General features: G+C 37.2%; 1 protein-coding gene across 1 annotated transcript; it reads right to left on the bottom strand.

The window, feature by feature from the left end:
- Positions 1-29879: 29879 nt before the first annotated feature.
- LOC150078994 (importin-13-like) lies at positions 29880-220114 on the bottom strand. Its single transcript, XM_090382916.1, has 12 exons — positions 220030-220114; positions 206281-206462; positions 195660-195821; positions 181188-181436; positions 175208-175345; positions 168953-169049; positions 144483-144535; positions 126567-126633; positions 95255-95313; positions 76713-76802; positions 45804-45985; positions 29880-30193 (listed from the first exon to the last, which is right to left on the bottom strand). Exons 1-12 carry the CDS (start codon positions 220112-220114, stop codon positions 30088-30090), a joined length of 1470 nt encoding a protein of 489 aa, XP_090239042.1. The 3' UTR covers positions 29880-30087.
- Between the last annotated feature and the right edge of the window lie 26537 nt (positions 220115-246651).

The following is a 246651-nucleotide window of genomic DNA, read 5'->3' as shown; positions in this document are numbered from 1 at the left end:
TTATTCAAAGATGTGACAGATAAAACCCCACTGTTACTAAAGAAGACGGTCGCATTTGAAATCTACGGTTAACCTGTTTTTCTCATCATAGCCATAAGCTAGCATAGATGCGGAGACTGAAGTTTTCAATGCTCTAGGGGTTGGGATCCATTGATTCAGTTTTCCTCACCTTTAACCAAATCCGTGTCTATGAGTTGAAAAAGCCTCAGCTAATCCCTTCTCTTTAGTCTGTGCAGTAGCACAGTGTATCGTCACAGTCTTTGCCACACCGGGTGCAAAAGGTCGGTTCGAATACCGTTAACGGCGTGAGGAACTTCTCTTCCTCCACATCGAGCTGCAGCTCCTGTGCTAACTGTAAACACATGTGAGTTGCCTTTTCTGCATCAGTTTGACATCACTCTGACCTAGTTTGACATCCCAGCTGGGGTTGGCAATCAGCATCTGTTGTAAACATCATGAAATAATGAGCTGGATATCACCATTCTTCTTTTTCTTGGTGATTCCTTTCTACCTCTCTCTCTCTCTCTCTCTCTCTCTCTCTCTCTCTCTCTCTCTCTCAGAGTAACTCTGGATTTTTTTTTTTTTTTTGGCTGGTGCAGCATAAGCCTCCAGCTTCCTTGCACCATAGGGTTAATAATAATAATCCCTTGGAGTCAAACTAGTTCAGAGCAATTTGTCCGAAACGCAGTTCATCATTGTCAACCTTACCACAGCCCACTTTTTTTGTTTACCATATAACGTCCAAAATTCATGAAGGGTAATTCCAGTATCACCATCACGAGCCTTAATTGTTGGTGAAAAGGTAATACAGGGGCACTAAACTTTCAATGTTGTAATGATGCCTTCATAAAGGCATTATTACAACAGGGCAGATAAACATTTATATCGAGAAGGTGCAATTCTGGGTTTCCAGGGGCACTGTCAACGGTCAGAAAGAATTTAAAGGGAATCGCTATTTCAAACAACATTCTTTCACCTGAGGGATGACATGATTAAACTAGTGCTCAAATATAAAAATAATCCAGACCTTTGAGGTTGACTTGAAAGTCACAGTAAGCATGCCTATTTTCTTGAAAGTACTTGGTTTTTCATCATGGTCGAAGAACTTAAGATTGAAATCACCTTAGGCATTTCCTCCAATCAATAATGTGATGTGATCTTTGGCTACCTTAAAACCGGGCATTCACTTTTCTTCCTTTGAAACATAGGTCCGACTTGGCATTCTTTTCCAAAATAATCCTGCCTCATATACATTAAATATTTGTTCGGACGAACATTGCTCCTCGATTATTTCAGCAAAGAGTTCAGGAAATTGTTTCGCTATTTCTGTTGGTACTTCCTGCCTCCCAATTAATCTTAATTTTATGCAGATTTGCACACTTATTGTATTGCTAAAACATCCAGCTCCAGACTGAAAATGCTTCCGCTGTAATGTCCACTTCTCCTTTAAATCATTGTACAATGACTTTGCCTTTTCTTGGAACAAGTTAGGCTTAATTGTGTCATTTTCGGAGTCGAATCATCAATAAAATGGGTCAATAATTTTTCCAATCTAAAATTGGACTCCACCTCTTTTTTTAAAAACAATTTTTCGTTCAGTGTTACTGAGCCTTTAGTGCTTTCATTGATGCGAGCTTTGTCTTTACAATCGTATTTAAAATCGATACAGGATGCTCTATTTCAAGTGCAATGTCTGACAACGTTTTTGCACCTTCATGTTTTTCAATAAGTTTAAACTTTTTTAAAGCGTAAGCTAAGTTTTTATTATTATTAGCCATATAGTGCAAGTAAGCCTGAGGCTTATGGTGCACTAGCCAAAAAAAAAAAAAAAAAAAAAAAATCTGAATTACCCCGAGAGAAATAGAAAGTAATCACCAAGGAAGAGAAGAAATATGATACGTAGCTCACAACCCTGGGTGTGCCAAGTCCATACTCACCAGATGTGAGCCTTCCTCCTAACTTCACTAAAAGAAAATTTTAACAAAATACAAAAAAAAAAAATCGATATGAAAGGTGAAGCAGAACTACGAAAATTCGCGAATATACTTCCTAAGTACCAAAGAGAAAGCATGTACTCTTCTGCCAAGACAAGGAAGCCTAGATCAATGATTTATTTACGTATATGTATGAGGTATCTCGAGGATTGTGTAATTTATTTGTATTTTAGCAAGGCATTTGACTAATTGCTAAAATCGTGAGAAGTTACTGTATAAGATTTTAAGATGGATTGAAGGGCAGAGGGTTATGTTAGGAGTATCAGCACCTAAGGCCATATTTCTCCATCTGTACTCTTTTTTTTTTTGCGTGTCGCTTTGGTCGATTTTCTGTTTGTTGGACGAAAAACCGTGCTACCACGCCTGAGACCGACTAACTCAACCACAGTGTGAAAAAGGCCACAAAAAATCCTTCCGTCATAGATGGGACTTGAACTCGGGTCTTTTCCATACTCTGTGGGGAGGACGGCGATTCTTCCAAATGTGTTACCCATGCGAGCCAAATGGTTGTGATTATTGGATATCCTTCAGATTGGTGTGACATCAAAAATGGAGCTCCCCAGGATTTGCTCTTGGACCACTTTTCATTTGCATAAGTGACATTGACGAAGGGATAAAGGGTATATGTCAAAATTTGCAGAAGACCAAGATGGAGAGCTGTTTAATGTAGAAAACGCAAGGTCTTATAAGGAAACAGTAACTTCAAAATAGAATACAGTGCTATGGTGGAATTAAAAACAGTAGAGATTGATTATTGGGAGTTTAATGGCGCATCAGCATCTAAGGCTATTTTGCGCCAAAACAGTAGAGAAAGAAATGGATCTAGGAATTAAGATACAGCAGACATGAAGTTTTCTGAGCAGTCAATGGTGTCGTATGATATATCGAACAATTGCCTGTAGGAATCGTGTTCTTATTGTATAAGGCAATTGTAAAACTGCATTGGGAATGCAGTTTTACAATTGCCAAACATGGAGACCTCACAAGAAAAAAGACACTTATAATGGAAATCAGAGGCAAGCAATTTGCATGATGAAATTGACGACCATACGAGAAAAGCCTACTCTCATCTGAGTGGGAGGCTTGGCAATCAGGCAACTTGAAGGGAACCTGATTGAAATTTATAAGGCAATGAGATGGGTTAATAAAATAAACAAGGGAGTGTTTTCAGTTATAAAGATTTCAGCATAACAGAGAACACAACCCCCCCCCCCCATTCAAGAAACTTTACTAACGGGGACGGGTAGTCACGCACGCACCCAATTTCCGAGTGGCAACTTTCATATTTTTTTTCTCTAAATGACCATTAAGATGTTCTATATCTTTAGATTACAAATACCCAAACTATTGTTGACGAAAATTTCATCAAGTTTCGGGTAATCTTCTCCCATTATACTTTCAATTATTCGCCATCCATGGATTATTTAGAGTAAAAGCTTGTTTTTATTCATTTGTCTTGTTGCAAGGTTCTTCCCTTGCAACATGACAAAGGAATTTCCATCTATTCTTTAGAGGCCGCCGAAGTCAGGAATTTGATAATTCATTTTTAATGTAACTAACCACTGATTTAAAACTGCATATATTTTATACTGCATATGTTTTATTCACAATAAAACAAAACCGAAATAAAGTAAAAATAAATAAAATTGTATAGTATGATAATACAAATCACTGATTAAAATTTTGAAATTCAAAGATTGAAATCAGTTAAAACCACTATACAATAGCATTCGTCAGCAACAGCTGAGATGGTTACGGGTTATCCACAAAAAAAAAAAAAAATATATATATATATATGTTTTTAGGTAGATATATATACCTACCTAATTTTTTAGGGATGGACGAGCGATTTAGAATGATGCGTACCCGAGCCGTTTCCGGTTCCAATGTACGGGAATTTAGCAGTACTTGTGTCGTAGAGGACCTGCTGGGATATATATATTGGGGATAACTCATAACCATCTCAGCTGATGAAGGCAACTGTTGCTACCAAAAGGTATTGTATAGTGGTTTTATATTTTCGTAATATACACTTTTATTTTATAGTATGTTTTATTGTAAATAAAGTTATATATTATTATTATTATTATTATTAGCTATATGGTGCAAGGAAGCCTGAGGCTTATGCTGCACCGGGCAAGAAAAAAAAAAAAAAAAAAAAATTCTCGAGTTACCCAGAGAGAGAGAGAGAGAGAGAGAGAGAGAGAGAAGTAGTAGTAGTCAAAAGTAGAAGGGAATCATCAAGAAAGAAAAGAATGATGATATCCAGCTCAGGCCCCTAAGTGTGCCAAGCCCATACTCACCAGATGTGACCCCCTGGGGTCGAATATATGCAGTTTTGAATCAGTGGTTAGTGACATTAAAATGAATTTCCATCTATTCTGATTACGTCTTATGGGGATGCAGTTATTCTTGGAAAATAGCTCAGGTAAGAGATTTACCGACTTAAATTATAATATTAAAGTCCCGTTTTTATATTTAGTATTCTATTTTTAATTTTGATTTAAATTCAAATGAGGACTCAGATTTGGAGAGAACAGGATTCCCATAATGTTTTTATACAAATTATAAAGATTTCCTGAATTAATGGGAATAAATTCAAATTTCCAGGAAAGAGGTTTAGACCACATTGTAGGGAGTTTTCTTTCAGTCAGCAAGTTATTAATTTCTGAAACAAGTTGAGTCCGACAATATAATCAACTGGATAGTTACCTGTGAGGAGGAAAGCAAACAATTTGTATTTTCCTGTCTACCTTACAAGAGGTAGTTTGTTTCTAGGTCCTGCCTAGGATGGTTCCAGGTCAGCAGGCTTCCCAATGCATAATGCCTGCTGTCAGTAGAATTATCGAGGGGAAAGATATTTCGTGATGGAAAGAATTCCAATCAGATGATTTTGTTCGTGCTGCTCCGAATCCAGGGGCTCACACCTTGTGAGTATGTGCTTGGCACACCCAGGGTCCCGAGATGGATATCATCATTCTTCTCTTTCTTGGTGTTTCCGTTCCATTTCTCTCAGGGTAACTCAGAAATTTTTTTTTTTTTTTTTTTGTCTGGTGCAGCATAAGCCTCAGTCTTCCTTGCACCATATAGCTAATAATAATCTCCCTTCTCCCGCGAGTGATGTGGTGCGAGCAACACCCATCGCTCATTGAATGAAGAAGTTTAGGAGAGTTCTAAAATAATGTTAAACGGACTCAATATGATAAGGTATTGTAAGCGTTAGCCAAAATTCCAGATGCTACATATAATAAATGGATTCTTAAGAGCTTCTTGGCTAAAGCCATGAATAATGCTAGGCTTGATATTGACAAATTTCAGACATGTAAGAGCAGTTCTCTTTAGGGTTTGAACTTATTCTCAAGCGGCGCTGAGATAAAAGATGGCCCTCCTTGTGAGGAAGACATGTTACACAGTGAGAGGAGTATGCACTAGAGGAAAAAGGATTATACTAGAATCCAGTCCCTTTAATTTTAGAATCGGAAAGGATATGCTCATGTTATTTTAGATCAGGAAGGCGTACAGCTTCCTCTGATTAATTATGAAGAGTTTGTGTAGTACTGGACTTTGTGAAGTACTTAGATTCCTAAGGACTGTTCTTGATCTCAATCCTCCACTATCTTATGTTGAGAATCAATATCTCTGGATTATATTACCACCTATAACTCCAGAAGATTATATTCACATTATTGCTTATTTTGGGATATGTGACTGTATCGAAATCCAGCTCATTATAACTCAAAATAGCTTACGAGGTTAATCAAACATGACCTTAAATTAAACCTTATCTAAATATATCTGGAATACATTCTTGATCATTGCTCTTAATATTTTCCCTACCACTAAAGTGAGACTAACTGGTCTGTAATTACTGACTTCACACTTAGAACCAACTTTATATGTTGGCTTCTTCAATACAGAGGAACCTCTCCCGAATCCAATGGTGTAATCATATAAAGGGTCTTTCGTCAGTAAAGGTCAATGTGAGGTTCCTATTTAATCGATTGGCAACATCAGCTCATATATCTAAAGCTTTCCCACTCTCGGTATACAAGGGCAGGATGATTTGTTCAGATACATGAAAAGGTCATTCCTAGACTTTTCTCTCTTAGCCAGTGCTTTCTTATACTCAGCTATTAACTCCCTAACCTTATCTGTGGTACCATTACAGACTATAAATGTTGTAAGTTTTGTTCTTTCCATCGCTCTGCAAATTTCCCCCTTTTTTTTTTTCTCTATTAGATAGGCCAGCTCAGTATTCATTCGTCTTGGCACCCTCATTGCCCTTTATTTCGTTAATGGTATTTATGCATTCATGGCTTCTGCAAATATTGCCTCCTGAATGATGATGACTTCTCTTTCTACCATCTCGAATAGCACTGGATCAGTGGGATACCTTTGGCCAACTACACAATATCAGTCATCAAATCATACATTGTAGGGTTTTTAGACACGTACACCGATGAGCCAAAACATTATGACCAGCAAGTAGTTATTCAAATCGAAGCAACTCGCGCGTGCGAGGGTCGGGACAGGGTAAAATAAAAAAAAAAAAATCTGTTACTGAGCTCTATTAACCAGTGTTACTCTTGTTCTTCAGGTGGGAAAGGCAGCGGACTTAAGCGAGTTTGACAAAGGCCAAATTGTAATGGTCAGACAACTGAGTCAGAGCATATCCGAAATGGCAGTAGTGGGATGCTCACAGTCTGCCATGATTAGTACCTACCGAAAGTAGTCCGAGGGGAGCAAACCCAAAATAGCTGAAACAAACTTTCAGCGAGGTGTTGGATGACCACGGCTCATCGATGCTTGAGGTGAGCGAAGGCTCTCCCGGAGGGTACGTGGCAACAGAAGGGCGACTATGGTGCAACTCTCCAGTAATTGGAATGCTGGTGACGGTAGTAATGTCTCACACACAGTACAGTACAGTACGTCGAACCCTGCTAAAAATGGGGCTGCATAGCTCCATGCAGCTCTTAGTGCCTATGCTAACCATGGTTCACCAGTGACAGCGCCTACCTGGGGCAGTGATGGCACCTGGATGCACCATAGGATGAATGCAAGCCGGTGTCATATTTTGGCCTGCTGCTAAGTTGAAGAGATGTGAGAATATTGCACAGCTAGAATATCGCACTACCATGAACGAAAACAGCACAGCTGGTCATCACAATGGGAAACGACCCTGGGGAAGTGTTTAATTGTGTAACCACGAAGAAACTCCCAAGAGGTGAAGCCATCCCTGCAACTAAAATAAACTGCAAGGAGATTACACAAAAACATGGCAAGAATCCACAAATATCTTGGATGTCATCTCCCCAGGACACCTAGAACCAACCACTCCAGAACAACAGTTGCTGTGCCACCAATTGTATCTACACAACAACGCATAAAGTGGAATCGTTTACAAGGAACAAACTGGATAACGCGGCTGCAAGACACCAACAAAAAATCCCCAGGCGCAGACCACCTAGACCCTGAAACCATTAAAAACACAGTTAAATTCCAGACCAATTGCTGACCTTATACAATAAATGCCTAAAAGGATACTTTCTCCCCTTGCTTGGAAGGTGGTAGAGTTCCGACTTGTCTTAAAAAAAATCCAAATAAACCACAGGACCTCCTGACTCATAGCACTCTTAACAGTGCTAAACAAACTCCAAGAACACCTACTGCAAAGCAGAATCTAGCAACACTATATAAACTCATGTATACAATCTTCAAACCAGTTCGGCCTCTGAATGGGATGCTCAGTTGTAGATGCCCTATGGAACATTACCAGAGCAGCCACAACAAATAGAAAGTATTTCCTTGTCATTGCAGTCGACTTTGCCAGGTTGTTTGACACTCTCTGGTGGCCAAGCATCCGTGGCAGACTTAGAGAGGCTAACCTGCAACCAACCTTTACAAGTGCATCAGTAACTATCTCACAAACAGATCCGTCACAGCCACATACTGCTCCATAATCAGACCTGTATACAGAGGATCAGGGCTCCATCCTAGGTCCACTTCTATGGAATGTGGTCCTGGACGGCTTCCTGAACCTAAATCTTGGAAATGCCAAGTCCCAAGCATATGCAGATGACCTGATTCAGATACTAGCTGAAGACACCAGAGCCCAACTGGAAACCAGGAGCTAGCCACCCTGCAAGAATGAGCAGACCAAAATAACTTATCAATATCATCAACAAAGACATGCTCAATATTACTTTGATCCTAGACCTCCCCAAATCAAAGTGCAGGGGAACACAATCAAACTAACAACTGAGATGAAACACCTTGGCATCATCTTGGACAGGCACCTATCCTCCACTCCTCATATCAGCTACCTACGCAACAAAATCCTCCCTTGTTGCCAGAATTACTTGCAAAGTCTGGGGCCTAAGAAAGAAAACCCTTACCCTCTACCACAAAGCTGTCTTCCTGCCAATCATCCTGTATGCAGCTGGAGTATGGTACCACAAAGCAACAAACAGAGGAAAGCTTCACAACACAGCACATTCTGGTCACCATCTTCAGAGCATGCAACAGTCAACACCCATGCACTCCAACTCCACCACCTTTCCAAGGGCCAAACTGTCACCTGCCAAGATTTTACAACAGATCCAAGAAATGACATCAAAACAGAGAACAGGCTTACCGTACACCTACAGCAAACCTGGCGAATATGCTGGGAAAAATCAAGACTGCAGCAATAATTCAGACACAGCATGGGTTTGTTAAGGGAAAGTCTTGTCTGACAAATTTGATAGGATATTATGATGTGGTTACAAAGGAACTGGATGCATAAAATAATTTTGATATCATATATTTGGATTTCAGGAAAGCTTTTGACACTGTTGCCCAGGAAGACTATTGTACAAATTGGAGCAGAATGGTATTAAGGATAAGTTGCTACAATGGATAAAAGGATGGTTAAGTGCGAGAAGACAGAGGGTGGTAATCAATGGGTGCTGCTCTTCTTGGACTAACGTTATTAGTGGAGTCCCACAGGGTTCGGTGTTGGGTCCACTGTTGTTTTGTATATTTATCAATGATACTGATGAAGGTATATCAGGCTTAGTGTCGAAGTTTGCGGATGATACAAAGGTTGGCAGGGTTGTTAATGACAGTAATGGCAGTGTGCTACTGCAACAGGATCTAGATAATTTGGGCAGATGGGCTAAGAAGTGGCAACTGAAGTTTAACCTTGACAAATGCAAAGTACTGCATATGGGTAGAAGTAACCCCAGAGAAACGTACCAACTGTGTGGTACTACACTTAAGGTGGTAGAAAATGAAAAAGACCTGGGAGTAATTGTGCAGTCAGATATGAAGTTTTCTGAGCAATGCAGACAGGCTGCCAGGGCAGGTCATGGGGTTTTGTCAGTGATATATAGGAATTTTGCTAGCAGGGAAAAGGTGATTGTCCCTCTGTAGAAGGCAATGGTCAAGCCACGCCTTGAGTACTGCGTACAGGTCTGGAGGCCTCATTTTAGGAAGGATGTAGATTTACTTGAGCGTGTACAGAGAAGGGCAACAAGATTGGCGAGGGGAATGAAGGGATCCTCTTATCCAGAGAGGCTTAAGTTCTGCAAATTGCAGTGGCTGGAGACTAGACACCTGCGCGGTGATCTGATTGAGGTGTATAAGGCCTTGAATGGGTTCAGCACGCTGAATTCTGATGGGAAACTTCCACTTGTTCAGATTACGAACCTAAGGGAGCATAAATTCAAATTAAGAAAGGACAGATGTAGAATAGATGTGTGGAAATTTGCCTTTAGCCAGCGGGTGGTTAATTGCTGGAACAAACTTCCATCTGTCGTTGTGGAAGTTGATAGGTTGAATAAATTTAAGGAGGAAATGGACAGGCATTTGGAGGGAATGGTGTGATTTTTTTTTTGGCTGATGCTGCATAAGCTCATACATTTCCTTTCTTGCATCCCATGCCACTACTACTACTAATAATAATTCAGAAATTCATACCCCAGTACTCACTGTCTATCCCCAGGATTACTAAGCACTGCTCGACAGCCATGGTGCCATCCGAAAAAAAAGTAGTCTTTGGAAATTCAAGTAGTACTGTCAACCTGACTGCCATTATTTGGACGGGATCTGTCCCATGAATGACTTAACATTGTTTTGGACCTTCCTGATTTAGACTCTTCACTAACTCTTGATATTATGAAGCTCTACTGACCCAGTGACTAAATGGACAGGAGCCCTGAAACCACTCCCAAGTCAGACTGAAGTAAACGTACATCTCTAATTTTGACTTACCAAACGGGAAAAATCCCAGGAGATACCCCCCTACTAGTGACAAAGTCCAGTGAACCACACATCTAACAACCAGACCTGAAAGCTCCAGACTCGCATGGATCAGTATACATCGGATGGGATACATGATCTACAGTCCCAAGCGTGACTACAAGAACTGACATATCAGACTCGCCAGATTGAAAAAGACAGGATGGGACCTTTGTCCCAGGTATGACAACCCTCCACCAGTACAGCTCAGCTGCTGCCATTAAACTTTCCTCACCACACTCCCTTGCGTGGTTTTTTGCCCCCATCCTCCCAGGTGGGGGAGGTTACCCCTCCTCCTTTCCCTCTGGGGGCATGGGCCTGCCCCATTTTGGGGGTCATCTTCTTTATGGACCCCTTGTCTTTTACCCCCAGCCTTTAGTCTCCCCCCTTCTCTAACTTACAACTAGCATCCGAATCATCTCTAAATTGCCCAAGCTGTACAAGGTATAAGGTATGTTCGTGTCAGACAGCACCTGGGATTTCTCCCATCTCCGCGTGTGTTTCGCTGTATCGAGGACAGTACACTGTCAAGCCAGAGACTTGAAAGTGTGTGGGTCGTGTTTGTGCAGTGTGATGTTGTGCCCATTGTTTATCCGGCTTATTGGCCGCCAGGCCCCTAGTGGGGCCCGACATTGCCCATACCCTGCCACGTGGAGGCTAGCCGGGTGTATCCAGTATCACAACAATTTGCTCTGGCAGGTCCTGCCACGTAGTTTCCTGGGATTTCAGTGGCTAGGGCCTATTTAAAAAAAAAAAAAAAATAAAATAAATAAAATAAAATAAAAGTTTATGCATTTGACATTAATGCTTAATGGGATTGCTGTTAGGAAATCGCTGGTTATAGTTGAACACTAAAGAGATGTGTTAAAGGCCAAATAGGTCGGACAAAATTTTGATGTTATTAAATTTAGACATGTAATGCTAGATAAAAGCTGATAGTGTTAGATATCTTAGAGATTTGCACAAAACCGGTAGAATTTAGACGTTGGTTATAATTTGGCGGCATTGTTAAGGGGTGTACTCGGTCGATTTAGTGAGAGGGGGGAGATTGAAGACTGGGGAGGAAACAGATAGAAGAACAGGGACGGATAGAGTAGGCATCCCCAAAGAGGTCAGTGGAGACGAGCCCCACCAGGCGAAATATGGGGGGTTGGCAGGGAGGAGAGGAGACAGAGATCCGTCTCCTCCATTCCCTGCCTGGGGATGGGGTTTTAAAGGGAACCAGGTTAGAGTACCCAGTTCGGATCACCAATGGCGTGTTGGCAGCAAAGCCGCATGTCTTCGTCTGTGTCTTGTCCAAGGAGTGTCGAATCCGGTATGAAGGTCCAGCTGCCCGTCCCGCTCTGGGGGTGGGATATGTTAGCTGGCAGTGGGGAACCTACCAAGTGAAGGGGGGGGGGGAGATGCACACATTTACTTCATTCATAATGTGCATTCTTTATTTATTTTTTTATTTATTTATTATTATTATTTTTTATTTTTATTTTATTATTTTTTTTATACTTTTTTCTTATTTTATAATTTTTTTTATTTATTTATTATTTTTTTTTCTTATTTTATAATTTTTATTTTTTATACTTTTTTCTTATTTTATAATTTTTTTTTTTTTTTTTTATTTCACTCAACTCATTCATCTTTTTCTCACACACCAGGAGGGGATGCAATGATGGGTAGCATAAATTTAAATACTAATTAAAACCAGGGTTAGTGTGTACTTAACTTAGCATTTGTGGTTTGTGTTCTTTTTTCTCACGCTTGCACTTTTATTCATTCTTCTAGCTCTCATCTCATTTATTCGACTCTTTCTGCACTGCACTCTCTGGGCACCGCAACTTACTGTTATTCTTCAGTTGTGGTGCAGGCCTAGCTGCAAGGTTTTTTTTTTTTTTTTTTTTGCAGGCCCGGGGAGAATGCAGTGATAGTGTTTATGTGGTTTGTAAATGTTTGTTGGTACAGTATATATAAAGTAATGTAAGTTATTTTTAACTTTGTATTCTTTCGGCCAATTACATTTGCTCTTCTGCTCACTCCCATTCACTTTCTCTGCATGCATTCCCATCCCCCTCCCCCTACATTGGTTTGGGGCCCCAGGTTCCTACACATGGCATGGTAGTCATGGGGAGTTTTGTTATGTCAGGGTGCAGAATACTGCTATCCTAATAGTTTTTAAGTCATCATCTGGGCGTGGTGGGAAACTTGGGCAATTTTACTATTGATTATTGTTTAATTGCTGGGGGGCTGAAATTGCTCTGCGCATTTCGAAAACTTTCTGTGTGAAAGATGTAAAAGCTTTATATTTTTGCTCTTCTATGATGAAGAGATGTTCTTCTCCCCTGGGAAGGGGACCAATCTGTGCTATTAACTCTGTTCTGGGGATGTCATATATTATACATTCATAGAGAATGTGTGCCCAGTTTTCACTTTCGCCACAGGTGCAGTTTGGGTCATCGGTCAGGCCTAAGGAGGTTAGTTTCGCCTTTAGGGAGCCGTGCCCTGTCAATATAAATGTTGTAAAAAGTCCAGGGCATACCACTTAGGTGGCTTTGGGCTAACCATTGACACCAGTGGCAGAAACAGTTTGGTGACCAGACCTCTGGTTTCCTTTGGTGTACAGCCCAAGCTGTACACCAAAAACTTAACATCAAATCGCATAACTAGTACTCCTTTTGGCTGACCCCTATCTATAGCCATTTCTTTTCTTTTTAGGTACTAGCCACTGAAATCTAAGGAAATTAGGTAGCAGGACCTGCCAGAGTAAATATCTATAAAGCTGGTGTACCTGGTCTGCCTCCACGAGGCAGAGTGTGGGCAACATTGGGACCCAGCGGCTAAATGACCAGAGGAACAATGGGTACACGACACTACACATATACAAAATCCATATACCTTTAAACTCTGGCACTGATAGTGTTCTGTTTCACACCCACAATGTATATTATGCAGAGATAGGGGAACTCTGGGTGCCGTTTGACACTAAACACACTACCTCTTTGCCACTGAGGACAGACAGAAACACAATACGTATTACAAAACCAGGACCGTCATGTACTAGAGGAGTATAGCTACAAGAGACTGACTAAATATGCATAGGACCTCTTCGACCGAAGAACCTTCCCCGAGCGACAACCATAAGCAGTGAAATCCCCTTGACTCACCAGCCCAAACTTTCTTGCCTACAAACTTTCAGACTGAAAAAACACAACTACCTGAAAGAAACCCCACCTCATTACTCAAACTCAGAGGGAGAAGCCTCTCACCTAGACTAGACAAATCCATCAAGTGCAACACACAGAGACTCTAGATATGGACCTGGAAGTGACAACCACCCAAGACGATGCTGTTAAGTAGAAATCACAGACAGGCAGAAACCGTGTGTGACAGCTCACCTACCAGAACAAAGAGTGCAAACTATATGCTGCTGGCAACGCAGTCGAGCAAGTCACTATCGAGAGACATCATCCCGCAAATGGCATATGCACTGAGAAAACAACTTCAGTGGCAGAACCTGCGATGACAGCAACACCAATGACAAGACAAACAACAGATAAACTGCTGTGGAGCCTTACTGGCGATCTGAGCCGGCTCTCTTGTTGAGCTCACTATTCTCCTCTACCGTGCAGGCGATGGACTTCCTGTCTCCCCCTATTTTCCTTCTGGTGGGGCATGGGCATGCCCTACTGACATTTGCCTGGGTCGTCTTCTCTATTGACTCAGTTCTTCCTACTCACCTCCCTTCAGTCTTACCCCTCTCTATCTGCAGACCAGTGCATGACGTACACCAAAATTTTAACTTCTCGAAACTATTTTCGCCAATTCCTCGGCCACTAAATCTCCAATGCACCCCATCTAACCATGAAAATGCAATATGTATATGGTGAACATGCCAACAGGTGTGATATATACTTTTTTTTTTTATAGGTCCTCACCACTGAAATCTCTGTAAATTAGGTGGTAGGATGTGCCAGAGTAAATACAGACTGGTCTGCCTCCATGGGGCAAAAGTGGGATGTTGGGCCTCAGCAGGGTCTGCCGGCTAAACGGCCAGAAGAATGACACCACACACCTCAAGATTCATAAATCACTGTAATACAATTCACTATAAATGCTGGCCTTTACAGTGAATTGTATCTCCACACAATGTAAAGTATGTGGAGATGGAGGAAACCCCTGGTGCCGTCTGACCCTAAATACACTTTACACTTACATAAACAACATTGCTGACCAGGTACATCCTTTCATGGCAACGGTCTTCCCCTCTGGCAATGCTGTCTTTCAGGAGGATAATGTGCCATGCCACACCGCCCGGATTGTTTGAGACTGGTTCGCAGAAGATGAGAAAGACTTCCAGCTATTGCCCTGGTCTCCAAATTCCCCAGACATCAATCCCATTGAGCATTTGTAGTTTGTGATGGAACAGCAATTCCAATCTGCAGTGGTGTGGATTGGAGCAGTATGGCATTAAGGGCAAGTTACAATGGATGGTTGAGTGGGAGACAGCAGAGAGTGGTAATAAATGGACACTGCTCTACGTGGACTAATGTTAGTAGCGGAATCCCCCAGGCCTGTTTTGTGTATTCATCAATGATATTGATGAAGGTATATTAGGCTTAATGTCCAAGTTTGCAGATGATACAAAGGTTGGGAGGTGATCTGATCGAGGTGTATACAGCCTTAAATAGTTTGAGCAGGCTCAATGCTGATGGGATACTTCCGCTTGCTCAGATTAAGAATCTGAGGGGGCATAGATTCAAATTGATGACATCAATCACATCGAGCATTTGTAGTTTGTGATGGAACAGCAACTCCAATCTGCAGTGGTGTGGATTGGAGTGGTATGGCATTAAGGGCAAGTTACAATGGATGGTTGAGTGGGAGACAGCAGAGAGTGGTAATAAACGGACACTGCTCTACGTGGACTAATGTTATTAGCAGAATCCCCTGGCCTGTTTTGTATATTCATCAATGATATTGATGAAGGTATATCAGGCTTAATGTCCAAGTTTGCAGATGATACAAAGGTTGGGAGGTGATCTGATTGAGGTGTATACAGCCTTAAATAGTTTGAGCAGGCTCAATGCTGATAGGATACTTCCGCTTGCTCAGATTAAGAATCTGAGGGGGCATAGATTCAAATTGAGGAAAGACAGTTGTAGAATATATGTGCGGAAGTTTGCCTTTAGTCAGTGGGTGGTTGATTGCTGGAGCAGACTTCCATGTGTTGTTGTGGAAGTTGATAGCTGAACTAGACAAACATTTGGAGTGATCGGATGGGTGAAATGGGAAGGGTTTTTTTTTTTCTTGCATCATATGCCTCAACTAATGCTAATGAAGATTTATATATTGCTAGTATAGATATTAAAGACATAAACATGTCTTAATATATCTATACTAAAATAAAAATTTCTATTACAGATCTAAAGTTATGAATAATCAAAATGATGTCTGTTTCCATCAATAGTCAGAAGAAAACTCAGCACTCCAGATTCATGAAAAATTGAGAAACTATCCCAATGTCAACACACACATAATACAAGCAATATTTGTTGGAGGCTTGCACATTTTAATGGAGTCCATTTTTCAGCAGCCAACAGTATGGATTCAAACTGATTTAAAATGATATAAAACAGGATAATAACCATATATGTAATGACAAGCATTATGGTGTTCAGTGAGAATGTATTAACCGTTTTGGACACATTAGATTGTAGGAAAATATGCCACAAATGGGTACTGAAGCTGTTAATACAAGAGATTAGTTCTCCAGGCAGGAGTGTAATAATTTTCTTTTTTTAATGGCTTGATGACGAGTGAAGAGACTGTATCTTCTATTATGACCCTTATTCTAAATGCCAGTCTGTGGAATTAGGCACATATTTCATCTCCAGTGGAGGAAAAAAAAACCTCAAATTGCCAGATCATCACAAAAAATTATGGCCACAGGTGTTTAGGGCAGAAAAGGCCTAATTTTGGTTGATTTTTTAGAGAAATATCAGACTATAAATAATGAAAGATAGAGTGATCAGTAACACCATCAATAGAATGGCCCCTGATTAGTTGATCAAAGGAGATAGCAGTGGTAAATACTGTATTTTCCAATTTGCTTTTGAGTTTCCAATTTATTCAACTGTTTGTTTGTTTGCTTGAAATTCATAAGTAATCAAGTAAACTGCCCAATGAACAATGGGAAACAGTACTGGGGAAGACACTGAAAGGTCTGTAGCACGGATGTTCATGTAGGAATGTGGATATATTTGTTATTGCCTGTTTTTAATAATGTGAGATTATATTTGTCAAGGATGACCGCAATTAGTTTTCCTAGTCTATCAATTTGGTGAGATCCCACAACAAATGGTACCATTGAAATCCCCAACAAGCTGATGAAAGGTGGCAGAAGCTGCTTTTCTGCCTGCTGAGATTTTGATGTGTCTTTTGAAGTACATTTCTTGTTTGGGATATGAAGACTACAGTTAGCATAAAAATAATGTCTAGTGTTTGAAACCTTGTTTTAGGAAGGAAATAGGTGAGTTGGAAAGATTGCAGAGACAAGCAACAAGATTAGTTGGAGGCACAAAGGGATATTCTTGCCAAGAAAGACTTCATTCTGCAAGTTGCAGTGTCTGGAAACTACGCATCCATAAGTAAACTTGACTGGAGTGTTTTAGGCATTAAATTGACGAAGTTAAATGATGGCATCCTTACTCCTTCTCAGATAAAACGGAAAACATACACAAGGGGATATAAATTGGAAGGCAGGTGCAGATACATTTGCAGTTCTCATTCAGCCAAAGAGTAATCAAATTGGAATAAACTTCCATCTAGTGTTGTGGAGGCAGGTAGTGTGAACAAATTTAAGAAAGTTTGGACAAATCATTGGAGGAAATGGAGAAAATTTTTTTTTTTTTTTTTGCTGGCTGTGTATAAGCTTTGCTCCCTTGTATCATGTTGCTAATGTTGACATAAAAAAAATTCTCCATAAAAGAGGAATATAAATAAGGCAGTTCATCTTATTTTATCTTCTTGTAACACTAAACAACACAAAGGCTGAGAATGATCACATTAGGGAAGCTGCATTAGAGAACTGATTATTTTCACGTTGTGATCATGACCACTAATGTTAACTGTGTACTTTGAAATGTTGTTGCTGAGGAAAAGATCAAGAGTGTGGTGAACCAGTAGAACAATGTTTAAACAATGGTCAGTCATTAATAACAGCAAAGGCCTCAGAATTTTTAACAACCAGCCTGTCAGAAGTTTTAACAACCTGGTGCAACTACATTCAAGACAGCTGCAGTCATGAAAAATAAAATAACTAAGAAAAAGTACCTCTCTTAGGAAAGTTTTACCAGAGAAGATAGGGTTTTAAAGAAAGTCAAGAAGTTATGAATGATTTACAGATTGGTCAGGTTCTTATTCATCCTGTTGCTTCTATTATTTTCTCCATTTTCTCCTTTTCCTCACCTTCTATTTTAGGATGAATTTAACAGAATGGAATAAAAAGATTTTAAGACAGCAGTTAAAAGAGAAGATTCCATATTAGGAAGTCTAACAAGGAATATCAGAGGGAAGATATGCTAAAGTGCAATTGACAGTTCTGTCAGAAAAAATAAATTGGGAGGTTCACATCTTTTTACAGATAAGTTTATCCCATAAGCTATTCATGATGCATTGATGTAAATGAGGGCAAACATGAATTGATGGAATTTTTGGATATGACAAAATAAAAAAAAAATATACTCACATTCATGATATAATGTGGTCTCAGCAGTGCTTTCCACACACACACACACACACACACACACACACACACACACACACACACACACACACACACACACACACACACACAAGCTATTACGACTTTCTTTTATCACAGATGGCAGAGTAGAGGCAGTGAGATCAAACAATACCTGATCTAGATTCCTCCTAGTGTTTTACTAATAGGTTCAGTCCAGTGGACTATCCAGCAGCCAGCCTGCAAAAACTGTTTTAAGTTGTTAACTTGGATGGATCCAAGTATTCCTTACCTGAAATGTAAGGAATACTGGATGCAACCAAGACCTGTCAACTTCAAAAGATGACTCCTACTGCACGATAGACATGGAGAAAGGTTGTAGCTTTGGTGTGGAGACCAACCATTGTTTATACCTTTGCTTATTGGTTCCACTCCAATACATAAAGTGGTTGTATTGCATTTGATGAGAATTATGTGGTATAGATTAGTGACACAAGAGGATCAGCCATTTCTTTGTAGGGTTTGAATACCACATCTCAACTTCTGATTATGCTGGATCAGGTTGGTAGTCACTTGAGTACACTAGGAGCAGCAGTGCTTTTAAATCTTGGTGGTAATGTTATTAAATCTATATTATTAATAGCACCAATGAATTGGTCCAAATTTGATTAAAGCATGAAACAATATGAAGTTCCAGCTGTGAATTACAAGCTCCAAAAAAAAAAGCCATAAATGTTCTGTCATTTTATTTACTTAATTGTTATATTATACTGTACTTTATAATTACTGTTGATGATCCTGCTCAGCTACCTGAGCAGGATCATCAACAGATCATCAACAGTTTAACCATCAATATCAAGTAGACCAATCTGATTCATCCCTTTCCTTCTAGAGTTTACATAAGTAAAGAACTCTTTGCTGTTTTTCTTTGCATCCCTTGCCAAAGATTTCTCGTAATCTGCCTTCGCCTGCCTAACCTCCTTTGTAACTTCGTTACAGATCAACATATCTATCATAGGCTTCTGTGTCACGTGTTAATTTATATGTATCCCATGCATTTTTCTTCTCCGCCATGTCTCATTAGTTCATCTGACATCCATTTAGGACTAAACCTTGAACAATATTTCTTAGTTGGTATGTAAACCCTAGTAGCTTCCAAGATAAGTTCTTTGAATGCTTCCCATTTTGAATCTGCTGTTGGTAACATCATCAGTTGGTCCCACTGTATAAAATTTAAATACCGTCTCAGACCATTGTAGTCGCCTTTACGAAAGCAATAACCCTTCCCTTTACCCCTGATGGTAGTTACCCGTGAGTAAATCCCACTTCAGCACACTGTGATCACTGCCACCTAGTGGTTCCTCTATCTGCAGATTCTTAATGCATGAAGAATCACTACTGATAATCAAATCGAGAGTATTACCCCCTCTAGTTGCCTCCCGAACATGCTGATGTAGAAAACAATCATCCAATAAATCCAAAAAAGCCTTGCTAGTGTGAGTGACCAACCCACAAATTCCAGTCAATATCTGGGAAATTAAAATCCCCCATTATAAGACTCTCTGATTTACTGGCCCACTCTATTTCCCTGTACAGTTTCTTATTATAATCTTCAGAGTCATTAGGCCTATAGCACACTCCTACCCTCAATTTCGATCTCCCAATGCTTATGTCACACCAAACTGACTAGACACTGCACTGTCCAGCGATGTTGACTGGCTTCACTTCCTTGGATTTTGTGTTTCTTAACTAATAGCATAACCCCTCCTCCCCTCCTATCCTTTCTGTAGACGTTGTACTCCCCAAATTCCAGTTCTGCATTCCTTATATCCAGCGGTGGGATTCAAATAATTTAACAACCGGTTCGCTGCCCTAATGACTGTTCTAAGTATAAAAAAACTATATACCGAAAAGTAGTTTATTATTTCATACAGTTAATACTTAAATAAGAACAATAAAAGAGGTCCACAATACTAGATTATGTTATAAGAAAGAGTTTTAAAATATTAATGAAAATATATTAAATAATACGTGACAAAAAACAATAAAACTGTTATTTAAGATATTTTCATATTGCTTCTTGATTGGCGTCCTCACTTGCAATTTTCTTCACTTTTATCCTAGCATCATTGGCTGAGTGATTTATCCTTAACCATCTTTTCATTGTAGGAATAGGATCCCATTCCTTTAGAGGTAGGCCGATTAGACTAATAGTCATTGTGTTTGATATATTAGAAACAGTTAGGCGACTTCTCTTCTCTTTGAAAAACCCCATTTCGCTTCTGCTGAACTTACAGCAATTGTTCTGACAATATTTTTAGCTCTTTTAACACTTCCAGGAATTGCATAATTCTGGGAATTTTTTAAAATGTTTTCCATGAAATCTCGATAATCATTAATATCAATTTGGTAATTAAAAATGTCATTAAATACGAGCAATTGTTCTTCAGCTGCTTTCCATGGAAGTAGTACTTCTTCAATATTCTAGTAATCTGGCTCCAAAAAATTGAGAAATTGTAATTTATTCCTGTCTTGAAATTGGCTACAACTTGCTTTAAATGTTCACAATCCATTTAATATTTTTTTCAAATTCGTTACAATGTTTTCTAAAAGTCTTTCCCGAGGAAGCCTGACAAATCGATGATTTTCTACAAATTTTATATTTTTGAAGGTTTCTGAAGTAATTAATTCATCAACTTTTTTTTCATACGGACCCTTTTCCAAGCATTTAAAATGCTTTAATAGATCTTATCACAAGTTTTTCAGCCTTTATTATGTCTATATTTTTTGCTTGCAGTGCATTTGAAAGAAGAGAAATTTCGTTTAAAATATCAATCATCAATGCCAATCAGTTATAAAATATATATTTTCAAGACGGGCAGCCATACCTAAGTACTTTTTATTTGAATAAAAATAGTGATGTAGCGCTGGATAAGCGTGCCACACAGCTAGGGTTGACCTTAAACTACAGGCAGCCCATCTTGGTCCCAAAACTATACCAAACTTTATAATTTCAATTCCAAGTTGTTCGGATATTTTGGAAAGTTCAATTTGGTTCTTACTGGATTGATGAAAAATAGTATATATCTTATCAATAAATATTTTAAAATGATTTACTTGCTTTATTTCCTTTAACGAATCATCTAAAACAAGATGGAGGCTATGATTTAAACAGTGCTATATTATTATGTTTGGAAACTCTTTTGCAATCCTAGTGCTCACTCCAGATTTTCTCCCAAGCATAACGCTGGAACCATCGGAGCAAAATCCTATTAAATTTTTTTCTAAGTAGTTCTTAGTAAGCCCAACATTATTTAAACTTTCCATAACTGAAGAACATATTCTCTCTGCATTCTTGTTTTTCCAATTCAACTAGTTCAACAAAAATTGTTGATGTAACTGAATCCTCAACTTTTAAGAAAAGTATAATTGGTTTGCAGGATATCGTTGAAGCTTCGTAAATAATCAAACATATTTTCATATTATTTTCAATAATTTTATTAAATATTTCTTTTTTAATTTCCTTTGCAACGAAATCAACTGCTTTCACAGCAGTTTTACGAGAATGTAATCCTATTCCCATATCTAATCCATTTTTAATTTTCACCTCTATCTCATATTCTGTCTGAAAACAGTTTACATCTTTTTGCCAGGCTGTAAACTGTATTAAATACTCTACAAGTATCACTTAAATATTTTTCATTCATCGTATTTATTACTTTTGTTATTGAATCCTGCTCACATTATTTTAAGTTCTCTTTACAAATGTTATGAGCTTTTGATGAAAAATGTTCATTCATTTTTTTTCCTTTGAGAAGCTTGTTGTACCTATTTATTTTTCCCTGATGCCTCAATCTGAAAACATTTCCATTCTTTTGACACATGAACACTTATCTCTTTTATAAAGGCATATTTTGCACAATACTCACAACCTAACTTTTTGTTAAAAATTACCAGTCCATATTTTTCTTTAAAATTGTTATACTGTTGCATTGTCCAGCATTCAGGAAGATTATTTTCAATTTTGGAGTTGTTATCGTTTTTTATTTAAATAATTGACGTGCTGCTTTATTCAAGTTGGAGTGGTTGTGCTTGTGACTGTTTTGTACCATCCAAGACCAAATCTTTCTTATTGAAAAAATCTGTCAAACTCTGTTGCCTTTTCATCCTTTTAAGGGCTACTGCAAAAAATTTTAAAAATGTTTTATTTTAATATATTATAGAGTGGATATGTGCCTATATATTTGAATATTTTTACTGGTTCTGTCCATGTGTGGTCATATCATAAACTTTTATAAACAAAGCACTGTGCTTTAATAAACATCAGTCAGAACATACATTTTCTTCATTTTATCGATACTAAACGAAAATTTCTTGCTGAATTAATAAATTGCACAGGCTATGCAGATTAAATACGATAGAATAATGTGTACGACAAAGCTGTTTGTCACAGAAAAGTCATGATAAAAGTCTTAATTACCACGTGCACACTGGCATAAGGATTCCAACTGGAAGAACATTCTTCCACGGCTTCCGAAATGGGCGATACGATAACCCTTGAAATCTATATTTCTATTGGTTCGTTGCGTCCTAGTTTCCTATTGTTTTTATTGATCGGTGAACACCAACGCCCTCATAATATCTCGTGTGAATTTACAAAGCTGAAACAAATGACAGTGTGCCACCCTCTGGTTGTTTGGCACCTTTTCTCTTTACGTTATATGTTTGTTTACTTAAGTAACAAATGCGAGGGAATAAAAATGTAGTATTTCATCAAAGGTATAATGAGTGTTATGAAATGAATAAATAAATATTACAAGCATAGTTCCATCTAATTTTTTTCACCTATTGATGGAATGAACATTACTACGGGCACTTGGAATACGCCGTTGCATAGATGAACGTTAAAAAGAGTAAGGAAAGTAAATTTGTGATTTCCACATTGGGTGGCTGCCCAGGCACCCACCTTAGAGAGAACCCTGTTCACAAGTGCCACTTTAACAACCGGTTCGCCGAACTCAACAAAAAATTAGGTATCGGTTCTGCCGAACCGGCTGAATCCCACCACTGCTTATATCTGTGTGACACCACGTCTCTGATATCCCAACAATATCCACCTTTGATGCTTTGAGCAATACCTCAAATTCGTCAAATTTATTTACCAAACTCCTAGCATTGATGTACATGCAAGTTCATGCACCTGTTCTTTTTCTTAGCTACCCTAACACAACCCATGTGTTTACTTGTACCGCAATGACTCCCAGCAGTCTCTGAAATATCCTGCACCTTGTTTTCCAGGCTTCTGCTCATTCCAATAGAAGCAGTGCAAGAATCACCTTCACCTCTGCCAGTGGCTACTGTTAATCTATTAGTCCTTGTATCCCCCCAAGCTAACAGTTTTCTGACCCACCTAACACTGCCTCGATAGCATCAGCAAATATTCTTGCACCCTTTCCATTTAAGTGTATCCCATCTCTGTAGAAGCAGTCCCTTCTGTTAACAAATACAGACCAGGCTGAAAAAAATTCTACCCCTTGAGCCTTGCACAATCTTTCCAGGGCCGAATTGATCAACAAGGCTCTCTTCATATACTCCCTCCTATCGTGTCTGGGCGGAATTGCAGACACTTTCAAATTCAACCCTAATTCACGGCTTTTTTTTCAACAGTGACATGTACTTGTTAAGTAATTCTGCCGGTCTCTTACTCTTAATATCATTAGTGCCAACGTGTACAACTATATCACCTTTAGTGCCCTTAAAAGATGATATCCACTCTACAACGTCATCAACCTTTGCCCCTGGCAGACATACCCTGGTCCTGTTCCACCTATCCTTTTTACAAAGCATGTTTCCCATTTCCCTGATAATAGAGTCACCAACAACTACTAGTTCCTGTAGGACCAGCAATTCTGCCTTGGGGGTTGCCGCTGTGTTGCGTGATGACCAAGTGCAAGCTCTGGCGTTGATGTGGACAGGTGAGAGCTTGATCGGGAGTACAGAAGTGCTAGTCAAGGCATCAAAGGCACATATTGTTCGGATATCAGAGACGTGGTAGCACACAGATATAAGCAGTGCAAAATTGGAATTTGGGGAATACAATGTGTACAGAAAGGATAGACAGGACAGGAAGGGAGGAGGGGTTATGTTGTTAGTTAAGAAACACATAAAATCTAAGGAAGTGCATCCAATTGATGTTGGTGGACAATACAGTGTTGAGTCTGTTTGGTGTGACATAAGCACTAGAAAAGCAAAAATGAGAGTAGGAGTGTGTTATAGGCCTAATGACTCTGATGAGTACAACAAACAACACTACAGAGAAATAGAGTGGGCCAGTAATTCGGGGTTGGTCACTCACACACCAGCAAGACTTTTGTTGATTTGCTGGATGATTGTTTTATACAGCAACACATTAGAGAGGCAACCAGAGAGAGGGTAATACTCTTGATCTGGTTATAAGCAGTGATTCTTCATGCATTAAGAATTTGCAGATAAAGGAATCACTAGGTGGTAGTGATCACAGTGTATTGATGTGGGATTTACTTAAAAATGTAACTACCATCAGTGGTAAAGGGAAGGGTTTTTGCTTTCGTGGAGGTGACTACAGTGGTCTCGGACAGTTTTTAAATTCTGTATCATCATCAAGTGGATGATGCTACCGACAGCAAATTCTAAAGGGGAAGCATTCAAGGAAGTAATCATGGAAGCTACTAGACTTTTCATACTGATTAAGAAATACTGTTCAGGGTTTAGGTCTAAATGGATGTCAGATAAACTAACGAGACTCGTGGCAGAGAAGAAAAATGCATGGGATGCATACAAATTATCAGGAGACACAGAAGCCTATGGTAGATATAAGCTGGTCTGTAATCAAGTCACACAGGAGGTTAGGAAAGTGAAGGCAGATTATGAGAAATCTTTGGCAAAGGATGCTAAGAAATTTTTTAGTTATATAAACTCTAGAAGGAAGGGGATGAATCAGATTGGTCCAATTGATATCGATGGTTCGAGTGTTGATGATTCTGCTTAGATAGCTGACAATCTTAATGATTATTTTGCATCTATCAGCCATGAAGAGTTATCAAGGGAGGAGAATGCCAGAAGTTTATCAAAGTGTAACAGGGTGCTTAATGATTTTCTAATAACTCAGAGCAAATTGGAGGAGAAATTGTTGAAGTTAAACATAAGAAAGGCACCTGGGGTGGATGGGCTCAATCCAGTTATATTAAAGGGGGTGGCAAAGGAAGTAAGCAAATCCTTAGCCATAATTATGAGAGCATCCTGGGACTCAGGGAAGCATGGACTGGAGATGAGCAAAAGTATCCTCCAATTCACAAAGGTGGAGGGGGGGGAATCTAAGGGTGACAAGTAATTACAGATCAGTTAGTTTAATTTCTGTTCCAGTGAAAATAATGGAGTCACTGGTTAAAGATGCATTGTAGGATCATCTAGGCAAAACTGCAGTAATAATTCAGACAGCATGCATTTGTTAAGGGAAAGTTTTGTCTGACAAATTTGACTGGATACTATGATGTGGTTACAAAGGAACTGAATGCAAAAAATAATTCTGATATCACATACTTGGATTTCAGGAAAGCTTTTGATTAGTATTTTGATTCTTTATATTAGTTAAATCTTTATTATTTATAAAGGGATGAAAATTACCATAACTTTACTGCTTCAATTGTCCTGGAAATAAAAACATCCATAGATCAAAATTTGTATGATGGGTCACAGCAAGCTTTTCTGAGGTATTTCTTGTGCCATTTTTTTTTTTTTTTTTTTTTTAATGAAAACCCCAAACAATATTAGAACCTATAGTACTCAGTACTATTCATAGGTTGGAGGTTGAGAAGATGAAAGAAGACATTTGTTAACATTAGTCTTGACCTTCTGTAGATTGTAATTATCAGGAAATAAGTATGAGGGAAGGTTGTTCCAGAAAACTGAAGTTGAATGTATAAATGAGGAAGAAGAAAAGTTGGTTCTGTGAATTTTAAGTTGGACAGTAAAAGGATGTTGAGTGGAAATGGGATGTGTTTTGACCACTTTGAAGAGAGAGCAGGAATTATAGAAGCCTATTCAGAAGAACAGTGCCCATGGAAGTATCTATTGAAAAGGCATGTAGTAGAAATAGAACGTGTATGAGATAGGGGCTTAGAGGGGAACAGGTATCCTGTGTGTTATCAGACACTCAGCCTAAAACACTGATGGATCCAATATCTCTCTATTACAGAAGATTTAGGAGAAGTCCGGTTGGCCTGCCTCCCTAAAATCCACTCATGCACACCTTCTCGATGGTAAGCCCTGTTACGTCAAAACTAAAGAACTAAAATGGTCTTGGGCAGGACACGTAGCTCGAAGACATGATGACAGATGGACTAAGAAAATAACAGAATGGTATCCAAGAGGAGCTAGAAGAAAACCTGGAAGACAAAGGCAGAGATGGATAGATGAAATTCATTAGTTTGTGGGTAGTAAATGGATGGCCAGTGCTCAAAACAGAAGGAACTGGAAAGTTGCTGGAGAGGCCTTCATCCTGCAGTGGATTGAAAATGGCTGATGATGATGAGATAGGGGGGAGAGACTCTGTTAGAGATGAGTAATTAATTAACCTACGTGCACTCTTCTGAATGGAATCTAGAAGCCTGAGAGAGGTTTTCCGTGCACCACTGCAGATGAGAGAACAATATTCCATGGTAGGACAGATTTGCGATTTTTACAGAGTGAACACCTGCCTGGAAGAAAAGTAACGCCGAAAGCGAAAGAGAAAACCTAGTTTTTTAGATGCAAAGGAAGCAGTATTTGTAATGTGCTTATGCCAGGAGAGATTAGAAGTCATGGTAATTCCTGACAACTAAGTTATCTTTGCCCCACTGGAGAATTACTTGGAGATCAGCATTTAAGGAATTAGTAGTGGATATTCAAAAAGTTGAAGCTGTTTGAGCAGGGCAAGATTGCTCAACCTGGAAAGCGGAATGTAATGTGCTATCATCGGCAAAACTATGGATAGGATTTCCGGTCAATGGAAGGTCATTAATGTACAAAAGGAAACGAGTAGGAGAAAAAACAGAACCTTGGGGGAAGACCAGCATTAGTGGAGAAGTTAGAAGACAGAGAGCCATCTAGCAACACCCGCAGTGAGCACTCAGAGAGAGAGAACTGGATAACCAATTATAAAAAACAGTTTGCAAACCATAAAATGGAAGCTTATTTAGAAGACCTTTATTTCCAGACACAATCTAAAGCCTTTGAGATGTCAAGAGCAACGGCTTGTGTTTCACCGAACTTTACCATTGAATTTGTCCACAGATAGATAAAATATGGCAGAATATCACCAGTGGGTCGACACTGACAGAATCTATGTTGGTGATTGTTGATCAGATAAAGTTTCTGGATAGTTTAAGAGTTGGCCGTTAATTGATTTCTCCATTGCTTTAGAAAGTTTAGAAATAATTGCAATGGGACAATAATTGAATGGAAGGGATTTGTCACCCTTTTAAGGAACTGGCTAGGCATGAGCAAATTTCGAAGCAGAAGGAAAAACACCTTTGGAATAAGAAAGTGGGGGGGAAAAAAAAAAGGCAGCAAAGAACAGGAGTAAGTTCAGGAGCACAGGTTTTGAGAACAAGTGGAGAAATATCATCAGGACCTGCAGCTTTCTTAACATCAAGATTGTTCAAAATCCTTCTGACATCCTTTTGCCAGAAGACCACAGGAAGCATTGAATGGAGTGTGTTGGGAACGGTGGGAAGTGCTTTACCAAGATCATTAATACAGGAGTTGGAAGAAAAATATTATGTTAGCAGCTTTATCCTTAGCTGAAGTGGCAATAGAACTATCTGGTTTTGACCGAGGTGAGAACAAAGGTGGCCAAAGTCGCAGCCAATAGCTGTGGAAAGAGACCAGAATGCTTGGCTACTATTTGGACAAGACAAGTTTTCTACTCTTAGCCTGTACGAAATTAGTTTGGACTGATTAATAACTGCTTTACAATTGTTGCGAGCTTTGGTGTAGGCAGGAAATGAAACTGAAGATTTGGAAACAAGCTAATTACGATATGCAACATTCTTCTCTTGAACAGCCTTAGCATATTTACTCATTACTTTAGCACATTACTGTTTTAAAACTTCTGATATCAACGTTTCCTCAGATCATGTCAATGAAATTATTCTTGTAGGGATGGAATCCTTTATTCCACATTCCACCCTAAAATCTCGTCCTTTATCTAATCCTTGGTTTTCCAATAAATCACATCTCTACCTCTGTTTATGTTGGTTTGCACCTGGGTGGTCACCCACAGTGTGGTAGGTTGCCATATTTCAGGACTTGCACATGGGGGTTATACCCAGGACTACTAACAGTCCCACCATCATGAAGGTGAAGATTTGGATGTCACAGACTGACCAGACTTCACCGAAATTAGGTCCACTTGACTCGAGTGTCACCTGAATACCAGTTCCATCAGTATTTTAGACTCCCAGGTAGCAAGCACAACTTGACATATCTGAGAGAATATTTGTGCCGCCCTCAATTTTTGCATTTAAAATTATGTGCTGTATAGCCATTTAACTTTTTAGTAAGTTCATATCCCTTTAATACAGTACATATGCGTGTACTGTATTAAAGGCATACAAACACTAGAAAATTTTTTTCCATTTTTTATTTGATGTTTTAAGTGTACTATCAGCTGACAATACAGTACAGTACAAGTATCATTCAGAATACAGAAAAATTATGAAAATTGGCTTGCCTCACATATTCTGAATAAAGCATATTAAAATGTTTCCTCCCTGAGGTGACTTTTTTTTCCCTTTCTTAATCTTGCATGGATTTCAAGTCAACCGAAGGCATTCTAATAGTTGTGAAAACCTTTCCTGCTGCCACCACAATACACGAAACCTTTGGTGTTAATCATATGGGGAAAGGGAGTCTAAAAGCCTTTACTTATGTTCCTAAAAAATCATCTGCTGAAAAATATTGTTTCTATTTATTTTTTGTCCTATTATTTTATTTATTATATTTTTATTATCAAAGTGACCATCTACACAACTGCTTTTGTAACTTTATGGTGGCAAATTTTTCATGCATCCAATTTCTAAGTTAACTACTTATAAAAATTATCAAAAAAGTAGCCAATTGTGCTGCTGATGTGTTCTCTTTAAGATTTCGTGTTTAGTTAGAGTTATCCAAAAACTGTAAATCTCGAGATTGCTGGATTTTGTGAATAGCTTCTGCATGCATGCATGAGCATAAAAATGAATGCAGCTAAGTTATGAACCTAAATATCAGAAAAATGAAACAAAGTAAGCCATTTTTAGCTATTTTTTCCTTAAATCATGGATTCATGATAATGATGATAATGTACAATCATTCACAACTAAATATCAAAAGAACACTAAAAAAGACCTTTCTTTTTTTAAACTTTAACCTCTTGAAGTGCTTGTTGTTGGGAAGCCATTTTATGTAAGTGGCAAATATCCAATGCAAAAATAATTGTTAACATTTTCTGTATTCTATAAATATCTTACAGGATAATTTATTGTACTTTAAAATCACTGAACATAATAATACAAGTAATCTTTTATATACTAAGGAACACTTTTCATTCTTAAATTAAATATTATTATTATATCCCAAAGTTTGCAATATACATATTACATATTTGCAATATATTATAATGCACTGCTGACAATGCCACTTATCTCTTTAATTGAATTTACAGTCAAATTTTAAATTCAAACATTATTAAAAAGGTGATAATTCCATGACATACCTCTGAAAAGCGCAAAACCCAAAAACGCAAATATATTATCACAAGGATGCATATTCTTTAATACATATCACAACAGAAAAGAAAAATAATATATGCTTCTGATAAAGTCTTGATCTAAAGTATGAAGATCTTGAATATATTTGTTTTATTTGATCCAGATTTCCCCCCCCTTCCCACTAATAAAATATGTCAAGATTTATGCAAAAAAAATGTTTAAATGGGACACTAGTCCTCCCTTCTCACACAAACAGAATTCACACTAATTAGTCAGATTAAGACTTGCTGTTTGATGTACTGTTTCAAATGTATCATAGACTTGTGGCTTGTGCTGCATATTCAGTCCCAATCAAACCTCGGCATATAAGACTGAATTCACTAACGGTTTCTTTCAATTTTCTTTTGTTACTTTTTTCCCTGTAATGAGAAAAAGCATTATATTTGTATATCATAATAACATTTAACTTTTTCAACTCTAAGGACAATATTGATCATGAGAAAGCAAAAAATAAAAAAAAAAAGAAAAGAAAAAAATCACTTCATTGCTTTTCATTACAGAGCAATGAAGATACACTGTTACAGACAATCTTCTATATAACAGAAGATTGTACCACTGAAATGATTAGGCTAGAAAAGGTTAACTATAAGAAATCAAAAGGACAGAGAAAGGGCAAGGAATTTTATATGAACTGAATTGGTAATTTGCATTGTTTTTAAAAATGAAAGTAACTCACGGAAAGGAGAAAGTATCGTTGTTGAAATTTAGTTTTAATGATGCAAGAGCTTTTTTGGCTATATTGTCCCTGTTCATATGTTACTTAAGAGAAAAAGATATAAGGATCAACTAAAAGTTATCACATATGTGAATTTGTTTCTAAATGATTCAGTCAAGTTGGAATTATTTCCTGTGATGTGGCATAGCATTAATGACTCAGATAAATTGACAAGGGTACAAAAGTTGCAGTGAATGCAGTGTGGAGGATTTCTCCCCCCATAAGAAGAAAGATGCATCGGATGACTATGGCCAATTAATGTTCTGGTAAGAATAACTTCTGTTCTTTTCCATAGTTGTGGCTCATGCATTTTAAGCTGGAATAGTTTATTGTTAGTCTGAGATTGCTATAGTTTCTTCCACCGACTGTGGCACGCCTGGACTTCCCCGGACAATTAAGCAGAGGTTGTCGTTCACGCCAATAGCATTTGCTGCACGTTACTGCCACATAACAAAAAAAAAAAAAAAAAAAAAAAACCCGACTGGATGTTTGGCATCCTTGATCTGCATTTTCTTTTCTGGGAATTCAACAGAACTTCATTGATTGGAAATTTACATCATGTTGAATTAACCAAGATCGCATGGGAAAGACTTGCACTGTTGGGTAGTTATTGCATTCAGGGAGTCTCTGTTGATTATGATCAAGGGCTAATTTAATTGCATACAATGCAGCAGTGATAAACTAAGAAAATAATTGTACTACGCATAAGACTATGATAGCAATTCACTATAGAACTGGCATTGATACTTCACAATATTTTGTTCATAGGGAACATCAATTTAATTGTATCTCATTGTGTCTACCTTCACAACAAGTTACCATGATATTGCACAATAAGTAAACATGCTTATTGCACTATAAGTAATGATGCCATCAACTATACTACTTTATAGTTCACTATGAACAAAGTTTTGTGAAGTATCACTGCCGGTTCTATAGAGAATTGCCAATTGCCTTGTGTGATTATTTTCTTAGTTTATCACACAACCAGGTATCTCTCATATTGTGGAGTTATACTTCATAACTGGGTTGGCATGATTGCAACACCAGGGTATACCTACCTGCCTACCAATGATAGGCCAATAAGCCTTGAAATGGTGCCCTCTGGGTGGTGGTATCTGCCAAGAATAAGTAACAATAGTCTTCTCTATTAGCGAAGACTTACTAATTCGAGGTAGTGCAATATCATGGTAATGAGTTGTGAAGGTAGTCACAAAATGAGATACAATTAAATTGATGCCATCCATTATACTATTTTGTAGTTCACTACGAATAAAATATTGTGAAGTGTCACTGCCAGTCCTATAGACAATGCAGCAGTGTACATGCTGTATTCAACTGAGAGTAATAAAGGTATGGCAACTGTAGGAGAGACTGTTGCTGCACCTATAGCACTGCCAATTTTACATTCATCAGTATATATCTGCATATAATGAAAATTTGCTAACAGTTATGTATCACATAGTTATTTGCTATTGAATGATTTATTCATTTAAGAGATGATATCACAAGATGATTATAGAACCCATGGAGGATCTGCTTTGGAAGTCTCTTGAAGTATGTTGTTTAGTATACATTCCAATGTTGTATTAGTTCTTGCAGCTCGTGGAGGTTTATTTATTTATTATTATTATTATTTTTTAGGTTTATTGTTATTGTTCACTATCTACTGTGAGTCAAAGAGATGTGACTATATGGGATGAATTGGTAGGCTTATATTTTGGCAGCATCATTAAGGAGCAGGAGTTTTCTCCTAGATAAAGTGGTAGTTCATTTCTTCCACATATAAAATTTAAACAGGAAATATCCAGAAGGCATCAAGGACTATCTCTAAGGCACAATGATGAATTTGTTGAGCCACTCAAGAGTACTTGTTCTACCAGAAATATATGGTATGCCACTGTCCACTTGAATTTGATGAGCACGTAGTTACAAGAGTAGTGTGTAACAGTCAGTATCTCTCATCACAATTGAGATTGCTCATGTGTACCCATATCTTTGTTGACAAATAGTTTGGATATTCATTATGTCTTTAAGTACTGTTTTATTGGACTAAATTCAAAAAATAGCAAGGGCTTAATTTTTCAGTACTCACCTTGATTGATCTGCAATTGTTATGGTTTGAATGGCAAGAGGTGACTAGCTTTAAGGTGATTGGTTCTTAAATTAAGGGGTGGGTAAATAGTAATTATCATGGAAACGGGATTAAAATATGTGCAAGGAAGTAGAAGTGCACTAACTCCGTCCTTGGTTGTCATTAAATTGGGAATCTCTAAATAGTGGATACGTCAAAAGTCGTAACGAAGGACTTTTGTTAAAAAACGTCTTCAGTTGGCAAGTTAAATGAAAAGGGAATGCGTATTGTATTTAAGAAGAATTTTGTAATCCCGTGATGCACTTTGTTATTTGCGGGAATCAGATTGGTGAGATTCCAAACTGGAGAAAGATTGAAGGGGAGTTTCGCATTTATAATATTTAGATCGGAGTGGTGACGAAACCATTCTATAATGAGGGCTTTGAATTGTAAAATTTTGTAACTGTTTTTTAATTTTAATATGGTAATAGCTAAGTCAACTAAGGGAGTATGGTTGTTGGAGTGGGCATGTAAAGTAAGTTCAGTGCTAGATTGTCCAGTTCTGAAGCTATTGTAGTGATAGTATGTTCTGGTATTGGATGACTGGGTTGAACCGAATTTGGTTGTGGTACTACCAATGTAACAGGCGTTAGAATTGTGTTGACATTTTATTAAATAAATAATATTATTCATTCATCATTCATCTATTATTCAAGAGAGAGAGAGATATATCAATGGCAGTAAACGTATGGGTAGGCATGTGGTAAAAGGTATTAGTGCCCACATTTAAAAGGGTGGGTCATTATTTGAGTTCCACAGTTACGCTCGATAATATGACCTCTCCCATTGCCATCTGCACTACTCTACAGCGTATAATGTCCATTAAGATACCTAAGTAGAAGGGTATCTTAATCAGATCATCAATCAGATCTCAAACAGATCAACTACTTAATCGGATCATCAAGGTCTGCCTGCTTGATTTCGTTTCCAAGTGGCAAATAGATAGAACAAATAGTTAACAGGAACCCTACTGTAACATGAATTGCTACCACCTCTAGGTTGAAGGTAAGTGACGTAACTTGAAAAGGGGATATGGTTATCCAAAAGTGTGGTAACTCTTCTAATGGGAAGGCAACTCTTCTGTCCTGGATAATTGAACAATTATGCAAGGAAGGGCAAAAGAAAGTCATGCTTCCGTAAGAATTGAAATGTGGCCTTATTCAGGTTTACTGGATGGCTGAGGGCTTTGTTTTCCCAGACTTTGGTTTATCCTCTTTTAGGAAAATATGGACGTTGTCCAGTATCTATTTCTTTATCAGCAAAAAATTAAAAGTTCCACAACTGAGTCTTCTGTCACTTTCTTCACCTCTCCATTTATTCTTGCAATTGAGATGGAGCAGTTTTGATTACTTTTCCTTGACACTCACTTTTGGTTGTGCTGGTGCAGCAGGAGGTGTATTGATATAAGTGTAGCAACTGATTGACTCTTTTGAGTTGATTTGAGTGAACTCAAAAAACAGCAGGCAAGAGGGATAAATGACTGATGGTGGTATGGTCATCTCAGTTTGTGTCCCATTGGTACACTTCTTGAAAACCTTCTGGACATAAAGGCTTGCCACTATTTATTGGTTGGATGCATTTTCTGGCCTCCTGATAGGAAATACTCAGTTCTGTTTTTCTTTTTTGAATTTCTTTCTCTTCCTTTCACCACTGGTGCTTGAGAGTATGCAGGGTGCTCTCCTTGGCAATTTGCAAATTGGCTTGGAAGCTGAATGTCACTTGCCCTTATGGTCTGTCAAAGTATGGTGAAGGTTTTGAGATTTTGAATATGGGGTCCACTATTGTATATAGTCTAGATGTCATTCAGCAGGAAATCCAAAAATATTTTCCTATAACTGTTGGGGAAACTGAACATAACTGATTTTTTTTTTTTTTTTTTTAAACAGGTCTTGACAATAAAATATAGAATTCATATTTTAATACCTCTCCACAACGCATCTCTTCAATTATGAAATCTTTATTTTTACGCTACAGCATAGGACTATCATCACTGATGTAGAAAGAATGTTCAGTGCTGCAGGAGCATTATTTAAAGACAGACTTATTGGTATTAGTAAGGCTAAATGATGAAAGGGAGCAGACTTTTCATGCATCACACACACACACACACACACACACACACACACACACACACACACACACACACACACACACACACACACACACACACACACACACACACACACACACAAAACTATTATGCCATTAAAATTATTTTGAGTAATATGTATTCAAATGTACCTATACCTTAACATACATCATCATATTGCCTTTTATATATATATATATATATATATATAGACAAATGTTTATTTTCAGTGTATTTAGTTGGGGTGCTGACCTGTCAATTGTAATAACCATGGAAAAAATTGAGAATGGCAGCAAAGTAAAAGCAGATAACTTGAAATTAAATTAGATTAACATAAAAATAATAATGTTAATAATGAAGATATCTAAAGTAGTGGGTACTAGGGCTTTAACTACTCCTTTATAGGGTCGGCAGTCAAAACCGTAGGAGCCACTGCAATAAGCAGGGTGTCTGTTCTGTTATGATGTATACGTGCGAATTGTACACATCATAGCCAACCTGATAGACCAAAAGGAAAAAAATTCAAATATATAAGTATAAAATAGAGTTAAAAAGCTAAAATAATGCCAATTAAATCTAGTTAAAGGAAAAACGAACGAAAGTTTAAATTCAAAAAGAAGGCAAAATACAGTATGAAATTTAAACATAGTAACTTTAGAAAATGGAATAAAGTCAGGTTAATGTCAACTTATTGTGTGCTTAGACCGGAATTGGTGAAGTTAGCTACATGTGGTGATTACAGAGCAACATTGGAGACCCAAAGATGAAAGCCGATAGTTCTCTGTTTATATTAGTTGAAGTAATGCCAAGTGAGGGAGGGGGAAAGAAGAAATCGTCTTCTTATGAAATCGTCAAAGTGAACCATAACCAAGTTTAATGATTTAATACTTTTTCTTGCATGATTAGTTGTTCAGTAATGTGATTAAATTCTATTATTTTTATTTATATATACAGAATTTAGCCAGATTCACTCATTCTACCATATTGGGAGGTAACATATTCTAGTGTTTGACAACTTGCTGCCCATAGGCAAATTTTATGAGATTATGTCTTCTGTGTTGTGATTTAATGTGACACGAACTTTATTAAATATTTTAGATAACTGAGACAATAGTTAACAAAACAAATGTAATAAACATTTTCCTTTTGCACGTTCCTCCAGCAGTTTTAGTATTCTTTATTTTAACAGTTAGAAGCTTTTTATAGTTGTCTTAAAGTACTGTCTATTTTCTCATAATTAATTTATAGTGAAAGCTTAATTCGTCCAGTACTCACCTCTTAATCTGTATTTATAACTTTTTTGAAGTCTATAAGAAGATAAAAGTAAAAGTTTTAAAAATTACATTAATAAGTTGTCATCCATTTATGGATGACAACTGGAGGAAAACAGGGGTGCACTTCGTCTTCCTCTGAGAGAGAGAGAGAGAGAGAGAGAGTGAGAGAGAGAGAGAGAGAAAACAAAAAGAAGATATTCAGAAGTAGAAGGGAATCACCAAGAAAGAAAGAAAGAAAGAAAAAAAAAAAAAATGATATCCAGCTCAGGACCCCGGGTGTACCAAGCACCCATGCTCACCAGATGTGAGCCCTTGGGGTGATCTTAATTATTATCTTATCTTTATTAATTATCTTAATTGTAATTTTTAAAACTTTCACTTTTATCTTCTTATGCACTTCAAAAAATTATAAATATGGATTAAGAGGCGAGTACTGGACAAATTAAGCTTTTGCTATAAATTAATTATCATGTATGATTAACATGTATGATTCAAATGAAGAGTCTGTTATACGTATCAATCTCCTGTTTGTGCTTCTAACCAATAGTATACAGTTTTAATACAGTGAAACTTCTCCTAACGTACATCTCTCTACAATGGACATTTTCAAATTCCCCAACTCTCTTCTATTGGTTTTATCGTGTTTTCAGCTTCTGTCTAGCGGACATTCTCTGTAATGGACGTGGACAGGCAATCTGCACTATTTCGCTTAGATTAGCACTTAATTTGATCTCCCAATAACGGACAGCGGGCGAGCTCACGGCCCTTTTTCTAGGAATGTTTCTTCCACGTACTGCCTCAATCGTGTGCAATAAAATGTTTATTTTCTATTTCCGATTCTCTGAATTTTATCAAGGTTTATGTCGCGGTTCTAAACCCTTTTTCAAGAATTTTAAGGCACGTGTAAAACTTCTGATGAATTCGGCGTGCGCGGGGGGGGGGGGGGGGAGGATTTGGTCGGCCTTTTGTCTTTTGAGTTTCAGTTTTCAGTGTCGTGTGAAGTGCATAATGTCTTCTCGTAAACATTTAACTTTAAAAGATAAAGTTGAACTCATTAATGCGTATGATCGGCAAAAAAATAGTGTTCGGAATCTCGCTGCAAAATTCAAAATCGGGAAGACGCAGGTAAGCGACATCCTAAAGAAAAAAAAAAAAATTAACTGCTCAAACAATTTTGGCAACACGGAAATGATCAGATTCAAAAATCATTCCCGAAAACTGTTGGGCTTCAAATTGACAATGTTACGTATGAGTGGTTTTGTCGCGCACGTGCTAAAAAAATTCCCATTAATTATTAGGGAATTATTATTAGGGAAAAGGCTTTGGAGGTTGCGAAATCTATAGGAGTAAATGAGTTCAAAGCTAGACAAGTTCAAAACTCGGCATAAAATTTCTTGGAAAATTGTAAGTGGTGAAGGTGGATCTGTTGATACTGGGGTTGTAACAGAGTGGACCGTCAAATTGGAAGATTTATGTTGTGATTTTGAAGCTAAGGATATTTACAACTGTGATGAAACAGGGTTGTTTTTTAAAGCTCTTCCTGAAAAAACAATGAGTCTAAAAAACGAAAAGTGCCAGGGCGGAAAAATTTCTAAGGAACGCTTGACTGTACTACTGTGTACAAATATGCTGGGAGACTTTGAACAACCTCTTGTTATAGGAAAACCACAAAATCCTCGTTGTTTCAAGGGCATAAAGTTGAATCTTTTGAATGTTGACTGGAAGTCTAATAAAAAAGCGTGGCTGACACGAGATATCACGAGCGAATGGATAAGTCACTTTAACCAAAACATGATTTGTCGAAACAGAAAAATTATTCTTTTCATGGATAATGCTGCATCTCACCCGCACATTGAATTGTCCAACATTCAAATCGTTTTTTCTGCCACCAAACACTTCTGCAGAGTGTGAGCCCTTGGATCAAGGGATAATAAAAAATTTTAAACTTCACTACAGAAAACATGTTTTAAGACATCTCATTGCAAACATGAACGATGTAACATGTGCGAGTGACCTTGCAAAGAAAATCAGCATCTTGGATGCGATTCAATGGATTTCCTCTTCAGTAAACGCAATTAGAAAACAAACTGTCGTGAACTGTTTTGTAAAGTCTGGCTTCTCAAACGCAAAAATTGAAGTTGTGAACAGCAATGTAGAGCACCAAGAAGAACAAGAACTTCGACATCTATTGATAATGTATGATACTTTAGCTATAAGTGACCCTGGCTACAAAGATATAGACTCGAACCTCACTACAGAAGATGGTGCTCTAGATATCAAAGACATTATCATTGATATTTTTCAAGAAGTTCCTCACGAGGATGAAGAAATGGAAGGAGGTCATTCTGTCGAAGAACATATTAACGACGAACCACCGATGAAAATAGAAGCGCTCATACAAATCAATCGTTTAAAAATGTTTTTCGCCACTGAAGAAGATACTGAAGGACTTTCGATGGTTTCTTCACTCCAAACAAATGTTGAAAACAAAATTATCAGCCGGAAAAAGGTGTAGAAGAAAATAAGCGATTACTGTATGTATTTTTCTTAATATAAAATCATAATATGCATAGCACAATTGTATGTATATTATTTACAAAAATATTGTGCAAAATCTGTATATAATTTAATTTTACATTAAACGATTTTTCTTTATCTCCTGTGTATGTAATTGTATATTATTTACAAAAATATTGTTCAGATAGTATGAATCATAGCTGTACTACTCAATATGTTCTACGTTGAAAATAATATTAGTAAAATAATAAGAGGAGTTTACCTCAATATAGTGCGTAGAACACTTCCGTATGATACCTCCAGAAATTAAAACGGAAAAATCGACAACTTACCGGTACATTAGAGTAAAATATAAATAATTAATAATCAATTTAACACAATTCAAATCAATTGAAAACAATTAAAAATCAAATTAATGCAATTAAAAGAATCTAACGAAAATATTCAAAACGATTTTCCTTCCTGAAGCTGACAACACTATTCGACCGTATGTCGTGATCACAGGAATGAAAATACCTGTGTGTATTTTCATTCCTGTGATCACGACATACGGTCGAATAGTGTTGTCAGCTTCAGGAAGGAAAATCGTTTTGAATATTTTCGTTAGATTCTTTTAATTGCATTAATTTGATTTTTAATTGTTTTCAATTGATTTGAATTGTGTTAAATTGATTATTAATTATTTATATTTTACTCTAATGTACCGGTAAGTTGTCGATTTTTTCGTTTTAATTTCTGGAGGGTATCATACGGAAGTGTTCTACGCACTATATTAAATACACATTCAGAAAATTCATGAAGGAAAAGATTAAAAACTTTTGTTACCCCACTGCATGGATTTTGATGTTTGTAAACCAATAGCTGTTTTTAATTCAGTTTTTTTGCACTGATTTCAGAAATGTTATTAATTTTGTTTCCATCACATACTGTTTTTTCACAAATCACTCAAGTTGTATTATTGAATGTATTAAGTTAGATTAAGATTAGGTTAAGTTAGGTTAAAGAATAGTGATCGTGTACTTATAAATAGCACAGAAGGCAAAATTCAAATAGCAGAAGACTACTACAAAGAATTATATAAGGAGCGAGAGAATGATGCCAGCAATGGGGAAGATGATCACAAATTAGCAACATAAACAACATACCCAACATCCTTCCTGATAAGATAGAACATGCACTGAAGAAAACGGAGAATCAGAAAGCCCTGGGTGAATATGAAGTTAATGTAGAGTTCTTAAAACTGGGAGGAAGAAACATGACACAGAAACTGGCAAGACTCTTCACAAAATACATTAGGAAAGGCACAAACGCCTAAGGAGTGGAATAATGGAATTACAGTAGACTCTCAATTTTCTGGGATAGATGGTAAAATAAAAATCCCGGATAATCGATTTCATGGTTAATTCAAAAATACAGTAAATCTCTAACATACGTTCCAGGAATTCTTACGTAAGTTGAGTTTTACGTAACTCAGGAATGACTAATAAAACATTGCTCCTATATCCATGATATGCCAAAATTACAAAAACCACAATATCCTCAGAAGAATGAAGAAAAATAGTTATATATTTTTAATTAGCTCAATTAAAAACTTTATCTGGGGACAGCGGCAAAGTTGCTGGAGTGGTACATGAGAAAAGAAAACATTAAAGGAAGAAACTGTACAGTAAAAACTGATATGCATTTCGTAGCCTTGGTTGCTTCACCACTTCTCATATTCTGTCTTTTTCCTTTATTATTGTGTTCACTGTTGATACTGACAAATTTAAATTCTGCACGATACTTGTTCATGTTTGACCATTTTTAAACATCCTTATTTTAATTTTCTGATCCGAATCGATGGCTTTCCTTTTTATTTTTTTTGATAGATTTACTAGTACTGCTGTCACTTATTCTCTTAGTTGGCACCATGATAACGGTCAAAATGAAATTTTCTGTAAAGAACTTCACGGGGTTAAGACAAAAACTCACTATTATCACTCCACGTGAGCTCACATTTTACTCAAGCACATTTCTGGATGTCACTGCCATAAAACAATTTACACTTTCCAGGTTATTGGGCTTTTCTGTTAGTGCATCTAATTATAAATGGGTAGTATTGCATTTGCGATAATACTGATAGCTGGAATTCTGTGGGATTTTATGTTATTATGGTGAAGTGTGTCCCCTTCACTGAAATCTTCATTCATATAACAAAAAAACCTTTAAGAATCTTCTCTTCATTCCTATTTTTAAGCTTGTTAATCCGTATCCTGCTTGTGGAATATGTAAGTGCCGTGATTGTCATTATTGATTGCTTATTATTATTATTCTGTTTTTACATTCCTAAAAAAGAAAAAAAAATTGAATGAAAAAAATTAATGTAAGTCGGGGACTTAGTATAGTATATCCAAAAATATTCAGCAACCTAAGTAAAAAATATGGTGATGGATAAAAAACTTACCATGCACTACTCGTGTGTCCAATAAGATGCTTCCCTTTATTTTTTTTTATGTCGATTTTAAATTGAATAGCTTCCCTTTATTTTTTACAATTTCGTGCATGGTTTGGTCACCAACATTATAATGGTTCATTAGAGATTTAATGGATCACCATTTTCAAACTTTTGAATAATTTCAAGTTTTTGTTTAATTAAAGCACAACTCGTTTGCGTTTACCCATCATTTTTGCGATTTCTAAACAAAAAAAAAATTTTTCCGTTAGCTCTGACATAAACAATGGAACAATATTTCTCTTTGCGGTGCAACAAAACACAACAATCAAAGCGATTCACTAAAACAAACTAAACGTTTGTTCTCTCTCTCTCTCTTTTAAGCATCGGGGGTGGGGTGTGAAGACAGTGGAGGTTACAAAATAATCTCCCAATGATTACTTTATAATGCCCTGCTTGTCGCTTATTTACGACTAGCAAAACATCTGTTTATACCTATCCTAGTTATTACTTGAATTTTATGATTTCTAGTTTTCTTTTTTGGAGTCTCGAAGTGTCTTGGTTAAACCGATTCCAGTAAATCGAGAGTCTGCTGTATAATTTTGCTGCATAAAAAAAAGGAGATAAATCAGAAATTATAGACCAATTAACTTGTTGTCCCACATCTACAGGTTGTTCTTAAGGGTAATTACTAACACATTAGAATCAACCAAAAGAGCAAGCTGACTTTAGGACAGGATTCACAACTAGGGATCACCTTCACATAATATCGCAGTTAATGGAGAAAACAAATGAATATAAAACAAATGCCAGACATAATATGAATATATTATGTCTGGCATTTGATTTATCTCCTTTTTTTATGCAGCAAAATTATACAGCAGACTCTCGACTTACTGGGATCGGTTTAACCGGGAAGCAGATTAACCGAGACACTTCGAGACTCCAAAAAAGAAAACTAGAAATCATAAATATAATCATAATATGAATATATTATGTCTGGCATTTGTGGACTATGAAAAGGCATTTGACTCCATATAGCATAAGGCAATGTTTCGGGCACTGGAAAGACAAGGCATAGATACCTCATACATTATGATTTTGAAGAAAATATATGAGAATGCTACCTCCTTTATTAGATTAGACAAAGAGTAGCAAATTTTGCAGATGCATTGTGATCATAAGCCATGATTCCAAAGAATTGGAGGAAACTCTTAATAAAGTTAGTAAGGATTTCAGAATAAAGATGAATATGGCTAAAACAAAAGTAATGATGAATAAGTATGCCACAGGAAGGGATATAATCATTGAAGGAGCAGTAATCGAAAAGGTGGATTCCTATACTTATCTGGGACAAGTCATTAGCTGTAATAATGATAAACGCTGGAAGTCAAGAGAAGGATAAATTTCGGATGGATAATATTCCAATTTGTCTGAAACGTAAAATAATGAACCAATGTATATTCCCCACAATGACATGATAGGAATCAGACTGTTAGATAAAAAGAGAAACATACGGATTAGGCAGCAAACTCAGGTAAAGGACATTCTTATCAAAACTAAAGAACTGAAATGGACTTGGGCAGGACATATAGCTCAAAGACAGATGACAGCTGGACTAAGAAAATAATAGACTGGTACCCAAGAGGAGCTAACAGAAAACCTGGAAGACAACAACGGAGTTGGACAGATGAAATTCACTAGTTCGTGGGTAGTAAATGGATGGACATTGCACAAAACAGAAGAAACTGGAAAGTTGCTGGACAGGTATTCCATCCTGCAGTGGATTGAAAATGGCTGATAATGATGAAGTTAGGTTATTAAGTTAGTAAATGGTGGGAAGTTGTAATAAATTCTCATGAGCTGGCAAGACTGCCTCCACTCATGTTTCTTAACCTTGAGAGTTTGTTTGTTTGGTTTTTAGGAGCATTAGGAACTAAGGCCATATTGCTCTGGGAATATGCGGTGGACATTCCTTGACCTTTCCACATCCTCCGGTGGTGACGGGCTCGAACCCCGGTCTAATGAAGAAGCGTGTGCTACGCACCACTGCTCCTTCCCACCTGGCTACGGAGGTGCCTTAACCTTGAGAGAGCTACGCAGCAGTGTTTATTAGTGTGAGCTCAGTTTATTTTTGAGGTTATTGTGTCAAACTTGTGCTGAAAAGTGAGTAAAATGTCTTCATACAAGTGTTTGAACAATTTAAACTTATTTGATTATATACATGGAAGTTATGTAGCCCTCAAGCAAAGACAAAATATTACAGAATTTGTAAAAATATATGTATTGTGCTTATTTTGGAGTGAAACTCTGTGACTAAACTGAATAGTGGGCTCCACAAAGTTTGCTAAATCTGTTTTTTTTTTTTTTTTTTAATGAAAACCCCAAACACGAAAGGTATCAAAACCTATAGTACTTAGTACGGTGCATGGGTTGAAGGAGAAGTATGAGGGGAGGGGGATGCCGGAAACTTTGCTCTAGAGACTAAACATGGGTTTCATCACTTCAGGCCTCCAATAAGCAAAGTGGTGGTATTTCACCGGTTGATGAAAGTCATCTACCACCTAAAGTGTGTTGAAGTGTTGAGATTGTGGAAAAACGGTAAAAAGAAGGCTATGCTATTTGCAATTCCCATGATTTGGTGGGAGCCTAGGATCACTGTGATGATTGTTACTTTTGCTTAGTTAATGTAAATTAACTAAGCAAAAGGATACTAGCTCTCAACTGTTTTTGCAGCATGAACTCAATAACATGGTAAGAGATTTAAACTTACCAAAGGAATCTGCAGAACTTCTTGGTTTTAGACTTGAATAAAAAAAAATCTAGCACATGGCACATTTTTTTTTATATACAGATATAGAGAATGAAAACTAGTCCCCTACTTTTCAGAGGACGATTCTATGGTTTTTTGTAGTAATATAAATTACTTAAATTAACTATTTAGGAATTAGTTCCAGTAGTACAGTGGAGACTTCTTACTGACTCATTAAAGAGGAATCTCAAATATGAGTCTTCTGCCTTCTTTCTCAACACTGTTGAGAAAGAAGGCAGAAGCCTTTGAAAGCTTCAGTTAGCATTTTAGCGCTTTTAACCTAGTATATTTTATTGTATTTTAAATTCGGTATCTGTATTATCACTTTGTATATTTACTGTATATCACAGTTGTCTTATTTTAAAATTGCTATCATCAGTAATATGGTATTTTGTTTTGTCTGTAAATAAATTTATTGTAAATATTAAAATTTTAAGAATTTGGTCTTTCGTTTTTTTTTACTTTAATGGTTGGTGAGAAACACTAAAAAATCATAGTATGAATATACCCAACCCCAGAGGCCTATTTGAAGAAAGGTCTTTGTTTTACTCACCTTTGTACTAAATTCCCATCGATCACCCAAGAGAAGCTAATACAGGGTATTTTTGTTGGACCTCAAATTCACAAACTGATAAGGGATCGAGATTTTGAGGGAATTATAAGTAAAGAAGAAAACCAGGCATGGATTAGGTTCAGGTCTGTTGCTGAGAACTTCTTATTGAACAACAAAGATCCAGACTACAAGAATATAGCTGAAAATATGTTGGCAACCTTCAAGAAGCTGGGCTGCCACATGAGTGTCAAGGTACATTTTTTACACTCCTGCATTGATTACTTTCCAGAAAATGTAGGAAGTGTTAGTGAAGAACCGAGAGAGAGAGAGAGAGAGAGAGAGAGAGAGAGAGAGAGAGAGAGAGAGAGAGAGAGAGAGAGAGAGAGAGAGAGAGAGATGAGAGTAGAGAGAGAGATGTTTCACCAGGACATTAAAGACATGAAGTACCAGAGGAGGTGAAATGTCAATGTGATGACTGGCTACAGCTGGATGCTGAAGCGGGACTGTAAAGCAGAAGAAACTGCAAGAAAATCAAAGAAAAGAAAATCTGACCATTGTATATCAGTTTTTAAAATGAGAGGTAAGTGTTTAGCGGACTTTTCCGCTAAACACTTACCTCTCAGTAAAGTAGTAAAGTAAAGTAGAGTTCAACTAACTTTACTTTATAGTACAAAGTTAAATATAAATGTCTGGTACAAGTAGCATTTTGTTATAATTTCAGTGCACAAATTCTGCCAAAATTAATAAAAATTTATGAAAAACCAAAATTTCATGATTTTTAAAGAACCCTGATGATGGACACAAACAGAAGTCATTTTTGAAACCAGCATTAGAAAATGATTCAGAAACACCCTTTGCTGAGAAAACAGTGAATTTTTTTCAAACTGCAGAGTAGTTATTAAAGTGGCATGAGATTAAAAAAAAAAAAAAAACAACCTTCAAAGTAACTTAGTGACTTTTCATGAAATAACTTAATGAGTTACTTTTTTTCTCACAGCAGCTTTTACCAAACTTAATTACTTTCATCAGCCAACTAACTTAACCTTGTTTAATTATGTTACGTTTTTCTTGGAAGACAAGAATGTTTATTAGTGCTCTCCACTTGAAAGTGGTTTTGGATGTCACAAAGAAATATAGCATCCCATGAAATCTGGAGGGGAGGCACTTGAATAAATTCATCTGTATGAAAACATTGTTTTTCGTAACTTTGTATTTGAGATAGTGAATACTGATGAAAATAAAACCAGCCTTATGACTTATGAAAGAAGATATCTACTAACTTCCCAGAGTGCAGCAGAGTCCAACAAGAATGCAGTGAAACTGCTTATTAGTGGTTGTTCAAATATCAAAATCGTACATATCTAATTTTGTTAGGGATTTGGGGAGGCAAATAAACATATATATTTCTTTGGAAATTAATCAATTCAAGTATGAGAATACTCACTTTAATACCAGTCTTGTAAAATGTTCCTTCTGCTCTCTGCTCACTCTAGGAGAAGGGAAGCCTTGCTGCTGTAAATATGTGAACATCCAGCGACATAAATTATCAAAGTACTTCTTATTTAAGGCCATTAGAATATCTGGCATGTGTTCCACAACAGATCTTGGAGCATCTCCCCCTATCACCTGTTAAAACATTTTGTCAATTTTTCATATACAAATTTATAATAAATTTTATAATCTCTTTCCCCCAAAATATTTATATCTTAAATATTTAAATATCCTTCTGCTCTCTGCTCACTCTAGGAGAAGGGAAGCCTTGCTGCTGTAAATATGTGAACATCCAGCGACATAAATTATCAAAGTACTTCTTATTTAAGGCCATTAGAATATCTGGCATGTGTTCCACAACAGATCTTGGAGCATCTCCCCCATCACCTGTTAAAACATTGTCAATTTTTCATATACAAATTTATAATAAATTTTATAATCTCTCCCCCAAAATATTTATATCTTAAATATTTAAATATCCAATAAGAGTCAATTAGACAATTATCAGTGGATTATGGAGCCTGCAAATAATGCTTTTTGTACTTATCATAATTCTGAATACATCAAATGATTATTCCAAGTCACTTTTGATTCTCAACTGTTATCCAACATATTATTTGAAATGGGTAACAGTGACTGGAAATACCTGACTGGCCACACTTTTTAATAAGACAAAAACATCTACAAATTAATCACTTACACCAGCGGTTCCCAACTGGTGGTTCGCAAAAGTGTTCCAGGGGGTTTGCACTAAAAATTCTGTAATGACGTCTGCTTAGATAGATTACACTAAACAACAAATTTTGGGTCATACCTTGCTACGGGCATGAAAGTAAGTTTACTTTATAGATTTTGGGCAGCTAAACACGGAAATAGCACTTAAAATGGCTAATTGGCCTTTGTTTTCGAAAAAAAAAAGTAGTATTTATACAAGGTATTTATGGAAGTAAAATATAGCTACGAACATATCTGTATCAAATACGGGACCTTTTCGAGTTTCACTTGTATTCAGCTTTGGGAGCATCCCTTTTCACCATCCAACAGTAATCGGCTAAAATGGCACCACTCCATTTGCTTTTGGATCTTTGTTTCAGCTGTGCAATGTCTTGATGGAAGCATTCAACCATGTTCATCGATGACGGCACCACAGTTTGGCAAGAAGAAATCCAGGTGTGGGTGCAAGAAATGCATCTTCAATGACATGTTGAACCTAAGGTTTTCATAAGAAGTAATGAGATCATCCACAAGCTGCCTGTAGTTGCTGGCTTTAACATTTCCTAGAAAACCAGTCGAAACATTTCGAAATGCTTTCCGCAATGATTTCTCGCTATCACTATGGGCACATTTGAACTGTTAGTCTTTGAAAAGTTGCCTTATTTGTGGACCAGTGAAAACACCTGCCTTAATCTTCTCTGTACTAAGTCTTGGGAATTTAGTCTTGCAAGTATGTGAATGCAGGACCGTTCACATCCAAAGCCTTCACAAAATTTTTCATGAGCCCCAGTTTGATGTAGAGTGGAGAAAGCAAAACTTTATTTGGATCTAACAGAGGTTCAAATGTTACGTTGTTCATTCCAAGTATCAATAATTTTCACCGAGGCCAACTCCTCTTCTCGTAGTACATATCCTTAGCAAAACTATCCCACTCGCAGAAAAAGCAACGGTACTTGTTCTGTACACGCTGATGAAGTTGTGTAAATTTCTTTTCTTTTTTTTTTTTTTTTTGGCTGATGCTACATAAGCTCATACTTTTGCTTTCTTGCATCACATGCCATGATTACTATTACTTAGTGTAACCCTTTTATAGTCCTAATAAAATGGCGATTACCTTTAAATCACCACATATCTGCCACTCATACAGTGTACATCTAAGAGGACATTCTCCATGTTTGCTATGTTTCTTTTTTGTGGGTGGCATATGCAAGAGGTATTTAGGGCAGCACATTTCCATTGGTTAATAACACAGCCATAAGGCTAACCTTAGAAGTGTTTTATAAACAGTTACCATTTTTCGGGAACGTACCTCATGTTCATTGCTGCCATTAGACCATACACAAACAATAAGTTCAATTTCGGTTTGACAGAATTTACTGTAGTCTTTATTTCGAGTACAAAATGTCACTTTCACAGAATGATCTGGAAGATTCCACTGTTGTAGAACTGAGGCCAAAAGCTCTGCCTTATACTTCAGAAGTTCGAGGTCCCTGATGAGGTCATTAAGCTCACTTTCTTGTGTGGTTCAAAAAGGTTTGGAAAAGACTGCTGTACTTCTTTGTGTATATCAACTTGATGTTCATCGGTGCCTTCATCTTCATCAAAGTGTACAGAAAAACCATTGAGTGGTTCAGGAATAGGTAGTACTTCACTGTGAGGCAAAGGATGAATTGCAGATGGTATATTTGGGTGCATCACTGTCCACTTTTTCTTCATTGTCATCGCTTTTCTAATAGGAGCAGTGTTGTATCCAAAGTGTTTGCTTTGCACTAGGGGGGGGGAGAATATAAACTTCGGGGGTACATGCACCAGGAGAGAATGTAAACTTTGGATGGTACGTGAAGTATATATGTATATTTTTTTATTATTATTTAATATTTACTTTGCTTATGTATCAATGTACATGTTACAAACAAATCTGTATATTTATGAATGTTATAATAAGAGAATATGAGAAATCAAAATAGAAACAAAAGGAAATATTATTTAGCATCTAAATACTAATAGTCAGTTCACAAAAACCACATTACTGACAATAATCAGTTTAATAAAATGAAAATCACCAATTAAAATTCACAAAAAAAAAAAACCATGCAAATTATAACCAAACAGTACCCATAACCAAATAATACTATTCTTCTTTGCTTATGTATCAATCACTTTGTTTATTAATTTTTCCGATAACTCATTTGGGCCTTCTGAGCTTAGCATTAGTAGAGGCATATGATGCATGAAAGCAAGCTTATGCAGCATCATCCAAAAAAAAAAAAAAAAAAAAAAAACCACTCCCATTTCACCCCACTGTTCGTTTGAAATACCTGTCCAGTTGAGCCTTAAATTTATTTAGGCTATCAACTTCCACAACAAGGGATGGAAGTCTGTTCCACCAACCAACTATCTGCTGGCTAAAGGCAAATTTCCGCACATCTATCCTACATCTGTCTTTCCTCAATTTGAATTTATGCCCTCTCAGGTGATTTTTCTGAGCTAGAGGAAGAATCCCATCAGCATTGAGCATGCTTAAACCATTCAAGGCTTTATACACCTCTATCAGATCACCTCGCTGGTGCCTAGTCTCCAGACACTGTAATTTGCAAAACTTAAGCCTTTCTTCGTAAGAGCACCCCTTTGTTCCATTCACTAATCTTGTTGCCCTTCTCTGTACTCGTTCCAGCAGCTCTACATCCTTCTTGAAATGAGGCCTCCAGACCTGTATACAGTACTCTAGGTGTGGCCTGACCATCGCCTTATACAATGGAATAATCACCTCCTTATCCCTGCTGGAAAAATTCCTGTATATCATTGACAATACTCCATGAGCTACTCTTGCAGCCCGTCTGCACTGCTCAGAGAACTTCATATCTGCCTGCACAACCACCCCGAAGTCCCTTTCATTCTCTACCACTGTCAGTGTTGTACCATAGAGTTGATACGTTGCTCTGGGGTTGCTGTTTCCCATGTGTAGTACTTTACATTTGTCAATGTTAAACTTCATTTGCCACCTCTCAGCCCATCTGCTCAACCTTTCCAGATCCTGTTGCAGAAGCATAGTGTCAGTAGTGTCCTTGACAACCCTGCCAACCTTTGTATCGTCTGCAAACTTGGACATTAATCCCGATATACCATCATCAATATCATTTATAAATACAGAAAACAATAATGAACCCAACACTGAGCCCTGAGGGACTCCACTAATAACATCAGTCCACGATGAGCAGTGTCCATTGATTACCACTCTCTGTCTTCTCCCCCTCAACCACCCCTTTATCCATAGCAGCAATTTGCCTCCAATGTCACACTGCTCCAATTTGTGTAGCAGTCTTCCATGTGCAACAGTATCAAAAGCCTTTCTAAGATCCAAGTATATAATATCAAAGTTATTCCCTGCATCCAGTTCTTTTGTGACTGCATCATAGTATCCAATCAAGTTGGTCAGGCAAGACTTCCCCTTAACAAAACCATGCTGTGTCTGAGCTATAACTGAAGTCTTGTCTAAATGATCCTGCAGTGCGTCTTTAACCAGTGCCTCCATTAATTTTCCTGGAACAGAAGTCAAGCTCACAGGTCTATAATTACTTGTGTCAGCCTTTGATCCTCCTTTGTGAATTGGGGTCACATTTGCACATTTCCAGTCTATGGGTACCTCCCCTGAGTCCAAGGAAGCTCTCATAATTATGGCTAAGGGTTTGCTTACTTCCTTTGCTGCCTCCTTTAATATAACTGGATAGATCCCATCCACCCCGGGTGCCTTTCTTGTGTTTATCTTCAACAGTTTCTCCTCCACTTTACTCCCAGTTATTTCAAGATTCTGTAACTTACTGCTAGAGTTGAATACACCTCTGGCATTCCCCTCGCTGAATAACTCCTCATGTGTGAATGTCGATGCAAAATATTCATTTAGTTTGTTAGCCACCTGAGCAGGATCATCAACACTTGACCCATCAATATCAAGTGGACCAATCTGAATCATCCCTTTCCTTCTAGAGTTTACATAAGTAAAGAACTCTTTGCTGTTTTTCTATGCATCCCTTGCCAAGGATTTCTCGTAATCTGCCTTCGCCTGCCTAACCTCCTTTGTAACTTGGTTGCATATCAACTTGTATCTATCATAGGCTTCTGTGTCATGTGTTAATTTGTAAGTATCCCATGCATTTTTCTTCTCTGCCATATGCCTCATTAGTTCATCTGACATCCATTTTGGCCTAAACCTTGAACAATATTTCTTAGTTGGTATGTAAAGCCTAGTAGCTTCCAAGATAAGTTCTTTGAATGCTTCCCATTTTGAATTTGCTGTTGGTAACATCATCAGTTGGTCCCACTGTATAGAATTTAAATACTGTCTCAGTCCATCGTAGTCGCCTTTACGGAAGCAATAACCCTTCCCTTTACCCCTAATGGTAGTTACCTCTTTGAGTAAATCCCACTTCAGCACACTGTGATCACTGCCACCTAGTGGTTCGTTTATCTGCAGATTCTTAATGCATGAAGAATCACTGCTGATAATCAAATCAAGAGTATTACTCCCTCTAGTTGCCTCCCGAACATGCTGATGTAGAAAACAATCATCCAATAAATCCACAAAAGCCCTGCTAGTGTGTGAGTATCCAGCCCCCAAATTCCAGTCAATATCTGGGAAATTAAAATCTCCCATTATAAGACACTCTGATTTACTGGCCCACTCTATTTCCCTGTACAGTTCCTTATTATACTCATCAGAGTCATTAGGCCTATAGCACATTCCTACTCTCAATTTTGATCTCCCAATGCTTATGTCACACCAAACTGACTCCACACTGCACTGTCCAGCGATGTCGACTGGCTTCACTTCCTTGGTTTTTATGTGTTTCTTAACTAATAGCATAACACCTCCCCGCTTCCTATCCTGTCTATCCTTTCTGTAGACGTTGTACTCCCCAAATTGCAGTTCCGCATCCCTTATATCTGTGTGACACCACGTCTCTGATATCCCAACAATATCTGCCTTCGATGTTTTGAGCAATACCTCAAATTCATCAAATTTATTTACTAAATTCCTAGCATTGGTGTACACGCAAGTATACCTGCACCTGTTTCTATTCTTAGCTACCCTAACACAACCCATGTGTTTACTTGTACCACAATGGCTCCCAGCAGTCTCTGAAATACCATGCATCTTGTTTTTCAGGCTTCTGCTCATTCTAATAGAAGCAGTGCAAGAATCTCTTTCACCTCTGCCAGTGGCTACTGTCAATCTATTGGTCTTTGTCTCCCCCCAAGCTAGCAGTTTTCCGACCCACCTAACACTGCCTCGATAGCATCAGCAAATATTCTTGCACCCTTTCTATTTAAGTGTATCCCATCCCTGTAGAAGCAATCTCTCCTGTTAACAAGTACAGTCCCATTCATTCAGAGCCGGACCGAGGAGGGTGTGAACGCACAAGGCCCTGACTGATTTCGCAAAATAAAAATGGTTTCATTTTCTTTGTTTTAATACTGTCACAAAAAAATCTAGCAACATCGCCATAAAATGGCGATATATTTTTAATATACATAAGAAATAAAATGTCAATAATCATGTTATTAACATTATCTGAAAGCCCGCCAAGAATTCTCAAAAGAACACGGAAAAATATATTTTCTTTCAAATATATTTAAAATATCTCTCCTTACAAATAAAAATAATAATTATATAATAATTTATTGGAGTTTCATTTGAAATTATTGAATAAATATTCCCTACAAATATGAATATATATATATACATACATACGAATGTCTATATATTATGACAGCTGATCGTACATCGTATGTTTTTATCACTATTCGCGAGGTGTGAAAATAAATAAAATATTCTTATCTATTTCACAACATGACTAGTAGAGACAGATGCAGGAAGAAAGTATACGTGTGGCTCTGATAAATTGAAGAAAAAAAAGAGAGAGAGAAGAAATTACGGAAAAACAAAGGAACTCCCTTGCAAAATTTTTAAAAACCGAAAATGTGCAACAAATTGAAGGAAATGCATAATTCACAGTTACTGGAAGAGCAAACTCGTGGAAATGAAATTACGCCGTGCGACATCCACAAAAACGATCCTGATCATCATAAAGCCAGCTCTCGTCCTAATGATAAGAATATTTTCTTATCATTATAATATAATAATAAGACGAGAATATTCTCGTCCAGTGATGATAAGAAAACTGTAGACCGGGAAGATAATCATGAAGCAGAGGGAAACACACAGACGGAGGATTTTTTGTCAGCGTCAAACAAGAACAAGGTGAATTATTCCGAGGACCGCAGTTTCAAGAGAATCGACAAAGCGATGAAGACGAAAATGTCGATATCAATGATCCTGGTACTTGGCCTGAAATTATAACTGATAAATTTAGAATGGCTATCATACAAAATTGCGTGACACAAGTAAAAAACTACGATTTTCCAAAAGATAAAAATAACAGAAGTTTTTCTGAAAATTATTATTTAAGAAAATTAACGAATGGGGAATGTCAAGAACGAAGGTGGTTACTCTACTCAAAGTACAAAAATGCCACATTGTGTTATGCGTGCAAGTTATTCTCTTCAAATACCACTTCTCTGTGTTTAACTGGACTTAACGATTGGGTACATTTAAGTTCGCGATTACAAAGTCACGAAAGATCAGAATATCATTTACAAGCTATGTACAAATTGTTACAACTTGAAAAGAATTTGAAACTTGGAAACACTATTGACAAAGAACAAAAAAATAATTAAAAACGATACACACCGTTTAAAATGTGTTTGTGAAATTCCAAAATTCAAATATAGATATCGGTACTGCAAATTCACATTTAAAAGGCCTTTTAAATTTTTTTGAACAGTATCGTGAATCAGGATTCAAATCTTCTTTAATAACTGCAAAGGAAATAGCTGAAGAATTACAAGTGACATCTGAATTTAAGAATCAAAGAATTGGACGAAAAACAAAGCAATTTTGTTATAAAGGAACCGATCAGCCTATTTCATCAGGCGAAGAATATTTCAGAATTCAATATTTTCTAGTCATAATCGACAGTGCGATTATTTCTTTTAAGAAAAGATTCAAAATTTATCATGAACATGAGATATCATATGGTTTTTTATATAATTCGGATAATATTCAAAAACTGACCGAAAACGATCTTCTTAAATGTTGCAAAGATTTAAATGCGACCTTGCAAGACGATATTGATTGTATTGATTTATTTAATGAAATCAAAATTTATTTCAATTGTATCCAAAATTTGTTACTGTTCTGAAAATTACATTAACCTTACCAATTACCATTGCATCTGCAGAAAGATCTTTCTCAAGATTGAAAATAATAACAAATTACTTGAGATCTAGCATTAGTCAAGAATGATTTACCTCCTTAGCCATTTTATCTACTGAACCCGAAATAGCCAAAAAACTAAATTATGATGATATTATCAACGAATTTGTTATAAAATATGTAAGAAAAAGAAACAAAAATCACATATTGTGACCTTATTCGATTGAGTAGCATACCAAATTGTATTTTATAAGTATATGAAGCAATTATTTTCTTATTTGATTTATTAAAGATTATTTTGTGAATGAAATGTTAATTTTATTAAAATTATTTAATTATTTATCATTTTCATGTAATCCTTAATAAACCAATTTGTGCAATGTAATAAATATCAAAATGCATTAAATTATTTTGTACGAAATTTGTACCAAGGCCCTGCAGGTCAACTTTGCACCGGGTCCCATTTTTGTTCAGGCCAGCCCTGCATTCACTAATCTTGTTGCCCTTCTCTGTACTCGTTCCAGCAGCTCAACATACTTCTTGAAATGAGGCCTCCAGACATGTATACAGTACTTAAGGTGTGGCCTGACCATTGCTTTACACAAGGGAATAATCACTTCATTATCTCTGCTAGAAAAATTCCTGTATATTGCTGACAAGACAACATGAGCCACTCTTGCAGCCCGTCTGCACTGCTCAGAAAACTTCATATCTGCCTGCACAATTACTTCCACATCCTTTTCATTCTCTACCACTGTCAGTGTAGTACCATAGAGTTGATACGTTGCTGTGGGGTTGCTGTTTCACATTTTTAGTACTTTACATTTGTCAATGTTAAACTTCATTTGCCACCCCTCAGCCCATCTGCTCAACCTTTCCAGATCCTGTTGCAGCAGCATACTGTCAGTAGTGTCCTTAACAACCCTGCCAACCTTTGTATCACCTGCAAACTTGGACATTAAGCTTGATATACCATCATCAATATCATTTATAAATATAGAAAAACAACAATGGACCCTACACTGAACCCTGAGAGACTCCACTAATAACAATAGCCCATGATGAGCAGTGTCCATTGATTACCACTCTGTCTTCTCCCCCTCAACCATCCCTTTATCCATAGCAGCAATTTGCCTCCAATGTACAACAGTATCCAAAGCCTTTCTAAGATCCAAATATATAATATCAAAGTTATTCTCTGAATCCAGTTCTTTTGTGACTGCATCATAGTATCCAATCAAGTTGGTCAGGCAAGACTTTCCCCTTAACAAAACCATGCTGTGTCTGGGCTATAACTGAAGTCGTGTCTAGATGATCCTGCAATGCTTCTTTAACCAGTGCCTCCATTAATTTTCCTGGAACAGAAGTTAAACTCACAGGTCTATAATTACCTGTGTCAGCATTTGATCCTCATTTGTGAATTGGGTTCAACTTTGCACATCTCCAGTCTATGGGTATGTGCCCCTGAGTCCAAAGAAGCTCTCATAATTAAGGCTAAGGGTTTGCTTACTTCCTTTGCTGCCTCCTTCAATATAACTGGATAAATCCCATACACCCCAGGTGCCTTTTTTATGTTTATCTTCAACAATTTCTCCTCCACTTTCCTCTCAGTTATTACAAAATCATCAAGCTCACTGCCAGAGTTGACTTCACCTCTGGCATTTCCCTTCCTGAATAACTCCTCATGTGTGAATGTAGATGCAAAATACTCGTTTAGTTTGTTAGCCACCTGAGCAGGATCATCAACGTTGAACCATCAATATCCAGTGGACCAATCTGATTCATCCCTTTCCTCCTAGAGTTTACATAGGTAAAGAACTCTTTTCTGTTTTTCTTTGCATCCTTTGCCAAGGATTTATCATAATCTGCCTTTGCCTGCCTAATCTCCTTTGTGACTTGGTTACAGACCAGCTTATATCTATCATACACTTCCATGTATATGTATATGCATCCCATGCATTTTTCTTCTCTGCCATATGTCTCATTAGTTCATCTGACATTCACTTAGGCCTTAACCTTCAACAATATTTTTTAGTTGGTATGTAAATTCTAGTAGCTTCCAAGATAAGTTCTTTGAATGCTTCCCATTTTGAATTTGCTGCTGGTAACATCATCAGTTGGTCCCACTGTATAGAATTTAAATACTGTCTCAGACATTGTAGTTGCCTTTACGAAAGCAAAAACCCTTCCCATTATCCCTGATGGTAGTTACCTCTGAGTAAATTCCACTTCAGTACACTGTGATCACTTCCACCTAGTGGTTCCTTTATCTGCAGTTCTTAATGCATGAAGAATCACTACTGATAATCAGATCAAGAGTATTACTCCCTCTAGTTGCCTCCCGAACATGCTGATGTAGAAAACAATCATCCAATAAATCCACAAAAGCCTTGCTAGTGTGTGAGTGACCAAACCACAAATTCCAGTCAATATCTGGGAAACTAAACCCCCCCCCCATTATAAGACTCTGTGATTTACTGGCCCACTCTATTTCCCTTTACAGTTTATTATTATACTCATCAGAGTCATTAGGCCTATAGCACACTCCTACTCTCAAATTTTGATCTCCCAATGCTTATGTCACACCAAACTGACTCGACACTGGACTGTCCAGTGATGTCGACTGGCTTCGCTTCCTTGGATTTTATGTTTCTTAACTAATAGCATAACCCTTCTCCCTTCCTATCCTTTCTGTACATTGTACTCCCCAAATTCCAGTTCTGAATTCCTTATATCTGTGTGACACCACGTCTCTGATATCCCAACAATATCTGTCTTTGATGTTTTGAGCAATACCTCAAATCCATCAAATATATTTACCAAACTCCTAGCATTGGTGTACATGCAAGTATATGCACTCCAGTTCTTAGCTACCCTAACACAACACATGTGTTTACTTGTATCACAATGACTCCCAGCAGTCTCTGAAATACCCTGCATCTTGTTTTCCAGGATGCTGCTCATTCCAATAGAAGCAGTGCAAGAGTCTCTTTCACCTCTGCCAGTGGCTACTGTTAATCTATTAGTCCCTGTATCCCCCCCCCAAGGGATACAAGGACTAATGACTTATCTTTTACATGACTAATGACTTATACAAGGACTTATCTTCTTGCAACATTACAGTACAGATACATAAATAATAAAAAGATTATAAAATGTATTGTTTATAGGCTGCGACCAAACCGTCTTGTTTGCAGTATACAAAGAAAGAATTAGCCACAAGTAGACTCTTGCTGTTAAAAAAATAAATAAAGGGAATGTGAAAAACAAAATAACACTGCTGATAATTGAAATAGTGGCTGCGGTAGCCTCTCTAATTGCAATATTCTGAGGAACCAATGAGGAATGCCACTGAGGAACCAATTCAGGTGAACCTATTCATGGCCTGCAATTCATCATTCTCATGTTTACAAAAAAGAATTAGTCACAAGTAGACCAATTGTGCGAAACACTATCAAGAGATCGTTTGTGTGAAAATAAAGGGAACGTGAAAATCATAAAACGAAAATGCCGACACTTGAAATAGTGGCTTTTAGTTACAATTTGTGCAGCTAGAAATATTACCCATTTAATTATTTTGAAAATTGTGTCTTTTGAATTTTAGTGGTTTATTTTTGCCATGTACCACTTAATGAGTACCACACTTAGTTGATGTGAATTTTTGTGTTGTGTTTATTTGACATAAATTTATTGAATTTGTGTTTTATAATTACAACATTGCATAAACTGATAATATGGCCCCCTTAAGAGTGGAGTAAGAAGAAAATTTCAATGTCCGAGGTCTTTGAACAAATATTAAAATAAAAATTACTATTTTTTGTGGAGGGGAAATTTTATTCCACCTGGGGTGAAACTTACCTATGGTCACCACACCGGATTCAAAAGTGAATAGGAGGCACCATACAAAAGTAACAGTCTGTGACGTGATTTGTTGGCTTCCTCCACATCATGGGCACTGTGAAAGGCATAAAATGTCCCTTTTGCTTCACCCACACATCGAGTTATGACGAACAGGTAGTGCAGCATATGTGTGGAGCCCGGTTATTGTCGTGGTTATCTATTTTAATAGATAACTACGACAAAATAGAAGAAGTAGGTTTTTTTCTGGCTCGAATTAAGGGCCACTTTCTTGAAGTTAATGTGAAAGAAGTCATCCGGACTATTCACACAATTACGGGGCACATTAACCTTACCCGACACAAATACTGCACAAAACATAGGAATCACAGTAAAAAAAACCCTGCATTTTGCCGAGAGCCGTAGTAGATAATGTAGAGTAATTCGCTAATATGAGACACTCACTGTAATTCAAAAACAAGAACCAATCAACAAATTTTAATGTGATTTTCATGTTGACCTGTGTTATTTACATAGGTGTATTTTTATGAACTACAAAATAGTTTAATATTAATTTATGTAATTGGTTTCAAAATTTATATTTGGTTGTGGTTTGGGTAATGCACTCTATATAGTGAGAGCATCCTTGGACTCAGGGGAGGTCCCCACGGATTGGAGATGTGCAAATGTATCCCCAGTTCACAAAGGGGTGACACTAGTAATTACAGACGAGTAAGTTTAACCTGTTCCGGGTAAAATAATGGAGTCACTGGTTAAAGATGCATTGCAGGATCATCTAGACAAGACTGCAGCAATAATTCCCACAGCATGGGTTTATTAAGGGAAAGTCTTGTCTGACAAATCTGATAGGATATTATGATGTGGTTACAAAGGAACTGGATGCAAAAAATAATTTTGATATCATATACTTGGATTTCAGGAAAGCTTTTGACACTGTTGCACATGGAAGACTACTGTACAAATTGGAGCAGAATGGTATTAAAGGTAAGTTGCTACAATGGATAAAAAGATGGTTGAGTGGGAGAAGACAGAGGGCAGTAATCAATGGGTGCTGCTCTTAGTGGACTATTGTTATTAGTGGAGTCCACAGGGTTCGGTGTTGGATCCACTGTTGTTTTGTATATTTATCAATGATATTGATGAAGGTATATAAAGGCTAAGTGTCAAAGTTTGCAGATGATACAAAGGTTGGTAGGGTTGTTAATGACAGTAATGGCAGTGTGCTACTGCAACAGGAGCTAGAAAATTTGGGCAGATGGGCTGAGAAGTGGCAACTGAAGTTTAACCTTGACAAATGCAAAGTACTGTATATGGGTAGAAGTAACCCGAGAGAAACATACCAACTGTGTGGTACTACACTTAGGGTGGTAGAAAATGAAAAAGACCTGGTAATTGTGCAGTCAGATATGAAGTTTTTTGAGCAATGCAGACAGGCTGCCAGGGCAGATCATGGGGTTTTGTCAATGATATATACGAATTTTGCTAGCAGGGAAAATGAGGTGATTGTCCTTTTTGTGTAAGGCAATGGTCAGGACACGCCTTGAGTACTGCGTACAGGTCTGGAGGCCTCATTTTAGGAAGGATGTAGATTTGCTTGAGCGTGTACAGAGAAGGGCAACAAGATTGGTGAGGGGAATGAAGGGGTGCACTTACCAAGAAAGGCTTAAGTTCTGGAGAGTAGGCACCTGCCAGGTGATCTGATTGAGGTGTATAAGGCCTTGAATGGGTTGAGCAAGCAGAATGCTGATGGCATTCTTCCTCTTGCTCAGACTAAGAACCTAAGGGGGCATAAATTCAAATTAAGGAAAGACAGATATAGAATAGATGTGCGGAAATTTGCCTTTAGCTAGCGGGTGGTTATTTGCTGGAACAAACTTCCATCTACCGTGGAAGTTGATAGGTTAAATAAATTTAAGAAAGAACTGGACAAACATTTAGAGGGAATGGTTGTGTGAATTTTCTTTTCTTTTTTTTTTTGCCTGATGCTGCATAAGCTCATACACTTGTTTTCTTGCATCACATGCCACTACTACTATTACTACTAATAAACAAAGGTAGAATAAAGTAAAATAAAATTAAATATAAAATAAAGAAATTCCAACAAAAGAGACTGCATCTCCCACAATTCCTTATAATTAGTTTAATATCTTAGCATTAGTACAGGCATGTAATGCAGGATTTGGCTGATGCTTATATAGCATCAGCCAAAAAAAAAAAAAAACCTTCACATTTCACCTATCTATTCACTCGAAATGCTTGTCTAGTTCTAACTTGAATTTATTTAAGTTTTTGACCTCCACTAAAACAGATGGAAGTTTGTTCCAACTATCAACCATCTGATGGCTAAAGGCAAATTTTCACACATTTTCTAGAAATGTCTTTCCTCAATTTGAATTTATGTCCCCTTAGAGTAATCTGAGCAAGGGTAAGGATCCCATCAGCATTGAGCTTTCTCAAACCATTCAAGGCCTTATACACCTCAATCAGATCACTTTGCAGGTGCCTAGTCTTTATATGTTCCAACTTGCAGAACTTAAGCCTTTCTTGGTAACAGCAACCCTTTGTTCCACTCACAAATCACAATGCACTTCTCTGTACTTGTTCCAACAAGCTCTACATCCTTCCTAAAATGAGGCCACCACACCTGTATGCAGTACTCAAGGTGTGTCCTAACCATTGCCTTATACAAGGGAACAATGACCCTTATCCCTGCTAGCAAAATTCCTGCATACCACTGACAAGACACCATGAGCTACTCTTGCAGCCCGTCTACACTGCTCAGAAAACTTCATATCTGACTGCACAATTATCCCCAGGTCCTTTTCATTATCTACTACCCTGTTGGTATGTTACTCTGGGGGTTACTGCTGACCCATATGCAGTACTTTACATTTGTTAATTTTAAACATCAGTTTCCACCTCTCGGCCAATCTGCTAAAGTTTTCTAGATCCTGTTGTAGTAGTGTACTATCATTACTGTGATTAAGAACTCTGCCAACCTTCGTATCATCTGCAAACCTAGACATTAACCCTGATATACCCTCATCAATATATTGATAAATACAGAAAACAATAATGAGCACAAACCTTGGAGGACACCACTAAACATTAGTCCACGAGCAGCAGTGTCCACTGATAACCACTCTCTGTTTTCTCCCACTCAACCATCCTTTTATCCATTGTAGCAACTTTCCCTTAATGCCATACTGCTCCAATTTGTACAGTATCAAAAGCTTTCCTAAAATCCAAGTATATGATATTAAAATTATTTCTTGCATCCAGTTCCTTTGTGACCACATCATAGTATGCAATCAAATTTGTCAGACAAGACTTTCCGTTAACAAACCTATGGTGTGTCTGAACTACTGACCCCGGAGGCTCACATATGGCGAGTTTGGGCTTGGCACACACAGGGTCCTGAGCTGGATATTATCATTCTTCTCTTTCTTGGTGATTCCCTTCTACTTCTCTCTCTCTGAGTAACTAGGGATTTTTTTTTTTTTTTTTTTTTTGGCTGTTGCAGCATAAGCCTCAGACTTCCTTGCATCAAAAAACTAATAATAATTACTGCAGTCTTGTCTAGATGATCCTGCATTGCTTCTCTAACCAGTGACTCCATTATTTTTCCTGGAACTTAATTAGCTATTAAACTAATAGGTAATTACTCTTGTCACCCTTTGTCTATATCTTACAGTAAAAAAAAAAGTAAAAAGTAGCTATTATCAACCCTCTGCAGGATGGAAGCCTCCTCAGCAATTCATGTTGAGGGAAATGGACCATAATGTGCCACACTGGTCCAGTGCAGGTTGGCATATCAACCAAATTTAGCAGTCAGGGGCTTGAACTCTGGTCTACTCAAGGAGCGGGTGCTAGTGCACTCCCGCTCCTGACCACTCTGCTACGGAGGCCTTATCTTACAGTATATCATGTTAAATAAATATGTTTTCCATACTAAGTTATTTTTCATTCTGAAAGACCATTGTTATGCATAGGTACTTAATAATAATTTTATATTGTAATGTGATATCGCTGATAAAAACACAGCACTGGAAATATTTTACCATAATAATTCAGAACTATTATATGATTTCAGAGAATATAGGCTTGGTGGTTCATGAGCCAAAAAAGGTAGAGAACTGCCTACTTACACTGATCACCAAGGAACAGTCAACACCATGCAAAGATTCTTTATCAGTACCTTATCACTTTAATTTCTGCTACATTTATATGAAATGTACAGAAAAGAATAAAATAAAGAAATTATAAAAACAGGACATAACCCAAGAAAAGTGGACCCATTGCAAGGATTATTAACTAAAAACACCAAGCAGCAGGAAATGACTTAGGAAAAGGGTGGCCATATTTTGAAAATTGGTAAGCAGGACAACTTGAAACGAAATGTGTAGCATAGCATTTTTTTTTATCAATCAATCAATCATTCATTGTATTTATTTGTTATATGATTAATATGTATTTGTCCTATATAGCGAAGGTGGAGTTGGGTTTCTGGTCCATAAAGATATAAAAAACAACATTTTGGAATTCAAAAGTACATCACCAAGGGTGTCAAGACTAATACCCAAGATTTCTAAGAGGTACAAGCTAAAGGTTATAATGATTTATGCGCCAACATCGAGCCATGATGATAAAGAGGTTGAAGAAATGTACACCGAAATTGAGTCTTCTAGATGAGCAGAAAACCCACTATACTATTATTATGGGGGACTTCAATGCTAAGGTTGGAAAAAGACAAAACAGCGCAAAAAAGGGGAACTATAGGAAATTTTGGAATTGGTGAAAGAAATGAAAGAGATGAAAGACTTGTGGAATTTGCAGAATCTCAAGGATTGTCAGTAATGAACACTTTTTTCAAGAAAAGAGTGAACAGAAAGTGGACATGGAAGAGTCCAAATGGGATAACAACTAATGAAATCGACTTCATCCTCACTAACAGAAGATATATCGTGAATGATGTTACTGTCCTGAATAATGTAAATGTTGGAAGTGATCACAGAATGGTAAGATGTACATTTGATATAGATGTAGGAACGGAAAGGAAAAAAATTGACTCCAGTAAATAATACAAAGGTCTTTGAGATAACAGAAGAGGAGAAAAAACAGTATGTACTGGAACTTAAGAACAAGTTTGAGCTTCTGCAGACTGCTCAGTACCAAGATATTGATGAGGAATATTACAACTTTCTGAAAGCCATAAAGCCCAAGAAACCTATAGGGAAAAAGAAATCCAAAGAAGAAAAAATTAGTCAAGAAACACTTGTTATGATGAACCGAAGGTGACAAATGAAGAGCAAGATAAACACTGACAAGGAGAAAATTGAGTATACTGAGTTATGCAAAGCCATTAGAAAGAGACTCAGAGAGGACATAAGAAGATTTAACACAAGAAAAGTAGAACAAGCATTAAGGGAAAACAAAAGACTTAAATCAACAGCCATGAGCAGTAATACAGAAAGACAAATGATACTGAAACTGAAGAATAGCGATGGTGTACTTATAAATAGCAGAGAAGTCATAATTCAAATAGCAGAAGACTACTATAGAGAATTATACGAGAAGCGAGGGAATAATGCCAGTAGTGGGGAAGATGGATCGCAAATTAGCAACACCTACAACATACCCGTTATTCTTCCTGATGAGGTTGAACATGCGTTGAAGAAAATGAAGAATCAGAAAGCCCTGGGGGGAAAATGAAGTTACTGTAGACTTGTTAAAATTGGGAGAGACATAACACAAAAACTGGCAAGGCTCTTCACAAAATGCATTAGAAAAGGTGTGACGCCTAAGCAGTGGAATAATGTAATCATAGTTTTGCTGCATAAGAAAGGAGATAAATCAGAAATTGGAAATTATTGACCAATTAGCTTGTTATCCCATACCTACAGTGGCTTTCTTCTTCCCCACTGCTGGCATCCTTGTATAATTCTCTATAGTAGTCTTCTGTTGTTCACAAGGGTCATTACTAACCGATTAGAAAGAATACAAGAATACTTGATGAGAATCAACCGAAAGAGCAAGCTGGCTTTAGGACAGGATTCTCAACTATGGATCACCTTCACGTAATATCACAGCTAATGGAGAAAGCAAATGAATATAAAACACCATTATGCCTGGCATTTGTGGATTATGAAAAGGCATTTGACTCCATACAGCAATGTTTCGGGCACTGGAAAGACAAGGCATAGATACCCCATATATTATGATTTTGAAGAAAATATATGAGAACGCTACCTCTTTTATTAGACTAGACAGTAGGAAATTTAAAATCGAGAAAGGAGTTCAACAAGGAGACACTATCTCCAAAGTTATTTACTGCTGCCCTTGAGGAAGCTTTCAGAAGATTAGACTGGTCGCAGAAAGGAGTCAATGTGAATGGAGAGTACCTAAACCATTTACGATTTGCAGATGACATTGTGGTCATAAGCCACAATCCCAAAGAATTATACGAAAATCTTAATCAGTTATGCACAGTTAGTAAGGATTTTGGACTAAAGATGAATATGGCCAAAACAAAAGTAATGATGAACAAGTTTGCCACAAAAAGGGACATAATGATTGAAGGAGCAGTAATTGAAAAGGTGGAGTCATATACTTATCTGGGATAAGTTATTAGCTGTAATAATGATAAATGGCTGGAAGTCAAGAGAAGAATAAATTTTGGATGGATAGCATTCAGGAAATAATGAACCAATGTATACTCCCCACCATGCCTTATGGAAGTGAAACTTGGGCACTCACCAAAAGAATGGAAAGAAGCTGAGAACTACACAGCGAAGAATGGAACGAATTATATTGGGAATCAGACTGTTAGATAAGAAGAGAAACACATGGATTAGGCAGCAAACTCAAGTAAAGGACATTCTTATCAAAACTAAAATGGTCTTGGGCAGGACCCATAGCTCGAAGACATGATGACAGATGGACTAAGAAAATAACAGAATGGTACCCAAGAGGAGCTAGAAGAAAATCTAGAAGACAACGTCAGAGATGGATAGATTAAATTCATGAGTTTGTGAGTAGTAAATGGATGGCCATTGCACAAAACAGAAGGAACTGAAAAGTTGCTGGAGAGGCCTTCATCCTGCAGTGGATTGAAAATGGCTGATGATGTCCTATATAAACTATAATATTATTTACAACAGTTATTTTGAAAATAGTGAGGAAGACTACTTTTACTTTATATATTTTTCTTTAGATTTCAGTAGTTTAAAAATTTCTTCTCCTTCTGAAGATTTTAAAGTTTTTAAATTCTGAACAGGACATGTTATAGTGTTTTCTCACCATAAGTTCGGCTAATAAATTTTATAATAAAATATGGTTTCACTCTTTCCCCCCTAAGCAGTTTTCATAAAGCTGAAAACTTTTTCTGATGAAGTATTTGAATGCAGAATGCTTAATATGGAGCGGACAATTTGAGAAAAATTATTTGCCTCTGGAAATTGAGAAAAACTGCACCCATTTTTTTTTTTTTTTTTATCAACATGCATTTTCTTTTTCTTATTACTCAGTGATGAACAAAATGCAGTTACACTTCCTTATTTTTTTCTTGTTATTAGAATTAATTTTTAACACATCGGTTAGATTTCAATAAGAATTAATAAAAAATACATAAAAACAATAAATTAACAGTTTTTTTCTGTCTTATCGGGATCAAATTACGGTATTATCGGGAAGTGGGACTTGAAGTTCTAAATTGGGACAATCCCGGCCACATCAGGAAGGTTGGCCACCCTATTTAGGAACGACATGAAAATTAAAAAGGAAGAAGAAAGATTTGTAGTGAATTAGCACTATTAAACTTGCTAAGCTTTTTGACAGAAAAATTTTCAAACACTATAAGTACGTGCATAAAGAACAGACTGTGATTAATATCGGAATTGAGAGGGTGCTGACTTTCTTTACAAGTGTCAGTGTGAATTACAAGCTCCAAAAAAGATCAGTGTTTTGCTATTTTATTTACTTAATTGTATTATTTATTATATTTTACTTTATAAGAAGCTTTATAGTTCTAGTTATGCTCGTTATTTTTATTTTGTTTTTTTAGGTTACCCGCAGCACAGTAGCAAGACTTTTATGGATTTATTAGATGATTCCTTTTTGCTGTAGCATGTTCAAGAGGCAATGAGAGATTTGGTTATCAGCAGTGGTTATTTGTATATAAAAAAAAAAAAAAAATTGCAGATAAAGGAACAACTAGGTGGCAGTGATCACAGTGTACTGATGTGGGATTTACTTAAAGGGAAGGGTTTTTGCTTCCTTAAAGGTGACTACAGTGGTCTCAACTGATGATGTTACCAACAGCAAATATTAAGTGGGAAGCATTCAAGGAACTAATCATGGAAGTTACTAGGCTTTTCAAACCGATTAAGAAATATTGCTCCAAGTTTAGGCCTAAATGGATGTCAAATGAACCAATGAGACTTGTGGTAGAGAAGAAAAATGCATGGGATGCATATAAATTATCAGGTGACACAGAGGCTTAGGGCAGATATAAGCTAGACTGTATCAAGTTACAAAAGAGGTTAAGCAAGCAAAGGATGCTAATAAAAACAGCAAAGACTTCTTTACTTACATAAAGTCTAGAAGAAAGGGGTTGAATCAGATTGGTCCACTTGATATCGATGGTTCGACTGTTGATGATTCTGCTCAGATAGCTGATAATCTGAATGAGTATTTTGCATCTACATTCACAGGAGTTATTAAGGGAGGAAAATTCCAGAAATTTATAAAACTATAACAGGGTGCTTAATGATTTTGTAATAACTGAAAGCAAAGTGGAACAGAAATTGTTGAAATTGAACATAAGAAATGCACCTGGGGCAGATGGGATCTCTCTCTCTCCAGTTATATTAAAGGAGGCGGCAAAGGAAGTAAGCAAACTCTTAGCCAAATTTATGAGAGCATTGTTGGACTTGTGAAAGTCGACATGGACTGGATATATGGAAATGCATCCTAAATTCACAGAGGGATCTAAGGGTGACACAAGTAATTACAGACAAGTCAGTTTAACTTCTGTTCCAGAGAAAATAATGGAGTCACTGGTTAAAGATGCATTGCAGGATCATCTAGACAAGACTGCAGTAATAATTCAGGCACAGCATGGGTTTGATAAGAGAAAGTCTTGACTGACAAATTTGATTGGATACTATAATGTGGTTACAAAGGAACCAGATGCAAAAAAATAATTTTGATATCATATACTTGGATTTCAGGAAAGCTTTTGACACAGTTGCACTGGAAGACTACTGTACAAGTTGGAGCAGTATGGTAATAAGGGTAAGATGGTACAATGGATAAAAGGGTGTTTGAGTGGGAGAAGACAGAGAGTGGCAATCAATTGACGCTGCTCTTCGTGAACTAATGTTATTAGTGGAGTCCCCCAGGGTTCGGCATTGGGCCCTCAGTTGTTTTGTATATTTATTAACGATATTAATGAAGGTATATCAGGCTTAATGTCGAATTTTGAAGATAAGAAACTTGGCAGGGTTGTTAGTGACAGTAATGGCAGTGTGCTATTACTGCTGCAAATGGATCTAGAAAATGTGGGCATATGCGCTGAGAAGTGACAACTGAAGTATTGGGTCCTTTTACATGGAACATGGTGCTGCAACAGTGGCTTTCCCGATCTTTCGATAACGTCAAAATAATAGCGTATGCAGACGATCTCACCATCTTGGTAAATGGTAACTCTAGGGCCGATCTTGAAACTACCGCAAATTTTGTTCTCCGGGATCTCTATGATTGGACTGTGGCCAATAAGCTTAAAATCAGCTTGTCAAAAACAAAGATGATGATTCTTGGATCAAAGTTGGATATCTCTCGCCCTCCGTTGGTCAAGATCAACAACATTCGTCTCCCTTCTGGGTAGCCAAGCGGCTAGTTAAAGAGTACAAGGTTCTAGGAGTGGTAATTGATTCCAGTCTCAATTTTATTCCTCACTTGACAAACTTAACATCTAAAATACGTAGATTTACTGGTGCAATTGTTAGGGTGTCCCGTGTTGAATGGGGGCTCTCCAGAAAAACTTTAAGGATCTATTACAATGCAGTTTTCCTCCCTCTAATCACGTATGCTGCCGGTGCATGGTTTCACAGGGCACGGCTCAAACACTTCAAAGCTAAACTCGCCTCATTGCAGAGAACCATTTTGCGGTGTTTAGTTAAGGCATGCAGGACAGTCTCGACGCAAGCTCTGCAAGTACTAGCTGGAACATTACCTTTAGACTTGCAGGTTACTTATAGAGGATTTTTATACAGACTGAAAAAGCAGATTGAGACCGAATTTCTTGGAATAACCATCAACCTTCAAGATGATGCTAAAAGAGAAAGAAGGAGACTGTGGAACGAGTTAGTTAACATCTGGCAGTCTCGATGGGATACAGCTCCCGTTGGTGCAAAAACGAGAAAATTTATACCACAAGTTTCATTTCTCCTTGATAAACGTGTTCGATTGTGGTTCTGCATGGACATATTCACGTCCTACCTGTTGACAGGACATGGATCGATGAACCAGAGTCTTCTTAGGTTCAATTTATCACAAACAGACCTCTGTTCGTGTGGATCACCAGAGAGTTGGGATCACATCTTGTTTCAGTGCTCCCTGTATGATGATCTCAGACTTCCTCTTTGTGCACTTATCAATTTTCAACCAGGACAGGAGTCGTCTCTGCTTCAAAGTTCGGAGTCATATCTCATTCTTCAGGCTTTCGCTCAAGGCGTATTTCTTCGAAGGCGTTCAGTGTCGACAGATCTCAACAGAATGCAGCACAATGGTCCTGCTGATGCATAGCTGGTTAGATCTCCTTTAATAATATATAAATCAAATCCCAAGAAGTGAAATTCTTCCTCGTCCTGCAGACAAAATTAAGTGCTTTCTTTCTTTCTTTTATGCATTTATATATTATCATTTTTTTTTTATTTATTTAGCAGCACCACTTTCCTTCTTTTATGTATTTATTTATTATTATAATTTCTTGTTTTTTTTTTTTTTTTTTATTAGTAGCATCACTTTATTTATGCGCTTATATATCAATTTTTTTTTTTTTTTTAATTTTGTTTACAAATCCAGCACCATGGGTGATCGTGTTTTTTTTCCCCCCCCTCTGGAATGGGCCCCCAGAGGATCCTGGCCTACCTTCTGACAACATTAGGTGGGTCAGAGTTTCTCTTGAGACAGTACGTGCTTTACATGGACTGGCCCACCTTCCCGTGGTGTGGACGAGTACCCAGAATCATCTGCCTAGGTGACTGATGCTTCTGGGTAGCCAAGCGGCCAGAACACACGCATAATACACACAAACCGACGTCACACACATATCTGGCCCATTTGTAGTGATACTGTTCTTCACAGAGATACGAGGCGGAGTTGAACAAACATTCTAGGAGCCGCCCTTTACATATACACATGAACATGAACTGAAGTTTAACATTGATAAATGCAAAGTATTGCATATGAATAGAAGTAACCCCAGAGAAACATACCAACTGAGTGGTACTACACTTAGGGTGGTAGAAAATGAAAAAGATTTGGGAGTAATTGTGCAGTCAGATATGAAGTTTTCTGATCAATGCAGACAGCCTGCCAGCAGAGGTCATGGGGTATTGTCAATGATATTCAGGAATTTTGCTAGTAGGGAAAAGGAGGCGATTATCCCTTTGTATAAGGCAATGGTCAAACCGTGCCTGGAGTACTGCATACAGATCTGGAGGCATCATTTTTATAAAGGATGTTGAGTTGCTTGAGCATGTATAGAAAAGGGCAACAAGATTGGTGAGGGAAACGAAGGGGTTCTCATACCAAGAAGGGCTTAAGTTCTGCAAATTGCGGTGCCTGGAGACTAGGCAAGTGCAAGGTGATCTGATTGAGGTGTATAAGGCCTTGAATGGGTTGAGCACGCTGAATTCTGTTGGGATTCTTTAGCTTGGTCAGATTACGAACCTGAGGGGGACATAAATTCAAATTGAGAAAAGACAGTTGTATAGTTCAGTTTATCACTTAAATCTTGGTGGTAAATTGCTTAAACAAACTTCTGTCTGTCATTTTGGAAGTTGATAGCTTAAATAAATTCAAGGAAGAACTGGACAAACATTTAGAGGGAATGGACGTGTGAAATTTTTTTTTTTTTTTTTTGGGCTGATGCTACATAAGCTGATACACTTGCTTTCTTGCATCACATGCTTCCATTACTACTACTACAGCAATGTGGTTTGAACCTTTGATTGGTTCAATAAAAATGAACATTACCAAGTTTCACATGTTAAAAATATCCGCGGGTAAGCATTCATTCAGAATGTTTCAGCCTACAGATTACTATCTCTTACTATCTAATGCCTTCATAGTATTAAATTATACTAGCATTTTGCAAATTGTGTTAAACAAAAATTTCAATTTATAATTTAAAAAAATTTGTATATTTGTAGCATACACCACTTTTGTATCATTCTAATTTTTAATTTTTTCCCCCCAGGTTATTAATATACTAGCATTGACTAATTAGCATTAGCAGGGCATCTGATGCAAGAAAGCAAGCTTATATAGCATCAGCCAAGGCGCCTCTATAGCCAGGAGCAGCAGTGGGTAACACACATGCTTCTTGATTAGACTGGGGTAGGGAAAAGGAGGCGATGAACACCCGTGAACACCAAATACGGAGGATGCGGAAAGGTCAGGGAATGACCACCGCATATCCCCGGAGCAATATGGCCTTAGTTGCTAATGCTCCTAAAAACCAAATAACAACAGCAGCATCAGCCAAAAAAAAATCCACACCTTCCCATTTCTCCCATTCATTCAATCCAAATGTTTGGCTAGTTCTGCCTTGAACTTATTTAAGTTGCTGACCTCCACTATGAGAGATGGAAGTGTGTTCCAACTATCAACCACCTACTGGCTAAAAGCAAATTTCTGCAGATCTATTCTAAAATTGTCTTTCCTCAATTTGAATTTATGCCTCCTCTGGTGAGTAATCTGAGCAAGAGGAAGAATCCCATTAGCATTGATCTTGTTCAATCTATTCAAGGCCTTATACACGTCAATTAGATCACCTCGCAGGTGCCTAGTCTCCAGAAGCTGCAATTTGCAGAACTTAAGCTTTTCTTGGTAATACCAACCTTTCATTCCACTCACCAATCTCGTTGTTGTTCTCTGTACTCATTCCATTTGCTCTACATCTTTCCTAAAATGAGGCCTGCCTTACAAAGGGGTCAATCACCCCCTTATCCCTGCTAGAAAAATTCCCGTATATCATTGACAAGACACCATGAACTACTCTTGCAGCATTATTGCACTGCTCAGAAAACTTCATATCTGACTGCACAATTACCCCCAGGTCCTTTTCATTCTCCACTACCCTGAGTGTAGTACCACCAAGATACATTATTCTGGGATTACTGCTACCCATATGCACTACTTTACATTTGTCAATGATAAACTTCAGTTACCACCTCTTAGCCCATCCATCTGCTCAACTTTTCTAGATTCTGTTGCTTGTTATTTGGTTTTTAGGAGCATTAACAACTAATGCCATATTGCTCCGGGAATATGCAGTGTTCATTCCCTGACCTTTCCGCATCCTACGTATTTGGTAGTCACGGGCTCGAACCCCGGTCTAATCAAGAAGAGTGTGCTACGCACTGCTGCTCCTTCCCACCTGGCTACGGAGGCGCCAGATCCTGTTGCAGTAATATTATTATTGTCATTAACAACCCTGCCAACCTTTGTATCATCTGCGAACTTAGACATTAACCCTGATATACCTTCATCAATATCTTTGATAAATACCGAAAACAACAATGGGCCTAACACCGAACCCTAAGTCTTCTCTGTCTTCGAACTCTCTGTCTTCTCCCCCTCAACCATACTTTTATTCATTGTAGCAACTTGCCTTTAATGCCATACTTCTCCAATTTGTACAGTAGTAGTGTTTCATGTGCCACAGAATCAAAAGCTTTCCTAAAATCTAAGTATATGATACCAAAATTATTATTTGCATCCAGTTCCTTTGTGACCACATCATAGTATCCACATCATGCTTATCTTCAGTGACACTCCGATTTCTAGGCAAAATGATATATCTCTTTTGGGGATTACCCTGACTTCTAATCTCTCTCTCTTGGCGCAAGCACATTACAAATATTGCTTCCTCTGCATCTAAAAAACTTGATTTTTCTCTTTCGCTCTCGGCGTTACTTTTCTTCCAAACAGCTGCTCACTCTGTATAAATCACAAATCCGCCCTGCCATGGAATATTGTTCCCACATCTGGGGGGTGCCCCCAAAACCTCTCTCAGGCTTCTTGATTCCATTCAGAAGAGGACAGTTAGGTTAATTAATGATTCATCTCTAACAGAGTCTCTCCACTCGCTGTCTCATAGACGTACTGTTTCTGCTGCATGCCTCTTCTACAGATACTTCCACGGGCACTGTTCTTCTGAATTGGCTTTTATAATTCCCGCTCTCTCTTTCAAAACAGTCCGAACACGTGCTGCCACCAGCCAACATCCATCTACTGTCCAACTTCAAACTCACAGAACAAACTTTTCATCTTCCTCATTTATTCATTCAACTGCTGTTTTCTGGAACAACCTTCCTTCGTCTTCTCAACCTCCAACCCAAGCACGGTACTAAGTACTATAGGTTCTAATACCTCTCATGTTTGGGGTTTACAAAAAAAAAAAAAAAAAAAGTATCCAATCAAATTGGTCAGACAAGACTTCCCCTTAACAAACCCATACTGTCTTAACTATAACTGCAATCTTTTCTAGATGATCCTGCATCGCTTCCTTAACCAGTGACACGATTGTTTTCCCTGGAACAGAAGTTAGATTAATAGGTTGGCAATTTCGTGTCACCCTTTGATTCCCCCCCACCACGTCTGTGAATTTGGGACGCATTTGTATATCTCCAGTCCATGGGGGTACCTAAGTCCAAGGAAGATTTCATAATTATGGTTAAGGGTTTGCTTACTTCCTTTAATATAACTGGATAGATCCCAGGTGCCTTTCTTATGTTCAATTTGAAAAATTTCTCCTCGACTTTGCTCTCAGTTATTACAAAATCATTTAGTTTTCTGTCAGAGTTTGATTAATTTCTGGTATTCCACTCCCTGAACAACTCCTCATGTGTGAATGTAGATGCAAAATAGTCGTTTAGTTTGTCGGATACCTGAGCAGGTTCATCAACAATCAAACCCTTGATGTCAAGTGGTCCAATCTGATTCATCCCCTTTCTTCTAGAGTTTACATAAGTAAAGAAGTCTTTACTTTTTTTTTTTTCTTTGCATTGTTTGCCACAGATTTCTCATAATTTGCCTTTGATTACCTAATGTCATTTGTGACTTGAGTACACACTATTTTATATCTACCATAGGTAAATGTGTCTCCTGATAATTTATATGCGTCCCATACATTTTTCTTCCCTGCCACGAGTCTCATTAGGTCATCTGATTTCCATTTAGGCCTGAACCTTGAACAGTATTTCTTAGTTGATATGAAAAGCCTAGTAGCTTCCAAGGTTAATTCCTTGAATGCTTGCCATTTAGAATATGATGTAGTTAACATCATCAGTTGGTCCCACTGTATAGAATTTAGAAACTCCCCGAGAACACTCTAATCACCTTTACAAAAGCAAAAACTCGTACCGCTGATGGTAGTTACATCTTTAATTGCTGATAATTAAAAAAAAAATTATACAAGAAAGTGAGTTTACTTATAATATAGGTTCGCTTCCACCTCTCCTTTCACCCGTGTACTCCAGGCTAAATTGCATACGAATGGCATATTAGATCACTACATCGCTAATTTTTTGTAGATGTCATTACTCTATGCAAAAGCCCGCCAAAATAAAGTGTTCCACGGTGCATTTGATTATTAGGAGGGCCCCAGGTATCGCTTGGTGGACAGACTTCTGTAGCTGCTGCAAGCCAATAAGTTTTCATTGAAATTTTATCGTATTTTTGATTAGTTGGTGTATTAATTTGCATTTTATAAGTAGATTAAACAGTCTTAGTGGCATTCGTTAACTTATTTTTTAAATTTAGGTAGCGATTTTGTAAAATACAACTCTCTACTTCTGTCACTATGGCTGGAATATCGTAGCGTAGAATAGTAGGGTTTTAATTGTAATAAATAAGTATTTTGAAGGTTTTAATCACTTTTTGGGCATATTATCTTTTGTATTTAGCTAAGGATATAACTAATTTAGCGTCGTGATTGTTAAGGTATAGCGTAACTTGGTAAAGTATGTCTTGAAATACATATTTATGCATTAGTTTAATACAGTCAAGTATAGTATGGTAAATTAATTAAATTGTATTTAAACGGAAATCATGCCTCAGACTAGAGCAGCAAAGCAACATGCACAAAATAGTGACTCGTGGGAGAACTGAAGGGGGCCGATTCTCCAATGCATCACAGCCTAAAGAAACGTGCAACTTGTGAAATGTTTGCAGATCTTTCTGGGACGGGACATGGTGTTACAAACATTTCACAAGTTGCACATTGTGAAATGTGTGCAGACCTTTCTAGGACGGGACATGGTGTTGCTAAGGGGGATTTCTTTATGTGTGCTCGATGTAACAGTGTGAATAAGTTAGGTGCCAATGCTGAGTTGGCACCTAACTTCTTCATTTCTTTGCTCCTTTATCCGTAACAAGTAAGTAGCAGTAGTACAGTGTGGAGATCCTTCTCTAGTAGTAATACAAGAGGTGTTAAATAGATATGTCCAATTCACGCTGAAGTCAGTATAGCCTCTTTGCTGCTGACCCCCCCACCTGGGGTGGAATTCCTGGACCTATTGTCCAGTGCTCTACTCTATCACTTTAACAACTCCTCCTTCTATGGAGATGCCTCTATCATCTCCATCTTTCTATAACTATATTCCCCCAGTCCTTCCTTCCCCCCTGCTATACATCCACTCTCCTTTCTTATATTTCCATGGGCTTCCCCAGACCATCGGTTCTGGGGATGCCCAGCAGAAACTAATAGATTAATCTGGCCTGCCTCTGTGCAGCTAGAGATGTGAGACGAGGGCAATCAAACTCGTGTTTGCCATCCCCTGTTTGCTAAATTGTCTGATGCCAGCCACTCAACACAACAAAACATCACACCTTCACATATTCCAACACTACACACAAGCGGTCATAAGGTATAAGGTATGTTCGTGTTGGATGGCACCTGGGATTTCTCCCATCTCCGCATGTGTTTCGCTGTATCGAGGACAGTACACTGTCAAGCCAGAGACTTGAAAGTGTGTGGGCCGTGTCTGTGCAGTGTGATATGTTGTGCCCATTGTTTATCCGGCTTATTGGCTGCCAAGCCCCTAGCCCTAGTGGGGCCCAACGTTGCCCATACCCTGCCATGTGGAGGCTAGCCAGGTGTATCCAGTATCACAACAAATTGCTCTGGCAGATCCTGCCACCTAGTTTCCTGGGATTTCAGTGGCTAGGACCTATTAAAAAAAAAAAAAAATTGCGTTTGACATTAATGCTTAATGGGATTGATGTTAGGAAATCACTGGTTGGGGTTAAACGCTAAAGAGATGTGTTAAAGGCCAAATAGGTCGGGCAAAATTTTGATGTTATTAAATTTAGACATGTGAGGCTATACGCTAGCTAATAGTGTTAATTGTCTTAGAGATTTACAGGAAACCGGTATAATTTAGACGTTGATTAGAATTTGGCGGCATTGTTAAGGGTATACTTCGGTTGATTTAGTTAGAGAGGGACGGAGACTGAAGACTGGGGGAAAAACAGATAGATGAATAGGGACGACACAAGCGGTCAGTTATGGTGCTTACCTCACCACAGGATGACAAAGCGGCATATGGGGAGTCCTAGAATCCACAAAAAACCCACTAATAAGAATAGCCTCTGTCTGTTTAATCAGAAATTTCTACAGCTGTTGATTCTGCTTATTTGAGCTTAATACACATATGGGCATGCCACAGTTGAGTTTGCTGTCAAAAAATATCCTTTGTATGGGAGGTTATAGTTAGTAAAAAGCATTTGGGTGAAATCAACGTCAAGAGGGTTTCTTGCTGCTTATTTGTTTCTCTATTATTCTATCATACCTGGGAATACAGCAAACTTTTACACACACTATTTTCACTGGAGTGAAGTAGCACACATCTAATTTGCTTCAAGTGGATGACAAGTTTAGGAATTTTATTTAATTAGAAGTTTTATTTTGCAGGGCCATCAGTGTATTTAAAGAGTTATGGGTTATGGTCTGAAAAGATTTTGAAGAGAAATTAAGGCCATTCATAATAGCACACAGTTCTGCAATGTGTACATTCCATTTCTGTGGTATAAAAACATATGGTGGAGGGTGACTGCAGCCAACACATATACATCAGATTTTGAGCCATTTCTATATAATCTCAGATCATGAACATTAATGAAGGCATGGTCTGCATGTGCAGTTACAAAACTTTTGGCTATCCAAGGAGCACTTCCCCTTTAGCAAAAGTAGCTAAATAGGTTCCAAGTCAAGGGATATTGGCAAAATCTATATTCCTTTGCTGCTAGATTTCTGTAAGGTTGTTTTCATTAGGTTTGGTTCTGCAGATCAAAACACTGATCACGAAGACTAAGTGCTTTGCCTGTATAGTTAAAAAGTGGTTAGCACCTTTATCCTAAGATAAAGTCAAACTTCATTGGCATCCATGTACAGACTTTCTGCTGGAAATGTTTGAAATGCTCTGCAGACAATTCCGAGAGCACTGCATTGAACTACTCCAACGTGGACTTTCTTGTTGAGTACTAAACTGGTCACCCCCCCCCCCCTCTCAAGCCTCCAATAAGCAAAGTGGTGGTATTTCACCGGTTGATGAAAGTCATCAACCACCTGAAAATGCTGTGATGTAGCTTGGTTTGGTCGCTAGAAATAGCAAGCAATATGAGAGAGAGGAATGGATAGTATTACTTGTAGTGAAAAAAGGTTATACATAATTTAAATTCTGAAATATAAAAAATTAGAAGACAGTATTTAATATTAATACTTGCCCTTAGAACTTGACCAACTAGTGATTCACCTTGACTATTGATTGTATTCAGCATAATAGGCATTTCCCTGCTGCGACTGACAAATTCAGACTACAAAAAAGAAGTATATAAGATAATTATTTGATCATTAAATAAGTTATGGTCTTAAAAGTTTTCAGACACCAGCACTTTTGCAGAAAATACAGGTAACCCTCGTATAACATGGTAGTTTGGTTCCTACAAAATTTCGTGTAATGTGTGAAAACCATGTTATACGGGACTAAGAACCAGTACAAAAAGGGGGTTGTGTTTCAAAAGCTAACAAAAATATGGCTTTTTTTTTTTTTTTTTTTTTTGTAACTATTGGAAACGTATTTTATTTTTATAGTAGTAGTAACTTAAATAGTAATAACTGAACAAACGTCTTACCTTACAAACTGTGATACTCATATGTCAGATAATGTATGTTCATTTAATTTTCTTCCTTTTCATCGCTGGTAAGCACAATCTCTTCTGCAGCATCTAGATTTTGTGTACCTTCTGCTCTCTATAAGAGTCATGAACTGCACTCTTTGAAGTCATAATTATTTTTTATGGTCTCAAACAAGCACAAGTTCAATAGTACAGAACCTAACTCAGGGATCGCCCAACTAAATACAGTGAACCCCCACTTTAAATGATATGTGAAAATCAGAAGAATATTTTCCAGTTAGCAAAATAAAAATAAATTTAAGCTTACATATGTAGCTTAATTAATACGTACTGTTATATGTACATACAAATTGATATTTCTGTTCACTGACTTTTTTTTTTGTTGTAAAATTTAAAACAGTAAACATAAGCAATTAACAACAAAGAACATGGCAAGCACAAGTTGCAACAAACACGATACACAGTAATGGAGTTTCTGACAATTTATCTATTTTTTTTATATGATTGAATATTTCATGGAAGGGGAAACACTTTTCACCATAATAAGTGAAAACCCACAGAATTCCGGCTATCGGTACTTTAGCAAATGCAAGATTGAGTTTACTATCCATTTATAATTGATTACACTAACAGAAAAGACCAATAAACTGGAAACTGCAAATTGTTTTTATTGTTTTATGGTAGCGACCTCCAGAAATGTGATTTAGAAAAAATACTGCAAAGGCGATTATTAACAAATACCACTAGTTTTATTAACAACTAGTGAGTCAACAGCAGGGATTCACAAAAAGGAATGGAAATGTTGAAAATTACATGTAACATATAGATGTAATTTTCAACATTTCAGGGTTTTCCCAGCACAAAAGCTCAAAAATAGTGTTATTGAAGATTTTCTGCAATTCTCAAACTGTGTTAGAGTGAAACTGTATTACATACGGTTGTGCGAGGATTGCCGCAATTCTCAAACCGTGTTATAGAAGTACCGTGTTATATGGGGGTTGCCTATATTCTTATTCATAAAATGGTCTATATTTGTCCTTTTAATGTGTGCTATAAGACAGTAGAAAAGGAGTATGTTTACTGTAACCTGATCTGGCATTCCAGCAACATCCAAAAATGTCCCTTAAAATTCATGTCAGCACCTTTGCCAGCCAAGTCAATTCTTCAATGTTATGCCTGTATGTGTGGGTTCCATTTCTTCAGGACTGCCATAAAGCAGATAGTATGGGACATTACTTTTGTAGGAAGACAATGCAGGACTGAGTTTTCATTTTTTTTTTTTTTCTCTATCTTGATGGCTGAACTGATTTATTATATATACATTCACTTATGAATTTTGAAGGCAGATGTGCTAGTAGATCTAACTTCTTTTATGCTGGAATTGTACTGTTCTAATAATAAATTCTAATAAATTGTACTATAGCGTTGGTAGCAGAAACTCTCCAAATTAGTAAGAAAAAAGAAATGTAATTACAGGATATGGCTATAAAAGCATGACTATCAACCTTAGTGATTCTACAGTGTAGTGGGCCACTTCTACCAAAATATCATTGTTTGGATGATGTACACTGAAAGAACAGAATTCATGGGATACCTGGTTCCTGGGCAACGTGATGCTGTCACCCCTCTTGCTAGTGGAAGAACCTAGCACTTGGCAGGTATATAAGTAATGTGTAAGGTGTGTTAGTTGTCTGACAGTACAAGGCATGTCCCCCATCTTTGCCCCATGTATTCTTTTAAGTGTGACACAAAACTGTGTGAAAGCAGAGATTTAAAGGTGTATGGGGAGTGGAATGTTGTGTAGTATTATGTTCTGTTGTTTCTCTGATCATTTAGCTGTTGGGACCCACCACTGCTCACACTTTGCCAAGAGGAGGCAGGTAAGGCACCCAGTAGATTACTAAGTAGAGCAGGCCCTGCCACAATTTCTGAGGATTTCTTGGCAAAGCCTATATATATATATATAAAAAGGTGAACGCTAGAATTTGGAAAGGCCAAAAGAGGTTTACGAGAAAGCGTAGTGCGACATGAGGGTATCCACAAATGCTAAGTTTTATTTCTATTTAGCATTATTGACTTAACTGTCATATAAAATTATTTTCTATAAGTAGTTTTATAGTCCTAGTCAAGCTCCTTGGTTTATTTTGAATTTAGATAGCGATTTTGAAAGCTAATATTTAGTTACTAATGTTAAAATGTAGATTTTAACACTAGTAACTTGTCACCATTTTTATACGACATGGAATAGCTTATCGTATATCCCAAACTTTATACCATAAAGTTCAATGTAAAATTAGATAGAAAAATAAGTAGTACTGTATTAGAAATCTGTTAGCTTAGCTTAGTTTAGTATTATCAATTAATCACTTAAAAATATTTATTAATCTTATTAAATTTCATTGTTAATTAAATTGTACTTAAATGGAATCACGACCCAGACCAGAGCAGAAAAGCAATGAGCACAAAGTAGCTATAGTACTGTGGCTCGGGGGAGAACTGATGTGAGTGATTCTCCAATGCATCACAGCCTAAAAAAATGTGTAAAATTTTTGCAGACCTGTCAAAAACAGGACATGATCTAGCCAAGGAGGATGTACTTATGTGTACTAGGTACAGAGACTGAAGAAATTAGGCACCAACTCAGCATTCTAATGGGTGTCTATGAGAGTTTGAGGTGTAGGGAAGATGCCCTTGAAGAAATTAATGATTGGCACACAAGCTCTCAGCTACCTAACTCAAAGCCAGAGCTCACTCCTGTACATCATGCAGAACAGCGACAATCTCCAAAGCAGAATGTGCTGGTCCCACAGGAACTAGTTATTGTTGGTGACTTTATTGTCAAGGAGATGGTGAATATATTATGCAAAAAGGATAGATGGAACAGGAACAGGGTATGTCTGCCAGAGGCAGAAGTTGATGACGTGGAGCAGATATCATCTTTTAAGACACAAAAGATGATATTGGCACTAATCACCTTAAGAGTAAGAGATCCGCAGATTTACTTAACAAGTACAGGACAAAGTTGAAAAAAAGTCACGAGTTAGGGTTAAATTTGAAAGTGTCTGAAATTCTGCCAGACATGATAGGAGGGAGTATATGATCAGAGCCTTGACAATCAATTCGGTCCTGGGGAGATTGTGCAAGGCTCATGGGATAGAATTTTTTTCCCCAGCTGGTCTGTGCTTGCTAACAGGAGAGACTGCTTCTATAGGGATGGGATACACTTAAATAGAAAGGGTGCAAGAATATTTGCTGATGCTATCGTGGCAGTGTAAGGTGTGTTGGAAAACTGGTAGCTTGGGGGGGGGGGGAAGGATTCACAGATTAAGACATTAACAGCAGCTGCAGGCAGAGGCTGAAATGATTCTTGCACTGCTTCTATAAGAATGAGAAGCAGCCTGGAAAGCAAGTTGCTAGGGATTTGAGGAACTGCTGGGGGTCATGAAACAAGTAAACACATGGGCTGTGTTAGAGTAACTAAGAGTAAGAACAGGTGCATGTATACTTGCATATACACCAATGCTAGAAGTACAGTAAATAAATTTAATTATTTTGAAGTGTTGATCAAGACATCAAAGTCTGATAGTGTTGGGATATCAGAGACATGGTGTCACACAGATATAAGCAGTGCAGGATTAGAATTTGGGAAGTACAATGTGTACAGAAAGGATAGACAGAGTAGGAAGGGAGGAGGGGTTATGCTGTTAGTTAAGAAACACAAAATCTAAGGAAGTGCATCAAGTTGATATAGGGGGACAGTGCAAAGTTGAGTCGATTTGGTGTGACATAAGCACTATGAAACGGATATCGAGAGTAGGACGGTGTTATAGGCTTAATGACTCTGATGAGTACAATGAACAATTGTGCAGAGAAATAGAGTGGGCTAGTAAATCGGAATGTCTTGCAATGGGGGATTTTAACTTACCAGATATTGAATGGAACTTGTAGGTCGGTCACTCACATGTTAGCAAGACTTTTGTGGATTATTTTCTACAGCAACATGTTCGAGGAGCAACTACTCTTGATCCAATTATCAGCAGTGATTATTCATGCATTAAGAATTTGCAGATAAAGGAACCACTAGGTGACAGTGATCACAGGGTACAGATGTGGGATTTACTTAAAGATATAAGTAAGGGTATAGGGAAGGGTTTTTGTTTTCGTAAAGGTGACTACAGTGATATCAGACAGTTTTTAAATTCAATACAAAGGGTACTAGGAAAGTTTTGCAATATGACGCAACAATGAATCACAGGAAGCTGCTTGTTGCTGCATGTTGAGACATGTTCATACATGCATAGTAGCCGCCGTGCCAAGTCGATGGGCTCAGTTATTCATTAGTAGCGAGAGTGTAAAGTGCTTGCGATGGCATCGTGGTCACGAAATGAGATAAGGACAGTTTTGCGGTATAATGTCGTGCGTGGTTTAACCATAGACCAGTGCTTAGAAGAAATGACTCTTGCACTAGATGATGATTGTCCACATCGTACAACAATATTCAGGTGATATAGAGAATTCCAAAGGGGAAATTTCACTCTGGAGGATTCTGAGAGGCCGGGAAGGCCACGAACGTCAGTTACGGAGGAAAACGTTACTGCTGTGAGGAAAATGCTTGACGAAAACAGGCGAGTGACCTACCAACAGATAGAGGATACTTTGGCCCTAAATGCACCAGCAATTCGTTCGATTCTGCAAGATCATTTGCACGTGAAGAAACTTTGTTCTCTCTTGGTGCCGCATCAACTGACTGAAGAGCAGATGACATGACGTGTGACTTGGTGCCGGGAGATGTTAAAAAAGTTTGATAAAGGACAATCTCGGTATGTGAACAACATCGTGACAGGTGACGAGACTTGGCTATACTATTACGATCTGCCGACCAAGGCTCAAAACAAAGTTTGGGTCTTTGATGATGACGACACACCCGTAATTGTCAGAAAATCCCGATCTGTAAAGAAGAAAATGATAGCTGTATTTTTCAAATCGAGTGGAATTGTGGAACGTGTCGTTTTGGACACGCAGAAGACAGTCACAGCTAAGTGGTATACTGAACAATGCCTGCCTAAAGTCATTGGATCTATGAAGAACCTGCGGCCAAAGTCAAGAATGGACACCTGGTACCTCCATCACGATAATGCTCCAGCTCACCGCGCCAAAGCCTGCACCGAATATTTGACCAAGACAGGACTGAAACTTCTTGAGCACCCTCCCTACAGTCCAGACCTTGCTCCCTGCGACTTTGCACTGTTCCCGCATGTGAAAATGAAGCTAAAAGGGAGGCGGTTTTCCAGTGATGAGGACCTTCTACGGGCTTGGGACAACGAGTGTGCTTTACTCCCTAGTGAAACTTGGCAGAACTGGTTTAAAGATTGGTTTCGGAGGATGGAGAGGTGTATTGAATGTAGAGGAAATTACTTTGAAAAAATTAAATAAACAAAGCTGTATTGCAAAACTTTCCTAGTACCCTTTGTACAGTGGGATCAACTGATGTTTAAAATGGCAAATTCTAAATGGGAAGCCTTCAAGGAATTTATCTTGGAAGCTACTAGGCTTTTCATACCAACTAAGAAATACTGTTCAAGATTTAGACCCAAAATTAATGTCATGTGAACGAGCAAATTAGGCAAGTGAAGGCTGATTATGAGAAATCCTTCGCAAAGGATACAAAGACAACAAACACTTGTTTACTTATGTAAACTCTAGAAGGAAGAAGATGAATCAGACTGGTCCACTTGATGTTGGTGGTACGACTGTTGATGAGCCTGCTTAGATAGCTGGCAAACTGAATGAGTATTTTGCATCTACATTCACACATGAGGAATTCTGTAAGGAAGGGGGGACAGAAGTTTACTAAACTCTAACAGGGAGCTAAATGATTTTGTAATAATGGAAAGCAAAGTGGAGGAGAAATTGTTGAAGTTAAACATAAAAAAGGCACCTGGAGTGGATGGAATCTATCCAGTTATATTGAAGGAGGCAGCAAGGGAAGTTAGTAAACCATTAGCCATAATTATGAGAGCATCCTTAGATCCATGAATTGGAAATGTATCCCAAATTCACAAAGGGGGGTTCCAAGGTGACACAAATAATTATCGACCTGTTAGTTTAACTTCTGTTCCAGGGAAAATAACAAAGTCACCGGTTAAAGAAGTGATGCAGGATCACCTAGACAAGACTGCAGTAATAGTTCAGATGCAGCATGGATTTGTTAAGGGGAAATCTTGTCTAACCAATTTGATTGGATAGACAAATGGATATGATGTGGTCACAAAGAAAATGGATGCAAAAATAATTTTGATATCATATACTTGGATTTCAGGAAAGCTTTTAATGCTGTTGAGCATGGAAGACTGCTGCACAAATTGAAGCAGTATGACATTAAGGGAAAGTTGCTGCAATGGATAAATGGATGGTTGAGTGGGAGATGGCAGAGAGTGGTAATAAATGGACACTGCTCTACGTGGACTAATGTTATTAGTGGAGTCCCCCAGGGTTCGGTGCTGGGCCCTGTTGTTTTGTGTATTTATGAATGATATCGATGAAGGTATATCAGGCTTAATGTCCAAGTTTGCAGATGATACAGTGGAGTCCCCAGGTAAATACACAAAACAGGTGCTGGGCCCTGTTGTTTTGTGTATTTATGAATATCGGTGAAGGTATATCAGGCTTAATGTCCAAGTTTGCAGACGATACAAAGGTTGGCAGGGTTGTTAACGATAATGCTACTGCAACAGGATCTAGAAAAGTGGCAACTAAAGTTTAACATTGACAAATGAAAAGTAATGCATATGGGTAGCAGGAACCCAAGAGAAACATATCAACTGTGTGGTACTACACTCAGGGAGGTGGAGAATGAAATATACCTGGGACTAATTGTGCAGTCAGATATGAAGTTCTCTGAGCATTGCAGATAGGCTGCCAGACCAGGTCATGGAGTTTTGTCAACGATATATAGGAATTTGCTAGCAGAAACAAGGAGGTGATTATCCCCTTATACAAGGGGATAATCACCTTCTTGTACTTGTTCCAGCAGCTCTACAGCCTCATTTTAAGAAGCATGTAGAGCTGTTGGAACAAGTACAGAGAATGGGAAACAAGATTAGTGAATGGAACAAAGGTTTGCTCTTACGAAGAAAGGCTTAAGTTTTGCAAATTGCAATGTCTGGAGATGGCACCTGTAAGGTGATCTGATTGACTGATATAAAGCCTTGAATGGTTTGAACATGCTCAATGCTGATGGGATTCTTCTTCTTTCTCAGAATAATTGCCTGAGAGAAAATAAATTCAAACTGAGGAAAGACATTTGTAGAATAAATGTGCGGAAGTTTGCCTTTAGCTGGCGGGTGGTTGATTGCTTGAACAAACTTCCATCTGTCGTTGTAGAAATTGATAGCTTAAATAGATTCAAGGCAGAACTAGACAAACATTTGAAGCGGGTGGATGGGTGAAATGAGTTTTTTTTTTTTTTTTTTGGCTGATGCTACATAAGCTTGCTTTTTCTTGCATCATGTGCCTTTACTAATGCTAAGGCAATGGTCAGGCCAGATCTTGAGCACAGGACAGGCTCAACAGTGATGGGATACTTCTGCTTGCTCAGTTTAAGAACCTAAGTGGGAATAGATTCATATTGAAGAAAGACAGTTGTAGAATAGATGTGCGGAAGTTTGCCTTTAGCCAGCGGGTAGTTGATTGTTGGAACAGACTTCCATTGACAGCTTAAATAAATTTAAGGCTGAACTAGACAAACATTTGGAGTGACCGGATGGGTGAAATGGGAAGGGTTTTTTTTCCTCTCTTTTTTGGCTGATGCTATATAAGTTTGCTTTCTTGCATCATATGCTGTAACTAATACTAAAGCGTAGAATTTAGATATTGATTAGAATTTGGTGGCATTGTTAGGGTGTACTCGGTTAATTTAGTTAGAGGGGGAAGAGACTGAAAACAGGGGGAGGGACAGGTAGAAGGATGGGATGATTGAGTAGGCATCCCCAAAGATATCAATGGGGACAAGCCCCACCAGGCAAAGTATGGGGGAGGCAGGGAGTGAAGGAGACAGAGATCTGTCTCCTCCCCCTGCCTGGGGATGCATTTTTTTAAGGGAACCAGGTTTGAGTACTTGCTTCAAATTGCCAAATGGCATGTCAGCAGGGGAGCTGCAGATGTGTCCATCAGTGAACATTGTCAGGTCCTTTTAAGTGTCGAATCTGGTAGGAAGGTCAAATTGCCCATCCTGCTCTGAGGGTGGGATATGTTACTGGCAGTGGGGACTCCACGAGGCGAAGAGGGAGTAATCCTCACCCTTCTCCCAGTGGGGGGGGAGAGACTCATTTACTTCATTCATACTCTACTTGCATTCTATTTTTATATAGTATGAATCAGAGCTGTAATACTCAATATGTTCTACGTTGATAATGATATTAGTAAATTAATAAGAGGAGTTTACCTCAATATAGTACGTGGAACACTTCCGTATGATACCCTCCAGAAATTAAAACGGAAAAAACGAAAAAATCGACAACTTTCGTTTTTTCCGTTTTAATTTCTGGAGGGTATCATACGGAAGTGTTCCACGTACTATATTGAGATAAACTCCTCTTATTAATTTACTAATTCTATTTTTATGCTTTTTTTTCCCTTATATTATTTTATATTTTTTCTTTTGTTATGTTATATATAGATATAAAGGTTTGTGACCAATTTTTCGGCTACCCAGTAACCCGAGGGTTGCCAGATAGGGGATTTTTCTGGAATTCAGATAGCCAGGCCTAAAATGCACAAAAAACACAAGAAGAAACTCAAGAGAATAAAATATGAATATTTATTGAGCTGAGTTGATTCATATCAGTTACATGGCATCATCAGAAGAAATATCTTGACAGTTTGAAAAGATGTAGTTGATGGGATAGACACACCAGAAGTCGAAGGCATATATGCTTAACATGTGCCTGCAGAGTTTACCTTGGAGGCCAGTTTTTGAAATATATCCTTTAAACTAAGTTGTGTCAGCTATTTTGATATCTCAGATATTTTGGCCTTTCTTTTATAAGCAATTCTTGAATTTTATAAAGAAACATGTGATGCTCTGTAGAAAAAACTCCTCTGTTCCTTTCCACGAATCAGTTCTTCCATAAGGCTTATCATTCTTTCAATACCGATTTTTTCCCTCAACAGTATCATCATCCTTGTCACCACTCATTATCTTCATTTTCATTCATTGCTATGTCACAGATTTCATTGTCTGTTAGTCTGAAGGTAACTAGAGCATCATCAATATGGAGGCACTCTTCCATTGCATCATAACCCAACACAGCTGGGCCTCAGGACACATGACAAACCATTAGCAACATTCATCAAGTCATTGACGGTTTTCTTCTCTCTCTCTCTCTCTCGACACCCTAAGTACAATGAAATAATGTTCTTGTTCATGATCAAAGACTGATTCTTTCCATAAAGAATGCCAAACATGTTTTAAAGTATCTTCATCAACCCTGTCCCAGGCTTTTGCAGCAATCCTGATTGCATCCTTGATATAAAAATCTTTTTGAAATGTCTTTATTCCAACACCCTTGTTGCATTCTGTGATCATTCTATCATGAATTCATTCTTACAGATTGCCCTGAATGACTTCAGTATCCCTTGGCTGGATCAAGGACGTACAGTTAGGTGGCAGATATATGGTAAACACGTTATCTTTGATAAGAAACTGTGCATCAGGATGTGCTTTGTTTGTTATTTGGTTTTTAGGAGCATTAGCAACTAAGCCCATATTGCTCCGGGGATATGCAGTGGTCATTCCCTGACCTTTCCGCATTCTCGGTATTTGGCGGTCACGGGCTTGAACCCTGGTCTAATCAAGAAGCATGTGCTATGCACTACTGCTCCTGCCCACCTGGTTACAGAGGCGCCTCAGGATGTGCCGCACAATTATCAAGAATTAACAATTTTGCTGTCACTGGGAAGCCCTGCAGACATACAATGTGCTTTAGCCTCTGGTACAAAACGGTTTTCAAACCAATCAAGGAAGATTGGTTGGTAATCCATGCTCATCTGTTTGCCTTGTGAATAACTGGAAAGACACTTACTCCTTTGAAAGCTCTTGGATTTTTGCTTTTACCAATAACAAACAGTTTCATTTTATGTGACCTCACAGCATTTGAACAACCTAAAACTGTTATCCTTTCTTCTGAGTCTTTAAATCCACTGGGTGCTGATTCCTCGGGTGCAACAACAGCTTTTCTAGGAATATACCTCCAATATAAAGAAGTCTTGTCAGCATTATACACCTGTTCTACAGTAAACTTGTTATCAATTAATTTTGCAAACTCACCCAAATATGCCTCTGCAGCATCATAATCAGCTGATGCTTTTTCACCACACACTGCCAAGGCACAAAAACCATGTTTCTTAAATTTTGCAAACCAGCCAGATGTATACTCACAGCAGGGTGTTGTTATGCCTAACTGCTCATGGAAAACTTTTTCCTGGGCCATGATAATAGAACTATTGAGAGGGTATTTTTCGTTTCAGGGGTTTTAGATCCATTCCACTAACACTTTGTCTATTTCAACATTCTTCGTTTGGTGTAAAGTCTTCCTGAGTTCCTAACTCGGGTAAATCACTATCATCGTACAGTTTTAACAGTTTTTCTTTCTGTTTCATCAAATTATGGATGGTAGATGAACCAATACCATACTAATTGCAAAAAATGTGACTGATGCACCTTTGTTCAGACGTTTTAGTAACTCCACCTTATCCTTAATGTTTAGAGACATGCACTTCCTTTTCGTAGTCTTACCACCCAGAGGTTTCTCTGCAGGCCTTCTTGACATAATGACCATGGGTATACATGAATAGAGTTAAAAACTATAGTATTAAGAATTTTTAAAAATAACTTTTATGTCAATATTCTTAGGACTTTTAAAGCAGTTTCTTTTTCTTTCAGTCGTGTTCGATATTGCCAGTCAGTTGTTTTCTGATCATAGTGACAAACAAATCACGAACAGGCACAATATGGCCCAAGAGGCCCTTGTGCCAAAAAACCCAAATACAACAACAACAACAGTTGTTTTCTAATAGGAGATGAATATTTTTAGTTCATATTAAATGGAAAGCGATTGCAAATTCTCAGACTCGCAACTTCACAGACAAATTTTCTTTCAGTTATCTATAAAATAGTGAATAATAAAATTTCCATTTGGCACCCCCTTACAAGGCACCCTGGGCACATGCCCTGGTTGCCCTGTCTCATCTCACAACGACTCTGTATATACAGTATATGTTTCTATTGCATGACTTTAAGTTAATATAAAAATTATTAAAAACACTAAGATTGTGAGCAAAAATACCAATAATATAAGCTTTTTAAATATTTCACTTTATTGGTTTCAGGAACTTCTGGATACTGGGTAGCCGAATAAATGGTCCCTCACTGTGTGTGTGTGTGTATTTATTTATATTTCCTCCCCTCACTCATTCATCTTTTTTTTTTTTTTTTTCACATACTGGGGGGGGGGGTGCAATGGCATGTAATGTATTTTTAAATACTAATGCATAATAATTAAATTAAATAAGTAAGAATATAAAAGATAGGGTTAGGGTGTACTTAACTGTAACATTTATGGTTTGTGTTCTTTTTCTCACACTCTCTCTCATTCATTCTTCTGGCTTTCATTTAATTTGTTTGACTCTGGCTTCCTGCACTGTGCTCTCTGGGAACTTCAACTTACTGTTATTCTTCAGTTGTGGTGCAGGACAAGCCGCAAGTTTTTGCAGGCCAGGGGAGAATGCAGTGATAGTGTTTGTGTTGTTAGTATATATATAAACTAATGTAAGTTATCATTAACTTTTTGTATTCTTTCGGCCAATCACATTTGCTCTTCCACTCATTCCATTTTCAACATAACACCCATTCACTCCCTCTTTTCCTCATGATGGGTCACTTAGATGTCATTATGGATATATGTTGATGTCATTTGATGTCAGTATGGATAAACGTGAGTTAACAGACTTTGAAAGAAGGATGATAGTGGGTGCTCGATGCATGGGTCACTCTATCGTGGAGGTGGTACAACAAGTGTGCTATCCCCGTTCAACAGGATCAAGGGTGTATCTGGAATATGCCACTTCCAGAATAACATCTCATCATAGACAGTGCTGTGGGATGAGAAGGTGGTGGGTGAACGTAGCCGTCGACGTCTGTCTCACATTGTTTCAGCTGACCAGAGAGTGAGTTGCACAAATCACCACAAACTTCAATGAGGGAGGTGTCAGAAATGTCTCCACCAGAGTTCCACTGCTAACACAGGACTCTACACCTCAACTGGGTGAAAGAACATCGGCACTGGGCCTTGGAGACTAGTCTCCTGGTGCGATGATTCCCATTTCCAGTTATTTCAAGTGGACGGGAGGATGCATATTTGGCGGATGCATGAAGCTATGCACCCGTCATGTCAACAAGGAACTGTTCAGCAGGTGCACAATCGGTAATGACCTGGGGCGTGTTCAACTAGCATACGTTAGGACCTCTGGTACATCTAGACGCATCTCTGAATGGGCCAGGTTACGTGTCCATCCTTGCAGACCATCTGCATCCCTTCATGGTCATCATGCACCCACAGGGCAATGGACTCTTCCAGCAGAACAATGCGCCTCCCCACAGAGCTGTGGTGATTAGAACATGGTTCGAAGAGCATTCCACAGATTTTACCACCATGGAATGGCCTCTCCATAAGGTGGGCCTACCCGTTACTAGATAGGTATCCCATAATTTCTGTCCATTCAGTGTACTTCAGTAAGCAGAATTTTCTGGACATTCTGTAAACTAGACTTAACTATATGACTTGAGAATAATGGAAATCCACAGGATGGGTTTCCATTATTCTAATTTCAAGAATAAAGAAATACAGCCAGGCCTCGCATAACACGAGTTCGATTAACGTGTGTTTCAATTACCGCTATTTGAAAAAATTATACCACTTTTCACTTTACAACAATGTAAATTTCCAGTTAACGCGATCTTTTTTTTTTTTTTTTTAATGCGATAATTAAAAAAGATTTGAATCACGCGGTAAGCTTAACGCGCGTTGTCAGGCAATAAACAAACGTTTGCCTGCTGCCCACCTCGGTGTGGTCCATCAACCATTGGAAGAAGACGTGTTACTTGTTTGTCTCCCGCTAATAAAGTCAATGCAGGCTTGCATTTAAAAAATTCAAATTTTTAAATGAGGCAGGTGAAAATGTTACCGCGAAGGAGATAACGGTAAAAGAAATAGATGAAATATTTTGTACCGCAGAGAACCTCAAAGAAAAGGTTCTCTGCGATATTTATTTTGCCAGGGCCCAGAGAAGATTGTTGTCGGCTTTCGGAAATTGATTGAAGAAAGGAGAAAGTCAACACTGTTCAAATATTTCCACAACAGTCATTTCTTCATTGTGTATTTTACGTCAGAGGTTCCCAAACTTTGTCGGTTCACGGCGCACCCAGACCAAAAGAAAGACCTAACAGTTCGGTTTAGTACTTAGGTCCAAACAACTTAATAAGAAATGTTGAAACTGTGAACTACCTCAAGCTAGTAGTTCGCGCGGTGTCTGACAGATGTCAAGTATCGCTGTGTTTCCCTTGAAATTTTAAAACATTACGTGGCGCACAGTTTGGGAACCACTGTTTTATGCAATAAATATTTAATTCCATAATTATTTTCATTACATTTTATATTGTATACAGTTAAAGTTATTTAAAAGGTATTTTTAAAATTCTTTATACACATTCCAGAAGGTCAAGGACCAATTACAATTTTTCCTATTGATTATTATATTCGATTAACGCGCTTCCGTTTTGCGCAATGCGCTCGCGGAACGAATTAATTGCATTAATTGAGGCCAGCCTGTACACCAATCCCATTAAAGGAGGATATCAGATTTCACTATTTGCAGAAGTGACTGTTAAAAACTTTGTCACTTGTGCCCTCAATTTAATAAATAATTTTTTAATTTAAAATAATTTTTAGCTTTTTACTGAACTGAAAATGGTCACATTAATTATGATCTATCTGACCCCAACAATATTTCAGCAATTCCTTCATCTATTCCAGTCACACAGCTGAAACTCCTAACAGATGTTTTTGAAAATGTTTTCTTTGAATTTTCTAGTGAAAATTTCAGAATTATCTGTTCATTAGGAAATATTCACAATTCAGATGCCAATCACCATGTGGTTATAATTACCTAATTATAACCATATAATTAGGTGCCTGTCACCACATGGTGACTGGCATATGTCATGTAGTTATTGATAGCAAGCTTGCTTTATGGCCAAATGCTTTCCTCTGCATTTGCAATGCTCTTCTGGCACGGTCACATTGATGTATCACCTGGAATCAAGCTATTGAGAGGCTGGCATCTGATTGTATTCACTTGCCAATAGGTCTAAAGGGAGTTTTAATTTAAAAAAATGTTTTTAATACAGAACATGAATTTTCACAGTTTTGCTCAAAAAACTGATTGAAATAAAGGTGGCATAAACAATGAACAATTTTTATGTTTTGTTGGTTTTTAAAATTTTTGCGTAAACAAAGGAATTTCAATTTTTCACGCAACTAGTGATGATCAAAAAATATCAAATGAAAATAAACAAAAAACCAATAACAATAATCAAAGTTATATTGTTTCAGAATTTTTAATGTCCCTCATCCCCCAATTGAAACACAAACACTTGCATAATAGATGTGTATTTTCATCAGCTTATCACATTTAGATGGTGAAACAAAGTTTCTATTGCAAGATTAAACTGTCGCTGGCATCTCCCATATGAGATGTTGAAATGGAAGTTACCTCAAAGAAAGGTAGAGTGGGAGCCTGTTAATGTCAAATAAAAATTTAATGTCTCATAATATGTACATAGTATATCAAAATGAAAGCCAGAAATACTGTATAACCAGTTAGAGAATATTAGTAGGCAAAGGCACATAGGAGGAGAGGATCTGATTTAATTTACAAATTAAAAAAAAAAAAACAAACAAACATTAAATTTACAAATTTAATAAAATCACCTCTTTATTCCTGCTAGCAAAATTGCTGTACATCACTGAGAACACCCATGGTCTGTTTTAGCATCCCATCTTCACTGTTCAGAGACCTTCATATCTGATCTGACTGCACAATTACCCAGGTCTCTTTTGATCTCCATTGCTCTCAGTGTGGTACCACACAGTTGGTATGTTATTCTGAGATTACTGCTACCCATAAGCAGTATCTATCATTTGTCAATGTTAAACTTCAGTTGCCACTTCTCAGCCAGTATGTACATAGTGCTTATTCATATTTTCAATTTCTTGATTATCTAGCAGTGGTGGATCACCCAGCAGGTGACTTTGAAATATGTTCTACCTTCCTAAATAATCAAAACTTCTACTGCAGTAGTTCTGAAGTGTTTTTTTTTTTTTTTTTTTGTTTTCATACAGAAATTGTGCATAAGAACCTGTCATGTGACTTGCCACCAAACAAGCACTGATAATGTTTCTTTATTTGTTTCAGATTATTTGCTGTTCATCATCTACTGGAATAATAAATATCTGCAGTCTTACCTTGGTTGTTTTTGAAAGATTTATTATTGTTTTTCACATAATAAAGATGGAAAAATGAAACCTGATATTCTCTCAAGTTGACTGGTACACTCCAAGAAGCATGCTAAATTTGAAATAATCCTGAAAACAGTATTAGTAGTATATATATATATATATATATAGTATACTAATAGTATATATATATAGTACATTTCCAAAAAATTTTTTAATGATATTTATATACACAATAAGCAGAAAGGTGTGCACCTTTTCACATGTTTGAAATTTCAGGCACTTAATGAAATTTTAAAAACTGGAAAACAGAAGAGAATTTCTATTTTATGTTTAAAATTTTTTTTTTTGCAATTTTCAATAGAATTTGTATATATTTATTTTACTATTATTATTATTTGTAAAATAATAAGAGTTTATCTCAATATAGTACACAGAACACTTCCGTAAGAACACTTTTTTTTGCAATTTTCAATAGAATTCGTATATATATATTTTTTGAAAATAAAAGGGGTAAACCATATAGCGTGCTTTGAAACTTTTAATTTTTTATTAAAGCTTAAAAGTACATGCAGTAAATACTGCAATCCATTAAGAAAAAGTTGAAATATTTGCATTATCAAGAAATAAAAAAGAAAAATGGACACCTGTACAAAGTTTATGCTACACTTTGTGGTGCTAACACCATTACTGGATTAAGAGCTACCTTAAACTTTATTGTACATATAACATCACTATCATATTTCATCCATATTTTAATAATAGACATTACGACAGCATAATCTTTTCAATTGTAAAATGCATTCAGGTTGTTTTCAGAAAAATGGACATGTCTTTCTCTGTGCAGCATGTCAAATTTTATATAAATACAGATGACCCCCGCTTAACGCTGATAATTTGTTCCGGAAAAACAGAGCACTAAGTGAATCTGCGTTAACCGGGCTCCGCATTCCCATTAAGTAACATATGTATTTGTAAGTTGCGGTCGGTGCCAGACGACATTTCCTAATCAATAATAAATGGTAGTGAAAAGATGCACAAATATCAGTCAAAATATTTAATATTCAAATAATTGTACATATAAAATATTCTGCATTACATACGTATATAATTATATGGTAACTACTTACGTATCAAAATTAAACTTAAAATTCCAATTAAAATCATGAATTTAATTGATCTAAATTAATTTTAATTGATTTAATTAAATTGATTAATATAATCATGAAAAATATCGATTTTGGGTTGAACTTTGGCCCTCTTCTAAATAAACTAAAAGGGGTATTAATTTTAAATCCCCCACAGTGTTACCACCCAACAATAAAGTCACCCGAACCTTCGCTGCTTTAAAACCTGGCATGTTTTTTTCTTCTTTCAATATGAAACTTCTTTTAGGCATTCGTTTCCACAAAAGTCCTGCTTCATCTATGTTATAAACTTGTTGAGAAGTATAAGACACAATACCCCTCTTCAATAATTTTAACAAGTTCTTTTTTGAAAGTTTCGGCTCCTTGATCTGCACTTGCGGCTTCTCCCTAGATTTTAAATCTATTCAACCAGCCGTTACCAGTTTTAAATGGTTCCACATTTTTTTCCCCCCTTTAGGTGAGTTTTCTTCAGATCATCATATTGGCTAATCTCTCTCTCTCTCTCTCTCTCTCTCTCTCTTTTTTATATAAAATTTAACTTAACTGAATTCTGCATTGGATATTATCTTCAATAAAATTAGTTAACGTTTTTCCATTTCAATCCTAATAACCGGTCTAGCCCTAGTTGCTTGCAGTGGAACAGCTATCTTTCCCACTGCTAAAATTAATTCTTTATTTTTTTTTTATAATTGTTCTTACAGTTAAACTTGCAAGTCCTAAATTATGGCACACATCCGCTTGTCGTTGACGGGAATCGATTCGCTTCAAAACGTCTAATTTAATTTTCAAATTCAGTCTTTTTCTTACATTTATAGTCTTTGTACTGTGCCAGACGTTGCTTTTTCATTCTTATCGGCCATTATTAACTCTTTGAAAATGTAACTGCGTTGGTTGCATTAATTAAGATACAATGTTCAAGTAAACTGTCCATTACGCACGATGTCTAGTACTGTACTGAGTGATGACTAGACTTCGGATAAATGCATATAACGCAAATATTACAAGCAATATACTTGATCATTTTTTAAAATGTTGATCTCGGAACTACGTAACAAGTCACTGTACTGCAATTAAATTAGCATGCGAGAAAATTTCACTGAGTGCGGGACAATTTCTCAAGTCGGCGTGGGAAACATTTTAATGCTGTTTTGCTGTTCATTTTCAAGCTATCGACTCCATCAAATGAAACAATTTCGTTAAATATGCCAAAAATGCAATCTGTAAAAGAGCGTTATAGTGATCTGTGACAGTGTTATAGCTAATCAGCGTAAAGCAAACCGCATTATAATGGGGGCCTGTTGTACATAAGGATATAAACTACATGGATTTGTATTAAATGCAATTTTCTACTGTATTTTCATTCCTTTAATATGACCAGAGTAACTGATAATTAAACAAAATAAAAACTCACAATGAATGAGGAAGAGGCTTTAACTGTTGATTTTTCAGGCAGGCTTAATGCTGCAATGCCTGAAAGACAAAAGATTCAACTGGTATTTTGCATTCAAAATATAATTATAATAAAAACTGTTGAAATTCTCTAAAAATATTTAAACTGCAAACAAATTCTGAATATTCTAATTGAAATAGAATTAATGTGAGCAGACGTTCTGCTATATTCAGTTTGCCCAAATTTTGGTGTAATGACTCAGTGTACCCCTTCCCCCCTCCACACAAATGTTTTGGGTAGTGGCATATTTAAAGTTATACTGCATTAAATTAATGTGTTTTTTTTTTTGATACTATAGGAATATGTTAATAAAATTCAGAAAAAAAAAAAAAAAAAAAAAAAGTAAAATTTGAAGCCCCAGACGTGCTTATACTTAAAATGCCACTGGTTTTGGGGATATCAGTTTATTTGCTTTTCAGGTAAATCCATTTTTCTGAGTTCTTTCTACCTGATTCTTGTTGGATCTGGGAATTTTCCAGCTTTCAGGCATTGATCTTATAATCATAAAAAAGTAACTAAAAATATTGCTTTCGTATACTGCAACTTACTGAATATAGTACTATACAACCATAGCTTTTATTTCCTCCCTTTCGAGAAAGATAATGTGCAATATATAGGAACAGTACAGTAAAAATAAAATTATTTCCCCAACCAAATTTGCACATTTCAGAAGGAAAAAAGTGAAATGTTTCAAATAATTGCTTCACTGAAGTCCTAGTGTCAAGTATCTTTGATAATACATTCATTTCACAATAAATAATGATGTGTTTTAAAAGACTAAAATCCTCTGAACTACTTAATTTTCTAGGTAGCATGCACAAATTAGAAATTGACAGAAGTGGGCAACTACAAATAGAAATTGACAGAAGTGGGCAACTACAAAATATATTTAGTTTGTTATTTGGTTTTTAGGAGCATTAGCAACTAAGGCCATACTGCTCCGGGAATATGCGGTGGTCATTCCCTTGACCTTTCCGTATCCTCCGTATTTGGTGGTGACGGGCTCGACCGGGGTTCGAGCCCGTCACCCCGGTCTAATCAAGAAGCGTGTACTACGCACTGCTGCTCCTTCCCACCTGGCTACGGAGGCGCCCGAAATATATTTAGAAATTATAATCTAAAAGGTCTAAAAACATTCACTAAACTCTAAATGTGTTTAGTGAATCAGCACCTCAATCTATTACTTCGTTATGAATTGTGAAACTCAAAAATTGACTAATCCATTGCACAAAAGAAGCTAATACTAATTGTAGTTGGTAATCCAAGAACTAAATTCACTGATTCTTGGATGTTTTCCTAAATATGCTCATTTTTTCTCCAAAAGTAGTTGGAAAATCAATTGTTGTATTTGCAAGATTCAACTGTAATATACAATTCTGTTAAATATTATTAATTTAAACATTTAGAATGACAATTAACATAATTATGATAAACAGCAATAAGCATACACTTATAAAAAAGAAAAATGATAAATATGAACTGGTTCATATTTTATTATAAGTAACTAACTTGATCATTCCTCATATTGATTTCATACCTGAAATAACACTATGTAACAAATTATTAAAGAGGTTCTGTTTACCTACACTTCTTGGTGTTTATGCATTTGGTATGCTGATTCTGAATGTCACTTTAGCTTATGGCATATTGTATTCATGTTATAAATTAGTTTCCCAGAAATGAAAGAAAAGTATGCAATAAAACTATATCAGATTTTTTAACAAAGCACAATGCTTAACTTCATTTTTTATGATTTTCAGAATTCTTCTGAAAATCATAAAAAAAAAACACCATGTTTTAGACAAAGAAGAAACACCAGTCTCTTGGTCCTTTCCATTTTAAATGGTACAGAAAATTTCAAACATGCAAATGCACATTTTTGTGCATTTTTGATTATTATGTATATAAATATTATTCAAAAATTTTTTTGAAAATATAAATTTATACTACTAGTTACTTCTGTTTTCAGGTTTATTTCAAATTTGGCACACTTCACAGTATTTAAAATTTTAACTATGTAACTTGCTTCCCACAGTGTAGAGATCATCTTGAGAGAATATTAGGTTTCATGCTTTCATCATTACTATGTGAAAACAATAAATAATAAATCTTTCAATAAAAACAACTAGAGTAAGACAGTATATGTCTACTGAACCAGTGAAAGAAGGAAAAGAAGTAATCAGAAACTAAACAAGCACAGTGATGGCATCTGTCCATGCCATTCTTCAAGCAGTAGCCATATAATTGCAAAGATGGTGGCGGGTCACCTGATAGGTTCTTTTCTGAAAGAATGAATGCATTTCTGAATGAAAACTGTTAAAAAAATAAACAAACAAACACTTCAAAAACTATTGATATAAAAGATTAGGAAGGTAGAGAAATTTTTTAGATTTTTAATCCTGCAGTAATAGTGCCATATTTGTGAGTCTTAGCTCAAAAACAATGTGTTAATATGTTTGGTTGAAGATAAAGATATGCAATTTTCTGTCCCTTCTTAAATATAGGCAAATTTTTACTTGGTATGTTTTTTTGTTTGTTTTTTTTTTTTTAATTGTTTTCAAGAGTTATAGCACGAGAAGACCAGGTATAGCACAATCACATTTGTTACAAGTTATTTTTCAAAAGTAACGGAATAGAACTCATTTGGTACAAAAATGTTTGTTGCTGGTTGTTTCTGTTACTTTCTATCTAGCTTGAATTATATTTAATCTTGAAAAGGTATATTACTATATATGCAAAATAATAAGAAAACACACGATTTACTTGCAAGGTGGTTTTTGTGCAAAGTTTCTTATGACCATTCTTGTTTCAGAATTAATTGAATGTATTTCACCACATTTATTTCAGTGACTTCTATTCAGATGGTTGGATATTTCTTTCTGCTTAGAAGTGTTTTGTCTCTCCTTTATTATTAATATTTATATATTTGACAAAACAGCTATTTTTGTATGATCATACAGCTATTTTTGTATCATACAGCTATTTTTGTATGATCTCTTCAATAATAATAATTGAATCATATTGAAGAAGAGTAATAATAAAGGAAATATGATAATTCAAGAAGTTAGATATAAAATATAAGTTAATAACTAACTAATATATATATATATATTTTATATATAAAAAAATCTTTATTGGAGTCAGACAGCCACAGTCCGAGCCGGAGGAAGAGGAATAAACAACATAAACATCCAACGAAGAGTTCGACAAGGCTGCATACTTTCACCTCTCCTGTTCAACCTATACTCCGATAAAATATTCAAAAAGGCCCTGGAAGGTATAGACCTTGAAGTAAAAGTCAATGGAGGGGTCATAAATAATATTATATATGCAGACGACACTTATTCTCTGTGACATCAATGAAGGCCTCCAACAACTACTCAACAGAATTGGTTCAACCGGAGCAGAGCGGACTCAATATTAATGAAAAGAAAACCAAATTCATGATTTTTGGCCACAAATATTCGAGATGTGGATACATCGTAGGATGTTGTGAATACCATGGATGGCCTTAGTAAACAACAACGAAGTCCTCCGCAGAACCTTAATAACTACCATCAAATGCAGGAAAATCTCTTATCTTGGGCATATTCTGCAAAGAGAGAAATATCATTTATCTCAGTTGATAATAAAAGGCAAGGCTGAAGGAAAACGGAGGATTGGTAGGAGGCGAATGTCTTGGCTGCATAACATTGAACGATAGACTGGCATACAAAATGTAGAAAAACTATTCAGACTAGTGGAAGACAGAAATGCTTTCTCCTTAATAATTACCAACATCCAGGGGACGGGGCAAGGCACATGAAGAAGATATATAAACTGTTTCAAATGAACGGTGTCAAAATATGTCCAGTGTGCATGTAATAATTTTTTTTCTGCACTATGAAAACACAAAAGGTGATACTCAGGATAGAGAGCAACATTCAAAATTTGTTTACTTCATGGCATGCCAAATTTGAAATAAATTTTGAAAAAAATTTGAAAACAAAAGTAAATAATAGTATCTAACATATATTTAACATTTTTTTAAACTATTTACACATATAATAAGCAGAAATATATGGGTATGCACATTTGAAATTTTGTATGTTTAATGGTTTTTTAAGCTGTAAAATAGAAGAGATTAATAGGCTCATCTTTATGTTTTATGCCTATACAGGTAACCCTCACATAAAACAGTAGTTTGGTTCCTGCAAAATCTCGTGTAATGCGAAACCATGTTATATGGGACTAAGAACCAGCACAAAAAGGGGGGGGGGTTACGTTCCAAAAGCTAACAAAAATACAGCATTTTCCAGCTATTTACAATACGGAAGGTGCAGTAAATAGTTCATCTCATTCATATAGTTACCATTGAGAGTTTTGTTCTAAAACATGTTTGCAAGTTCTTTTAGTGATAGTTCATTGAAAACAAAACTCTCAATCTTTGTCCTGCTCAGATTATAATTGGTAAAAAATAAAACAGCCCCACAACTTTCAACCAAATAGTAAAAGTAGTGGGGTTGTTTTGTTGGTATTCACAGAAGGCAATTATCCTCAAGGAACATATTTTTGAGCTTTTCCTAATTGCAAATGTTTTGCAACATCATTCTTTCAATGGTTACATTACCCCTAAAAATGCTCTCAGAGGCTCTATATTAGTTTATGAATTTTGTAACTTGTTTTTCATGCCAAACATTTAAGTGTTATTTCAATTTTCTTCAGTATTAATTATAACCAAGAAAACTAAGTGAAAATTTGTAGCATTTTTCTAAGGTGTGGACAACTGTATTAATCATTTCAAAGTAAACCATTCACTATTTTTGTGGTGTCTCAGAGGTATACGGGTTATTTTCTTCATAATGACACTAAATTTATCTTTTTACAAGCAGTATAAACATCTGTTTAGACATAAGACATTTGTTTCTCCATCTTTATACGATGAAGCATTCTATATACAGGCATACCTTGGTTAATGTTACCTCTGATAACGAAGCTTCGATATAACGAAGTCGGCAATTTCAAGCCCCATTTAACATAAAAAAAATATTCCAGTTTAATCACCTGAAATCTAAACAAACTGAAGAAATTAGGGAAACCTTTGGAGCTTCTCGTGGTTGGTTCGAGAAATTTAAAAAATGGGCCAGGATTCATAGTGTAAAATTAACAGGAGAAGCTGCAAATAAGTTTCCAGAAAAACTAAAGGAAATAATTGAACGTGAAAATTTTCCAAATTTGGTGTTCAATGTTGACGAAAGCGGTTTGTTCTGGAAACGGCTACCAACAAAAAGCTTCATTTCTATTGAAGAAAAATCAGCTGCTGGGTTCAAAGCAGCCAAAGACCGTTTAACGTTACTCTTTGGATCAAATGCCTCTGGCGATTATAAATTAAAATTGTTATTAGTTTACCATTCAGAAAATCCGAGGGCGTTAAAAGGTAACATAAAAATGAATTTACCTGTAATATGGAAAGCAAATAGAAAAGCGCGGGTTACCAAGGAGTTATTTACTGATTGGTTTGTTAACCACTTTTGTCATGAAGTAAAACGGTATTGTCAAAAAAAACAACTTTGAAGAAAAAGCTCTTTTGTTGTTAGACAATGCTCCGGGACATCCTACTGATCTTAACACATTGGACACATGCATTCCTGTCGAAGTTGTGTTTCTTCCAGCAAACACAACTTCCCTGATTCAACCATTGGATCAGGGAGTAATAGCATCATTTAAAGCTTATTATCTGCGTCGAACATTAAGCAGTTTAACTGAACTAGAGGTTAAAGAGGAAATGACAGTTAAAACTTTTTGGAAAAACTACACCATTAAAAACGCAATTGAAAACATTGATAGTTCTTGGAAAGAAGTCACTAAGATATGCTTAAATGGAGTTTGGCGCAAAATATGGCCAGAAGTTGTACTAGAAGAAGAAAATAACATCCAAGAAATTAGAAATGAAGTTATCCAGATGGCTCAATCAATAGGCTTCGAAAATGTCGATGAAGAGGATGTTAGAAATTTATTTATTTATTTATTTTTTTTTTTTTGATTTGGTAGTTGTTGGCGCATCGGCTTCTGTGGCCATATTGCACCTCCCAAGGTTTTTGCAGTACTTTGATCCAAGCCCGAGGCGGGAATCGAACCCGCGACCTTTGGGTTGCCGGGCAGTACTTTAACCACTCGGCTAGCCCGGTCGGCTAGAAATTTATTGAATGCAGAAGATGATGGTTTTTCAGTGGAAGATTTAGAAAACCTTGTTAGCAATAAGACGAAGTTAAAGAAGTTCCTGCCGAAAAAGTGTTAACAACCAAAGATTTAAAAAGGTGCTTAAATGACATTGAAAACGTTTTAAATTTTTTTAGTGAAAATGATCCTGATTTAGGAAGTATTATTGTTAAGTGATCAGTGTTAAATGCAATAACTCCGTATAGGCAATTGTTAAATGAAAGAGAAAAAGAGCATAAACAATCAACTTTAGACTCGTATTTTAAAATGTGATTTCACTTTGTATGTAAGTTGACTGTTTATTTAATAAAACTTTTCTTTGTCCGAAAAAAAAAGCTTTTCATTTTCTTTAAGTAGGAACGTATCCCTATTCTGGCCATAGTATTTTTACCTCTGAAAACGAAGTTTCGCTTAACGAAGTAATTTCGTGGAACGCATCCTATTCGTTATTCGAGGTATACCTGTACAGCAGACTCTTGATTAACCGTGATTGGATTAACCAAGAAGCGGATTAACTGGGACACTTCAAGACTCCAAATTATATATTAAAAAAAAAAAAAAAAAAACACAACCAGAAATCAAAAAATTCAAGAAATAACTAGAATAGGTATAAACAGATATTTTGCAAGCTGTAAATAAACAACAAGCGGAATTATAAGTCGCCACTGGGAGATTAGTGTACAAAAAAAAAAAAAAAAAAAAAAAAAAAAAGAGGAAAAAAAAAAAGACCAAATGTTTAGTTGTTTTAGTGTGTCGCATCGATTGTTGTGTTCTTTTGCAATGCAAAACGACAAATTTTGTTTCGTTATTTATGTCAGGGATGTCGGAATTTTTTTTATAGTAATTTTTTTTTTTTTTTTTGTTTAGAAATCGCGAAAATGATGGGTTAATGCAAAAGAGTTGCATTTTCAGTTAAACAAAAACTTGAAATTATTCAAAAGTCTGAAAACGGTGCATCTGTTAAATCTCTAAGGAATCATTATAATAAGGATGTATCAAAATGGCCAAACATTAACAAGTATCGCATGGAATTCAGATTTGTCAATAATAATATATTAGCAATATGTTATCAGTCATTCCCGAGCTACGTAAAACTCGACGAAGTAAGGAGTCCTGGAGCGTATCTCTTACATATGTCGGGGACTTTTGTATTAACTGGGAAATCGATTATCCGGGATTTGTTTTTTACCATCTATCCTGGAAAATCGAGAGTCGAGAGTCAGGACTGGAAAATCGAGAGTCTACTGTATATATCATCATTCAAGTATATGAGTTATTTCCTTCAAAATAACACTTAATTTATCTTTTTAAAGCTGTATAAACATCTGTTCAGACTAAGGCATTTGCTTCTTCATCTTTATATGATGGATGAAGCATTCTATATATATTATCATTAAGCAGTTGAATATGGTTTTTCACTTATCTAAGTGAGAAATTGGGAGACAGTTTTTTACTGGTTTCTTCTGCAGGGTCTAAATCTTTGGTAATAGCTTTTAGAAAGAAATAAAACTCAAACTATAATATATATCTCAAAACGCCACTGCACTTTGTTGCCAAGTCCCATTTGTTCACATTATTGTTTCACAATTATTGGAAAAAAAAAAATGCATTATAGTTTTTAAGAATACTTTTAATAATGCTCATACTAGGTAGGACATAACAGTCCTAATTTATCTTCAATGAGATTGAAAACTGAAATTCAGATAGATTTGTTAGTGATGTTTTCACAAAACTTAGTCCTTGAGTGAGTTTAATATATTCCTAACAGGAGTAACAAGTTTGACAGGTTTAAACAATGTGTAGAACAATGAACAAACATGCACATGGCATTATTCTTTTATTTGTTTTTGAACCTGTAAAGAAACCTACCAACAGCATCATCGATAGCAATGGGTGTGGCATCTTAAAATGATAACCTAAACTTCTTCAATGCATTTTTTTTTTTTTTTTTTTTAAAGATCAAACGACAATGCTTCTGCAGTAGTAATACTACTAGTTTGATATATATGTATAATTGTGGATGGGTGGCTCCTATACTAATGTCCATCTCCACCTGTGATACTGCCTTATTTACAAACTATGTAAAAAGGGCCTGAATATATGTTTTGTTATATTTGTGTAGCAAATGCATACATATACATACTAGTTTGATAGACTCAGTGGCATAACTATGCAAATGCAGTGCATTGGGGGCCCATGACAGAAAGGGGACCCACTGCCCTCCTGACTGAAAGAGAAAAAAATTTAATTGAGTAAAAATGTAAGTTTTTTATTTATGTTTATGATAAAATTTACTATGTCTACGAAAAATAATTTTTTTTACACGAAGCATGTTTATTGTTAGCTAGCTGCATGGCACAAGTGAAACTGCAGTGAATAGAGGTGAAATGGTATTAGCATAACTGCTGCTTCCAGGGCAATTCTTAAGGATTTGTGACTGCTGGGGCAAAAGTCAAATAGGGGGACCCAGTTATTGAGAGTAAGGGCCCATTTATTGGGGGTCATTATTATTGAGTATAGTATTACTATTACACCTATAATATTTCTGAGTATAACCGGGGAGACTATATGGTTGGGCCTGCGGGAACTTTAGCCCCCACAGTTTATATGTCAAAAAAGTCTGTGGTGTGATTTTGTATTAAAGAAATTAAATCCAACTCATTGGTCTAGTCCGCTTGCTTTTTTTTTTTTTTTTTTTTTAAGTTAGTTGTTGGCACATCGGCTTCAGTGGCCATAATACACTTCCCAAGGTTTTTGCAGTACTGTGATCCAAGCCCGCGGCAGGATTCGAACCCGCAACCTTTGGGTTGCCAGGCAGGCACTTTACCCACCCGACTAGCCCGGTCGGCTAGTCCGCTTGCATCTAGAATTGCTATAAAATTTAGATTTCGTGATTTGCTAATGGCATTAAATAAAATTATCATATAATCGTCAAAAAGTGATCAAAAGTAAGAAGCTGTCCGGATTAAAAATAATATTGAAAATTTTGATTTTGTGTTAACTACCGTACTAATAGAAAAAAATCTTGCCGAGTATTAATTCAACATTCAACGTCAAGCTGCAGTGGGCATAGACATCACATAATCAAGTGAAAAAATTAAGAAATGAATTTTAAAAGATCATCAAGGAAGCATAATCTATTGCACAGAAATGGGGTATACCTTCTCGATTTGCAAAGGAATGGAAGCGATTTGTTAAGAAACATTTTGATGAACTGGCAGAGGTCTACTGATTTTAAAATGCAGTACAGTCAGTTCTGCTATAAAGCAAATTTGCTCAAACGCGATTGATATATTAAGGAACAATGCAACTATAACACTTTTTTCGCATTGGCTCATGTGCAATTTTGTCTGTCAGTAATACCAGGTGAACGTAAACTGCGGCACCAAGCTGAATGTAGTGACCCGCGCAGCAATACATACAAGGTTACGAAGCTTAAAAAATGTCAAATGTGTGAGAGCTATATTTCCCATTTACTGTAACTGTATTAGTAGTAGTAGTGGCATGTGATGCAAGAAAGCAAGTGTATGAGCTTATGCAGCATCAGCCAATAAAAAAAAAAAAAAAAACACACCATTCCCTCCAGTTCCTCCTTAAATTTATTTAACCTATCAACTTCCACGACAGATGGAAGTTTGTTCCAGCAATTAAACACCCACTGGCTAAAGGCAAATTTCTGCACATCTATTCTACATCTGTCTTTTCTTAATTTGAATTTATGCCCCCTTAGGTTCATAATCTGAACAATCAGAAGGATCCTATCAGAATTCGGCGTGCTCAACCCATTCAAGGCCTTATACACCTCAATCAGATCACTGTGCAGGTGCCTAGTCTCCAGCCACTGCAATGTGCAGAACTTAAGCCTCTCTTGGTAAGAGGATCCCTTCATTCCCCTCACCAATCATGTTGCCCTTCTCTGTACATGCTTAAGCAAATCTACATCCTTCCTAAAATGAGGCCTCCAGACCTGTACGCAGTACTCAAGGCATGGCATAACCATTGCCTTATACAGAGGAGCAACACCTCCTTTTCCCTGATAGCAAAATTCCTATATATCACTGACAAAACCCCATGACCTGCCCTGGCAGCCTGTCTGCATTGCTCAGAAAACTTCATATCTGACTGCACAATTACTCCCAGATCTTTTTCCTTTTCTACCACCTTAAGCGTAGTACCACACAGTTGGTACGTTTCTCTGGGGTTACTTCTACCCATATGCAGTACTTTGCATTTGTCAAGGTTAAACTTCAGTTGCCACTTAGCCCAAGTGCCCAAATTTTCTAGCTCCTGTTGCAGTAGCACACCGCCATTACAGTCATTAACAATCCAACCAACCTTTGTATCATCTGCAAACTTTGACACTAAGCCTGATATACCTTCATCAATATCATTGATAAATATACAAAACAACAGTGGACCCAACGCCGAACCCTGTGGGAATCCACTAATAACATTAGTCCAAGTTGCAGCACCCATTAATTACCACCCTCTGACTTCTCCCACTCAACCATCCTTTTATCCATTGTAGGAACTTACCCTTAATACCATTCTGCTCCAATTTGTACAATAGTCTTCCATGCACAACAGTGTCATTATTTTACCCGGAACAGAAGTTAAACTAACTGGTCTGTAATTACTAGTGTCACCCTTCAATCCCCCTTTGTGAATTGTGGATACATTTGCACATCTCCAGTCCGTGGGGACCTCCCCTGAGTCCAAGGATGCTCTCATAATTATGGCTAAGGGGTTGCTTAGTTGTTTTGCAGCCTCCTTTAATATAACTGGATAGATCCCATCCGCCCCAGGTGCCTTTCTTATGTTTAACTTCAACAATTTCTCCTCCACTCTGCTCTCAGTTATTACAAAATCATTAAGCACCCTGCTACAATTTGATAACCTTTTGCCATTTTCAAACCTTAATAACTCCTCATGTGTGAATGTAGATACAAAATACTCATTCATTTTGTTTGCTATCTGAACAGGATCATCAACAGTCGAACCATCGATATCAAGTGGACCAATCAGATTCATCCCCTTCCTTTTAGAGTTTATATAAGTAAAGAAATCCTTGTTGTTTTTCTTAGCATCTTTTGCCAAAGATTATTCGTAATCTGCCTTCGCCTGCCTAACCTCTTTGTGACCTGATTACAGACTAGCTTATACCTGCCATAGGCTTCTGAGTCGCTTGATAATTTATATGCATCCCATGCATTTTTCTTCTCTGTCACGAGTCTCATTAGTTCATTTGACCATTTAGGCCTAAACCTTGAACAATATTTCTTAATAGGTATGAAACTTTTAGTAGCATCCACGATTAATTCCTTGAATGCTTCCCACTTAGAATTTACTGTTGGTAACATTGTCAGTTGATCCCATTGATTGAGAATTTAAAAACTCTCTGAAACAATAGTGGCTGGAGACACTATTGTCATTCTCTGTATTTACAAGGTTTTTTGTTCAAACAGAAATTTTGTGAGACAGGATAGTGAGTGGAGGAGCAAATTTCTGGAGGTCACTACCATAAAACAATAAAAATAATTTGCAGTTCCCAGTTTATTGGGCTTTTCTGTTAGCGTAGTCTAATTATAAATGGGTAATAAACTCGATCTTACTGCATTTGCAATAATAGCAATAGTTGGAATACTGTGGTTTTCATGCTATGTAAGATGTGTTCCCCCTTTCCTCTTAAATCATATGAAAAACATAAATTTTCAGAATCTTCTCTTTTGTGCGTGCCGTATTTGTCGTTATTGATTGCTTATCTTTTTTTTTACTGTTTTAAATTTTACAACCCAAAAAAAAAAAAAGTCTCTAAACATAAATATCAATTAGTATGTATATATTAAGTACTAATTAAGCTATATACATAAGCATACATAGTCTTCAATACAACTAAATGGGAAATATAGCTCTCATACACATTTGAAGTTTAACATGTTTACATGTAAGCTCGACGTAAGAGGTGATAATAGTGTGTTTCCAATAGAAACACACTATTATCACCTTACACATACACGAACCTCATGTATCTCTTACCTCAGTTCATCTGTGTGCATTATTCTATAAGTTTGTGTCTTGGACTGTTCTCCTGCATTTGTTAACTTTTCTTTATAAAAAGTATATCCATACAGCATCCCAGACATGGGTAAGTTTCCTGGTTCCAAAAAGTGAGTGCAAAAGGAAAGCATTAAGTATAGAAGAAAAACTTGAAATAATAAAATGTTTTGAAAGAAATCAGAGAACATGTGATATCACTAGAGCAACAGGCTTAAGTCAATCCACATTGCGCACCATCAGAGACAATGCCGCAAAAATAAAAGCTACATGTATAGCTGGAACAACTTCAAGTGCCGCAAAGTCAATTAGAACAAGACTTAAAGAAATAAAAAAAATCAAAAGGCTGCTTAAAAAAAAAAAAAAAAAAAAAAATCGGGAACAAGCTTTCTCACAGTGAAAGAGAAAACACTAACTATATATGAAGACCTTAAAAAGAAGTCACCAAATCCTACAGGTGGCCCCTTTTAATGCTAGTAGTGGCTTCAAACACTGCTACTCTTTTCACAATGTTAAGCTGTCTGGCGAAGCCGCAAGTGCAGATGAGCAAGCAACAAAGGCATTTCCACCTGTGGTACAGAAAATAATTGAAGGCGGTGACTACACATTGGATCAGGTTTTTTTCAACCTGGATGAAACAGGCCTCTAATGGAAACGTATGTCTTCAAGGATGCACATCTCTAAGGCAGAAGCACATGCCTCAGCGTTGGCGGAGAACATCACAGTTAAGGCTGCAAAAGATTGCTTAACTGTGATGTTCTCCGCCAACGCCAGTGGAGACTTGAAGTTAAAACCGGTAGTGGTTTATCAATCTGCAAGCTTTAAAAGGAATAGTGAAATCCAGCCTTGGTGTTTGCTTTAGGTCTAGCAAGAAAGGTTGGATGATTGGGCAAATATTCGCTGATATTTTAGTTGAAGCTTACCATGATGCTTTCAAGAATTATTGCAAGAAGAACTTAGATTTTAAAATTCTAATAATTCTTGATAACGCACCAAGCCATCCTCAGACAGTTGCTGAACTCTCTCTCTGAATATTAAATTCATCTTTTTACCTCCGAACACAATCTCTCTGCTACAGCCCCTACTAGGGTGTGAGAGCAGTATTTAAGGCTTACAATTTAAGGTGAATATTCAAGATGTTAATTGCTGCTACTGAAGGTGACAAGGCACAAATGGTTATGGAATTTTGGAAGAGATTTAACATCAAAGTTGCCATTGATATGACTGTAGATACCTGGAATTATGTTACAAAAGATTGCCTGAATCGTGTGTGGCAGACTCTTATCCTTCATTTAATTCGTGATTTTGAAGGCTTTGAACCTTCAGAGCAACTAAAACAAATCAAAACAGGCTGTGTTGCTCTTGCAAAAGAAGTTAGTTTCAAGTAAGTAGAAAATGAAGATGTGGAAGAGCTTCTAGAGTCTCACAATAGGATATATCTACTGAAGACTTGCAACAGCCAGTCAAGTGGAAAGTCAAGATGAGGATGATGACGAAGTCCAGCAGGCTGTCCCACGAGAACATAAAACAGCAGAGTTTTCAGCTGCTTTAAGGGGAATTGAAAAGCACCTGCAGTGGATTGAAGATAACAATTGTAATGCTGAACGTAGTAGGATAGTGCTTGGCAGCATTCGGACCCATACAGGCAGCTCCTGTATGAAAGGAGGAGGAGGCAGGAAAAGCAACAAAAGCTAGATAGCTATTTTAAACCAGTGCAGAAGAAAGAAAATCAGGACAGTGAATCACACCCTTCCACATAAGGGTAATCAGGGTAAGGAAATCAGGTGACAACTCAGCGTTGTTATGGGCCTATATGAGAGTTTGAAGGACAGGGTGATGCCCTCGAAAGATTTAAATTGAGGGGCCCATCGGGTTCTCAGCTGCCCACATCAACGCCAGAGCTTGCACTTGGTCATCACGCAACACAGCGGCAACCCCCAAGGCAGAATGCGCTGGTCCCACAGGAACTAGTAGTTGTTGGTGACTCTATTGCAGGGAAACGGGAAACATGCTTTGTAAAAAAGGATAGGTGGAACAGGACCAGGGTATGTCTGCCAGGGGCAAAGGTTGATGATGTTGTAGAGCAGATATCATCTTTTAAGGGCACAAAAGGTGATATAGTTGTACACGTTGGCACTAATGATATCAAGAGTAGGAGACCGGCAGAATTACTTAACAAGTACAGGTCATTGATGAAAAAAAGCCGTGAATTAGGGTTGAATTTGAAAGTGTCTGCAATTCTGCCCAGACACAATAGGAGGGAGTATATGATGAGAGCCTTGTCGATCAATTCGGCCATGGAAAGATTGAGCCTTGCACAAAGTATAGAATTTTTTTCAGCCTGGACTGTACTTGTTAACAGGAGAGACTGCTTCTACAGGGATGGGATACACTTAAATAGAAAGGGTGCAAGAATATTTGCTGATGCTATCGAGGCAGTGTTGGGTGGGTCGGAAAACTGATAGCCTGGGGGGATACAAGGACTAATAGTTTAACAGTAGCCGTAGGCAGAGGTGAAGGTGATTCTTGCACAACTTCTATTAGAATAAGTAGCGACCTGGAGCGAGGGGTGTTGGGGGTTTCAGGGACGGGTGGCAGTCATCGTGAAACAGGTGGGTATATGGGATGTGTTAGAGTAACTAAGAATAAGAATAGGTGCATGTATACTTGCATGTATACCAATACTAGCCGTATAGTAAATAAATTTGATGAATTTGAAGTGTTGGTCAAGACATCAAAGGTGGATATTGTTGGAATATCAGAGATGTGGTGTCACACAGATATAAGGAATGCCGAACTGGAATTTGGGGAGTACAATGCGTACAGAAAGGATAGACAGGATAGGAAGGGAGGAGGTGTTATGCTGTTAATTAAGAAAAACATAAAATCAAAAGAAGTGCATCCAGTTGATATAGATGAACAGTGCAGTGTTGAGTCAGTTTGGTGTGACATAAGCACTGCGAAAGCAAAAATAAGAGTAGGAGTGTGTTATAGGCCTAATGACTTGAATGAGTACAATGAACAATTGTACAGAGAAATAGAGTGGGCTAGTAAATCGGAATGTCTTATAATGGGGGATTTTAACTTCCCAGATATTGACTGGAACTTGTGGGTTGGGCACTCACACACTAGTCAGACTTTTGTGGATTTATTGGATGATTGTTTTCTGCAGCAGCATGTTCGAGAGGCAACCAGAGAAAGTAATACTCTTGATCTGGTTATCAGCAGTGATCATTCATGTATTAGGAATTTGCAGATAAAAGAACCACTAGGTGGCAGTGATCACAGTGTACTGATGTGGGATTTACTTAAAGATTTAATTACCATCAGGGGTAAAAGGAAGGGTTTTTGCTTCCGTAAAGGCGAGTACAGTGGTCTCCGATAGTTTTTAAATTCTGTACAGTGGGATCAACTGACGATGTTACCAACAGTAAATTCTAAGTGGGAAGCATTCAAGGAATTAATCGTGGAAGCTACTAAGTTTCATACCTATTAAGAAATATTGTTCAAGGTTTAGGCCTAAATGGTTGTCAAATGAACTAATGAGACTCGTAACAGAGAAGAAAAATGCATGGGATGCATATAAATTTTCAAGCGACTCAGAAGCCTATGGCAGATATAAGTTAATCTCTAATCAGGTCACAAAGAAGGTTCGGCAGGCGAAGGCAGATTACGAGAAATCCTTGGCAAACGATGCTAAGAAAAACAGCAAGGATTTCTTTACTTATATAAACTCTAAAAGGAAGGGGGATGAATCTGATTGGTCCACTTGACATCGATGGTTCGACTGTTGATGATCCTGCTCAGATAGCAAACAAACTGAATGAGTATTTTGCATCTACATTCACACGTGAGGAATTATTAAGGTTTGAAAATGGCAGAAGGTTATCAAATTGTAGCAGGGTGCTTAATGATTTTGTAATAACTGAGAGCAGAGTGGAGGAGAAATTGTTGAAGTTAAACATAAGAAAGGCACCTGGGGTGGATGAGATCTATCCAGTTATATTAAAGGAGGCGGCAAAGCAACTAAGCAAACCCTTAGCCATAATTATGAGAGCATCCTTGGACTCAGGGGGGGTTCCCACGGCCTGGAGACGTGCAAATGTATCCCCAATTCACAAAGGGGGATCGAAGGGTGACACGAGTAATTACAGACCAGTTAGTTTAACTTCTGTTCCGGGTAAAATAATGGAGTTGCTGGTTAAAGATGCATTGCAGGATCATCTAGACAAGACTGCAGCAATAATTCAGACACAGCATGGGTTTGTTAAGGGAAAGTCTTGTCTGACAAATTTGATAGGATATTATGATGTGGTTACAAAGGAACTGGATGCAAAAAATAATTTTGATATCATATATTTGGATTTCAGGAAAGCTTTTGACACTGTTGCGCATGGAAGACTATTGTACAAATTGGAGAAGAATGGTATAAAGGGTAAGTTGCTACAATGGATAAAAGGATGGTTAAGTGCGAGAAGACAGAGGGTGGTAATCAATGGGTGCTGCTCTTCTTGGACTAATGTTATTAGTGGAGTCCCACGGGGTTCGGTGTTGGTTCCACTGTTGTTTTGTATATTTATCAATGATATTGATGAAGGTATATCAGGCTTAGTGTCGAAGTTTGCCGATGATACAAAGGTTGGCAGGGTTGTTAATGACAGTAATGGCAGTGTGCTACTGCAACAGGATCTAGATAATTTGGGCAGATGGGCTAAGAAGTGGCAACTGAAGTTTAACCTTGACAAATGCAAAGTACTGCATATGGGTAAAGTAACCCCAGAGAAACATACCAACTGTGTGGTACTACACTTAAGGTGGTAGAAAATGAAAAAAACCTGGGAGTAATTGTGCAGGCAGATATGAAGTTTTCTGAGCAATGCAGACAGGCTGCCAGGGCAGGTCATGGGGTTTTGTCAATGATATATAGGAATTTTGCTAGCAGGGAAAAGGAGGTGATTATCCCTCTGTATAAGGCAATGGTCAGGCCACGCCTTGAGTACTGCGTACAGGTCTGGAGGCCTAATTTTATAAGAATGTAGATTTACTTGAGCGTGTACAATAAAGGGCAACAAGACTGGTGGGGGAATGAAGGGATCCTCTTATCAAGAGATGCTTAAGTTCTGCAAATTGCAGTGGCTGGAGACTAGGCACCTGCGCGGTGATCTGATTGAGGTGTATAAGGCCTTGAATGGGTTCAGCAAGCTGAATTCTGATGGGATCCTTCCACTTGTTCAGATTACGAACCTAAGGGAGCATAAATTCAAATTAAGAAAGGACAGATGTAGAACAGATGTGCGGAAATTTGCCTTTAGCCAGCAGGTGGTTAATTGGTGGAACAAACTTCCATCTGTCGTTGTGGAAGTTGATAGGTTGAATAAATTTAAGGAGGAACTGGACAGGCATTTGGAGGGAATGGTGTGATTTTTTTTTTTTTTTTGGCTGATGCTGCATAAGCTCATACATTTGGTTTCTTGCATCACATGCCACTACTACAACATCGGTTATTACAACATTTCATCCTAAGAATGATAACCCTCCTTCTACCTCTTTGCTATAACTCTCCAGCTACAGCCCTTCACCACACCCACTTCAAACAAGCAAACTTCATATCTTGTCAAGGTAAAGTGCTATATTAACTGTAATATTTATTTATTAGGAATTTAAGATGTTTAAACCTGTGTTAACAATTTTATTGGGTTTATCTTTTTTTTAGTGTTTTACTTATGACTGAACATTTTTTTTGAGTGCTCTGTCCCTATCCCTATTTTCCCCATAAGCCCTGGTTTCGATTTTCTCATATCAAAAAGTTTTTGATATGCGAAATACCATTACGGAGATTTTTAGGAACACACGTTTCGCATTGTAGCAGAACTGACTGTACTGCTGTTTAAAATAAATGTTTTTTTTTTTCGTGTAATTGACTTAATGACTACTCAACTGCGCAAAATGTTTCAAGTACAGTCAGTCCTCGTATAACATGTGTTTACACTACACAAATTCGATCATACGCGATTTATAAATAGGGGAACGATATCGTATATAACACAAACCGAATTCGCTTATGTATGATTCACCTTTGTATTTACAAGAAATGGCAGTTGAATGCGGAATCACTCCAACTGAATGCAATACAATAGAAATGAAGAGAAGATTCTAAAATGTATTTTTTTTTTATATCAAAGGGGAAATAATAACATAAAAACCCACACAATTCCAGCTATCGTATTATTGCAAATGCAATTAGATCAAATTTACTATCCGTTTATAAGATTCCACTAGCAGAAACACAACTGGAAATTGTTTTTATTGTTTAATGGTAGTGACCTCCAGAAATGTGCTTTAGTAAAATGTGAGCTAGTGTTAATAGTATGTCTCTGCCTTCATGTGTATCAAGTGTGCCTCCTCCTCACATTGTAACTGTGCTTTATTCCCTAAAAATGAGTAAAATACTTAAAGGAAGCATCCTGGTGAAGAAACTATAGATTCAGAGAGAAAAAGAAAAGCAATATCGATAGACAGAGGCGGACTGGGTCAAAAATTCTTACCCGGGAAAATTTGTGGCTGCCTTATACTAGCGTTTAGGGCCAAAATCACACCGGGTTCTATCGTCTTCTGGCCTCCGGCCCACCAGGGTTTCCCCAGTAAGGCTTATGGCCAGTCTGCCTCTGTCGATAGAGAAAAAAATATGAAATTGTCAAATGCTTTGAGCGAAATGAAAGAACATGTGATATTGCACGTGCTACAGGCCTAAACGAGGCAATGGCAAGAATTAGAAATAATGTAGAGAAAATAAAAACAACTTTCATAGCAGGAACAACTCAAAGTGTTTTTTTTTGGCTGATGCTATATAAGCTCACTTTCTTGCATCACGTAACTATGCTAATGCTAAAAATCCATTAGACCAAGACAAAGAATTGGAGAGATGGAACGGGTCAAAAATTCTTACCCGGGAAAATTTGTGGCTGCCTTATACTAGCGTTTAGGGCCAAAATCACACCGGGTTCTATCGTCTTCTGGCCTCCGGCCCACCAGGGTTTCCCCAGTAAGGCTTATGGCCAGTCTGCCTCTGTCGATAGAGAAAAAAATATGAAATTGTCAAATGCTTTGAGCGAAATGAAAGAACATGTGATATTGCACGTGCTACAGGCCTAAACGAGGCAATGGCAAGAATTAGAAATAATGTAGAGAAAATAAAAACAACTTTCATAGCAGGAACAACTCAAACTTTTTTTGGCTGATGCTATATAAGCTCACTTTCTTGCATCACGTAACTATGCTAATGCTAAAAATCCATTAGACCAAGACAAAGAATTGGAGAGATGGAACGGCTGTCGTCTGTTTGGATAGAAGATCAAACAAAGAACAAGTTTGCTTATGATAGAAGCAAAAGCATTAGCAATATTTTATTACACAATAGTTGTAATAAAATACATAAGTATTTTATTATGATTATTTATTGTGTTTGGTAATTTTTGGTTACAAATGTGTTCAGTCTTGGGTGGTCGGCACCTAACTCTTTTTTTTAACCCTCATAGGACCTGTTATTTATATTGCACGATTTTGCATTGCATGAGGGTTCTAGGAACACAACTATTGTGCTATATGAGGACTGACTGTACAGGTAACCCTTATATAACACAGTAGTTGTTGTGTAGTGCGAAACTGTGCTATATGGGAATAAGAAGCAGTATAAAAAGGAGGGCAAAATTCTAAGAGCTAACAAAAATACACCATTTTGTTAATAAATGGGATTCAAGCACTAAATACATTTTCTGACTTGTTTGCATTTCTTACTCCAACTCAATTAATCCAAATGGATGAAAATTCCATTATAAAAAAATGCAGAGAAGAGGCAAAAAAAAATTTCAAGTGACTTTTCAGAATCATTTTCAGTGCAATAACTACTTTGCATCAAGTCATTAAAAAGTGAAACTGAAAAAATTAAAATTACAGTGAATCTTCTCCTAATGGACACCTCTCTTTAACGGACATCTCTCTACAACGGACATTTTCAAATTCCCCAACTCACTTCTGTTGGTTTTAACGTGTTTCCAGCTTCTGTCTAGCGGACATCCTCTGTAACGGACACGGACAGGCAATTTGCACTGTTTCGTTTAGATTAGCACTTAATTTGATCTCCCCATAACGGACAGCGAGCGAGTTCACGGCCCTTTTTCTAGGAACGTTTCTCCACGTATTGCCTCAATCGTGTGTTTATTTTCTACTTCCGATTCTCTGAATTTTATCAGGGTTTACGTCGCGGTTCTAAACCCTTTTTCAAGAATTTTAAGGCACGTGTAAAACTTCTGATGAATTCGGTGTGTGCAGGGGGGGGGGGAATTTATCGGCCTTTCGTCTTTTGAGTTTCAGTTTTCAGTTTTGTTCAGTGTCATGTGAAGTGCACAATGACTTCTTGTAAACATTTAAGTTTAAAAGATAAAGTGGAACTCATTAATGCATATGATCGGCAAAAAAATAGTGTTCGCAATCTCGCTGCAAAATTCAAAATCGGGAAGATGCAGGTAAGCGACATCCTAAAGAAAAAAAAATTAACTGCTCAAACAATTTTGGCAACATGTAAATGATCAGGTTCAGAAATCATTCCCGAAAACTGTTGGACTTCAAATTTGTTGCAAATGTGCTAAAAAAATTCCCATTAATGGGCCTATTATTAGGGAAAAGGCTTTGGAGGTTGCGAAATCTATGGGAGTAAATGAGTTCAAAGCTTCTGTAGGATGGGTAGACAAGTTCAAAACTCGATTTAAAATTTCTTGGAAAACCGTAAGTGGTGAAGGTGGATCTGTTGATACTGGGGTTGTAACAGAGTGGACCGTCAAATTGGAAGATTTATGTCGTGATTTTGAAGCTAAGGATATTTACAACTGTGATGTGACGAAACAGGGTTGTTTTTTAAAGCTCTTCCTGAAAAAACAATGAGTCTAAAAAACGAAAAGTGCCAGGATGGAAAAATTTCTAAGGAACGCTTGACTGTACTATTGGGTACAAATATGCTGGGAGACTTTGAACAACTTCTTGTTATAGGAAAACCACAAAATCCTCGTTGTTTCAATGGCATAAAGTTGAATCTTTTGAATGTTGACTGGAAGTCTAATAAAAAAGCGTGGATGACACGAGATATCATGAGCAAATGGATAAGTCACTTTAACCAAAACATGATTCGTCAAAACAGAAAAATGATTCTTTTCATGGATAATGCTGCATCTCACCCGCACATTGAATTGTCTAACATTCAAATCGTTTTTCTGCCACCAAACACATCTGCAGAGTGTCAGCCCTTGGATCAAGGGATAATAAAAAAATTTAAACTTCACTACAGAAAACGTGTTTTAAGACATCTCATTGCAAACATGAACGATGTAACATGTGCGAGTGACCTTGCAAAGAAAATCAGCATCTTAGATGCGATTCAATGGATTTCCTCTTCAGTAAACGCAATTAGAAAACAAACTGTCGTGAACTGTTTTGTAAAGTCTGGCTTCTCAAACGCAAAAATTGAAGTTGTGAGCAGCAATGTGGAGCACCAAGAAGAACAAGGACTTCAACATCTATTGATAATGTACGATACTTCCGCTACAAGTGATCCTGGCTACAAAGATATAGACTCGAACCTCACTACAGAAGATGGTGCTCTAAATATCAACGACATTATCATTGATATTTTTCAAGAAGTTCCTCACGAGGATGAAGAAATGGAAGGAAGTCATTCTGTCGAAGAACATATTAACGACGAACCACCGATGAAAATAGAAGAAGCGCTCATACAAATCAATCATTTAAAAATGTTTTTCGCCGCTGAAGAAGATACTGAAAGACTTTCGATGGTTTCTTCACTCCAAATAAATGTTGAAAACAAAATTATCAGCCGGAAGAAGGTGCAGAAGAAAATAAGTGATTACTGTATGTATTTTTCTTAAGATAAAGTCATAATATGCATAGCACAATTGTATGTATATTATTTACAAAAATATTGTGCAAAATCTGTATATAATTTAATTTTACATTAAACGTTTAAATAACGATTTTTCTTTATCTCTTGTGTATGTAATTGTATATTATTTACAAAAATATTGTTCAAAATCTGTATATATTTTAATTTAATTTTACATTAAACGTTTAATGATTTTTCTTTCTTTCTTTTTTTTTTCTTCCTCAGACTTCTTGTTAGCGGACACTTCTCTCTAACGGACAGATTTTCGTTCCCCATGGCTGTCCGTTAAAGGGAATGTAAAACTGTATTCGCATTTTCAGAACTAGTCATATTAAAATACTATGTGTGAGTGCTAGTTTTTCGGAAGTGTGCTCCTTATTGATATTATTTTTGACAATTTAGGTTATTGTAGAATGCTCTTTCTCAAAATTAATTAAGAATTATTTGAAAAACACCATGGGATAACAACGTATCTATCAGCACTATACTTCTGGTGTTCCATGCTTAAAAACTTCTTTGTGCACAAATATTGATGCAAAATATTTAGTTTGGTATTTAGAACAACTTAAAGGTCATTTAGAGGAAAGAATACAAAACTTTCCACTCGGAAATCAGCTACCTGTCCCCGTTAGAAGTCCTGAATTTTTGTTGTTGTTGTTATTTGGTTTTTAGGAGCATTAGCAACTAAGGCCATATTGCTCTGGGGATATGCGGTGGTCATTCTCTGACCTTTCCGCATCCTCCGTATTTGGTAGTCACGGGCTCGAACCCTGGTCTAATCAAGAAGCGTGTGCTACGCACTGCTGCTGCCCACTCGGCTACGGAGGTGCCTGAGATTTTGATTTGGTTAAATTTCAAAACATTGATTTAAATTCAAAATCAGGACTAAGATTCTCTACAAGAGAAAATCACAACAGTATAGCATCTGTCCGATTTTACGAATATTACTGGGTCTCAATCACATAAGTTTTCAGTCCAACATGCTTAAACAAGATATATGACAACAAAATAAAATAAAAATTGCACTACCAATCTTGACCAATTGGCTGCAGGCTTTCGTAGCCAAGTGGTCAGAAGTGGGAGTGCAGTAGCACACGCTCTTTGAGTAGACTGGGGTTCAAGCCCAGTCTATTGACTGCTAAATACGGTCAATCTGCCAACCCGCACTAGACCAGCATGGCAGATTATGGATCATTTCCCTCAACATGAATCATTGAGGTTTTCATCCTGCAGTGGATTGAGTTGCTGCAGTTTACCTTTATGACAATCCATATATTACTCAGAGCCTTAGCTTCGTGTATTGTTTAAAAACAACTAAGTGTGGATTGTGTGCGGCGATTTTGCCAGCTCAGCCAATAAGGAGCATTATTGATAAGAGTAACATTTTAATCATAATGCGCAACTCAATGTTGAAATACTCAATTGTGCCCATGATTCTCGCCATCTCTCATGGTTGGAGGCTCTCCATATTAGCTGTGGCTGGTCCCACCATTAATCATAATACTGGGACTCACATACATCCTATTATGGAGGCTGTTATTCTATAGCATGAGAGAAATGGCAAGTTAACAACAGGGCCAGCATGCACCACACCATTTCTGCAGAGTCTGATGGTTAATGTCTTCTCTCTTTCCTTCCTTTTCCCTCCATTCTTTTTTTCACTGCACACGATCCACGCCTGTTTTAAAGAATGCATAAGGCTAAGCCTCTGTATAATATAAGGATTTGTTGTTGTATACCTTGTTTAAGTTGACAAAGAGGCACATTGCTTTGAAAGTGTTTCTTATATCTGTGGTGTCACACAGATATAAGAAATGCAGAACTGGAATTTGGGGAGTACAATGTGTACAGAAAGGATAGACAGGATAGGAAGGGAGGAGGGGTTATGCTATTAATTAAGAAACACATAAAATCCAAGGAAGTGAAGCCAGTCGACATCGCTGGACAGTGCAGTGTCGAGTCAGTTTGGTGTGACATAAGCATTGGGAGATCAAAATTGAGAGTAGGAGTCTATAGGCCTAATGACTCTGATGAGTATAATAAGAAACTGTTCGGAGAAATAGAGTGGGCCAGTAAATCAGAGAGTCTTATAATGGGGGATTTTAATTTCCCAGATATTGACTGGAATTTGGGGGCTGGTCACTCACACAGTAGCAAGGCTTTTGTGGATTTATTGGATGATTGTTTTCTACATCAGCATGTTCGGGAGGCAACTAGAGGGAGTAATACTCTTGATTTGATTATCAGTAGTGATTCTTCATGCATTCAGAATCTGCAGATAAATGAACCACTTGGTGGCAGTGATCACAGTGTGCTGAAGTGGGAGTTACTCAAAGAGGTAACTACCATTAGGGGTAAAGGGAAGGGGTATTGCTTTCGTAAAGGCGACTACAATGGACTGAGACAGTATTTAAATTCTATACAGTGGGATCAACTGATGATATTGCCAACAGCAAATTCAAAATGGGAAGCATTCAAAGAACTTATCGTGGAAGCTACTAGGCTTTACATACCAACTAAGAAATATTGTTCAAGGTTTAGGCCTAAATGGTTGTCAGATGAACTAATGAGGCATATGGCAGAGAAGAAAAATGCATGGGATACATACAAATTAACACGTGACACGGATGCCTATGATAGATACAAGTTGATCTGTAACCAAGTTACAAAGGAGGTTAGGCAGGCGAAGGCAGATTACGAGAGATCCTTGGCAAGGGATGCGAAGAAAAACAGCAAAGAGTTCTTTACTTATGTAAACTCTAGAAGGAAGGGGATGAATCAGATTGGTCCACTTGAGATCGATGGGTCAACTGTTGATGATCCTGCTCGGGTAGCTAACAAACTAAATGAATATTTTGCATCGACATTCACACATGAGGAGTTATTCAGCGAGGGGAATGCCAGAGGTGTATTCAACTCTAGCAGTAAGCTAGAGAATCTTGTAATAACTGAGAGCAAAGTGGAGGAGAAATTGTTGAAGATAAACACAAGAAAGGCACCTGGGGTGGATGGGATCTATCCAGTTATATTAAAGGAGGCAGCAAAGGAGGTAAGCAAACCCTTAGCCATAATTATGAGAGCTTCCTTGGACTCAGGGGAGGTACCCATTGACTGGAGATGTGCAAATGTGACCCCAATTCACAAAGGGGGATCAAAGGCTGACACAAGTAATTATAGACCTGTGAGTTTAACTTCTGTTCCCGGAAAATTAATGGAGGCACTGGTGAAAGAAGCACTGCAGGATCATCTAGACAAGACTTCAGTTATAGCTAGGACACAGCATGGTTTTGTTAAGGGGAAGTCTTGCCTGACCAATTTGATTGGATACTATGATGCAGTCACAAAAGAACTGGATGCAGGGAATAACTTTGATATTATATACTTGGATCTTAGAAAGGCTTTTGATACTGTTGCACATGGAAGACTGCTGCACAAATTGGAGCAGTGTGGCATTGGAGGCAAATTGCTGCTATGGATAAAGGGGTGGTTGAGGGGGAGAAGACAGAGAGTGGTAATCAATGGACACTGCTCATCGTGGACTAATGTTATTAGTGGAGTCCCTCAGGGTTCAGTATTGGGGCCTTTATTGTTTTCTGTATTTATAAATGATATTGATGATGGTATATCAGGCTTAATGTCCAAGTTTGCAGACGATACAAAGGTTGGCAGGGTTGTCAAGGACACTACTGACACTATGCTGCTGCAACAGGATTTGGAAAGGTTGAGCAGATGGGCTTCGAGGTGGCAAATGAAGTTTAACATTGACAAATGTAAAGTACTACATATGGGAAACAGCAACCCCAGAGCAACGTATCAACTCTGTGGTACTACACTGACAGTGGTAGAGAATGAAAGGGACCTGGGGGTGGTGGTGCAGGCAGATATGAAGTTCTCTGAGCAGTGCAGACGAGCTGCAAGAGTAGCTCATGGTGTATTGTCAATGATATATAGAAATTTTTCTAGCAGGGATAAGGAGGTGATTATTCCCTTGTATAAGGCAATGGTCAGGCCACACCTAGAGTACTGTATACAGGCCTGGAGGCCTCATTTCAGGAAGGATGTAGAGCTGCTGGAACGAGTACAGAGAAGGGCAACTAGATTGGTGAATGGGACAAAGGGGTTCTCTTACGAAGAAAGGCTTAAGTTTTGCAAATTACAGTGTCTGGAAACTAGGCACCAGCGGGGTGATCTGATAGAGGTGTACAAAGCCTTGAATGGTTTGAGCATGCTCAATGCTGATGGGATTCTTCCTCTAGCTCAGAAAAATCACCTGAGAGGGCATAAATTCAAATTGAGGAAAGACAGATGTAGGATAGATGTGCGGAAATTTGCCTTTAGCCAGCGGGTGGTTGGTGGGTGGAACAGACTTCCATCCCTTGTCGTGGAAGTTGATAGCCTAAATAAGTTTAAGGCTCAGCTGGACAGGTATTTCGAACGAACAGAGGGGTGAAGTGGAAGTGGTTATTTTTATTTATTTATGTTACTTTTTTTTTTTTTTTTTTTTTTTTTGGCTGATGCTGCATAAGCTTGCTTTCTTGCATCAAATGCCTCTACTAATGCTAATGCTAATGCTAAGTCTGAAAGCTCCTTGATATATATATTTTATCATTTTTATTCTTTTGTACAAATAGTTTATTTTTGCCATATATTTATTGATTGTATATTTAATTTCAGTTTAATTATATATAGTATTTTATTTTGCCTTAATACTTCCATGTAATTTAATTTATTCACTTATTTTAATAAGTTCAATTTAACTTGTTTGTCAGTTGAAGCAGTATTTATTTTAACAGAATGTTTGTTAATAAAATATCTTATTTTTAATAATCAAATAAGAAAATGACATTACTAAAATTACAGAAAGTGTTAAAAATTCAAAAACACTTTCTGGTGCACTCTGTTCATTCCAAGTCCTGTTTAAATCTCTTTGCTGTTAGTACTTCCTTTTAGATATTAGTAAAATTTCACCAAATATTCCACTTTTACAGGAAGTCATGCAAACCCCCCACAAAAATTAATAAGATTATAAGGAGATCAAGTGTTCAATCTCCTTTTTCTTGATACTCCACTCTGTAGGCTACTATAACAGAAGCAATATCAGCTTATATGCAAGTTTTTTTAAAGAAATCCTACATGCATTCAGGTTGTTCAGAAAACAATGCCTGAGATTGTATCCTATAGAGTCACCTTCCAATGCTGAGAGCAAGCTGCTTTTGATTTAACATTTTTTTTTAATAAGAAAAATCGACACAATGGGATATATAGCTTGGAATCATTTTGATTACTGACATCTGTAACAATCAAATGAGTTTTTCAGAGCCATCACTATATTTTCTTTCCCTCTTTGTGCAATTTCACTATTAAATGCCTACTATTTTCAGTAGTAGGCATTTAATACAATTTAATGCAATACCTATATACAAATATATAGGTATTGCATTTCTTTCTAATCAGTGCATATTGTCTCTATGCTTATTTGTTTTCACTATCTTATTACTTTGCATTTTACATTACTAAAATTACATGAAAAAAATAATTGTTTCAGTCATTTTGATAGACAGGTAGACCTAAAATCGCCCTTCCCTCCACTCCCAATGAACAATTGTACAAATAGTATAACAGGAAACTGTTTTGTTTATCTCTTATCAAATATTTATCAAAGAACTTATCTTGGAAGCTACTAGGCTTTACATACCAACTAAGAAATATTGTTCAAGGTTTAGGCCAAAATGGATGTCAGATGAACTAATGAGGCATATGGCAGAGAAGAAAAATGCATGGGATACTTACAAATTAACACATGACACAGATGCCTATGATAGATACAAGTTGATATGCAACCAAGTTACAAAGGAGGTTAGGCAGGCGAAGGCAGATTACGAGAAAACCTTGGCAAACGATGCTAAGAAAAACAGCAAAGAGTTCTTTACTTATGTAAACTCTAGAAGGAAGGCGATGAATCAGATTGGTCCACTTGATATTGATGGGTCAACTGTTGATGATCCTGCTCAGGTAGCTAACAAACTAAATGAATATTTTGCATTGACATTCACACATGAGGAGTTATTCAGCAAGGGGAATGCCAGAGGTGTATTCAACTCTAGCAGTAAGCTAGAGAATCTTGAAATAACTGGGAGTAAAGTGGAGGAGAAACTGTTGAAGATAAACACAAGAAAGGCACCCGGGGTGGATGGGATCTATCCAGTTATATTAAAGGAGGCAGCAAAGGAAGTAAGCAAACCCTTAGCCATAATTATGAGAGCTTCCTTGGACTCAGGGGAGGTACCCATAGACTGGAAATGTGCAAATGTGACCCCAATTCACAAAGGAGGATCAAAGGCTGACACAAGTAATTATAGACCTGTGAGCTTAACTTCTGTTCCAGGAAAATTAATGGAGGCACTGGTTAAAGAAGCACTGCAGGATCATTTAGACAAGACTTCAGTTATAGCTCAGACACAGCATGGTTTTGTTAAGGGGAAGTCTTGCCTGACCAACTTGATTGGATACTATGATGCAGTCACAAAAGAACTGGATGCAGGGAATAACTTTGATATTATATACTTGGATCTTAGAAAGGCTTTTGATACTGTTGCACATGGAAGACTGCTACACAAATTGGAGCAGTGTGACATTGGAGGCAAATTGCTGCTATGGATAAAGGGGTGGTTGAGGGGGAGAAGACAGAGAGTGGTAATCAATGGACACTGCTCATCGTGGACTAATGTTATTAGTGGAGTCCCTCAGGGCTCAGTGTTGGGTCAATTATTGTTTTCTGTATTTATAAATGATATTGATGATGGTATATCAAGCTTAATGTCCAAGTTTGCAGATGATACAAAGGTTGGCAGGGTTGTCAAGGACACTACTGACACTATGCTGCTGCAACAGGATCTGGAAAGGTTGAGCAGATGGGCTGAGAGGTGGCAAATGAAGTTTAACATTGACAAATGTAAAGTACTACACATGGGAAAAAGCAACCCCAGAGCAACGTATCAACTCTGTGGTACTACACTGACAGCGGTAGAGAATGAAAGGGACTTGGGGGTGATTGTGCAGGCAGATATGAAGTTCTCTGAGCAGTGCAGACGGGCTGCAAGAGTAGCTCATGGAGTATTGTCAATGATATACAGGAATTTTTCCAGCAGTGATAAGGAGGTGATTATTCCATTGTATAAGGCAATGGTCAGGCCACACCTAGAGTACTGTATACAGGTCTGGAGGCCTCATTTCAAGAAGGATGTAGAGCTGCTGGAATGAGTACAGAGAAGGGCAACAAGATTAGTGAATGGAACAAAGGGGTGCTCTTACGAAGAAAGGCTTAAGTTTTGCAAATTACAGTGTCTGGAGACTAGGCACCAGCGAGGTGATCTGATAGAGGTGTATAAAGCCTTGAATGGTTTAAGCATGCTCAATGCTGATGGGATTCTTCCTCTAGCTCAGAAAAATCACCTGAGAGGGCATAAATTCAAATTGAGGAAAGACAGATGTAGGATAGACGTGCGGAAATTTGCCTTTAGCCAGCAGGTGGTTGGTTGGTGGAACAGACTGCCATCCCTTGTGGTGGAGGTTGATAGCCTAAATAAGTTTAAGGCTCAGCTGGACAGGTATTTTGAACGAACAGAGGGGTGAAGTGGAAGTGGTTCTTTTTTTTTTTTTTTTTGGCTGATGCTGCATAAGCTTGCTTTCTTGCATAAAATGCCTCTACTAATGCTAATGCTATTTGACTTTTGCCAAATTTTTATATATTTTGTGTTTAAACTTGGCTTGGCAAAGTAATATTGAAAACAGGAGAAAAATTCCTGAGCCTCACGGTTAATCTTTTTCTTAAATAGTGACAATTTACATGCACAAAAACATTTAATTCTATACTACTAAAGTAAAATTTCACAACTGTAATGAAATATATACTTTTACAGATGCTAGTTTATATTTAATATAGGCTTCTGTATCACCTGATAATTTATATGCATCCCAAGCATTTTTCTTCTCAACCACAAGTTGCAACAGGTCATCTGACATCCATTTAGGTCTAAGCCTTGAACAGTATACATGAAAAGCTTAGTGGCTTCTATAATTACTTTCCTGAATGCTTCCATCATATAGAATTTAAAAATAGTCTGAGACGGTTGTAGTCACCTTTACAAAAGCAAAAGCCTTTCCCTTTGCCCTTGACAGCAGTTATCTCTAAGTAAATCCCACATCAGCACACTGTGATCGCTGCCACCCAGAGGGTCTTTCACCTGCAGATTTTTCACATATGGCTTGTACATAGAGCAGCCTGACTATTACATCAGCAAAAACAAAACTTTGTTTTTATCTGAAGATTTCATTTCCTCATTGACTTCCTTAAAAAGTTTTAATTTTTTAAGCCCTCCAATTTTTTAATTACTTTTTTCACCTCCTGAAGCACATTCAGTATCATTTTCTCTAAAATGATGTGTATAAATATAGTGATTCCAAAATGCATAGCACCTATTTTGGAAAATCATGCATTTTGTATTATTAGCGATCAGTGTTGTTGTTGGATTCCACTTCCCCCCATGGTGTAAACAAAATGGATTACATGTGCACTTGTAGCTTACAAGTACATTAATCCCCAAGACTGCCCATAATATTCTTGGTGAAGAATAGAAATATACAGTATAATGATACTATATGCAATACACTAACAAATTTTTATGAGTCGTGAGACCCAATTCAGACTTCAAATTTCACTGTAGACATATTTTGAGGTGCCTTTGTAGCCAGGTGGGCAGGAGCAGCAGTGCGTAGCACACACTTCTTGATGTAGACCAGGGTTTGAGTCTGTGATCCACCAAATACGGAGGATGCAGAAAGGTCAGGGAATGATCACTGCATATCCCCGGAGCAATATGGCCTTAGTTGCTAGTGCTCCTAAAAACCAAACAACAACAACATATTTTGAATCACCTATACTAAAATGCATATAATACGTTATATTATTGGTCCTGAAATGGTAATGACTTCAAAATACATTGCATTTCAAATAATTTTTCATCGAATTAACAAGGATAGGCTGCATTAAATAACATCCAATTTTATACTTACTGCACTGGAAAATGGCTGGCAGGTTGATGGCCTCACTTTCCAAAAATGATGGTACCTTTCGAATAAGCTAGGATAAAAAATTAGTAACTCTGTATAATTCCCTTCTTAGGATGTAACAAAAATGTATTAGAAATAACTATAAGCATGGTTCAAAGTTGATCCAAATTGAGAATTTTTATTGTTTACAAAAAGCACACACACACACACACACACACACACACACACACACACACACACACACACACACACACACACACACACACACACACACACACACACACACACACACACCAGTATCACCAAAATTCTTACTCTTTTCTACATTGACACATTTTTTCCATTGCTGTGCCAAGGTACCGAAGCTGGCATAATAGAAAGAAGTAGGCTGATTGCATAACTAATTCTGGAGACTGAGCTTAAGTATGTTGTCTATTTTGAATTTCTTATCTCCTAGGCACATTTTAATTGGCCCATCTTTTATGTATTTCTATTCTATTATATTTTTAACTTATGACAGATTTGCTGTATGCATTACTGAGATGCAGGATACTGTAACAATGAGCATTAAATACCACACAAGGTGTCAGAAAACAGAAAAGAATCAACCCTCCTGAATCCTCAAAAGACTTGTCATAATATTGCCAGCAGAAGGCAGTCTTCAATTTTTTTTTTTTTGACAGTGGAGATCTGTTATAGTGCTACTCTATACTGGAACTTTGATTTTTGAGTTAAAACATATATCCATTATTTTCTGACAAAATGTGTTTCCTTCCAGTTCAAACTGGCATACATGTTTAACAGAATCAATTTGTGTGTTGAACACATGCTTTCTGGTTAAACTTCAGCATCTCTGGGAATTGCCATGCAAATTTTTTGATCAAATATTCACGACAGTAACAACTGTCAGCTGCACATGAGCATGTGGTAAATTAATGACTTCTTTATGGCTTTTGGAAAACTAGATGCAGAGAAATTCAACTGTTTTCACATTATCTCTTAACAGAAAATTGGTATTCCACACAGCACTGCTTATACTAGTGTAAGTTAGTTGCTTGCCACTTTGTATTGTTTCTAATTTCATGGAGAGCTCAGCTGTGTGCTGGGAGAGCTTGAAAATACTAAGAAGAATGTTTTGTTCTGGTGCACATGCCTTCTTGGGGGGGCAGGTTTCAAACTAACCTCGATACATCCTTATATAACCTTCAATAAATGTGTTAAAGATAAAAAGATTAGTTATCAAAGACAGAAAAATACAAGACATCCATTAAAATGACCCATCTAATAAAAGCACCTCAAAAAAGGAATTAAGAAATTTTAATATAATAATAAATGGCAATTCCAGAAGTAAAAGCTAACTAAAAATAAGTTATGATATGTTTTAAGCAACTGAGGGGAAAATTAATGTTTACATTTTTATTTATTTTGAATTATAATTACCATATTTAATGGCAAATAAAATGCATGGGTATATAGGACACATCCCCATTTTAGAAAGGAAAATTAAGGAAATAAAGTTTTAGTATATTTAGACATGTAATATTTATACTGATGTGCACAGTAGAAAAAAGCTCGTCCTAAACATGATCAGAACAGCAAGAAAAATACTAATACTGTATAATAAATACATTAATTATTATTATTAATTTACCAATACAGCAATTTAAAAGAGAAATAAAAGAATCTTAGCTACATTAGAAAATATTTTATATGAAGCAAACTGCCACTAGAATTGAAAATTAACAAAAAGACAGTGAGGGAATGGTAAAAAACAGTGTTCTGCAAAGGGAAAGTTCAGTCATTTTGAAAACCAACTCATCTACACACTTCATCTACACAAATGCATCACAAATAGTCCATCTAACAAAACAGACTTACCTCTGAAAAGAACTTATCTCCCCAAAATGGAAAAAAAAAAAATCATTGCCTTTGAATCACAAAAACTCTTCCTCACTAATGTTGGTATCACTGTCTTCAAATAACGTCTTTAGTGCCATCAATGGCATTACTAATTCCAGTCTTCTTTAAAGACTTTATAATTATTTTACCACTTACATTTCTTCAAGATTCCTTAACCCATCCACACACCTGTGCAATGGTAGGCCTCTTCATTCTTCCTGTGGGTGTGAGATTTACCCAGGGTCCTGAGCTGGATATCATCATTCTTCTCTTTCTTGGTGATTCCTTTCTATTTCTCTCTTTCTCTGGGTAACTCGGGAATATTTTTTGGCTTGTGCAGCATAAGCCTCAGGCTTCCTTGCACCATATGGCTATTAATAATAATAATAATAATAATAATAATAATAATAATAATAATCATGACTGGGTTCTCCCATCCATTTGTCCACTGTTCTCTCATATTTTGCTTAAATGGCTTGTTTATGGACACACCCAAAGGCTGCAATTGGCTTGTCAGTCCACTAGGAATGACAACTACCTGTGTATTCAAATTCCTTAATGCTCTTTTTAATGACTTCAGCTCTACGAGCTCTGAACTGGTCCCAAAGGAGAAGAGATGGTTTCCTTAAGAGACCGCTGGGTGCCTTGCCCATTGTCAATAAAAACCACACGCCCAATGGTTTTTATTGACACCATTTTAGATACTTTGATATTCAGAGTTTTGTTGGATGGTGCATCAAAAGTTAGTCGGACCTTGTCCATATTTCCTATTTGGCCAAGTTCAAAAGAAGTTTATTTTCGTGCCTTTATTACAAATTTATGGAATTCCAGATTTTTTCTTCATAATCTGCCAGTAATTTTTTTGCAAATGATTTTTTTGTACGCATTGATAAGCCATGCTTTTGCATGAATCGGTAACACCAACCCTTCTGTTGCAGAAAAATTCAGAATTCCTTGTCTGATATCCTGGCCTTATGCATAATCATTTTGGTAGAAACACTTCTTCCTAAATTCCTTTCATCTACTACCCACTTTTTTACATCTTCAAGTTCTGGTCAATGTGGGGCAGGACAACAAAGGTTATGTTTACTTTTTTTTTCAGCAGCTTGAAATTCTTTTTCTTGTTTCCACCAGATGCATATCATTTTTTTCGTAGGCAGTGCCCCAAAAAATCTTTCCACAGCTCTGTTACCATGTTTTTTTAGGGTGATCTATTACATTTAGTTTATATCCAATAGTGCAACTCAACCTCTTTTCATCTGTAGCCATTTCTGAGGGTAAAATAGTATAAAATAATATCAAACGCCAAGATTAAACAATATTGTTATGAAATGGGGTTCTCATTACAAACAACTGGTATACAATTAACACTGTTCTTTATTTTATTTCAGTCACCCACAATAATTACAATTCAGTGTCGTGATTATAGTCACTTCACACACAAAGTACACTACCATACACGAAGACATACTCAACATCATGAAAGCCCACACAGAACTAACTGGCCTGCCAGTTGTGCCACCTTTTAAAGGATCAGCAAACTATTGAGAAACCTGGAGAAGAATCTTGAAGCTTCCATCACTTTCTAAGGCTTTTCCTGTGTTCTCTGGCTTTCGAAACTTCTTGGAACTGATTCCAAACAACTCTGCAAGTTCAAAAGTACCCTAGGGTGTCCCGTTATCCTTTAGGAATGAAAATATTCTGACCAAATGGTGAAATACAACCCGTTTGCTCGCCCCGACACCGATGATGGAAGGGCTCACTTCTGCATACAAGACACAGGGCGATTTTTCAAGGCACTTTTTTGGAAAAAAGTGCATCTTATATGCAGTCAAATACAGTAATTCAAGTTATCCACAAAGATGAGTTAATGAATTATTTAGATATAATTTTTTTCTTTAATTTTTATTATACAGTATAGTCCTAAAGAACAAATCACTATGTGCCATGAAGAATGTTTTGTTGCTCAGTGCACACACCTTCTAGAGGGAGTGGGGAATAATCCACATCATACTTCAACCTGCACTGCTAGTAATGCTGGATATTATACTAATGTGCAAGGTCAACAACAGTGCACCTAATATAATGCACATCACCACCCAGGCATGAAACATTCTAAGCAGGGATTGAAGCATGATGATCCAAACACACAAAGGAATGGCCAACCCCCTATATCACCATGCAGTGCTTTGCAATATTACCACTTTGCTTACAAGAGAATTTGCTTTACTCGGAGGATCAAACACAATGTTTGATCCTCCAAGTAAAGCTCTTGCATCCTCTCCACCAACTCTTTTATCATGTCTTTTGCAGTTGTGATAAGCATCACAAGATACAATATTCCTTACTTTAAGGGTACAGCTTTAAGGTTTTTGCAGGTCAGCACCTAGCTAGACAGTCCACCACAATACCCTATTGGTAACTCTCTAGAGGACATCTGGATCAGCTAGTGTATAAATCTTGATGCTTCTACTTTGCCAACTAGTAACTGGAGGGAGTCCCAATAGTGAGAAAGTGGAAGGCAACAGTGAGGCCATGTTACATCAATGAATTTGGAATTTTCTAACTGTGTATCAATATCTAGAAATTTCATCAATTCATATTTCACCTTTTTCCTCAAACGTTTTACTTCATCTACACAAATGCATCACAAATAGTCCATCTAACAAAACAGACTTACCTCTGAAAAGAACTTATCTCCCCAAAACTTCTAAATTTATTTCACAGATATATGTGGTGTTGATTGAGATGAACTCCATTAACTCTATCTGCTAAGCCCAACTTACTTTCTCTCTAAGAATCTCAATTATGAGTTGCCTCAATCTTCACCATCACAATTTTCCTAATTATTTGCTCTATAGCTGCTTTCACTTCAAAGGTGACACTTGTTCATATGTTTATTCTGATATCCCTTTCTAGAGACTTCCCAATCTGAAATTTCATATTTTTGATCTCCTCAAGCTTAAAGTCTATTTACTCTATTCTCTTAAACTCATTAAACCTCTAGCATTTTCCTAAATCTACAAATAATTCAGATTTTCCTTTCTTTATAATTCGACTTTCTGACAACTTTTCAAAAAGCTGGAAATTAAGCAATTGTAAACAGGAGAAAAAAAAACAAGAAATTTTGGGCCAAAACGTAAAAAAAACAGGACTATTTGCAAAAAAGTAGTTCTTTACAAAAACAGAGAGAAAATGAGATTTTTTTTTAGAAAAAAAGTAGGTTTTTGCATAGAATACCGAACTAGAAATTAAATTGACAAAATACACATTTCACATTAAAATACAGCCATCGTAGTACGATTTTTCTCTTTGAGGATTTTTTGTTTGGAGCGTATGTTAGACATCAACTGATTTTGACTATTTCAAGCCTCTGTTAGACTTTGAATACTTCAGAAACATTGATGTCAAAGTTTGCTCGCAAAAATGGCTTTGTTGTCTATGTTTGGTTCTCAGGTGTATTTCCAAAGCTGCACAGGAGGAGAAGATCTGAACTCTGTTGTTGTTGGTTCCCCACCATGTGGTTCAAATTTTTACTAAGAGAAAAAAATATTCTGTAAATATTAGCTGACACTCATCATTGCTATATTGCTATGAGGAATTATTAAAATGCCAAAAATGATTTATGATTATTTGTTTTATTTTATGCAACCTTGTACCCCAACCAATGACCACTATATGTCAATTCTTTCTTCTTTTGGAATAGCACGTGGAATGTTCTCACAATGAAACTGATAGAACTGATAAGGTGAAACACCTGTTTCTTTCTGTTTAACAATAGCAAGAAGTTTGACGTTACAAGGAAAATAATGGAGTCACTGGTTAAAGAAGCATTGCAGGATCATCTAGACAAGACTGCAGTAATAATTCAGACAGCATGGGTTTGTTAAGGGGAAGTCTTGTCTGACCAATTTGATTGGATAATATGACATGGTCACAAATAAACAGGATGCAAAAAATAATTTTGATATAATATACTTAGATTTGATATAATATACTACTGCACAAATTGGAGCAGTACAACGTTAAGGGCAAGTTGCTACAATGGAAAAAAGGATGGCTGAGTGGGAGAAGACAGTGTTAATCAATGGAAACTGCTCTTTGTAGACTAATACTGTTAGTGGTGTTCCCTAGGGTTCGGTGTTGGGCCCATTGTTGTTTTGTGTATTTATCACTGACATTGATGAAGTATATCAAGCTAAATGTCTAAGTTTGCTGGCAAAAATGGCTTTGTTGTCTATGTTTGGTTCTCAGGTGTATGTGTATTTTTTTTTTTTTTTTTTTTTTGATGCTGAATAAGCTTGCTTTCTTGCATCATATGCCTCTACTAATGCTAAAGTTTGCAGATGAGACAAAGGTTGGCAGGGTTTATAATTTTCTTTGAAACATTTCCACGTGTTTCTGTGCATGTTATAGTTACATACACTAAGCAATATTTTTTTGCCCTTATGATTTTTAAGTTAAAATTCTTTTCATTAATTTTCGAAAATGGAGTTTTTTATGCTTTCTTATTACATCACTACTTGCATTGTTTCAATCTTTCCCAGTCCTCTCGATATATTGAGGTTAAATAATGAGCATATAATTCAACTGAAAAACTGCATATATTAATCTTTTCATTGTTTAGTGGGATATGCCAAGAAAGGTCTGTTATTAACAAATAACAGTAAGCTCGATCTGGAAAAGGAGGGCAGATGAGCTGAAAAGTGGCAACTGAAGTTTAACATTGAAAAATGCAAAGTACTGCATATGGGTAGCAGTAACCTCAGAGAAATGTACCAACTGGGTGGTGTTACACTCAGGGTAGTGGAGAATGAAAGATAACTGGGGGTAATTGTGCAGTCAGATATGAAGTTTTCTCAGCAGTGCGAACAGGCTGCCAGAGCAGATCATGGGATCTTGTCAATGATATACAGGAATTTTGCTAGCAGGGATAAGGAGTTGATTATCCCCTTGTATAAGGCAATGTTCAGGCCACATCTTGAGTACTGTGTACAGGTCTGGAAGCCTCATTTTAGGAAGGATGTAGAGTTGCTAGAATGAGTACAGAGAAGGGCAACAAGACTGGTGAGGGGGAACAAAGGGGTGATCTTATAAAGAAAGGCTAAAGTTCTGCAAATTGCAGCATCTGGAGACTAGGCACTTGCAGGGCAATTTGATTGAGGTGTATAAGGCCTTGAATGGGTTGAGCAGGCTCAATGCTGATGGGATTCTTCCTCTTGCTCAGATTACAAACCTGAGGGGGCATAAACTGAAATTGAGGAAAGACAGTTGTCGAACAGATAAGAAAATTTGCCTTTAGCAGCGGGTAGTTGATTGCTGGAACAAACTTCCATCTGTCATTGTGGACAAACGTTTGGAGCGAATGGATGGGCGAAATGGGAAATTTTTTTTTTTTTGGCTGATGCTTTTTAAGCTTGCTTTCTTGCCTCACATGCCTCTACTAATGCTAAAGAAGTATCCTAGAAAGTTGTCCACAAAAAATTTAAAACTTGAAAATCATTCATTACCAATTGATGAAATTTTGCTACCTCTGCATTTATAAGAACATCTGCATGTAATCACATCAGGGCCAGATTTAAACTTGTTAGTGCCCTAAGCTATAACATGTATCAGGCCCATCTCTCTTACAGTTGTACCTGTGACAATATTAAAAAAAAAGTATTTTTTAAGATGGAGATAGGCCCCTTGTAATTGTGATGTCCTAAGCTGTAGATTGTTTACCTTATGTGTAAATCTGGCCCTGAATCACATACAGTGATTCAGGGCCAGATAGAGTACTTCCTCACTGAACAAAAGAACAATCTTCTTCTCTTGTTGACTTTCCATGACTTTGACAGTGATAAGGCAGAATCATCTTTCTGATTTAGTCTGCTGTAGTAATAAACTTCAAAAATGGAAGTTCAAGATTTAAAAACTGCATAATAAATTTTCAAATTACATTTTTCAACATATCTTGGAGTAATGACCTATACAATGTGAGGTACACTAGATCGAAGAGATATGTTCAAATTTTCAAATGTTTAAAAATGTCAAATGAATTTACTGACATACTTCTGAGTAAATTCGTTTTCTTTAAACAGTTGGTGTGTAGTCATTTTGTGCAATCAAGTAGTTAAATTTATCACCAAGAATGTTGTGTGTAAGTTATCACAGAACTGGTCACTGCAGTTCAGGTTCATCGTGCATTTCATACCTCCTGAAAAAATTGGTTCTGCATTCTGTGGTAGCAATTGTGGTTGTAGGAGGGTTTTCAGGCACATAAGCAACTTAGACCATATTGTGTTGTATATACTGTGTGTAAATCGCATGTATTCTGTGGTCAATTTGCCTGTTTGATGGATGAGAAATCCACTTTTTTGGAAGAAAAAAAAAATCATACTACTATGAGACTAACTCAGCCATATTGTGAAAAGTTCCCATAAAAATTCCTCATCATCAATGGGATTTCAACTCATTTCTTTTCATATCATGAAGAAACAAATTCCGCAGTAACCATGGCTGCATTTATTTTAGAGCCATAGGGATGGATGAGAAACCCACTTTTTTGGAAGAAAAAAAAATCATACTACTATGAGACTAACTCAGCCATATTGTGAAAAGTTCCCATAAAAATTCCTCATCATCAAAGGGATTTCAACTCATTTCTTTTCACATCATGAAGAAACAAATTCCGCAGTAACCATGGCTGCATTTATTTTAGAGCCATAGGTATAGATATGTAGTTTACCTGAGTTTCCGTGATGTATGTGTGCTGCATGTAGCTGCTGAATATTGTTCGCTAGGGAGCATTTTCCCTATTGTTGAATAAACCATCACAAGGAGGTGATAACAGTACACAAAGGTTGAGTAGTAGCAACATCTTGGAGAACATCCAGGAAATCAATGTCCCAACTACACATGAGCTCTATCAATCAAGGTAAGTCCTGCATGTTGATGTTTGTTACATTAATTGTGGTACAGAATGACATACTGAGGGTCAAACAGGTATACTAAACTGGGGTGAGGCAGAATACTTATAATTTTTACTACACAGTACATACTACAGGAGATTTTTTTTTTGGGAAAAGCAGGTTTTTGTAAAGTATATCCTCCACTAGAAATTAAATTACACTGACAACGTACACATTTTATATTAAAATATAAAGCAGCAAAGCAGCAAGCACAAAGTAGCGGGATTGCTGTGGTTCAGGGGTGAACTGAAATGGGTGATTCTCCAGAGTATTACAGTCTAAAAAAATTTGCAACTTGTGAAGTGTTTGCGAACCTTTCTGGAACAGGACATGATCTAGCCAAGGAGGATGTTTCTGTGTGTGCTAGGTGCACAGAGTGACAAGAAATTAGGTGCCAACTCAAAGTTCTGATGGGTCTCTACGAGAGTTTGAAGAATAGGTTAGATGCCGTCAAAGGAATTAAAATGGGGGCCCATCAAGCTTTTGGCTGCCCAACTCAATGCCAGAGCTCTCACTCTTGTGAATCAGGCAACACAGTGGCATTGTTTAGGGCAGAATGCACTGGTCCCACAGAAGCTAGTTATTGTCGGTAACTCTATTGTCAGGTAGATGGGAAATATATTATTTAAAAAGGATAGGTAGAATAGAACAAGGGTATGTCTGACAGGGGCAAAAGTTAATAACACTATAGAGCATATATAATCTTTTAAGGACACAAAATGTGATATTGTTTATATGTTGGCACTAATGTCATTAAGAGAGTAGGAGGTCTGCAGACTTAGTTAACAACAACAGGTCAATGTTGAAAAAAAAAAAGGAAAGTGTCTGCAATTCTACCCAGACACGATAGGAGAGAGTATACAATGAGAGCCTTCTCAATCAATTCGGCCCTGGACAGACTGTGCAAAGCTCGTGGGGTAAAATTTTTCTCAGCATGGTCTGTGCTTGTTAATAGGAGAGACTGCATCTACAGGGATGGGATAAACTTAAATAGAAGTTGTGCAAGAATTGGGATAAGCTTAAATAGAAGAGGTGCTGATGCTATCAATGCAATGTTAGGTGGATCAGAAAACTGCTAGCTTATGTGGATTCACAGACTAATAGATTAACAGTAGCCACAGGCAGAGGAGAAAGTGATTCTTGCACTGCATCTATTGGAATAAGCAGCAGCCCCGAAAGCAAGGTGCCGGGGATTTCCAGGAGTGCTGGAAGTCATCATGGGACAAGTAAATACATGGGCTGTGGTAGGATAACTAAGAGTAAGAACAGGTGCATGTACACCAATGCTAGGAGTTTAGTAAATAAATTTGATGAATTTGAGGTGCTGGTCAAGACGTCAAAGGCAGATACTGTTGGGGAATCAGATATGTGGTGTCACACAGATATAAGGAATACAGAATTGGAATTTGGAAAGTACAATTCGTACAGAAAGGATAGAAGGGGAGGAAGGGTTATGCTGTTAGTTAAGAAACAAAATCTAAGGAAGTGCATCCTTTGGTGGACAGTGCAATGTTGAGTCAATTTGGTGTGACATAGCATTCGAAAAGCAAAAGCAAAACTGAGAGTACTAGTGTGTTATAAGCCTAATAACTGTGACGAGTACAATATACAACTGTACAGAGAAACAAAGTGGGCAAGTGAATTAAATTGTCTTATAATGCGGGATTTTAACTTCCGAGATATTGACAGGAACTTGAGTTGGTCATTCGCACACCAGCAAGGCCTTTGAGGATTTATTAGATGATTGTACTGATTCATTTTAGGAAGGATGTAGAGCTGCTGAAATGAGTACGAAGATGGGCAATGAGATTGGTGAATGCAACAAAGGGTTACTGTTACCAAGAAAGGCTTAAGTTGGATGATTGTTTTCTACAGCAGCAGCATGTTCAATAGGCAACTAGAATGAGTAATATTGTAGTTTTAAATGTTTTTCACCAACCTTAGGTAGAAATAAAACAAAACGAAAACTGGAATCTTGATAACTATGTATTTATAATAAATTATATTTAACTTTACAACTAAAATATATGAAATATACATATAAAATATACTGGGTTAAGAACAATAAAATACATTAAAATATACTAAATTAAAAGCGATAAAACCATAGCTTTCAAAGGCTCCTGCCTTCTTCTTCAGTGGTATTTTCTTTGTTCTGCGGTGCGTCTTTAAATACCAGCAGGTTCACGGTACTCATCACGTGTTTCATTCCCACGTGTTCCATTCTCTTGTGTTATGGAATCGGAAGTGGCTCGAGAGTGGGTCATATGGAACCGTTCATCACTTCTGAGGATAGTAGCCTCAAAGAGGGAATGGATCCGCGTTCCTCTATCTCTATTAATGTTCACTGTGGAACAGATCCGCAAACACTCGAGCCACTTGCGGTCCCAGAACTTATGCGCCCGATCGGTGGTGATAGCATTGTCTGGGGAGATCTGGTGCTGCTTCTCCCAAAAATGCTCGACCACGGCGGACTTACCATACTCTGCATTTCTTATTGCCTTAATGTGCTCCCCCAGACGATCTTTGAGATGGCGTTTTGTTTCCCCTACATAACACTCCCCACAATCCGGGCATCTAATACTATATACGACCCCACTTGCATTCTCTTTTTGAATGGGGTCCTTTACTTGTGACACGATTGTGTGTATCCTCCGCCCTGGAAGCTGCACACAACGCATCTGATAATTTCTTAGTATTCTAGTTATATGATCGGTTAGACCCGGATAGTAGAGAATGTACGCAGTGGATACTGGCGTAAAAGATTTGCCTCTCCTCTGATTTCCTTTAATATATTTTTCTACAATCCTCTGGGGGTAACCACATTTTGTAAGATCCGTCGTGATGCGTTCATACTCTACCTTAGCACACTAAGGCAATAAGAAATGCGGAGTATGGTAAGCCTACCGTGGCCGAGTATTTTTGGGAGAAGCAGCACCAGATCTTCCAAGGACGATGCTATTATCACCGATCGGGCACATAAGTTCTGGGACCGCAAGTGGCTCGAGAGTTTGCGGATCTGTTCCACAGTGAACATTAATAGAGATAGAGGAACGCGGATCCATCCCCTCTTTGAGGCTACTATCCTCAGAAGGGATGAACGGTTCCATATGACCCACTCTCGAGCCACTTCCGATTCCATAACACAAGAGAACGGAACACGTGGGAATGAAACACGTGATGAGTACCGTGAACCTGCTGGTATTTAAAGATGCACCGCAGAACAAAGAAAATACCGCTGAAGAAGAAGGCAGGAGTCTTCGAAAGCTATGGTTTTATCGCTTTTAATTTAGTATATTTTAATGTATTTTATTGTTCTTAACCTAGTATATTTTAATGTATATTTTATAAATATATTTCATATATTTTAGTTGTAAAGTTAAATATAATTTATTGTAAATACAGGCAAATATAATTTATTATAAATACATAGTTATCACGATTCCAGTTTTCGTTTTCGTTATGTTTTATTTCTACATAAGGTTGGTGAAAAACATTTAAAACTACAATATGAATATACCCAACCTCAGAGGCCTGTTTGAAGGAGAATGAGTAATACTCTAGATCTGATTATCAGTAGTGATTCTTCATGCATTAAGAATCTGCAGATAAAGGAACACTTGGTGGAAGTGATCACAGCGTGCTGATATGGGATTTATTTAAAGATGTAACTACCATCAGAGGTAAAGGGAAGGGATTTTGCTTTTGTAAAGGTGACCACCGTGGTCTCAGACAGTTTTTAATTTCTCTACAATGGGACCAACTGATGATGTTACGAACAGCAAATTCTAAATGGAAAGAATTCAAAGAATTAAAATTGGAAGCTACTAGGCTTTTCATCAAACTAAGAAATATTGTTCAAGATTTAGGCATAAATGGACATCAGATGAAGTAAATAGACATGCGGCAGAGAAGAAAAATGCATGCGATACATATAAATTAACAGGTGACACAGAAGCCTATGATAGATATAAGCTGGTCTGTAACCAAGTCACAAAGGAGATTAGGCAAGCAAAGGCAGATTATGAGAAATCTTTGGCAAAGGATGCAAAGAAAAAGAGCAAAGACTTCTTTGCTTAGATAAACTCTAGAAGGAAGGGGATGAATCAGATTGGTGATGATCCTGCTAAAGTAGCTGACAAACTGAATGAGTACTTTGCATCTACATTCACCCATGAGGAATGTCTGAAGGGAACTGGAGGCCAGAAGCTTATCAAACTGTAGCAGGGACATAAATGATTTTGTAAAAACTGAGAGCAAAGTGGAGGAGAAATTGTCGAAGTAGAACATAAGAAAGGCACCTGGGGAGGATGGGATCTATCCAGTTATATTAATAGAGGCAGCAAAGCAAGTAAACAAACCATTACCCATAATCATGAAAGCTTCCTTGGACTCGGGCGATGTCCAAATGTGTCACCAATATACAAAGGGTGACACAAGTAATTACTGACCTGTTAGTTTAACTTCTGTTCCAGGGAAAATAATGTCACTGCTTAAAGAAGCAAAGCAGGATCATCGAAACAAGACTGCAGTTATATTTCAGAAGTCTTGTCTGATAAATCTGATTGGATACTACATTGTGGTCACAAAGGAACTGGATGCAAAAAATAATTTTGATATCATATACTTGGAATTTAGGAAAGCTTTTGATACTGTTGCATATGAAGACTACTGAACAAATTGGAGAAGTATGGTATTAAGGGGCAAGTTGCTGCTATGGATAATGGTTTAGTGGGAAAAGACAGAGAGTGGTAATCAATGGACACTAATAATATTAATTCTTTTCAGTATTTATCAATGATAATGATGAATGATTGTTCTTTTCAGTATTTATCAATGATAATGATGAAGGTACAAAGGGTACTAGGAAAGTTTTGCAATATGACGCAACAATGAATCACAGGAAGCTGCTTGTTGCTGCATGTTGAGACATGTTCATACGTGTATAGTAGCCGCCGCGCCAAGTCGATGGGCTCAGTTATTCATTAGTAGTGATAGTGTAAAGTGCTTGCGATGGCATCGTGGTCACGAAATGAGATAAGGACAGTTTTGCGGTATAATTTCGTGCGTGGTTTAACCATAGACCAGTGCTTAGAAGAAATGACTCTTGCACTAGATGATGATTGTCCACATCGTACAACGATATTCAGGTGGTATAGAGAATTCCAAAGGGGAAATTTCACTCTGGAGGATTCTGAGAGGCCGGGAAGGCCACGAACGTCAGTTACGGAGGAAAACGTTATTGCTGTGAGGAAAATGCTTGACGAAAACAGGCGAGTGACCTACCAACAGATAGAGGATACTTTGGCTCTAAATGCACCAGCAATTCGTTCGATTCTGCAAGATCATTTGCACGTGAAGAAACTTTGTTCTCTCTGGGTGCAGCATCAACTGACTGAAGAGCAGATGACACGATGTGTGACTTGGTGCCGGGAGATGTTAAAAAAGTTTGATAAGGGACAATCTCGGTATGTGAACAACATCGTGACAGGTGACGAGACTTGGCTGTACTATTACGATCTGGCGACCAAGGCTCAAAACAAAGTTTGGGTCTTTGATGATGACGACACACCCGTAATTGTCAGAAAATCCCGATCTGTAAAGAAGAAAATGATAGCTGTATTTTTCAAATCGAGTGGAATTGTGGAACGTGTCGTTTTGGACACGCAGAAGACAGTCACAGCTAAGTGGTATACTGAACAATGCCTGCCTAAAGTCATTGGATCTATGAAGAACCTGCGGCCAAAGTCAAGAATGGACACCTGGTACCTCCATCACGATAATGCTCCAGCTCACCGCGCCAAAGCCTGCACCGAATATTTGACCACGACAGGACTGAAACTTCTTGAGCACCCTCCCTACAGTCCAGACCTTGCTCCCTGCGACTTTGCACTGTTCCCGCATGTGAAAATGAAGCTAAAAGGGAGGCGGTTTTCCAGTGATGAGGACCTTCTACGGGCTTGGGACAACAAGTGTGCTTTACTCCCTAGTGAAACTTGGCAGAACTGGTTTAAAGATTGGTTTCGGAGGATGGAGAGGTGTATTGAATGTAGAGGAAATTACTTTGAAAAAATTAAATAAACAAAGCTGTATTGCAAAACTTTCCTAGTACCCTTTGTATATCAGGGTTAATGTCCAAGTTTGGAGACGATATGAATGTTGGCAGGGTTGTTAATAACAGTAATGATAGTACGCTACTGCAACTGGATCTGGAAAAGTTGAGTGGATGGGCTGAGAGGTGGCAAATGAAGTTTAATGTTGACAAATGTAAAATGTAAAGTACTGGATATTGGTAGCAGTAACTCCAGAGTAATGTATCAACTGTGTGGTACTACAATCAGGTTAGTGGAGAATGAAAAGGACTTGGAGGTAACTGTGCAGTCAGATATGAAGTTTTCTGAGCAGTGCAAAAAGGCTGCAAGAGTAGCTCATGGTACCTTGTCAATAACATACAGGAATTTTGTTGGCAGGGATAAGGAGGTGATTGTCCCCCCCCCCCTTGTATAACGCAATGGTCAGGAGCCCTCCTTTTAGGAAGGATGTGGAGCTACTGGAACGAGTACAGAGAAGGACAATGAGATTGGTGGATGGAACAAAGGTTGCTGTTAACAAGAAAGGCTTAAGTTGCGCAAATTACAGCATCTGGAGACTAGACTCTGGCAAGGTGATCTCATTCAGGTGTATAAAGTCTTGAATGGTCTGAGCAAGCTCAATGCTGATGGGATTCTTTCATTTGCTCAGATTACTCACCTAAGGAGACTTAAATTAAAATTGAGGAAAGACAATTGTAGAATAGATGTGTGGAAATTTGCCTTTAGCCAGCAGGTAGTTGATAGTTTCAACAAACTTCCAATTGTCATAGTGGAGGTTGACAACTTAAATAAGTTAAAGGCAGAAATAGACAAGCATTTGGAATGAATGGATGGGTGAAATGGGAAGGGTTTTTTTTGGCTCATGCTATAAAAGCTTTATTTCTTGCATCACATGCCACTGCTAATGCTATAGATAAAATCCTAGGAAAAGTTATTTTCTAAGCATCTTGTTCCTCCAGGACAATGCACCTGCTCACGAGTTGGTCATTGCCATGGCTGCACCGTAAGAATGCAACTGTAAAATCTTGGACCACCCCCCCATATTCAAAAGACTTAGCTCCATTGGACTTTTATTTATTTCTCAATTTTAAAAAATACCTGACTGGCATCCATTTTCCCATTAACAGCAATGTCACTGCTACAGTGGATGCATTCCTGGAAGCCTAAGAGAAACATTCTTCACAGCTGGAATCTATGCATTGAAGCATTGGTGGCAAAAGCATATCAAATTCAAAGAGATTAACTATATTGAAAAGTAACATGTTACCAGACTCAACAAGGTCTGCAAAACTACGCAAGTAACAAGGTCTGCAAAACTACGGTAGAACCTCACAAATCTGGAAAAACTGGGACTTTGCCTTGTCATATTTTTTAAAATCAAAATTTGTGAAATGTAATATTGTTGAGAACTGTTTTTAGTAAAGTGCACAACTGCTGAAAGCAGCATTGCTGCTATGACAATGTGTTCAAGTCAAACTTAACAAGCAACAAATAAACATATTAAAATTATTGATAAAGAAAGCCAAACTATTTCATAACAACAGTCTGGGTTCCCAGACCTTTACAGCTGCTACATAGTCATCACCAGTAGCTGTGAAATTGGTACATACAGGGCGATTTTTTTTTTCCCATCATCTAAAGAACGAAAAATATTGTTTAGAAACAAATTATTATGAACTATATTTAGCAGTGTTCGGAAACTCAGACATAATGTGTTCAGTGCGTCCTCTACATTTATCAATTGGAGTTGGAGTGTGAAGTTGAAAAGAACATGATCTTATGCTTCCTCTGACAGAAAAAAATTAAGTTCAATCACTTTCTTCAGTACAGGAATGGTTTGTGGATTCTTCTGAAATACTCTCTATTTGAAATAACCCCAGAGATAAAAATCACACGGTTTTAATTAAGATCACATAAAAGGCCATGCCAGTTTTATGGCAGTCAGAAACCACTCTATTGTCAAAAATTATATAGGAATTTCAGCATACAGAAACACCTAATCAAATCTACAAACCGTTTTCTACAAAGTAATGATATTATTGGTACAAGATACCTGAGGCTAGCAAAACTGCAAAAAAAAAAAAACGTAGTGGCAACTAAATTGTATTACATTCACTAGAAACTTCAATATAGCTTCATGAAACAGCACATTTCTCCAATATTAATAAAATCTCACTAGAATATGAATATGATTGATTAGTTAACTGAAAAATCACATGTCATAATGATAATGTATATCTATTATTGATTGTCCTAATAATGTCTTATATATGCTATCATTAAAACTGAATATCATAAATTATAAAGCAAGCAAGCAAGGTATGGCTCAGAATGTGATGCCTATGGAAAATTTTCCATAGTCACTAAAACCAACAGCTACGAGAAAGTTTTCTCAAGTGAGCAATATGGTCTAACTGCTGATCGCAACTGAGAAGTATACACACCACAGCCCTACCAAAATGATTTTTGCATTATATTCAGGGGTTTGATTTTGGGGGAACTTGCTATTTCAGAATGTTTTTTTGTTACTTGCTATTATAGCTGTTATGGTAAAGTTAGCAGGGTAGCATATAATTTACAGTGATTACAACAGAACTAGATATATTTTTTTTTTTTTTCCCCCTTTTCTAAATGTAACATTTTCAAACAGTGTCTAGTTTCTGAAAATTGTGGATTTATGAGATTTTATTGTACTAATAATTTTATTTAAATAAAAAAAAACAGAATTTGATGAATGACTTTAAATAAGGAACATTCTAAAAACTTTGTCTTGGATGTTATGGTAGACAAAGGCTACTATGCAAATGAATTGCTAATTCTGATTACTAGCTAATAAATCATGTATTAATCAAAACCCGAAAACACAGCTGACACTATTGTTATTTATAGAATATTAGTGTTCAATTTTATTTTCATTAGAGAAAGCAGATACCTATTAATGCAAGAACAGTAACAAGGAACAGTAAAACACTTACTTGAGCAAGAGTTTGGAAGAAAATATCAGCAACCGCAGTATGTTCCCGAAGATCTAAAACCATCAGAGTATAAAGTTCATTGTATGAAAAAAGTTTAATAGTATGTTCTTTTAAAGAGTTATCTCACTTTTCAATTTTATAATAATAAAAAATTCCAAAACATTAATTTGTATAAAAATTGCAAACCAAAGATATTTAAATTCAACCCCCCCAACCACATTTTCTATTTCTAATTCAACACATATCAACTAGATCTGTTAATGGAATGCTGAAAAAAAAAAAATGGGGTGGTTGCATGCTTGTTTTCACATTGCTGCCCACTTCTTTCCGAAAAACTAGAGATTGGGTAGAGGAAAGAAGGAGATTTTTGGGCCAAAATGGGAAGAAAACATGAGAATTTTTTGGAAAAAAAAAAGTTTTTAAGCCCACCTTGGACTTGAAATAAAATTTCATTGACAACATAGATTTTAAAAAAAGAATTATTACAGCCAGAGAACTGTTTAGCAGTATGCTTTCAAACACTGAATTACTTGGGATTTTCTGTCTGTGGAGTTCTATTTTGATTGTTTATTAGGTATCAACTGATTATGACTACTTCAAGAAAGATACTAAAGCAGCCTTAACCTTCAGAAATACTTGGTCATAGTGTTCATAATAATGGCCCTACTATCTAGAATTTACTGTCAAGAGCATTTCCAAATGCTTCACCAGAAAGAGAGGATGTAAACTCAGCATTTTGAAAATACATAAAAAGTCACCAATATAACAGTTTTTTGGTTTATTTTATGCAGATAAATTAAAATACATTTTTTATAATAAACATAAGATAAAATTTAATAAAATCTGTAATAAAAATTTGTGTATTGTATGAGAAAACAGAACAGAACATCAGTATGTGGATATGAGGTACTGCACTGAAGAACTATGTTCAAGTTTTCAAATGTTTCGGCATAACATTTAAAAGAAACAAAGAAAATAACATGCTAGAATTATCAGCTTGGATAATTTGCTTGGATTATTTAGAATTATTTTCACAATTTTAAAGTTTGCGATTGAAAAGATTTTCTTGAGAAGTTCAGTAATTTGTCTTCTTTCAAAACTTCTCTTGGTTCATAAACTGGATTTTTACATGAGTCAGGGCCACCTGCTTGTACTTTTGAATTTGGTAACTCTGAAAAGTTACTCATATGGCTTTCTTACACTTATAACCTTTTCTTTAAGTATACTGTTCCTTCAGCCTAGATAAATATTAGCATTAGTAAAGGCACATGATGCAAGAAAGCAAGCTTTATAGCATCAGCAAAAAAAAAAAAAAAAAAACTCTTCATTTCACCCAACCACCCACTCCAAATTTTTGTCTAGTTCTGCCGTCTTGGATTTATTTAAGCTATCAACTTCTACGACAGATGGAAGTTTTTTCCAGCAATCAACCACCTGTTGGCTAAAGACAAACTTCCGCACATCTATCCTACAACTGTCTTTTCTCAATTTGAGTTTATGTCCCATGAGCTGATTAATCTGAGCAAGAGGAAGAATCCCATCAGCACTGAGTATGCTTAAATCATTCAAGGCTTTATACACCTCAATCAGATCACCTCGCAGGTGCCTAGTCTCCAGACACTGTAATTTGCAAAACTTATGCCTTTCTTCGTAAGAGTAACCCTTTGTTCATTCATTAACCTTGCTGCCCTCCTCTGTACTCATTCCAGCAGTTCTACAACCTTCTTAAAATGAGGCCTCCAGACCTATATACAGTACTCAAGATGTGGCCTGACTATCCCCTTGTATAAGGCAATAGTCAGGCCACATCTTGAGTACTTGGGCCACATTGTGTACCAGTCTTCCATGCACAAAAGAATGAAAAGCCTTTCTAAGATCCAAATATATGATATCAAAGTTATTCACTGCATCCAGTTGCTTTGTCACAACATCAGAAAAATTCCTGTATATCATTGACAAGGACCTGCACAATTACCCCCAAGGTCTTTTTCATTCTCTACCATTGTCAGTGTAGTACCACACAGTTGATTGTTCCTCTGGGGTTACTGCTTCCCATATGCAGTACTTTACATTTGTCAATGTTAAACTTCAGTTGCTATCTCTCACAGCCCATCTGCTCAACTTTTCTGGATTCTGTTGCAGCAAAGTACTGTCATTAGTGTCATTAACAACTTTGCCAACCTTCACATTGTCTGCAAACTTGGACATTAAGCACGATATATACCATCATCAATATCATTAATAAATACAAAAAACTACAATAGATCCAACAGTGAGGTGCCTCTGTAGCCAGGTGGGCAGGAGCAGCAGTGCGTAGCACACGCTTCTTGATTAGACTGGGGCTCGAACGGTAAGGTCAAAACGGGCATATGCGGTAAGGTCAGGGAATGACCACCGCATATTCCCGGAGCAATATGGCCTTAATTGCTAATGCTCCTAACAAACAAACAAACAAACAAACAACATCCAACAGTGAACCCTGGGGAACTCCACCAATAACATTAGTACACGAAGAGCAGTGTCCATTGATTACCACACTCTGTCTTCTCCCATTCAACCAGCCTTTTATCCATAGCAGCAATTTACCTCCAATGCCACACTGCTCCAATTTGTGCAGCAGTCTTCCATGTGCAACAGTATCAAAAGCCTTCCTAAGATCCAAGTATATAATATCAAAGTTATTCTCTGCATCCAGTTCTTTTGTGATTGCATCATAGTATCCAATCAAGTTGGTCAGGCAAGACTTTCCTTAACGTAATCATGCTGTGTCCGGGCTATAACTGAAGTCTTGTCTAGATAATCCCTGCAGTGCTTCTTTAACCAGTGCATCCATTAATTTCCCTGGAACAGAAGTTAAACTAACAGGTCTGTAATTACTTGTGTCACCCTTTGATCCACCTTTGTGAATTGGGGTTGCACATCTCCAGTCCATGGGTACCTCTCGTAATTATGGCTAAGAGTTTGCTTACTTCCTTTGCTGCCTCCTTTAATAAAACTGGATAGATTCCATCCACCCCAGGTGCCTTTCTTATGTTTATCTTCAACAATTTCTCCTCCACTTTGCTCTCAGTTATTACAAAATCATCTAGATCACTGCCAGAGGTTAATTCATCTCTGGCATTCCCCTCCCTGAATAACTCCTCATGTGTGAATGTAGATGCAAAATACTCATTTAGTTTGTTAGCTACCTGAGCAGGATCACTATCAGTTGAAATATCAATATCAAGTGGACCAATCTGATTCATCCCTTTCCTTCTAGAGTTTATATAAGTAAATTTTTAAGTAAAATTTAACCAATACAGCTAAATTTCTTACACTTATACCCTCTTCTTTAAGCAGACTTGTCAAATTTACTATTGTTCTACCAGCCCACATAAATTTACCCAAAACAGTCAAAGTGTACATATGATTCTTAAAACTTTTTTTACTTTAGTGGCACACATTAATTGAAATTGTTTAAGTCTATATTTCCTTCAAGTATTTTTTTTCCATTTCACAGGAAGGCACGCCTACATACCTTCCTGTGAAATGGGAAGGCGTGCAGCCAATGGCTCTCAGCAAATATCCGAACAGATAACTTTTTCGATGTTTTTGTGCTGTTTCCTTTTGACTTAATTAACATATTAAACTGTGTTAAAATAGTTTAACAATCCTAGCCATGTTTCATTAGCTTAATTAAAACATGATATTCGTAGAGATTTTGTATCGGTGATTTAGCGTGAATATTGTATCACATAACTAATAGAGAAGGGCATAACAGGCAGGGCCGGATTTACGCACAAGCTATTTAGGTACAGCTTAGGGCCTCACATTACAAGGAGCGCCTGCATCAGTATAGAAACATTAATCAAAAAAATTATTTAAAAATAATGAACATCAGTATACAAAAAAAAAAATGAAAATTATTGTTCCTATTATAGACTTTTTGCTTTTACTTGTCATAAAAAATAATTTCTCACAATATACTTTGGTAGTTTTTATAATGCACGCCTATTTTTGGAATCAATAAATTACGAATGTGCCAATGGCAAGTGTCAAATGGGAGATTGTTTGCTTACTTATAGCAGAAAGTGATGCAAAACTGGGAAGCTAATCTTTTGTCAGACAGACAGTTTGATTTGTGTTTTATGTTAATATGTATGTGTGATCTTGTTAAAGTGAGCAAGACTTTAAGAATAGTTTAACAATAATATACATATTACTGTTAAACAATATTATTTAATAAAATAATTATCTTTATTTAAATTGTGATATGAGTTAGAAACATATGGTCCTTGAGGTTGTCACAGACATTCTCTCAGATTTGCCAGACAAACTGCACTTGCTACCTTGGAGTCTAAAACGCTTATGGAACTGATATTCGGGTGACAGTCAAGTCAAGTGGACCCAATTTCGGTGAAGTCCGGACGGTCTGTGATAACCAAATCCTCTGCTTGGTGGGACTGTTAGTAATCCTGGGTATAATTATAGTAAGCTATTGGCCGCAACTTTTGCCCATCTCTGCTCCCACCTCTGTTCAAACCAGATGGTTCTGTTGCCACTTCAGCCAAGGATAAAGCTGACCTGCTAGCATCCCATTTTTCTTCCAACTCATATATTAATGATCTTGGTAAAACACCTGCCACCATTCCCAACACGCTCCATTCAATGCCTCCTATAGTCTTCCGTCAAAAGGATGTCAGAAGGATCTTGATGCTAAGAAAGCTCCAGGTCCCGATGGTATTTCTCCACTTGTTCTCAAAATCTGTGCTCCTGAACTTACTCCTATTTTTGCCGCCTTTTTTCACTTTCTTATTCCAAAGGTGTTTTTCCTTCTGCTTGGAAATTTGTTCATATCCAGCCAGTTCCCAAAAAAGGGTGACAAATCCCTCCCATCCAATTATCGTCCCATTGCAATTACTTCTACTCTTTCTAAAGTAATGGAAAAATCAATTAACCACCAACTCTTAAACTACCCAGAAACCTTCCATCTGATCAACGATCGCCAGTATGGATTCCCTCAGTGTCGATCCACTGATGATATTCTGACTTACGTTACCCATCTATGGACTAATTCAACGGAAAGGTTCGGTGAAACACAAGTAGTTGCTCTTGACATCTCAAAGGCTTTCGATCGTGTTTGGCATAAAGGTCTTCTAAACAAGCTTCCATCTTATGGTTTGCCAACTGTTTTTAGTAATTGGTTATCCAGTTTTCTCTGTGATCGCTTACTGAGGGTGATGGTAGATGGCTCTCTGTCTTTTAACTTCTCCACTAATGCCGGTGTCCCCCAAGGTTCAGTTCTTTCCCCCACTCTTTCCTCTTGTATATTAATGACCTTCTTCCATTGACTGGAAATCCTATCCATAGTTTTGCCGATGATAGCACATTGCATTCCACTTTCCATTTTGAGAAACCTTGTGCTGCTCAATCAGCTTCAATTTCTCGAAAATCTGCTACCGATTCCTTAAATGCCGATCTTCAGGTAATTCTCCAGTGGGGCAAAGACAACTTAGTTGATTTCAACCCTTCTAAAACTCAGTCTTGTCTTATATCTTGCAAAAAGGATTCTTCTGCTCCTATGCTTATCTTTAGTGACATTCCGATTTCTAGGAAAAATGATATATCTCTTTTGGGGATTACCCTGACTTGTAAACTCTCTTGGCAAAAGCACATTACAAATATTGCTTCTTCCACATCTAAAAAAACTTGGTTTTCTCTTTCACTCTCGGCGTTACTTTTCTTCCAAACAGCTGCTCACTCTGTATAAATCGCAAATCCGCCCTGCCATGGAATATTGTTCCCACATCTGGGGGTGGTGCCCCCAAAACCTCTCTTAGGCTTCTTGATTCCATTCAGAAGAGGGCAGTTAGGTTAATTAATGATTCATCTCTAACAGAATCTCTCCACTCGCTCTCTCATAGACGTACTGTTTCTGCTGCATGCCTCTTCTACAGATACTTCCATGGGCACTGTTCTTCTGAATTGGCTTCTATAATTCCCGCTCTCTCTCTCTTTCACAAAACGGTCCAAACCCGTCCCGCCACCAGCCAATATCGATTTACTGTCCAGCTTCAAACTCACAGAACCAACTTTTCATCTTCCTTAATACGTATTTCCTGAAAATTACAGTCTACAGAAGTTCAAGTCCAATGTCAACAAATATCTTCTTTCGTCTTCTCAACCTTCAACCCAAGCATGGTACTAAGTACCATAGGTTCTAATACCTCGTGTTTCGGGTTTACATAAAAAAAAAAAAAAAAAAATATAAAGAAAAGTTGAGATGGGCTGAGAGGTGGCAACTATGATGAAGTTTTTTAAGCAGTGCAGATGGTCTGCAAGAGTAGCTCATGGTGTCTTGTCAATGATATACAGGAAATTTTCTAGCAGGGATAAGGAGGTGATTATTCCCTTGTATAAAGCAATGGTCCAGACAAACCTTGAGTACTGTATACAGGTCTGTAGGTCTCATTTTAGGAATGATGAAGAGCTGCTGGTACAAGTACAGAGAAGGCAACAAGATCAGTAAATGGAACAAGGGGGTTGCTCTCATGAAGAAAGGCTTAAATTTTGCAAATTACAGTGTATGTTCCAACAGAATATAGAGCTATTGGAACGAGTACAGAGAAGGGCAACAAGATTAGTGAATGGAACAAAGTGTTGCTCTTACAAAGAATGACTAAGTTTTGCAGATTACAGTGTCTGGAGACTAGGTACCGGCGAGGTGATCTGATAGAGGTGTATAAAGCCTTGAATGGTTTGAGCAAGCTCAATGCTGATGGGATTCTTCCTCTTGCCCAGATTAATCACCCGAGGGGACATAAATTCAAATTGAGGAAAGTCAATTATAGTATAGATGTGTGAAAATTTGCCTTTAGCCAGCGGGTGGTTGATTGCTTCCATCTGTCGATGTAGAAGATGACAGCTTAAATAAATTCAAGACAGAACTAGACAAACATTTGGAGCAAAATGGAAAGTTTTTTTTTTTTTTTTGGCTGATATTGTATAAGTTTGCTTTCTTGCACCATAAGCTAATATTTTATGTAACATAATTTATAGATAAAAATAATCGATCAGCAATAATAAAATAATCAATTTAATAATCTAAATAAATAATTAACTTGCATAATGTCATTTGCAATATTATAATAAAAGCAATAGTGAATAACAAAATTTATAGTGTAATAAAAGCAATAATTATTGTTTACTAAAATTAAAAAAAAATTTTTTTTTTACTTATCATAAATAAATTTTGCTTACAGGCTCATTTATCTAGTTTACCCAAAATTGACACCTATTTTAAAGTAACACAAATAAACAAAGAATCATCTATTGAATTTTTTTTTGGTAGTTGTTGGCGCATCAGCTTCTGTGACCATAGTGCACCTCCCAACGTCTTTGCAGTACTTTGATCCAAGCCCGAGGCGGGATTCGAACCCGCGACCTTTGGGTTGCCAGGCAGGCACCTTACCCACCTGGCTAGCCCGGTCGGCCCATCTATTGAAGATTGACCTGATGTATCAATACCAACTATTCCTATAGATATTTCGAGTGCAATTACATCTAATCCTGATATTGGAGACTATAAAACAGAAACTATTCCTATAGATATTTTTAATGCAACTACATGTGATCCTAATATTTCAGACACAGAAAAGAATCAACATACTACGATACAGAAAAGAATCAACAAAACATCAAACGTTGTGAGGTGATCTGACTGAAGTGTATAAAGCTTTGAATGGTTTGAGCATGTTTAATGCAGATGGGATTCTTCCTGTTGCTCAGAATAATCGCCTGAGAGGGCATAAATTCAAATTGAGGAAAGACAGTTGTAGGATAGATGTGTGGAATTTTGCCTTTAGCCAGCGGGTGGTTGATTGCTGGAACAAACTTCCATCTGTCATTGTAGAAGCTGATAGCTTAAACAGATTCAAGGCAGAACTAGACAAACATTTGAAGCGAGTGGATGGGTGAAATAAGAAGGGGGTGTTTTTTTTTTTATGTAGCTGATGCTATATAAGCTTGCTTTCTTGCATCATGTGTCCCTGCTAATGCTAACATCTATACAAAATGCATACAACGACGTGGGTCTATGGAGTGCTTTAACTAAGGATGATATCTCATTTTGGGTTTAGAAGGGAACTGTTGACTGTCAACAATGGAAGGAATCATTTGAAAAATCAAAATAGATATTTAAAAATCAAATAAGGTATTGCTACCAAGAACTCGTTCACTCCACAAAAATGAATGGTGAAAAGTACAGTTGAGAGTGGCTAGTATATTCTCTATCAACTGCATGTGTCTACTGTTTTGTATGCAGGCTTTTTTACAAATTCATGTTGCACTTCAGCCAATGTTGGCTTTAAGGACTGGCAAAACCTTGTTTTAATTAAACATGAGAGTTCAACCGATCATAGAGCAGCTTTGCTCACATATTTATCAAGAAAAGGTGGATCCACTTTAGATTCAAAATTAGATAAACTAATTATAAAAGAATAAAAAATATTGGAGGCAGGTGCTTCAACACATGTGATGATGAAAAATTTAATTCACCTGGAAATGGAAATTTTTCTTGGATTATTAGAACTAATTGTTCAATTTGATCCTTTTCTTGCTGATCATATTGGACATTATGGGAATTCTGGGTCTGAAAAGCCAGTGTATTTATCTAAAACAACATGCTACAAAATTATTAATTTAATTGCTAAAAAAGCAAGAAAATCTATATTTGAAGATTTAAAAGAAGCTGCTTATCTTAGTTTGTCTACCGATTCTATGCCCGATCTGTCACATATTGATCAATTAACTGTTATTGTAAGATATGTCTTCACAATCATCCCGTTGACCGATTTTTAACATTCGACTAGAAAACCATTCTGGAGAAAATTTAGCCAATTTGATATTTGATTATATTATAAATGAATGTAACACTGATTTTAGCAATGCGTAGAGGACAGTCCTATGATAATGCAGCCAACATGTCCTGAAAATATAAGGGTATGCAGCAAAAATTTTTAGAAAAAAAAAAAAAAAAAAAACATGCCATATATATTCCCTGTGCCAGACATTCGTTAAATTCGGTCAGCTGTGCTGTAGTTGATTGTTGCGTGCAGTAATTTCTTTGCAATTTTGGAAAAAACCTATACATTTTTCTCTGCTTCAACAAAACGATGGTCTATTTTAAAACTGGGTTTGCGATCAAAATCTGAAGTTCCAAAATGTCTTTCTGACACTAGATGGGAAGCACATATTAAAGTGAAGAGCAATTATGAATAATTATGATTCAATTATCAATGCTTTAATTAAATTTCAGAATGATGAATATGAAAATAGTGAAACCAAAACAGAAGCCTCTATTATCCATGAAAAAATTGAACTTGAATTTGTTTATGCATGTATTATGGAATTATATATTGGAACAGTTTCACAAAACCAGCAAAATATTACAAGACCCTCAAACATCATTAAGTACATGTTCAAAACTGTATGCATATTTATCAGTTTCATAAAAGAAACCATTAATAGTTCAATGAATTTGAACAAAATGCAAAATAAAAATTGCCAGATAACATAGATTATGATTAAGAGAGTGTAAAGAAAAGAAAAAAGATCTAGAAAAACACAGATTAATGATGGAAATGCATCTGATATTAAAGATCTTCCTGCAAGAGAGAAAATCTTTCATTTCTTTCGTGGATCGTTTAGGAAGTAATTTACAAAGAAGAGCTGAAGTATATAACAATATTTCTCAAAAATCTTCATTTTTATTAAATTTAGACCAGAGAGATGAAGAGTGCAGAGAAAATGTAAAAATTTTATTAAATAATTACCACAAAGACAGAGATTAGCATTAGTAGAGGCATTTGATGCAAGAAAGCAAGTTTATGCAGCATCAGCCAAAAAAAAAAAAAAAAAAAACCCACTTCCACTTCACCCCTCTGTTCGTTCAAAATACCTGTCCAGCTGAGCCTTAAACTTATTTAGGCTATCAACCTCCACCACAAGGGATGGAAGTCTATTCCACCAACCAACCAACCACCCGCTGGCTAAAGGCAAATTTCCTCACGTCTATCCTACATCTGTCTTTTCTCAATTTGAATTTATGCCCTCTCAGGTGATTATTCTGAGCAAGAGGAAGAATTCCATCAGCATTGAGCATGCTCAAACCATTCAAGGCTTTATACACCTCTATCAGATCACCTCGCTGGTGTCTAGTCCCCAGACACTGTAATTTGCAAAACTTAAGCCTTTCTTCGTAAGAGCACCCCTTTGTTCCATTCATTAATATTGTTGCCCTTCTCTGTACTCGTTCCAGCATCTCTATATTCTTCTTGAACTGAGGCCTCCAGACCTGTATACAGTACTCTAGGTGTGGCCTGACCATTGCCTTATACAAGGTAATAATCACCTCCTTATCCCTGCTAGAAAAATTCCTACATATCATTGACAATACACCATGAGCTACTCTTGAAGCCCGTCTGCACTGCTCAGAAAACTTCATATCTGCCTGCACAACCACCCCCAGGTCCCTTTCATTCTCTACCACTGTCAGTGTAGTACCAAAGAGTTGATATGTTGCTCTCCGTTTGCTGTTTCCCATATGTAGTACTTAAACTTCATTTGCCACCTCTCAGCCCATCTGCTCAACCTTTCCAGATCCTGTTGCAGTAGCATAGTGTCAGTAGTGTCTTTGACAACCCTGCCAACCTTCATATCGTCTGCAAACTTGGACATTAAGCTTGATATACCATCATCAATATCATTTATAAATACAGAAAACAATAATGGACCCAATACTGAACCCTGAAGGACTCCACTAATAACATTAGTCCACGATGAGCAGTGTCCATTGATTACCACTCTCTGTCTTCTCCCCCTCAACCACCCCTTTATCCATAGCAGCAATTTGCCTCCAATGTCACACTGCTCCAATTTGTGTAGCAGTCTTCCATGTGCAACAGTATCAAAAGCCTTTCTAAGATGCAAGTATATAATATCACAGTTATTCCCTGCATCCAGTTCTTTTGTGACTGCATCATAGTATCCAATAAAATTGGTCAGGCAAGACTTCCCCTTAACAAAACCATGCTGTGTCTGAGCTATAACTGAAGTCTTGTCTAGATGATCCTGCACTGCTTCTTTAACCAGTGCCTCCATTAATTTTCCAGGAACAGAAGTTAAACTAACAGGTCTATAATTACTTGTGTCGCCCTTTGATCCTCCTTTGTGAATTGGGGTCACATTTGCACATCTCCAGTCCATGGGTACTTCCTCTGAGTCCAAGGAAGCTCTCATAATTATGGGTAAGGGTTTGCTTACTTGTATCCCCCTTTGCTGCCTCCTTTAATATAACTGGATAGATCCCATCAACCCCAGGTGCCTTTCTTGTATTTATCTTCAATAATTTCTCCTCCACTTTACTCTCAGTTATTATAAGATTCTCTAGCTTACTGCCAGAGTTGAATACACCTCTGGCATTCCCCTCGCTGAATAACTCCTCATGTGTGAATGTCGATGCAAAATATTCATTCAGTTTGTTAGCTACCTGAGCAGGATTATCAACAGTTGACCCATCGATATCAAGTGGACCAATCTGATTCATCCCCTTCCTTCTAGAATTTACATAAGTAAAGAACTCCTTGCTGTTTTTCTTTGCATCCCTTGCCAAAGATTTCTCGTAATCTGCCTTCGCCTGCCTAACCTCCTTTGTAACTTGGTTACAGATCAACTTGTATCTATCATAGGCTTAGGCGCCTCCGTAGCCAGGTGGGAAGGAGCAGCAGTGCGTAGCATACGCTTCTTGATTAGACCGGGGTTCGAGCCCATCACCACCAAATACGGAGGATGCGGAAAGGTCATTCAGGGAATGACCACCGCATATCCCGGAGCAATATGGCCTTAGTTGCTAATGCTCCTAAAAACCAAACAACAACAACAACAACAACAACAACAACAATCAGAGGCTTCTGTGTCACGTGGTAATTTGTATGTATCCCATTCATTTTTCTTCTCTGCCATATGTCTCATTAGTTCATCTGACATCCACTTAGGCCTAAACCTTGAACAATATTTCTTAGTTGGTATGTAAAGCCTAGTAGCTTCCAAGATAAGTTCTTTGAATGCTTCCCATTTTGAATTTGCTGTTGGTAACATCATCAGTTGGTCCCACTGTATAGAATTTAAATACTGTCTCAGTCCATTGTAGTCGCCTTTACGAAAGCAATAACCCTTCCCTTTACCCCTAATGGTGGTTATCTCTTTGTGTAAATCCCACTTCAGCACACTGTAATCACTGCCACCTAGTGGTTCATTTAACTGCAGATTCTTAATGCATGAAGAATCACTACTGATAATCAAATCAAGAGTATTACTCCCTCTAGTTGCCTCCTGAACATGCTGATGTAGAAAACAATCATCCAATAAATCCACAAAAGCCTTGCTAGTGTGTGAGTGACCAGCCCCCAAATTCCAGTCAATATCTGGGAAATTAAAATCCCCCATTATAAGACTCTCTGATTTCCTGGCCCAATATTTAGCCGTACAATTTCTTATTATACTCATCAGAGTCATTAGGCCTATAGCACACTCCTACTCTCAATTTTGATCTCCCAGTGCTTATGTCACACCAAACTGACTCGACACTGCACTGTCCAGCAATGTCGACTGGCTTCATTTCCTTGGATTTTATGTGTTTCTTAACTAATAGTACAACCCCCCCTACCTTCCTATCCTGTCTATCCTTTCTGTAGACATTGTACAGAAATTCCAAAACTCCCCAAATTCCAGTTCTGCATTCCTTATATCTGTGTGACACCACGTTTCTGAAATCCCCACAATATCTGCCTTTGATGTTTTGAGCAATACCTCAAATTCATCAAATCTATTTGATGAATTTGAGGTATTGCATTGGTGTACACGCAAGTATACATGCACCTGTTCTTTTTCTTAGCTACCCTAACACAACTTAAGTGTTTATTTGTACCCCAATGATTTCCAGCAATCTCTGAAATATCCTGCATCTTATTTTCCAGGCTGCGGCTCATTCCAATAGAAGCAGTGCAAGAATCACTTTCACCTCTGCCAGTGGCTACTGTTAATCTATTAGTCCTTGTATCCCCCCAATCTAGCAGTTTTCCGACCCACCTAACACTGCCTCGATAGCATCAGCAAACATTCTTGCACCCTTTCTATTTAAGCGTATCCCATCCCTGTAGAAGCAGTCTCTCCTGTTAACAAGTACAGACCAGGCTGAAAAAAAATTCTACCCCTTGAGCCTTGCACAATCTTTCCAGGGCCGAATTGATCGACAGGGCTTTCATCATATACTCCCTCCTATCCTGTCTGGGCAGAATTGCAGACATTTTCAAAGGCTTTTTTTCAACAGTGACCTGTACTTGTTAAGTAATTCCACCGGTCTCCTACTCGTAATATCATTAGTGCCAATGTGTACAACTATACCACCTTTTGTGCCCTTAAAAGATGATATCCGCTCTACAACGTCATCAACCTTTGCCCCTGGCAGACATACCCTGGTCCTGTTCCACCTATTCTTTTTACAAAGCAAGTTTCCCATTTCCCTGACAATAGAGTCACCAACAACTACTAGTTCCTTTGGGACCAGCGCATTCTGCCTTGGGGGCTGCCGCTGTGTTGTGTGATGACCAAGTGTAAGCTCTGACATTGGTGTGGGCAGCTGAGAGTTTGATGGGCTCCTCACTTTTAATCCTTCGAGGGCATCCACCCTGTCCTTCAAGCTCTCATATAGGCCCATAACAATGCTGAGTTGTCGCCTGATTTCCTTACACTCCTTGCATCGCGCACAGACAAAGACATCCCCCATGGCAGTGTCATGTCCCGTACCTGACTGCTCCACAAACATCAAGCAAGTAGTGCATTTTAATAGGCTGTGATTCAGAGGGCAACTGCCCCCCCCCTCAGTTCTCCCCTGAGCCACAGTACTCCCATTAGCTTGAGCCTTTTGCTTTGCTGCTCTGGTCAGAGTCATGATTTCAATTTAATTTCAATAAAATTTCGATTTCAGTACAAAATTAAAACCCTAAACTTATATCCCAACACAGTTATAACGCTATATTTATGTTTCAGTATCGAGTGTTATCTACGAAATCCCTTTATATAACTTCCGTATCAAGTTAAGTATTAATTATTTATTTTTTACTAATTATTTATGTTACTTAACCCAAGTCGTTATATGCATAGTGAAAGGTACAATTTAATTGACAATGAAGTTCAACAAGATTAATTATCTGATTAATTGACAATATTAAGTACTATACTATACTATACTATATTAAGCTTATGCTATCTATTTCGAGATATTATGTTTCGTGTAACAATGGCGGCTATTTACGAATGGTAAACACGTGGATTTGATACCCTTTCCGATACTAAGTAATACCTACACAATCTCTATCTAAGTTACTTTAATCTAAGTATCGTAAATAGGAATATAAAGCTTCTCTAGAAAATAGGTTAATATGCCAATTTAAGCTAATAAACAGAAAATAAATCAGAAAAAACTTCTCTGTTCCAGGAGCGGCAAAAATGTACGTCTGCACAGGCTACTCTTGAACTCAATAAGATGATAACTTATACAAAGATATAAAGCATTTTCATTTGTATATAAAGAAAAATTATTCTCAAACAAATGAGTTTAAATATCAAAATTTATACAATATAATAATTCAAGACAAAATACAATCAGTTTTTCCAAATGTTGAAACTATATTTTGAATTTTTTTTAGTTTGAAGATAACTAATTGTTCTGGAGAAAGATCATTTAGCAGGCTTAAGAGGGTAAAAAATGAATGTCGTACAACCATGCTTAAAAACAAACTCTCTTCTTTGAGCATCTTATATATATGGAAAGTGACAAGCTTAGAAGCTTATTATCATTTGAAGATATTGTTTCAGATTTCATCATAATGATATCACAGAAACGAATATTTTAAATAATTTGAATTAATAATTTTGTTATTAATAAAATTATTTACTAATCATTAAATAAATTATTTTATTTATCTGTTACAAGCAAAAAAACCACATTTCATTTTATTTTTTTACATGTGTTTTGTTTTATTATATTATTAATTTAATTGATATTATTGTTATTATTACCAATGTCAAAAATATTTATTTTTTTTAACAATTAATAAAAACATATGTATTACTATGTACATAGGATTTTATATGCACACTTTGATGAGCATGAAATGCTATTAATCCTAAAATTTACTCAGTAGAGTGGAGCCTCACAAAAGTTACAGCTTAGGGGCCACAACAACCTTAACCAAAGAAACCTGCCTCATGACTGGTTCAGGAAGTAGCAGAGGCTAAGAGGTTTTAAATTTTTAATATGAGATTTTAGTGTCAATGAGCCTGAGGCTCTGAGGATGCTTTATGTGTCTATATGATGATGATGATAATGATGTCCTCATTGTAGTAGTCAGAGATAAGGCATTAGCTGCAGTGATAAAGGTGCAGCTTGGTTAATCTCAGGGTGACTAGTGGGCCCGTCAGATGCCCATTCTATTGAAGTTGTAGCTGGCTGAGGGTCTTTGATGGTTACAGAATCTAGCTATGTAGTCCATCCACTGGTCAAAATCAATCCTTAGGAATGCTGCTGGTGCATGGGAATTATAGATAGGTTTGCATTTCTTGAGGGCTGCTTCTAGATGTTCCTTGATGGCTGCAGCTTTTCCCTATTGAAGATGTCTGTGGGGTGTGAAAATGTAATTCTATCTTGCAAGTTACCTGATTATTTTCATTTAGTGTGAAGGAGTTGCTGGGTATAGAAACTAATGTTCAGTTATGGAGTCCATCTGACTTTGAAATGTGCAGTGATGATGTCTTGGAGGCAGAGTAGTTAGATTATCTGGATCTGTTTATCAGGAGTTTTATTGATAAGCTCAGTGGTTCATAACACTGAAGACAGTCTTGCAGAATACCTGAAGCTGCTTGCAGACAGCATGTATGGTTCAGATATTTAGGTCCTGTTATGGTTTTTACTATTCTTTGAATGAGCTTATTGAAATTAGTCAACACGTTGAAACAGATTATGATGGAGTCATGATCAAACTAAAACTATTCTTTGGTACATTCCTGAACAACACTTGTAAAAGAAGTGAAATGCAGTCAGCTGCATTTCACTTGGTGCAATTTAGACCACAAATTGCACCAAGTTGAAAGGCTACTTGGTGCAATTTGTGGTCCGAAAATTTTTGACAGTGGTCAAGTACAGTCAACTTATTGGATATTAGTTAATGTCCAAAGTCTTGAAGAGGCTTTCAGTTTTCCACTGAGGAGATCATGTGCCGGCGGAAGAATAAGTACCCATAAATGATATTAGGCTCAATGCGGAGATGGTTAATGAGCCAGTCGATCAGCTTGTTCATTACCTGTTAATTCGGGACAGGTAGAACATTAATTTGGAAGCAATGTCCAATAACAGAATCACAGCATTTTAGAGTAACAAATACAACATAAAACTGTTATGTGCTACAATCAGATTAGTAAACAAAGGAGAAGTGTTTAGAGTTGAAGAGAATGGCAGCACTGCCACCTTTGAAATCATATCTGGAGGCACACTACAGCAAAGGGAAGAGATTGGTCTTTCTCTAACTGCATCTCTGTGATGTAGTAGTAGTAGTGGCATGCGATGCAAGAAAGCAAGTGTATGAGCTTATGCTGCATGAGCCAAAAAAAAAAAAAAATTCGCACAATCATTCCCTCTAAATGTTTGTCCAGTTCCTCCTTAAATTTATTTAACCTATCAACTTCCACAACGACAGATGGAAGTTTGTTCCAGCAATTAACCACCTGCTGGCTAAAGGCAAATTTCCGCACACTTATTCTACATCTGTCTTTCCTTAATTTGAATTTATGCCCCCTTAGGTTTGCAATTTGAACAAGTGGAAGAATCCCATCAGAATTCAGTGTGCTCAACCCATTCAAGGCTTTACATATCTCAATCAGATCACCACGCAGGTGCCTAGTCTCCAGCCATTGCAATTTGCAGAACTTAAGCCTCTCTTGGTAAAAGGATCCCTTCATTCCTCTCACCAATCTTGTTGCCCTTCTCTGTACATGCTCAAGCAAATCTACACCCTTCCTAAAATCAGGTTCCACACCTGTACGCAGTACTCAAGGTATGGTGTGGCCTGATCATTGCCTTATATAGAGGGACAATCACCTCCTTTTCCCTGCTAGCAAAATTCCTATATATCATTGACAAAACCCAATGACCTGACCTGGCAGCCTGTCTGCATTGCTCAGAAAACTTCATATCTGACTGCACAATTACTCCCAGGTCTTTTGCATTTTCTACCACCTTAAGTGTCGTACCACACAGTTGGTATGTTTCTCTGGAGTTACTTCTACTCATATGCAGTACTTTGCATTTGTCAAGGTTAAACTTCAGTTGCCACTTCTCAGCCCATCTGCCCAAATTTTCTAGATCCTGTTGCAGTAGCGCACTGCCATTACTGACATTAACAACCCTGCCAATCTTTGTATCACTGCAAACTTTGACACTAAGCCTGATATACCTTCATCAATATCATTGATAAATATACAAAACAGTGGACCAAACACTGAACCCTATGGGACTCCACTAATAACATTAGTCTACGAAGAGCAGCACCCATTGATTACCACCCTCTGTCTTCTCCCACTCAACCATCCTTTTATCCACTGTGGCAATTTACCCCTAATACTGCTCCAATTTGTACAGTAGTCTTCCATGTGCAACAGTGTCAAAAGCTTTCCTGAAATTCAAGTACAGTCAGTCCTCGTACAGCACGATAGTTGTGTTCCTAGAAACCCTCGTACAATGCAAAATCGTGCAATATAAACAACAGGCCCTATGGGAAAAATAGCGTTAGGTGCTGACCACCCACGATTGAACACACATTTGTAATCAAAACATTACCAAACACAATAAATTATCGTAATAAAATACATAAGTGTTTTTTTATGACTATTACGTAATAAAATATTGCTAATGCTTTTGCTTCTATAGTAAGCAAACTTGTTTTTTGATTTTCTATCCAAACAGATGACAGCCGTTCCATCTCTTCCAATTCTTTGTGTCTTAATCTAACGGATTTTAATTACACTTTGAGTTGTTCCTGCTATAAAAGTTGTTTTTATTTTCTCTCCAATCTTTGTAATTCTCGGCATTGCCTCATTTAGGCCTGTAGCACGTGCAATATCACATGGTCTTTTATTTCGCTCAAAGCGTTTCACAATTTTTTATATTTTTTCTCTATTGACAGCGACGGACTGGCCATAAGCCTTACCAGGGAAACCATGGTGGGTTGGAGGCCAGTGTGATTTTGGCCATAAACGCTAGTTTGAGGCCACCACAAATTTTCCTGGGTAAGAATTTTTGACCCAGTCTGCCTCTGTTTATCAATATATTGCTTTTCTTTTTCCCTCTGAATCTGTAGTGTCTTCACCAGGATGTTTCCTTTTCACACCTTTTTAGTATTTTACTCATTTTTAGGGAATAAAGCACAAATACAAAATGAGGAGGCATGCTTGATACACATAAACAAAGCTGTGCGGGTGTAGCAACTAAATAAACAACGCCGTAAAGGCAGAGACAACTCTACCTCACTAGCTCACATTTTACTAAAGCACATTTGTGGGGGTTACTACCATAAAACAATAAAAACAATTTCCAGGTGCGTTCCTGCTAGTGGAATCCGTTATAAACTGGTAGTAAACTCGATTAATTGCATTTGCGATAATACCGATAGCTGGAATTTTACATTATTATGGTGAAATGTGTTTCCCCTTCACTGATATAAAAAAACAAATACATTTTCAAATATTCTCTTCATTCCTATCATGTTGCATTCAGTTGGGGTGATTTCGGTCCGACTGACATTTCTTGTAAACACAAAGGCAAATCGTGCATAAGCGAATTCGGTTCGTGTTATATACAATATCATTCCTTTATTTATAAATTGTGTATGATTGAATTTGTGTAGTGTATACACGTGTTATACAAGGACTGACTGTATATGATATAAAAATTATTTTTTGCATTCAGTTCCTTTGTAACCACATCATAATAACCAATCAAATTTGTCAGACAAGACTAGACTTTCCCTTAACAAACCTATGCTGTTAAGGGAAAGTTAACAAACCCATATATATATATATATATATATATACACACACACACACACCTCAAGTGTGTTTGAGAATGGATGCTGTTCGGTCACTTGTGTGCAATTTACTTTGGACTGACCTGCCATTCTGAAAGAAGAACCTGTAGATTGTCATAATTTTTTCTTCTATATTATTATTATTATTAGCTATATGGTGCAAGGAAGCCTGAGGCTTATGCTGCACCAGGCAAAAAAAAAAAATTCCCGAGTTACCCTGAGAGAGAGAGAGAGAGAGAGAGAGAAGGGAATCACCAAGAAAGAGAAGAATGATGATATCCAGCTCAGGACCCTGGGTGTGCCAAGCCCATACTCACCAGATGTGAGCCCCGAGGGATATGGTAAAGTTACCGTTGTGCCTCTGTAACTATTCCTGAACTTGATCACTGTTGATCCACTGGTATCAGGGAACTAACATGCCACACTATCCCTCCCTACATCATCACATTTTGTCATTGGCCTGCATTATTGATACCACCTGGCATTATGGAGCCATTGATTCATGCTGCTGCTGTTTTTGTACCATGGTCCTTCTATCAGCATGGAACAGTAGTAACTAGGAATCATAAAATTTAACAATTTTTTTTTTCACATGCCCAATGTCAGTGCTCTTGTGCCTGCAGTTCTCATAGTTTGTTTTTTGGTGAAAAGAGTAGAACTCCATGAGGTCATCTGCTGCCATTCCCATCTTTGTTAGGGCTTGATGCACTGTGCATTCTGATATATCCCTTTTCTAGTTATGGTTATAATCATGAGATTATAATCAAATCAAATGTTTGGTAGTTAGCATTAGCATTAATATATGCAATAATATATATGTTATCGCATCCTGATTCTTGGTGCTGTCTGGATACTTCTTCTGCAAGATGAGACAATTATCTTCTGTTGATTTCTGCAGATCTGCATTATATTTGTAGTAGGAATGCCCTGGATTGTAATGCTATGGGGCAGCTTTGTGGAAGTAGTGGAGATCGGATGTACTCGGTGGTTACAGGATGGACTGGGGGGGGGGGAGTCCTGGCCGAGTCAGTGAATTGCATATTACTGAGGCCATCATGGGAAATTAGTTGGTTGTCATCAGTGCAAATAGGCTGGTTGGTATAGTTGGTGGTCTGATAAGCATACACCAAAGTCCACCATTAGTTACTAAGTTACAAATTGACATATGAAAACAAATTAAAAATTAAGGCTATTATTATATTAGACCACACCTAGAGTACTGTATACAGGTCTGGAGGCCTCATTTCAAGAAGGATGTAGAGATGCTGGAACGAGTACAGAGAAGGGCAACAAGATTAATGAATGGAACAAAGGGGTGCTCTTAAGAAGAAAGGCTTAAGTTGTGCCAATTACAGTGTCTGGAGACCAGGCACCGGCAAGGTGATCTGATAGAAGTGTATAAAGCCTTGAATGGTTTGAGTATGCTCAATGCTGATGGGATTCTTCCTCTTGCTCAGAATAATCACCTAAGAGGGCATAAATTCAAATTGAGAAAAGACAGATGTAGGATAGACGTGAGGAAATTTGCCTTTAGCCAGTGGGTGGTTGGTTGGTGGAATAGACTTCCATCCCTTGTCGTGGAAGTTGATAGCGTAAATAAGTTTAAAGCTCAGCTGGACAGGTATTTCGAACAAACAGAGGGGTGAAGTGGAAGTGGTTATTTTTTATTTTTGGGCTGATGCTGCATAAGCTTGCTTTCTTGCATCAAATGCCTCTACTAATGCTAATTAATACCACTCTTATACCACATGGAATTAATAATATAGTTTATTAGGCTGCTCATCTACATTACTGTACACTGAAGTGACATTTTGAGTACTTGCCGGTATGTCACTTCAATGTATAGTAATGTAGGCAAACAGCCTAATAAACTATATTATTAATTTTAAGTGGTATAAGAGTGGTATTAATATAATAATAACCTTAATGGAAAACAACCACGTAGCACCCTTTGCCTTTAGCCAAAGGGTAGTTGATTGCTGGAACAGACTTCCATCTGTTGTTGTGGAAGTTGATAGCTTAAATAAATTTAAGGCTGAACTAGACAAACATTTGGAGTGACTGGATGGGTGAAATGGGAAGGTTTTTTTCTTTTTCTTCAGCTAATGTTGTATAAGCTTGCTTTCTTGCATCATATGCCTCAACTAATGCTAATGCTAACTAATTTATTTGAATCTTCAGATTCAGTGTTGCAAGTGATCTGGGTAGGTGGGCAAGGATAAATTTAAGTAATCATTGATAGTCACAACATATCTCAAAACAGAGATAGAACTCTTTAAATAGAATTAAAATTAAAAGCAAAGTAGGAACACATAATCGGGTCAGTCACCAGGTGGTGGAAAAACTATTTTTTCAGACATTTTTTGGACAGCCAGTTTATTTTCAGACTTGCTTCAAAATTTTGATGATATAGAATATGTGACTTCAACACCGTCCAATAAATTTTATAAAATAAATTTGTTATTATTAATATTAACCAACCTCTATCCAAGAGTAGTTAGTTTGTCAAATAGTAATAAAATATAGGTACCTATATTTTATTACTATTTTTGTATGATGTAAAGTTTATCTTGAAGGTAATTTTATTTTACTATTGTATATTACATGCGAATTTGTGTAATCTGCATACAAATGAATTAACGGTTTGTCATTATACTACATTTTTGTGTACCAAATAAAGACAGTATTTGTGAAGTGAGAGAAGTGGTGGACTTGAAAGGAAAGTATTATATTGCATTGTCTAATTATTTAATTGAAACTATTTAATACACTATGCTACTATTTAATACACTATTAAACACTATGCTACTGCAACAGGATCTGGAAAGGTTGAGTAGATGGGCTGAGAGGTGGCAAATGAAGTTTAACATTGACAAATGTAAAGTACTACATATGGGAAACAGCAACCGGAGAGCAATGTATCAACTCTGTGGTACTACACTGACAGTGGTAGAGAATGAAAGTGACATGGGGGTGGTTGTGCAGGCAGATATGAAGTTTTTTGAGCAGTGCAGATGGGCTGCAAGAGTAGCTCATGGTGTATTGTCGATGATATATAGGAATTTTTCTAGCAGGGATAAGGAGGTGATTATTCCCTTGTATAAGGCAATTGTCAGACCGCACCTAGAGTACTGTATACAGGTCTGCAGGCCTCATTTCAAGAAGGATGTAGAGATGCTGGAACGAGTACAGAGAAGGGCAACAAGATTAGTGAATGGAACAAAGGGGTGCTCTTACGAAGAAAGGCTTACGTTTTGAAAATTGCAGTGTCTGGAGACTAGGCACCAGCGAGGTGATCTGATAGAGGTGTATAAAGCCTTGAATGGTTTGAGCATGCTCAATGCTGATGGGATTCTTCCTCTTGCTCAGAATAATCACCTGAGAGGGCATAAATTCAAATTGAGAAAAGACAGATGTAGGATAGATGTGAGGAAATTTGCCTTTAGCCAGCGGGTGGTTGGTTGCTGGAATAGACTTCCATCCCTTGTCGTGGAAGTTGATAGCCTAAATAAGTTTAAGGCTCAGCTGGACAGGTATTTCGAACGAACAGAGGGGTGAAGTGGAAGTTTATTTTATTTTATTTTTTTATTTTTGGCTGATGCTGCATAAGTTTGCTTTCTTGCATAAAATGCCTCTACTAATGCTAATAATGCTAAAAAAATTAAAAATAAATAAAATAATATATAAGATTTTCTTGAAAAAATCTTAATTGAGATTGTGAACCAGTTTACTGTGGCTAATATAAATGAATTCAAAATTACAAAAAATTTAATGAGCAATGTAGAAATTACAATGCTCTTGTGACATAGTCAATATTCCATTTTAAAAATGAGGTTTTTTTAAAATATATACTAGGGGTTCTGCCCCCTGCTCACCAACCTCTATGCATGCTTTTCTATGTAATATGTAGAGGTATGACGGAGTAAGTCAAATCTTTTCTACGTAAAAGACACGCCTGTTGAAACACACTGATCGATATCTAATCTAATATATAAAAGAAAATATAAAGTATAAGAAAAAAAACTATAAAAAGTAAAATTGTGTGAATGAAAGTTATTAATTGCATGTTCTATCTTGGCCTCTTCACCGGACAGACTGATGGCAATGCAGGCCCTCAGGGGACTCTTGATTATCCAAGCTGACACATCATGCTGTAGCTTTTCCTAGCTGGCATGGTATGGTATGGTATGGGATGCGGACACTGGCCATTAGGGTAACCCCCAGGCCAGTTGGAACAGAACTGCAAAAAAAGCAGGATACACCATATGATAGGAATAAAAGAACATACGAAAAGAGATTCCTATGCCCTAACCCCACCCTGTGTGGCCCCTACCTCCTTTTGCCTGGTGGCTCACCCCACCACCCAATTTCAACTCCCACCCTCTGCACCAGGATGGGCTTCCTGTACCAGCAGTTCCCTTACAGTCCTCCTTTTAAATCAGGGCCCACCAGACTTTACTATGTCTGGTATGACCCCTTTCCTTTTATCCCACCCTCTCCCCATCCTATCTTCCCATTATCTCCTTTCCAATAAATTTTTTTTTTTTTTTTGGTACTCCTTGGATGCCTAGGCTACCGTAGGGTTCACTCCGCCAGAGCTTTCTTCTCTCCTTATGTGTCCTGGCCTGCCTCCTCCGTGGCAATGATGGAAACTGGAGTTGTTAGTGGCTCTCCACAGCCTCCCCCAGGCTGTGACCAGAGGAACAACACAAACAACCCACACCCTGGCATTCTGCAGAGTAAAAACGCGGAGTTGGGGGGGGGGTGGAACCCCTGGTGCCACCAGACCAAAAAACGCTATGTCACTGTGATCGATATATAAACAGGAAATGACCTATGTAATTATTTACCTGTGTAGTGTGGAGCATTTTCAGAGTCGAATAAATATCACTAGTAATTATTTACCTGCGTTCACATAGCTAACTTAGGATAAGGCCTTTTGCTTTGGATTCCCACAATGCATGAGGAATATTGTTGCATCCAAAAGAGCAGGACCAAAATATTTAACTAAAGTATTTACAAACTATATAAATATTTAAAAATATGCAATATTCATTAATATACAAAAAACGTTACAATGGAACATCAAATTTTAGGCAGCGAAGAATGTGTACGAGGTTGGTGAACGTTATGGAGGCAGTTGTCAATAATTAATTGCATTTGTAGTGACGTAAACGCTTTGCTCTCTTCCCCATCGGTTCGAATAAATATCACTAGGAGGAAAACTTTTTTAATGTATAGAGATATATATATATATATATATATAAATAATGGTTATTTCTGCCACGTACTTACCTTTTTGGCAAAGGTTAAGGGTATGGCTACAAATCTGAGCAAAGAATGTTAACAGATATTCTTTGTGGTTTTCATTATTGGCAAAAAGAAGCAAAATCTGAAAAATTAAACATTATTTTAGAAGCAGTTATATTTTAAAATGCAATTTATAAACAGAAATCAAGTTTATTTTTAAAATGAAAAGTTTCAGGAAGAAATATTTGGAAAATGTAATTTTAATGCAAAATGGATCTGCAAATCCCACACATATTCAACTGAAATGTGTGATTTGCACACTATACTCCAACAAAAGTATATACACTTTTGTTTTCAAAGTCTGTTGGACCTTCCTGGAAAAACAAGTGAATCCCACTTGTTGTTGGTTTTAAGGGGCATTAGTGACAGACCATATTGCTGCATAGTGCATTATGTCTGTACATGTGTATGTTCATAGACTGAAAAACCTGGAATAACTTACAGGGGGGATTGGGCTACTTCCTCTGCTTGAGATTGGCTGGGTACAGCCCCAAATGACGAGACCATTCCGAATTCCTCTTCTTATTGATGGAATGTGAATCCAGACCTCTCCAGATGAGTAACAAAATTAATCAAAAGTGGCAAAACTACTATAATGTTAGAGGTTTTATAAGGAAAATGCATGAGCCATCTAAGTTAGCTGTTCTCATCATGGCATGCAGAGCTGAGCTGAATGATTTTAAGAGGGCTTGCATCTGCTATGGCCTACATAATCCATGTTTAGTTTTGTCAGATTATTTAACTTTTTAGTAGATATTGTGCGCTCATTTTGCATGGTTCTGTTTATTTCTGATTGATACTCGTGGGAGGGCCACTAATTTTTTTTTTTTTTTTTTTTCTTGTACAAGTTATGGTTCCTAACCCAACTAACTTGACAAAAATGGAAAAATCTTTTTTTTTTTTTTTTTCTTTTTTTCTTTTGTGATAGACACCTTTATGGTTATGAACACACATGTAAAAGAAACACCTCAAAATCAGTACAGTCGATTCCGGTTATTTGGGACACATCGGGGCTAGTGCATTTTGGCCCGATTAAGCGGCTGCCCCAATTATCCGAAGTTTCACGTAAATAGTTAAAAATACATTGTACCCCCCTTTTTTTTTTACAATTGGTTCACTGTACAATCAAATCACGTTACGACGAACACACCATAGCAAAGTACCGTTCACTATATGATGTGTAGTAAGCGCCGGTCATTGTGATCACGTTCGTGAATTGAATTTTAATTCAATTAAACAGCGAATACGGTGCTGTTTCTTGTATTCTGTCTATCTTGTGAACTCCTCTGACCGTTTGGTCGTCCAGGAGTATAAACAGAAAATTTATTTATTTTAATTAGCGAAAATAGGACATTAAGCACAAATTTACTCTTTATTACCTTACCAATTAAAAAATTAAATGATACGTGAAATTCGGAAGAATGTACGTGAAAATCGGAATAATTAATACGCACTGTAATATGTAAATACTAACTAAACTAGTTGACATTTCTGTTCACTGACATTTGTGGGTGGGGGTTAAAATTTAAAACAGTAAAAAGATAAGCAATCAATAACAAAAAACACGGCACACACAAATTGCAAGTAACACAATATGCGCCGCAAGTGAGAACGGAGTACCGAGTTACAAAGCTTTAAAAATAGAAATGAAGAGAAGATTCTGAAAATTATTTTTTTTATATGTTTGAAGATTCCATGGAAGTATAAACACATTTCACCATAATAACACACAGAATTCCAGCTGTCGGTATTATCGCAAATTCAATAAGATCGAGTTTACTATCCGTTTATGATAGATTGCACTAACAGAAAAGCCCAATAAACAGGTGACTGCTAATTGTTTTTATTGTTTTATGGTTGTGACCTCCAGAAATTCGACCGAACTACGTGGTACTGTCGGAGACAATCGCAGGGTAATCTCCAATACTGAGGTCTCCTGCCCCGATTAAACGGCATTTTGTCCCAATTAAGCGAAGTAAACTCCAGCTATTTTGTTGATTGGTTTCTGTTTTTTAACATTTGCCCCAAATAAATGGCTGCCCCGATTAACCGGTGGCCAAATAACCGGAATGCACTGTATTTTGTTTAGTTGGTCTGTAATGTTATTTAAATTTTAAAATAAATACATTAGTTTTACCATCATGTAGTTTTTCCTATGAAATAATGAAAAAAAATATGCTATCTAATCAAGAAGTTTTTTTTTTTTAATTATTATTTCATAAATTGCACTGTGAAATGAAATATGAGCTCCCTAGACTAGCTAACTGCTTGTTGCATCCATAGGATATAATGCACAGCAGGAATTGCAAGCCAGGTCTGAGCACAATAACAAAACAGCACATTAAATGGATTCTGATTCACATAAAAAAAGAAATGTTTTTTTTACAATGTTATAATTTCATGGTTGGACTAATACCATTATTATTTTAAAATTATTAAAATAATAATGGTGTTAGACTAGTCAAAATCCTTGTAAATAAATGGTACTAGCTGAATACTCACAACTAAATACACATCAATTTGGGAGCATAAATTTTAAGAAATTCTTTATCTGAATTATTATTATTTTTTTTTTTTTTTCAATTCAAAAATTCATGCTTAATTATATTGGCATTACTGTACTTTTCAGAACTGTCATATCGTTCTCACTGTAGAACACAGTCCGTCAACTTTTTTTAAGCGAGGGACAGATATATTCAGAGTAGTAGGCAGACCAGATCCAAAAATTTGTCTCACATCTTATAAGTGTTTTATTAAGCAGTCAATTGTACTTACATATATTATACCTAACCATGGAACAACATGAATAAATTTAAACTTTTTAATAATAATAATTATTTCAGCTATTATTACAATACCTAATAATTCACATTAGCAAAGGCACATGAGGCAAGCTTATATAGCATCAGCCAAAAAAAACAAACACACCCTTATTTCATACATCCACTCGCTCCAAATGTTTGTCAAGTTCTGCCTTGAATCTATTTAAGCTACCAACTTCTACAACGACAGATGGAAGTTTGTTCCACCAATCAACCACCCGCTGGCTAAAGGCAAACTTCTGCACATCTATCCTACAACCGTCTTTCCTCAATTTGAATTTATGACCTCTCAGGCAATTATTCTGAGCAAGAGGAAGAATCCCATTTGCATTGAGCATGCTCAAACCATTCTAGGCTTTATACACCTCAATAAGATCACCTAGCAGGTGCCTAGTCTCCAGACACTGATTTACAAAACTTAAAACCTTTCTTTGTAAGAGCAACCCTTTGTTCCATTCACTAATTTTGCTGCCTTTCTCTGTACTTGTTTCAACAGCTCTACATCCTTCTTAAAATGAGGCCTCCAGACCTGTATACATTACTCAAGGTGTGGCCTGACCATTGCCTTATACAAGGGGATAATCACCTCCTTATCCCTGCTAGAAAAATTACTGTGTATATCATGAGCTACTCTTGCACACCGTCTGCACTGCTAAAAAAACTTCATATCTGCTTGCACAATTATCCCCAGTTCCTTTTCATTCTCTACCACTGTCAGTGTGGTACCACAGAGTTGATACGTTACTCTGGGATTACTGCTTCCCATATGTAGTACTTTACATTTGTCAATGTTAAACTTCATTTGCCACCTCTCAGCCCATCTGCTCAACTTTTCTAGATCCTGTTGCAGCAGTGCACTGTCATTAGTGTCATTAAAAACCCTACCAACCTTCGTATCGTCTGAAAAATTGTAAATTAAGTCTGATATACCATCATCAATATCATTTATAAATACAGAAAATAACAATGGACCCAACACTGAACCCTGAGGGACTCCACTAATAACATTAGTCCACAAAGAGCAGTGTCCATTGATTACCACTCTGTCTTCTCCCACTCAACCATCCCTTTATCCGTAGCAGCAATTTGCCTCCAATGCCACACTGCTCCAATTTGTGCAGCAGTATCAAAGGCTTTTCTAAGATCCAAATATATGATATCAAAGTTATTCTTTTCGTCCAGTTCCTTTGTGACTACATCATAGTATACAATCAAATTAGTCAGAGAAGACTTCCCCTTAACAAACCCATGCTGTCTCTGAGCTATAACTGAAGTCTTGTCTAGATGATCCTGCAATGCCTCTTTAAGAGGCATTGCAGGATCATTGCAGGATCATTGCAGGAGAGAGAGAGAGAGAGAGAGAGAGAGAATCAGAAATAGAGAGAGAGAGAGTCAGAAATAGAGGGAAATCCCCAAGAAAGAGAAGAATGATGATATACAGCTCAGGACCCTGGGTGTGCCACGCCCATACTCACAAGATGTGAGCCCCTGGGGTTCTTTGAATGCTTCCCATTTTGCACTTGCTGTTGGTAACATTACCAGTTGGTCCCACTGTATAGAATTTAAATACTGTCTCAGTCCATCATAGTCGCCTTTACGAAAGCAATAACCCTTCCATTTACCCTAATGGTAGTTACCTCTTTGAGTAAATCCCACTTCAGCACACTGTGATCACTGCCACCTAGTGGTTCATTTATCTGCAGATTCTTAATGCATGAAGTATCACTGCTAATAATCAAATCAGGAGTATTCCTCCCTCTAGTTGCCTCCCGAACACGCTGATGTAGAAAACAATCATCCAATAAATCCACAAAAGCCTTGCTAGTGTGTGAGTGACCAGCCCCTAAATTCCAGTCAATATCTCCCATTATAAGGCTCTCTGATTTACTGGCCCACTCTATTTCCCTGTACAGTTTCTTATTATACTCATCAAAGTCATTAGGCCTATAGCACACTCCTACTCTCAATTTTGATCTCCCAATGTCTATGTCACACCAAACTGACTCGACACTGCACTGTCCAGCGACATCCACTGGCTTCACTTCCTTGGATTTTATGTATTTCTTAACTAATAGCATAACCCCTCCTCCTTTCCTATCCGGTCTATCCTTTCTGTAGACGTTGTACTCCCCAAATTCCAGTTCTGCATTCCTTATATCTGTGTGACACCACGTCTCTGATATCCCAACAATATCTGCCTTTGATGTTTTGAGCAATACCTCAAATTCATCAAATTTATTTACTAAACTCGTAGCATTAGTGTACACGCAAGTATACATGCACCTGTTTCTATTCTTAGCTACCCTAATACAACCCATGTGTTTACTTGTACCGCAATGACTCCCAGCAGTCTCTGAAATATCCTGCATCTTGTTTTTCAGGTTTCTGCTCATTCCAATAGAAGCAGTACAAGAATCTCTTTCACCTCTGCCAGTGGCTGCTGTTAATCTATTCGTCTTTGTCTCCCCCCAAGCTAGCAGTTTTCCGACCCACCTAACACTGCCTCGATAGCATCAGCAAATATTCTTGCACCCTTTCTATTTAAGTGTATCCCATCCCTGTAGAAACAATCTCTCCTGTTAACAAGTACAGTCATGGAAGCTGGTTAATTACTTTTAAGCTACTTGGCTTGGAAAGTATCCTGACAGTTGAGTTCTGTCATCTGCACTGCAGCATAAAAGAACAGCAATTCTTTATTAATTTATTTTATTTTACAAATACACCAAACAAATAAGGTTTTAGAACCAGTAGTTTTTAATACTGTGTGGGTTGAAGATTGAAAAGGCAGAAGACACTTATTGACATTACACTAAGAATTTCAATAGTTTGTAATTTTCAGAAAATATGTGAAGGACTGTTATTCCAGAAATCAGAAGTTGAAAGGATAAGTGAGGAATTTATTCCTTCAACCATTTATGCATTTTATCTGTATAAGTGTCTTGGAATAATTTAAACTTTAATTAGGATTGTACTAATCTTTATATTAACACAAAATAACAATTTATTTCTAACAAACAAATGTTTATGTAGAAAATCCTATCCTTTAGCAGGTGAATGGTATGTTTATCATGCAGAGGAGCATTCTGTATAAACTGAATTTGTATTAATGAGATTCCACTGTATAATGAAAGCTACCAATCTCTTAGACTGTAATGTTACTGCTAAGAGTTGCTCTACATTGTATTACTAATAAGCAGCAGTTCTATCAGATTCTCTCTCTCTACAGAAATATTTACTGTTAGTGCAATGTAAGGAAAGTCATGGCGGCAGCATATAATTTGAGTGATAAATGCCTTTCATTAGATTTTGCATTTATTTTTCCACTTGTGCTATAAAAAATGGAGACAATCCCTATTAGAGTTGAAATCACAATATAATAAATTAAATCATTACAAGGACAGAAAAACTGAATTCGTACCTGTTTAACAACATCTAAAACAGAAATATGTGGGCATTGCTGATACAAGTGGAGCATTAATTGCAAAATATCAGGTACAAGTGATGAACAATCATCAAGTAATGTTGATATTGCTCTTTTCAATCCTTCAGCAAGAACCTAATCAAGAAAATTGTGAATAAATTAAAATCAATTAAGGATATAATAAATTTTAAGAAATTCATTTTAAACAGATTTATTATGTTTATTATGTAGCTGCTGTCTTCTCATTATATATTATAATGGAAATATAATGAAATGACAGCAAATATATTATATAAGGTTTGTTTGATTTGTTTTGCTGTGAGGAGCTAAAAATAAAACGAAACATACGTATCTTGACAAAATTACTGACTATATACAGTAAAAACTCCAACAACTTTAACCTATCAGCAGCTGTGAAAAGGACTGTTCTTCCTCTATGCATATGGGGTCATTTCGATCCCACGCACACATTTGAAATATCAGCAAAAAATAATTCAAAACTGTTTACCTTTTTAATGTCACCTTTAGTTACCATTTTCTCTGAACACAAGTGTAAAAAATTAATTTTTTTATATTAAAAACAAATATTTAAATTAAAACTACCTTTAATTTGTGCTGACGAGCAAAATGCAAATCGAAAAACCTGCACATATCAACAAGTGTATGCTACTGGACACCAGCCTGTCAGGACAGGAGCACATGAAACATAATAAACAGGAAATGCATGTGTCATATTCACATATGATTCCAGAAGATCCTTCAATATCACAAAGACCGAGAATGCTATTGATTGGAGGGATGCACATAGTTATTCTTTAACTGGATGTAGGGTTACTACATCCAGTAATAAACTATCAATTTTGATACAGTTTATTTGGATTTAAGCAAAGTATTTGACTTGGTGAGAGGTTACTGTGTAAGCTGGAACACGTTGGGATTACTGGAAAGATTCTAAGATAGATTGCTGGGTGGCTCCATGGCAAAAGGTTGTGATTAATGGATATTCTTCAAATTGGTGTAATGTCAGAAGGTGGGGGCCCCAAGGATTGGTTTTTGAGCCTCAGTTGTTCCTGATTTTAATAAACAACATTACTGAAGGGAAAGAAGGCATGATGACAAAATTTGCAGATAACTTAAAGATTGGTAGAGCTGTTAGATCAGGGCCAAGCACTGCTCCTTCAGGATGACTTGAACAGGCTTCAGGAATGGTCAGAAAAGTGGCAGCTAGGCTTTGATGGAGCAAAAATCAAAGTCTTACATTTTGAGAATAGCAACCCAAAAATAAATTATACAATTGGTGGGGCTGAATTAAAAACAGTAGAGGAAGAAAGGGTCAAGGAGTTATGATACCAGTCAGATAAAGTTTTCCAAGCAGTATAAACAGGTGGCCAGGAAAGCCCATGACCATATCAATGATTTATTGAACATTATCCTGTAGCGATAGGGAGCTCATAATTCCACCGTATTAGGCAATTATAAGACTGCATTTGGAATACCATGGCCAAGTGTGGAGGCTTAAATCTGAAAAAAGAAACTGAGCTTCTTGACATGCAATTCATAGTGAGATTGGCAAAAAAAAAAAAAAAAAAAAAAAAGGCAACCGTATGAGGAAAGACTGATAATGTGGATACTTCAGAGGGGACCTTATAGAGGTTTATAATGCTGTGAGAGGGTTTGGCATTAGTAATAGTAGTGGCAAATGATGTAAGAAAGCAAGTTTTACACCGGATCAGCCGGAAAAAAAAAGAAAAAAAAAAAAAAAAAAAAACAGTTACCCTTTCACCTGTCCATCCCCTCCAGCAGTTTGCCTAGTTCTTCTGTGAATTTATCCAAGCTATTCACTTCCAAAACATCAGATGGAAGTTTGTTCTTTGTTCCAGAAAACAATCACCCATTGGCTAAAGGCAAACTTCTGCATATCTATTCTGTAACCATCCTTCCTCAATTTGAATTTATGCAGATAGCTTGAGCAAGAAGAAGAATCCCATCAGCATCGAGCTTGCTCAATCCATTCAAAGCCTTAAACAATCAGATCACATCAAAGGTGCCTAGTCTCCTGGGCTGCAGTATGCAGAAATGAAGCCTTTCCTAATAACAGCACTGTTTTCAGAATTCCACATCCTTCCTAAAATGAAGCTTCCAGACCTGTAGGCAGTACTAAAAATTATGGCTTAAGGTTTGTTTACATCTTTTGCTTCCTCCTTAATATAATTAGATAGATCCATCAATCCATCCCAGGTGCCTTTTGTACATTTAGCTTCAACAATTTCTCTTCTATAACTGGATTATTTTAGAATTCCAGTGAGAGTAGTCCTTTCAAAAAGTGCACTTTATTTAATTTTGAACAATCCTTTATCACATAGTGAATGTTGTTTATTGTTATGTAAAATGTTAAAGAAAGTGTTAGTACATAACAATTTAAGCATCAGTTAAAGTTTAATGCCAATTTCAATATCCTTGTTGTAGAGTCTCATGAAAGTCTTCTATCTCACATCCATCTGTTTCTGGATTAGCCTCTTTGTCTAAGAGAAGTTTTTTCCATGAATTCGCCCAAGTTTTTGAATTGATTTCTTTTGCAGCATCAGCAAAGTTGTAAATCATAGATCTTGCATTGTACGACTTTAAATTTTTCAATGTCTGTTGTCCTCTTCTGTCTTCTTCGCCAACTACTGGCTCCTCAACTTCTAGGACTTCACTCAAAAACTTCTTTCTGTAGAGCCGCTTTGCTGTATAGATCACCCCTTGGTCCATAGGCTGGAAAATAGATGTTATGTTTGGTGGCAGGAACATGCACTTAATCTTCTTATCTTGACTGATGAGCTTGTCAACGTCAGAGTGGGTTGGTGCATTATCTAGCAAAACCAAGGCCTTTACTTCGTCTCCTGGGATTTTTAAATCTTTGATTTGATGTCTTCTGATTTCTGGCACAGCTTTCTTGTGGAACCAATCCATTATTATTTCCGTGGTAAACCATGCATTACGGGAATTGTAGTAGTGTACCAGTAGATCGTCCATCACTACAATGTTTTTTAGGGCACGTGGTTTTTTGCTTTTCCGAACGATGACAGCATTTAACATATGGCTTCCATCAGCATTTGCACACAGAAATGCTGAAACACGTTCCTTGCTTATTTTTCTTCCAGGCGTGGTTTTCTCAGTCTTTGACGCTTGTGTGTTTTCAGGCAGAGCTCTCCAAAACAGTCCTGTCTCATCAAAGTTGTACACCTGGTTCAATTGATAACCCTCCTTTTGAATAAAATCATTCAGTTGTTTCCTGAAAGGCTCAACAGCTTCAAAATCAGCACTAAGAATTTCCCCACACATTTCCTTGTTTGAAATGTTATGCCGTCTTCTAAATCTAAAAAGCCAACCTGAGCTCGCTTTAAATTGTTCAATTTCTAACTGTTTAGCCAGTCTCTCTGCCGCTGCATGAATTTCTATTCCTCGCACAGCCAAACCAGACACACGAAGTTGGGAAAACCATTTGTGCACAGCATCATCTAGTGCTTTATCAGTAGGAATAACTGCATAGCACAAATGGCAAAAGCACATAACTGTGGAGCAAACAACAAAACTATCTGAACTGCAGTCGAGAACCAGGTTGTTTGTGCAGTGTGAGTCATCACGGTCCAATGACCTCGAACATAATACATATGACCTTTGAGCCCGATTGTCGTTTGAATTTTAAACTTTAAATTTTTTTAGAGATGTCCAGATTAAGCAATGTATGGATTACCAGGGTCCAGATTAATGAGGGTTTACTGTACTTCACAAATGGATCTATTGTAATTAGATCTAAACACCTCCGAGTCCAAATGACCATTCATCGGGGGTGCCCCCTCAGGGTTCTGTGCTGGGGACCCTGATTTGGAACCTGGTTCTCTAAGACTGGGTAGGCACCTCCATAGCCAGGTGGGCAGGAGCAGCAGTGCATAGCATATGCTTCTTGATTAGACCGTGGTTCGAGCCTGTGACCACTAAATACAGAGGATGCAGAAAGGTCAGGGAATGACCACCGCATATCCCTGGAGCAATATAGCCTTAATTGCTAATGCTCCTAAAATTTTTACACTTAAAAACCAAATAACAATCAACAACGACAATCCAAGACTGGCTGAGTTACACATTTTAAAAAACAAAAGTTATAGTGTTCACTGATGATCTGACCATCGTTGTCTCTGGAAAAATCACACACAGTGATAGAACAAGCAGCCCAAATGGTCCTCACTAGTCTAATAGCATGGACCGCACTGAATAAACTCAAGATCAGCCGAACAAAATCCAGCATGGTGTTTAAAACCAGATAAGATCTGAGAAAGGGCCCCCTCAGGTCAAAATTAATGGAATTCAACTCCCCATCGCCGAACAAATGAGAGTTCTCAGTGTAATAATGAACCATCAGCTTTCCTTCCTCCTGCATCTGCAACACGTCCACAACAAAACGAAGAAATTCTCTGCATCCATAAATAGTATCAAAGAATGAGTGGGGGCTCTCAAGGCACACCCTGATCTATCGCATTCGTATTTGCTGAGGGCTGATGATAATCTTGTGTGTAGATATTGTAGCGTATTTTTAACTATTTGTCATATTTTAGTAGAATGTACTTTTTTATGTTTTACCCATTTGTCTGAGCCTTATACACTCAGGCAGATTTTATCGGACGACGACAGTGTGTCAGATGTACTCAAGTTTTTACAACTAATTAATCTATATAGTTTTATTTAGATTTCTTTAATATTTAATACAGTATAACTGTTTATGGCATATGTTATTTTATTGTATATTTTTACATATTTCTTATATATTTATATCTTATACCTCTAGACTTGGCGCACTATAGCCTTAGATGCTGATGCGCCATAAAAATCCTAATAACCAACTCTGATCTATTATAAGGCAGTTTTTCTGCCCATTGTCTCATACAAAGCAGGGGTTTGGTTCCATCAGGCCAAAGAAAAGTTAAGCTTCAATCCAAAGATCAATACTGCTGGCCTCCCATCGGGTTAGCTGCATTACAAGTATTGACTGGCACTCTACCACTGGATCTCCATATTATCTTCAGGGGGGGGTTATCCTACAGAAATAAGAAACACATTCCAACAGCAATAACCTAAACACAGAAGTTAAAAACAAAAAAAAAAAAAAACATGCTGTTATAATGTCGGCACTATAACCAGAGTTTTCCTTCCACAGGTAACATTCATTACAGCCAAAGCAACCAATAAGTGGTTTCCCCCCCAACCCTCCAGTCTTCTTTCATTCTCACTGGGCATGAGTCACTAAATAGCAAACTGCACCATCTAGGACTCCTTGACACAGACCGCAGTCTTCTTTCATTCTCACTGGGCACGAGTCACTAAATAGCAAACTGCACCACCTAGGACTCCTTGACACAGACCGCTGTCACTGCAGACAGGTAGAAAATTGGAGGCATGTTCTCCTCAACTGTGCCCTCTACCAAGAGCAAAGAAACAACCCAAAGAGGGAAATGCCCACCTACAATGAGGAACAACTATACCAATTAATAGACATCCCACACAAACTGAAGGCTTTCCAGGTCTTTGCTGCTTAAGTATTTGAGGAGAAAGACCTATGCTAACCACGCAAACTACTAGAATCTGGGGACTTCAATTGCTGACTAAAGCCAACCAACTGATAGAATACAATCCTCGTACTGTTGGACGTGCTACATTTAGTGACTGACACAGACCACTCCCCCCTCCTGTGCTTTGCCCTGGCTCCAGAACCCCCCCCCCCAGACATTCTAATGTTACCACATACAGTGGTGTGCCTGCACTCCCTTATTATCTGAATACCCTGACACTCATAATGTGCCCTAAATAAGTTTTACTGCAACATATGTAGATACCATTTTTGGAGTCAGCATACAATACCATAAAAGACCTACAAATGTAAAAACAATAAAATTACTGCAGACTCTAGTGTATTTATTAGTCAGTAAGATTTCTTTACTACCTCTGTAACTTGCTCATCAAATGTCCACCTTGCTCCTACAGTCACTAGAACAGGTAACACTTGTTGCAATATAAGGAATACTGGTTGGGGAGTAAAACAATTTTGGTCATTTGTAGCTAAATGATCCATTTTGGAGTCTCCTTGTCCTAATTCCTTTTCTCTTTCTTTACATCGTATATCCAGAGTAGCAAACAGCATAGAAAGCATATTCAACTGAAGAAGTACTGTTGATTTTATTGTAAGGCAAGGCTGTAATTGATTAAATAAAAATATGAACTTCAGTTAACCTTTATTTACACATAAATTCATTTCAGAAATATTTATTTAACTCAGAATAGTTAAAATAAGAAAAGATATGCAAAACCTTCAAGATCACGATTCTATGCTATTCACTGATACTAAATTCTGGGAACGCATTAAAAAAAAAAAAAAAAAAAATTTAAAGAAACAGTGGCTAAATATTGCACTACTTACCTGATAGTTATAATAATAATAAACCCAATTCAAGAGTAAGTACTGGTGATAATAGCATATAAGCTTTGCTTCCAATGAAAGTACAAATGATGTCTATTCTGAGAGCTTTGTGAACAGGCTTTGCATTCTTGATTAAAACTACATGATATTAGCTGTTTGGATCCTTGACTACCTGCCCCCTACATCCCTTCCTAATGTGGAGGCAGACTTTAACAGTATGAGAATTTCACCATTGGCTGTTTCCCCACATTGTGCAAAAAAAAAAAAAAAAAAAAAAAAAAAAAAAAAATGTGTGAGCATTGGCATTAGCAAAAGCACATTATGCAAGAAAGCAAGCTTATATAGCATCAGCCAAAAAAAAAAAAAAAAAAAAAACCCTTCTCATTTCACCCATCCACCAGGTTCAAATATTTGTCAAGTTCTGCCTTGAATCTGTTTAAGCTATCAACTTCTACAATGACAGATGGAAGTTTCTTCCAGCAATCAACCACCCGCTGGCTAAAGGTAAACTTCCACACATCTATCCTACAACTCTTTCCTCAAATTGAATTTATGTCCTCTCAGGCGATTATTCTGAGCAAGATGAAGAATCTCATCAGCACTGAGCATGCTCAAACAATTCAAGGCTTTATACACCTCAATCAGATCACCTCACAGGTGCCTAGTCTCCAGACACTGTAATTTGCAAAACTTAAGTTTTGAAAATTAGTGTCTGGAGACGTTCCATTCACTAATCTTGTTGCCCTTATATGTACACGTTCCAACAGCTCTACATCCTTCTTAAAATGAGACCTCCAGACCTGTATACAGTAATGAGCATGCAGATGTCCACTGGTGTACTTAAGCCAGTTCAGTTTTTCTTATCTAATCCATTTGACCAAGTCCAATTCTTATTTAATCTAAATTATTCAAAATAATTTAAATTTTCAAAATTATCAATAAAAACCTTTATAATATTTCCACTGGAAGTTAGATGAGGCCAGCCTTTCATCCCATGGCTGCATTAATGGTGCCATTCTTTATCAGTTCATGGAATTGGTTTATTACAAGTGAAAGTTTAGAAAGAGAATATTAGCCAATACTGAAAAGCCTCAGTATATTGAATTGAAAACAGCCTTCCATGTGCACAACAAAGGGCTGTAGCAATTGCTGTTTCTTCATTCTAAATCGCCATGTTAAGTTCCTTTCAATCCTGTGAAGCATGCCAGTGTTGACCAAAATACAGTATCTGGCTGTAAAATATATATATATATATATATATATACATACACACACATACCAAGACAAAGGTACATTTTGGCACATTCCTGCTCGAGGCATAAAAATTGAAATACAGGTGACCCCCGCTTAACGCTGATCATTCGTTCCGGAAGAACAGAGCGCTAAGTTAATCCGTGCTAAGTGAGCACCACATTCCCATAAGGTAACATATGTATTTGTGAGCTGCGGTCAGTGCCATAGGATATTTCCTAATCAATAATAAACGATAATGAAAAGATGCACAAATGTCAGTCAAAATATTTAATATTCAAATATTTGTACACATAAAATATTCTGCATTACATACTTATATAAATATGTGGTAACTACTTACGTATCAAAATTAAACTTAAAATTCCAATTAAAATCATGAATTTAATTGATTTAATTTAATGGATGAATTTAATCATGAAAAATGTGTGGATTTTGAGTTGAACTTTGGCCCTCTTCCAAATAAACTAAAAGGGGTATTAATTTTAAATGGCCCGCAGCGTTACCACCCAACAATAAAGTCAACTGATCCTTCGCCCCTTTGAAACTTGGCATGTTTTTTCTTCTTTCAATATGAAACTTCTTTTAGGCATTCGTTTCCACAAAAGTCCTGCTTCATCTATGTTAAAAACTTGTTGAGAAGTATAACACATAATACCCCTCTTCAATAATTTTAACATGTTCTTTTTTGAAAGTTTTGGCTCCTTGATCTGCGCTAGCGGCTTCTCCCTGGATTTTAAATCTATTCTACTAGCCCTTACCAGTTTTAAATGGTTCCACATTTTTTTTTTTTTAGGTGAGTTTTCTTCAGATCATCATATTGGCTAATCTCTTTCTCTCTCTCTCTCTCTCTCTCTTTTTTTTTTTTTTAATATTTAACTTAACTGAATATTATCTTCTATAAAATTAAAGTCTTTCCATTTCAATCCTAATAGCCGTCCTAGTTGCTTGCAGTGGAACAGCTATCTTTCCCGCTGCTAAAATTAATTCTTTATTTTTTTATAATTGTTCTTACAGTTAAAATTGCAAGTCCTAAATTATGGCACACATCCGCTTGTCGTTGACTGGAATCGATTCGCTTCAAAACGTCTAATTTAATTTTCAAATTCAGTCTTTCTCTTACATTTATAGTCTTCGTACTGCGCCCAGACGTTGTTGCTTTTTCATTCCTATCGGTCATTATTAGCTCTTCGAAAATATAACTGCGTTGGTTGAATTAATTATGATACAATGTTCAAGTAAACTTTCCGTTACGCACAATGTCTAATACGGTACTGAGTGATGACTAGACTTCGGATAAATGCATATAACGCAAATATTACAAGCAATATATTTGATCATTTTTTAAAATGTTGATCTCGGAACTACCTAACAAGTCACTGTACTGCAATTCAATTAGCGTGCGAGAAAATTTCACTGAGCGTGGGAAAATTTCTCAAGTCGGCGTGGGAAACGTTTTAATGCTGTTTTGCTATTCATTTTCAAGCTATCTACTCCATCAAATGAAACAATTTCGTTAAATATGTCAAAAATGCAATCTGTAAAAGAGCGTTATAGTGATCTGTGACAGCGTTATAGTGAGATACGGGTTATAATATAAGAACAGCGTTATAGCGAATCAGCGTAAAGCAAACCGCGTTATAACGGGGACCTGCTGTAAATGTTGAGGAAAAAGTTAAACGTTTGTTATAACCATTCTAAACAACTTAGCATTAGTAGAGGCATATGATGCAAAAAAGCTAGCTTATGCAGCATCAGCCAAAAAAAAAAAAATAAAACACTTCCATTATACCCCTCCATTCTTTTGAAATACCTGTCCAGCTGAGCCTTAAATTTATTAAGACTATCAACTTCCACAACAAGGGATGAAAGTCAATCTCTACCAACTACCCACTGGCTAAAGGCAAATTTCCGCACATCTATCCTACTTCTGTCTTTCCTCAATCTGAATTTATGCCCTCTCAGGTGATTATTCCGAGCAAGAGGAAGAATCCCATCAGCATTGAGCATGCTCAAACCATTCAAGGCTTTATACACCTCTATCAGATCACCTCGCCGGTGCCTAGCCTCCAGACACTGTAATTTGCAAAACTTAAGCCTTTCTTCGTAAGAGCAACCCTTTGTTCCATTCACTAATCTTGTTGCCCTTCTCTGTACTCGTTCCAGCAGCTCTACATCCTTCTTGAAATGAGGCCTCCAGACCTGTATACAGTACTCAAGGTGTGGCCTGACAATTGCCTTATACAAGGGAATAATCACCTCCTTATCCCTGCTAGAAAAATTCCTGTATATTATTGACAAGACACCATGAGCCACTCTTGCAGCCCGTCTGCACTGCTCAAAGAACTTCATATCTGCTTGCACAATTACCCCCAGGTCCTTTTCATTCTCTACCACTGTCAGTGTAGTACCACAGAGTTGATTGCTCTGGGGTTGCTGTTTCCCCATATGTAGTACTTTACATTTGTCAATGTTAAACTTCACATTTGCCACCTCTCAGCCCATCTGCTCAACCTTTCCAGATCCTGTTGCAGCAGCATAGCGTCAATAGTGTCCTTAACAACCCTGCCAACCTTTGTATCGTCTGCAAACTTGGACATTAAGCTTGATATACCATCATCAATATCATTTATAAATATAGAAAACAATAATGGACCCAACACTGAACCCTGAGGGATTCCACTAATAACATGAGTCCACTGATTACCACTCTCTGTCTTCTCCCCCTCAACCATCCCCTTTATCCATAGCAGCAATTTGCCTCCAATGCCACACTGCTCCAATTTGTGCAGCAGTCTTCCATGTGCAGCAGTATCAAAAGCCTTTCTAAGATCCAAATATATAATATCAAAGTTATTCCCTGCATCCAGTTCTATTGTGACTGCATCATAGTATCCAATCAAATTGGTCAGGCAAGACTTTCCCTTAACAAAACCATGCTGTGTCCGAGCTTTATAACTGAAGTCTTGTCTAGATGATCCTGCAGTGCTTCTTTAACCAGTGCCTCCATTAATTTTCCTGGAACAGATGTTAAGCATTAGTAGAGGCATATAATGCTGGCCAGCCAAACCAAATAAGTAGTTATATATGGGTAGATATACTGCTTTCCAGGCTAATGCATGAGCATTTCAGAAGAGGCTAGTATGTCTGCTGTTAATCAGTATGTTCATGCTACTGAAACAATTACTACAGATTCCAGCAGGTATGCCCCCCCCCCAACTCGGGTTATGCCAGTTGCTTGTAAGAGTAAAGCATTTACTGGGCATTTTCTACTGGCTATTTAACCAGACAAACAACACAGTTCATATTCTGTATGTTCAACATATAGACAGTTCACAAGGCAAAATTTGTGTACAGCAACCTTTATCCATTTTTATCTTTTCCATTTCTAGTCTATTATTAGCTTTTATTATTGCCCTAGTGAAATGAATTTAAAAAATATAGCCACTGGGAAACTAGGATTAAAACTTGTTAATCAGTAGAAATTCTGGATTATACAAACATGGTTAAATTTAACATTAGTAGTTCAGGAGAAGGTACTTGCCCAGTCCATAAGAAACAGATGAATATGTGACATACAGAGTGGCATAACATAATAATGAAGAAAATCATAGGATCTAGCAATGAAATTGGCAATTATAATTACAGAATATTTTTTAAAATTTAATACAGCTAGTTAGTTATAATGCTATCATAAATAAACAAACAAACATATACAAGTATTTTATTAGATAAATATTTATTTAATAAAATACAAAACGAGCTTCAAAACAACATAAAAATGGGTAAAAAGCAAAAGACATTATTCCAAAATTATAAACAAAGTGATAATTCTTTATTAAGTTTGATTATACACCAGACACTGGACACAAGGGTCAAATGTTTCAAATAATACTTTACATTGAAAACAGAACAGATATAAGAAAATTTGGACTTCATGAACCACCATAGAAAAAAAAATGGAAAAGAATTTGTCACAGAAATTTTTCAAAAATTAAGACTTCACTGATTTCATCAACAATGTCAAGGCCAAGCTATGACAATAGTCCCAGTATGGCAGGACAAGAGAAGTGTACAAGAATGTTTACTACAGGTTAACTAGTCAAATCCGTATTATGTGCAAATGTGCATTCTTTAAATTAAGGTGTTCACATTGTTAGTGTTACTGTTGACATGGTGTCATTTTTAAAAAAATTTTTTTTTCCAGTTCAATTAACCAACAGAATATATTTCTAAACATCTGAAGTGCAAACTCAAAGGATATAGAGTTACAAGATTTGCACTGAAATTTAATGCAATTCATCTGTTACTCAACTTGATGGTGTATTGTAAACTTTAAGAGAGATTTCTGAAAACATTTCAATCTGGATCCAGACTAAGTGCGAAAAGTGTTACATGCCAAATTGACAATTTAAAATTTGTTGCTTTCTTTAAATGAGACAAAATTTTAAATCACACATACCATGCCAATAGTATTCTACTAAACTTAAATATTTCAACAAATCAAGCTACAAAAACATGATTCTTCTTTAAAGTAATAAAATATGAAAAAATAAAATATCAAAGGAAATTTCTGAAGCTTCATATGATACATATTTTGAAGAGAAGAGAAAGAGGACGTAAACAAGATGAGCGGTGAAGAAGTCACAGCCGTATTAATATTAGAAGTCTAAAAACGATGCAAGAAAGATCTGCCAAAAAAAAAATAATTATAAAAAAAAAGACTTGCCATGTCACCTACCATCCCTCCAACAGTTTCTATTTAGTTCTTCCTTGAATTTATTCAAGTTATGCCTAGCCTCCAGATGCTGCAATTTTCAGAATCAAAGCCTTTCTTGGTAAGAGCACCCTTTGTTCCTTTCAAACTTGTTGCCCTTCTTTGCACCTGCTCCAGCAGTTCTACATCCTTCCTAAAATAAGGCCTCAAAACCTGTATGCAGTACTCAAGATGCCTCCTGACCATTAGCTTGTACAAAATATAGTAGGACATTGGTTATCTGGAATAATTTGAAAGGCCGATTTTTCTTTTTCTTTTTTTTTTTTTTTAATTAATGGTAGTATTTGAGACAAATATTTATTATGCTATGAGAGTATTTCTGTCTGTTTTTTTACTTCATATATCTGGTGAATTGTTGGATTAGGACTAATTGGTTTTCTCGGAAACCACGAGTGATAGAATTTTGTCATTCACTTACGTGAATCCAATTTTCCATATATTTTGCTCTCTTCATCTCATTATGTTTAGTTTAGCTCCAGATAATATCAGGCCTAAAACTGTGCGATTTATTATTTTTCTGTTTTTTTACAGTAAAATGTCAACAAAAAGAAGCACTGAAATGGGAAAAAACAAGGAAGAATGCAATATAATCAAATTAATATCATTAAGGAACTTGAGAGATTTCGTAGCAAAAAAGAAAAAAAAAAATTTTTTTTTTCCACATAAAATTTGCAGTAAAATACTTATCCAAATATACATACATATGTAAATGTGCGAATTTTTATGTATAAGTTATTAGTATTATTATTTTTTAAATTCAATAAATTCATATTTTCATGCTATTGAAAGTCTTTTTCTTTTACCTTAATACATTATAACAGAATTCATTTAATTTTATCTTACATTCAATTATCCGGAAGAGGTCTGAAATTAATTATTCCGAATAACTGAAGCTCTACTGTAATCACCTCCTTATTCCTGATATCAAAACCCAATGAGCTGTCCTGGCAGCCTGTCTGCACTGTCGAGAGAACTTCATATCTGATTGTAAAATTGACCCCCCCCCAAGATCTTTATCATTACCCTGCATATATTGCCACACAGTACGTTAATCTGGGATTACTGCTACCCATGTGTAGTAATTTGCATTTTATGGTTAAACCTCAATTGCTATTTCTCAGCCCAATTGCCTAATTTTTCTAGATGTTGTTGCAGAGGCATAGTCATTAATCATCTTGCCAAGCTTCCTAACATCTGCAATATTAAACATTAAGCCTGATATACCTTCATCGATATTATTAATAAATACAGGAAACAACAATGAGCCCTGGAGTTTGTAGACTTATGTTATCAATGGAACATTGATAACATAAGTAAATCAGAATGTCTTATAATGGGGGATTTTAACTTCCCAGATATTGACTGGAACTTGTGGGTTGGTCACTCACACACTAGTCAGACTTTTGTGGAGTTATTGGATGATTGTTTTCTGCAGCAGCATGTTCGAGAGGCAACCAGAGAAAGTAACACTCTTGATCTGGTTATCAGCAGTGATCATTCGTGTATTAAGAATTTGCAGATAAAGGAACCACTAGGTGGCAGTGATCACAATGTGCTGAAGTGGGATTTACTCAAAGAGGTAACTACCGTCAGGGGTAAAGGAAAGGGTTTTTGCTTCCGTAAAGAGGAGTACAGTGGTCTCAGACAGTTTTTAAATTCTGTACAGTGGGACCAACTGACGATGTTACAAACAGTAAATTCTAAGTGGGAAGCATTCAAAGAATTAATCGTGGAAGCGACTAGACTTTATATACCGATTAAGAAATATCGTTCAAGGTTTAGGCCTAAATGGTTATCAAATGAACTAATGAGACTCGTGACAGAGAAGAAAAATGCATGGGATGCATATAAATTATCAGGTGACACAGAAGCCTGTGGCAGATATAAGCTAGTCTGTAATCAGGTCACAAAGGAGGTTCGGCAGGCGAAGGCGGATTACGAGAAATCTTTGGCAAAAGATGCTAAGAATAACAGCAAGGATTTCTTTACTTATATAAACTCTAAAAGGAAGGGGATGAATATGATTGGTCCACTTGACATCGATGGTTCGACTGTTGATGATCCTGCTCAGATAGCAAACAAACTGAATGAGTATTTTTTATCTACATTCACACGTGAGGAATTATTACAATTTGAAAATGGAAGAAGGTTATCAAATTGTAGCAGTGTGCTTAATGATTTTGTAATAACTGAGAGCAAAGTGGAGGAGAAATTGTTGAAGTTAAACATAAGAAAGGCACCTGGGGTGGATGGGATCTATCCAGTTATTTTAAAGGAGGCGGCAAAGCAACTAAGCAAACCCTTAGCCATAATTATGAGAGCATCCTTGGACTCAGGGGAGGTTCCCACGGACTGGAGATGTGAAAATGTGTCCCCAATTCACAAAGGTGGATCGAAGGGTGACACGAGTAATTACAGACCAGTTAGTTTAACTTCTGTTCCAGGTAAAATAATGGAGTCGCTGGTTAAAGATGCATTGCAGGATCATCTAGACAAGACTGCATCAATAATTCAAACACAGCATGGGTTTGTTAAGGGAAAGTCTTGTCTGACAAATTTGATTGGTTATTATGATGTTGTCACAAAGGAACTGGATGCAAAAAATAATTTTGATATCATATACTTGGATTTCAGGAAAGCTTTTGACACTGTTGCGCATGGAAGACTACTGTACAAATTGGAGCAGAATGGTATTAAGGGTAAGTTGCTACAATGGATAAAAGGATGGTTAAGTGGGAGAAGACAGAGGGTGGTAATCAATGGGTGCTGCTCTTCGTGGACTAATGTTATTAGTGGAGTCCCACAGGGTTCGGTGTTGGGTCCACTGTTGTTTTGTGTATTTATCAATGATATTGATGAAGGTATATCAGGCTTAATTTCGAAGTTTGCAGATGACACAAAGGTTGGCAGGGTTGTTAATGACAGTAATGGCAGTGTGCTACTGCAACAGGATCTAGATAATTTGGGCAGATGGGCTAAGAAGTGGCAACTGAAGTTCAACCTTGACAAATGCAAAGTACTGCATATGGGTAGAAGTAACCCCAGAGAAACGTACCAACTGTGTGGTACTACACTTAAGGTGGTAGAAAATGAAAAAGACCTGGGAGTAATTGTGCAGTCAGATATGAAGTTTTCTGAGCAGTGCAGACAGGCTGCTAGGGCGGGTCATGGGGTTTTGTCAATGATATATAGGAATTTTGCTAGCAGGGAAAAGGAGGTGATTGTCCCTCTGTATAAGGCAATGGTCAGGCCACGCCTTGAGTACTGCGTACAGGTCTGGAGGCCTCATTTTAGGAAGGATGTAGATTTGCTTGAGCATGTACAGAGAAGAGCAACACGATTGGTGAGGGGAATGAAGGGATCCTCTTACCAAGAGAGACTTAAGTTCTGCAAATTGCAGTGGCTGGAGAGGCACCTGCGCGGTGATCTGATTGAGGTCTATAAGGCCTTGAATGGGTTGAGCACGCTGAATTCTGATGGGATCCTTCCACTTGTTCAGATTACCAACCTACGGGGACATAAGTTCAAATTAAGAAAGGACAGATGTAGAATAGATGTGCGGAAATTTGCCTTTAGCCAGCGGGTGGTTAATTGCTGGAGCAAACTTCCATCTGCCGTTGTAGAAGTTAATAGGTTAAATAAATTTAAGGAGGAACTGGACAGGCATTTGGAGGGAATGGTGTGATTTTTTTTTTTTTTTGGCTGATGCTGCATAAGCTCCTACACTTGCTTTCTTGCATCATGTGCCACTACTACTACTACTACTACTACATTGATAACATAAGTCCACAAAGAACAGTGTTCATTGATAACAACTCTGTTTTCTCCCACTCAACCTTCCTTTATCCATAGCATTAACTTGCCCTTAATACCCACATTGCTCCAATATGACAGTAGAATACTATGTGCAATATATCAAAAGCATTTCTGAAATCAAAGTATAAGATATTAAAGTAAAAGTATCACAGTATTGAAAGTGGTTGGACAAAACTGGCCCTTGATAAACCCATTCTCTGACTGAATATAACTGCACTCCTGTCTAGATGGTCCTGCATTATTTCTTTAACCAGTGATGGCATTATTTTCCCTAGAACAGAAGTTAAGCTAACAGGTCTGTACTTACTCAGGTTGCTCTCTGATCCTCCTTTGTGAACTGGGGTTACATGCACACATCTTCAGAACACAAGGACTTTCCCTGAATCAAAAGATCTCGCATAATTATGGCTAAAGGTTTATTTGCCCCCATTAATACTCCCCTTAATATAATCAGATAGATCCCACCACCTCAGGTGCCTTTCTTATATTTAACTTCAGCAATCATCTTCCACTTTCCTATCAGTTATTACAAAATCATTTAGCTCTGTGGTAGAGTTGGAGGAACTTCTTGCAACCACTCCCCTAAGGAATTCCTCATATGTGAATGTAGATGCAAAATACTTATTAAGCTTTTCAGCAACATGAGCAGGATCATCAACAGTTGAACCATCGATATCAAGTGGACTTGTGTTCATCCCCTTCCTTCTAGTGTTTACATAAGTAAAGAAGTCTTTGCTATTTTTCTTTGTATCCATTGCCAAAGATTTCTCATAATCTGTATCACCTAATCTGTATCATTTTTCTTCTCTGCACGAGTCTCATTAATTTATCTGATACTCATTTAGGTCTAGCCTTGAATGCTATTTCTTAGTTGGTATGAAAAGCCTAGTAGCTTCTAATGATTATTTCCTTGAATGATTCCCATTCAGAATTTGCTGACGGTAATGTCACCAGTTGGTCCCACTGTATAGAATTTCAAAACTGTCTGAGAACATTGTAGTCACTTTAATGAAAGCAAATACAATTCCCTTTACCCTTGATGACAATTACACCTTTACGTAAATCCCACATCAATGTGCTGTGATCAATGCCATCTATTCAATCCCATTCAGAATTTGCTGACTGTAACGTCATCAGTTGATCCCACTGTATAGAATTTCAAAACTGTCTGAGAACATTGCAGAAATTTTAATGAAAGCAAATACAATTCCCTTTACCCTTGATGTCAATTACATTTTTAAGTAAATCCCACATCAATGCATTGTGATCAATGCCATCTAGTGGTTCTTTTACCTGTTGATTCTTAATGCATGAATAATCACTGCTGATAATTACATCTTGAGATTCCTTTTATCAGCAGATGCTTTTTTTGATATTGAGTGATAATTTACACACAAACAAAATAATCTGATTGTTAGCATGATCTTTTGAAAATATGCACAATCTGAAAATCTTCTTCAGAAAAAAAAAAAAAAAAAAAAAAAAAAGAGACAGAAAAACGCTCCAAGATGTTCACTAAGATGTTTAAGGCATCAAAAAATTGAAAGCTTTAAAAGTACAAAGTGTGCACCATCATCGCCAAATGAGTCCCCCTCGCCACCAGTGGTAACTAGAATATTATTGGCCTATTTAAGAAATATTGAGGTTAAAATGGAAGTTTTGTTTTATGATTACAATGGTATCATTCAACAATTAAAATGATTTTTAACAAAAGTATGGTACGATCGTCTCTTATTACGGATGCCGAACTACTAGCATTCTGTTATTGAAGAAATCATATTGATTGAAGGAATGTGATAAGGAATGACGGATTAATCCATTTATGTTAACATAGTGCAAAAACTAAAGTTACTCTGCGAGTATTTCATAATTAGGTCTCTTAACCATTTATTCTGTTACATAAAGATTTATCTTATTCAAACTGATTGAAATTAAGAAAAGAAATAAATTAAATACGATGAATACAACAATAACATGTTCAAGGGACAACCAGACGGAGTAATACTCTTGATCTGATTATCAGCAGTGATTATTCATGCATCAAGAATTTGCAGATAAAGAAACCACTAGGTGACAGTGATCACAGTGTACTGATGTGGTACTTACTTAAAGATGTAACTAACATTAAGGGTAAAGGGAAGGGTTTTTGCTTTCGCAAAGGTGACTACAGTGGTCTCAGACAGTTTCTAAGTTCTATACAGTGGAATTAACTGATGATGTTAAAAACAGCAAATTCTAATGGGAATCCTTCAAGGAATTAGTCTTGGAAGCTACTAGGCTTTCATACCAACTAAGAAATATGGTTCAAGATTTAGACCTAAATGGATGTCAGATGAACTAATGAGGCTCGTGGCAGAGAAGAAAAATGCATGGTATGTATATAAATAATCAGGTGACACAGAAGCCTATGATAGATATTATTATTATTATTAGCCTTATGGTGCAAGGAAGCCTGAAGCTTATGCTACACCAGGCAAAAAAAAAAAAAAAAAAAAAAAAAAAATTCTGAATTACCCTGAGAGAGAGAGAGAGAGAGAGAGAGAGAGAGAGAGAGAGAGAGAGAGAGAGAGAGAGAGAGAGAGAGAGAGAGAGAGAAGAATGATGATATCTAGCTCAGGACCCTGGGTGTGCCAAACCCATACTCACCAGATGTGAACCCCTATTAACTAGTCTGTAATCAAGTCACAAAGGAGGTTAGGCAAGCAAAGGCTGATTACGAGAAATCCTTGGCAAAGGATGCAAAGAAAAACAACAAAGACCTCTTTACTTATGTAATCTGTAGAAAGAAGGGGATGAATCAGATTGGTCCACTTAATGTTGGTGGTACAACTGTTGATGATCCTGCTCAGATAACTGACAAACTGAATGAGTATTTTGCATCAACATTCACACAAGAAGAATTCTGTAAAGAAGGGGAGGACAGATGTTTACTAAACTCTAACAGGGAGCTAAATGATTTTGTAAAAAGGAGAGCAAAGTGGGGAAAAATTGTTGAAGTTTAACAAAAAAAAAGGCACCTGGGGTGGATGGAATCTATCCAGTTATATTGAAGAAGGCAGCTAACAAACCCTTAGCCATAATTATGAGAGCATCCTTAGGGGAGGTCCATGGACTGGAGATGTGCAAATGTATCCCCAATTCACAAAGGATGACACAAATAATTATCGATCTGTTATTTTAACTTCTGTTCTTGGGAAAATAATGGAGTCACTGGTGATAGGAGTGATGCAGGATCACCTAGACAAGACTGCTGTAATAGTTCAGACACAGCACGGGCTTGTTAAGGGGGAGGTCTTGTCTGACCAATTTGATTGGATACTACGATGTGGTCAGATCATTGTATCCAATCAAAGGAACTGGATGCAAAAAATAATTTTGATATCATGATTTGCAAATAAACAAATCTAAGTCTGGATTACTGTTGCAACAGAACCAGATATTAAATTAGGTAAATACAAAGATTAAAATTCTTACCTGCTGACAGACTCCTCTTGCCGATGCTCCCAGAAATCTGATGTGCATACAGGCAAGAATCGCTGTCAGCAGTTAATTTATAGGTGAGGGGTTGATTCCAATCATCAATAGACAATAGTCTGTCAGCATGTAAGAATTTTAACCTCTTTGTATTTACCTAATTTAATATCTGGTTCTATTGTAACAATAATCCAAACTTAGAATTGTTCATTTGCAAATCAAAATGGTAACCGTAAAATCATAATATTGTTAATTGTAATTCAAACTTATAACCCTTTCTATTTTTGTCCCCACCTGCCAACAGTACGGTCTGATGATGGGTATCAGTAAGACACCTGAAACGTTACCTTAATGTATAGTAGCTTAGGTGAATAGCTTAATAAACTATATTATTAATTTCACGTGGTATAAGAATGGTATTAAATATACTAATAATCTTAAAAGACTACTGTACTCTCAGCTACTATATGAAATGACCAATCATTTAATATGTGAAATAATAAAACAGTAGTGAATAATATGTTCAAACAATAAAATATAATAGTTAATCTTAAAAATTTTGGCATTTAGTATTTTGCTTATGCTAAATAAATAAACAAATAGTTTATTCGGCACAAGCCAAATAAACTTATTATAAAACAGGCACTTTATAGTAACTATAACAACTATACTATATGTACCTCTTCAGAAACTGCATGCTGAAGATCTTGAAGTATTGGTGCTAACAGAGTATTCATATAAGTCATAATATAATCAAAAGGCATAACAGATAGCACTTGACCCACTGTACTCATTAGCCGTATTCTCTCTCGGGATTTTAGTGATGTTCCATTAAAAGCTTCCTGTAGGTAACAAAAAAGATAACTCTTAACAGATTGTCTAAAACTACAAATATATTCTCAATACCTGGTGAATATGTGACAACTGTGATTTACATACAAATTTCTGTGAGATAATTAATATTTTCTAATTTCAACGAAATCAGATATATTCTGAATATTTCTGTGATATTTCCAATTTTTGGCATTTTGAATAAACCAGTAAATAATGATCACAATTGGTTTTCAGTGCCAAATTTCTACAGAAATTAATCAAGTTCTTTGATAAAAAAAATATAACCCCGGGGACTCACATCTGGTGAGTATGGGCTTGGCAAACCCAGAGTTCTGAGCTGGATATCATCATTCTTCTCTTTTTTGGTGATGCCTCTCTCTCTCTCTCTCTCTCTCTCTCACACACACACACACAGGGTAACTCGGGAATTTTTTTTTTTTTTGGCTGGTGCAGCATAAGCCTCAGGCTTCCTTGTATCATATTGCTAATAATAATAATAATAATAAAACAATTCCAAGACAAGTAGAGAAATTTGATAATTCACTGGCAACATAAGCAGTGGGTTCTGGTAGCAGTACATAAAACTGCATCAGCTGCATCAGGTTTTGTTGATTTTTTTTTTTTTTTTTTAAATGTAAACCCCAAACACGAGAGTGATATGAGAACCTATAGTACTTAGTACCGTGCTTGGGTTGGAGGTTGAGAAAACATAAGATGATATTTGTTGACATTGGACTTGAATTTCTGTAGACTGTAATTTCCAGGAAATATGTATGAAGGAAGGTTGTTCCAGAAAACAGCAGTTGAATGAATAAACGAGGAAAATGAAAAGTTGGTTCTGTGAGTTTGAAGTTGGACAGTAGATGGATGCTGGCTGGTGGAAGCATGTGTTCGGACTGTTTTGAAAGAGAGAGCAGGAATTATAGAAGCCAATTCAGAAGAACAGTGCTCGTGGAAGTATCTGAAGAGGCATGCAGCAGAAACAGTACGTCTATGAGACAGCGAGCAGAGAGACTCTGTTAGAGATGAATTATTAATTAACCTAACTGTCCTCTTCTGAATGGAATCAAAAAGCCTGAGAGAGGTTTTGGGGGCAACACCCCAGATGTGGGAACAATATTCCATGGCAGGGCGGATATGTGATTTATACAGAGCGAGCGGCTGTTTGGAAGAAAAGTAACGCGAGAGCGAAAGAGAAAACCAAGTTTTTTAGATGCAGAGGAAGCAATATTTGTAATGTGCTTGTGCCAAGAGAGAGAGAGAGATTAGAAGTCAAGGTAATCCCCAAAAGAGATATATCATTTTGCCTAGAAATCAGAGTGTTACTAAAGATAAGCATAGGAGCAGAAGAATCCTTTTTGTGAGATATAAGACAAGACTGAGTTTTAGAAGGATTGAAATCAACTAAGTTGTCTTTGCCCCACTGGAGAATTACCTGGAGATCGGCATTTAAGGAATTGGTGGTGGATATTCGAGAAGTCGAAGCTGATCGAGCTGGGCAAGGTTTCTCAAAATAGAAAGTGGAATGCAATGTGCTATCATCGGCAAAACTACGGATAGGATTTCCAGTCAATGGAAGAAGGTCATTAATATACAAGAGGAAAAGAGTGGGGGAAAGAACTGAACCTTGTGGGACACCAGCATTAGTGGACAAGTCAGAAGACAGAGAGCCATCTACTCTCAGTGAGTGATCATAGAGGAAAACTGGATAACCAATTATAAAAAAACAGTTGGCAAACCATAAGATGGAAGCTTGTTTAGAAGACCTTTATGCCAAATACGATCGAAAGCCTTTGAGATGTCAAGAGCAACTGCTTGTGTTTCACCAAACTTTTCCATTGAATTTGTCCATAAATGTAATATAAAAGCCAGAATATCACCAGTGGATCGACACTGACGGAATCCATACTGGTGATCGTTGATCAGATGGAAGGTTTCTAGGTAGTTTAAGAGTGGGTGGTTAATTGATTTCTCCATTACTTTAGAAAGAGTAGAAGTAATTGCAATGGGACAATAATTGGATGGGAGGGATTTGTCATCTTTTTTGGAACTGGCTGGATATGAGAAAATTTCCAAGCAGAAGGAAAAACACCTTTGGAATAAGAAAGTGAAAAAATGCAGCAAAGAACAAGAGTAAGTTCAGGAGCACAGGTTTTGAGAACAAGTGGAGAAATACCATCAGGACCTGGACCTTTCTTAGCACCAAGATTAGTCAAAACCTTTGTGGCATCCTTTTGATGGAAGACCACAGGAGGCATTGAATGGAGTGTGCTAGGAATGGTGGGAGGTGTTTTACCAAGATCATTAATATGTGAGTTGGAAGAAAAATGAGATGCTTTCAGGTCAGCTTTATCCTTGGCCGAAGTGACAACAGAACTATCTGGTTTTGAGAGAGGTGGGAGGAGAGATGGGCAAAAGTTGCTGCCAATAGCTTTGGCAAGAGACCAGAATGCTTGGCTAACGTTAGGGCAAGAAGCAAGTTTTCTACCCTTAGCCTGTTCAAAATCTAGTTTGTATTGATTAATAACTGCTTTACAATTGTTGTGAGCTTTGGTGTAGGCAGAAAATGAAACTGAAGAATTGGAAACAAGCCAATTACGATAGCAATGTTCTTCTCTTGAACAGCTTTAGCACATTTATTGGAAAGCCAAGGTTTTGATAAAGGACGAGATTTTAAAGTGGAGTGTGGAATAAAGGATTCCATTCCTACAAGAATAATTTCACTTACATCATCTGAGAAAACGTTAACATCAGAAGTTTTGATACAGTAATTCGATCGAGGAAAAGAAATCTCGCAGGTCATCCCACTTTGCATTCTTGTAATGCCAAACAATACAAGTTTGGGAATAGCCACAAGTGGGAATTATGGTGTCCTTTTAGAGGTGCCTAAAGGACCACTAACTTCGACTGTGTACTTAGAAGGGTTGTTTGTGAGAAAAAGATCAAGCGTGTTGGCTGTATGGTTAGGATTGTCCGGTATTCTTGTGGGTAAATGAACAATCTGTGCAAGGTCATTAGTAATTGCAAAAGCCTTGGCATCTCGACCAGCTGGTTCGGTCGCTGGACCTCAAGAAGTGCAGTTACCCCCAGAGGGTGTTAGACAGAGCCATTAGAGGAGTAGAGTCCACCCGTAGTGAGCAGTTCACGGCTGTGAGCACCGCACACATTCCCTACTATCTGGGCCTTTCAGACCACATTGCACGTATAGTTCGGGGGTGTCAGATACGCTGTGTGCAACTCCCAGGTCGGAGGTTGCACACAGTGATATCTCGAGTTAAAGACCCCATATCCAAAGAAGCCAGCAGTGGGGGTGGTGTATGAAATTAAATGCCCGGATTGTGGGGTGTGTTATGTGGGTGAGACGGGGTGGCAATTGAAAGACCGGCTGGGGGAGCATGTAAACGCAATAAAGTCCGCAAATTATGGGAAGTCTGCTGTGGCAGAACATTTCTGGGAGAAACAATATCAAATTTCCCCGGAGGATGCTGTCATCACTGATCATGTACAGGGGTTCTGGGACTAAATGGCTTGAGAGCTTACGTATTGGGGTAGCTAGCAATACTATTAATAGGGATAGGGGTGTACCTTTACATCCCCTCCGGGAAACCGTTGTTCTTGGACATGAGGAACTGTTTCAGCTAGTGCGTGCACCTGAGCCATTTCCGGTTCCGGTGCGCAAATGGAAAATTCCAACCGTGGAACCGAGTGCCGTGGATCTGCTATTTAAGGATGTGCCGCACAGTAGACATATGCTGCTGAGGAAGGAGACTGCTGCCTCCAAAAGCTACAGCAAATTTTATCGCTTTTAATTTCTAGGTTTTTAGTATATTTTATCAGTGTTATTTATTTTTATTGTAAATATATATCTATTCTATATTTATTTTATTGTAAATAAAGTATTTTTAGTTACAGTATTGAATTTATTTATTTATTTTCCGGCTGGTGTGAAGTTTAATGATTAACATGAATTGTCCCAGCCTTGTAGGCCTATTTAAAGATATACTCACTTGACTATTAAATCATTTATTAAATGAAACTCTGACTGAATAAAAAAGGTTGCAACTCCACCATCCTGGCTACACCCTCTAGAGGTAAACTCAACTTGATGCAGCCAGAGCAACAACAATTTACTCCAGGTCTGATTCTAATCATGTCTCAGTGATGGATAAAATGTTGATTTGGCTTGCAAAGAGGATCACCTAAATGGTGTCAGCATTATTTCGCACACTCCTCACACTTTGGTACATGAGAACAAATGAATCTGTGAGGGGTACCTTCTTTCTGATGGTAGGCCAGACATTCTTTACAGGGCAATCGACTTGGCAACTTGGTGATAAGAGTCTAAATCAGAAAAGATACTGAAGTTTCACACTCTTCCTGCTGCCTTATATCAATTGAGATTGTGCACTTAAAAACATGAGTTGTTTGCAAACCTGCAGCTTGATCAGCTGCAGAGTGTTGGACATACATGTGATGAGGAGCCACCTGAAGCCAGCAGGGGTCTGTGAAAGTTGTTATTTGTGGCAAATCTGGCTTTGATTCTCAAAATACATGTGGATTATAGCACCTAGATCACATATGATTTTGAAAGATACATAGCTCTTGTTCCTGGCTGGCAGCTGGTACTGCAGCATGGACAATTAAGTCTTGTAAGAGGGCTGAGACTTTGTTGAAGTGTTGTCTGTGGGTCCAAGCAAGAGATGTACATGGTTCTACTCGGGTGTGCCATTGGCCCTATTCTGGCCACTGTCCTGCTCAAAAAACATACGGAGTTTGAAAATGTGGTTGGCTGGTCGAAGAAAACCTAGTTATATGGTGAAGACATGCCTTTGGCTTGGTTTGGGTTTTATTGGCAAATTGATAACTAAGACTATAATGTGCCAAAACCAGTTAAGCTTTCAGTGACCTAACTGGTCACTATGTCTCCAGATATATAATAATACTATTATTATATTAGATTATATATATATACTATTATTATATTAGATTATATATATACTATATTATATTAGATACTATATTAATACTATATTATATTAGATACTATATTAATACTATATTATATTAGATATAAAAATGTATAAAATAAATAACAATAAAGAAATAACAGTAAAAAAGTAAAATTTAAATGCAATTTTATATAAGTAAAAACAGCAGATACATCCTGATTGCTGGATAAAATCTGACTGAGTTTATAAAGCTCAGCCAGATGACTAAAAGCAGTGAAATATAAGGAGAGTACTGTCTAACAAACAAACAAACAAAAACAAACTGAATGAGTATTTTGCATCTATATTTACACATGAGGAGTTATTCAGGGAGGGGAATGCCAGAGGTATATTAAACTCTGGCAGTGAGCTAAACAATTTTGTAATAACTCAGAGCAAAGTGGAGGAAAAATTGTTGAAGATAAACATAAAGAAAACACCTGGGGGTGGATGGGATCTACCCAGTTACATTAAAGGCAGCAGCAAAGGAAGTAAGCAAACCCTTAGCCATAATTATGAGAGCTTCCTTGGACTCAGGGAAGGCAACCATGATCTGGAGATGTGCAAATGTGACTGCGATTCATAAAGGAGGATACAAAACATAGGTAATACTACTGAAGTTGTGCTATACTTGCTTGAGGACTACTTAGACAAGGGATATGTATTGTATATGGACAATTTTTATAATTCTATTGCTCTGACAAAATTGTTGTCTGCTTGAAAAATGTGTGTGTGGAACATTATGCACCAACAGAAAAGAAAATCCAAAAGATCTGGTGATGCAAAAATTGAAGGGGAAGTTGCATGGCAACAAAATGGCCCTGTTGTAATATGTAAGTGGAGGGATAAAAAGAAGTTCTCACTATTTCTAACATAAACGTTTTTTAAATGGTCAAGGTATGCAACCGGAATGGAAAAAATGATAAAACCAAACATAATTCGAGATTACAATAATGGAATGTCCAGAACAGATTGATCAGATCAAATGCTCTCGTATTATTCAGTGCTAAGAAAAACCATCAGATGGCCGAAAAAAATTGCATTACATATATAGAAATATAAATACATAACGCACACATCCTTTTCCGTCAAGTTACAGGTTCCACCATAAAATGTCTAAAATTCAGAGAAACATTCATTAAAACTTTTATTGGAGAAAAAATTCTAAACGTTCCAAAGATTAGGTCTGAATGTGAAATTCATTATTTAGAGACTATACTACTAACTTTAAAAAAAACCATGCCTGACTAAGACATGCCAAGTATGTACAAGAAATAAAAAACACCATTATTGTCCAGTGTGCCAAGAGAAGTCAGCTTTTTGTGTAGACTAATAATTCAAGAAATATCAGAAATAAACGATATTATTTTTGTGAGTTTTAGTAATAGGTATTTGTGAATAAAATTCATTAGGAATTTGTGAATAAATTTTCTGTTTTCTGATGCTGTGGTTGATTTTTCATTCACATCCTAGAAGCCCACTATCCATCAGTTGCATGTGTTTGCTACGAATATACTCGTAGCTGCGCCTGAAAAGCAAGTCATACCAGTCCGAGTTAACTAGTATGCAGCGTTCTGGGCCAGAACGCCAAATACGAGTTAACTCGTATTTGGCAGTCAACGTGTTAACTAACCGCTTGCCTAAAATTTAAATTTCTCGCAGTACCGTACGGTACTGTTCACTGATCTCGATCAATATTAATTCGAACATACTATAAGATTGAGATCAATGCAACAGGAGCATATAACGTTAAATTATGCAATTAATTTTTGCTCTAGATCGCTTAAGTCACATTTATAAATAACAGAAAATTTTATAATATTACACTTCCCACCTGGCTACTTCATAATGCCATCCGGCTGGCAAAATTTTCTCGGGAGCACACTGGAGACCTGTTAGTTTAACTTCTGTTCAGAGTAAGTAATGGAAGCGCTGGTTAAAGAAGCACTGTTGTTGTTATTTGGTTTTTAGGAGCATTCGCAACTAAGGCCATATTGCTCCGGGGATATGCGGTGGTCATTTCCTGACCTTTCCGCATCCTCCATATTTAGTGGTCATGGGCTCGAACCCCGGTCTGATCAAGAAGCGCGTGCTATGCACTGCTGCTCCTGCCCACATGGCTACAGAGGCGCCTAAAGAAGCACTTAAGGATCATCTAGACAAGACTTCAGTTATAGCTTGGACACGGCATGGTTATGTTAAGGGGAAGTCTTGCCTGACCAATTTTATTGGATACTATGATGCAATCACAAAAGAACTGGATGCAGAGAATAACTTTGATATTATATACTTGGATCTTAGGAAGGCTTTTGATACTGTTGCACATAGAAGACTGCTGCACAAATTGGAGTAGTGTGACATTGGAGGCAAATTGCTGCTATGGATAAAGGGATGGTTGAGTGGGAGAAGACAGAGAATGGCAATCAATGGACATTGCTCATTGTGGAGTCCCCCCAGTGTTGGGTCCATTGTTGTTTTCTGTATTTATTAATGATACCGATGATGGTATATCAGGCTTAATGTCTAAGTTTGCAGACGATACGAAATTTGGCAGGGTTGTTAATGACATTACACTGCTGCAACAGGATCCAGAAAAGTTGAGCAGATGAGCTGAGAGGTGGCAACTGAAGTTTAACACTGACAAATGTAAAGTACTGCATATGGGTAGCAGTAACCGCAGAGTAAATAATCAACTGTGTGATACTAAACTCAGGGTGGTAGAGAATGAAAAGGTGCAGTCAGATATGAAGTTTTCTGTGCAGTGCAGATGGACTGCAAGAGTAGCTCATGGTGTCTTGTCAATGATATACAGGAATTTTTCTAGCAGGGAAAAGAAGGTGATTATCCCCTTGTACAATGGTCAGGCCACACCTTGAGTACTGTATCCAGGTGTGGAGGCCTCATTTTAGGAAGGATGTAGAGCTGCTGGAATGAGTACAGAGAAGGACAACAAGATTAGTGAACGGAACAAAGGCTTAAGTTTTGCAAATGACAGTGTTTGGAGACTAGCCACCTGCAAGGTATTCTCTGATTGAAGTGTATAAGACCTTGAATGGTTTGAGCATGCTCAATGCTGATGGGATTCTTCCTCTTGCCCAGATTAATCACCTCAGGGGGGACATAAACGCAAATTGAGGAAAGGCAGTTGTAGAATAGATGTGCTATGGCAAATGGTTCAAAATATGTTACAGTGCTCGGACATAGAACAAAATTTTGTCTTTAATCAGGGAGATGACTTGTAAAGCTGCATTTATAGCTCTGGGTAAGAGTGAAAAAACTATGAGGAAGCCTTGAATAACAGATATTCCAATATCTGTTATTCAAGATAATGAATATAATATAATTATTCAAGATATTATTCAAGATAATATAATATTCAGATAATGCAGAAAATGGATGAGAGGAGGAGACATTGACAAATGTAAAGTACTGCATATGCCATTGGAAATTGATAGGGAATGTAGAAAGGCTAAAGAACAGTGGTGGGCTGGGAACTGTTAAGAGATTGAAATGCTCGAACAACAAGGTTGGGTGGACTTGGCGCATAGAAAAATCAGAGATTTAATGAGAAATAATAATTTGAAACCAAACAAGAGCAATGTGGGATGAAAAGGGATTGACAGTACTGAACTTTGAAGAACAAAAGGAAAGATGGAGGGGATATGTTGAAGAACTTTTGATTCAAGCATATACTCATGGAGGAATATAGCACTAAAAGAACAAGAAAACATGGAGGAGGAAATATCTAAAGATGAATTCAACACTGCCTTAAAGTCCCTTAGCAATAACAAAGCACCAGGAATTGGCAACATGCCTGCAGAGTTTTTAAAATACAATGGAGAAAATCTGAAGAAAAGCTTATTTAAACTGATAAAGATGATATACAGGGATGGGCATTGGCCGGAGGAATTTTGCACATCAATCATAATCCCCATACCCAAGATGACACCAACACTATGCCAAGATTCTGCTGAAAGATATCAAAGTTCATATGGAGAGTCACACTGAACGATTTCTGGATGAATCGCAGTGCAGTTTTTGCAGAGACATATCGACAAGAGATGCTATTGGAACATTGAGTGTTGGGAGAGAAAATGTACAACATGGGAAGAACCCTCTATGTGTGGGTTTGTGGATTACGAGAAGGCGTTTGACAGAGTAATCTGGAGAGAACTGTTCCCATTGCTTGAGAAAATCGGATACAAGAAGATTACTGGACTGATCTATGACTTATATAGAAGACAAAATGTGGTGATAAGAGTGAAGGCAGAACTGACAGAAAAAGCTAAAGTTAAAATGGGAGTAAAATAGGGATGCTTACTTTCACCTGGTTTGTTCAATGCTTTTGCCAAAGTGATAATTAAGGAGGCACTTGGGAATAAGAAGCGGGAGGGTTAAAATAGGTAATAAGTACATACAGGCTATTAAGTTTCAGATGATCAGGCCATAGTAGCAAGCCAAATTATTTTTTGTAGCATAGCAGTTGCTCTGCTATGCTACAAAAAATGATCAAAAGACTCAATAAGAAAGAGCTCAAGTATGGAATGAAGATAAATATGATGAAAACAAAGGCAATGATGATGGGTAAAAAGTTAATTCCCTTCTGAATTGAGATCAATGGAGTAAGAATAGAACAGGTAGAGCACTTTAGGTATATCTGGGGCAATTATTTACACAGGACATTTCATGTCAAATTGAGATTCAACCCAGAACTACAATGGCAAAACAATCTTTCAAGATTAAACTGTTGTTGATTACACAGAAGATGTTGCAGGAAATTAAGAAGACAGTATTGACATATATCTGGTCAGTGACACTATATGCAGCAGAGACATGGATTATAACAAAGACAAAAAGAGACTTGAGGCCTTCAAGATGTGGTGCTGATGCAGGATGGAAAAAATTAAATGGACTGAAAAAGTGTTAAACGTGGAAGTATTAAAATGTGTTCAAGAACAAAGGAAAATTCTAGGTAGAATAAGATCAACTATACTCAAATGGGTGGGCCATATGATTCAACATGGTGATTTGCTTCTGGATGCAATTGGAGGGGACTGTGGAGGGAAAATGCCCTAGGGGTAGACCAAAAAAGACCTTCATTTGGACATTGCTGGATGAAGCAGGCCTTCGAAATTTTTAAGAACTAAAAGAAACGGCACAGAAGAGACAAAGATGGCAATAGCTCATCAGAGGAACTGACCAGTCACAAGACTGAATTACTGATGATTATATGACTAAAGTTCTCTCACCATGACATGGAAATTTTTTCAAGAATTATTTACTACCATTCACATTCAGCTAAATTTAATTTTCAGCTTAATATTAATAATTATCAATAATAATGAAATTATGGAAATAAGTGCACACATTTAATGTTTATAACAAAATCTATTTGTGAATAGATTTTGTTATAAACATTTAATGTTTATAACAAGACTGGCTAGTAGAAAGTATCTGTTCAGTAGAAAGTATCTACTACCTGGCTAGTAGAAAGTATCTGTTCAGCAAAAGGTTGCAAACATGTCTGACAGTCACGTGTTATATCCTTTAATGCCATGGTTGCAGAAGGTGCCACATCAGCATTTTGTATTCCCATCATGAGCAAAGGCACAACATAACCAAGAACACTAGGATGAGAATTTATCCATTCTGCATAAGCACCTGCAAAAATACAAACATCAAATTCATAAAACTATAAAAAACAAAAACAAAACAGATTTTACAATTAATTGATTAAGTAAAAAGTTCAAACACAAGTCTAATCAGGCTAATCAAAGAGACTAATTAAGTGGTTGAGGCTTCTCACCACCCAGTGCAAGACTGAAATTTTTGCTTAACCCTGCCTGACTTGCCATATTCAGTACGGAAAAATGCATTGGCCTAAAAACTGACTTGCTCATATCTGGTATGTATGCACATCATACCAGATACGAGGAGCCTCCGTAGCCAGGAGCAGCAGTGCATAGCACATGCTTCTTGATTAGACCGGGGTTCGAGCCTGTGACCACCAAATACGGAGGATGCGGAAAGCTCAGGGAATGACCACCACATATCCCTGGAGCAATATGGCCTTATTTGCTAATGCTCCTAAAAAAAAAAAAAGAAAAAAAAAAAGCTAAATAACAACTAAAAAAATAACCAACATTCCAATCTTCTCTGGTTTTGTTTTGAGTACAAATAATTACTAAGCTACATTAGTACTAGGGAAATTTTTTATATATTTGGCTATTGTTCATTAGATCATTGTAATTCTAATACTTCGATAACAGAGACATGTATTTTACGTTTTTTGCAAAAATGCAAGGGGCAGGGTCCAAAAGAGATAAAATGCTAACGATTGCATATTGTACAGGTTTTTGCAAGCTACAAGAATAGTTTCTTACCGCTAATTAAGCATTAAATGTGAACATCCAACAATTATTAACGACACTAATACTTTAACAGTATATTTATAATCATTCTTATTGTTTGATTATAATAATCTTGTTAAATAATGAGAAAGTTATAAAACATATACAAAATCCTACTTCGTGATTTTGTAAAAATTTTTGCACAAATGCATACATTAATTACGTATTTTCCAAATAGAACTTAAGTTTTGTTAACCAAAAATTAAATTTTATACTTGCAGCTTAATTTTTTTACATTCAATATAATATGATAATTAAATTAATTTTAATTTAATGTAATAATTAAATGTGAAAATCCAACAATTATTGCTGTTTGAAACTAGTGGATACACAAGTTTTAAACTAGGAGAATGCATAACACTTAGGGGCTGCTGAGTGGCATTTTATGCTTAATGAAAATGGTGAATAGAAGTGAGTCATAAAAGTATTACTTCAGAGCAGACTATGATTTTTTTTTTTTTTTTTTTCATATTACAGGTATTACAAAGAACCCATTTTTAATTTTTTTTCCATGGAAAATATAACAAAGGTATTTTTGCAAAATGTATAATTAAAAATTGCATCTTCTTTTATTATATATACATACACATAATGGCAAAAAATAAACTTTCATAGTTTTCACATGTAATTCCACATGATGGTATGCCCTCACTTGCCTTCCCCAAACAAATTTTGTTTCCATCATACCGTAAACAGGTGTGTACAGTGGGCCCAGCTTTATGACTGGTCTACAGCACAATCAAATCACTTTATGATGGACTCTCCATAATAAAATATTGTTCACTATATGCTATGCAGTAAGCGCTGGTCATTGTGATCATGTTTGCGAATTGAATTTTAAGTCTATTAAATGGCAATTCTAATAAACAAAAACAGGAGGATTATTATCCACAGGCAATAAAAGTAAAAGACAATGCACAAATTTACACTTTTATTATTAATAAAATTAAATGATATGTGAAAATTGGAAGAATTATTTTCCATTATTTTCTGCAAAATAAATAAATTTATGCTTACATACATAGCTTAATTAATACTATAATGTACATACTAACTAACTGATATTTGTGTTCACTGACATCTTTTTAGTTATAAAATTTAAAACAGTAAAAAACAGAAGCGTCAATCAATAACAAAGAACACTGCACGCACAAATTGCAATTAAAACACAAAATGTGCAAGTGAGATATGGAGTAACAAGTTTATGAAGATTAAAAAATAGGAATGAAGAGAAGATTCTGAAAATTTATTTATATTTTTTATATGATCATTGAATATTTCGTGGAAGGAGAAACACATTTCATCATAAGGTAAATCCCACAGAAGTCCAGCTTTTAGTAAAGCCACTCCCCGATTAACGTAATGGTTGCATTCCACGGAACTCTACGTAAGTTGGAATTTTCCCCATGCTTGTGCAGTACTCGCAACTGTGCTCGCTGAATTCATTGAATCAAAAAAGAAATGTTTGATGAACATGTGAATAGAAATATTTATTGTATTTATTCAATGTTTTATCTTGGAGCAGCAAAAATTATAAAGTGCGCAATTCAAAAAATTTCAAAATTATAAAATTACAAAAAAAAAAAAAAAAAAAGAGAGGAGACAGGCGCCAGTAAGTTTTACCTTTCAAGCATCGTTGCGAGAATTGAAGTCTTTAGTTGATAAGTATGCCGCTGTGGAGATTTAGAAGGGGTCGCAACTCAACCTTACGAAAGAACATATTAATGGATGACTGGACGGTGGCTTTTTTCTTTTCATCGTAGATTTCTTTGTAGCAAGCAAGCATATCATTCACCCCACTGTTAATTTTTAAGAATTGTTCGCTGTCAGAATCCATCTTCTCAAACCTTGCCATTGCCAATGCAATTTCACGAAATGTCATTGCCATCTATCTGGTGATGAAGAGTCTTGGCTCTTCATTTGGTTCATCTTGAGCTTTTCCAGCATTTTCTTCTTTCACTATTGCTACCTGCAAGTCAATAAGTTCTTTGCTAGATAATTCCTTCTCTTTTCCCTCTAATTCCTCCATGTTTTTGGCAACAACCTCCAACTGAAGTAGCTCTGCAACCTATACAATCTTATCTATAACCTCTTCATATGATTATCTTTTTCAAACCCTTCAAAGCCTTTTTTTACATGCATTGGGCATATTTTATTCCATGCTTCATTTACCTATTAAAATTATTATTAAACCATTTGTTGCTTTCCACGAACTTGGCTTGGGGTTCACTGTACTTATCCTTAATATCTTCATAAATACTTCTTGCTTTTGCTTGGATGGCCATTGGACTCAGGGGCACTTGCTTCTGAATCTAATTTTCCATCAACATTAATAATAGCTGCTCCATCTTCAATATAGCACCTGAACACTGTTTTGTGATCACTGTTGATCTTAAATGTGTTGATCCTTTAACATGTTTTTTTATATACGCACCGTCCCTTAACCGTCCCTCGCTGCTTCAACAGTATTCACTGTTGAAGCAGCGAGACCTAATTCCCTTGCAAAAGATGACAAACTTTGTCTTGCTTCGTACTACTTAATCATTTTCATCTTCATTTCTAAATCAATTTTGTTTTGTTTCCTAGCACTGCCAGCACTTGCACTTTCCGTTGGTCCCTTTCCCTTCACCATGGTTATAAGTAAATGGGAATGAAGAGAAGATTCTGAAAATTTGTTTTTTATATGATTGAAGATTTCAGTGAAGGGGAACTTATTTCACCATAATACTATACCATAGAAAACCACAGAATTCTAGCTATCGGGATTATCGCAAATGCAATAAGATCGAGTTTACTACCCGTTTATTAGCATTAGTAGAGGCATATGATGCAAGAAAGCAAGCTTATTCAGCATCAGCCAAAAAAAAAAAAAAAAAAAAAAAACCAACCACTACTCCCATTTCACCGCTACGTTCGTTCGAAATACCTGTCCAGCTGAGCCTTAAATTTGTTTAGGCTATCAACTTCAACAACAAGCGATGGGAGTCTATTCCACAAACCAACTGCCCGCTGGCTAAAGGCAAATTTCCGCACATCTATCCGACATCCGTCCTTCCTCAATTTGAATTTATGCCCTCTCAGGTGATTATTCTGAGCAAGAGGAAGAATCCCATCGGCATTGAGCATGGTCAAGCCATTCAAAGCCTTATACACCTCTATCAGATCACCTCGCCGATGCCTAGTCTCCAGGCTCTGTAATTTGCAAAACTTAAGCCTTTCTTCGTAAGAGCAACCCTTTGTTCCATTCACTAATCTTGTTGCCCTTCTCTGTACTCGTTCCAGCAGCTCTACATCTTTCTTGAAATAAGGCCTCCAGACCTGTATACAGTACTCAAGGTGTGGCCTGACCAATGCCTTATACAAGGGAATAATCACATCCCTGTCCCTGCTAGAAACATTCCTGTATATCATTGACAAGACACCATGAGCTACTCTTGCAGCTCGTCTGCACTGCTCAGAGAACTTCATATCTGCCTGCACAATTACCCCCAGGTCCTTTTCATTCTCTACCACTGTCAGCGTAGTACCACAGAGTTGATACGTTGATCTGGGGTTACTGTTTCCCATATGTAGTACTTTACATTTGTCAATGTTAAACTTCATTTGCCACCTCTCAGCCCATCTGCTCAACCTTTCCAGATCCTGTTGCAGCAGCATAGTATCAGTAGTGTCCTTAACAACCCTGCCAACCTTGGTATCGTCTGCAAACTTGGACATTAAGCCTGATACACCATCATCAATATCATTTATAAATACAGAAAACAACAATGGACCCAACACTGAACCCCGAGGAACTCCACTAATAACATTAGTCCACGTTGAGCAGTGTCCATTGATTACCACTCTGTCTTCTCCCACTCAACCATCCCTTTATCCGTAGCAGCAATTTGCCTCCAATGCCACACTTCTCCAATTTGTGCAGCAGTCTTCCATGCGCAACAGTATCAAAAGCCTTTCTAAGATCTAAATATATAACATCAAAGTTATTCCCTGCATCCAGTTCTTTTGTGACTACATCATAGTATCCAATCAAATTGGTCAGACAAGACCTGCCCTTAACAAAACCATGCTGTGTCTGAGCTATAACTGAATTCTTGTCCAGATGATCCTGCAGTGCTTCTTTAACCAGTGTCTCCATTAATTTTCCTGGAACCGAAGTTAAATTAACAGGTCTATAATTACTTGTGTCAGCCTTTGCTCCTCCTTTGTGAATTGGGGTTACATTTGCACATCTCCAGTCCATGGGTACCTCCCCTGAGTCCAAAGAAGCTCTCATAATTATGGCTAGGGGTTTGCTTACTTCCTTTGCTGCCTCCTTTAATATAACTGGATAGATCCCATCCACCCCGGGTGCCTTTTTTATGTTTATCCTCAACAATTTCTCCTCCACTTTCCTCTCAGTTATTAGAAAATCATCTAGCTCACTGCCAACGTTTACTTCACCTACGACATTCCCCTTCCTGAATAACTCCTCATGTGTGAATGTAGATGCAAAATACTCGTTTAGATTGTTAGCCACCTGAGCTGGATCCTCAACTGTTGAACCATCAACATCCAGTGGACCAATCTGATTCATCACTTTCCTTCTTGAGTTTAAATAGGTAAAGAACTCTTTTCTGTTTTCTTTGCATCCTTTGCCAAGGATTTCTCATAATCTGCCTTTGCCTGCCTAATCTCCTTTGTGACTTGGTTACAGACCAACTTATATCTATCATAGGCTTCCATGTCACCCATTAATTTGTATGCATCCCATGCATTTTTCTTCTCTGCCATATGTCTCATTAGTTCATCTGACAATCATTTAGGCCTGAACCTTGAACAATATTTCTTGGTTGGTATGTCAAGCCTGGTAGCTTCCAAGATTAGTTCCTTGAATGCTTCCCATTTTGAATTTGCTGTTGGTAACATCATCAGTTGGTCCCACTGTATAGAATTTAAATACTGTCTCAGACCATCATAGTCGCCTTTACGAAAGCAAAAACCCTTCCCTTTACCTCTGATGGTAGTTACCTCCTTGAGTAAATCCCACTTCAGCACACTGTGATCACTACCACCCAGTTGTTCCTTTATCTGCAGATTCCTAATGCATGAAGAATCACTACTGATAATCAGATCAAGAGTATTACTCCCTCTAGTTGCCTCCCGAACATGCTGGTGTAGAAAACAATCATCCAATAAATCCACAAAAGCCTTGCTAGTGTGTGAGTGACCAACTCACAAATTCCAGCCAATATCTGGGAAATTAAAATCCCCCATTATAAGACTCTCTGATTTACTGGCCCATTCTATTTCCCTGTACAGTATCTTATTATACTCATCAGAGTCATTAGGCCTATAGCACACTCCTACTCTCAATTTTGATTTACCTATGCTTATGTCACACCAAACTGACTCGACACTGCCCTGTCCATCAATGTCGACTGGCTTCACTTCCTTGGATTTTATGTGTTTTTTAACTAATAGCATAACCCCTCCTCCCCTCCTGTCCTGTCTATCCTTTCTATACACATTGTACTCCCCAAATTCCAGTTCTGCATTCCTTATATCTGTATGACACCACGTCTCTGATATCCCAACAATATCTGCCTTTGATGTTTTGAGCAATACCTCAAATTCATCAAATTTATTTACTAAACTCCTAGCATTGGTGTACATGCAAGTATACATGCACCTGTTGCTATTCTAAGCTACACTAACACAACCCATGTGTTTACTTGTACCGCAACGACTTCCAGCAGTCTCTGAAATATCCTGCATCTTGTTTTTCAGGCTTCTGTTCATTCCAATAGAAGCAGTGCAAGAATCTCTTTCACCTCTGCCAGTGGCTACTGTTAATCCATTAGTCTTTGTCTCCCCCCAAGCTAGCAGTTTTCCGACCCACCTAACACTGCCTCGATAGCATCAGCAAATATTCTTGCACCCTTTCTATTTAAGTGTATCCCATCCCTGTAGAAGCAATCTCTCCTGTTAACAAGTACATTCCAGGCTGAAAAAAATTCTACCCCTTGAGCCTTGCACAATCTTTCCAGGGCCGAATTGATCGACAAGGCTATCATCATATACTCCCTCCTATCGTGTCTGGGCAGAATTGCAGACACTTTCAAATTCAACCCTACTTCACGGCTTTTTTTCAACAGTGACCTGTACTTGTTAAGTAATTCCGCTGGTCTCCTACTCTTAATATCATTAGTGCCAATGTGTACAACTATATCACCTTTTGCGCCCTTAAAAGATGATATCTGCTCTACGTCATCAACCTTTGCCCCTGGCAGACATACCCTGGTCCTGTTCCACCTATCCTTTTTACAAAGCATGTTCCCTGTTTCCCTGACAATAGAGTCACCAACAACTACTAGTTCCTGTTGGACCAGCACATTCTGCCTTGGGGGCTGCCTCTGTGTTGCAAGATGACCAAGTGCAAGCTCTGGCAGCTGAGAGCTTGATGGGCCCCTCAATTTACTTCCTTCGAGGGCATCCACCCTGTCCTTCAAGGTCTCATATAGGCCCATAACAACGCCGAGTTGTTGCCTAATTTCCTTGCACTCCTTGCATCGTGCACATACAAAGACATCCCCCATGGCAGTATCATGTCCCGTACCCGATTGCTCCGCAAACATCAAGCAAACAGTGCATCTTAAAAGGCTGTGATTCAGAGGGCAACTGCCCCCCTCAGTTCTCCCATTAGCTTGAGCCTTTTGCTTTGCTGCTCTGGTCAGAGTCATGATTTCGATTTAAATGTCAATAAAATTACAATTCAAGAACAAAATTAAAACCTTAAACTTGTATCTTAACACAGTTATAACACTATATTTATTTTTCAGTATCGAGTGTTATCTACGAGTTCCCTTTATATAACTTCCGTATCAAGTATGTATTAATTATTTGTTACGTTTGTACTCTAAGTCGTTATATATATATATAGTTAAAAGTACAATTTAATTGACAATGAAGTTTAACAAGATTAATAGATCTACTGATAATAGATTGCGCTAACAGAAAAGTCCAATAAACCAGAAAGGGCAAATTATTTTTGTTTTTTGGTTGTGACCTCCAGAAATGCTTAGAAATAGATAGATCTACTTATAATAGATTGCGCTAACAGAAAAGTCCAATAAACCAGAAAGGGCAAATTATTTTTGTTTTTTGGTTGTGACCTCCAGAAATGCTTTAGAAAAATATCACAAAGGCATTCAAAATTGATTCTTATAACAGGAACATATGATAACAATGAAAGTGTAGTACAATTTCAAATTATAAATATGACCTTTTAGAGAGATAAAAAAAAACTTAGTAATATAGTGAAATTTTCAACTTCCAAGGACTTGGAATGAATTACAAAAAAAAACAAAACCAATGTGTTATTGAGTTCACTTTACGATATTTTCACAATACCTCCATTTATCTCTACAAATGCAAACTACATTTCCATATTTTTTTCAGTTTGCACCGGCCAACAAAAACTTATGTAAAGTCGAATTTACATAAGTTGGGGAGTTCCTGTATTATCATACAGGTAATAAGATCAAGTTTACTACCAGTGTAGAACAGATTGAACTAAGAGAAAAGCTCAATAAACTGGAAACTGCATATTGTTTTTCTTGTTTCATGGTAGAGGGGAACAGGTATCCTGAGTGTTATCAGACACTCAGCCTAAAACACTGATGGATCCAATATCTCTCTATTACAGAAGATTTAGGAGAAGTCCGGTTGGCCTGCCTCCCTAAAATTCACTCATGCACACCTTCTCGATGGTAAGCCCTGTTACGTCACTTAGGTGGCAACGAACGTGTAGAGTGGTTCTCTTCAAGACACCTGGTCAGCGTGAAAAGGAAAAGACCAAACACTCTAGCAATGAGAGCACAACAATACAAATGGCCCTCAGTCCCCAGCAGCTTTCACTCTCCATCTTACGGCAGCGAGAGGATCAGAGTGGAAGCAGAGGGCGCTAAGAATCTCTGGGTACGACCAGGCTGCCATGCACGGAAATTGAACTTGGCCTGTTATAACGTACGATCACTCGTCGGTGAAGACAGGATATTAGAGCTGGAAAAGGAATTAGAAAATGTGAATTGGAATATCATCAGTTTGGCTGAAACAAGAAGAAGAAATGAATCACTTATAAGTTTATCAAGTGGAAATCTGCTGTACACCAATGGAAACAGTGAAAGGAGTGAAGTTGGAGTTGGGTTTCTGGTCCATAACGATTTTAAAAACAACATTTTGGAATTCAAAAGTACATCACCAAGGGTGTCAAGATTAATACTCAACATTTCTAAGAGGTACAAGCTAAAGATTATAATGATTTATGCACCAACATCGAGCTACGATGATGAAGAGGTTGAAGAAATGTACACCGAAATTGAGTCTTCTAGATTAGCAGAAAACCCACTACTATTATAAACTACTCACTATTATTATGGGGGACTTCAATGCTAAGGTTGGAAAAAGGCAAAATAGCACAGAAAGAGGAACTATAGGAAATTTTGGAATTGGTGAAAGAAATAAAAGAGGTGAAAGACTCGTGGAATTTGCAGAATCTCAAGGACTGTCAGTAATGAGCACTTTTTTCAAGAAAAGGGTGAACAGAAAGTGGACATGGAAGAGTCCAAATGGATTAACAACTAATGAAATCGACTTCATCCTCGCTAACAGAAGATATATTGTGAATGATGTTACCGTCCTGAATAAGGTAAATGTTGGAAGTGATCACAGAATGGTAAGATGTACACTTGATATAGATGTAGGAAAGGAAAGGAAAAAACTGACTCGAGTAAATAATACAAAGGTCTTTGAAATAACAGAGGAGGAGAAAAAGCAGTATGTACTGGAACTTAAGAACAAGTTTGAGCTTCTGCAGACTGCTCAGGACCAAGATATCGACGAGGAATATTACAACTTTCTGAAAGTGATAAAGCCCAAGAAACCTATAGGGAAACAGAAATCCAAAGAAGAAAAAATTAGTCAAGAAACACTTGTCATGATGAACCAAAGACGACAAATGAAGAGCAAGAAAAACACTGACAGGGAGAAAATTAAGTATACTGAGTTATGCAAAGCCATTAGAAAGAGACTCAGAGAGGACATAAGAAGATTTAACACAAGAAAAGTAGAACAAGCATTAAGGGAAAACAAAGGATTTAAATCAGCAGCCATGAGCAGTAATACAGAAAGACAAATGATACTGAAACTGAAGAATAGCGATGGTGTACTTATAAACAGCAGAGAAGGCATAATTCAAATAGCAGAAGACTACTATAGAGAATTATACAAGGAGCGAGGGAATGATACCAACAGTGGGGAACATGGATTGCAAAGTAGCAACACATACGACATACCCGATATTCTTCCTGATGAGGTAGAACATGCATTGAAGAAAATGAAGAATCGGAAAGCCCCGGGGGAAGATGAAGTTACTGTAGAGTTGTTAAAATTGGGAGGAAGAGACATAACACAAAAACTGGCAAGGCTCTTCACAAAGTGCATTAGAAAAGGTGTGATGCCTAAGCAGTGGAATAATGCAATCATAGTTTTGCTGCATAAGAAAGGAGATAAATCAGAAATTGGAAATTATAGACCAATTAGCTTGTTATCCCATATCTACAAGTTGTTCACAATGGTCATTACTAACAGATTAGAAAGAATACTTGATGAGAATCAACCGAAAGAGCAAGCTGGCTTTAGGACAGGATTCTCAACTATGGATCACCTTCACGTAATATCACAGCTAATGGAGAAAGCAAATGAATATAAAACGCCATTATGCCTGGCATTTGTGGATTATGAAAAGGCATTTGACTCCATACAGCATAAGGCAATGTTTAGGGCACTGTAAAGACGAGGCATAGATACTCCATATATTATGATTTTGAAGAAAATATGAGAGTGCTACATCCTTTATTAGACTAGACACAGAAAGTAGCAAATTTAAAATCGAGAAAGGAGTTCGACAAGGAGACACAATATCTCCGAAGCTGTTTACTGCTGCCCTTGAGGAAGCTTTCAGAAGATTAGACTGGTCGGAGAAAGGCTTCAATGTGAACGGAGAGTACCTAAACCATTTACGATTTGCAGATGACATTGTGGTCATAAGCCACGATCCCAAAGAATTAGAGGAAAATCTTAATCAGTTATGCACAGTTAGTAAGGATTTTGGACTAAAGATGAATATGGCTAAAACAAAAGTAATGATGAACAGGTATGCCACGGAAAGGGAAATAATGATTGAAGGAGCAGTAATTGAAAAGGTGGAGTCATATACTTATCTGGGACAAGTTATTAGCTGTAATAATGATAAATGGCTGGAAGTCAAGAGAAGAATAAATTTTGGATGGATAGCATTCAGGAAATATAGTCACATACTGAAGAGCAATATCCCAGTTTGTCTGAAACGTAAAATAATGAACCAATGTATACTCCCCACCATGACTTATGGAAGTGAAACTTGGGCACTCACCAAAAGAATGGAAGAGAAGCTAAGAACTACGCAGCGAAGAATGGAACGAATTATATTGGGAATCAGACACTGTTAGATAAGAAGAGAAACACATGGATTAGGCAGCAAACTCAAGTAAAGGACATTCTTATCAAAACTAAAGAACTAAAATGATCTTGGGCAGGACACATAGCTCGAAGATATGAAGACAGATGGACTAAGAAAATAACGGAATGGTACCCAAGAGGAGCTAGAAGAAAACCTGGAAGACAAAGGCGGAGATGGATAGATGAAATTCATGAGTTTTTGATTAGTAAATGGATGGCCAGTGCTCAAAACAGAAGGAACTGGAAAGTTGCTGGAGAGGTCTTCATCCTGCAGTGGATTGAAAATAGCTGATGATGATGATGATGATGATGGTAGTGACCTCCAGAAATGTGCTTTAGAAAAATATCATAAAGGCACTCAAAATTGATTCTTATAACCAAACATATGATAACGATGAAAGTGTAGTGTCTTTTAATGATTTCAGTTGGTTTTTTAAAATTTGATTGTATAAAGCAGCTGGTTCTACTAACCAGTGATTATGTTAACCAACACCTACTTATTTCACTTTGCAATGGGCTTAATGACTCTCCGACCAGACCACGTGGTCTTGCCTCTCAGCTAATAGCAACGTTTGTAAATGTGTTGGCCATGTGTTTTGTTTTTGCATCCTTTAGTTGAAGTGATCTTTTCATGTTGTGCTAATTTGACATAAATTTAAGTATTGTATTGAATTCATGTACATAGAACATTGTAAACTGACATTATGGCCCCTAAAGAGCGCAGTAAGAAATTAATATTTCCATTATAAAAATCACCTTTTAGAGAGATATATAGCTCAGTTATATAGCGAAAATTTCAACTTCCAAGGTCTTGGAATGAATTACCAAAAAACAACGTGTTATTGGATTCACACTAAGATATTTCCACAATACGATGGTGTCTCTGAAACGGATTAATATCGTTAAGTGGAAGGTCAACTGTATTTGGTGGCCATCTTGTTTCAGAATGATGGATCAAAATAAAAATACTCCAGCAGTGATGATAGTGTCTCTGGAACAGAGACGCTATCATCATTGCGTCTCTGGAACAGATTAATATCGTAAGGTGGGGATCCATTGTATTTGGTGGCCATCTTATTTCAGGATGATGGATCCAAATAAAAATACTCCAGCAGTGTGCCCACTCATTAGAGTTATAAATTCTGTTGACTGGACTATAAATGGAAGAATTCCAAACAGATTCACTTATAATTCCAGTGGGAGCAATCATGTTTCTAGAAGGTCTTCAAAACAGAAGTACCCTAATGAGGGTGTACTGGACATATGTAAATCCCCCCCCCCCCAGCAAAAGAGTATTGTAATTTTTGTTGGGATTGGACACGGATGAATAAGTGAGCACAGATGATGCTTATACTGAATGGTGGACAATTTGTTTCCAGATGGTAGAAAAAAGTTAAACCACCCCTTTGTGTGGATCCACCTTCCCTCAGGTGTACTGCAAATTTAGTTTTGATCAGGGTATAAACAGAAATGTTATTAGGGTTGTACACAGGCAGGTTTTTGAAAGTACACAAACCTCCCACCTCCCCAAAAAGTTTGGGTTTGGGGAAACCCATTTTTAAGTGACTAATGGAAACCTGAAATGGCAAACTATGTTTGACCACTGAGCAAAGCTACAGCATATCCTCATCTCTTCTATTATGCAATATGAATAACATCTTTCAAGGTAGACATGTATAACTTTAAATCAGGTTTTAACAAGGATGGTCATTATGAGAGTTGAACCTACTTCAGTGACTTGGTAATCCAAATACCTCTAAGAGGTATTTGGATTAGCATTGGATTACTGCTTATATCCAATATTTGTGCATTTTTTGTAGCCATGTGCTCACTGTTTGATTTGCATGTTTTATTGAATAAAAAAAAATCCAAAATAATTCACAGAGGCGGGGGCCCTATTCTCTCTGCCTAAGGTTTGGCTAACTACAGCCCTGAATGCAGAGAACTTCAGAAATTCTTCCAGTTGTTGAAGAAAACTGAACCTATACCTCACTAAATATATGGTCTCAGACTGATATATCGTGTCAACCAAGCTGATATGGAGGGCGGGAGTATCCAGATCAGCTAAGGTATAAGCATACTGCCAGTTGTGACTGGAGGGAGCCCATGTAGAAGTGGCTCTGCTAAGCCCATATCATTAAAGATTTTGCTGTGTGTGTGTGTGTGTGTGTATGGCATTTCATGTCTAAAAATTTCATCACTTCACCCCACCCAATAACAAACGTTATCTAATCTGTATCAATATATCATGAATAGTCAAATTAAAGGAACATACTTACCTGCATAAAGAACTAACCCACCCAGAAATTTCCAAATTCCTTCCACAATATACACAGCCTCAGTTCTAATTTCACCACTGTTCATTTTCAGTTAAAATCTGCTAAGCAACACTTACTTTTATTTAGAGAATTTCAATTATCAATTTACTCAACAACTACCCATCTTCAGTTGTCCTAATTATTTGCTTTATGATTTCTAACATTTTAAAAGTCATATCATCATCAGTCATTTTCAATCCACTGCAGGATGAAGGCCTCTCCAGCAACTTTCCAGTTCCTTCTGTTTTATGCAATGGCCATCCATTTACTACCCAGAAACTCATGAATTTCATCTGTCCATCTCCATCGTTGTCTTCCAGGTATTCTTTTAGCTCCTCTTGGGTATTCTGCTATTTTCTTAGTCCATCTGTCGTCATATCTTTGAGCTATGTGTTCTGCCCAAGTCCATTTTAGTTCTTTAGTTTTGATAAGAATGTTTGAATTGAATAAGAATTTGAATAAGAATTGAGTTTGCTTCCTAATCCACGTGTTTCTCTTCTTATCTAACAGTCTTATTCCCAATATAATCTTAATCCCAATATAGTCTTCGTTGTGTAGTTCTCAGCTTCTCTTCCATTCTTTTGGTGAGTGCCCAAGTTTCACTTCCATAAGTCATGGTGGGGAGTATACATTGGTTCATTATTTTACGTTTCAGACAAACTGGGATATTGCTCTTCAGTATGTGACTATATTTCCTGAATGCTATCCATCCAAAATTTATTCTTCTCTTGACTTCCAGCCATTTATCATTATTACAGCTGATGACTTGTCCCAGATAAGTATATGACTCCACCTTTTCAATTACTGCTCCTTCAATCATTATTTCCCTTTCCGTGGCATACCTGTTCATCATTACTTTTGTTTTAGCCATATTCATCTTTAGTCCAAAATCCTTACTAACTGTGCATAACTGATTAAGATTTTCCTCTAATTCTTTGGGATCGTGGCTTATGACCACAATGTCATCTGCAAATCGTAAATGGTTTAGGTACTCTCCGTTCACATTGAAGCCTTTCTCCGACCAGTCTAATCTTCTGAAAGCTTCCTCAAGGGCAGCAGTAAACAACTTCGTAGGTATTGTCTCATTGTCAAACTCCTTTCTGAATTTTAAATTTGCTACTGTCTTTGTCTAGTCTAATAAAGGAGGTAGCATTCTCATATATTTTCTTCAAAATCATAATATATGGGGTATCTATACCTTGTCTTTCCAGTGCCCGAAACATTGCTGTATGGAGTCAAATGCCTTTTCATAATCCACAAATGCCAGGCATAATAGTGTTTTATATTCATTTGCTTTCTCCATTAGCTGTGATATTACGTGAAGGTGATAACTAGTTGAGAATCCTGTCCTAAAGCCAGTGTGCTCGTTTGGTTGATTCTCATCAAGTATCCTTTCTAATCTGTTAGTAATGACCCTTATGAACAACTTGTAGATGTGGGATAACAAGCTAATTGGTCTATAATTTCCAATTTCTGAAGGTATTAGTTATGTATATGTCCACACTGATATTCCTTGATAGAGACTTCCTTGAATAGCCTCTTCTTGATTTCTTCTAGCTCAAAATCTTTTTACTGCATTTTGACATTCATTTGTTCATTCTGTCTGTCTCTCTCTCTCTCTCTCTCTCTCTCTTTTTCTCTCACTCACTCAATCATTTTGACAAATCAAAACTTCCTTTCTTTGCAATAACTTTCTACACCTGAACTTCAGCAGCAAAGAAACTTTTATTGACCATTCTAAATGTTCACAATTTCAGCTAGCTTCAGTTTTTTAGTTGTACAGAACTAGCTGGTATAGATGCCAAGGATTTTGCTATTAATGACACACAACTTGTTAAATTTAGCTACTAGAATACCAAACAACAATCATGATCTTTTCCTTGCCAACAACCCCTTCAAAGTACACAGTTAACTTATAAGTGCCACACATGAGTCATGTTTCAGCCATTTCAGCTTGACAGACATGGAGTTCTGCCTGCTATATGACATACTGTTAATTTATTTGAACTCTGTGAGATAGCAAGTCCTTTTGATTGTGCATGTATTGTATGCACATTTCAAGTATGCATGGGGAGGGGTTGTTAATATCCCTTTCCTTGTTTCATTCAACATATTCTAAAGAGAGACTAAATGAGACTTTAAAATACAGCAATGCAAATATAATAAAGCATGATATTTCATATTGATAAGAAACATACTTATACAACAAAGAGAAACTTTTAAAATTAATAAAAAAATATTTATTACATTCAAAATAAATAATCAAATTATAGTTATAGTCATAAATGTTTACATTGGAAAAGTTTCAAACTATTTTTAAAATTAGTGAAACTAGTTAGCAAGAATTTTTAATTATAATTCCACTATTATGCTAATGACCTTGACCATGGTATTTGCCATTGTCAAGGTCATTTAATAGCACAATTGGTTGACTTACAAAAACTAATATGTGTCACCAACATATTAATACCAGAAAGAATCTGTTCCAATTCAGGCAGGGAGGTTGAAAATACAAAAAAGCGCACCATCTGGGCAAGTGTACAGGAGAACGTCCAGTTCAACATGTAATTTCTAATACTTCTGCCCAGGAAAAGCTGGGTGTACACAACAAGAAGTGTCCATTATTACACTATTTGCAATTTTTACAAAATTATATTGGGTTTTTTGTCCAAGTGAAAAATACATATAATTATTATTTTTATATATATCACACTAAATTTAGGAGCTAACATATTAATTATAAACCTACAGAATTAAATAAAAGGTAAATAATAAAGAATATACTGTCATAAAAGTTAGTGAAATAATATTTCTATACACAGTAACCAACCGACCAAAGTTGTGGCGTGGCATCATTACATAACATCTCATATTAGGAATTCCTCCACAATGAGCGGCCTATCATACCCTATCACCTGTACAATTAGCTGCCTAATGAGACTCGTGGCAGAGAAGAAAAATGCATGGGATGCATATAAATTATCATGTGACACAGAAGCCTATGCTAGATATAAGCCAGTCTCTAATCAAGTCACAAAGGAGGTTAGGCAAGTGAAGGCAGATTATGAGAAACCTTTGGAAAAGGATGCAAAGAGAAACAGCAAACAATACTTTACTTATGTACACTACAGAAGGAAGCTGATGAATCAGATTGGTCCACTTGATATCGATATGTTGACAACTGATGATCCTGTTTAGGTAGCTGACAAACTGAATGAGTATTCTGCATCTACATTCACACATGAGAAGTTATTTAGGGAGGAGAATGCCAGAAGTTTATCAAACTGTAGTAGGGTGCTTAATGATTTTGTAATAACTGAGAGCAAAGTGGAGGAGAAATTGTTGAAGTTAAATATAAGAAAGGCACCTGGGGTGGATGGGATCTATCCAGTTATATTAAAGGAGGTGGCAAAGGAAGTAAGCAAACCCTTAGCCATAATTATGAGAGCATCCTTGGACTCAGGGGAAGTCCCCACAGACTGGAGATGTGCAAATGTATCACCAATTCACAAATGGGGATCAAAAGGTGACATGAGTAATTACAGATCTGTTAGTTTAACTTCTATTCTGGGGGAAAATTATAGTCACTGGTTAAATAAGCATTGCAGGATGATTTAAAAAAAAATTACAGTTATAGTTCAGATACAGCATGGGTTTGTTGAGGGGTAGTCCTGTCTGACCAATCTGATTGGATACTATGAGGTGGTCACAAAGGAACTGAATGCAAAAAAATAATTTTGATATATCATATACTTGGATTTCAGGAAAGCTTTTAATACAGTTGCACATAGAAGACTACTGTACTAACTGGAGCAGTATGGCATTAAGGGCAAGCTTCTGCTCTGGACAAAGGGATGGTTGAGTGGGAGAAGACAGAGTAATAATCAATAGACACTGCTCTTTGTGGACTAATGTTATTAGTCCACAAAGAGCAGTGGAGTCTCCCAGATTTCTGTGTTGGGTCCATTGTTGTTTTCTCTACTTATCAGTGATATTGATGAAGGTATATCAGGCTTAATGTCCAAGTTTGCAGGCAAGTTTGAAGGTTGTCAATGATAGTATTCTACTGCAACTGGATCTAGAAAAGTTCGGCAGATGGGCTGATAGGTGGCAACTGAATTTTAACATTGCATTTGTCAAAGTACTGCACATGGGTAGCAGTAACCCCAGAGCAACATACCAATTGTGCAGTACTACACTCAGAGTAGCAGGGAATGAAAGAGACCTGGGGATAACTGTGCAGTCAGATATGTAGTTTTTTGAGAGTGCAGACAGGCTGCCAGAGCTGCTCATGGAGTCTTGTCAATGATATACAGTAACTTTGCTAGCAGGGAGATGATTATCCCTTTATATATAAGGCAATGATCAGTACACACCTTGAGTACTGCATACAGATCTGGGGGCCTCATTTTAGGAAGGATGTAGAGCTGCTGGAACAAGTACAGAGAAGGGCAATGAGATTGGCAAGGGGAACCAAGGGGTGCTCTTACCAAGAAAGGCCTAAGTTCTGAAAATTACGGTGTATGGAGACTAGGCACTTAAAAGATGATCTAATTGAGAATCCCATCAACACCGAACTTGCTCAACTCAAATGAGTTGAGCAAGTTCGGTGTTGATGGGATTCTTCTTCTTGCACAGATTATGCACTGGGGGGGGGGGGGGGCATAAATTCAAATTGAGAAAAGACATTGCAAAACAGATGTGTGGAAATGTGCCTTTAGCCAGCAAGTGCTTGATTTCTGGACAAACTTCCATCTATCATAGTCCATGTAGATAGGTTAAATAAATTCAAGGAACTGGCCAAACTTTTGGAGCAGATGGAGAGGTGAATGGGAAGAGGTTTTTTTGCTTCCCCCCGGCTGATGCTGTAAAAACTTGCTTTCTTGCATCGCTGCTAATGCTAATAAGAATTAAAAGAGTTTAATTAGGTAAATTGGATTTTCCATTCAGATCCAGAATGGGATGAACAAGAGATGAATAAGGCCTTGAATGAGCAAGTTTAATGCTGATGGGATTGTTCCTGTTCCTAAGATTATCCCAGTTGGGAATTAATTTCACAATATAAGAAATGCTAAGTGAAGGCATTTATGGATTTAGGGCTAAAAAGATGCAGACCAAGTAGAGTTGACTGTCATATAAGTTAGTGCAAAGAATATACTTATTTCTGATGCAGTTTTCAAAATTAGAAATAAAATTTCTTGCTGCCATCTCCAAAAAATTTTTCTTGAAATACCTGATTACAAAACTGAATATTCTTGTTTAACCAGAATGACACAAATGATAACTTTTTCCAAAAACTTAAAATGGCAATATATTAAAAACCACTAAGCTTTGCTTTTTTTTTTTTGGTTAGTTGTTGGCGCATCAGTTTCTATGGCCATATTGCACCTCCCAAAGTTTCTGCATTTTACTGTGATCCAAGCCAGAGGCAGGAATTGAACCCGCGACCTTTGGGTTCCCAGACAGGCACTTTATCTACCTGGCTAGCCCCGTCGGCAAGCTTTGCTCGAAAATTAACAAACTCAGCACAGTTCAAAAACTGACAGTGTACCGCTCCTGTTCTGGTTGTGGCTGAAATATCATCTAACTGAAGAATTACTTCTGAACTTCTCAAATTTCTTTATTCTGGAGAAGATCTAACATTAGATACATTTGGAGAGCACAATAAGCACAGAACATAACTTAATATTTAAGTATCAGATGCATACTTTCAAAATTATTTTAGAGCAAATAAATATAAAAATTAACCTAAACCACTTTGGAAAACCAATAAGCATAAACAAAGGCACAAATAACAGAAAACATGGATATGTCAATACTCTCCAATACAGAAACAAATCTAAACCTGCTTAGCAGCTCTGTACCAACATTAATATATTAGGTTAGTTGTGTTTGAAAAACATATCAGGGAAAAGAATAGCAAATGCCTTATAAAACTGTAAAAGATATTATTTCTGGAAATCTTCCTGGAAAAATCAGAAAAATGTTTTCAGGTATGGTTGTAAAGAGACACAGCAGAATAATTAATTTGAAATATGAATAATGTTAACTAAAGTACGTGTGAATTGTTGATAGAGTGAATTTTATTGTGTATGAAGTATTACATTAAGTAAATTCAACTCCTACAATACAACAGAATTACAGTAGCATTTTAAAAAGTCTAACTTTTTAAATATTTCTCACAAGGTAGCAAACCATACAAAGGCAGAGAGAAATAGGTTGGCATGACTTTAAAAACAGCAAATTCAAAATGGGAAGCATTCAAAGAACTTATCTTGGAAGCTACTAGGCTTTACATACCAACTAAGAAATATTGTTCAAGGTTTAGGACTAAGTGGATGTCAGATGAACTAATGAGACATATGGCAGAGAAGAAAAATGCATGGGATACATACAAATTAACACGTGACACAGAAGCCTATGATAGATACAAGTTAATCTGTAACCAAGTTACAAAGGAGGTTAGGCAGGCGAAGGAAGATTACGAGATATCTTTGGCAAGGGATGCAAAGAAAAACAAAGAGTTCTTTACTTATGTAAACTCTAGAATGAAGGGGATTAATCAGATTGGTCCACTTGATATCGATGGGTCAACTGTTGATGATCCTGCTCAGGTAGCTAAAAAACTAAATGAATATTTTGCATCGACATTCACACATGAGGAGTTATTCAGTGAGGGGAATGCCAGAGGTGTATTCAACTCTGGCCGTAAGCTAGAGAATCTTGTAATAACTGAGAGTAAAGTGGAGGAGAAATTGTTGAAGATAAACACAAGAAAAGCACCTGGGGTGGATGGGATCTATCCAGTTATATTAAAGGAGCCAGCAAAGGAAGTAAGCAAACCATTAGCCATAATTATGAGAGCTTCCTTGGACTCAGGGGAAGTACCCTTGCCTGGAGATGTGCAAATGTGACCCCAATTCACAAAGGAGGATCAAAGGGCGACACAAGTAATTACAGACCTGTTTTTAACTTCTGTTCCCGGAAAATTAATGGAGGCACTGGTTAGAGAAGCACTGCAGGATCATCCAGACAAGACTTCAGTTATAGCTTGGACACAGCATGGTTTTGTTAAGGGGAAGTCTTGCCTGACCAATTTGATTGGATACTATGATGCAGTCACAAAAGAACTGGATGCAGGGAATAACTTTGATATTATATACTTGGATCTTAGAAAGGCTTTCGATACTGTTGCACATGGAAGACCGCTGCACAAATTGGAGCAATGTGGCATTGGAGGCAAATTGCTGCTATGGATAAAGGGGTGGTTGAGGGGGAGAAGAGAGAGAGAGAGAGAGAGAGAGAGAGAGGTAATCAATGGACACTGATCATCGTGGACTAATGTTATTAGTGGAGTCCCTCATGGTTCAGTATTGGGTCCATTATTGTTTTCTGTATTTATAAATGATATTGATGATGGTATATCAAGCTTAATGTCCAAGTTTTCAGACAATACGAAGGTTGGCAGGGTTGTCAAGGACACTACTGACACTATGCTACTGCAACAGGATCTGGAAAGGTTGAGCAGATGGGCCGAGAGGTGGCAAATAAAGTTTAACATTGACAAATGTAAAGTACTACATATGGGAAACATCAACCCCAGAGCAACGTATCAAATCTGTGGTACTACACTGACAGTGGTAGAGAATGAAAGGGACCTGGGAGTGGTTGTGCAGGCAGATATGAAGTTCTCTGAGTAGTGCAGATGAGCTGCAAGAGTAGCTCATGGTGTATTGTCAATGATATATAGGAATTTTTCTAGCAGGGATAAGGAGGTGATTATTCCCTTGTATAAATCAATGGTCAGGCCACACCTAGAGTACTGTATACAGGTCTGGAGGCCTAATTTCAAGAAGGATGTAGAGATGCTGGAACGAGTACAGAGAATGTTTGTTTGTTTGTTTGTTATTTGGTTTTTAGGAGCATTAGCAACTAAGGCCATATTGCTCCGGGATATGCGGTGGTCATTTCCTGACCTTTCCGCATCTTCCGTATTTGGTGGTGACGGGCTCGAACCCCGGTCTAATCAAGAAGCGTGTGCTACGCACTGCTGCTCCTTCCCACCTGGCTACCGAGGCGCCGAGTACAGAGAAGGGCAACAAGATTAGTGAATGGAACAAAGGGGTGCTCTTACGAAGAAAGGCTTAAGTTTTGCAAATTACAGTGTTTGGAGACTAGGCACCAGCGAGGTGATCTGATAGAGGTGTATAAAACCTTGAATGGTTTGAGCATGCTCAATGCTGATGGGATTCTTCCTCTTGCTCAGAATAATCACCTGAGAGGGCATAAATTCAAATTGAGGAAAGACATGTAGGATAGATGTGAGGAAATTTGCCTTTAGCCAGCGGGTGGTTGGTTGGTGGAAGAGACTTCCATCCCTTGTCGTCCAAGTTGATAGCCTAAATAAATTTAAGGCTGGACAGGTATTTCGAACGAACAGAGGGGTGAAGTGGAAGTGGTTATTTTTTATTTATTTATTTATTTTTTTTTTTTTGGCTGATGCTGCATAAGCTTGCTTTCTTGCATCAAATGCCTCTACTAATGCTAATGCTAAAAACAACACTGCAGGTACCAAATTTATGGACACATTATGTTCCATTAATAATTTCCAATAACCAATTTTTTTCTGTTTTACATATCTCCTAGACTATATGTCATTGTTAGTATGCATTTACAAAAAATAAAATCATTCATCTTACAAGGCATTCAAATACTAGTTCCCAGTATAGTACTGAATAGTACAGTAGTATGCATTTAATTTTTAAAGTACAGTAGAACTTTGATTGTCTGTCAACCTGTTTACCATCAGTCTCTGTTAACCCTCACTTAATCCCACCACGCTGGATTGCACTGTGATATTTCAGCCATTTGAAAATCAGTCTTTGTATACAACTCACTGTATACTGTCATACTTCAACCTCTTCTTTCACATTTTAATAATTTTTATTTAGCAAACCCATTGAAATGACAGAAACATAAACGAGTTGTGTTGGGATTATTACAAAAAATTGAAATAATCAATCGTCTAAGAAAAGGTGAAAGTGCTACAAGTATAGCAGTGGTTTATGGAACAGGAAGAACAACAGTAAATGATATAAAGAGTGATGCAGACAAAATTGAAAAGTAAGTGTTGAAAATGGAAACCACTGACGGTAATGTTAAAAGTCGTAAAACAATGAAGCATGCTAAAAATGAACAATTGGATACTGCAATGTTTCAATGATTTTTCAAAACGTAGCCAAGGAATTCCATTGAAATCAATAATAAGCTAGGTGGAGATCCTTCATTGGATGGTTGGACAAATTTAAGTTTTTCCACAGTATTCGACAGTTGTCGATCCAGGGTGAGAAGCTAAGTGCAGATAGCACAGCAATTTTTGCTTATCGTGAAAAACTACAGATGGAAATAGCCAAGTTTGGTTTAAGACCAAATATACAACTGCGACAAGACTAGCCTTAACTGGAAGGCACTACCTCAAGGAAAACTGGCCTCAATGACTGAATATATGGCACCAGGATATATAAGAAGCAAAAAATATGGCATCATTATAATGGTATGTGCTAATGCCAGCAGTAGTCATAAATTGCCTTTGGTTATTACAGGAAAACGAAAAATGGCCTAGATCATTTAAAAATATTAATTTAAATGCTTTGCCAGTACAAAAGTACAAAACAATGCGTGGATGAGGCAAAATATATTTCGTGATTGGTTTCATAAAATATTTGTACCATGTATAAAGATCACATTTGGCATCAAAAGGTTTACCACAATATGCAATACTACTGATGGACAATGCACCTACTCATTCTATAAATGTATGTGATTTAAAAAGCGATGATGGCAAAATATTATGTCACTTTCTGCCAGTAAACACAACATCTCTCATTCAACTGATGGACCAAGGCGTGATTGAAAGTGTGAAACATTGTTATCGCAAAAAGTTCATTCAAAAACTATTTCAGCAGAAAATAAATTAGATTTGATAGTTTTGGAAAAGCTACACTATAGAAGATGCAATTTCAATGCCGCTGATGCCTGGAATGATGTTCCAGTTCAAACAATACAAAGAAGCTGGAATAAGTTGTGGCCAGAAATATATTCAATACAGAAAGCATTCCAAAAGAAACTGAAAATTTTCAGTTGTTTGAATGTTCCCGTTTTAAAAATATTTCAATGGAGGAAGTAAATGATTGGCTGGATGGACATCCGATGCAAAATATTAGATGACAATGTAATTGTGCAAAGAGTGATGACAATTTTGGATGATTCTGAAACTGAAGAAAAAGAAAAAGCTGCTGCTAATGTAACAACAAACAATAAGCCACTCTGAAGCTGAAACTATATTATCAAAGTGCACTGAGTGGATGAAGATACAAGAAGCAAATGTTATACAAGTTACTTTTGGGTAAAATTTGTAACATTGCCTCCCAAAAGGCTCGAGGGGTAATGAAACAAAAGAAATTAAATTACTTTAATGGCATTAGAACAAAGTTGTGTGCACGTAATATTTTCTTTTAAATTTTTTATGATGTTACTAGACCAATAGTCATAATATTAGTAATAGTCCAAATATTAAAAATAGGTATGTATATAGATATCTGTACTATGATTTTTTGATGACTGGTAAAAAATAAATAATAATTAGTTTAATTAAATTTCATTAGGTTAAGTATTATGAAAAAAAATAAACAAGTTATATGACCCAGCCTATTGTACGTATAATATTTTTAATGTACATATTTCCGACCGGGTTAGCCGGGTGGGTAAAGTGCCTGCCTGGCAACCCAAAGGTCGCAGGTTCGAATCCCGCTTCGGGCTTGGATCAAAGTACTGCAAAAACCTTGGGAGGTGCATTATGGCCACAGAAGCCGATGCGCCAACAACTACCAAAAAAAAAAAAAAAAAAATGTACATATTCTATTATCCGTTATGGTCTCAGTCCCGTACCCCTGGCGGATAATCGAAGTTCCACTGTAATTCAATTGTTGAAATCATATTGCACTATTTAAAGCTCATGTTTAAAAATATGAGGCAATCACAACACCCATACCAGAAGCAGCATTTGAACTTGTGATCTTTATTCCTTAAGCAAGTATGTTATCCACTAGACCAATCCAGCAGTACAGTTTAACATTTTTTTATTTAATGGTGGTGATTATCATTGAGTGCAGATTAGTGGATCACAGCTACTGTATTATATAAAAATAATGAATTACCCATGAATAGCATTAACAGAGGCATACGATGCAAGAAAGCAAGCTTATACAGCATCAGCAAAAAAAAACAAAAAAAAAAACCCCTCCCATTTGCTATTGGTAATCCATTTGCTCTAAAATGCTTGTGCAGTTCTTTCTTGAATTTATTTAAGCTAACTTCCACAACGACAGATGGAAGTTTGTTATAGTAATCAACTACCCGCTGGCTAAAGGAAAACTTCTGCACATCTATTCTACAACTGTCTTTCCTCAATTTGAATTTATGACCCCTTCAGGTTTGTAATTTGAGCAAGAGGAAGAATCCCATCAGCAATGAGCCTGCTCAAACCATTCAAGGCCTTATACACCTCATCATATCACTTTGCGGTACCTATTCTCCAGATGCTGTAATTTGCAGAACTTAAGCCTTCCTTGGTAAGAGGATCGATTCATTCCCACAACCAATCTTGTTGCCCTTCTCTGTACCCTTTCTAGCAACTCTACATCCTTCCTAAAATGAGGCCTCCAGACCTGTATACAGTACTCTAGGTGTGACCCAACCATTGTCTTATACAAGGCAATAATCACTTCCTTATCCCTACTAGCAAAATTTCTGTATATCATTGACAAGACCCCATTACCTGCTCTGGCAGCCTGCTTGCACTGCTCAGAAAACTTATCTAACTGCACAATTATCCCCCCAGGACTTTTTCATTCTCAACCACCCTGAGTGTAGTACTGCACAGTTGGTACATTTCTCTGGGGTTACTTCTACTCATATGCAGTACTTTGCATATATCAATATTAAATTTTAGCCCAGCTTTTCTACATTCTGTAGCTGTACCATACTGTCAATTAACAACCCTGCCAACCTTTGTATCATCTGAAAACTTGGCCATTAAGCCTGATATACCTTCATCAATAATATTGATAAATACACAAAACAACAATGGGCCTAACACAGAACATTAGGGGGACTCCACTAATAACATTAGTAAATGAAGAGCAGCGTCTATCAATTGATTACCATTCTCTGTCGTCTCCCACTCAACCACCCTTTCATCTATTGTAGCAACTTTTCCTTAATGCCATACTGCTCCAATTTGTACAGCAATCTTCCATGTGCAATAGTATTAAAAGTTTTCCTGAAATCCAAGTATATGATATCAAAATATTTTTTTGCATCTAGTTCCTCTGTAGCCACATCATAGTATCCAATGAAATTGGTCAAAGAAAAGGTCCCCTTAAGAAACCCATGCTGTGTCTGAATTATTACTGCAATCTTGTCTAGATGATCCTGCAATGCTTTTTTAACCAGTGATTCCATTATTTTCTCCGGAACAGAAGTTAAACTAACAGGTCTGTAATCACTCGTGTCACTCTTTGATCTCCCTTTGTGAATTAGGTATACATTTGTACATATTCGGTCTGTGGGAACTTCTCCTGAGTCCAAGGATGCTCTCATAATTATGGTTAAAAAAGTTTTCTTACTTCTTTTGCCACCTCCTTTAATATAACTGGATAGATCCCATCCACTCCAGGTGCCTTTCTTATGTTTAACTTCAACAATTTCTCCTTAACTTTGCTCAGTTATTTCAAAATCATTAATCTCCCTATTAGAGTTTAATAAGCCTTTGTCCTCCACTTCCCTACAGAATTCCTTATGTGTGAATGTAGATGCAAAATTCAGTTTGTCAGCTATCTGTGCAGGATCATCAACACTCGAGCCATCGATATCAAGTGGACTGACCTGATTCATCCCCTTCCTTCTAGAGTTTATATAAGTAAAGAAGTCTTTGCTGTTTTTCTTTGCATCCTTTGCCAAAGAATTCTTGTAATCTGCATTTGCTTGCTTAACCTATTAATACTTAGACTATACATATAATCTTAAAAATAAATAAATAAAAAAGAATGTGCTATGTTTGTATCTAAATTTATGAGGTTCTACTATACTTAACAGTTGGTGATGTTTCTGGATCCTGACATCGGTCAGTTATTTGTTATTTTTATATCTAATAAAAATAACAAATTACCCCTAAATACTTATGTTATATACATAAATAAAAAAAAAAAAAAAAAAACCCAGAATGTGCAACATCCCAGACGATTCCACATTTATGAGATCCTACTAAAGTAGAACTTTGGGGTAAAAATATTCCCTTTTCCAAAGGAGGGTACACAGTAAGTAACAGCTTTCAAATCTTTTCTGATTAGATCAGTATGGAATCTGCAAACCTAACTCATTATTAAGAAGCTCTACTATGTGTTGCATTAGCATTAGCATTAGTAAAGGCATTTGATGCAAGAAAGCAAGCTTATGCAGCATCAGCCAAAAAAAAAAATCCCACTTCCACTTCACCCCTCTGTTCGTTCAAAATACCTGTCCAACTGAACCCTAAACTTATTTAGGCTATCAACCTCCACGACAAGGGATGGAAGTCTGTTCCACCAACCAACCACCCGCTGGCTAAAGGCAAATTTCCGCACGTCTATCCTACATCTGTCTTTCCTCAATTTGAATTTATGCCCTCTCAGGTGATTATTCTGAGCTAGAGGAAGAATCCCATCAGCGTTGAGCATGCTCAAACCATTCAAGGCTTTATACACCTCTATCAGATCACCTCGCTGGTGCCTAGTCTCCAGACACTGTAATTTGCAAAACTTAAGCTTTTCTTCATAAGAGCACCCCTTTGTTCCATTCACTAATCTTGTTGCCCTTCTCTATACTCGTTCCAGCAGCTCTACATTCTTCTTGAAATGAGGCCTCCAGACCTGTATACAGTACTCTAGGTGTGGCCTGACCATTGCCTTATACAAGGGAATAATCACCTCCTTATCCCTGCTGGAAAAATTCCTGTATATCATTGACTTACTTATTTTGAATTGAATTAACTTACTTACTTAATGTACATAATAACGTTCATCTGGCAACAATTCATTAGTTTAATTAGTGTTATTTAATTCATTACAAACCACCACGTTATGTCTTTCTCTTAATACATTGCTTCAAAAGAGTTTTGGAACATACAGAATTTTAAATTTGTAAATTTTCAGAGCACTGTGAATAGCAGGGGGAACCCACAGCTTTCTAAGTTAATACTATGGAACACAGAGTAGATATTAAAATGACATTTTCAATAATGTGAAATGAGAAAAAAATAGATTATCTAATTACTATTATATATGGGGTGTTGCATAATTACCATTAAAACTGGTAATTATATAACACCCCATTAGTCTGTATCTGAATGGGAAATCCAATTTTCCTAATTAAAAGAGGTTTCTTATTAGCATTAGCAGTGATGCAAGAAAGCATATTTTTACAGCATCGGATGGGAAAAAAAACTCTTTCCATTCACCTCTCCATCTGCTCCAAAGGTTTGTCCAGTTGTTCCTTGAATTCATTTAAGCTATCTACATTGATAAATGGAAGTTTGTCCCAGCAATCAACCACTTGCTGGCTCAACGCAAATTTCAGCACATCTACTTTGCAACTGTTTTTTCTCAATTTGAATTTATGGCAACCTCAAGTGCGTAACATGTGCAAGAAAAAGAATCCCATCAGCACTGAGCTTGCTCAAATCAATTAAAACTTTAAACATCTCAATTAGATCATCTTGCAGGTGCCTAGTCTCCAGACACTGCAATTTGCAGAACTTAGGTCTCTCTTGGTAAGAGCACCCCTTGGTTTCACTCGCCAATTTCGTTGCTCTTACATCCTAAAAATGAAGCCTCCAGACCTGTATGCAGTACCTAAGGTATGTACTGACTGCTGTCTTTATACAAAGAGATAATCACCTCCATATTCCTGCTAGCAAAGTTCCTGTATATCATTGCCAAAGAGCTTCTCTGGCAGCCTGTCTGCACTACTCTGAAAACTTCATATTTGATGGCAAAGTTACCCTCAAATGCTTTTCATTCTCCACCACCCCGAGTGTAGAACCACACAGATGGTATGTTACTCTGGGTTTACTGTTATCCATATGCAGTACTTTGCATTTGTCAATGTTAAACTTCAATTGCAACTTTTCTAGATCCTACTGCAGCTGCATACCTTCGTTACTGTCATTAACAACCTTAAAACCTTTGTATCACCTGCAAACTTCGACATTAAGCCTGTTATATATTCATCAATATCATTGATAAATATAGAAAACAACAATGGTCCTAACACCAAACCCTGAGGGGGACTGCAGTAATAACATTAGTGTTATATGCCATTGATTACCACTCTGTCTTTTTCCACTCAAGAATCCCTTCATCCATAGCAGCAACTTTCCTTTAATGCCATACTGCTCCAATTTGTACAGCAGCTCTCTATGTGCAACAGCATCAAAAGCTTTCCTGAAATCAAAGTATATGATACTTAAATTATTTTTTGCATCCTTTGTGACTGCATTATAGTGTCCATTCAAATTGGTCAGGCAAGATTTCCCTTTAACGAATCCATGCAGTGTCTGAACTATTACTAGAGTCTTATCTAGATGATCCTGCATTGTTTCTTTAATCAGTGACTCCATTATTTTCCCCAGAATACATTTGCACATCTCCAGTCCATGGGGGTCCTCCACTGAATCCAAGGATGTGCTCATAATTATGGCTAAGGGTTTGCTTACTTCCCTATTATAACTGGATAGACCCCATTCATTCCAGATGCTTTTCTTATGTTCAAATTCAATTATTTCTCCTCCACTTTCCTCTCTGTTATTACAAAATTATTTACTTCTGTTAGATTGATAAGCTTCTGGCCTCCACATTCCTACAGAATTCCTCCTGTGTGAATGTAGATGCAAAATACCAGAGCAGGATCATCAACACTCAAACCATCGTATCATGTGGACCAAACTGATTCATTTCCTTCCTTCTAGAGTTTACATAAGAAAGAAGTTTTTGCTGATTTTCTCTGCATCCTTCATCATAGATTTCTTGTAATCTGCCTTTGCCTGCCTAACCTCCTTTGTGACTTCATTACAGACAAGTTTATAATTTATATGCATAATTTATATGATTCTGATAATTTATACGCATCCCATGCATTTTTTTTCTTTCCTGCCACAAGTCTCATTAATTCATCTGACATCTATTTACACCTAAATCTTGAACAGTATATCTTACTTTATATGAAAAGCCTAATATCTTACAATGTTACTTCCTTCAATGCTCCCCATTTAGAATTCATTATTGGTATCATCAGTTGGTCCCACAGAATAGAATTTAAAAACTTTCTGTTATTCTTTATTTTGTATAGCAGTACTGCTATACAGTATGAAACGGTTAGTGACACAAAAAAAAAAAAAAAACTTTTGTTTGATCACTAACACTAGACAAATATTTTGAGGAAATTATTATTCATTTTATTTTGACCTCAATCTAGATGGTTGAAATACTACTTGTGTTAACTGTTTAATGTGTTCAATATAAGGAAAGCCCTGTCAAATTTTATATTCTTGTGTAATGTCAGTTGAAGTGACATTATACAAGAATAGCTAGCCTTTTCTTTAGATCTTCCTAATCATATTATTATTATTAGCCATATGGTGCAAGGAAGCCTGAGGCTTATACTGCACCAGCCAAAAAAAAAAATTCCCGAGTTACCCCGAGAGAGAGAGAGAGAGAGAGACAGAGAGGAATCGCCAAGAAAGAGATATCCTCTGGGTGTGCCAAACCAATACCAGATGTGAGCCCCTGGTATGTAGCATTCAGACTTTGCCTAAGAATATTTCATTTATATTTATATGCAGATTTATCTCACAGGATGAATTATTGAAAGAAGTTATAACTATTTCATTATTTATTTCTTTCGACTTTATGTCGTTGTTGTTATTTAGTTTTTAGGAGCATTAGCAACTAAGGCCATATTGCTCCGGGGATATGCAGTGGTCACGGGCTAGAACCTATAGCGCTAGTACATATTATGAGAGCATCCTTGAATTCAGGGGAGGTCAATATGGACTGGAGATGTGTGAATGTATCCTCAATTCACAAAGGGGTGATCAAAAGGTTACACGAGTAATTACAGACCTTAGTTTAATGTCTGTTCCAGGGAAAATAATGGAGTCACTGGCCAACGAAGTAATGCAGAACCATCTAGACAAGAATGCAATTATACTGCATTCACGGCATGGTAAGGGATGGCCTTGTCTGACCAATCTGATTGGATACCATGATGCAGTAATAAAGGAACTGGATACAAAAAATAACTTTGATATCTTATACTTGGATTACATGAAGGTTTTTGATACTGTTGCACCTAAAAGACTGCTGTACAAATTGGAACAGCGTAGCATTGAGGGTAGATTAATGCTCTGTATAATGAGAAGGTTGAATAAGATAAGAGAGATTTGTTACCAAATGGTGCTGCTCTTCGTGTATTAATTCTATTAATGGAGTCCTCTAGGGATCAGTGCTGGGCCCACTATTGTTTTCAATATTTATTAATTACATTTCCAAGGGTATATCTGGCTTAATGTCATAGTTTGTAGATGATACAAAGATTGATAAGGTGATTGATAAGTTTTACAGTATTAAGGTAAGATACTGCAACAAGATCTAAAAAATTAGGCCAGATGGGCTGAAAAATGGCCTCTGAAGTTTAACATTAACAAATGCAAGGTATTGCATATGGTAACAGTAATCCCAGATTAACATACAAACTGGGTTGTACTACACTCAGCATGGTAGAAAATGAAAAATACCTTGGAATAATTGTGCAGTGAGATATGAAATTCTCTGAGAAGTGCCAGGATAGCTCATGGGGTTTTGTCAACGATATACTGGAACTTTGATAGCAGGGATAAGCAGGTGATTATTCCTGTGTACAAGTCATGGTTAAGCAGCACACTGAGTAGCATATATAGTTAGAGACCTCATTTAAGGAAGAATATAGAGCTGCTGGAATGAGTACAGAGTTGGTCCCAAAGTACAGAATTTAAAAACTGTCTGAGACTACTGTAGTCATCTTTACTAAAGCAAAAACTCTTCCCTTCATCCCTGATGGTAGTTACATCTATAAGTAAATCCTCCATAAATACAATGTGTCACTGCCACCTAGTGGTTCCTTTATCTGCAGATTCTTAATGCATAAATAATCACTGCTGATAACCAGATCAAGAGTATTACTCCCTCTGGTTGCCTCTCAAATTTAGATCTTCCTGTAGATCTGCTGTAGAAAACAGTCATCCAATAAATCCGTGAAAAGTCTTGCTAGTGTGCGAGTGATCAACCCACAAGTTCTAGTCAATATCTGGAAATTTAAAATCCCCAATTATAAGGAGGTAATTATTCCCCTCCTTATAAATGGCATAAGGCAATGGTCAGTCCACACTGAGTACTGTATACAGGTCTGAGGCCTCATTTTAGGAAGGATGTAGAGCTGCTGGAACGTTCCATTCATATTAGTGAATGGAACAAAGGGTTGCTCTTACGAAGAAAGGCTTAAGTTTTGCAATTTTTTTTTTTTTTTTTTTTTATGTAAACCCCAAACACGAGAGGTATTAGAATCTATAGTACTTAGTACCGTGCTTGGGTTGGAGGTTGAGAAGACGAAAGAACATATTTGTTGACATTGGACTTTAACTTCTGTAGACTGTAATTTTCAGGAAATAAGTATGAAGGAAGATTGTTCCAGAAAACGGCAGTTGAATGAATAAAATGAGGAAGATGAAAAGTTGGTTCTGTGAGTTTAAGTTGGACAGTAAATGGATGTTGGCTGGTTTTGGCATGTGTTTGGACTGTTTTGAAAGAGAGAGCGGGAATTATAGAAGCCAATTAAGAAAAACAGTGCCCATGGAAATATTTATAGAAGAGGCATGCAGCAGAAACAGCACATCTATGAGACAGCGAGTGGAGAGACGCTGTTAGAGATGAATCATTAATTAACCTAACTGCTCTCTTCTGAACGGAATCAAGAAGCCTGAGAGAGGTTTGGGGGCACTGCCCCAGATGTGGGTACAATATTCCATGGTAGGGTGGATTTGTGATTTGTAAGGAGTGAACAGCTGTTTGAAGAAAAGTAATGCTGAGAGCGAAAGAGAAAACCAAGTTTTTTAGATGCAGAGGAAAAAATATTTGTAATGTGCTTGTGCCAAGAGAGATTAGAAGTCAGGGTAATCCCCAAAAGAGATATATCATTTTGCCTAGAAATCGGAGTGTCACCAAAGATAAGCATAGGAGCAGAAGAATCCTTTTTGCAAGATATAAAACAAGACTGAGTTTTAGAAGGACTGAAATCAACTAAGCTGTCTTTGCCCCCACTGGAGATCGGCATTTAAGAAATTGGTAGCAGATTTTTGAGAAGTTGAAGCTGATTCAGCAGGACAAGGTTTCTCAAAATTGAAAGTGGAATGCAATGTGCTATCATCGGCAAAACTATGGATAGGATTACGTCAATGGAAGGTCATTAATATACAAGAGAAAAAGTGTGCGGGGAAAGAACTGAAGCTTGGGAGACACCAGCATTAGTAGAGAAGTTAGAAGACAGAGAGTCATCAACCATCACCCTCAGTGAGCAATCAGAGAGAAAACGGGATAACCAATTACATAATACAGTTGGCAAACCATAAGATGGAAGCTTGTTTACAATATTCCATGGTAGGGTGGATTTGTGATTTGTAAAGAGTGAACAGCTGTTTGAAGAAAAGTAATGCTGAGAGTGAAAGAGAAAACCAAGTTTTTTAGATGCAGAGAAAGAAATATTTGTAATGTGCTTGTGCCAAGAGAGATTAGAAGTGAGGGTAATCCCCAAAAGAGATATATCATTTTGCCTAGAAATCGGAGTGTCACCAAAGATAAGCATAGGAGCAGAAGAATCCTTTTTGCAAGATATAAAACAAGACTGAGTTTTAGAAGGATTGAAATCAACTAAGCTGTCTTTGCCCCCACTGGAGATCGGCATTTAAGAAATTGGTAGCAGATTTTTGAGAAGTTGAAGCTGATTCAGCAGGACAAGGTTTCTCAAAATTGAAAGTGGAATGCAATGTGCTATCATCGGCAAAACTATGGACAGGATTACGTCAATGGAAGGTCATTAATATACAAGAGAAAAAGAGTGCGGGGAAAGAACTGAAGCTTGGGAGACACCAGCATTAGTGGAGAAGTTAGAAGACAGAGAGTCATCAACCATCACCCTCAGTGAGCAATCAGAGAGAAAACGGGATAACCAATTACAAAATACAGTTGGAAAACCATAAGATGGAAGCTTGTTTAGAAGACCTTTATGCCAAACATGATCAAAATCTTTTGAGGTGTCAAGAGCAACTGCTTGTGTTTCACCGAACGTTTCCATTGAATTAGTCATAAATGGGTAACATAAGCCAGAATATCACCAGTTGATCGACACTGATGGTATTGGCGATCGTTGATCAAATGGAAGGTTTCTAGGTAGTTTAAGAGTGGGCAGTTAATTGATTTCTCCATTACTTTAGAAAGAGTAGAAGTAATTGCAATGGGATGATAATTGGATGGGAGGGATTTGTCACCCTTTTTGGGAACTGGCTGGATATGAGCAAATTTCCAAGCAGAAGGAAAAACACCTTTGGAATAAGAAAGTGAAAAAAGGCAGCAAAGAACAGGAGTAAGTTCAGGAGCACAGGTTTGGAGAACAAGTGGAGAAATACCACCGGGACCTGGAGCTTTCTTAGCATCAAGATTCTTCAAAATCCTTCTGGCATCCTTTTGATGGAAGACCACAGGAGGCATTGAATGCAATGTGTTGGGAATGGTGGGAGGTGTTTTACCAAGATCATTAATACATGAGTTTGAAGAAAAATGGGATGCTAGCAGGTCAGCTTTATCCTTGGCTGAAGTGACAACAGAACCATCTGGTTTGGACAGAGGTGGGAGCAGATATGGGCAAAAGTTGCGGCCAATAGCTTTGGCAAGAGACCAGAATGTTCAGCTACCATTAGGGCAAGAAGCAAGTTTTCTACTCTTCCTGTTCAAACTCTACTTTGGACTGATTAATAACTGCTTTACAATTGTTGTGAGCTTTGGTGTAGGCAGAAAATGAAACTGAAGAATTAGAAACAAGCCAATTACGATATGCAGCGTTCTTCTCTTGAACAGCCTTAGCACATTTATTGGAAAACCAAGGTTTAGATCAGTGCTTCTCAAACTTTTTGGATCACCCCCCCCCCACTAAAAAAAAAAAAAAAACCCTCACCAGGACTTTTTTTTAGCCCGCCAATATAAAGTGAAGCTAAATAACTGAAATGAATATTTGTCTGTTTGCCTCCAAAAACGTAAATGCAGCCCTGCATGTATGTGTGTGAATTATAAAGAAAACTATTTACTGCACTTTATTTCTTCTTCGTAAAAAATTACAACTACATAAATAAAGTCAGTTATAGTAACTTAAATTAAGTTGTAAAAATTAAAGTTAATTACATAAGTCGGATAGTAATGGAAATAGTTAATTATATTTTAATATTTAATGCGATGGATGAGCTTGGTGGAGCTTTATTAGCTTATTAATATTAGGTTTAATATCTGTAAGTAGAAGTTGTAAATCGCCACGTTTAACAACATCCAGACAATTTCTTTGTTTTGTCAGCAATTGAGATACAGCACTGAAACCAGTTTCGACTATATATGATGTTGGAAAAGAAATAAGTAATTTTTTTACAATTCCCACAATGCAGGATAATGGTCAGGGATTTTCTTTTGTAACCAAAATTCCTGATATGAATTTTGAAATTTTGGCTTCAGTTCAACTTCATTTTGTAACTCAACCAATTCTTCTTCTACAAAACGTTCACCATTGTCATTATTTAAAAAAGGATTTATAACCCAATCTGGAATTTTCAAATTAAGAAGATCTTCGAACCTTTCCTGCATATCTCTGTGCAACATTTCTAGATGATTACAAAAAGTTAGTGTCATCAGCTATTTTTTTCTTTTTTTCTCTATTTCCAACAGATTTGGAAATTAATACAATTCATGTCCTACGTTGCGCATAAAAAGCTTTAATTTTGAAATAAATGCTGAAATTTGAGTTTTTGCCTTAATAAGAGTTACATCTTGTCCTTGTAAATGTAAGTTCATTGAGCCAAATCTAGTAAATAAATCTGCAAGATCAGCAATATCAGTTTTCATTTTCTTGAGATTGTTACTAAGGTCGTTGTCCCTTTCTTTAAAAACTCAACAACAGTATCAACACCATCTGTCATTATCTGGCAGAGTTGATTTATCTATTTGTAAGGCAAATTCTGTTTTTCGTAAAATGTTGCATAGGGTATTTTCTGTCTCTTTGGCCATTTCGTCTATCTGTCTCTGAACTGTATCATTGCTAAGTGGAACAGAATTTATTATATTGGGTGGTGATTTATGTAAAACAGCACTGATAACTTCAGAAATTGCAGGCAAAATTAATTCTTCACCAATTGTATGAGGCTTACCAGCTTTTGCAATCAACAGTGAAATATTGTACGAGGCCCGCAAGCCATTGTTGTTTTGTTGCAATGCACAAAAAACATGCTGGGTGCTTTTCAAATTTGTCATGTAGCTTTTGAACGTAAGACAAGTCGTTATTTGCCTTATCTGAATGCACCTTATTTAAGTGCTCCAGTAATCTGGAAGGCTTCATAGACTCATTTGAATATGTCGTTTCACAAATAAGGCACATTGGAAGTTGATTGATTGCTGGTGCTGATATAAATCCATATTTTAGATATTCCGCAGAATACTGTCTACATTTCTTTTTCTTTTCTGGCTCGGCCATTTTTCTTCCTATTTAAAAAAAAATAAAATAAGAAGAGCATATATGTATCATTAATTATTAAGAAAATTAAAAATAAGTTTTGCCCTATCGCTCCCCCCCTTTCATGCCTAACACCCCATGGATAATTCAAACGTCCCCCAAGGGCGATATCGCCCACTTTGAGAAGCACCAGCTTAGATCAAGGACGAGATTTTAAAGTGGAGTGTAGGATAAAGGATTCCATTCCTGCAAGAATAATTTCACTGACACGATCTGGACAAACAATATCAAAGTTTTGAAACAGTAATCCGACCAAGTAAAAGAAGAAAAGAAATCTCGCAGGTCATCCCATTTTGCAATCTTGTAATGCCAAACAATATGAGATTGGGAATAGCCATGAGATAAAGGATCCATTGCAGAAGAGAGAATCACCAAGTTGTGATCTGAGGTGCCTAAAGGACCTCTCACTTCGACTGTGTACTTAGAAGGGTTGATTGTGAGAAAAAGATCAAGGGTATTGGCTGTATGGTTAGGATTGTCCGGTATTCTTGTAGGTAAATGAACAATCTGTGCAAGGTCATCAGTAATTGAAAAAGCCTCAGCATCTCAACCAACTGAGTCGGTATGACTAGAAAACGGAAGCCAGCTGGAGTTGTGAACATTAAAATCACCAAGGAAAATTACCTCACTGTTAGGAAAGTTGGACTGGAGAAAGTCAAGTTGCAAAGAGAGGAAGTCAGAGCTCCAAGTGATTAGAGGAGTTAGGAGAACGGTAGAGACAACAGATGAATTTGACACAATGAGGTAGAGAGATTTTAAGCCAGAGGAGATTCCAAATTACCAAGTCTCTGACAGGGAATATCAGAACGGACATATGCACAAGTACCACCTTTGAGGCGAAAGGAATCATAGAGCGAATGATTTGGGCAACTGAGATGAGCAGTACTTGAATCAACCGATAACTGAGATTCTGTAAGAAAAAGTACATGGGGTATGGCAGACTGCAAGTGGAAATGGACATCGTTGAGATTAGAATTGAGACCACGTATATTTGTGATATGAATTAGGAAGTGTTTAGGAGGTTAAGATCTTTTCGCAGATAAGCTTACTCTATTATTTTGACAATTCATTGTGTATTCATAGTAAGAAAAAGTGGGTGGGACATGTTGTATGACGTAATGAAAATTTGGATATGACGTACGCATGGTAAGAATATACCCAGATCCATGACATAACGTGGCCAATAAGCAAAGTGGTGGTATTACACCGGTTGATGAGAGTAATTTAATCACAGTGTCTGGAGACTAGGCACCTGTGAGATGATATGATTGAGGTGTATAAAGCCTTGTATGGTTTGAGCATGCTCAATGCTGATGGGATTCTTCCTCTTGTTCAGAATAATCACCCAAGAGGGCATAAATTTAAATTGAGAAAAGAGAGTTGTAGGATAGATGTGTGGTTGCTTGCCTTTAGCCAGCATGTGGTTACTTGCCGGAACAAAATTTCATTTGACATAGAAGTTGATAGCTTGAATAGATTCAACGTAGAACTAGAGAAACATTTGGAAAATTAGCTTTTTTTTTTTTTTTTTTTTTTTTTGACTGATACTAATACTAATAAACCATCTCCTTCATGAAGAAAAATGTTGCCATAGTTAAAAGTAAAAGCATGGGTTTTAATTTCAGAAGAGGGGACACCACTATATGGCATCTATTAATTGGGTGAATTGATGAAGCCAGATTGCAGAGTGAGGGCAAGTACACTTGAATTATGGAATACTTTTAAATAAAAAATTACAGAAACCAGGAATGCATTCATACCATTAAGAAAATACTGCAGGAAGAGAAGAAACCTGAAATTGTTGTTGTGCTTGGATTTTTCTGGTGCAAAGGCTACTTAGGCCATATTGCACCTATCATAGTAGTTAGTACTAATTTTATTGGCTTCTATGGGGGCAGTTAGAAACGGTTATATAAACCTATTCGTTTCAGAAAGAGAAAGAATTCTGTAATGTTTGAGTTTTCGCCTATGATATGGCTAAGTGACAATTCCTGTAAGTTTGAGAGAGAAGTGAATGAAATTAAACGGGAGTTGTTATACAAGATGCATTCCAGGAGTATGTGTTTTATTGTTAGTGGCTTGTGGCAATGTGAACACTGTGGAGGGTCATTACCTGATAACAGAAATAGATGGGTCAAATGGGTGTGGCCTATTCCGGCTCTGGCCAGGACGACCTCTTCTTGTCTGTTTGTACGAAAATTGGAGGCCCATAATTGCGGTATAGGTTTAATTTCAAGGAGTTTGTTGTGAATGTGCGTTTGCCACTGTAGTTTCCATCGTTCCTTACATATATTACGTATATGTACTTTGTAATCCCTGAACGGGACCAGAAAATTCATTGGGGATGTGCTGGATGGATGCTTGGCAACATCATCTGCAATTTCGTTTCCCGGTATTCCAGTATGGCCTGGGATCCAGCAGAAGACAACATTTTGCCAATGATCTCGGAGACGAATCAATTCTGATCTGATTAGCTGTGGTAGCGGATGAGTAGATGGGGAAATCTTTTGCATTGCTAATAGGGCACTTTGCGAGTCTGTGTAGATTATACTCTTTTTGATTGAGAGATGGGAAATGTTTTCCAGAGCAAGTTTTATGGCATATAATTCAGTGGTGTAACTGCTGCATTCTGTCGGAAGTGACATGGAAGTGATAGTGTCATGGAATACCACTGCTGCACCTGATCCATTCTCAGACTTTGAGCCGTCAGTATATATTTTCGCAAAGTCGGGATAACTTTGTAAATGTGCAGTGTGGAGCTGCTGGATGTTAATACCCGTTAAAGAGTGTTTCCCCCATTGGTGGAAATAATAGTCACAACACGGCATGATGACAGACCATGGAGGAACGTGATCTGTAGGTTCTTGGTAGACTTTATTGAGTTGTATATTCCAGTTTTCTGCTAGTTCCATTAATCTAATACCTGCAGGCCTAGTTGCTTGTGGTTTGTTTTTATAAAACATTGTGAGTGGCGGATCATTAAATATTGACCAATTTGGATCTTGGTTACATAGTTCAATAATAACATCTTTCTTCTGATGTTTAGAGGAGCTTCGTAGGCTTCTACATAGAGACTTTGCACTGGAGATGTTCTGAACGCACCTAGAGCTATTCTTAGAGCTGAATGTTGAATAGGGTTGAGACGAGATAAGACACTTTCCCTAGCAGAATCAAAGACAGGTGCGCCATAGTCCAGACGAGATCTAATTATGGATCTATATAAGTGAAGCAGGGTGTAGCGATCTGCTCTCCAGGTTGTTGCTGATAAGGCTCTGAGTATGTTCATTTTCTTTTGGCAAGCTGTCCGGAGATGTTCAATGTGTTTTTGGTAATTTAACTTACTGTCAAAAATTAAGCCAAGCAGACGAATACTATTTGCTATTGGAATAAGATGGTTATCTAATTGAAGTTCAGGATCAGGATGCATTTTACGTATGGTACAGAAATGAATGGCAGTAGATTTCTGGCTGGATAGTCTGTAACCATTTTGTGTCATCCAAATCTGGATCTGATTTATTGATATCTGCAATTGTCTCTCAATGTAGTTCATGTTTTGAGAGTGACAGGAGATTGTGAGATCATCGGCATAAAGATATGAGTCCACTGTTTTCGGAATAAGTTCAGTTAAGTGGT

This window comes from Mastigoproctus giganteus, chromosome 10 (genome assembly GCF_048544385.1).
Source record: "Mastigoproctus giganteus isolate SK-2022 chromosome 10, ASM4854438v1, whole genome shotgun sequence".
NCBI lineage: Eukaryota > Metazoa > Arthropoda > Arachnida > Uropygi > Thelyphonidae > Mastigoproctus > Mastigoproctus giganteus.
This window is presented reverse-complemented; position numbering and strand designations above follow the sequence as displayed.

What these genes read in the sequence shown, in the direction of transcription:
- LOC150078994 (XM_090382916.1), bottom strand. Translation starts at nt 220,114, where the DNA reads ATGAACAGTGGTGAAATTAGAACTGAGGCTGTGTATATTGTGGAAGGA. An exon ending in CCTTAACCTTTGCCAAAAAG is followed by an intron (nt 144,536 to 168,952) that starts GTAAGTACGTGG and finishes TGATGGTTTTAG; the next exon opens with ATCTTCGGGAACATACTGCG. An exon ending in TCTTCCAAACTCTTGCTCAA is followed by an intron (nt 126,634 to 144,482) that starts GTAAGTGTTTTA and finishes TTTTTATCCTAG; the next exon opens with CTTATTCGAAAGGTACCATC.